The 267,943-nt window shown below is 38.9% G+C and overlaps 7 protein-coding genes and 2 long non-coding RNA genes across 32 annotated transcripts; 6 read left to right on the top strand and 3 right to left on the bottom strand.

Moving 5' to 3' along the window:
* Nucleotides 1-4,309: 4,309 nt before the first annotated feature.
* On the bottom strand, nt 4,310-82,039 carry COL4A4 (collagen type IV alpha 4 chain). Of its 3 annotated transcripts, none has more exons than XM_074833728.1 (47): nt 81,703-82,039; nt 76,250-76,444; nt 73,698-73,737; nt 71,577-71,654; nt 60,749-60,839; nt 59,772-59,816; nt 57,987-58,103; nt 55,080-55,148; nt 54,816-54,851; nt 54,013-54,075; nt 53,514-53,549; nt 53,297-53,338; nt 52,267-52,347; nt 50,961-51,014; nt 49,683-49,742; nt 48,927-48,971; nt 47,792-47,845; nt 43,008-43,077; nt 41,429-41,533; nt 40,667-40,831; nt 40,010-40,102; nt 39,509-39,672; nt 36,426-36,498; nt 35,026-35,132; nt 34,388-34,571; nt 33,575-33,643; nt 32,419-32,523; nt 31,679-31,897; nt 30,604-30,765; nt 29,874-30,044; nt 26,666-26,809; nt 25,929-26,036; nt 25,513-25,691; nt 24,305-24,368; nt 22,651-22,725; nt 22,071-22,178; nt 21,636-21,743; nt 17,611-17,682; nt 16,693-16,821; nt 14,750-14,857; nt 13,712-13,867; nt 12,982-13,080; nt 11,663-11,794; nt 9,452-9,568; nt 8,523-8,711; nt 6,400-6,686; nt 4,310-5,796 (listed from the first exon to the last, which is right to left on the bottom strand). In XM_074833728.1, exons 4-47 carry the CDS (start codon nt 71,645-71,647, stop codon nt 5,533-5,535), a joined length of 4,890 nt encoding a protein of 1,629 aa, XP_074689829.1. In that variant the 5' UTR covers nt 71,648-71,654; nt 73,698-73,737; nt 76,250-76,444; nt 81,703-82,039; the 3' UTR covers nt 4,310-5,532. The 3 variants fall into 3 exon arrangements, with proteins under 3 accessions (XP_074689829.1, XP_074689826.1, XP_074689828.1); XM_074833725.1 differs by having other exon boundaries at nt 60,705-60,839; XM_074833727.1 differs by lacking the exon at nt 81,703-82,039 and having other exon boundaries at nt 60,705-60,839; nt 76,250-76,986.
* Nucleotides 28,544-29,979, top strand: LOC141927054 (uncharacterized). The gene is made up of 3 exons (XR_012624282.1): nt 28,544-28,673; nt 29,233-29,444; nt 29,895-29,979. It is a non-coding gene; the product is annotated as an uncharacterized LOC141927054 (long non-coding RNA).
* LOC141927055 (uncharacterized) lies at nt 61,011-72,440 on the top strand. Its single transcript, XR_012624283.1, has 4 exons — nt 61,011-61,131; nt 61,869-62,074; nt 65,657-65,748; nt 72,363-72,440. It is a non-coding gene; the product is annotated as an uncharacterized LOC141927055 (long non-coding RNA).
* Nucleotides 81,904-146,226, top strand: COL4A3 (collagen type IV alpha 3 chain). Its single transcript, XM_074833729.1, has 52 exons — nt 81,904-82,109; nt 95,313-95,369; nt 98,887-98,976; nt 99,889-99,933; nt 100,406-100,450; nt 100,740-100,802; nt 101,523-101,576; nt 102,393-102,419; nt 103,033-103,110; nt 104,187-104,249; nt 104,734-104,769; nt 104,885-104,926; nt 106,361-106,438; nt 107,890-107,952; nt 108,199-108,255; nt 110,645-110,689; nt 112,081-112,134; nt 112,526-112,567; nt 112,857-112,944; nt 114,021-114,056; nt 114,400-114,564; nt 115,677-115,769; nt 116,533-116,628; nt 116,984-117,054; nt 118,293-118,481; nt 119,321-119,489; nt 120,399-120,491; nt 121,573-121,677; nt 122,518-122,615; nt 124,010-124,160; nt 124,292-124,405; nt 125,196-125,363; nt 126,423-126,512; nt 127,086-127,220; nt 127,939-128,037; nt 129,529-129,618; nt 130,008-130,147; nt 131,207-131,333; nt 131,606-131,686; nt 132,676-132,774; nt 133,742-133,792; nt 134,792-134,977; nt 135,652-135,782; nt 136,213-136,285; nt 137,588-137,659; nt 137,776-137,895; nt 138,929-139,027; nt 139,595-139,807; nt 140,473-140,650; nt 141,624-141,738; nt 143,047-143,219; nt 143,493-146,226. The coding sequence occupies exons 1-52, from the start codon at nt 82,023-82,025 to the stop codon at nt 143,575-143,577; spliced, it is 5,019 nt and encodes a 1,672-aa protein (XP_074689830.1). The 5' UTR covers nt 81,904-82,022; the 3' UTR covers nt 143,578-146,226.
* A 3,108-nt stretch (nt 146,227-149,334) lies between these two features.
* Nucleotides 149,335-173,760, top strand: MFF (mitochondrial fission factor). 12 transcript variants are annotated; one of them, XM_074833730.1, is made up of 10 exons: nt 149,335-149,577; nt 154,112-154,329; nt 155,217-155,389; nt 156,299-156,387; nt 160,259-160,333; nt 163,900-164,058; nt 166,479-166,496; nt 169,738-169,800; nt 172,472-172,556; nt 172,916-173,760. In XM_074833730.1, the coding sequence occupies exons 2-10, from the start codon at nt 154,113-154,115 to the stop codon at nt 173,045-173,047; spliced, it is 1,011 nt and encodes a 336-aa protein (XP_074689831.1). In that variant the 5' UTR covers nt 149,335-149,577; nt 154,112; the 3' UTR covers nt 173,048-173,760. The 12 variants fall into 12 exon arrangements, with proteins under 12 accessions (XP_074689831.1, XP_074689832.1, XP_074689834.1 ...); XM_074833731.1 differs by having other exon boundaries at nt 149,335-149,439; XM_074833732.1 differs by lacking the exon at nt 149,335-149,577 and adding an exon at nt 153,449-153,471.
* A 1,884-nt stretch (nt 173,761-175,644) lies between these two features.
* MRPL44 (mitochondrial ribosomal protein L44) lies at nt 175,645-179,472 on the top strand. The gene is made up of 4 exons (XM_074833743.1): nt 175,645-175,875; nt 176,228-176,696; nt 177,789-177,967; nt 179,147-179,472. Exons 1-4 carry the CDS (start codon nt 175,706-175,708, stop codon nt 179,316-179,318), a joined length of 990 nt encoding a protein of 329 aa, XP_074689844.1. The 5' UTR covers nt 175,645-175,705; the 3' UTR covers nt 179,319-179,472.
* Nucleotides 179,473-195,048: 15,576 nt separating this feature from the next.
* AGFG1 (ArfGAP with FG repeats 1) lies at nt 195,049-230,513 on the top strand. Of its 11 annotated transcripts, none has more exons than XM_074833747.1 (15): nt 195,049-195,307; nt 204,558-204,651; nt 214,777-214,892; nt 215,418-215,580; nt 216,578-216,734; nt 221,380-221,499; nt 222,132-222,203; nt 223,171-223,380; nt 224,191-224,374; nt 225,093-225,169; nt 225,453-225,545; nt 227,091-227,138; nt 228,540-228,698; nt 229,314-229,405; nt 229,771-230,513. In XM_074833747.1, exons 1-15 carry the CDS (start codon nt 195,141-195,143, stop codon nt 229,828-229,830), a joined length of 1,812 nt encoding a protein of 603 aa, XP_074689848.1. In that variant the 5' UTR covers nt 195,049-195,140; the 3' UTR covers nt 229,831-230,513. The 11 variants fall into 11 exon arrangements, with proteins under 11 accessions (XP_074689848.1, XP_074689853.1, XP_074689846.1 ...); XM_074833745.1 differs by having other exon boundaries at nt 195,050-195,307; nt 225,090-225,169; XM_074833746.1 differs by having other exon boundaries at nt 195,050-195,307; nt 225,090-225,169; nt 228,543-228,698.
* A 2,951-nt stretch (nt 230,514-233,464) lies between these two features.
* Nucleotides 233,465-242,192, bottom strand: LOC141927060 (thiamine transporter 2-like). Its single transcript, XM_074833756.1, has 7 exons — nt 242,141-242,192; nt 241,480-241,639; nt 240,763-240,919; nt 238,003-238,819; nt 235,557-235,749; nt 234,906-235,047; nt 233,465-234,105 (listed from the first exon to the last, which is right to left on the bottom strand). Exons 3-7 carry the CDS (start codon nt 240,910-240,912, stop codon nt 233,983-233,985), a joined length of 1,425 nt encoding a protein of 474 aa, XP_074689857.1. The 5' UTR covers nt 240,913-240,919; nt 241,480-241,639; nt 242,141-242,192; the 3' UTR covers nt 233,465-233,982.
* Nucleotides 242,193-245,969: 3,777 nt separating this feature from the next.
* LOC141927360 (thiamine transporter 2-like) lies at nt 245,970-254,859 on the bottom strand. Its single transcript, XM_074834537.1, has 6 exons — nt 254,758-254,859; nt 251,926-252,091; nt 250,775-251,591; nt 249,064-249,256; nt 247,376-247,517; nt 245,970-246,149 (listed from the first exon to the last, which is right to left on the bottom strand). The coding sequence occupies exons 2-6, from the start codon at nt 252,073-252,075 to the stop codon at nt 245,970-245,972; spliced, it is 1,482 nt and encodes a 493-aa protein (XP_074690638.1). The 5' UTR covers nt 252,076-252,091; nt 254,758-254,859.
* Between the last annotated feature and the right edge of the window lie 13,084 nt (nt 254,860-267,943).

Consider the following 267,943-nt stretch of genomic DNA (forward strand, 5'->3'; position numbering starts at 1 on the left):
GAAATCCAGAATGAGCAGTTAGCTTATAAAAATGTATTTTTGAATTGGATTATGTAAGGGAAATGAGTAGGACAGAGGGTCAGTGATCAGGGACACGTTTAATTTGGAAGGCACTGTAGTGACTAAACACTTCTTTAGGCAGGATGCTTAAATTCTCAGTTTTCTGCACATCATCATCAGGAATCATACATTCTATTTGCAGAGATACAGCCTATCTATGTATGTCCAGAAGTTCTATAACATTGGTACCATTTATTGCATGTATTTCACTTTTTACATGCATCTTAAATGTTTAAGCACGATAAATCATTTGGAAGTACTAATTTGCTTTAGCGTTTTTAAAATACAGAATGCAAAATCTAACAAACTACAGGTCCAACTGCCTCAGAGTAGCCATTTCCAATAGATATTTCTTCAATTCCCATCAGAATTGTTTTCTGCCTCTGAGAAAGTTTAATCTCCACTAATGAAAACACCTCTGTCTTCATCATGCTAAACTGTGTAAGAAGGAGCATCTGTCTACTGTAGGAGTGGTATTTGCAATCAGTGCATGGAAGACTATAGATTTTGAAAAAGACCTTGCTTTCTGTGGGCTGAAACTTTGTTTTACCAAGCTGAACACGATGTTGGTTCAGGGCTTGAGTGCTCCATTCTGAATCTTTGTATAAACCACTCGGGGTAATACACAGTGGTTGTTCTTTAGCCTGGTACCTTACTACCTAGGTTTGTTTAGAAATTGGTTAGAATTTTGTCTCGGTGTTTTGCATTTCTGCTTCACTGAATCTGTGGAAAACATGTGGAGTATGTGGAGTTTCAAACACCACGAAGCTCAAGCCTGTCACCTCTTGAGAAGCAGTCGAGCACTGTGTGGTCAAGCACAGGGTGGGATTTGCTATGAGGTGGCGTTAGTTACATGCTGAAGGCTGCCTGCAGTGTATTGAGGAACCATGGTTGGTTAATACATTCAGTCTAGAATGATAAATGTGGAGTTGTTTTGTACTTTACACTTAAAATACCACCTCTAATTGAACTTCCAGTACTTTCTGGAGCATCTGGATGAAGTGTTAAGTACAACTATGGAGCAGTATCTGTTTGAATGCTGATGGTGATTTTTCCTCCAGCTGGCTAAGGTGAGCAGAATTTCAAAGGCTGTTTTTGTTGGTTGGTTTAAAATGCTGATTTCTGAAATAAGATCCAGTCATGAAATAGATCCCCATTTTGATGAAGCAATTGCTTCACCTGCTGGAAAGAGTTGTCACCTACTTACCAGAGTTGTTGTCAGAACTTTTGTATAGTTTTGGAGTGAAGGGAGATCAGCTCTGTCCTTGCCTGACTGCTCCTCCTCACAGCTGGCTTTGGAGCAGAATTTTTTCTTGCAAAAAACTGTTCTTCATCATGTATCTTCCCCATGGTTTTGACTGTTTTCTTTCTTGCCCAGACATGTAAAGCATTGGAACAGAAGTCCTCATATTTGTAGCCTTTTTCTATGTATGGCATAATTCAATTCAGTTAAGTTATTTAAGGATTACTTGTAAGACCTGAAAAGGCCGGGCAGCAGTCTGGGGTGTCACTGTACAGTGATGTTATTTCCAGTTGTCCATGTGGAACAACAGAAAGTTTGTTCCCCAGATGGATATGACTTATTTCCTGAATTTAGATCACGGTAATACTTCAAGGATTGATGAGGGTTGATGTTGTGGTCTTGCATGCCATGCTAGGGAGCTTGCACGGTCATTATAGACTGGCAAACTTCAACTGTGTACCGGGAGCAGAAGGCGTGATGCAGAGCAATTTTGGTTCTCTTCAATAGTGTGCTTTAAAACTTCAGGGGGAGCTTTTTCAAACAAGAAAACAGCAACTTGAATTGATGGATAAAAGGTTTGTTTAATTTGCCTTAAACACAGGCAGAAAATGTACGGACTGTAAGAATTTTTAGCATGTGAATTGTGGACTTCAAATCCAGAAATTCTGCTGTACACAAATAAATTTAAAGTACACCTTAAAAATACCATTTTTACAATACAGCACCATTGTGATAAAATGAGTGATACCTGTTTTCAGTTTTGCTGTAGTGTCTCCCTTCTGACATGCTCTATATACACCAGAAGATGAAACTCAGTTCAAAAGACACTTTCAATATTGGGCCTGTGCATCTCTTCCCTTGTCTTGTGAAAAACAGAAAATGAAGTGAAAATGGCCACATTTTTCAACAGCAGATCAGGGTCAGGCTATGCGCTATGTTTCTTCCACAAGTTATCGTCCAGAAATCCTGATGCAGAGGGATGTGAAGGAAAGAGAAGAATCTGACAAGTGCCCTGAGGATTTGCCACAAGTTAGAGCCAGGCATTGTCCCTGCTTCCTACAGGTTTTGCATGTTTGTGAAGTTTGCGAGGGTGGTGGGTGAGCAAGTCTCCTCACTGTAAACTGTGGGTTCTGCATTTATTTCCAGGGCAGTTCACCCCAAATGGCTCTAGTTTCAGTGACCTCCCAGTGTAGCCAGCTTTATTTTCTGTGTTGCTGTTAATATCCTGCCTGCTATTTTTAGGGTAAAATTCACTTCTATACCAGGCCTACACAAGCTCTAAAGCTCTTGAATGTAGCAGTGAGGGTAATTTGGACTCTAAGGACTAGCACAAGGCCATTGCCTTTAGGAGTGCTTTTACTCAAGAACAGTTTGAGCTATTCCTTTTTGCACCTAATTTCATAATTAAGTCCCCTATGAATTACTTACCAATTATTTCTCTGCTTATAGTCACTGGACAAATGATTGCAGAATTAAAGCATATGCTGCTTTATACTTTAGTCTGTCTTATTTGCTTTGTAATATTAAGCAATTTGTCTGCAATTTCATTTTGAATTAGTACAATATTTCTGACAAATGCCTTACAGAGATAAGCATGAAACAGGAATTTACACACCCATTAAATATTTAACCTATCAGGGGTAGTTTAAAGATACATCTCCTATATGATATGTTCTTATGGAACATAGTAAAATCTAACTGGCATAGGTGCAAAAACCCGGCATCACTGATAGAGAAATATGACTGGTTTACATGATGTTTCTAAATCAAACAAAAGAGCAAGATGGTAAAATGCCATGAAATGACTTATTTAGATTATCGCATCCTTTTTTTTGTTGATTCACTCAGATGTTTTTAAGATTTTTCTGTGTACTTGTTCAAGATAAGTGAACACAGATCCAATTCCAAAATCCCATTTTATTCCATCTTGCTTGTTGTCTTATGACAGAGTCTACAATAACATAGTGTATAAGGTTTTCTTTATTGTTTACCCAAGTGCAGTTAGTACGAAAAGCCCCACTCTAAATATTTCCAGCAAAGCAACTGCCCTTCTCCAGGGAACTTCTGAAAAGAGGCTGCAAATGCATAACGGAGGAGCTGGTGAGGACTGTCAGGAAAAGCTCATAAATGAGGCCTTAATGTGGAATTATCTATAGCCCCTGAGGGAATGGGGACATCACCTGAGGAAGTGGGTTATCTGTCTGCTACTGTGACATAAGCTGAAGCTACCAGCCTGTTGTGGTTTTAGCTGTGGCCTTTTTGGAATTAGTTTGCATGCCTCAGAGAATAGGCAGGCAACGAAGGCATGGTGCTCCTCTCGACATGCTGCTTGTTTCTCGCACAGGTGGCCTCTGAAGCTACTCAGCACCTTGCAGAGCTGAGATGCTGGTTTTCACCTCAAACCAGAAAGCCAGTCTCTCCAGCATGTGGGATGCTGTCTGAAGCAGGAGGGGATTCAATTCTTTAGTGCAGCTCAAGGGTAGGGATTAGTCCCTCCTCAAAAGACTGCGTGGTGTGCCAGATCTGACGCCTGCGGCTGGCATTGCTGAAGGGTGAACCGAGAGGTGTGCCCTGTGCCAGCCGGCCAACAGGACCAGAAGGGAAATGTTCCCCAAGAGAGGTGGGGATGAGACGTGCCCCAGGAGGGCTCCTGACCCTTTCCCAGGTGAAAGAGCAGGAGCGTTAGCTGACCACCGTGCAAGCACAGCAGATCAGAGGTTTGGCTGGTGCTGTCGGAAGGAAGTTGCACAGTCTGATGCATTTACACTTGAACGGACTTACCCTCTGACTATTTTGCTTTCCTCTGGCTGAGACTGGAATGTCTGTCTGTCCTGCTCTTTAAGTTTGTGTATCCAACTTTTAAATTGGTTGATCAGCCTGTTGTACTCGTGATGGCTTCAGAGGGAGTTTTCTTTGATTTAGGACTCTTGGACATGGATCTTAGTTTCCTTGAAAACCCTTTTGCTGGGGGCATGTCTCTTAGTGAACACAAATTGAAATGAAAAGTGCTGGAAAAAGTATTTTATTTCATTCTAGTAAAACATAGCTTATTTAAGTGGTAAGAGGAGCATTTGTGGCCCTTCTGCACGTGATGAGTTCTCCCTTTGCAATCTGTGTTTTCAGCAGTTTCATCATGATTCAAATATGCATTTAATAGTTCTGGTTTTAAGAGCTGAATGAAGGATATATAAATGTGTTTTAACTTTTTCAAAAGGTGATTAGTGCTTTAGCTTATAAACATTTTAACAATCAATGCTTTAAAAATAAAAAGTATCTCTAGAGCTAGGATTCTGTAAGGATCTTAAAGGTGATGGTTCTTTTTTTTTGGTGGTGTGTTTACAAAAATGAAACAAAATGAGCAAAATCTATTAGCTTCAAGTTTAGACAAATGTCCTAACGCTTCTTGTATTCATCACTCAGATAAATTCACCCATTTTATCACCATGCTACTACTTCTTTTCAATTAATATTAGAAACTGCTTTGTTTCTTCAGCTACTTGAATTGGAGTTTAATAATTTAACTGCTCTTAGAAATTAATTGTGAATATAAATATAGCTTTTTAAGGATTTCTCAGATAATCTGCTGTTAAACAGATTTGCAACTTTTTGTTGCTTATGAAAGCCCAGTTAACAGTTCTTTCGTAGTTTGGGTCAGTGCTGCAATGGTAAAAGACTTTGATCTTAATTTTTTTTTTTTAACAATTACATTTTCCCCTGCCCTCAGAAACAGCATGCACAAGTTTCTTCAGCTTGGGAAATTCAGCTATAGGGATTTAAGACATTTGTATGTTTGCACATCTGTATCTATAAGGATAAATATTTATAACGTGCCCTATAAATGCACATACTCTTCCTGTTGTAAATGCCATTTCTAACAGGAAATCCATTGTCTTGCACAACAGATACAGTTTCCTTGGTATTCTTGACTTGACTCAACCCTCCAAGCTCACCTTGTTACCTGTATATTATGGCAGTGGACTCCACAGTGTGACAGTTTCATTTTTTTTTAATTAAGTTTTTTACACTAGATTTTTACTACCTGTAGATGTGTGTACACAGGTGGATGAGGCTCAACAGATTTTTCATCTTTCAGTCTTATATATTCATTCAAAAAAAAAAACCAGTGCTGCCCACTTTCAAATATATTCAATTATTAAATACTTTTTAAACCTTTAGCATGTTCATCCTTATGCAAGTCTCCCTCTAGCTGTTTATTTTTGTTTTGCTTGTTAGCCATGCTTCAGGCACACCTGGCATCTGCTGATTTTTTTCCTCTGCTCTTGTCCTTCCTTAAGAGTTCCTGACAGGGGGGCTGATGCAAACTGCAATTCGGGCATCACGGTTGTTAGCCAGAAACTGTATTCATTAGCAAAAAACTGACACGTTCCCCGCTGACCCTGGCATTCAATGAATGGTGCTGATCTGAAGTCTTCTAGGCAACTTCCAGGTGACATAAGGGACTGTCCACCACCCTGATCACCAGATCCAGTGTGCTGGGGAAGAACAATGAAAGAACTTGATAACTGTGCATGAAAAATAGGTAAATTACATTAATCTGTCTTTTTCTGACTTTATTTGCTTTTAACTACTATTTCTGGTCATCTTAATTTGGAATAAGCTTCCTTTACTGGAAAAAATATTAATTTGCTCTGTAATGAGTTAATCTCAAAAGTCTAGAGCCAGGTCACTTATTTTTCTGGTATTTATCAAACTGAAGAAAAGAGTAATCCAGGTTGATTCTAAACAATGTTGTTATTTAAACTGCTGGAAATGTAACTAGAGGATGGCATTAAAAAGACCTGGACCTCTAATTCTGAAAAGCATGTCTTTGTACATGAAAATCCCATTGTTTATTAAAGACAAGCAAGCAAAGTTTTTGTAATTTTAAGAAATGTGTAGCTTAAGGCTATGACTTTAGTGTATATAGCTAGTTCTGCAATTGGAACTAACCCTCATTTCTTTTTGCGAATTTTCCTTTTTAATGTTTGCCGGACATGGGATAGTTTACTTTTCAGAGCTAAAAATCACGGAACCTTTAGAACACAAAAGCTGTATGAAGGAAACTTAGATATATGATCATGTGCCCAGACTCTTACCATCAAAAAGGAATATCCTATCCAAAGGCTCCTCCAGTTCACTGGGCAGGGAGGAATTGACTCGTCTTGGCTGTGAACTGCTACCGCTTGGGCTGGGGCCTCACATACAGCACATCTGCTTATATACGGTTGTATTTCTTCCTCAGAGAGTGGTGTCATTGGTAAAGGAGCCGCACTTGACAACCAGTAAGACTTATCATTTCGACTGGCATAGTAACAGACTTGGTTGATATTACAGTAAGCAAATGGCATGGTATTAAACACAGGAAGACAAGATCCTGCCAGACCTGAAAATAATAACAACGATGAAAAATACTCCACTTCTTTCTAGGTAAGTTGAAAATAGTGTTCTGGCCAATGTTGCTGCAAAACTATATATCTTAACAGGAGTTATGCCATTCACGGATCTTAAACTTCCCAGGCTCTTTACCAAAATGACTAGTTATACTGCAAACAGAAACTTTTTTTACCAATAAGTATTTTCCTTTGATCAATAATATTTAATTGTGTCACAATCCAGTGTTTAAACACAATGTAGTTTGTCACCATGGGAAACAGTTATGATAACAAATTTCTTAGCTATGCCAACGCTGAAAAATAAATTAGGCAAGAGGTGGCAGCTGGTTTAAAAGGAGATTAGCTATTTACAAACTCATTAGGAGCAGTGAGAAACCAAATGCCAATGCTGATAAATAGAAAATTTTTGTAAAGTATGACAAGCTGTTGCTACCAGTGCATTAAGCTGAAATCTCAGCAGCTGTTCTGTTGCCTTCCAGAAAGGTTTCACAGACTCTCAAAGAAATAAAAGGATCGAGGGATTTTGCAGAGCCAATCCTGCAAAATTCTCATCAGGCAGACATCAGTGGGAATTAAGAAGTGACTAGTGCATACTTCAGAGGTGAAGTTCTTCTTCAGGAACTGAATTTAGAACAGTTTCATGATGACTTATTTAGTTAACAATAATAATCACTGCATGTATGTTCTGCCTTGAACTTTGTGTGTGATGTATTATTTCTGTAACACCCCAAAACCCTAATGCCTTCTTTAAAGACATGTGATGTTTCTATACAGAAGCCAGTTTTGTTTATTACTGATAATATTCCATTCCAGTACTAATAAAGAATCTGGAGTAGTTGAATAAGGAAAATACCTGCAAAAAGAACACACTGGTCACAGGAAACAAGGACTTTATTTTCCTTGAATCTGATTTTCACTGCTGTTGCAAGGCACTCTGTTACCAACTGGCTCTCCCAACTGTTTGGGGAATGCCAAACGCACTAGTGAAAACATTTCAAAACAACACTGCTGTACTAAAAATATGGGGGTTTTATTGCTCTTTTAAACACTTCTTTTTTTGTCCAGCTTATTGGGTACTTGATCTTTCCTCCTAGGAGACTTCTCTGCCTCTTGTATAACTAGTCCACAGGAATTTAGGAAATTTCTTGTGTGCAAATTGCCACCAATCAGTTCCTCAGGCTGCAAGTCAGGTGGCTTATTTAGACAGCTAATTTTAGTCAGAATTGTAGAAGACATAGAAGAAATGACCCAAGACACCAAAGGTCTTTGGGAGAAATTTGGGTCTGTCTTTTCCAAAAAATATTAGCTTCTGACTCTTAAAAGCACACAATTCTGCTGTAAACATGATGCATAATTTTATTTGTAAAGGTTATTTATGCTATCCAACTGTAACCACCTACCTTAACCAGCTCTTTACCCTAAGCTCTCCCTATAGTAAAAAGAAGCAGATCCTCCAGGGAGTTATTTCAGAGTGGCCAAATGAGATTCCTGATCTAGGAAAATCTCTCCACTGAGTTCAAAGACACCTCATAATGGCTAGCCAGGATAAGTAAAATGAACCACTCATCTCTCCAATGTCTATTCAAAATTACTTAGAGGTAGAAATACTTTTTTCATTCAATTGCATAGCAGCAGAAAGCAATTTTAAATGGGTTGCATAATAGGGCAGCATAACCAAGTTCATTATCAGTGTAAATTAGTTTTTAGTCTGTGGAAAATAAGTAACTGATGATTCTGTAGTGTGCTCCATTTGACTTGTCTTTCATTGTACAGATCACACCATATTAGACCTTAACTGGAGAGCAATTATATACTACAATACATACCGAGATCTTGATTGTGAGCTTTCTCTTGCCCTTCCAGGTACAGCAGGCTATAGCCAGTCCATAATTTTGGCATCCCCTGTGGACAGAGTGGTTCTCTGTCTGACTGACTGTGAAGGACGAGCAAGAATCCACTTGCAGATCTAATATGGGGGCCTGGTGGTCCTGGGATACCAGTCTGGCCAGGTGGACCTTACACATAGGAGAAAAGGTAAAAGACATTCACTTGTATGAACACATAGCTACTGTGAACTTTTTATCTTGTACTATATTTATGTGTTCAGTAAGGGGTTCCTGACTGAATATAATACAACTTCACAGGTTGTCATGGGAAATAAAGACACCAGTAGACTCATTTTATCCTTATGGGAGAGAAATGAACTAGATTGCCACTGAATGCTTGACAGTTGGCTTTTGTATTGTGCCTCTGTCCTGTGCTCTATGGATTAAGAAATGAACTGAGGTGGGAATGATTTCCCAGACTCACTCGCCAGGATGACTCGTCTGGACTGAATTTGAATCCCTGCAGTAACAGTCAATGCCCTTTCCTCACATACGTATTAAACCATTAATTTATTAAACAGCAGTCACAGTTAAAATACATTTTTAATTACTCACAGGCAGTTGCACCGTCAGCCCTGACTCAGAAACACATACTTATTGATATACGGCATTTAAGCATGTGTGGTTAATTGCCTTCCTGGTTAATAATGGATGCTGAGATAAATTTTCTTCAGATAGGTCTTTTTATGTGTAATGAAATCATTCACAAATGTCACTATCAGTGCTTGAACTGAGAGAGAGAAAGAAGTGTCATGGTATCTCAGGCTAGAGGTAGATGTACCCATGTGTGAATTGGAGGAGTAGAGAGAAAACTTGGTCTATAAATCATCTCACTCATCTCTCCCCCAGAAGTCATGTTCCATTCTTACCTTGTGGCCCAGTGTATCCTTGCTCTCCAATAATCCCTTGGTCACCTGGTGGTCCAGGTGCCCCAGGTAAGCCATCTTGGCCTGGCAGGCCACATGACCCTTCTTCACCTTTTCTTCCTAGATAAATACAAAGTGTATGCGCTTTCCCTTCATACGGCTGCATTTAAAGGTTATACATTCTCCAAACACACAGAGCATGCAGAGGGCCAGTCAGCAGAACTGACACCACCAAGAAATGATACTTCAGGACAGAGAGGTACAGAGCGGCTTTCTGCTGGCAATTCTCTTTACAGTTTATCCACCTTGTGGCCACCGTAGCGGCTCAGAGGCACGACTTCAGTAACAGCAATGCTGGTTAAGTCTTTATGTCTTCTCTACAGAACTTGTGTGACTTACAGTTGAAATGAAGGCACTAGCAAACATGATCATGACAAGCCTCTTGCAGAATTGCCATCAGTATCTGTACCATGTAATGAGTTATAACTCATCCTATGGCAGGCCCTCATCTTTTAGGACCCAATTCAGCAAAGTCTTTAAACACGTACTGGACTCCCTGTGAAGTAATGCCTGTATTAGAGTAATTACAGAACAGGGAGGGAACAGCAGAATTAGACAACATCCAGTAGGGAAGGGTAAAGATATTTTTAGGCTTCTGATGGTCTCACCTTTTTAGATTTCCCATATGCACATGCATTTTCATACATTAGCAGATAACAAGGTGTGGCCATGAAGTAAAAGATGTCTCATATGTAGGGCACAGATAGTGATGCTCCTGTTCACTGGCCACTTTAAACATAATCTGAATTGAACGAAGCCACACCTGTCGGGTATTACTGCACTCAGCAGTGTATTTCCTCTTTTGGTAAAAAACAGTTTTCAGATGAGTATGTTTCTCTAGCACCACAGTTGTTTCTCATTAATGGCTTGTGTTTCATTCCTTGCAAATTTTGCTATTTAACCTGCAGATTGAGTAATTCAAGGTTGTCTCACAACACTCAAAATTTCCCCATGTTACTTTTTACTAGATTCATTAAGAAAATCTAAACCAGTCAAAACAATTTAACAGCTTTTGAAGATTGGTTGCCTAGTTATTTTGCCAAGGCTCAAGTACGCTGTCGTTTTAGTAATACGCATTGCTTTTGCCAGTAAAACTTCCAGTTTGCCTTCCAAGCCAGGAGAAAATTGGAATTCTGCTATCTTAATGAAAGGAAAAGCATTACTAAGTGTTTCTTTCATAAAACCAGTGCAAGTATGTATGATTGTATCATCTGGTTTTACAGAAACTGTTTTAATGATGTATATAATGGAAACACAGCAATTCAACCTGAGAAACACCTTTTAGTTGGCCAATCAGTGAAGATTTGTAAAATGACACAGTTCACTGAAAATGACTTGTGTTCACTTTTGTGATGGGAATGACTACTGCAGGGAATCTCCTGGCAGAAAATCACGTTCTTTTTCTCTAGAGACACTGGATGTCCACTGCAGCCACCACAAGAAATTTCAGTTTCCAAAGTAAGAAATATCTAAAACCACATGAGGGATCCCACTATCTAAATTGAAGACACCACATTTAGATACAACCTAAACTGAAGACGCTACACAGACATGCTACGCTCTATTTCTGTGAAGATGGCCACGTTGTTGGAATCATCAGCATCACCTTCACCTTTTTCTTTTTAAGATCTCTTTGGTCAGTTTTCTTTTGTGGTAACTTCTTCATGTTCTAACAGATAAAAAGTGTTATCATAGCCACCCCTCTGACTTCAGTGTCCTTCTAGGACTCTGATTAGCACAGCTTTGTGATTCATTATTGCTAAATTTGAAAGCATGTATATTTTTAACATTCTTCAAATATAACCTGTCTAAACCATAGGAGTAGTCTGAGGCATTGCTTTTTCATTGGTTGGTAAAAAGGAAAAATACCTTTTGAAGAACTCCTTTTTTCAACAGTGCCTGACGTTTTTGCCCTCCCTGGCCTAGGAAAAGGGAATGCAATGCAGGCAGGCTCAAGCAGCCCAGTTCAGCTATATTGATCCATCACCCTCAGCCATTAACCAGCCCAATACATGTTTCTGGAGACTGTTAATAAGTATTTAAGGGGAAGAGACATACTTAAACACAGAGAAGTAACACTGACACTCTGACCCTTTTCAATTTGTTGTCTAAATGGCTAAAATAGACATCCAAGTTTTCAAAACACAAGCTTACCTTGGGGTCCAGGGTGGCCTACTCGTCCTGGTAACCCTACAGAGCCATCGTCTCCTCTTTGCCCTGCTTCCCCAGGAGGCCCTGGGATTGAAGGGCATGAATCATCTGTTTTCCCTGGTTCACCAGGGTCACCTGGAATATGTAATAAGAAAGTAAATTAGAAGATTGCTTAATAGCTCCTATGTGAAAAATCAACATAACTGTTAGTTGGTTTTGGTATTCACGTGTATACTTTAAGTATTTTAAAATCTTGAATTACTGAGTCTCACTGCTTTTAATTTTACTCTTAGTCCTTTAGCACAGCATTTAACAGTATGGCAAGCATGTGTTTGCAAGTGTATGCTAGCTGCTATGTTTCAAATATTTGGTGTACAGTCTTTGTCTTAATGTATCCCAAACGGATTTGTGTTAAAGCCTAAAATGTACCCAACTTCAGTGGAAACACCTTGGCAATGTGAAGATTTATAGCACTTTGCCTATTCTGTGGCTGCAAAACCACCAATAAGCAGACCAAAGAAGCTAATTCACAATATTCATTTAAAATAATTATAATAATAAAAAATAAAGAATGGCCACATTTTATGTATTGAAAGTTACTGGAAGCTATTGGCTATTTGCATTGTGGAACAAAATCAGAACTGGATCAATTTAGTCAGATTAAGAGTTTAGTGTTTGTAGTAATCCAGTGTTAGGATTCGAGCTTTTGTTAAGTTCTTTGTTAGAAAGCATCTTGTGTGACAACCAAAGACCAAAATGAAAATTTGAAACGTGTTTTGCAAATCTAACTGACATCACAGCATGAAACTTCTCAATGGAGCATTATCATGATATTGGTCTGCTTGGAAGTGCTAGCTATTCATGTGAAAAATCTTTTAGAACTACGTTGTTGTAGCAGTATCTTACTATTCCTAGCAGCCAAGCCAAGAATACCTTCTAATAAAAGTGCAATGTATCTATACAGAAGGAAGCCCACAAGAAAAGAACAATAATCAATAGTCATGAACTTACCTATGAAACCTGAAGGATTTGAAAAATGGAAAGCAGATTGCGGCCATTGTGGTGCAGGTGGAAACAAGTTTCAGGCATGTAAATTAGAGTAAAGAATGGAATGAGAACTGAAAGCACTTACATGAAGTGACATTAGAAACAAATACATAGTTCAGAAATTTTTACACAGCTCAAATGAGAAATCAATTAAGTTGTTTTTTTTATGAGATTGTTTAAATAGTCTGTATGCCAGTAAACGTTAGTAAGATTATATATGAATAGTAAGATCATGGATACAATTGAGTGACAGTGAGCAACAGGTTCATAAGTACCTGTGGGACCTTTGGGACCAGGTTTTCCTTGAAAACCTTGGTCTCCTGGTTGTCCTATAGCACCAGGTGGACCCTGTGGGCCATGGATTCCCATAGGACCTGGATAGAAAACAGTTGTACAATTACATGTGGTTGCATTCTGAGAAGGTGAACACATAAATAAGATGAAGTCTGGCTGCTTGAGTAACAAAAAATGCTCGGGACAGCTCAACTCTGTTATCTCCCAGAAAGAAACGCGCATTCTCCTGGTCTTAAACTGAATTAATCGGAAGGGATTGGTGTAGGGAGGAGTTCTCTGAAGTGTGTGGAGGAAACAGAGTACCTAGATCCCTGTTTTCAAACTAAAGAATCTGTTGAAAGCCCAAAGCTATTGATAGGGCAGATGTGGAGTCTGTGTTTGTTCAAACACATCTGCATTTTCCATGGTTTCTCAAGACCCTGTAGAGAGGTCAAGGTTTGCTTTATCTGGCAGACTCAGAAGCTTTACTGTCTCATTCTCAGGTTGGTAGGGGAGTCTTCCAACAAGCTGTTGGAAGCAGTACACATGAATCTGGCTCTACTCTGACCACCTCCTCCAGCCCCGTCTCATCTGTAGGTAACAGGGTGGAGCTATGAAATGTCCAGCCTACCCCTTCTGTCTGGCTCAGTCTCCAACGGCAACCCCCTGTGCACAACTTGCATAGGGCTGGCCGTAAGTGCACATGCTAGTTAAAAACATCTCAGATCATACCTTTTGGGCCTCCTCTGCCTTGATTCCCTGGAAGACCTCTTGCTCCTTGTTGCCCTCGCTGCCCAGGATTGCCTGGTGCCCCTCGAATACCGGTATCACCTGGATCTCCTCGCACAAAGATAGTCTCTCCAGGAGGACCAGGATTCCCAGGCTGACCTATGGTAAAATAACTTTAATCTTAATATATACACAAAGCATAAACATCTAAAAATAGCCATGTTCCATTGGGTTTTTTTACTTTTGTTTTTTTTCCCTGGCATGTAGGACAGCCCTTGTGTGTTTTTGGAAATATTAGTATTAGCCTTTGTCCAAGGCATTGTAATGAAGACAATAGGAATAGCTCCCAAAACTATGTAGATTCTGTGCAAACAAAAGATGGAAAATTAGTGACACTGAGACACTGTTTCTCTCTGTTTATTATAGCGTTGCTTACCCTTCCACTCTCCATCCCCGATTTCCCAATAGGAAGTAAGTCTTTGTACTGGGTAAGAAAGGGTTCAGATACTTAATGTAAGGGGTCAGAACAGCTTGAAGGAGCTCCATTTGAAGACCAGAATCTATAGGAATTGACTGGATCCCTTGGCAACCCCTGCTTCTAACAGAAGTGAGGCCTACATAAATGCTTACAAAAGAGTTGCCAGTTTTAGCTTTCCCAGGGCTGGATTTAGATTGGCAAGCACTTTGTGGGTTTACCAACAACAGCAGGCTTCTGGACAATGTGTGTTATCCTTCTTGCTAGGAAGAGAGGCCGGTAATCTTATTTCTGTTTGCTTCTGTGGAAACTGAGATATGTTGTAGCAGCAGGACTTGTACAGAACTACCCTGTGGGCCAGAAAACTGAATCTGGAGATTGGTATTTTATCCTTGCTCTGGTGATCATTCCAGCGTTCACTTCTCTGTGTATTCACTTGAGGTATTGTTTAGTTTCCTTGTTCTCTATGCGCTTTTATATATTGTTCCACAGACAGCAACACAGTGACTCCTAGTAGCCTCAGGGTCTTTTTACATGATCAAATTTGGTATTTTTGGTTTTAATACCTCTGATGCCATCTAAACCAGGTGGTCCTTGATCACCTGGAGGACCAGGAGAAGCGCTATCAGGAGATCTTCCCATAGGTCCAGTGGGTCCAACAGGTCCTCTTCTGCCTAAGAAATTACATTTTACAAAAAAAAGAAAAAGAAATCTGAGGTTTTTCTAGATTACAGAAATAACTTACTGACTAAAAGAATGCTGACATATGAAGTCATGGATGAAATATGGGCTCTCACTTGTATACTGGACATATGAGTGACTAGACTAACAAAGACATCTTGTAGAAATGAAAATATTTGTTATCTTTTAAAAATTTTTATTTCTTTCCATAAAATCTACTTAAACTATAGAATGCATCATCACACATTGACATATTGCCACAAATCGTCATCTTCTTCTGAATTCTAACAATGGGAGAAATGGTAAAAATGTAAGATGAATGGGGACTATGAAATCATTCTGCCTGGGACAGGTAAGTATTCACAGATTGTTCCACGTGAAAGTGAGTTCAGCCATTTCTTAAAAAACCTCAGTGAACAAGATGAATTTACTAGCCTTAAATGTATTTTTTTCCCTAATTTGTAATCTTGATTTTTGCAAAGTAAAACATTAGTGCCCTTGAATGTGAAAGTCAGGAAAAGTTACAGGTTACCATCCTCTGCATAACATTTCTGAAGAGTCACAGCTTGTTAGCATATGTGTTGCACTCCGTTGCCTTCTCTTTTCTACAAAACCCCAAATCTAGTTTTCTCAGTCTTGTTTTCAACCCCGTCCTTCCATTTCCTCTCTACTGAGTTCTCCCTAATTTGTCAAAGCTGGACACAGTATACCATAGGAGGCCTTGCCCATCCCATGTCAAGCAGTCTTAATACATCTTAGAATTAAACTTTTGTCTTTTTTCCTCAACAGCACCATTCTGTTGACTCCCCCAGTTCATGAACTAGTAACTGAATTGAGAAAAATGACTGTGTCTTCATCTTAGAATAATTCACCTCACCAGAATTCACCTCTGCTATTTTTCTTCTGTGTGTTATGTGATGCTGTGGCAAAGTTTGGTAGAACAAAGTTAATGTCACTTCTAATCACAGAATTGCTGAGGCTTGAATGGGCCCTGGGAGACTTCCTAGTCCAACCCTCTCCTCAAAGCAGGGTGAGCTAGAGCAGGTTGCCTAGGATTCTGTCCAGCTGGGTTTTGAGTTATCTCCAAGGACGGACACTTCATAACTTCTCTGGGCAACCTGTTCCCATATTCAATTATCCTCACAGGAAAACCAAAACTATTCCTTATATATAAGTAGAATTTCCTGTATGTCAGTTTGTGCCCACTGCCTCTTACCCTGTCACTGGATACCACTATGAAGAATCTGTCTCCATGTCCTTCCCATCAGATACTTATACACACTCATAAAATCCTCCCTGAGCCTTCTCTTCTGGAGGCTGAGCAGTTCTCCCTCAGCCTCTTCTCATATGATGCTCCAATCTCTTAACCTTCTTAGTGGCCCTTCCTCAAACACTTGCTTTTTCCTATTTCTGTGTGATTCCTGTATCACCAAGGCTCTTAAAATATCATAGAAATCTTGTGAAACAGTTCCATCTTGCATTTATAGCAGAATAGTTGATTTACTGCATTTCTGTGACTACCAGATCTCCTGCACTATTTTTCTTCAGGAATTTCTTCCTAAGAGGCAACTCTACCTAGCAGTTCCCTGAGTCTGTCCAAGTCCATCATTTTCTATTCTCATTCTTTCCTCTCCTGTAACATAATAAACAAGAAATACTGGGGTGTCCGTACCTACTCAGGAAACACTAGCATGTTACAGCAACAGAGATGTTTTTAGGGAGGGAATCTTCTGGGTATGTACTGATGTTCATACTAACCAGGGGAAGAGCGTGTATGAGCTTCATTTCAACTCTGCAGGGCACCAGTAGGGAGAAAACCCTTTCTTACCTGGGAATCCTGGGAATCCCCTTTCTCCAGGGGGACCTGGAATAGAAATACCAGGCCATCCAGGTTCACCTCTGTCTCCTTTTGGTCCCAGTTCTCCTGAGTATCCTGGGGGCCCTGTTTCACTTTGACCTGTATAGGAAAACAATTACGTACATAAAGCTTATAGTGAGTACAAATACAGATGTGCAGAATAGAAATACCAGCTGCAGATGTTCCTCCTTGCAAGGGTTGCCTAGTACTATTTTTCTGGTTCTCTCTTGGAAGCTGGATAGAGTTTTGTTGAATCTGGCCCTAATTCATCTCTTTCAAAGAAAGTAATCTCTTTGCTTTAATGCTCTTCTTCAGGGGTTATTTTATATGGTGTCATTATTGTCTGTAACTTGAAATGTAAACTGAATGCATGGTCCTAAATTCAATTTTCTATCAGCATAGAGTTGTAATCTCTAGATAGATGCTGACCACTGTTTTTTAATACTGCTTCAAAAGCACCTTTTGGAAGTTGCAAATAGATCGGCATGAGTGAAATCCAGGTTCCTCTTAAATTTGTGGCACACTGCCCATAGACTTTAATGGGGCTGGGATTTCATGTCTCCTTTTAATTTGTTAGTTTTATCTTTTACTTATAAAAAAACCTGGAGACTTGGCTCTCCTTTGAATCATCTGCACTGAACATTTTCGTTTTATAAACAGTCTTAAGGGTTCCAACAAAACTATATGAGTAATGGAAGTTTAAGTTTTCCCCCCAAATAACTGCAGGTGTGTCATTAGGCATACTTTAGATACTGTTTGAAACTTTAGTCTGAGTCTTAATGATATCTTCTGGGCAAGGCAAATATCAAAATAATGTTCATCATTCCTTGCACATTCAGTCATTTATGAGAAGATTTTCTGTTCCACATAGCTATTTTCCTTCTTTACCTGGAGCTCCTGTAGAACCTTTTTGACCTTTCAGTCCATCCAAGCCATCCAGTCCGGGCAGTCCAGGAAGACCTGAGAGGTATTACAGGCATGACTGGGTGCCACAATAATCCTTCACAGTCACAATTAAAAATGATGCTGTTTTTTTCCTGACAACACATTCTGGATCAAGACAGGGTATTTGCTGAATTTGATTCTTATTGGCAACTGAAGGCGAGATCACATTGCACCTGAGTGCAGTCTTTTTGGAAAGGAAAATGTGAAAAATCTGAAAATAGTAATCATAATACAGTTTCACATCAAAGCAATCAGAAAATACACCTTTTAATCCTTTAGGTGTTTCTACTCTGCATCTAGCAGCAGGAAGCTCAATATGGGCTAATTTACTCTATAGTGAACCTCCTGTCTGTGACTAGACTACTACTGCTACATGTGATTAACTAGTCCAAAGTTAGCTGTGTTATCACACGACCAGGTGACTGGGATGCAGACACTACATAAAATAACTGTAAAGCTGTAACTTCTTTACAGCTTCTGTTCCAAATGTAAGTGTGATTTAACCTAGTTGCACTAGAAAAAAGATAAATTTTCACCTGTCTTTTCCCTGGTCCTGCAGATTTCACACAGAAAACTATGCTTTTTTGCATCACACTATTACAAAATTTCTTTAAACTTGAACAGCACAAAGTCTTTCAAGACAACAAATCTGTAACTGAGACCTATGCTGACATCTGACAGTATCGAGCAGCTTTGTCACTAGTGATGTTCACTAGATGACCAGATCACAGGCTGTGTTCATGGTAGTTAGATATAATTTTTCTTTATAATCTGTGCTTTTTTGAAAATTGCTAAAACACAATAAGTAAAAACATAGGTAGCATTTTTTAATCCTTTTTTTTTTTAATTGAACTAATCTGAGATTGTGTTTGCTGTTTGCAGTGGAAGGTAAAAATATCTCCATGTCATTAGCATTTTATAGTTTCCTAAGTTGTATAGATGTAGTATCAAATATGAAGACGTACACTTATTAAACGCAAATGGCAGCCTATCATCTGGTGATAGAAACAGATTTGGCAAAACTGATGGGTCATTTGGTAACAGGTTTCAAAGAGGTTTCAGACTTGGGATGGTTCTTGCTCCAGAGGAGGACAGATAGAGTGGACACTGATCAGCAAGAACAATACTGCCAGTGCCTATTCCTCTCTCTCTTTCCCACCTCTGCTGCTTATCTCTGTCCAGTTTCTCTCCCCACCAGTTCCTCTCCCTGCCATGTAGGATTCCCAGTCCAGTTGCAGTGGTTTTTTTTCACAAGTCTGAATTATCTTTCTGTCTGTCTCATTTTCCTTGTCTAGCTACTTCCTGGAGTAGATGTAGGTTCTCATTTCAGTTCCTGTGCTTGATCCCAGCGTGTCCTGCAGCACACAAAACTGCTGTATAGCCAGAGCATGGATCATGTGAGAATTTATTGCTCTATTTAAGCACATATGAATGGATTCATTTTTTTAAAGTTTATAAGCTGGTTAAATTTGGCAGGGACAAATTGCTGTAGGAACAGCAACACAAATGCCCTTCATCAACTGCTTCACCTGCCAAATTTAAAGGTTCCTCGTTCAAAGATGGGTCATCTGAGAAAGGAAAAATAGAAGGGCACTAGAGTTCTCTAACAGACACACCAAAAATAATAACCCCATAGCTTTGTTCTCAGAAACTGTTGAAGTATTTTAGTTAAAATTTAACAAAGGAATGAAAAGAAAGGGGGCAAAAAAAGGCAAAAAACCCAGCCTGTAGCAAACACCGGTCTGGAAAAATTTTAAATCTAGAAGATTGTTTGAAAACCCGCAGGACATTGATAATGTATTCTCTATGTAATCCCCTTTATAACATGGGATACTAGTAATCCAACCTGTAATATCTTCTATGCCCTTAATTAACTGCTCTTTAACTTTTCATGACATTCTAAGTTTCGGTCTTGCTTTCTGTAGCCTGCTTGTGCTTTGGGCATGTTCCCATTTTCAAATTTATGTAAGAGTTGCATGCCAATTTGGGGAATTTAACAGTGGTATTTTAAAATTATTGTGAACTCCTAACTATTTTTGGCACCCAGGTCACCATTTAAAACTTTTTTGATCTTGAGCTCATTCAGTCAAGATTGATGGCTTGGTTTACTTGCTTTCCAGGGAATTTCTGACACATTTGCCAACAATCCATTATAATATCAGCCCTTGTAATTCTAGATTTTTGGATTGCTGTAGTCCCATATTTCTAGGTACAGCTGAATTGGCTGACCTATGTATGAACCACTGTTTCTGTATTTTACAGCCCAATTCAGCTTCTACTCACACAAGTAATTCTGCTGATGTTCTTAATATTAGTTGCTTCATCAAGGATTACTCACACAAGTAAGTCTTGCCAGACTAAGCCCTTAACTAGTAAAACTATCTCTGTAATAAAGAAAATGTGTTTATGCTTTGCTAGATGCTGTTTAATTTTTTTAATCTAAAAGTTCTTCAGGCACAAGACATTTAATGTAAATGAGAAGCAATTAGATTAACAAGGCTGTGTACTTAACTATGAACAGCCAATTAACCATTTCACTTCTAAAGCTAGCAACAGTATTTATTGAAAATAGCATTAAGATCTATATTCTCCAATTGGAATACAAATTCCATTCAGTTTTCATTACTGGCTATAATTTCAAAGGTGTTAACTTTCTTTTCAACTATGCTGGAAATATTTAGAATCCTAAGGCTTAGCAGGCAACTTGGTCTCTAATGAATTGCCATTTGGAACTGAACTTTTCCCTCTGCAGCACATGTGTTAATTTGTTATGTTTTCCATGCAGGACTTGGGATAACTTCTGCACAATATAGCAAAGAAGTGTCTTACCACTTATGACAAGAAGGAAAGAGTGCATCTGCTACTAAGAAGTTTTCAGCAGAAGAATGCTCTTTTTTTTTGTGACCCCTCTCAATTTAGACATCCCTGTCACTGCAGATCTCTGTTACAGCAAATATTGTTTGCAACAATGAAATGTTCTCTTGCAGATCATGCACCAGCAAGGAATCTGTCATGGCAGTTTAAATCAGCACCACTTATTTACTGCAAGTAATCATAAATGGTTTTCATTTTTCACTTAAATTTTCAGTAGTTTATAAGAAACCTTCTCAATATTTCCTTAGGCTGAATTTGAAAAAGTGAGTCTATTGTCCTCTCTAACCATTTATCGTAGCCTCAGGTGTTACTTTACTGTGATTTCTATATGAGTCACTAATATTATCCTTCCTGTCCAGGAACTGGTTATGAAGCACACTATAACAGGGTGAGGATACAAAGTACATAGTTGATTACCCTTCTTTATGAAGTATTAATGTAACATAATTTCAGTGTATCATTCTGAGTATAGCAGAAGTTAATAATGTTCTCCAACAAAAACAACTGTATAGATGAACTGTTGTTCAATCTAAACATAACAATCATTGTGAGAAGTGTAAGTTAGAATTTGGAGGTAACATTTCTGTGTTCAATCTACCAAAAATCAGTTTTAGGAGAAAACAAAAAACCAACAAAACCAACAACAAAAACCAACCCAAGTTACCTTATCACAATTTGTTAAAACAAATTTGTAAGACAAAACTGTCCATAGCAGTCTGCTGGTTTTGTAGAGTAACAGTGGCACTCCATGGTGAAAAGGTAGAACACAGCATAACTGAAGCGAAAGTGAAACATCTGAATTACTGCAAAGTCCTTTTTCTTTCCTTAACTTCTGCTATCAGTTACATCAGCTGAGCCAGAATCTGTTTCTGCCTTCTTCCTCAATAAATTTTAGATTGTAGCCCAGTTTTCTGAGGTAGCATTTATGTTACTTTTCAAAGGTGATGGGAACTGGCTTAATTCTTCTAGTAGTTTAAGAGAACACAGAATCAAAGTCATGCTCACAGGTAGGCCTTTTCTGTTTTCACTACCAAAAGGGTATTTATGTCTGGTGCTGTCACGTTACCAGAAGAATTGCACTGTATACCATTTACCTTTCCTGCCTTGGGATCCAGCTAACCCTTGCAATCCTGGAGGTCCCAAAATTCCATGTCTTCCTTTTTCTCCAGGTTCTCCTGGCAATCCCTGAGAACCTGTAGCTCCTGAGAGTGGGGAAAAAAAAAAAAAATCTGAATATGCAAATCTATTAAACTGTGTTTTTTTTTTTCATGCTATGCAGCACACTGTATGAAGCAGAGGTACCTGAAAGTGTATGGGAATGTATGAAGAGTTGATGGTTCTTGTTCTCTGAGACTCAGAGCAGACTATTGCTGCTGTCTATAGGTACTGAAATGGCTTTCAATACACGCCTTTATACGATCTCTGATTTCTCTAGCCTCCTCCACAGAGGTGCCTCCTCAGCTGCATTTTCATGTTCCATATCTCTTTTGAGCTGTTACATAGCACTATTTTTTAAACTTTGGCTTTACCTGGAAATCCAGGTATTCCTGGGTACCCAGGGTCACCCTTGGATCCTGGTCTTCCAGGTTGCCCTTGGATACCTGGTGAACCCTTCTCTCCTGGGAATCCACAGAGCCCTTAAAGAAAAAAAAAAAAAAAAATCTAGCACTTACTTGTTTAAAGCTGCCCATTCTTCGTATCATGGTAAGTAAGTTTAAAATACAAAAGTTCAGTAACGGGTTTCTGGACTAGAAAAAGAATTTTATTCAAATCCTTCAGATCCTTGCATCTATTTATTAGCAAAGAATTATACTGATCTCTCTGGCGATACCTGGAAGAACAGAAATGGCTAGCGAGATACAGCCAAGCCAGGTTTTATTCTGGTAAGTATTGAAAAGTTCATCGGTGCTGTACTAGACAAACAGCAGACTCTACCTCTTATGTTTGTGCTAGCCATGTTGCACATTTTGATGCCTCTCCAATCCCTGTGTTTATAACTATAGAAAATACCGCTCAATGTGCACAGAAAGCAGAGCTCCCTCTCCACTAACAAAACTTAGAGAAAATTAGTTCTTAAGTCCAATTTTTTCTTCAGTCAGACAGAGATACCTGGTAATCCTGGATCTCCGGGAGGCCCTTTTCGACCACGTGTACCAAGCAGAGGAGTTGGGTCGCCTCTCTTGCCTGTTGAGGTACAATGACTTTCATTTCATGCAAGTGTCCTTTTCATCCACAAAACCAAAGCTGGACAACTTTGTAAGATCAGATAATTTACTCATAGATATTAACAGCTATAAAAGAAACTGAGAGATCACAGAATGAAAAATGCTTTGGCACATGCAAATTGTCTGCCAGCTCAGCTTGTCTTGAAGTACTAATTCAGTTTGTGTTTACTATGATTCCTGGCAGTATTCATGTAAACTTCCTGTAATTAAAAAAAAAAAAAAAAAACAAAACCAAAAACAAAACACAAAAACAGAAACAAAAATCATGGGAACTTTCCCGATACTGAAAGCATATACCGGAAATGAAAGATATTGCATGTTATTGCCTATAACAATTTATTAAACAGAGAGAACTTATGTAGGTTTGTGAGGTTGTGCAAAATCAATACAGTGTGAGTCTGTTGACTCAGCAAAGACCTTTTAGGGCCTAGCTGGGGACTTTAAGCCAGCACACCACCTTCTTTCTGTCTGTACTGAAATTCCTGTTTATCAAAGAATCAGTAATTCCGTGCAATTCTGCCTTTTATTGTCTGTATAAATGCCTGACCTCTCCTACCTATTCATGCTGTCTCCAGCTTCATTGTCTGATTTTGGTGTGAAGAGTTAAGAGGAAATATCAAGTTCAAGTGTTGCTAGTAATTCCCTGCCATAGCAATCCCCACCTTTACTGGCTATTTCCTGCTTTAGTTTTAAGGATAACTTTTCCAGTAAATTTGTTTTCAATACACTTCATTTTTGTTGTTCTTTTTTTGTGGGAATATATTCCCTGGCTGAAAAGGTCTTGAATTTTTGAAGAAATGGAAAATGTAACTGAGAAAATAATTTCTCATGTTCCCTTAATGTTTTTTCCAGGCAATGATTTAATTTTGTTATTTATTAGTAATGCAATCCTGCTCCAAGGAAATCTGGAATATGATGGATGACACCATTTTGCATTTCTTCAAAACACTTTTAAAAATCTAAATATTAATTTTTTCAGAGTAATCTCTACCTATGTAAAAAACAATATGCAAAACTTCATCTTTTCAACTGAATAATTTTACGTGCATGGGTATGAACTCTGCCTGATTTGTTACACTACACTTTCAGAAATCATAGCCTGAAAAATACTGAAAATCAGCGATATAAAAGAAATTATAAATCATGTTAGAATATGTAAAAAATTGTATGTATCTGTATAATACCATACCATAATACCCTAATGATTGCATTTTCTCTTATTTGATTTGACAAATTTTACAGCTCCATAAGAGTGGATTTTTATGTGTGTTTGATGGAATTTTTAAACTGGTGTCAGATCTCAGAGAGTTTATCTTCTAAATTAAACCTACTTTAAAAGGAACAAACTGTTAAAGAATATACTGAAATGCAAATTCTGCCTTCAGGTAAGTCAGACTTGTTTCTAATGACATTCATGTTTTAATTATTTTCACTTCTGTCCTGCTTCCCCTTTTCAAGTGAGTCCTCACCATCTATCAGAGCATATGCATCCTAACAATACTGCTCTTTTCAAAAGCATGTCTATATAAATTCATTACCTTTAGATCCTTTTGGGCCAGTCAGTCCTGGATTTCCAGGGACTCCCGGTAAGCCAACGTCACCCTGATTTTTTTAAAAAACAAAAGTGTTTGACATATGATATGTGTAGCAGGAATGATCTATAAGAGCATCTGGTTCTCTTACACTGGTAAACGGACCAGCAATCAATATGAATAGCAAAACTGTATCTTAAGCTCAACAGAAAAGCATGCTGTCTTTGTTACATGTCTAACACTGACCACTAACACTTCCAAGAAACTGTAGATTAGACTTGCTAATCATTTTGAATTTGTGCTTTTATAGTTTATGCTAACTTCTGGCTTGAACAGCTTAAATTCCCCACAGATGGCTTGAGTAATTTGATTTAAAAGGTACCATAAAAATGTACCAAATACTGTTGTATATTACCCAAAATTTACTATGAACATTAACCAGAAATATGATGTAACAGTAAAAATGCAAAGATTTCTCTATTTTTCCTTTTGAATAATGACCTATAATCAGCAAAACACAGATTATCTCTTCAAAGAAATACAAGACAAGTGAAGATATGTCCCTTTACCAAAAACCAACTGTGCTTTATGCTTCATGTAATCTCACTGCCTGTCTACCTAGCATATAAGCCAGTGAAGAATTTTACCCTATAACCATATGTGCTCTATGTATCGTTTTGTATATTTGTTCTTGAGCAGTATTGCTTGCCTGGGTTCTGTTTGGTGCAAGTTGTCGGTGTGGGCACAGAAGACTTGGTTTGGCTTGTCTATTGGCTTGGCTGCTCCACATAGCAAGATATGAAGAAGCAGCTATATATTAACTTCATACTTGTGCTGCTGCTATGTTATGATCTTTGCAGTAAGTGATTTGTCAATCTGTTTTTAGGAATAATGTTAAAGACTTGATTGTGCATCCATTTTTTGCCCCAAGTGCAGTGTAGCCTGGACTTCCACCAAGTGGCAATATAACAAAATCACAACATGCAGCTAGGAGAGAGGGGAGAGGCCCTTTGTTGACTGACTACAGTTCCTGCTGAAGTGTAATCAAAGCATTGAAGTGTTGCGTTAAGGAAGTTACCTTTCCTATCATATGGACAGTCTCTTCTCAGGAGGAACATCTAATGGGTAAGTACAAAAGAAGTACCCTTCATCGCATTTCTTGGAGAAAGGAGATAACTGCGAAGTCCAGGACAGATCACTACCACTTTGTTTACCTGGTCACCTGGTTGTCCTTGAAAACCTGTAATTCCTTTAAAGCCCTTTGGTCCTGGGAAGCCCCATGATCCTGGAAACCCCATCAGTCCAGTGTCACCATGGTCACCTGGCAGTCCTGGGACACCATTCTTCCCTGGAAATCCTGGCATGCCTCTGAAACCAGTACTGCCTTTTTCACCTGAAGTTTTGTAGAACAAGATAATAACCAATATAGTCAAGCCATTATTTGACACTTATTTTGAATATGGCTATGCTTTCACACTTTGTGTATCAATCTTAGTAATTGTCCGAAGAAAGCAATCTGCTAGTTTAAGAATCTATAGACACAGTAATGCTGCTGGATGTTACTGCAGCTATGAGTCCAAACCTGTGAAAAACACCAGTGATTTATATCAGCTTTCTTTTATGAATTTACCTCTTTCACCTCTAAATCCGTTCTCACCAGGAAACCCTGGTTCCCCCTTTTTTCCTTTCTCAAGACGGATGTTAATGCAGCCACTGTCTCCTGGAGGCCCTCTTTCACCTTTGAACCAAACATATGGAATGTAAGTAAATCCTCATGAGTGACATGTCCTGAAAACGAATTTTAGTGACAACTTCCCTAACAGAGAAAGCCTTCAAATACTAATCCAGTTCTCAGTTGTTTCAGCAGGCTCACTGCTAACAGAATTTATTATCCTCTTGCTTTTTAGTTAATTCAGTAGTAACTCAGGTGATGTTAAATCATAATTATTCCCTGCTTGTCTGGAATATGAAAGATGGCAATTGTATTGTCCACTCCACAGGGTACTGTCTGTGATTGCACCTTGGAGATGGTTATTCTTTCCTATATTAGTATTTAGAGATTATTTTCTGTACGTTTCATGTAGACTGAAGAACACAGATGTGTACAGGACAAAAGTCAAGGTTTGTTTGAATAAGTGATCTTACTCTGATTTAGTGGTAAATGCACCTATTGATCAGAGTGAAATTAATTTTTCTTTAGTTATTTTTCATTATGTGAAGTAAGTGAGATAACTGGATTTAGTATTTAGTATCTCTGAAAACAGAACCGAATATACCCTTATAACAAGAAGAAAAAGTAAATACATTCCTAGCACAGTCTAAACATAGCAGTAATGTAACTAGAGAGTGAAGCGGATTTTTACAAACCTTTTATTCCCGTATCCCCACATTCTCCATTAGGCCCAGGTGGACCCACTTTTCCTTCTTCACCTTTTACACCAGAGATTCCCATTGGGCCTTGTGTTCCTGGGAGTCCTGGGAATCCTTGGGGTCCTTGAATCCCTTTGCTTCCTGGTAATATTAAATGTTTTATTTACATATTCAGTCTGCTATGCTGTTGCTGTCATATTCTAAGGAGAAGTATAAAGCAAAAGGCAGGAAGTTTAGTAAGACTCTTTAGGAAATCAGCAAAGCTAGAGAACCAGTAGTTGGAGCATGGCTTCATGCCAAGCTCAAACTTGTCTAGAAATCCAGATTGCCTTAAAACAAACATCTTTCCCCCTCCCTGCTGCCACCCTGGAGATTTAAGCTACACTTACTACTAAAGCAGTTATCCCCAACACATTTTAAATACAATAAATGCATAGCCTTACACACCACCAGATTTTGCATGTGGCTACTGAAAATCACGACTCCTACTCTCCAGATGACAGACAAAGGAAAACAGAATTTTGCTACGGTTACTCAGAACTTTTGCCTGTTACCCAGTGATGATTTGGGACCAAGGTCACATTTTTTTTGTAAGTATTGGACGTAATGTGAAGCTATTTCTCCACTTACTCATAGAATCATAGAATCATTTAGGTTGGAAAAGACCTTTAAGATCATCAAGTCCAACCATTAACCTAGCACTGCCAAGTCCACCACTAAACCATGTCCCTGAACACCACATGTGTACATCTTTTAAATACCTCCAGGGATGGTGACTCAACCACTTCCTTGGGCAGCCTGTTCCAATGCTTGATAACCCTTTTGGTGAAGAAATTTTTCCTAATATCCAAACTAAACCTCCCCTGGCACAACTTGCGGCCATTTTCTCTTGTACTATCGCTTGTTACTTGAGAGACTGACACCCACCTTGCTACAACCTCCTTTCAGGTAGTTGTAGAGAAGATAAGGTCTCCCCTCAGCCTCCTTTTCTCCAGGCTAAACAACCCCAGTTCCCTCAGCTGCTCCTCATAAAACTTGTGCTCTAGACCCTTCACCAGCTTTGCTGCCCTCTCTGGACATGCTCCAGCACCTCAATGCCTTTCTTGTAGCGAGTGGCCCAAAACTGAACACAGTATTCAAGGTGCAGCCTCACCAGTGCCAAGTACAGGGGGACAATCAGTTCCCTAGTCCTGCTGGCCACACTTTCAGATACAAGCCAGGATGCTGTTGGTCTTCTTGGCCACCTGGACACACTGCTGGGTTGTATTTAGCCAGCTGTTGACCAGCACCCCCAGGTCTTTTTCAGCTGGGCAGCTTTCCAGCCACCATTCCCCAAGCCTGTAGCATTGCAGGGGGTTGTTGTTACCCAACTGCAGGACACAGCACTTAGGCTTGTTGAACCTCATACAACTGGCCTCAGCCCATCAATCCAGCCTGTCCAGATCCCTCTGCAGAGCCTCCCTACTCTCAAGCAGACCAACACTCCTGCCCAACTTGGTGTCATTTGCAAACTTACTGAGGGTGTACTTGATCCCCTTGTCCAGATCATTGTTAAAAATATTATGCAGAACTGGCCCCAGTACTGAGCCCTGCGTACCCCCACTTGTGACCAGCCACCAACTGGATTTAATTCCATTCAGCCAGTTTTTTACCCAGTGAAGAGTACACCTGTCCAGGTGTACTGGGCAGGAGAAATTTCTCCAGGGTATTTCTCCAGGAGAAATCTGTGGGAAATGGTGTCAAAGGCTTTACTAAAGTCTAGGTAGAGAACATCCACAGCCTTTCCCTCACCCACTAAGCAGGTCACCTTGTCGTAGAAGGAGATCAGGTTAGTCAAGCAGGATCTGCCTTTCATAAGCCCATGCTGACTGGGCCTGATTGCTTGTTGTCCTGTATGTTCCATGTGCTGGCACTCAAGATGATCTGCTCCATAACGTTCCCTGGTACCAAGGTCAGGGTGACAGGCCTGTAGTTCCCTGGATCCTCCTTCCAGCCCTTCTTGTAGGTGAGTGTCACATTTGCTAACCTCCGGTCACCTGGGACCTCCCAGGTTGGCTAGGACTGCTGATAAATGATTGAAAGTAGCTCAGTGAGCACTTCTGCCAGCTCCCCCAGCACCCTTGGGTGATCCCATCCTGCTCCAGAGACTTGTGTATGTCTAAGTCATGTAGCAGGTTGCTAACTATTTCCCCTTGAATTATGGGGGTTTCATTCTGCTCCCCATTCCTGTCTTCCAGCTCAGGGGGCTGGGTACCCAGAGAACAACTGGTCTTACTGTCAAAGATGGATGTAAAGAATACATTAAGTACCTCAGCCTTTTCCTCATCCTTTGTCACTGTGTTTCCTCCTGCATCTGATAAAGGATAGAGATTGTCCTTAGCCCTCCTTTTGTTGCTAATGTATTTACAGAAACATTTTTTACTGTCTTTTACAGCAGTAGCCAGTTCTAGTTGGGTTTTGGCCCTTCTAATTTTCTCCCTGCTTAACCTCATGACATCCTTGTAGTCTTCCTGAGTTGCCTGCCCCTTCTTCCAAAGCTCATAAACTCTTTTCCTGATTTCCAGGCAAAGCTCTCTGCTCAGCCAAGCCAGTGGTCTTCCCTGCCAGCTCATCTTCTGGCACATGGAGACACCCTGCTTCTGCTCCTTTAAGATTTCCTCCTTGAAGAATGTCCAGCCTTCCTGGACTCCTCTGCCCTTCAGGACTGCCTCCCTCCCAAGGGACTCTGTCAACCAGTCTCCTAAACAGGCTGAAGTCTGCCCTCCAGACGCCCAAGGTAGCAGTTCTGCTGACCCCTCTCCTTACTTCTCCACGAATCCAATACTCATCAGTATACAGTCACAGACTGCATCATTAAAGGAGATTGTCTGGACGTAACAAAAAGCATATTGTTCTTATTATAGCATATTACAACAACAACCTATTACAAATAGTCAGGAAATAATATGTGGAAATATGTCAGTGTTGTAAAACAAGTAAAGCACCAGGATGCACCAAGATGCATCAAACTATTTCCATCCCTTTGTATTATAAGAGAAAGAACAAAGGATGCTGTTGTTATTGCCTCTACCCTCTTGTAGGGTCTTGTTCTCAAAGTTGGAAAGGGAGGAGGGTGCAAAGTACTTCCTAGCTTTAACAGCAGTAGAAATAGCTCCCTCTACAAGAGAAGTTATAGATGAGGTGGTTTGTGGGATGTTTAACATACCTGTTTCTCCTGGGAAACCAGGTGGTCCTTTATTGCCTGGAAGTCCCGGAAGTCCTCGGGAGCCTGGAGGACCTGGGGGACCTTGTGAGCCAGAAGAGCCTTTGAGACCTTTGATTCCAGGTGGCCCAGCTAGGCCCCTATCTCCCCTCTGACCTTTGAAGCCTGGTAAGCCTGAGAAAGAGTTTTAATCTGTGTATGTAAATGCAGGAAAAGGGTTCAGCAATTGTACTAAGAAGTAGAAAGTGATAGATTTTGGTATAAATATGAACATCATCAAACATGGCAAAATAACTTGGAAACTTTGCTACCATGCTGGCTCTGCCTAGATTTTTCACCTGAAATGTTTGTTTTCTTGTATTTATTTAGTAAGAGACATATCATTAGAAGCACCCTGTGAAAAATCCCTACTAATTCATAAATACTTTTGATATATATGTCTCCTAGCTCTCCCTAAATAACACTTCCATTCAAGAATAAGAAAGATTAAAGTATCACAGTAATGACAGGAGCTCAGTTAAGTTACTCAGGACATCAGAATAAGAGAGAACTCTTCTGTTTACTACCTGACAGTGAACACACTGTGATCTGGCCAGTTAAAGAACCGTATGGGAAGGGCAGAAAAGTTGGGAAACATCTGAGATGCACACTATACATTCCTTAAGGAAATGTGCAAAATGTAACGTACACCCTCACTAATGAGCAGCACCCATCTTAGAGCTGTGTCGTGTACCTTGAGGTCCTGGCAGGCCCATAACACCTCTGAGTCCTGGTGGCCCTGGTAAGCCCGTGTCACATGGTGGACCAGGGAAGCCTGGACAGCCCGGTGCTCCTGTGTCACCTTCTGGGCCTCTAAAACCTTTGGCACCTGGAAATCCTGGGGTACCAGGCTGTCCTGGAAACAAAAGATATTGTAAAATGTTTTACTTCCATTACTATCCCTCAGAATTCCCAATTGTAATTTTGAAATTTACATGTTCGTTATTGTAATATATTTCTTAACATCTAGTTTTTGCATAGTTTGTGCAAACTTATGCTTTTCTGCAATTTAGAATTGGCTGTTGTGGAGAGCGTCTTTCTTTAAGGAACAAACGTGAATTCAACTCTCACCTACAGGTGAGGACAACTTTACAGCACAAAAAGCTAGGTTCTGATGCACAGGAGCAGAATGGAAGGAGCTCGCTGGCCTGCACCAGCTACACAGCACTGGGGTCAGTTCGATAGGTGTTCCCTGCACAGAAAGGGGGGGTGTCTGCTTAGGGCCAGGCAAAAGAAGACCCATAAAAGGAAACAGCAACATTGGCCGTGAAGTGGGAAGGAAGTGGCACTGTGGAGACATCTGCAGCAACCAGCAAAACTTTCCTGCAGAAATGATGAGTGTAGTGCCCAAGATACTGATGATTATATTGTATAACCCTGGGCAAACAAGTTCACCCCTCTCTCCCTGAGTGTTCTCCCACCTTTTGCCACTCTTTTCAGATTTGAGTAAGTGATCTGAGGCAGGGACTATCTGTGTGGCAGAGTGGGAGGCCCTAAGCACAGATGGCCACTAAGCAGCAGGTAACAGTAGTAAGAATAGGAAGCTGCGCTGTTGCTCCATGGACTGGGTAAAGGCATCCTCCCCTTCCTGCAGTGCAGATCTCCTCAGGGGCTGATCAACCTTAACTGTAAACATAAAACCAGGGTGTACCCTTCACAGTCACTATTATGGATCCAGATAAGAGTTAGTTTTATCTGAATCAGGACCGACTTTGCTCAGATTTTCTCCTCTGAACACATGGAAATGCTTCATAAAAACTGGCTCATACCTCTAAGCCCAGGAATGCCTGGATCACCCCTTGCTCCTTGTGCACCAGGGGGTCCTGGCAGTCCCCTGCTGCCTGGGATTCCTGGAGGACCATACGTGGTATCGCCTGGAACACCCTTCTGACCATCTATGCCAGGTGGACCTGGAGGGCCTTTTTTACCATCAACTGTAGATCCTCTTTCACCTTCATCACCAGGATCACCAGCTTTGCCTCGAAAGCCTGTTGATAGGATTTTTAAATTCAAATAGGGCATAATTCAGAAGTTGTGGGGGTTTTTTCCCTCCAAAACCATGGAACATTCTAATGCAAATTTAACCAGAATTAAATTATTTTGCACAGAAGAATAACATCATATATTAAATTCGGGTTTCTCGTTTACAGCTAATGATACATGAGGATCGAAGGAGGTAATTATTCCTGTCGGAAGGACAGCGGTTTTCTTTGGCGCAGCATCATCTATCCTGTGTACTGCGCTCTTGTCCAGTTCAATCCCTTTGCTAAAACAGTACTAATTGTTCTCAGTTTTCTGAGAATATTTTCTCTCTGGACACTGAACTTCAGGTTACTGCAGCGCCTGCAATGCTGGAGGAAAGAAAAGGAAACTGGTAAAGATTCCTCTTCCATTAGCTTTCGTTGAAATGTCCTTCCTATTCTATTCTACCATGGTAGCTACCTTACCCTGCATGTATGCATAACGGCTTGACCAGCAGGTTTCCTGGATTCAGAAAAGCACAATTCACCTTCTGGCCCAGGGATTCCTGCTCCTGGCCTGCCTCGATGGCCTTTTTGCCCATGAAAGCCATTTAGTCCAGGATGACCGGGGAGTCCTTTTAAACCCTTTGGTCCTGGAGACAGAAAGAAAATATGTAAAAAAATTGACAGAGCTCTAAAATGTGGGATCTAAGGAAACAGTATTGCATCTTTATCCCATGCATATTCATGTACTTTGAAGACAAGTGGATTTCATCTGCTTCTAACATATTATGGGCAAGAGCCACCACCCAAGTCACAACCAAATACATGGTTGCTGTTTTTGTAAATGGACTTGCTCCCTGATCCATAAACAGCAGACTGCAAATCACCAGAGTAAATTAGAAAAAAAATAATCTCCTATAACATTTTGATGTTACATGAAATCAGTGGTGTTAACTCAAATTCTTGTATTCTCCTGTGCTATATGCTGCTTCTGGAATGGTGCAGATGTGCTTAATACACTAATCCTTGTTCTTTCATGTCTCTATAAATTTTAGCTACCACCCACAATACTGATGTCAAGGAGCTGTGTAATACCATATTAAGCAGCTTGAAAATCCAGTATCTCCAGTTGTTCTGATCAGAATTTTCTGGGGTATTTCAAATGTTTTGGAGATGATCACAAGCAACATTTTGCCAGTTCCTGGATGAGTTCTTTGAATTTAAATAAAGTTGAATGAGTTGAAGTAATGGTACTAAGTATTCAGATTTTAGGGTTCAACTGCAACTTGCCATGAGCAATACAGTTTTAGAAATTACAGGCTTGCAGCATATCTTTGCCTCGCACACCTCTTTTTCCTGGTATCCAGATGTACATATTCTAGTTCTTATCCAGTGCCAGCCAACTGCATATTTTACAGACTCATGCATTTTATCTGAGGCAGGACAGAGTTTCAAGCTACCTTCATTCAGCCATTTCTATGGAGGCAGCCTGCACACCTCTTGATCATGCAAACTGCTGCTGTCTGGCCCTTGATTCTATTAGATGAGTATATTCCTGTGTATTTGCAGTTTTACATTTTGAGACATGTATCTGTTGAAAAACTGTAATAATGTACCTTTTTAGGACAGCTTCTTTTTTTAATTAGCAACTTAAAACTCCATTTCAATTAAACCCAAAAATTCTCCCGTCTGTAAACATACCTTGAACACCTTTAAAACCTGGGGGACCTGGACTTCCAGGGTATGGTAATGTAATGCAGACAGTCTCACCTGAAGCAAGAGGGAGAAAGAAATTGGCCTATTTGATTTTAGAATAAATGAAGTCTGAACATTCACTGTAATATTTCTGTGGAACTAACCAACCAGATGTGCAAAGGTAGAGAGAAGGGACTGTTTATGCACATTGTTATTTCCGTATTACTTAAGGTTTGATGAAGAATCTTAAAATATACTTTTCTTGACACTTATTTTGTATAGAATATCGGTAATGATTCAAATTGTTGTAATACAGTTGTATTCTGTAAAGACAAAGATTTTTTTTTTTTACTTGACTCAGAAATTTGTCTTTACAATAGTCTCTGCAAGAAAGAAATAATATTTTCATCTCCATTCTATGTACATTTCTGGTTTACACATACGCTATCAGTGTACATTTTTTTATTTTGGTAGGAATTTCTTGAAAACAAAAAAACAGACCAAGCCTTATGTATGAGTTGTATTTTCCAGCTCCTTCAGCAAAAAAGCATTGCCTTGCAAATCCTCACACTCAGGAATACTCTTAACTCCAGAAAATAATTCCTCTGATAGTGTGCAAGTGGCACTTTGCAGGTTTAAGGCCCCTAGCAATTCATATTCTCACCAGTGTCTGCTGCTGTTTCACATGACCACTGAGCTTGCCAAAACTGATTTTCACTAGGAATGGATAACACTATATATAATATATGTGAAACCATAATGGATGCTAACAAACATGTATTTTGTTATTTAGTTCCTAATGTAAACATTCAGAATTACCTTTCTGGCCCTTTGGACCAGGTGGCCCAACATTACCAGTATCACCAAAGTCCCCAGGGCTACCTCGGACTCCTGGAGGGCCAGGAAACCCCAAACCAGGCAATCCCATCTGTCCTTTTACCCCAGGAAGTCCCGGAACCCCAGGGAATCCTTTATCACCCGGCAGTGTTACTCCAGAATCGCCCTAAAAGAAAGAAATTGTTGGTAAAAAAATAACAGGACCTAATTTCTTTCTTCTCTTTGATTATCAAAAGCCATGTTAGAGAATTATCTGGAGAAACCACTTTTCCACAGTTAAGTGACTACACGGATGATACTAGTTTTAAATATTCAAAGTCAATAGGAATAAAGGGTAAAGTTTTGTGGATTTTTTTCCTTCCTGATCCTATAATATCAGCACCTAGTATATGCAGAAATTATATTCAGGAATATTAAAATAAACAGTTAATACTTCCAAGGAAATAATTTTTCAACAGATAAAAACTATGATTTTTCATCTAGGCTAACATAAAATTATAGAAGTGGTTAATCTGCTAGGAATGTGAAATAAAATGGTACTTTTCATTAGGTAGCTAGTCCTTTCATAAGACAATATGTTAACTGAAATGGAAGAAAAATCTGAGAAAAGTCAGATGTACCTCAGCTCCTTTCTCCCCAGGCAATCCTAGTTCCCCATCTCTGCCGTTGTTACCTCTTTGGCCTGGAAATCCTGGAACCCCACTAGGACCTCTTTCACCTTTTATTCCTTAAAACAATTTGAAAAAAATGAAGTATAATATTTGCAGTAAGTTTTGGGTTTTTTTATTTTTGCTCAGGTAAATGCTGGGTAACCATTCATCATATCTGTATGATAATTTCCAGTTCCTGAATTTACATTTCCCTTAATGAGGTATTTTAGGTTTAGGAAGGCAGTATGTACTTGGACATCTTACGGAACAACTTGGGTCTCTCTGTGAAAGACGTGTTTACAGGCACCACAAGAATGTGGCTTTTGTTCATGCTATATACAGAGTGAAAATATTTTGTTATTGAAATCAGTCAGGGTTTTATTCTGGATTTCAGTGAAATCAGGATATAGCAATGCCACGTGATGCAGAATACTTGCATCAATATTCCCAAAAGGTTTTTATTTTTTTTATTTTTTTACCTCTAGATTTCTCTTGCACTAATATTTTTGAAAATGTAATTTTTGCATAAAGGACAATAAAACTATTCTAACCCAAAGATTCATTTTGCTGTGTGAAGAAATCCTTTGCAAATAAACAGCAAATGTTTTGCCCTGCTCCAACATCTGTAAACAAACACAGGCATCCAAAGCTAAGCTAACTTTTCACAAACAATAAGATGGACAATCTTTTGTCTGAATAATTAGTTTAGCATTTCTAAGTTTTGCCATCAGATTGCTGTAATTTGCTGTTCTCTGTTTCTTTTGCTTTTGCAAATCGTAACTGTAACTGTGGAGAAGTTTTGATCTATTTAATTACAAGAATTTCAGTTGTGCAACTGGTGGCCTATTGTTTCTCTTCAATGCCTGGTCAAGAGTAATTTTTAGAAATAGGAGCAGGAATCTGAATAGCCATTGAGACTTTGAGTTTTTCCCAAGAAGGATGTTGATGGTTTAAGTTGAGATAACAGCTGGGATACTGACATATGACACTTAAGGAGGTGGCTTCTGTACAATAATAGTTCTTCATGCTTTCATGTTAATTGTATTCTGCTTAGTCTTTGCTACACAGACCTCTGTGAGAGCCTATCAATCACATGACATGAAAAGTCATTTGTTAGCATTAATAACAAGCTGTTAAAACTGTTTTATGGCTCAACTATAAAGTAAAAAACACAAAACACTGTGTTGATCTTGTATTTAGCAAGAAGATGAGCAAGATGGTACCAAGAAAGCAGCCTGGATAAACATGACTTCAGTAATTCACCAAACTAATGACTTTAATATTAAAGAGTAGATGAATATGGTTTTCTCATGCTATTGCCTAGATATTGTATAGGAAACAAAAAGGCTAATGAAAAAACTTGTGTTTACCTTTTATTCTAACTCTTCCTGGATCACCTTTCTCTCCTTTTTCACCATGTTGTCCAGCAGAACCAGGTGTCCCCTTACCATTGACAAAAAACAAAACAAAACAAAAGTTGTCAGTTATCTCCAGCAAGAAATCAGTGTGGGAATCGAGGGGAAAATCAGATATTTATCTCTGGCTCTTGCATTGTTTCCCCCAACCAGACCAATTAAAGTAACATGCCAAAAGAAATGCTTATGTCTTTTGATGACTTATAAAGAGGTGTGTGAACGGCCGCTGGCCTTTTCACCTGACTCTGCCAAATGAACAGATGCACAGCTGTAAGAAATTTTAATGCTAGAAGAATTGGATCCATGGCTGTATACAGCTGTGACTGTAAATGCAAGAATATTAAGATGCAAACGATTCACAAACTCTTCCCATGCAGACTTCAACCCACAATCCACCGAGGCTGCCCAGGAGGGGAATCGCTGGCGTGCAGTGCCTGCTGGATGAGGTTGTCCTCCCAGAAGTGACCGTGGCAGTAGGTAAGTGGTGGTTTTTTTACTGAGTGAAAGCCCACAAAGCTGCCAATAAAATTTTTATCTATGTCTAGTTACGTACCGGGTATTGTCAGAAGAATCTATGACTTTACAGGTTTAGAGGGGAAAAGAAGTACTTTTCTGTATCTTTATGCTGATTTGTACTCTCAACTCTCCAAGCTGAGTGTGGTTTGCATATTATCATTGGTGAGGGGCTGATCTTGCAACAGCACATGTGGGTAAATATATTTTACCATGTAAAATTTACATAGAAGGCCACTGAGGTTGAAAAACTGGGGTATTATTTAGCTGGTTTCCTCTGTTATTCAGAATCTTTCACTAAGAAATAGGTGGAGAAAATATAATTTATAATGTGATTGTAAATCCTGACAATTGTAAAACAGGGAGGAGACTTCTGAAAAATGTTGTGTATCTGAAACTAGCAGTGACTATTTGTTAAAATATTTAGATCTTCAAGTTCCAGTGACCAGTTATTGGTGTTTGAAAAGCAGAATGAGATATTTAGGAAGAAAAGAGAGCAGAAAAATGGAAAAAGTATATATGTAGGAAATTCATTAGACCAAAGCACTTCTGTATCAAAGTGAATTATTTCTTTCCAAACTGATTACTTTGTCCTTGTTTCTTACTTAAGTAATCTAAGAACACCAAAGTGTTTAGGACAAGGCTTCAAGCTTTATTTCAGACCCACAAGGGCTAAAGCATACTTTCAAAAGTAGCAAAAAGATCAAAATCTCACATAATCCACTCAGGTAATAGGATTTTAAGAAAAGAAAAGATGAAAACCTTGCAATTAAACTATTGGAACTAGAGTAATAGAGCCTCTCCACCTCCTTCTCTCAGTCTCACAATGGTTTGGTTTTGTTTTCCTTTTTCTTTTGAAAGAAAATTTTCTGGAAACTTTTAAGCAGTTTCTCATGTGAAAAAGAGTTCTGCTATTAAAACAAAACAAAACCTCAAAAAACCCCAAACAGTCATAAAGCCAAGCACATCTATGTATATTTTCAGAGAAATAGCTCTCATACACAAGGAAGTATATTTAAAACTCCCTCTATTTGACATCATTTTGGTATGCAGCATCCTGGATGTACAGTCCACATGCCAGACCAGAACAAGTGAAACAAAATCACAGCAAGTTCAATAAATCATCTTATAATGTATTCCTGAAGCAGTTAGATTAAGTAGTATTTTGAATTATTGCTCACTGTGAGGAATAAGATAAACTATATGAATCACATTAAAGAAAATAACTCTGTTTCCAAAAGTAATGGCTAGTTTCACCAAGTTAGCCAACAAGCATCACCCAGTAAATTATTGACCCAGTAAACATATAGCGCTTGAGCTCAAATTTACTTTGTTAATCCTGCAAACCGCCAATATTAAAGTAGAAATACACATCTGACCTAAAGGTATCTTTTATATATTTCTTAATTACTTTCTTCCCCCCACCTTGCCATGAAAAATCTTTATTGTTTTTTTCCATGAAAAACTGGATGTCAGATTTGTTAATGCTGAAATGAACTGGTCTTAGGAAAAAATTAACATTACGTGCTGCTGTCAAATGATTCCAGTACTCAGAATCTTTACTACCAGAAAGTTCATTCAGTTTCTGCTCTTGAGGAACTTGAAATTAAATTGTTACATTGCAAGGAAGCTATTCAAGCAAATGAAAAGTCTTTATTTTGATGGTTAATTTTTCCTTCTAAGAACTATTAAATGAAGGGCAAATTTTTTATTCCATTTCCGCTTCATTGCTAATATGTATGTTGGAGAGAGACAAGGCATGGCCTATAGTGGCTGATCCTTGTGGAGAACAAACTTTGGCTGAATAGTGACTGAAAATGGGAGATGATAAAGTGATATGTAACAGTAAAGGGATAAACACTAACAAACAGCAATGCCTTTAGACTCTGTGGGAATGAAGCACTCTATGTTCAGGCTGCCTCATAATATAAATTAAACATATCAAATTAATTAAGCTTTTCAATTAATTTTTAAAAAAGGCGTAAAGAAAATGACTTGAAATGCCTCAATAAAATCAAGGGTTCCTTTTTCTTCAGACCTTGGCCCTGCCCCCAGGTGGATGTTGATATAAAATCCATCTTGACCTGCTGACATCATGCAATTTTTTGCCTCAATAGGATTTTGCTGGAAATGCTTTCCTTTGAAATAACTGAAAAATCATCTTCAGTGGAGCAATTTGTGCATCTACAATTTTTTCAAGAAAAACAATGGGTATTCAAAACTACAAGTAAAAACAAGTCAAAACAAAACAAGATGAACATTCTCCAGCTCTCCTAAGCCTCCTGACCAGCCCACAAACACAGCATGGGATTCTGTCCCTCAGTGTAAAACTCTGTCCACTGCCGCAAGGGAAATCAGATAGAAGCTAATAAAATGCATCCTCCAACAAGACTGTAATAAACAAAAGTAGATAAAGCTTTCAGATAGTTTTCCAGGGCAGTTCCTCCACCTCTCTGCTGAAATGCCTCCTGCATAAGTGGTAACTTGATGTTATTTATTCACTGAAGCTCATGAAAACTACTCACAGGGAGCCCTGGTGATCCCATTGCACCAGACAAGCCCGGGTCGCCCTTTTCTCCATGTCTTCCAGGGTATCCCATTTGTCCTTTCTTTCCTTGAGTACCTGGAGGTCCTGGCAAACCACGGCGACCAGGAGGACCAGCACTACATGAGCAGAGGCCTTGATTTCCTACATGAATGTGTCAAAATTACATTAAAACAGTTGCAAAATTAATACACAAAAAATAACACTGCCCTTTTTCTTTTCTGTGTGAGTATTGCACAGACCATTTTCTTTCATTATGTCCTCCCAAGGAGTGAAGCAGATCAGTCTCTTTTTACAGTGCTGAATAACTGCTGCGCTGACATGACTCTACTGACTTAAAAGCCCCAATGCCAACAGGCCATTTAATTCCACACTTTGATGGGCCTTATCCTCCAAGTTACCATAAACTTCTTGCAAATTTAGGTCTGATGTATCTGGCAAAGGTCTCATGTTCAAATTGTTGCTATCCAGGCATACTTACCCTTTTCTCCTTTTTCACCTTTTCTTCCCGGAAGGCCTATCTGACCTTTTGCTCCAGGTTCTCCAGGGATCCCTCTGTCAGTACAGATTATACCTTTGAAAAAACAAATTGTACAGCTAGTATAAATCAGGTTGACTGTTTCCACAGCTTAGATCACGTGTTCTCCGCTCCCTTATCTTGCTATCCTTATGTGAGAAGCTAAAGATTTTATGAAATGTTTTACAAGCCATTGCTTATAGATCACACCATAAGAGTCAGTCTGGCTACAGCTGATGTTGACACATTGTTTTTTCATTGCTACTACTTCTTCCTTTTTCGACTGTAGAAATTTATGACTCTTGTTTCTTTACTAAAGCATGCTGATTTGGGTTTCCTCCCCAGTTTGCTGTGTTTTTAACTTCAGGTGATATATTTTTAGGGACATTTTTCATATATGTTACTTTGTGGGCTTAAATCACACAGAAAACTATGAAAATCTTGACATTTCACTGATTGATAACTAATAGGAAAAACATGTTTTCTATATGACATGTAAAGTTTGATATATCTGTCAAAATTCACTTTTCACCTCTGTGTTTTCTGTAGGACCAACAACAGCAATGAATCTATTAATATGCAGAATAATATTCATGCCATATAAATTGCTGTTAAACCTACTGGGTAGTCCAGGTAAGCCTTGTCTTCCTGGCTGTCCTGGTAGGCCGGGTGGTCCAGGAAATCCAGGTCTTCCTGGGATTGATTCACCTGTTCCAGGGAAACCAGGGTCACCTTGAAAACCTTGAGGTCCTGGTGCCCCACTTACTCCTGGCAGGCCAGGCAGACCTGTAAAGAAAATAATGGTATATGGCCCATACAGCTTCATAATAATGATTACTACAAGATATGAAGGAGGAAATTACAGACCATTCAGAACTGTCCTGAAGAAGAGCTTCTATATAACAAAGACTAAATTTAAATGTTTCGGTTTTCAAGGATTTCCAGGAAAAGAGGCTCCTGCTTTAGACCTTCAAATACTTTTTTTCCTCCTCCCCATTATCTCTTTTCCAGACATCCCAGTTATTCTAGTTCCTTACACACAGCAAAGTCATCGTCATCACCCTCCTTTATATCTTCTTGGAATGCAAAATAGAATTTCTGAGCACACCACTGCAGATACAGGCATACCATGGATCTACAGTGCATGGTAGCATTCTGCTTTGGTTTTTGTTCCTTTTCTAGTAATTCTTCATGTACTCTTTGGGGCATTTTGGTTCTTTCTTTGCCACTAAGTACTGAGCTAATATTTTTACTGAACTCTCTGTAGAGCTCAGATCCTTACTGTTGGTGACTTGCATCAAGCAAGAACAAAGAACAGTTTTCTTTTAGCTGCTTTCTCTCCTACTGGTATATAGTTCACATTTTATCCCCTACTTCTCTTACTTGTTCCATCATCTCCTGGTCTTCCTAGCAGGCCTGCAGGACCAACTGGTCCAACTGACCCCATATCACCAGCAGGACCCGGAAATCCAGGATCTCCTTGTGGACCTACACAGAATTATAAAAACATGTGAATTGAACACCTTATGCAACTGACAGCTTAAATCTAAATTAAACTGCCACCAAAATTCTAATTTGGGAAATATACAAAAGTAAAATACAATAACTTCTTTTGTCTTTATGAAACATTTTAAAATGTGTAACAATTTAATTTTAAGGTGGGAGGATTTGGTTACTTTTCTATGGATTCTTGCCCATTTCGTGGGCACAGTTTCAACTCTTTGTCATTCTGTACTAGTATCTTTGTGCTACATATTTCAATGCTGAGAGAAGTGTTTGCCCAAAATGAATACATGTAGCATGTAAATAACTGTGCATTGCATGTTATACACATTTGGCAGTGCAGATGGAGGTTATTTCAGGATCATCCCAGTTGAAATTATCCAAATTTTTAAATGTATTTTCAAAATTGCTATAATGAATATAAAATTGCAATTACATAATGATAAAGAAAACCTGAATCAGACAAAGGGCTTCATTAAACTGGAAAAACAAAATATTGGTAGTAGTTCTGTTCTCAAACAATTCTGCTAAAGGCCCCTTTCTCTGAAGAATGTATCCACTCACATACCATGCACATGATTAACTTTAAATGTTACTTGAGATATTAAGCATGGGGTTAAGTCTTTAACTGCATGTGCCAGAAACAAAAGCCAAGAGAAAACAAAATTAATTGATCTTTGGATGAGGCCCCTATCTAATGTGGAGGTTCTGCTGAACTGAGGTCATGTTGTATCTTACTTCTGTGTTCACGATCAGCATTTGCTGCACTAGAAATACAATTTATGGTAAGTTTTCCCTTGAAATATTCTTACAATACAGGTTCCCCAAGTGTGAGATGCCAAAGCAAATCCCTTCCAGGCAGCAGGCTTGGCTGTTCCCCACTGCCTCCTGCTATGAAGTAAGAACTTCCACACACTTTTTCACCAATTAGCTGATAAAGATGGGGATAAAGGGAGCAGGGACATAAAAGCCCAGCCTGAAGTTTAGGTAGGAAGGTAGTAAGATTGACAGGTATTCTGTTGGGAGTAATAGTTCTAGGATTTCACCCCTGCTATATAATAGGAAGCTTAATTGTAGTCTAATATCTGTGTGTTGTGGCAATTCTGAAAATAGAATTCTAAATAACAATGGGAATGATGGTTTTCTTATTAGCAATCTATTATTGAGCTTATTTTTCATAGCTTTTTCTTAAATATGCTTAGGTTCAATAACTAGGGATAGTCCTGCAGATCTTGCTGTGACTGTATGTATAAAGATCTTTCAAGCAAACATTTAATCTGAAACTTGTATGTTTAATGTAGCTCCAGTTAAATCAGTGAGATACAAAAATGTGGCCACTAGGAAGATAATGATTTAGGATCCTGTCCCCTGAATCCCTAGGGATCACTTTCAAATACCATAGCAAAATAGGTCCTACATACTTTATACTGCAGAAAGATTAATTAAAACTAGCTATAACCTTTTATAGGAAGCAGAGGAGTTCCAACAGTTCCGGGAGGACCTGGGGGCCCTTTTTCTCCTGGATCCCCCTGTAAGAGTCCAACAATAAATTTTACTGATAGATACAAATATGCAGTGCTAGCATGTAACTGAAAATTTCAACAGTGGTGGGGTATGTAAGGATGTGACACATATCACCTGGGAAACTTGATTTTGACACTTTATAGCATTTAAAACCAGGTAAGAAGATATAAAATAATCATTATCTTTCAGGATACCAGTGACTAAACAGTACATATCTACTGCACATATCTATTTGACTCTTCAAAACTTGTGACTGCTGTATTTTATTTCATTCATTTATTGTAAAGATGAATGAATTACAGTAAATCAGTACCCATTTAATTGAGACATTTTGATTTAGCAACCAAGCTGTAATTATTTGCCTTAAAATTCTATATCAGAATTTGGAAATTACTTCTATGATGACAGATAAACATTAAGAAAAGAGATTTCATGGTCTGACAGATATTATTGATGGTAAGAGATACTCAAAGCTCTTATAAGAAGTTTAAAACCTGCATCAGGGAAACATAAAAGTGCCTAAGGGCAAGGAAAATCACTTCTGCTTGGAGGATTTCTAAATTAGCTTGGATTTTAATATTTAGAATTGCGAGTGAAGTGGACTTTATGGGAAGTCTTTTATGTGGCAAATTGTATTAGACCTTTTGCTTTGTAGATTTGGACTCAACCCTGCTCTCTGCAGCCAACGGGAACAGAGAAAACAAGAATGTGAATGTGGGAACTGCGTAGTGAGGTTGCATTCCTGGGACTGGAGTTCAGGGCCTTTTAGGACACAGACAAGAACCAGGACTGCAAAACTGGATACCCACTCCTACACAAGTAAAAACAAGGAGTCCATGCCTCTTTCTGGGCTTTTTTTAAAAAAATTGGTATCTGGATATTCAAACGGTTCTGGAGCTGTCACTGACTGCTGTCCTCTTGACCTTTGGCCTTCTGGCTGGCCTTTTTCCTTCGACTATATCTTGCAGAATGAAATTACAGCCTCGTGTCACCTCTGGCTATTTTAAACAGGAATGTAAATTTGTCTTCCCTAATGACAGAGTCTTCTGTTTGGCAAGGAAGAAAAAATAAACCTAGCATTTTTCCTCCTACAATAAACTTTAAAAGTATGTTGGGATTTGAAGTTAATGATGATAAAAGTATCAAAGATTTGTACAATAGATGGATGTGGCCCAAGTCTTGCATGATTTTCATGCTGATTTTAAACTGACACAACCAGAACACAAGAAAGAACTGAAGAGTCAATGAGCCAAGGTCAAAAATTTCGGTTCTTGGTATCTCCTTAAGTGACAAATCCCAGTGGTGGTCTCTGAAAATCTCTGTCTTTAGGCTGTTAAGTCTTATGACACTCTGGATAGCAGTTTTGTACTTGCTGTGTCTTCACTGTTGGTACACTCCTACATAGTGGCATATATATGTTTGGATTATTTTGTTGACTGATGCTGTTTTCCCATAAAAATTTCAAGAGTCTTGACTTGCCAAAAGTCTATTAAAAAAAACCTAAAAATGACAAAAATGTTCAACAGAAGCATACCTTTACTGTATTCTGTGACCTGGAGTCTTCTTAAAATGAAAGCTTATAATCACCAGTTTTACTGGTATCCCTATTAAGCATTAAACACTGTATTTGTTCTGTAAATTTCTATAGCGTTATATAATGTGAATGGCCAAGAACATTTTGCACTGCAGTATTTTAATGAGACTCATTGCATTAGTAGCAGAGACAAATGGTCTCAGAGTGATTTCATCAGGACTCCCACTCTCCCTGTATTTTGTCTGAAGAAGGCATTTTGAGTTTTTTCACATTTACCGCAGAATTGGTGAGGCTAGAATGGATCTCTTGTCCAACCCCCCTGCTCAAGCAGGACCACCTAGAGCTGGTTGCCCAGGACCATGTCTAGACAGCTTTAGAGTATCTACAAGGATGGAGACCAGTGCTGAGTAGAGGGCAAGGCTCGCCCCACTCAGCCTGCTGGCAATACTTTTCCTAATGCAGCCCAGGACATCAGCAGCTGCCTTTGCAGCCAGGGCATGTTGCTGGCTCCTGTTCAAGATCCACACAGTGTTGCCAGTGTCCAGACTCAGGGATCAAAAGGTAAAGGTATGCCAACAATTCCTTGAAGTCCATTCTTTGCTTTAAGCAACCATTAACATTTTTTAAAGATTAAATCTACTTTGAATGCAACTGGGTTTTTTTCTTAGTCTCCTTCCTTCTCTTAAATCTGAATGCATCTTACATTCTCTTTAAATGTGTTTATTTCAGAAAAATCTACTTGAGGATGGGATATTCTCAGGAGGGGTTTAAAACATATTCTTGCCCCTCCAGTTTATGTGATTTTTAACAGATCATAAGCAACACCTGGAGAGTCCAGATGAACAGTTGATGCAGTCTAGGTAGATCTGCACTTTTCAGGAATAATCAGATTTATCCAGTTGTTTCGCAAGCAAAACTACTGTGCAATCATTCCAAATTTTGTGTATGAGTTAACCTGATTTTTTTTTAAGTTGTGTCTATACTTGTTTTGTTTTCTTTTGCTCCATGCATTAGCAATTGCAATTTCATCTTTCTGAATCATTACTGCAGGCACTCAAACTTTTCCCTAGCATAATCTTTTTTTAAAAAAAAAAAAAAATTAATTAATTAATTAATTTAAAAAAAATAATTATTTTTTGCTTACTGTTTGCAGTGTTAATTGATAGCTTCTCAGACTGTGGTCTAATCAGTGGAGGCTCAAGAATGCACTGTTTTGTCTATACAATGTCTTGTCTCAAGTTTGTTAATGATGCCCCCAACTAAAACAATATGCACATCAGGGTGAGTACTTTTTAACAACAAAACACTGAAGGTTTGATTCTGCTTTTGGGGAGTAATGGACTGTAATGATTCTTCTGTTTAAATAAGACATGCAATGTTTCTGTCTAATCAGTATCTGAATGTTATTGTGAAGCTGATGATGGGCAAGTAGGAGAAAAAGATGAACATCCATGGGCAATTCCCCCCCCTACCCCCGCCAAGTACATGTACAACTACATAAATTAAATCTTGGCTGAAGAAGCTGATCTAGCACTCTCCTGGCAGTCCTAACTTTGAAACAAGTAAGCCTGTAACTAAACCAGATGTTTTTATTGTACTTTTCCTTATTTATTCCATGCCTTTGTCATTTCTCATTTGTAAACCTGCTTCTTGAAAACTTGTTTGTTGCTTTTTATTTGTCCACTTTCAACTGTGTCTTTAGCAGTATACTACTTATGGCAAGTTTGGACCAGCCACCGTTTACTTCCTTGTATCATCAGAGATTATGTAGAGTGTGTTCCAATCTTAACTTCTAATTTGTAACACAAGTGACTCTTGCCCAAATCTCTTGAGTGTCATTTCTGTGATTTCACAGGTGCAACTAATCGTGCTTTAAGAAAAGTTAGTTTTATATGCAGCTTTCCAAAAAAATTATTTCAGAGGGAAATAAACACTTCTTGACTTTTGTATTTCAGAATATTTAGAGCCAAATTCATTAGTGCAATTAGTTCAATTTGTGCAATATTGGTTTTGTCCTCTGTACTGTGGTAATAACTTCGATGAGCTTTTTCAACCTTGCTGTTTTTACTGATGATCCTGTCACCCACCTTCTTCATTGCAGCATTTCACTCCTCCTCTTGCTCATACACTGCTGACCACTTGAACCCTGACCCAGTGACGCCCTAGACCTTCTCCTGGCTAGACTCACTGCTGCTTTGCTCCTTCTAGAGTAGCATCCAGAACTGTGTTTTCATTCTGCATGTGCTTTAGCATTGTAGATTCATAGAAAATATAATAGTTCCCTTCATTCAAGTTTTTGTTGTTAGAATTACAATATGATCCAGCAGTCATGATTACAATATGATCATTGGTTCTGCAGCCTGCAGAAAAGAATTCCATAAATTTATATCCTGAAATGTCTCTAGACTGGCACCTGGGTCTTCTGAAATTGTATTAAGCTTCTCTTCCATGATTTTCAGATGAATATTCTCCTCTTCTACTGCTTAGCTCCCTGGATGTGACACCTACACTCCTGATCCCTAATGGAAAGCAGCAGGTATTGTAAAATAAAAAATAGCTAGCATCATCTAAGTGAGCAAAAGTAGGAAATATTTAAACAAAGCTGGCATGAAGAAGTCCAGTTTCCATTGTGGTAAGCATCTTGGAAAAGCTACTTATGTGAACAGGTTGAACACATGCAAAGAGATTTTGGTAAGTCATGCAAACAAGCCCATCTGAATCAAATTTTGCCGCCTCATTTGGTGTCAATTATCATACTAGTTCATAGACCAAAGATTTTAGGATCGTACTGTTACCTAAACAGCAGGTTCCTTTACCTAGCATATCTCTCTGGGGACTGCAGCTCAACTATGAATAACTTGCAGAGTTGTACAGTTCATGGATTAGATAACGATAGTGCTATAAAGATAACTATTGGCAATTGGGATTAACCAATTTCTATGGTATGCAAAATGGAATTTCCACGCTCATATGCACCAAGCAGGAACGTTTATTTGCATTGTTATTTACTACCATGCTGTTGAGTAACTACGACTATCATGAAAATACTAAATTTTAAAGGTAATTATGACTTTATAAAAGGAAATGGTCTGATAAGCAAGTACATTTTGGGAGGAATCATTAGCATTTATATAGGGGAGTGTGTGTGTGTGTGTGCATGCTTGTGTGTTTGTTGGGTTTTTTACCTGTATGCCCGGATAGCCAGGTTGTCCAGGAAAACCAGCAAATCCTGTTTCCCCCTGGGAAGGGTCATAAATATAATTTGATTAATATAATTAATTGAACAAAGACCAGTAAGGCAGTCATACAATACTGTCATGTTATAATAGCATCTGCAGCTTGTTTCCAAAAATTCACTGGGTTTGTACAGGAGATGTTATGTTTCATAGAATCCCTTCTGTTAAAAAAAAACCACAACATGTATAGCCAGGTTATTTAGACAGTGGTCAGCAGATTCAGTGTAGCTGGGGCACAGAACTAGCTGGAATACAGACCAGCAGACTCTATCTGCTTAATACAGCTGAAATTGGTTTGCTGCCTGCTGAATGACCCTCTTAAACTATTATTGCATGGAAAGCATCTGCGTATCAACTCCTCTCCTTTTATGATCTACTATTATACTCATCCATCCAGTATTCAAACTCTTTAGTTAGGCAGTGGTAAAAAACAAAGTAAAAAGTAATTTTGCAGATAAAACAGTCACCTGGAACATAACTCTAGATGTAAATATCTGTATGTTAATCTGATTTATGAATAGCATGATCATTACCTTAACTACATTTGAAAATGAGCTGGAGAGAGGAGATAGGAAAAAGGGCAACATGTAGATCTATGTACCTACATCCATTGTTCTTTACTCCAGTAAAATGTTGTAAGTTCATAACTAACATTTAGCAGACTTAACAGCAAAACTGGAATTTCTTGAGCCAGAAGGATGAACAAAACAGGCATATAACACAAAATTACACAAATAATGCCACCATGGCAAACAGCTAACATGGTGTGTAACTTTTCTATCATGCTATATGCATGTCCCACTGGCTTTTTCTCCTGCTTGCAACTTCAGATCCCATTAGCCAACTTCAGATCCCATTAGCCAACTTCAGATCCCATTAGCCAATTTCAGCCAAATTTCAGAGAGTGGCAGAAATTTGAAGACAAAGAGGTCATACCACTTCTGTGGCAACAGGTAGCAGGAGAGAAACGAAGGAATGCAATGTGAGATATCAAGTATGTGGAAATTCCAGATCTGCACAAATACAGAGAAAACCAAATCTCACTGATCCCACTGTTCAGGGAGCTGCTTATACTTTGTCTTACCTTCATCCCAGGAAAACCTGCATGTCCATAAGAACCAGGATTACCCTGATAAAAGCAAGTAGAATGTGAGCTAAAACAGTAAAAGCTTATTCAAAATGACACTTATTCAGAATTGTTGATCATTTAATGTTCCTTAGATAAGTATTACTTGGGATATTTTCCTGTAATATTATTATTCAGAATTGCTGAGTAGTTCATATTCCTGAGATAATTATTACTTGGGAAATTTACCAAAAACTTTGCAAAGTTTTTGCAAATACTTTATATGAGAGATAGGTGTGAATTTGAACTATAGACTAAAGTAAACCAGGCAGGTCTTCACTTAATTTATTAAGTGAAGCACAATAGTGGACCAAGCACAATAGTGGACGTGGTGCTCCATGTGAGCGCTGCTGTGCAAATCAAGCACAGGCTGCTGTAAGAAACTGCCATCGGCAGGTATGGAATATATTAAAATTACTGTGTTAGTACTGTGCTACTCCAGAGCAGCTTTGTGCAGCTCTAAATATTTAGAGGATAACCCTACAGATTTACTTTCTTTCCAAGGACTGAAAGTCTGTATGAGCTTATGTTTAAGTCTGAGACAGGGTAAGTCCCAGCACAGGACTCCTAAGTGTTCTATACAAGAAAGTATGACAGATTAGTTTAAAAAAATCCTTAAAATCTTCCCTTGGAAATGCAAACTTAGACTGCCAAATATATTATGAACCTAATTATAGTGAATTTATGAAGTAATTTATTCCGTAACTTCCTTACCCGCAATCCAGGGAATCCAGGAATGCCTTTTTCACCCTTTTCTCCTCTCCCAAGTATGCCCTGGAGCATTCAAAATACTTTGTTTAAACAAGATGCTCAATGGAGTTTGCCATAAACTTTATTTTTTGTGCATGTTTATTAAGTTATGTATATACTAGGCTAATGGACCTTGTTTCACTTGCTAGGCTTAATCACTGGGGCTTACTTCATACAGCACCACTAGCAGAGCCTACATAGCTTGAGTTATTCAAGGAACTTGCTATGGTCTCTTCTTCAAGCTTAATGTGCTTTCAAGCAGTTTATTTTTTTTTTTTAAAGCTCTGGGAATCTTTTGGGCTGCATCACTCAATTCCTGAGTTCCTGCTTATAACTAACTGTACTATTATCTACATGGACAGCTAGTACTGGAGCAAGGATATAAAGCCCATCTTTTTCAAAGTAAATCTGATACAATTGGTTTTGTCTTCTTTTCCAGTGCTAAGTAACAGTGGTCCTTTTATGATGGAAAATGACTTTCTGAAAAAGTGCTAGAAATAGAAATGTGATGTTCAGGCTTCTCGTTTCTTCTCCTCTGCCTACAAAGCTAAATAAGTTTTTAACATAAACTAGACTCATTTTTTGTCCCCAGTTATCTTCTGTTTTTCTGAGATCTGATAGTTTCCTGCCTGTGAATTTTCCTCCTCCAAATCTATCAGCAATAAAGACTCTAGAATATTTTTTGTGGCTGCTTCTGCTCAGCATCCAGGAACTCTTTACTGGCACACCAATGCTTAAATTAATCATGTTGACAGAACGAAAAGCAAGGCTAGAATAGATAGCAAACAGCAACTCTTTCTGCAAACAGGTGGCTCTGCCTTCTTTACTCTTGAGGATACCCCTCATGTGAAGTTAGTGTCTTTCCCTAACATACTTAGGGAAACATACATCATGTCCCATTAAGAACACATACAGATCTTCTCTGTTTCTCTTCTTGAGAAAAAATAATCTGTGTTTCTATTTTCTTCACAGTGACAGTCCATTACGTGTCACTAGCCCAACTGGAAACAACACTGACCTTTCGCTACCAGGCAGCATTCAATAGGTACATATAAAACAGACTCAGAAAGGTTTTCCAAAGGGTTTTGAAATATTTTTGCTTTCACACTGATTTAGGTGGTGATTAAATTTCACAGCACAAATGCTGCTATTTCTTCCATCACCTTATGCTTTAAAAGATTAACTTAATAACCACAGAAGGAATTTGCTAGCACCATGAGAAAAAAAAATTGCATTACTTACTTTGGGTCCACGTGGCCCTCTGTATCCTGTTACCCCAGGTAGTCCTTTTTGGCCCTACGTATACAAGGAAAGTTTGTGTGTATATTAATATGTAGGACATGCCTACGTGCTGTTTAACTCAATTACACCTGTTAAATAGTATTTTCTTAAGCACTGGGCCTGTTCCTCTAGGTGTACTAGGCAGAAGAAAAACAAGAAAAACAATTTTGTACTGATCTTTATTTCTGTTAACATTGTCAAACCAGCATGACGACTGTGGAGTGAGATAGATACATCTTTTCACTTGCAGGGACCTGCTAATCGGGGCTTTGTTCCTGCAAACATGCATGAGTAATTCTTTTTTGTTTGCACTCTATTTAGTTTGATGCAAGTATGCACATGCATAAATCTACGCTTTCGTGCATAGATCCAATCTGAATGGGATGCATGGCTGCTACATGGTTGTGATCATGTCATGTGTTGCACAGCAGCATATATCACACTTCACAGTAACATGGGGAATTTATAGAAGTTCTTTTGGCCCTTTCCCTCCTCCTCTTACACCTGTACATAGAAACTATTTGCATAATTAAAGCCTAAGATCCAATATGTGAAGCCTATCGGTTCCCTGAGTTGAGGCTGCAGGGGCTGGCAATGCCAAATTCACCTTTCATTTGTGTATTCAGATAAATCAGACTTGAGGACATAGAGACTCCAATACAGGGTTCTGTAATGCAATTTTTGTAACTCCTGTTCTTTTTAAACAAACATTCTAATGTTTTAAGGTACACAACTGTGGCTACAGTAGGTGTGATATTGAAGAAGTACAGTAAATAACAGGAACTTGCATTAAAAATAGACAACAACAACAACATCACACTTGATTTTCATATTAAAAGAGCACCTAAAAGGGTTAGGGTTGATAGTTCAAAACATTACATTGGAGAAATCTCAAAGAGAATAATTGCCAAAGATCCGAAAAATAAGTGTCAGTGAAGAGCCACAAAAGAGATTCGACAGCAGAATAACCAGCTTTACCTGAGATGCCTGAAATATGATTTGCTAATGATAGAAAGTTAAGAAAAACAAAGCAAGGGCAGCATCTCTTTTCTGCATCAAGACAGTCTTCCCTCAAGGACATGGGCTAAAGTACACATGGGCTCTCTTCTCCTGAAAGCCTGCAGGAAGGATGTTGAACAACAAGACTTCTGAAGTTGATGGTTTATTACAGAAAGAAAGATTTGTCCTATGCCATCCTTGAAAAAATTACATCACAGGATTGTACTTGCCAAGTTGAGCACAGTTAGATATGAAGACAAATTAACACCTTTTCTCCTTTGAACAGCTGAGCTCCAGGAGGTCCAACTAACAGTGGTGACCCAGGTGGTCCAGGAAGTCCGACGTCACCCTGTGGAAGCCAAAGGAAGAGCAGAAACACATTCTGTTCCATGCAAAGTTTCAGTGAGACTCAGCATGTTTTCCTCTTGCACTAAGTATTTCTGTACTCAGTGAACAGGTACTAACTAATACCTGTAGATAAATAAAGGTTTGTACTGAGATCTGTAAGCCTCTCTACTGTCTTCCTAGATGAGCAAGGTTGATGATCTTAATCCCCTCCTATTCAGTCATTAAAAATAATGTTACAGCTAAGAAAATAAATGAGAACTGTGTACTCATGACTCCTGCTCCAAGTCTGCTGTGGAGATAGTTACAGGATTGTCAAATCTGTTGTGTGTCCACACAGCCTCTCGTGTTTCAGACTGAAGCCTTGAGCACAGAGCTTTGCAAATGTAAATGTGAAATTATTGATTTTCTATGGAAAGTTGTGCATGTCAGAAACTTGCACAAATTCTAAGAAGTGACTGTACAAATTCATAAAGAAAAATCAAATATTCCACATTGATTCTGTAAGTCCTGAGTATGCTAAGAGGTGGAGACTGCTTGTCCTCTTCTTACACCCCTTCCTTGGCATCTGTTGCTAGATACAGCCAGAGATGAGATTCAGTGACTTACCTGGTACAGCCACTGTTACTGAAGGGTACTGTTGTGATTGCTTAGGCAGTGTCTGTACAGAAGGTAATTGCTACGTAAATGCTAACTAACATACTGATTATTGCTTTTCAAAACCTCCAGAATATGCTTGATTCCTGTATGCAGCTCACTGAAGGGGAATCGCTTCTGCACAGAATTAATTAAGTAACTTATATTACTACTTCCATTCTAACGTGATTAGTGGGACCACACAGCCACAAATTAATGGGTTCCAGGGAACCAACAAGACTCTATTATACTCCTAATTCTGCAGCAATAATATATTTAATAATATCCGTTTTCTTTAATAATATTTGTTTTCTTACCGGCTCCCCCTTTTGTCCATCCACTCCAATACCTGGATTTCCCTAGTTGACAAAAAATGTACACAGTTTGAAGATAATCAGAAAATGCTGACATTAGAATCTAATCAAGTAACTCCTTTGAAAAACTGGGTAATAAATAACCATAAGGGACTTTCCAAATATTTGTATAAAATACTCTATTATTTCACTAACAACTTCAGGAAAAGTCATTGCCTACCTGTTCACCTGGCAAGCCAGGGTAACCTGGAATACCCTTTAAAAGAGAATGAAGACAAGTTAGTATGTCTGATTTAGAGACAGCTTTGCTTTGAAAATTACATCCTCTGTCCAGTAGCACCTAGAGGAAGAATTTCTTCCCGGGATGCGCCTACCCCAAAGTGCAATTTACTTTTTACTTTTTTAATTTTTACTTTTGCAATTTACCTGGTCACTGCTTTTGGGAGGGCTGAACTCTGGCTTCCCTCCACAGGTCATCCTGGCATTCCTCGATGACCACAGACTGCCAGGATGAAATGTGTTCAGGCAGGCATGGGAAGGAAAATATGCTCCAATTCCTGAACTTCCAAACTCACAAGGTAAGACAAAATCTCTCTTTTTATCATCTGCCTCAAAAATGATTTATAGGCTTTGATTTACATTAAGGAAAGTTCTAAAATTGGAAGACCAGAATTTATGCATATCCTGAAAATGCAAGGCTGTATAACTGGTGATCTTACAGGCAAGCCTGGTTGGCCTGGGTATCCAGATGGGCCCGTTGTACCTCTTGACCCTCTAGGTCCCTGGAAAAGATGGCAAAAGGTCTGGTTGTAAAAATACCACGAGCTTACCCTTTTCTCCACAGAACTAGTCCCTCCAAAATGCCTGCATCACTTGAACTCAGTCTACTGGCCACTGCATTCCACCCATAACCTGAAACTTATACCGTACCTGAAAGCTCACTGTCACTAGAGCAGCTCAGCACGTTTCTGGATAATACTGTACAGATACCAGAGAGTGCACAGTTATATGTTATTAATGGATTGAAAGAATGATTTGTCAGTAATTGTGCTACAGTGTGGACACTTGATACAGTTCATCAATTAATACTTTTTTGAAGGGGAAAAGAGGAACCCAAAGCCATTAAGAGTGTAAGTCAGCAACAAAACTAAACACCCTCTTCTCATGTTTTTATGGCCAAACTACAGTAGCATGCTACATGTTCTTGGGAGATCCACCAGATACTGTTGAAGAAGGTGTCACATCTCTATGTATCTTGCATTTCATGGAGAAAATATTCTGCAAACTGTGAGCACCAGGGTGACAGATGCTCAATGCACAACTAATGCAGGTGGGTATGGTCTGTTTCTGCTCCTCTTCAGCCAGCATGAACTGGTCACGGAGGCACACTATAGGGACTCGATGTTTGTTAGACTTTATTCTGGAATTTTGCTATTTAAGGCAGGCAGGGAGAAAACCCAGTATTTCTTTACTGTACTAAGAAGGAAAATTTGAAAGCTCAGAACCCACTGACTGTACTTACAGGCATGCCGGGGGGTCCAGGATCACCTCTGTCTCCCTGTAATGACAGTCATTTAGCAAATAAATCATTACAAGCTTTGTTGTGGGTATTTTCTAACTTTATAGCTATTAAGATCACAAACTATCTGTTCCAGTTGTATATTTGCTTTTAATCTTTTTTGTTTTGCACCAAGCTTTATTAAACAGCAAGGAGTTATGAGGACAATTACATTTGCCATACATGTTTTCCTACAAGATATGATTTTTTTCACAGTCAGATACTTACTGGAGGTCCTCTTTCAAAATGTGACACATACACTGCACTTCCTTTTTCTCCTTTTTGCCCTGGATTTCCCTTTAAAGAAAAGAAGTCTTTTAAAACATGATCCACTTACTGACACCCTCCATTTATATGGTAATTGAATGATAATTTCTCAGGCTGTGCTTTTCTGGTGCCCATACATCACTAGGTAATCCACTAGAACCACCATCACTGCATGCGCATTTTGGAGTTCTTTTGCCTAACAAGACCCTTACGAGTAAAATTGTCTTCTGCACAGTTGAGCAAAACAGCTCCTCACAGCTTCTGGTCTCCTGCTGTATTACATGCTCCTTAGCTCTTGGGTACTTCAATATTCTACAATCTTCACAAATCTTGCCTTTAGTATCAAGTCTGTCAATATGCCTACCTTTTCTTTCAGTGAGGCAGTGGCTTTAAGTATCAGCAGTCTGCCTTCTCCAAAAGTTCATGCTGTGATTTAGAAGAATATGTAGTGGGATTCTGCATACAGTTAAAAAGCTGAAAGTATGGACTGTGTTACATGCATAATCTTCAACATTTCCATCCTTAGGAAATATGTTTCACAGCCCATTAAAAAAAATAATTCTGATGCCTAAAGGCCCTGTATTTTTAAAAACTAAGTTCCCATGGTACTCATTGGGGAGTCCTTTGTAAAACTTTGCCAACCTTAGAACCCTCAAAACCTCAATCTGATTTAGTAGGAACAGTTGACTGCTTTTGTAAAATTCGGTTGTAATGTTCAATTGACTGTTAAGAGCATGATATGTACATATCTGAAGAACAAATATATTAAGACATTATTTCTGAAGTTTTCTCATTTGAAATCCAAATGTGCTGGATATAATTTAACTAAGTTAACCACTATTCATTTCAATAAAATGGGATATACCATTTTTCATAGAATTTAATTACTTTAAAACTGTACTGGTTTCCTGATATACACTGGCTACTCAAATCCTGAAGTCAGAACGAAACAGGGAAAGTACTTATCTCTGGAATGGTACAATTAAAAGAAGAGTTACAGCTGTCTGCAGCTGGATATAGCTACAGTAGACTGGATGCAGATTTTACAGATCAAACAACAGCTGCTAGGGAACACATTAAACACATCAAAAGTTATATTTGTCTTTGGTTATTTTACATGTGATCTCTTGTGTAATAAAACAACTTTATTAGATTCAGTTTGTTACCTTCTACATGACTTAGGTAAGGGCTTACAAATAGAAACTACTTTCTTATCCAATTTATTGGTGAGGTAAATGTATAGATTCTACAAGGTAAAAGAAGTAAAGCTGATGAATATGTACATAGTGTTAAATAACATTATACTGGACAATGTTATAAATAACCTAAAAATGTTAGCTGTAATACATAGTCAAGTTGGTACATGCTGCAACAAATTGATTTTAAAATAGGCAATCTGCATAGAGAGGCTGGAATAGCATTCTTGTACAAAAGCAAATATGGTTACTATGTCTTGTTTTTCTGGGTAGCTAAATTAATTTGCACTGGAATTTTACTGTGCATATGCAAGCCTACATGCCTATTGTGTCTCCCATTCTTTGTAGGTTGCAAATACTTTTCTAGGCCTGCCAAAGAGCATGCTCCTGGAATTGGAAGAATTTATACTGTAATTTGGCCCATGTCTCATTCTTCCTTTTTGTCATCTGGCTAATTATAAATGGGAAAACTCTATTTTGAAAGCCATAATAAGAGAATACAGGTAAAATTACAGTTTGAGCAGAGGTCATTTTACCATTTGGAGGGTTAATGGGTTACTTTGAGAGGTGTAACAAATGAGGTTATCAAGTTTTTTATCAGTTTGTGTATTTCACAGCATTTATTACAGGCCCAAGACTGAAACTGTGGGTTTTTTCTAATTGCTTTATTTTTGATAACATCTTTTCACTCTGGCACCCACTGCACATTTTTTTGATTCCCTATGGCTGAATCAGCATCTTATTTAGCTCCTACTAAACACATTTGTCTTTTCATGTAAATTGCAGTTGGTTTTATTGTTTTGTCTAGAAAATGTCAGAGAAGCTCTCAGACCAACTAATCAGGTATTAATGTTTCACAACTAAAACTGGTTTCCAGGAAAAGTCAGAAACTGGGGACTAGATCTGTTAAGCAAAATTTCTTTGGAACTACAGTAATTTATACTCCTTACTGACATGAATCTGTGCTTTATCTTCATTAAAAGAGCACTGCTAACACAACTATTTAAACAATTTTAAAATGCTTTCCACTTCAACAGCAAAAGTTAATTTTAAACATTTTAAGTGAACTAATCTCTACATATACAAATAAACAGTCAGGAAAGATGAGGTGTGCACAGAGCAGTCATGAATAGGTATGTGTAAGAAGTGGCACATGAAACTGTAAGAGCATGATTTTGGAAGAGACCTACTAATACACTTGTGTGATCAACCACTAAAAATCTTTAAGTGTACAGGCCTTAGCCTTGCTGAAGCTTCCACTTATTGCTAATTCATCTCATGTATGTCCCTACTATTAAGGCTTTTAAGAAATTTCAAGTATTGATAAATGGTATGATGGTTTCAAACTATTCCTTCTCAGTTGTACTTCCAGGAAATGGCATTAGCTTTGGTGGGGTTACATACTGGGGAAACAGAGCAGAATTTCACTCTCAAGGTAGGCATGCATAATTCAAGGATATAGGAACTTATTTCACATTCAACCTTAAACTTAATCTGTTAAGGCACCAAGTGTCCTTCACTCCCATTAACCTGTGTAAGAATGCCTGGAAATTCATTGTGCAGTGTAAGGCTAGTGCCTAATCTAAAAATCCTTTCATTTTAAGAGCTTTTAGTTTGGAGGGGAAATGTACATATACAGTATTGACAGACAGTAGGAATGCCCTTCACGTACGTAAGGACCTCTTGGTCCAATATAACCGTGTTCGCCTGGAAATCCTGGATCTCCTCTTGAGCCATTGCAGCCATCTAAACCATGCTTGCCCCTGGGTCCTTCACTTCCTGGTAATCCCTGAAAGACAGTTTAATATTTATTAAAGATACACCATGATAAATAGGGAGTTACTTTTTAAATTAACAGAACAGTTCAGAAACAAGTATCTCAGATCTGAAACAGAGGACATCTCACAGTGGTCCCAGCTTCATACTCTGCATTAGGAATGTCTTCTATTGTGATCAGTAGAATTTCTTTTGGTAATAACAACTGGCATTTCCTATCTTTTTCTTTGATGCATAGCAAATATAACAGGGACAGCACTGGTTAAGAGGGCTGGACCAAGCTCTCACTTGAGTCAAAAAGTAATGTGCTCTCTTCTCAGAGAAGGCAGACTCTAGCCCTCTAGCTGTAATCTTTCTTGAGGCTGTAAAGAAAAGCTGAAGAAATACACAAAAGTAATCTCAAGCAGCCTCATGTTTTTTAATTGATAGGATAAAACAAGGAAAAACAGGACACAGGTTGACTCAAGCACACAGTAATTGCAGAGATTATGACCATACATTAAAGAACTGAGGAAATAATTTTCTAGCCTAGCAAGAATTAACTAATGTCCAGATAGGGGGTACTTCTACTGCAAATTAAAACACTAGGCAATAGAAACCATGAGATTTCCCTTGGAATGATCTTTACATTGGAGGAAAAATTATTTTCACAGAATTAAACATTTTTGTAAGGAACAAATACTAATTTTGACCCAAATTATTGGTGTTTTTTCAGTTCTGAAAAACCACCAGGAAAGTATCCTGGCCATCTGCCTGAAATGTTTTTGTCAATTTTGCCTTCTTCCTATCTTTAAGGTTCTTCATCCCAATTTGTGGACACTGTTTTTTTTTTAATTAACATATACATGTCTTGGGAGCACTTCTTTTTTTGCTAAATTTTGGCTTTGTGACCTCTACAGTATACGAGTCCCATTGTCAAGTGCGGACAGCTGACAAGCAGATGCTAAGACACCCACTCCATTTCTGATTCTGTTTTCACTTTCAAAATTCAACATTTTAACTTTGTTTGATCCATATGAAACTAGTAACAGCATAGGAATTCAGTTCTAATAAACACAATTTTTCAAAATACTGTATCTAAGAGATACTATCTTTCTTTTACCACACCCATTTCCACACTGAAGAAGACATTCAGAAAAATATATAATCACATGCTTATAAAGATATGTTTAGGACCCACTTTCATTCTTCAGTCCCTGTTCAGGTTAAAATTACTGGACTGAGTGGTTGCTTATTTTTCCTGCAAAAGGACTACAAGCAAAAACCAAAACATTTGAACAGAAAACAGTACATCATTTCAGATACTTTCAGAGATGTTAAGAATGCAACAAGCAGCCTACAGCCTGCTACAGAGCCTGAGGAAACAAACTCGTTGCTTTTAATCCTAGCACTGACACATGCTTCATAGACATGGGCTAGTCTCTATCTTCACTGCCCCACTCCTGCGTGAAAATTTTGTACTTACCCCACTGGGAATTTGTGAAGTTTGTTATCAATAGTAAACATAGTTGAAGTTAACCTGACTGTTTTACATTTTTACAAAATATGTAATTCTGTTGGTGACATGACAGCAATAGGTACAAAGCCAAACAATGTATTGAGTGTACTATTCTGTTAGAGGACTTGCTATGACTTTATAGAAACTGTAATTTTTATAAAGCAATATTCATTCAATACGTACAGGAACACCATCTAAACCAGGAAATCCTGGGACTCCAGTGGGGCCCTAAAAACAGGTGACATGAAAAAACAAAGTTGCTGAGGTCACTAACTCTTAAAAAGAATGAAAAACAATAATATGTGATACTATATAGCAAGAAATAAGAAACAGTCTTGTCTGAAATATGAATCAAAAGCTGTAATTGTCAGAAATAAATATCTAAAAAAAGTTATATGGGCTTAGCAGGAGACTAGTGCCAATAGCTACCCATGTAACAGATAGTACAGTACAGGACAAATGTCTAACTCTCATACTCATTCATTTTCCAGAGATTATAAGATGACAGAGAAGGGGAAGTTGCCTATAATTTATAAAATAATTCTGTATGTAATTTCACAACCCTGCTCCTGTTTTGATAATACCAGCAGCACAATTTCTATTTAGAGTGCTTACATTTCAGGTGTGCTTGATTCTGTCATCTGCCGAGATCACTGGAATTAGACCATTAAATCTAATACAAAGTACCAAGAGCCAAGCACAGGGATTGTATAACTATGAAAGATATGGACCTGAATGGCAATTTATACTCCCTAAGTGGTAATAAAATTCTCTTTAGTGTACAGCGCTTTTAAAAGCACCATAGTCCTCCCTCCTGCTCCATGTTCCTCCCGCAGCCCTCTGAGGTTAAGGAGGATGACATGGTATATAGCAATGAGGGACTGGGTCTGTTTCATTGTATTTTATGTCTTCTGACAATTCTAATTTTGCAATCCACAGCAAAAATCCCCTGAAACATTTTTTCAAGAAAGCTTGATTTAATTTCAATGAGAATTTTGTGTGAGCAAGAGTATAGTTTGGCAAATGCTTTTTGATCATTCAGATTCTGTTTCATTTGCCAATATTTAACATTACATAGTGTATACACCTAAAAGAGCTGTCTATGGTGTTTCCTACCTTATCACCTTTTTCTCCAGCTGGCCCAGGCTGCCCATTCTCACCTCTCTGTCCTTTTTCCCCTGGCAGACCAGCTGGTCCTGTAGATCCCAAGGACCCAATCCGACCTTGAGCTCCCAGCTCACCAGGCTGACCCTGAAAAGAGTCCAAAGAAATGAATGACTACTGCTGTCAGCCTCGCAGCAGGCAGCATTGTGGAGATGACTGTATGGATAAAACAAGGCTTACAGTGTATACATACTCATGATTCAAAACAGCTTGCTGTACAGCCTGCAGATCTGATCCATCCACTAGATGCTATAGGAACAAGACCTTCAAATTTAACAACTTGCTTAAGGTGACAATTTTTTTCCACCTTCATGAGGTCTCCAGCACCACCTCTCTGAGACACCTGGGATAAACTGCAAGTCTTCCTGGCTCTACCAATGTGAGTATCAGCTTCTGCAAGTATAAAATTCCACTGTGCATCGTATTTTTGCCACCACAGAAGTGATGGCTCATTTTAGCTAAAGGGACTTTGTACACATTTAGAACAAACCAGGGGAGTTCCCTCTTTAAGTCACACTATGCGCTAATTATCTTGAGTTTTTCTAGCTCACATATCTTCCATCCTTACTCTCAGATCTTAATGCCATATTTAAAAGTTGTGAAGTTTCCTGCAGAAAAAATTATAGTTATTAGCCAACATATTTACAGAAAGTATCAATTTTAATAGATTGTGTTAAAATTATTTGGGAGGTTGCAGAATGTCATTTATCTGTAAATAGCTCTGAACTGAGTATCTATACCTACAGTACCATACACACCATCTCCATGGATTTCTACTGACTTTCCCAAGATAATATATATTCTCCTAAAGTAAAAATACTACTTATGCCAACTGGATTTTTCAGTCTATAGCACTGGTGTGGAGTTGTTTTGGATTTGTTGCAGTTTTTGTTCTGTGCTGCTAAACATCTATTAAATGGCAGATTCAAAGTGCTGAATAAAGCAAGCTTTCTAATCAGACTTCACATGTGAGCTGTCTACAGTTTCACCCTACAAAATCTATGTATTTACAGGTCTTTACTTCTCTTACTCATCCTTTTCATTCTGTATCATCATCTTTGTTTAGGTATAACTTGTTTTGTTTCCCAACTGAAGAGTGTTTTGCTTTCTTTTCAGAATTCATCAATCAACTATACCACATTATTAAAGAGAGCAAAATGGAGCCCCATGCATTCCCAAGAAAAGCATATGGCTCTAAGACCACTTGAGGGCAGTAAAGGATATATCGGTACAATCTCCATTCACAGAAATGACAGACCATACATTTATTTCTATGAATGAAGGAAAACAAAATATCAGAAATCAAAGGTGATTGTAAGCAGGTATGTTGGCTTCAGGGGTCAAATTGTGTTGAAGCAACAGAACTGAATTGCTTGCTTCTCAGTGCAAACATTTCAACAGACTGAATCTGTCTGGAAAAAATCTTATCCTGTAAATTGCAAGCAGGGACCTAAACCTCTTTTTCTTTTTCTTTATTCTCTATTTGTCTTTTAAATATGTTAATAAAATCAGTGTGATTGGACAGTTGGACATGAAGTGAAGAAATGTATGGTATGCTTCATCCAATCAAATCAGCAAAGAAAGAGTAAAGAGGAGGTAACTTACTACATGCTTGGAACAGGAACACACTATAGGCTTATGCTGTACTGGAAGCAGGACTGGATCACCACTGGCCCTGAAGCTACAGACAGGAATTTAGTCCAGAGGCTAGGAAAAGATGTCCTACACTTATAAATAAGGACTACCTGAAAAGGTATCCTCATACGACTCATGTTCTATTTGTCTTTACTGGCTCCTCTCACTTAAACCTTGATCCTGCTTCCAGTGGAGTCACTGGCAGAAATTCCAGGGCAGAATCAGTATGTTGTCTTCAGCAACAGTTACCATTTTCTTGATACCATAATTTGAGCAGTGTAAATTATCATGCAAATTAAGGGCTACCAGTATTAAAATCTGCTGATTCTGCATCCTTGTTAACAATGAATGGACAGTCAGGATTCTGGGTGTTTAATTTGAGTATTTGCTTGCATGAACAATTGCAGCCTGTTTACTGGCAGTACCTTGCACATCCTCTGTTATAAAACTGAATTTATTCATTGAAGTACTCTTAAAGCAGCTATTACACTCTTTAAATATCTGATAAAAAAAAGTCTAGACAACCATTTTAATTAAAGCATAATTTTGAGTATAAGAAAAGTGAAATGAATGGGACTATTAATACAGTAAAATACAACTGTTTGAAGCATTCACTCTACTGGAAGTGGTATGTTTTTTTAGTACACTGAACTAGCTGTTACCATGCAAAATGCAACATTCATCAGCAGGAAAAATGCCCACATAAGATATTTCTCGCTAATGCTCTAATGCCTTTGTCTTAACAATGCATTTTGTTGACAATAAGTTTCTGCAGCAACTTTAATATTTTTCATTCATAGTGTATAGGCTCTGTGTTTAAGAATTGAAAGATAAAATTTTCAAATCATGTTATATCCTTTGGACAGTTGAAGAAACATGATTTGGATAGTACTCAGAAAAGAGCTGAGACACTGTATGAATTCTGTGGTAATTATTTGTCATAATGAACCAATAAACACTTCCAGGTCATGTAGTCCTTTAGGCTTATAAAACGTCTTCGTTAGTTGCTAACCTGTGAATTTAATTGACTCCATGGTTTATGTCTTCAGTAGGAGGTAGTGAAGCCATAAAACAGAGTCACTGAATCTAGAATTCACAATAGGTTTGACAGCTGATACAACTTTAGCATGCCATGTGAAGCTGGTGGATTGTCTCTCTTTTTTTCAGCTCAAAGACTGATAATGACTGGGAGCTTTGTTAAGACCAAACTGATACCATGTCATAACATCTATTATCACATCTATTATTTGTGCCCATCCAATGTGACTACCACAGCATTACAGTACAAATAAAGAGGATGAAGGTAGTCATGCTTATGTGGAAATGACAAATTAGCTCAGTTAAAATGGACAGAATATTATGCCTGCTCTGCCATCTGATGCCAATAAATTCCTTTAGGATTTCAATGCCTTGTTAATTGTCTAGGTCAGGAACTACCCATGCCAAGACTACGGTCTGTTATTTTAGCTTATCCTGGGCTTGATCTGCGGTAAGAAACTGACTTTTGACAAAACAAGACAATATTTTTTTTAATTAAGTATGCTTCCTAAGACTAAGACTGCAAATACTTCAGAATCATGCAGCAAAGCATTTAATGCTGTTTGGAAAAGGCAATGGCCAAGGTTATTTGGAATTACTTTTTTTGGTTGCCTGAGACACCAAAGAGTACCTGATTTTGAGAGTGCCCTGAGCACCTAATTGTCTGAAAGCACAATGTTTTAAAGGAGTCTTATTTGGAAAAAAAAAAAACAACCTGGTTCATGCTATTAGAGTGAATTCTGTCTTGCTTCTCATTATTGAGAAAATTAAAAGAAGTCCAGTTATTGCCTTCAATTAGGACAGTACCCTGTGTTACAGGCTATGTGGATGTACCAGTGACATGTGAAATGCATCTACCTTCTGTTCACATGAACAAAAATGAAAATGCCCAGCAACTCCACAGAATCAGATTGTAGGCAAATAATATAGTGCCCTTTTTCATTCTGCACTGGACTCTGGCTTGTAACCAGTTTTTGTCATTTTACCAGGAGCAGGACAGAGAAAGGGAGGAAAGTAGAGCAGTCTGGGGAGTGCACACAAAGGTATTTGCAGACAGATGTTTTCTTTTGTAATTTGCTTAGTAAGGTGGGAGCATCTGCTGCTACTCTAAGCTCCACCCATGGCCTCTCCCCTTTTGGGAGAGCAGGTCTATTCCACAGCAAAAATACAGCTTCAAGGGCTTGTAGGAGTGTCTATTCTGGGAAGTTTCCACTCCCCACTGTAACTGTGTAGGACTGAGACCAAAACCATTTTCACTGTAAGTCAAGGCTCCAAAATAAACCTTCTAAATATTAACTTTATCAAGATGAGATAAATCTGAGAAAGCACACAACTTGGCATTAAATCCACTCTCTTGTCCTTAATAGAGCAAATTTTTCTGTGACTGTGGGTTAAACAGTGTGTGAGGGTCAGACTAGTATATGGCATGTACTTTACTCTCAGTTTGTTCAGAAACAGCAGTTCACATAATGACTTTTCAGTATTAGATAACTTCATTTTTATAGTCAGATTTTGGGCTGATTAAATGCAATAGTAACTCTTAATGCTTGACTTTTCTCAGAATCTGGATCATGCTGCAAGCGACTAGAAAATTCTGTGCTCTTTTATCATATTTTTCAATAATCCAGTATGCCACAGGAACATAGTACCTATGATGCAGCTTAGTATCCACAGTGATACTTCACTGAAGCACAACAAATCACAGTGAAGTGCTGAAAACGTTTTTCATGGTGTACTTTGTTTTGTGTTTTAACCTTGTGGAATCATGAAAAGAAAAAGTATCCAATAAGCCAGTGGGTGTCACTATTGTGTTAAACACTTGAACAAGAATTTCACACTGAAACTCTAAGAAACACTGTGAATGGTTGAAAGCAGAGAGCTGCAAATAGAGCATTTTAGACCACAAATAATTAACATCAGATTAGCTAATAAAATAAAATTAAATTTTGCTCTGATTCGTTTTACTGAAACAAGTCACTGATTAGCAATTTTTGGTTGATTCAGTGAAAAAAGAATGATTTTGTAGAGTTTTGTCTTGCCTGATGTGGAAAAGCTTGCCAATCTGCAGCAACTGAGAAAAACACTATTTTTAGCATGGTGGGACTGGGGAACCAGAAATAAGATGCTCAAGAACAAAAAGAGGAATAATTGAACAAGATCAAAAATTTGAAAACATGTCAAATTTTGAAAAATTTGGAAACATGTCAAATATGAAAAATGTTAATTTACAGATGCTGTAGCTGGACACTGTGTATGAAGAACAGCCTCAAAGACACCTTACAGTGAGGAGAATGGAGTGATCCTGTTCCTATTGCACATTCTGGTAAGCAGGCTCCATTCCCTACCAGTTCAAATCCTAACTTCTGGAGCCAGGAAACTGCCTGCTGCTCTGCCCAGTTACAGAAAAAGTGGTCTGCTTTAGCTATAGATTTAGGGGTCTCGTTTCTCTAGGTCTGTTTTTCTATGGTTCTCAGCAAATGTAAGTGAAATGCAATAGAAATACTATAGAAATGTATAACCGGTCTTGGGAATCTATTTGAAAACTGTATCGTAGCTAATATACTGGGGAAAATGATCAACAGATATGAGGCAAATAGTAGGAGAGATCTGGGTTTCCTCAGATGCTAGTGTGCATACATCTGATAGTGGATTCAACTAAGCATATGTATTTGAGATCAAATAGCTGGATTTTACATATCCATTTCCTGAGTATGCAGCTTGAAAATTCAATTGCAAGTGCTGGATATTCCATGTGAATGACAGACTGCCATTGCATATTGACATGCAAAAAAGCAATTTAATAAATATCTCTTACTCCCCAAAACAGGCAGAATTTGCAATTTCCCAGTTAGTGAATCTTAAATATGTTTACACTGTGCTGTAAATCAGACTCAGTTAACCCACAGGATCTACTAGGGAGATGTGACAGCCCACAAGATCTATTAGGCAGGTGTTGCAAGAGAAGTGATGCCAAATGACAGACCTACTATAGTGTTAAATTTCACCATTCTTACCCAAGTGCCCTGACTTTCTAACTTACCTGTGACAACCAACTGACTTAACATCTCCTGTGAATGCTTACTCCTTACATCTCATGTGCCAGAAAAAGTGAGACCTTCCTCTTAGAGTTCTGTTTGCTAGGTTGTCTCCTACACTAGTTTGAAAATAGGCCACTCGCTTCATCTGCAAAAGAACGAACATCAGTCTTGCTGAGTTATATTTATTATTCACTTTGCTCCAGGCATTTCACATGATCTCATAGAAGCTAGATCAGGTTGGGTCATGAATAGACGCTTGCTTTCTAAATCTACTTAACTCTATAAACAAAGCCAAAGGAATTGAATGGGATCAAACTCCGGGGTCGGCACAGGACAGGTTTACAATCGGTCAGTGCTAACTGCAGACATTTTTTAACTATCCAAATTCTGTTACAGCAGCCAGCATTTTTAGAGGCCTCTGATACAACACTGCAGGAGTTATCAAGGAACCAACTTCCCAAGTTAGAGAAAGAGGAGGAAATGGAGGAAAGGTTTCACTATATGTTGGACATATTGGGAGAAAATTAAAATCACAGACTTTATGGGAGACTAAAGAGGAAGAGGGGCAAAAAATCTGAAATAATGAAGTTGTTGTTTGCCTCTAATTAAAAGCATCAACTGCTACTGCCTACTGGAAGACCATACATCTTGCCTGGGAAAGAAGAGGCAGGAGAAAGTCTCAAGTTGTTCCGGGCTAGCACTAAAAATCGTGTAAAACGCTTACTGGTGCATACACTTTTACTAATGATTTTCTCCCCTCATTCATCTGTTCTATAGTTCCTAAATGAATACGTATGGTAGCACACAGTATATGCAAAGAGATTTTTAATGGTGTCCTACAGAAGAAAGAGTCCTTTTGAGTTGTGACATGAGATCAAGAGATAAACAGTATAATGTAAAACTAATTCCAACAAGGCAGTAATCCCAATTAAACGTAAGTCGAACTTTCCTTGTGAAGTGGACAACTTTAGTGATATCAGAATGGGATATACTACTAGCAATAGTGACTAGAATGTTTTTCAGACAGTGATTTCTTCCTAACGAATCTGTTCTGTATAAACAGTAAATCTGTTTATAGCACAGAGTTATCTAAGGTTGAGAGAAATAAAAACCAACAGGTACGCAAGCTCTTCTAAAACCAGTGCATAAGTACACTGGTTTTATATAACTATTAATTAAAGTTCAGCTATTTGTGTCTACTTTTCTTCCAACTTGCCCAATTTCAATATGCTCAAGTATGGCCATGGCAGTTTCCTTTTCTTACTCTCATGGTCATCTTTTCTCTAGCTAAAACCTCAATTATCTTGTCCACTTACAATGAAGAAGGCTTTCTATGTTGACATTTAAAAGATTTTCAAATGGGCAACTAAAAGGCAAAGTCTTAATTCCCATTGCCTTCACAGTCAGCTGCAGTTTTCTTACACTGCCCTGGTAACCATAGCTTTAACTAATCATACTTAAACTGTATTCAAAAAAATTGATAAAAAGAAAGGTCATTATGCCAAAGACCATATTGGCAAGGTTTGAGGCCTTACTTTCCTGTGGAAACTTCAGAGTATACTATGCTCCTGAGAGCCATTCTACTTAACTCATAAACCTAAATATATTTAGGAGTTTAATTTTAGGTGTCTATTCGCTCATGACCCTATTTCTTTACTATTTTAGTGGAGAGATGTTACGGATAAGGGCTACAGTTATGTCATACACAGCTTACAATGCTTTTAGTTGTGCAAAATGTGAACACGCTTCACTTGTCGCTGGTAATTACAAATAAACAAAGCTGATTTATTTCAGCTCTAAGACTTTTGTTCTATCTTAATTAATGTAGAAATCTTTGTTATGGATTGACTATAAGTCTGCTCCAAACATAGAAATAACCTGTTTGTTCACTTTACAAGCTAAATTTCCAGTGTGCAATGCTTCCACTGAAAGTCTAAGAAGGAAGGCAACAGCCTAGCAGCTGTAAAATGGCGATGTCATCAAATACCTGTCATAGTGTTTTATGTGTAAACAAAAATGCCCCAAATGAATCTAGCAACAGTCGTTTCCTCACAGTCTGCTGACAAAATGAAACCCTTATCAGATGGGCACACCTTAACTTTGAAACCACACAACTGCTGCTTTATTGGCAGATGGATATTCTGACTTCTCTAAAAATCTCATTTTCATTAGTGTGTGGAGAAGGATGCAGGGAAGTGACTATTAGCAATGGGCGAACCAAACTGCTTAGGTTCTTATTCAGACGTTAAACTATCACTTTTAAGTTGGACCTATGACACAAAGGTGTTGGACCTGGGCGCAAAGTCTACATTATGATACAATGAGCATCTTTCCTATGGATAATAATTCCTATGCATTCCACCAGGTGTATTACAAATAATGCCCTTTGCTAAATAGCTTCTCCCCCAGTGCACTTTTTAGGGGAGATAAAAGTTAACAGAAACTTTCCATTGAAACTGGAACTCTATTTGGAAGTGTTCAGCCAACAACAAAGATTCAGAATAACATACGAATGGTCATGTTCCAGCTAGTCTAATGAAGGATTTGGTTGCAGTTCTTGGAAGAGTTTGAATAACATGTTTAATCAATTCATAATAGGTCTGACCTTGTGTGTTTCTAACACAGATGATACCTTAGCAGTACAATAATGAGACAATTTGCTGTTGCTCCTCTGTAAGTCTTAGATTACCATATTCAATGGAAGATCACGAAGACAATACCCTACATCTGATTCCTTGTGATAAAAGAGGTTAAAAAATAAACAAAAAATAAAAAATAGGTGGACTGGTCTATGTATATCGGTGTAACTCAATACATATACTGATGTAGCTCACTCAGATGCTGCCTTTCTCGTTCAGCTTCTGCAAAAGCCCCTGCTACTGCAGTTGGTTAAACAGAGCTGAATGAAGACTTGTTAACTTTGAGGGCTGCTATAAGGTTGGCTTTCCAGCTGGTCTGGATGAGATTATTGTTCCATTGCCTTTTGCCAGCGAGTACATGAGTTTTCTAGAATCTTTTTGTGCTTTCAGCATATATTTGGTGAGGGGGCCAGCTCATCCTTAATTTTGACAGCTAGCCTGTGCTAAATAGTGAAAAAGGGAAAAATCTGGTGCCAGGCAACCAAATGTATACTGTTGCCCTTATCTCAACTTCCTTACAGAGAAGGATTATTTAATAAACTGTACAGTTCTGAAGTTTTAGGCTTGCATACTGTACAGTGCCAGAGGCTTTCAATGATCATTTATTTCTTGCACTTTAAAGGCAGGATTGAGGAAGACACAAAACTCCAAGGAACCAGCCTGGGAGCAGGATTCAGACAGAAAAGTAGATAAAGCAGATGTTTTGCATTCTAGGAAGCTAACAATAAGATAAACAAATCTTTTATTTTGTAATGGGTAGTCTCCACAAACGCTAGGAAAGCAAAGTTAGTGTGTCAGAGTGTAAAGGCAGAACACAGCAAAGTTTAGAAATCGACAGGATTGTAGGATGAAAAAAAGTAATCTATAGTAAATAATTAATCATCATACATTAGTACAGAAAATATTTGCAAATCTGAAGTGGTGTTTAGTTAAGCCATATTTTATGTAGGGTCTGATAAGTACTTCTATTTCTTGGATATTGATTAATAGAAATGATTGCCTGAAATCAGACTTTATCCATCAGTGTGCATACATGTTTCAGAGCCATTTCAGAAAATGGTACAATTCTGAGACTTACATTTGCATAATGGCATTGAATGTTTTTTTGAAATGTTTATTACACTTCTATTTGCCATGTAGGCCCAGACCCTTAGAAGTATTTAGAAAACTAACAACCATAGTTCAGTTTACCTTAGGAAAGAGCCATAATGACTGCAGTGAGTATTTATTATTGACGGATTATGGGCATGCAATTCAGAACCTCCAGGCTACTGAGAGAGAACCAGAATCAGGGAAATTTATTCTAGTTTCAAAGCCAGTTGTTTTGAAATGGCACTTCAGATCTGGTTTTTGGTATCCAAAACAGTCTATTCAGTAGTGCTGAGAGACACTGCAATGCTGCTAGTCAAAATACTTTTCCTGGGATGCCCTTTTGTTAACACAGTGTTACAGAGATAGACGCATCCTAGGCCCCTATTATGAAAATCCTACAGCATGGGGGACTTTCATATAGACATAATCCTGGAGGATTAGGACAGGATCCAAGGACACCAGGGCAGTGATCATGACACAGCAAAGCATGCAGCTAACTGCACAAGCACAGGAAGGAAAAGGTGTGTCTTGCTTTTGCTACGACTCAGGTTGTACACAAACAAATGGGGTGTGCAGCTCTTCTAAAAACTGATCCATCATGTTCAAGCTTTCTAACCCTAAACTTTAACATTAATACTTTGAAAGAAAACAATTTCCATGACTAACTGACAATTTTTCAGTTCACTAATCTGGGCATGTATCTAAATAAATCCTCTTCTCATGTGACATTTCAATTGTTTGCTATCACTACATAGATGTGTATTTTGAGAAAGAACAGCCAAGATAACAAACTAGTCATCACTGGACCATATTTCAATTAACGAATAGCAATGTGCACAGTTACTAATTTTAGTATATAATATGAAAATACCTTGGCTTCATTTAACATTTTACAATTATTTATAAGGCAAAGACAATTCAGATTTTTTTTATACTTAGTACATTAAGTTAGTAAAATAAAAAGTCTGCAAACTTTTCAAGAATCACCTAATGTAAATAAGAAATGCCTAAGTTCTCATAAAACTAGTAAATGGCATAGACATTCCCTTTTAACCAACTCTTAGTAGAAAATGAGCATAGATTTCTAAACTTAATGTATATTAAGAATGATCTTTGTCTAACTACTAGACTGATCTCAAAGAATCCGTAAGAAAAAAAGGCACCATGATTATTACAAACCTAATTTACAAGCAAACTTGTTTACAGTCTTAACTTCCTTTGATGATAGCTGTACTTCATACCAGTGAGTGAACTATGCTAGTTTGCTATATTCAGACTTATGTCTGAATATTGATTTATTGTATTGATTTTAAAGAACAGCAATGTGCACAAAATGAATGGTATTTACAACAGTAATATCATAAGTTATAATCATCACTTACTCTTGATCCTTTTTCTGGAAAGCACCGACAAAATGAACAATCCTGTCCCCCACATGGGTCAATATACGCATATCCTCCCTAAAAATTAAAAGTTTATGGATTTATCAATATGCAACAGACAACAATCACTTCATCAAATATTGTCAACTGGACACACTATCCAATTAGATGATTTTCAAGGCAAAAGATTTGGCTACCCTTGCATACCCACAGGGCAATTTCCTTCTGATGAAGAAATTTGGCATAGCAGCAAACATCAGAATATTGTGTAGATTTCCAGCTTAACACATATGAACCTTTTCCAGTGCTTACTTAATAAAATATACACATCAATACTACATTTAAAATCCTCCTAACCTTCTTGGACCTCTCATCAGCATAAACATGCTGGCAAAATAGAAGCAATAAGCAAAAGCTTATTATTGTTGCTTGTAAAAGGTGAAAGCTGTTACCTTCAAGTTATGTCAAGTAATGATAAATATTACAGCTAAACACAACTAAGGAAATAAAGTGCATCTAGAAAAAATTGTTAACAGAGTCAGAATTTGTAATAATATGAAATTCATAACCCATTGCATTAGGTTAGGAGATTGTTTAACTACAATTAAATGACAAAATGCAAAACAGGCTGAAGAGTGAGAAGCCCACTCAGTGATGAAGCCTTGTATTTAATTCTTGTCTATTAAATGAAAAAAGGAGTGTGTGCATGGTATAATTATGCATTGCCTACCATTAATTTACTTTACTTTCTTGTATTAAAACTTTCTGTCCTTGTCCTCTTAATAGCAAAGAAGTGACTACTTTGTTTCATCAAATTGCAATGAGGGAAAAAAGCATATTCAAGGATAAACTAAAACACAACAAAATGTAAGTTCAGTAGATATATTGTGTGGTAAGCGAACATAACTTTATTATTCTATTTCCCAAAGTGTAGTATTAAACACATACCAATTATCCACACTATATGCATTTATAAACTCAGATTGTTGGAATGTCCACTAAGTGACATTTTTTCAGCAAAATTGTGTAAATTATCAAAGTTGTTTCAAAAGGGATGACAAGGATTCAAAGATTTAAGAATAATTTAGATAAACAAGTAAAGAGTGATAACATGAAAATATTTGCTCAGTGTGATTTTATTTTTATCAAGGTCAACATTGTTTTGTTACTGGTTTTAATAACCAACAGAACACTATAGGTTCATACTCCAATTTTTCAAGGAGAAAACACTAACAAATATTAGATAAGGAGGAAAAATTCTGTTCTATCTACAATATTTTTAGAATATCTGGTACTCTCAAACCTCAGAACAAGAGGGTATGATGATCTCTCTCCCAGACTGCTTCTCTTTCACACACTGGACTTCCCATGAAATTACTAATCTACTCCACACTAGTCTCTCACCTAGTTATTAAAAACTTGCCTCTACTGGAATGTCAATGGAATGCAAGTTTCTAATAACATGTAAGCTGTTACCCTTTGTTCTAACTGAACACATTTACTTTCAAAAATACTTCAATTTTCATTAGTTCAGCTAAAAAGGGATGACTTTGGGGGGAAAATACAACAAAAAAGCGGTTTTAAATATTTGAAAGAAAGAAAGATGATGGACTTGAAAGAAGTTTCAGTGAGGGCATTGCAAACATAAGGTTAATATGGAGGACAGTACAGAGAGGAAAATAAAGTAGATATTGAGACTTTATTATATGTGAAATTTTGGCTTCAGAGATGGAAACGTACAGGGAGGCCACTTTAAGATCTAGGCTAACATACAGAGAAGGGCTTGGAAGCTAGAGTTTGATATATGCTATAATATAGAGCCATTGAAGGGACTTCATAAGGAGACAGACTCAGTGCTTGAGTGAGACTTTTTTACGTGCAGCTTCCCAAAAGTATCTAAAGATGTCAAAGTTAGAATTTAGAAGAATCCAAAGGAAAAATTACAAAACAGTCAAGCTGAGCAACAGCAACAGAAAGGAAAGTTAGAACTGCAGAAATACTGAAAGAAACATCACAGTTTTCCCACAGAACTATAGGTCATTTTGGTGTATATAGTGTTACATGTTTGAACTATACCATCCTATCTATCACCTGTCTAAAGTAAATATCAATGTCACTTACCCCGTCAACTTCTTGTGCTGAAAAAACAATCAGCAGCCACCTGATTTAAAAAACAGAAGAAAGCTAAATTAAAACTAAACTTCCAACATCCAACCTTCACGAAAACATAGCCTCTAAAACAAAGCGTGTGCATGTGATTAAGTCCTGTTTGGGGTGATTATATAGTGAAAGACTATTTATAAGGTGTATGCACCATCAAGAAATGGTCAGCACATGATAGATATATATTTGTCTTTCTGGATTGGTGAGACTGAGTACAAACAGATAGGCATGAACAAGACAATGTAAAAGTCCTTGTAACTTCCCCCTTGTAACCTATTTCCAATCCTACAATTAGGAATGGCCAGAGAGGAACCATTCCAGACAGATTTCTGCACCTCCACGGACACCATGGGTTGAAGACTGAGCAGAGATGGAGGTGATCTGCATCTGCCCCAAAACAGCTGGTGCTGTTTTCTTTTGCTCAGAGAGAGTGAGAAAAGGCAGGGAGCAAAGCACCACTCAGATTAGCCACATGATTCCAGAGCAGCTGCTGGGGAAGCCCAGCTCCATGCCAACCATTGCTAGCGGTGGATTGTAAAGTTGAAATCATGTCTTTTATGACTTCTACATGCAAAAAAAAGAGGATTAACAAAAAGGTAGCCCAAAATTTCTGCAGCAATACAGGAAATAAGCATTATTGTTAACATTATTATTAATGGGAACTAAGGTGCTCACTCATTATATGAAATGATAAATTAGATATGGCCATAATGTATAGACTACTGTGTATCATTCTCCAGGCTATCATTAAGCCTGTATCAAAATTACTCCAACCTGCAAATATTTAGGCATTTAGTAAATTTCCCAAAGCCCTGTTGCGATCAACCTCTATTTTTTATTTGTTACTCACATGTTCAAGTCTTTGGAGCACTGAAAACTGTGCCAGCAAACCCAGGATTACTCTCCCTGATTATTAATTATTCATAGATTCGAACTGCAAATTATATAACCTGTATATGCACTGATACATACTGATAAATTAAATACTGACAAATTTAACATTTTAGCCATTTATGTACATTTATTCTATACACTTTTTAAACCTATCTTGCCTACTACTTTTTTTCAAATACACAGACTTTACTGAAACAAAATATTTATGAAAATAATTAGTGGTAACTGATGACAGAAGCTCATACTGTCTCTTGCGAAATGAGAAACAAAAGACCGATTAAACAATGAGACTGCCAGATGATCAGCTACAACAGTAAATGGTGGAGAAGTTCTGTGCATCCCAGTAGTTCATCCTTTAATGCATCAAATTAGTTTGTGTAGAAAGGATTTAACTTCACAGGAACACTTCAACCAGGCAGCAGAAAATAGCATTGGTTTGTTCTGTGATTGTTACTAATTTAAGGCCATTTTTGCTTTTGAACTTCTGAACTTGCAGACAGTCTCTGTAAATATTTTTTCCCATATCAACATTGGCCAGGTGTGAGTTATTTTTCATTTAAGAAAATGCCAAGTTCTCATGAAGCCCTTGCACTACTGCAATGGAAATCTGATGATGCTGTTCTTCATGCATAACACTGCAGTCTCCCCTTTTTGCAGTCATACACACCAGGCATGTGTTTGCCAGATCGTTCTCTGTCATTTCAAAATCCCTGCCTCCTGAAGCCAGACAGACGTTGCCAATGTACTCAAATCAGCACAAGTCTGTTAGAGGTAAGTCATCCACAGCTAACGCAGAAGAAAGGCAAGAAGAGCTACCTTGGAGAGATGGCTGGGATAGAAGGCTGCTACATTGGGGAACACCTGAGTAAGAAGCAGCCTGGGTTTGCACAAACCAAATAAACATCAACAAGACACTGGAGAGAGTTCAGGCTCTGTCAGAGCAGCCAGAAGACTGCCCAGCAGCGAGGGTGTCAGGTTCAAGCAAGGTACATTTGCTGGGCCAGGTTTCCAAGCTAGAAAAGCGTAATTTCACATTCCTAAAGAGCATGGTGCATGAAGTTTTATAAAGTAGGAAAATTGGATTGACTTTTCCTAGAAGATATTATCGAGATGGAATCATTGATCCCACACGCTACTCTGAAAACTCTAGGCCATGGTGATCCTAATCTTCTCTTAAGGATCATTCTCCTCCAGAAAGAACTCCTGCCACAGCTGCTAGCAGGTATTTCCATCACAGTCTCTAAAAGTTTTCCTTTAATAATTCTCCCTCATCTGCAAAATTATTCTGGGACAGGGCATTCAGGTTTGAGTTGGTCATTACTTTTTCTTCTCCAGGTATGTTCATCAGTAGAATGTAGGAATATCTTTCCTCTTAAAACAGACTCAGAATTATAGTTCCTGTTTCCAACTATTTAAATAGTGTAGTACCTGAAATTTAAATGATATAAACTATAGGCCAGCAATCAAAATCAAATACAATAAATTATCGTATTGACATCAAATTTATGACAGGTTACAAATTATTTAACTGGTGATTTTTTATTACTGTTAAATTGATAGCTAAGAATATATCTCATTGACTGTAGTTAAAAAATTTAGTGATCTGTAAAACTCACCAGGCAGCTGTGATAAGCCACTTAATCCATTCAAATGAATCCTTTGTTAATGCCATTCACGCTGATTGAGGATTTGTATATGCAGCACTTTTTTTTCTTTCTTTCTTTTTTTTAAACAGCAGGTCTTCTCTTTCCTTCTGTTTGTGGATGGTCTATAAACATTGTTCCATACTGTTGTTGTTTTCCCCTCTGAACCTGTTTACATTAAAATATACATCTGATGTACAAACATTAATAATTACCGGATAACCAAAATATGTCTTAACCATTTACAGATGTCATACTGCACAGCTTTATGTTGGCACTACATTATATTATTCCTATTCAGGCCACATTTTATCAGCAATCCAATTATTTCAAGGGAACTATATATGACATTACAGATGAACATAAAAAGGGTATAAGATTTCAGCCTAGAAGAGAGATAGTCTTCACTCAGTGCTTGAAATAATGAACAAAGTGCATCCTGCATCACTATTTCTTAAAAAGCTATCATACCCACCATTTTAGCTAAAGGCATTAAAAAAAAAAAAAAGTGACACATCTCTACAGTAAAGACCTAACGAACTTAAAAAAAAAAGTCAAAAAAATATTTGCTATAGTTTCAAGACCAGACTTAGCAGTATCTTATGCAAACTGGGCTGGACCAGTGTCTCTGTACCTCTGAGCAAAGGAGGACTACTCTAAATGCAGAATAAGCCATATACATTTTCAGCTCAAGAGTTCTACCCATACACATGGATAGGTGACAGTCATTGGAAACAGTGCCTAGATTTTTTTAGCTCTATCTTTAGAACATTTTTTCCACAGTTTTTGCCAGGATTTAGGAAGCTGGAAGCTCTAAGAGCGAGACTGACCAGAGGCCTCTACACAGTCAAATTTTGCATGCATAAGTTAACTACACAGTGCATCTGTGACCTCTGACTTGGGTCCGACAGCATATATGCAGTTTTATGTGCAAACATGCTGCACCAACGTTTTTGTAAGCTCAAGTTTCACAAATCCAGAGAAATGGCAAGCTCCTGTGCAAACTTCTACATCCCCCAAATAAGAAAAAATCTGTAATTCTCTGGAATAAGGCACATCTGGCAAATGATTCACACTGGCTGTTTCAAACTGAGGGTTTAAGAGGCTGGGCTTTTCCTAGGATGGCACAGATTATCATAGGCTTTTATTTTAGTGCTGTAGTCTTCCAAATGTGGGGAGGTTAAGTTTGAGAAGACTCAGCGCTGACTAGAGTGAACCGACAGGTGTTCACTTCCTTTGGAGAAAGAAGTCTCCTGAGTAAGCAAAGACAGTTACTGAGAAGGGAGCAAGGACGTGAACCTGCGGCAAACTGGCTGCTCTCTGATTGCTGTTCAACAAGCAGCTCTGTTTTTCTGTAAAACAAATGAGTGTACAGTTCCTGAAACATTACTGTCTTGCTTTCTATTATTTAGATGTAACACCTTTCTAACCGGAAGTAATCTATAAATAGTATTTTCTCCTATGTATATGCTCAGTATATCCATATCCCACAGTATGAAGAAGAGATTTTATAAGCTACCGTGCACTAACAAATAAATAGCCTAAGGGCAGCCAATTCATGCTGCAAGATCACACCCTACATGTACTGTACAGTACTCCATTCATCTGCCAAATTCTAAGTCTTTCTGTGCCCCAGTTACCCATTTGAAAAAAAAAAAAAAGAAAAAAAATAACAACAGTCCTAATAATAAAATAATAGTCCAGTAACATTCCTACCTCACTCATCTTTTATATTAATAATATAAATAATAGAAGCAAGATTGTGAGGCAATAAAATACTGCAGGGACAGATTGCCTCAAACGGAAAATCCAAGCCAGTCATAAAGTGTTAGACTTTGCAGAAATTTGTTCCTGTTGCCCACTATCCATCTCATTTAATTATCCAAACAGCTTCTGAAAATGAAGAAGAAATTGAAATTTGGTACAGTGGCTTTGTAGTAGCAAAGAACCTTTTATTTTCAAATTAAAATCCATTTTGATCCAACCCATTCACACAGTTTGAAATCATACTTAAGGCATGAGTGGAAGACTTAAACTACTCTGCTTGCTATTTCATCATGGCTATCTAAAACCCATCATTTTCTGAACAAGATTCCTACAGTTTGGAGTGCTCAGCAGCCAATGCAATAATATAAGGACTACAAAGTGTTACTTACATTGATATATCAAACTGATCTCATGTTTTGTATTTTGTAGTAATCACAACAGTTACCTCAACAGAATACTTATCTAATTCAAAGGAAGATAAAATATCCCCAGGATAACACAATATTACCAAAGGAATAGGTTTTGCACAAGCATCATCAAACCTCAGCTCATAAAATTCTAAAAATCCAGAAGGGGAAAAGCTGGCACTACAATATAACCTGGTGGTTTAGTTTTTAGATGAGGACCAAACAGGAAGACAATTTCATCCTTAGGGACTCTGATAAAAGGAGACCACAGGATATGAGCCATAGTTTGAGGCAGAGACATAGCTAGTTATTGAGATATAAAAAATTAGAGCAGCCCTAACTATATTCTCATTACATTCAAAGAAACCAACATCATATGTAACAAGGTCACTGAAGTTGCAAAGTCAAGTATTCAGAAGTCAGGAAATAAAAATTAGGGTTGTGTGCTCAATCTTAATGTGTTTCTTTTATGCACATGATTAGGATAGTCATTTTAAGTACAAGAACATATATGCTGTTTTCCATGGGACTTCTGCCTCATTCATGATGGATATATTCCATACTCCTTTCATCCTTTTCCTTAAGTCCTATGAAACTTTGCACTTTATACTAAATTCATACAACTGTAATGTTTCCCACAAAAATATCCCTTAAATGTAAAAAGAGAAGATACTGTTATCCTTGTTTTACCACAGAGAACTGAGGAAACAAAATCAAAGCTAAAATAATTAAATATCAATTACTGTGAAAAAAAGCTAAACTTTAATTTGTTACAGCTTTCAAATGTGTTCTAGAATTAAGGTTGAGCTCTCTGTTGTTCATGCACTGGTGTTTTTTGTTTTTTTTTTTAAAGTACTTCTGCAGGCAGCTGCAGGTATACATTTTGACACAACTGATGTTAAGCCTGCCTGGCCAGCTGTTTTGCCAGACAAGACTGTCTCTCTGAGTTTGTAGCTCTCTGAAGATATTACAGACTACAACGGTATCAGCAACACAGTCTGCATCAAGATTTCTTAAGACTTTCTTTAGATGAATGCCATCAGTTATGGCAGCAACGAGCAGGAGAACCTCAGTTGCTGATCTTACCTTTGTTACAGCTCAATGCTACTTTGAAGTCACGTATCTGTCCTAGAAACTCACATAAAGGCATACATGCTTTTAAGTGACAGTTTCATAATGCAACATTACTTGCTGTTTCTTAACTCTGACACACACAGCTACCATCCAGGTGGACCATAATACTTAGCAGCCAGCTGCTCAGGGTCAGTGAGTAGGTGGTTCTGGGATAAGACTGGCTTTGAAGAGGACTTTTTAAAAAATGTTCTTTCTTTCTGTTGCATCTCCCTTGTTAGCACTTTCCCATGTTTGCTTTGAGCTTGTTGACTTTTTTTTAAATTTCTGCACAGGGTTTTCACAATTTGAAAACTGACTCAATATCTTTTTATTATAGCAGTATTTCATTCACTGGGTGTTCTGCATGTATTAATTTATTTCTGCTAACAGTGGTTTGCCTGCTTTCTTCTGTTTCTTCCAGTATTTCTTTGTCCTAGTATTCAAGAGCTCTCCTTTTAAGTCCTATCTTCTTTACTCAGTGAGAGTCATTCTGTTCATACTGCATCTAAATTTGTATCATTTCTGAGGACTGACCACTCTCTTCCACTGTAGTCCCACTTGCTCTGACCTTGTTGTCTCACCTTTTGCTTTCACTTTTGTGTAAATAAGTTTCTGCTACCTTCTGTCTAACACCAGTTCTTCTAATGTTAAATTTCAGTGGTGGATTTAGGTACTTATAGGTGCTTATGGCTTATAAACAACTGTGGACCCCATTTTTGTCCTTATTATTACAGTATTCTTGTGTAAAAAATGTGGCATTGTTACAGTCAACAGGTTTAGGAATCTGACAAATAAAATCCATGTTTAGTGGTTTTATCCCTATGATACTATTTCCTCTACATGGTCACCATCAATCTGGCTTTTTCCCTTTGTCTCTATACGTTGCTGTCTATACCACCTTGCTCTCACTGATGCTTGAGATTTTAGAGCCAAGGTGATACCATCTGTGATGATGTACAAGATCTTTGATACTGAACATACTGCTCTGCTCTTCCAGAGTTATGTTCTAGCTGCTAGTACCAGACTTTTGGGAAAAGTAGCCTCTGCTAACTAGCTTTCACAGTGGATTTCATAGGGGGTTGACAGGACTGTCAGCGGAATGGAGATCCAGCTCTACTCTCATGCCTTTAAGAGAGGCTGTTTTACAAAGCTCTGTGGTTAGGTTTATGCTCATGAAAGGCTTTAGGTTTCTGTCTCATCAGTAGTTCTAAATAGATTTATACACATATATTATATTGTTGTATAATGTTGCTTTTTCTGTATCACTTGTAGTGCTTCATAAAACCTGTAAGTTAGGATTTCCTTACAGCATTCACCAACACTACAGATAAGGCAAGATCGCTGTGGCTGGCCTGGACAACAAACTTTCTAAGTTTGTGCCATCTCAGAACAGCACTTTATGTGGTGAGATGTTACCTTGAACATGCAGTACTTCTGTCAACAACATAAATGCGATAAACTTTACCTATTGCCCGCACTTTACAAATCACACTTCCATTCAGAAAGCCTCTGCATCACGCTAAGCTATGTGGAAAGCCTGGGGAGAGACGCTTCCCACTGATCTCCATTTATGCAGCGGGCAGCACTTTGCCCCTTCTCGGACTTCTCGGTCTCCGCTGCCTCGTTACGAAAACACTCGAGGGGGAGGAAAGCGCTGCTGAAAGGAAAACACCCGCCAGCGCCCGGGAGCGCCGCGGACAGCGGCGGGATGGCGCGGAGGGCCCGGGCTGCCGCCGGCCTTCCCCGGTACCGCCTCACTCGCGCACCCAGCGCTGCCACCTCCCACCTCGCCCCCGCCCCGGTTGAACCGACCCCTTCTCCCCGCCGGGGCGCTCCGGGCGGGCCCAGGCCGTGTCCTTGCTCGGGCGGTGCCCGGGGCTGGCCCGGGCGGGTCCCCGTCCCCGCTCCCGCCGCGCAGCCCCTTCGGGCGGCGCCCGCCACCTTGCGCCCTCAGGGCGGCGCGGGGGAAGCGGGCGGGGGACGGAGACAGCCCGGGAACCTGGGGCACCCCCAGCTGTCCCGGGACGGGGCTGGCCCCGCAGCGAGCTGCCCAGCCCTGGCCGGCGCCGAGGCCGGGCGGGACGGCCCGTAACGAGCGCCAGGTACCGCCGCCCGGGGCTGCCCCTCCGCGGCGCTCACCTCAGCTCCCAGGCGGGAAAGCCCCCGGCTCCTCGCTCACTCCATGCCCGCTGAGGACGGACAGACGGCGGCTGCCGGCGGTGCCCGAGGCAGGAGACGGGGGGGAGAGGAGAGGAGAGGGGAGGAGAGGAGAGGGATGGCCCGGCCGGCCCCGCCCCGGCCAGCCCCGGCCCCTGTCCCCACCCCAGGGCGCCGGGAGCGCCGAGGCGGGTGCGAAGCAGCAGCCCCCAGGCCAAAAGCGGCGGGCGGGCGGGGGGCAGAGTCCGAGCGCCCCGGGCCGAGCTCTGCGGGACGCCGCGCAGGCAGCGCCGAGCGCGGGGATGGCCGGCAGGGCTTGTCCCAGCTGCCTGGCGCTGCTGCTGCTGCTGCTCGCCCTGCTCGGGCCGGGCCGCGCCGCGGCGGCGGAGGTGAGTGAGGGAGGGAGCGCGGGGCGGAGGGCCTGGGGCGGCGCGGCGGGACGGGACGGGACGGGGGCGCGGGATCCCGCGGCAGCCGCAGCGTCACCTGGGGCAAGGCGGCGCTCAGCGCCTCGGCCCCCTCCGCCAGCGCGCTGCACTTCGGCGTTGGCGAGTTGTGAGGGAGAAAAGGTGAATTTACTGTATTTAAAATTATACGCCCCACCCGCGTCAGGTACATCGCGCCCGGGCACGGTGAGGAGATGTGCCGTTACCGCTGCGCCGCTGCCCGGCGGGGGTAGGTGAGGGCGGGGAGGCCCCGCGCAGGGCGCGCCGCCGCTGTCTCAGGTGCGAAGGAGAGGGGCGGCGGGCGGCCTCCCGCGCCTCCAGCTGCGGGGCTGCTGTGAGGGGGGGCCGGGGCCGCAGCCCCGCCACCAGCCCAGCAAGCGGCCGCGGAGGCCTGTCCCGCGGGCAGCGCGTCGCTCCGCAGGACACGGGGGATGCGGAGGGCGAGGGCTGAGCGGTGTTGGGCGTGGATGGTCTCTGAGGTAAACACTGAGAGCAGCACTCACCCTCTGGACCAGCTGTGCCGCCTTCCCTACAAACTCACTGCACAGTTTGAGGTTTAATGATGAGTGTGCATCACCGTTTGGTCGATAAATTCCCCTAAATCATATTGTTGTCTTTGCCGTTCCTTTCTCCTCTGTCTGGTTATAACATTTAGATTGCACATTCCCGGCTGGGAGAAGAACAGTCAGCTGTGAGGGTAAATGGATCAACATTTCTGGCAGTTACCAAACAGAAAACTGCCAGTTTCAGTAAATTTCAAATTCTGTTTTTCCCATAATAGTCAACAGTGTTAATTTCTCCTTGCATGTGTGAGTAAAGCTCTAAAGCAGTACATCAAAACCCTTTACTGCCTATCAAAACATTTGCAGTTCACCTTTATAAGGAAAAAAATCTGATCTTCCACTTTGTTGTTGCTAAAATAGAGCCACATTCTGCCGTAATTATCTGAAGCAGACTAATTGGTAATAATGTTTCTTCTAATCACCCATTCTGGGTAAAGTGTCTGGAAACAGCATAAGCACCTCACCAAACATGTTTTCTTTCATGGCCCTCTAACTTCCAGTCAAGTTTAGTCATTTAACAAAGATCTAGTTGTTTTATTTGTAGTGGAATTAAAATACCTCTTAGTTCTTATGTAGAACAGAGGTACCAGATCTATTTGCAAAGTACATATTTTCTGCAGAGTTGTTTCAGGCTCTGCCTAGGACAGATCCTTACTCTAAAGCAAGATGTGGAAGACTGATAAACTCAAGACCTGCCTCTCTCTTCCCAGTTTGCTTTTCTTTATTCCATTCTTCTCTTTATCTGCTGGTACCTCCCATCCATTGCCCTTGCTGCTCCTAAGAGATCGACATCATCATGTGTGCTTCTGGATGGCTGGTAACAAGCGCAGTGTACCAGGAACTCCTCCCCCCACTCCCACACAGACACACACTCTCACATTTTCTAAGCCCCTATTCTGGTTGTGTTGATCTTGTCATCCCGGTTCGTGCTTTCATCTACAAAGGAAGGGAAAAGGAGGTGTATCGATGGGTAGGACCTCACATATGGCTCAGTAAAGCATTTCAACACTTTTTAGCAACCTCAGTAGGATCCTAGAGTATTTGTCAGTCATGCAGACTCATGTTCATTAGCAGTCTTTCTGCTTAAGGTAGATCATGAAGGTCTGAGATACTGGTTTTCTAGAGCATTGTCATTACCAGATCCTCATTTACACTTAGGTCTTAAACACTGTAAGAAGTGTCTTCTACAGAAATCTTGCTGTTACAGCAAAGTTTGAACACGATGTATTGATTCAGTGGTGCTCTGAAAATTCAGTGGATCTGAAATGTTGTCTGAGATTAATTTAAACTAGATTTCCAACAGATAACAGATCAGTTTAAGATTCAAATGTGATCATTTCTATTCTTGTATGAAAATGCTGATATTTTCAAAAGAGAAAGTCTAACTAAATTTTCTAGATGGAGGAAATAAAAACTTTTTAAAAAGCAATTTTATCTAAACTAATTAAATATTAGTGGCTAGTGTTAATTGACATGAAATGATTGATTAATAAATCATTGCATCTTAGCTGGACTGTCCATTGCAAAGAAATAGGTATTGTTTGTGTTTTAAAATTGCGCTACACTTTCATATGAAAATAAATTTATATTTGACCAGCAAGCAATATTTTTGCTGTATGCATAGATTAAAAACTGTTTCAACTTAGAAGAGTTTTAAGTGTATGTCTCGTAATATCCCAATAAATACTTTATTCCCAAAGACAAGAAAGAAAATTATTTTGTGCCTGCTGCTGTTTATACAACAAATTTTGGTCCTCACAGGCCACAGAGTCCAGACTTTCCTGCCCTTAGGAGGCTGAACTTTCTGGCATCTGCTAGGGAGTATTATTAGCTGCAGTCTTGGCCATTGGCATGCTCTAATCACATCTGAAAACTCAGCAGAAGTAGCATCTTCCCACGTCAAAGGCTTTTCAGCTTGCTTGGTGTATTCCTTCACTCCAAATACTGATGTTATAATTCTTTGGATTTTCCCACTGTTCATTTAAATACTGAAGAAGAAGAATAAAAATTAACAATGTATTTCCTCAGGAACAAGATCTTCCTCATTTCTACTTTTTTTCCTCTCAGAAAAAAATTTATTTGCTTTCTCATTGTTTCATTTTGTTTAACAGCACCTGGACCTGAAACTGTCTTGATGCACGTGTACAATCCAATTAATTCTCCTGAGTGTATTCTGTCTTTTGATACCATCCATGTACTTCTTGTATGTCTTGAAATTTGTTGGTTCAAATTACAGTAATAAGAAAAATAAGAATAAGAAAAGTTCATTAGTACTGAATCAATACTGCTGCTTAGTGGCATTGATCATTTTTATGATGGCATTATGTTAGCATGTATTCAAAACAGGACAAAAGAGAGTTTCTACTTGAGCAAGTACTTGATTGCAAGTTAGGTGCACCTCATGTTACTACGGTTTTTTTTGATTTGCATTGTAATACAATTGCAATATTGTGTTAGCTCACAGGAAAAATTTAAGTGCTCTATATTCTGTGTTTGCCTCAGTCATTACTCTTTGTTTTTTTTCATCATGTGCTGCTGGCAAAGGAGGGGAGGTAACAAATTCGGTGACTGTAAGGCTTGACAAGATCTTCTATGCATCCCCCTTCTCAATTATGGGTGTTGTCTGTGACTAGATGCAAGCGTTCATACTTCCCAGTTAATTTCATTTTTTACAAATGTTAGAATTTGCATGCAAGTACTAGTAAACTAGTCTTTTCTTCTTCATGCAATGTTTTTTACCTAATTATATGCAAACTATATTGCTGTTGCAAATAGATCTTAATACATGTCTCTGGAAGGAAAAAATGAGGTGTTCTAGCTCAGCCATGAGCATCTGCAAGGCTGGTAAGAATGGATGCAGGCTGAATTACTTTGTTTAACTGGGAATCAAAATGTTGGAGGGACCAAGTGTCACAGTGAGAATTTTCCTTCTCTGCTGGCCTTTGGAAGCACCCAGGTTCTTTGTCGCACAGGGCAGCTGAGAAGGGAAGATGTGCACCTGAATATACAAAAGAGAGTTCACTGAGCGTGTTAGAAAAACAAGTCCTTTGTGAAGTGCTCTCTTTGATTTGGTTAATATGATCCCAGCTCTGAAGTCAATGGGGGTGTTACTTTGATAACTGGGCCCAATTTATACTAGAGTGTTCTGATCCTGATTGCCTCTATAATTAGTTGTAATTCAGCCATCATCTCCATAAACAAGCCAATGTCAGGGCACTGCAGAGCAATGTGTTTCCTACTGGGCCAAGAGAGTTAGCACAAATTAGCAGAGTTGCCCTAATGTTTGTGCATCAAAATTTATGAAGTTCTACTGTCTTATACAACATGGGGGCTTGCTCTGATATGGCCTTGAAATGTTAAGTGTACTTACATGTTTGCTGTATCATACAACTGAAAGAAGATGAATCTCCTTAGGTGATCTTGGTAAGCACCTGTGAAAACGGAACTGTTAACACTTGATGTGTAGCCTTTTTCTAACAAATCTACAAGTTAAATACACATTTAGGCAAAACTCTATAGTTCAAGCTATTTTGCTGACTGAATAATACCATTAAAATGATCAAAGTAGGCAGGCAAACCCTGGTTCTTCCTCCATTGCTTTGCATTTCATATAGTTATAACAGCATTTTATTTTGAGATATGTGCTAGCAATCTCTTCTGCAATACCTGGAGCTGATTTATCATAACATGTCTTTGAAACAAAATACTTCGCTATTAAGTGTAACTAGTATGGGATGTCCGGTCATCTGTGTTACTGTCACATTCTCACCCTACCGCCTAACAAAGTAATACTAGAAGGCTCTGTATGTTGGCATGGATTACAGGAGCCTAGGAGGAAGGTGAAATACAAAAAGGCTTTTTTCTTCTTAACTGTTTACAGCTCCAGTCTCTCATGCACACACTGAAGAAGTTTCATTTTGCCACACCTAGTATATTTTTAGTTCTATTTTCATTGTTTGTCCTTTTTTTAACTTGGCAGTTTTGTGATAGGGTACAAGTCTCACAGGTTTACAGGTTTTCCATTTGGCCTGGTTCAATGAAGGCTTTTTAACTCGAGCTTTGTGCAGCATTTTTCCACAGATCATTTTGGAGGAAGTTGCAAGAAAAAGTAACCTTTTTTCTTTTTTTTTCAATCTGTGAAATCACAGAGCCTTTCAAAAAGGAGAAACCAAAGCATGTGCAATAAGCTTTCTCTGAACAAGCTACTGTTGCTTTCATTGCTATTTGTACCACTTAACAGAAGATGCACACCAGGAATTTTATGAATATACAAATATACAGGCCTGAGGAGACAACAATTATACTGAATACCATTCCCACACTCAACAGTTGGGAAGAAATACAAATTGTGTGATGTAATGCTAACCATATTATGGTAAGTAAGCAAAAATTCACCAGTTAAATGGTGTGTATTCTTCGTTATTAGATTGCTCTTTTAAGATGACCCTCTGTTAGGGAGAAAGAGCACGGATGAATAAGCTGATTAAACACCCTTAAGAGTTTGCTACACAAAACAAAATTCTGTGGCCTAATTGCCTAATCTTTTTTTCCTTGTGGAAAGGAAGAATATTTATTTCTTTTGTCCCCTTGTCCTGTTCAAGGTCAGGAGAAGAAACCCACAGTGATGGGGTTTATGGGTTTGCCTTTGGAGATTTTACCCATCTGAATATATCGTGAACAGTTTGGTCCAGTTTCTTATAGTCCTCATCACAGTGACTTCCACCCTAGTGAGATTATTTGTAGAGTAAGATATTGGTCATTATAAATATAAGTATCAACACGTTCTATGTTTTAGCAGAAGAAATCAAACCATCATTCTCTCTGTTTAAAGAGAATTCTGTATCTTCTCTTTATAGACCAAAAGCAATTAAAGAAACCCCAAAAAACAGAGATCCAATTGAGAGCTTCAACTTAGGGTTTTCCAAAACTGCATACAACATGCCAGGTCTATGTACATAGATACTAAGTAATTTTAGGCAGCTTCTACAACACAGACCTTAGTGGTCATCACTGCAGAGCTTACAAACAATTTGAGTTTGTGAAAACTCGGGGTGTTGGGTTTTTTTTCTAAATTACAACATTTTACCAGATTTATCCTAACACAATGATGATAACATGCAGGCACAGTGAAGATTGCTAAGCCCTACTGTTTTCCCACTCCCTAATTCTTTACTGTCAGTGAGTTAGAGAGAAGGGAGAAGCTCCATGTGATTAATTGTACTGTGTCTGCTTGGACGAGAATATGGTTGGCACCATGGAAGTTGTGTGTGGAACTGTAAGCAAGATGGCAGAATGGTGTGCTTTCATAAGAATAGTATGAACAGCTGTGTTATGGTAGTTTCTTGGAACTTCCATACAGACAGGCTCATTCAGAGCAAAAAAGATATGCTATACTGTATGTAATATATGTAAGTATATTACAAAAAAGAACTGCAGGGTGCTTTACTGTTTTTGGTTTGGTTTTTGGTGTTTGGTTGTTTGAAATAAATTGTGTCCTTTTTTCCCAAGGACACAATTTATTTCATTTAAACATATGCAAGAGATGCCAAAAGATCTATGAAAAATTTGTTTTCATCTGATTTATACTGGTTTACTTAAGGTTTATGTTACAGGGGTTTTTTTATTGTGATAAATATGAATAGTTATAATGAAGAGATCTGGCTAACACTACAAAGTTGTTACTATACAAAGTTCTTACTAAACAGGTTTTTGCTTTAAAAACTAAGAGGTTTTCAAAACAGTTTCGATGTCTAAAGTGAAAAAGGGTTTTCATACACATGTTCCTTTGACATAGTAGAAAGCTGTTTAAATTGTCTGCAGCAGCTTCTTCTGTTTCTTCATACCAGTCATTTACCATAGTTACTTTGCAAATACCATTATAAATATATCCTTATATTATATAAAATCCCTTTCAAAAGAACTGACAGTTTAAAATTAAGGATAGAAAGTAGGGAAAGTGTTGTCAAGTTCAGATAGACACGTGTGTTCACATTGTGATACACAAATTGTGTATCTCTGAGATAGACACAAAATCCTGCTTCTGTGAAGTGTTATGAAAGGTTTTTCCTACAATCGTAAGTGCTTAGGACTTCTCTCCTGCACCTCACACTGAAACAGCACATAACCAGTAATACAAAGCCTGAGCAAGGTTCCCATTACGAGAGTTTAATGGAGTTTATTTAACAGTTACACTGTCCATAGCAGAACAGTTGTCTTCCACTGTGTTATTTGAGATCTGGTCTCTCTACATTAGACATTATTGACCAGGTTGTTTATTAGTTAAAGTTACAGGTGTATTTCTTTATAATGGAAAGTCAAAATGAAATCATTTTTGGCAGGTGCTAGGTATTCAACTGGTAGGCAAAATGCTGTGCATTCTCATAGCATACATGGCTGTTAACAGGAGTCTTCTAAGGTAGGAATGTCTGGCTGCCTTCCATTTCACAAGTGACTACACAATGCTTCAGGGTTTGGGAACTGGCATATTTTCCTTCATCTCATCATCTCCTATTTCTGCTCTATGCTGTCTATACTTATTGAAGGCTTAATAATTTGGTTTTGTTGTACTGGTCCAGCAATCACTAAAAAAACACAAAGATCTCCGTGGTCTTTGATAATTTTAATGAATTCATGTTTGATGCTTAGAATGCATGAAAAACTTTTAGTATACAGATTGTAATTGTGAGACTGGTATTTTGTTTTGATAGCAATGTTTTGGAGTGAGGGGACTTCATTCTCCAGTAGCTTGTAGGCTACATGGTGATTTACAGTTGTGCAACATGAGGAATATGCTGCCAGGGTCACGTATCTACTAACCATGTCTAGATAGAATTACTGACTGTGCTAGTCCAGCTAAGTATCCTAACACAGGTGCCTCAGACTCAGAAAAAAGATTTTACTTATATAGTCACAAGTGGGAAATCTTTTCTATACAGCTCTGCTCTCAGATCCTCTGCTTGAGCAGGTTAGGATAAATTTTTGAAAACACCTATGTCCAAGCTAGGAGCTTTAGCTAGCACCATAGTGTCCTCCAGAAAGTGCAGCATTTCACATCTCTGTGCAGCATACCTACCCCAACACAAGTTTGTGGTGTAGATAAATGTTAAAGCAAAACTTTCTACTTGCCGTAATCATAATGCTTTACACCCACTTTTATTAGATGTAATAGAAAACATGTAGTAGAGAACATTAGAGAAATGGGCCCTTTGTAGTTTTAAGCGCTATATTAACATCAACTATTTGAGCAATATTATTCTGTGTACTCAGTTGTGGTTTATAGACACAGCTGGAATGTGTAAAGTGATTGCACTGAGACATCTCAGGAAGAATTCAGAAATCTCAGTGTGTCAGCAGCCCTTGAAAATTCATAATCAAGACTCTTAAAGGAGCTGGCTCACTGATGTGTAATTTTTAATAAGTATTGGAACTGAAGAGAAATTACAGAAAACTGGAAATTAGCTGATAATTTACTTCCACTTAGAAAGGACCACTGTGATGACCTGCATATTTGTAGGCTACTCAGGATACCATTACAATTCCTTATGTTGCACAGTCATCTTTCATTTATGTTAACCAGGATTTACCTCTGGAATCAGTGGGCTTCATCCATGAAAGACCAATCAGGCCAAAAGTGTAAACTTAAACTCCACTGCAGCCAGATTACTATATTCCTACCGAATACATTTAATTTCATCTCAGCTTTCATCTGAATGTCTTTATTACTCATCCTGTGTGGTCTTGATGTACTCTTCATCTGAAACATACTTAAAGAATATGGTGCCGGTTGGCTGCAACAACACACTGCTGCCTCTCTGTCCTGGGTGCAGTGTTTTTAATATAAATATGTATTTTGAAATCATAGCTGACCTACTCTGATCTTCTTTGGATCTGGAAAAGCAAACAAATACTCTGTGTTGTCATCCTATATGCCATTCCAAAAGGAGATCAATGGAGAAATACTGGCTCATCACCCTCACTGGCTCATTTTGTCTGTTCCCCATCTTCCTGCCTTTAGACCATACCCAGTATGACTGTATTGCCCCACAGATGTGTCAGGACTCAAAGCCTGTGCTATTGATAGAAACTCCTATCATTGTTTGCTTTTTTCCTTACGTTAACGCTTTGTGACGTCCTTCGACATATTCAGGTTTGGTAACATCCCTAAATACATTCTCTGACACCCTTCATATAACTAGCTCTACTGGCAAAGTGCTGTGAGCTGTGTAAGATTCTCTTTAATACTCCAAAACAAGTTACCATGACTGCAATGGTAGGAGTAGCAGTACCATGCTGAATCTATATTAGTATTGTATAGGTGGCAATGTAGTCTGTAGTATGTTATTTCTTCCTTCTTTCTTTGTCATTTCTTTGAGGGATTTGGGGAAGGAGAGGACTGGAACACTTTTTAAGCAGATGCTTTAGTCTCTGAATTGGGGGCAGAAAGAGGTCAGAGCCCCGTAGAATCCAATCCCATAGTGTAGGAAGGGCAATTCAGTGTTATGGATAAGGTTGCACTCAACATTAACCACTGCAGTAAATGTGCTTCAGCATGCACAACTGTAATTATTTAAAGAACATATAATGCTACTACTGTCACTCAAAACACTTTTGAAAGGAGCTCCTCTATAAAATACTCCAATAAAGTGTTGGTTTTTTTTCATTTTGGTTCATTGGTGGATTAATTTGATTTGTTATTCATATCATGATCTGGCTTTATCCTTTGACCTAGATTTTTAGATCAAAAAGCTAGTGCCATCTGCCATATCTAAATATTTTAAATAAATGTAGGTGATTATTATAAAAAACACAAAACTGAAAAACATGCAGTAAATCTGTGGCTTTGTTAGTACATTTACTTATGTAGATGTTATTGTGAGGATTTTGAATAAACCATTAATAACTAGTACTCAATTTCCTTATCTTATAACCTGGCAATATACTATTGTGTTGTTATGATCCTTTGATGAAGGAGCTGCAGGCATCTTGCAAGGATGTGGAAACATCCAGTAGTATAAGTGAGCAATGATTTTTTGGTTCAAAGCTCCTTTACAGAAGGCATAATACTAATCTTATGTAAAAATCATATGCCAAAACGTTTAGTATTATCCAGCTAACTGAGTGTGTAATGCAAAATCATCTTTGGTCTTTTCAGTTTAGTTTAAAGTGATATGCGTACACAAAAAGACCTAAATTGATCTGAAAGCTTACTAATGGCAAATTAAACACATTCTAAGCATTCTGACTTCTTGAAGAGCAAAGGCTCTTTTTCTTTAAATAGTTTAATACCTTGATTAGTTGTGTAGCATCATAAGTTTCTACATGTTCATGTTTTTAACTTCACATTGGATTATCTTTGATTGTAAGTTAAAATAAAAAGTTTCTTCTGTATCTGTACATAGGAAGTCTTCTGCAGATTATACCTGTTACTGAAGAGTCACTTCATTTGGTGATTTATCTGCACGTCCTGAAAACTGCTTTGCATACAAGTACTGTAAAGAATCTGCTTCTAGCCTTACTTTCACAGGTAGAAATAAGGTGCAACTCCGTGAAGGTCTATAGAACTATAATGGTAAATAACTGGTACTAGGAAGATTAGAAGCCAGCTGTGGCTGTTCCTCAGGAAAGCTCTCTGTGGTCAACCAGGATATGGTCCCAGTTACCCTGAAGAAATTCAGAGGATTTGGAATACTGTAAACATTTTTTTCTCAGTAAATGGCACCTTTCCTGGACTCAGACATATGTCTGCTAAACTTGTAAATTTAATCTTGTGCTTCAGCAGTTAAGATTGCTGAGGAAATGGGTCTCATAGGTCTTGTAGGTAATTTACAATTTTCATATGCAAGCCTTCAGAATGTGGTAGCTTGAGTCACTCATCAGCCCTGTACAGCAGTAAAATGCAGTGCATGCAATTTAAGACTACATTTATTGTGTACTGTGTTTACATCTTTCCTTGGGATGCTGAACACTGAACAGTTACTGGTTTCATACTGCTTAGCAGACATATACCAATAACCTGTGTCACCTATTTTGAAGAGAATACTTTGGGATGGAAGATACTGTTACTGAATAGGGAACAAGAAGATTGATTGGCTTATAGACTATTCCAAATTTATTTTGAGATATATGTCACTTTATCCTCTGGTATTTATGCTTAAAGGCTTAAAATATCTGTCATATAACATGGTGAATTTAGATTATCCAGTGCTAAACTGATAGACATCACCAAGAAGAAATCAGGATACTGTTTGTTGTTAATGCTGCACTAGTGTTTATTCTTGTGTCTCTGATGATACAATCATATTGATTAAAATAATAGTAAAGGTAGCAGTCACACAGTTTCTGTTTTACATGACACCTTTGTTTTCCAAATTTCTGATGCAGTACCACTTGAATTCTAGCAGTCAGGTCAGGGAAAGAAAGAGTCTTCTTTAAATATGCCAAAGAATTAAGTATTTAACGTTTGCAACTCTTCAAAAATCTATCTTGAAACATCAAGTAATCACATAGTGATCTGTCTATAGAACACAGGCAGACACAATAATTTCTTGGGGGATTTGCCTTTCATGGCCAACTGATTCTAATTTCTATTTAACGTTTAAATAGCTGTTCACTTGAGAAATACTCCCTGCATCTTTCTAAATTAATACATGGTATTATCTCACCTAACTTCAGCCACCTGAAAGACAGGCAGCTACTGTCAGTAATTGTCTAGTCTATAGGGAACAGCAAGTACTTGCAGCATCTTTCCTCCATCCTAAAAGAGGCACCTAAAGAGACTGGATGAGTTGTTCTAAACTAGTTTCCTTGTGTAGTCAAAGGAAAGAGACAAATACCAGCTAGCTAATATCATGTACCTCAGTTTTTGATGATATAGAAGAAATTGATCCTAGCTTGTGGGAAGAAGAGATGCTTTTCAATTCTGTAAAATGTTTTACCTGAACAGATTGCTACAGGAAAATTTAAATTTAATGACAATCTGACTTTATAATTTTAAAATGTAATGGAGAACTTTTTTTCTTCCTCTGTCTTTTGTTTTCTGTTTTTTGAGAACACCACTGGAAAAGTTATAAATTTGGAACAGTGCTGCTGTTGTATTATGACCAGCTGTATGGGTTAATTAATTCTGTCTTCAAGTTCTAAATAGAAATTTCATATCATACCATTTTCAAGGCTTTAATCTTGTAAGAAAAAATACAGTTCTTCCTTCTTTTCTGAATTTTATGCAACATAGAAAAATATCTTCATAACCAGTATGTGATAGTTGTCCCTTTCATATTGTCTGTAACTGTAATAGTATATGGTCACTATGATAAACATCTATACTTAAAGTGGGAGAATAAACTGAAAAATAACCCTCTTTCTGCAGGGCTACAATTGAAAAAGTCATTCATCAATGGCTTCAAAAACAATTGAAAGAATTTAAGTGTACAAAGAAGGACAATAAATGCAGTTTACTCCACATGTCTATGAAATACATGGCTTCAATAACCTCAATGCTATTTTTAGTATGTATAATATTTATGTTAACAAAGGATTATTTTTTTTCCTCCTCCACTCCACTGACATAGGGTATGTCTACATGAGTGTAGAAGAGTCCATTGCAGAGTTATCTCAGCCAGACTGGGCTAGCTCAGGTACTGAGAGCATGATAGCTGTAGCAGGAACGGGGCACAGGAGGGTTAAGTGTTCTCATGTTCACCCAGGATCTCAGATGTGCTTTGCAGCTCTGCTGAGCTCCCTGCTACCACCGCTACCTAGTGCGTGAGCTAGCTAATTGAGTCACGCTGTCTATCCAGTTACATACTGAAAATCCTTGTTTGGGTTTTTTGTTTGTTGGGTTTCTTTTCACTTAAGTGTGAACAGTAAAAACCTGAATATCTCTTCATACTTGATTAATCATTGAATTTTCCCAGATTATGGTTGCTCCCATATAGCCATGCCATACTCCAGCAGTAGAGGTCACAGACTCAAAGAGTGGTTTGGATGCTACAGTGCAACACTCAGCTCTCCAAGGAGGGCTTTGAACTCCAGGCTCACTTGAACTCCAGGCTCAGGAAACCTCCAGAATTAAGAAACAACAAAGTTGAGGGTCCTTTGTAATTGTATTAGGTACCAGGAGCCAGGGTCAGGAGGTGAACGCAGCTAGAAAAAGACAGAAAATTATTGGTTAATAGATTAAAATAAAAACAATATCATGGTAATCTAAACCAATATCGGTATATGTGTTTGTTTCTATAGTAAGTTTTTAAAGAATCATTAATGTTTAGGGCTGTGAGCCCAAACTCTTGAATTTTACACTTCATACTGATACTATAACCCTGGTGGTGTTAAGCACGCCTTCTTGGCCTTTACCCCGATGATAAAATTAAACTAGTGCCTTTATCTGTCTCAAGAGACAGTACAGAGTAATAATGAGCTCTTTTCCACTGTTAAGAATTGCCACTCTTCAGGAACATTTTTTTTAAAGTTGTATTATCTGTGAAATAATTACCTTACTAAAACCACTGAGATCTCATTTGCCCCTCACCAAACAACACAATGAGAAAAATTATTTTATTATAAAGTTTGTCTTTTTGTTTTTCAGAGTTGTGTATGCAAAGGTAAAAGTCCCTGCTTTTGCGATAGCATGAAAGGTAATAAGGTAAGGACAAATACATTTTTCCTTTTCTAAGATTAGCTTATACCTGGAAACAATTAATACATTAATTGAGTTGATACAATGAGTGAATTTATTGTGTGATGGTAATGTTGTCAACAGAGTCTACAAAGAATTGTAAAAGGAATATATTACCTTACAAAATTCTGTTAAAATAACTCTGGGGACACTGTTTAACTAAGAAGACTTACAATTTTTTTTTTTAATGTATTAGTTTGTTTACAGCATTGCATGATGTTTGAACAGCAACAGAAGAACAACTGTCCGAACCACTAGGTCCCTTTCACAAACTCCTAACAAATGCCCACAGATACAGTTACCCTGGCAGCAGCTCTCCTGTTACAAATTTCATAATGCCATCAAGAGTGTCATGTTCAGTGCTTCCCTGTTCCCCTCTTTTGACATTGCCCATCTCCCCTTTTCTGGTTCCCGAAGTTTCGAAAGCTACATGCACTGGCACAAACAGATAAATCTCCTGCAGACCAAAACAGGGGTGAGTTTCTGGGTCCTAACCACAAATACCTTGTCAGCAGTGAGGGAACAGCATCAAATCCATCAAAAGTAACAGAGCCGCAGCTCTGCCTGTTGCCAATAGTAGCTTGGCAGAGGCTCGGAGTGGCTTTTAGACAAACCTGAATTACACAAATGCCAAAAATTCTTTCAAACTCCTGCTTGTAGTTGGAAAAACAACTGATTCACAAATGAAAGGGGCATTATTAAGTAATTCAGGCTAACTGGGGACATAGTGATTGCCATACTAAACCTTATCAATAGATTCTAGATGTGATTAATCCCACTGATTGACACATCTGGCTGGTAAAGAATTACTCACAACTTTCCTCCTGTACTTTTACTACCAAGAAAAAAATGTCTTACTGCACCACAGTAAACACTGCTAGTCTTGCTTTTAGGAAGCTTCATTTCAGTGTTAGAGAGAAGTTCTCTCAGAGTAAATACGTTCATTATGAAAACATATTTTTGTAAGTGGGAAAGGATTCATGTCTTTAGTAAAGTCTTGGTGCTTATTTTTCATGTTCTTAGTTGGTCTAACCTGACATTGTCCTAACTGGTAGAATTGAGACCATTTGAAAAATCAGAAAAAAATAAGCAGCCCACTAAAAGAGAAATATTAAAAATGAACACCTGCAACTTGTCTTCATCAGTTCCATGTTAAAGCAACTGAGCAATTAGTAGGTAAGAGTTAATCATTGTTTGCACTGATGAAGTTTTTCAGGCAGCTTTGGAAAGTCAGGACAATTACATTAATCAGTACATGTTGGTAACTGTTCAATGTTAAGAAATTCTCCAACCTGAGAATCCTCTGATCTTGTTGATTTGTCAAGAGGAAAGTGATAATAAAATTGCCTGTACTGTATGGAGGGGAGTGAAGCTGTCAGGAGAGTGAAGTGCTGCTCTGTATCTGGAGAGCACCCCATGACTCGCTGCAGAGAGAGGGGGTAGCAAGCTCAGTGAAGGAAGATGAAGGACCTCTTTCGATTTTCTGTGAGTTAGTACCACACTCCCTCCAGTGGCACATCTTGGTTTATCCTTTTTTGCCTTTCTTGGGACGCTGGTGAATGAAATAAATTTGTTATAAAAAGCTATGCTGGTTTATGATACAGATCTCACAGACACTTCATAATGCAATTCTTATTTTGACTTGTGTTAAAATATTATAGGATTATATTCTATATATATATTATTTTTTTTTTTTTAATTCAGATGCTATTTAAAATCTGGTGAGTTTATGGGATTTGGAGGGGTGAGAATTGGTGGAGGGACAAGCCAAGGTGTTTTGGCTTCCTTGACACTTCTTTGGATCCTATGCTGTACATTGAATAATAAGATACCGGAAATTCTGCACACCAAAATTTCAAATGCTTTTTTGTATAACTCTCCCCTGATAAAGCAATAGGAAAATTGACTCTGAGAATTGATAACCCCACATGCTCTCTCTCCCCTGTCATGCTGTGATGTAAAATCTTGAATACACAGCTCTTCACTGATGTAAAATTGAGCATGCTAAATTGCTGCTATCTAAAGAGCTGAAACACCTTTTCTGTGAGTTTCTAGGCTTGAAGCACTTTTATTTTAACCAAAATCATAGTATCATAGAATGTTTTGGGTTGGAAGGGACCTCAAAGATCCTCTAGTTCCAACCCCCAGCCATGGGCAGGCACATCTTCCACTAGCCCAGGTTGCTCAAAGCCCTGTCCAACCTGGCCTTGAACACTGCCAGGGAGGGGGCAGCCACAGCTTCTCTGGGCAACCTGTGCCAGTGTCTCACCACCATCACAGTAAAGAATTTCTTCCTTATATTTAATCTAAATCTGCCCTCTTTCAGTTTAAAACCATTATCCCTTGTCCTATCCCTACACCCCCTTATAAAGAGTCCCTCCCCATCTTTCCTGTAGCCCCCTTTAAGTACTGGAAGGCTGCTATAAGGTCTCCCCAGAGCCTTCTCTTCTCCAGGCTGAACAACCCCAACTCTCTCAGCCTGTCCTCACAGGGGAGGTGCTCCAGCCCCCTGATTATCTTCGTGGCCTCCTCTGGACCCACTCGAGCAGGTCCATGTCCTTCTGATATTGGTGCCCCCAGAGCTGGACACAGCACTGCAGGGGAGGTCTCACGAGAGCGAAGTAGAGAGGGAGAATCCCCTCCCTCGACCTGCTGACCACACTTCTCTTGATGCAGCCCAGGACACAGCTGGCTTTCTGGGCTGAGAGTACACATTGCTGGCTCATAGTCAGTTTTCCATCCCAGATAAGACTTGCATTTTCATTATATTTAACTAAAAAACTGAAAATGCCCCTTTCACTGTAATTTAGCCTCCTGTACTCTATTTGTGTAGCTTTAATATTCTGTGTTTCCTTTACATGGTTTGGTTATTTGAACTTGACCTTAAAAAACATAAACAAGTAATTGGGTGTCTTGATTTCTGAGACTCGGAACAATTTTATAAAGTTGTCACTTAAAGCAAACTTCTTTTTTTCTATCTGAATGGTTTTGTTACATTTGACTCTCACTGTTTCTTTCCATGGCTTGCATGAAGAGAAGTACTGATGATTTGGAACTGACCTTGCTGTACAGCAGAGTCATTAAGTTTACCACTTTACAAAGGGCTGTTATGATGGATTTGGCTTTGTGTTGCTTGTAGAGACTAAACATGATGTAGAAATATTAACAAGGAATATGTCTCAGCTGCTTTCTTAAACTTTTCATGCTGGCAATTAACTTCTGTACTCTGCAAATGAGTACTGTTGTCTTCTGATATCTTCAACCACACTTACGAGCATGTTACTTCAGTGTTACCATATGGCCTAGACAGCACATAGGCAGGACCACAAAAACTGGTCAGTATGGACACGGGTAATGTATCTGCCACAGTAGCAAACATATGTAGATGTTAAAAGGTACTGAAAGTAGTGAATGCCTTAGAAATAAATTATCAAAAGGAGAACTCATGGATATTTTAAGAATTTCATTCTCTTAATGTTTACAGGGTGAAAAAGGCTTTCCTGGTGTTCCAGGTCCACCTGGTCATAGAGGCTTTCCTGGTCCAGAAGGGCCTCCAGGACCACAGGGACCAAAGGTAGGTGTGTATGTGAGACGCAGAGAGAGACACACAGAGAAACTACTGTGCTTGACTGTGAAAGTGAGCTATGACTGGGTAGAGAATTCTGTTTTGAAAAAACAAACCAAACTAATAATAATCACTTTTAATAAGTGATAATAACTTCTGCAAGAATGGCAAAAAGTAAGGATAATTTATCTAGCAAGAACATCTGTTAGCCTGAATGCCATCTACTGTAGTGTATTCCAGTTAGCTTTTCTGTTCAATGCCTGTACATTATCTTAAATGAAATGTCACTCGGGATTTTAGGAGCTGTGCAGTTCTGTACATTCCCCATTTCCTTTCTGGGAACAATAAGAGTTTCTTATTATCAGTGAAGCTCTAAGCACCTTGAAACAATGCCAGCAGGTTCTGTCCAGACTGTGCTGTGACATCCTTTGCTGTGTTCTTTCAGCCTTGCTCTCCCATCCTGTTTAGCCCCCTTTCAGCCTGCTCCTGGCTTTCCTTTCCACGCACAGCAGTGCAAGTGAGAGTGACTGGTACATGCACATACCTGATCATTACATGGGCATCATCTGTGTCTGGGAGCCTTCCAGCTATTTCACAGGGAAGCACTTCCAGGTCTCACAGTTTGAACACATCCATAGCAACTGCTTTCTCAACATACCCTGACTGTTATTTTCTTGACCTATGATGAGATATATCCCCTGTAAACACTGAAAGGGAGGGCAATAAGCCATGATTTACGCAAGTTGTATTAAATGCTTGTTTGCTATAGTGTCTGTAATAGGCAAACTATTTATTTATTTATTTATATAGTTTCATGTGCACATGTTAGGAAATGGTATTAAAAATATTGCATGTCCTGTTGACGGATACTTGCTTTTTCTCAGTTATATTGAAATACATTGTTTTCCATTTGTGATCTAGGGTTCTCCAGGTCTTATGGGCTTCGTTGGACCCAAAGGTATACGAGTAAGTATTTATATAAACAAACTTGTATGTATTAAATGTCATGTTAAATGCCAACTTGGTTCAATTATTTGTGATAAATAAAAATGAAACATTATATATGATTTTTAAAATTTATGGCACGGAGTATGCACATGCATTATCTACTTTTTAAAACTTTTGCCTTTTTTGCTATACCGTATGTACAAGGTTCATGCTGTATGTATTTAGTATTGGGGTGTGCTATGAAAAAGTCAGACTAGAATTCCATGAAGAGTTGTTTTGGGTTTTTTTCTGTGGGCAAAACCAGTCTGTTAACAGTGCATAAGCTACCATTATACTTGGTTCACAGTCAGAAGGGTTAAGGAAGTAATAATCTTTTTATAGAATCATGCTTGCATTCATTCTTCTTGAAAATGCAGTCAGAAGAAAAACTGCATCATGAGCTTTTCCTTAATATTTGTAATACTATTCCTCTGGTTTTTTATATCATTAGGGAGTCCCAGGAATACCTGGATTTTCAGGTCCCCCAGGCCTTCCAGTAAGTAAAAATTAAACTGATTTAACCATTTCTCTCTTGCTACAGTCTTCAGTACACAATTGTCCTCAGCCCAGTGTGCTCACTCTAGTCTCAACATCAGCATTGTCTCTGTCAGTTAGTCTAGAGACTCTTAGCATCAGCAATTCTTACTCATTGTAATGATTTAAGAACACATTGTAATCTGTCAAGTCTGTGAAACACTGCTCCAACATAAACTCTTTCAGTGTTGCTGTAGGGTAATATGAGTGCGCAAAAACAAAGCTTGTGTCAATTTTGCACTTCTTTTTAGGGTGAACCAGGAACTGTTGGTCCTCCTGGGCCCTCGGGTGTTCCAGGATGCAATGGCACAAAGGTACAAACCAAGCTGAATATTATGGATATTGTGTTTGGCTATGCTTAGGAATGGCCAAAAAGCATTCTGAATTTTTCCTGCAATTACAACTTTGGTTTGTTTTGGTTTGTGGCTTTATCAACTAGGAAAAAGTTGAATCATGAGGCCAGAGGAAGGAGAAGTGCTGCCTTTTTCTGTAAGATAGATAATTAAATAATACATGTTAGTGGCCTTTGCTAAAAAGTTAAGAATAATGTTTTATATTTTGACAGATAAAACTTTTTTCATTAAATCCAGAAAACCTAATCAGTTTTGTCCAACCTGTACTTCTGTTGAAACGGGTTATAGAAGAGGTATCTAGCTTGCAGTTGACAATTTGTAAGTCTTGAAACCAATTAGAAGAAAAGGCTTAACGTTAAGTTACAGATTTAATAGTTTTTCTTTTGTCTGTGAGCAAATGTTTCCAGCACTCTGGAAGAGGGAATCAGAAGAATGCCTACTATGGAAAATCATACATTTATAGTGAAGCAGTGAACTGATCAAACATGGCTAATAAAGCCTGATGTCTGGGGTAGAAGTCAAGACCCCTACAGTGAGGCTGAGCCCCTTCTAGCAAATATGGTGGCAATGCAAGTCACAATTTTAGTATGATAACATAAAAAACTTCTTTTGTAATCACATTTGCTAAAATCAGACCAAATAATAATTATATGCATTAACAGTCACTCTTACTACTTTCAGGGCGATCGAGGTTTTCCAGGTCCTCCAGGTAGAAGAGGGGCTCCAGGCATTCCAGTAGGTGTCTGTGAAATTCATGGTTGTGTGCATTTTTACCACATAAAGCCATTCAATGAAGGAGTGTAAAGCCTTACATTAGCTGCTATTGACAACAGTTGAAATATATAGGTATCCCCATTTTATTAATATGAAAACCATGTGGTAAAGAAACCAAAGTGCTTTATCAGCTGCATGTTGGACCTCAATTTCTTAGTTGATGAGAGCATGCAAATTCATTGGCTGGTGTTAGTCTTCAGTGTCTCAAGGGATACTCATGGAAATTTACCACTCGCATCTCTAAAGATGTCCATTGTATATTGCATACATTGCAATTTCAGTTCATGCATAAATATCTTTGAGGATATGGCCTAATTAAGTCAATAAGAACCAGGAATTAAACCCAGAACTTGTCATTCTGGGTGTATTGCTTTAACTCTAGGATTTGTTTTTTCTCTGTAGAAATGTGTTTTTAAAAGAAACTTCTAAACAAATGGAAAAGGAATGCTGTCTGTCAGGTTCCAGTGGCTTCAAATCTAGTAACTTCTAAACATGATCTTTACTTTAACAGCTCTCCTGATGACATTTATTTATTTATTAAGGTCAGGCTTCAGAACTGTTCTGCCTTCACTTGTGGAGTTGTAACTGTGCGACTGGATTATTTTTTAACAATATGCCCTTTCTTCTTAAATTGAAGTCTGGCACAGTAAACATGTACCTGTCCATGAAAATAAATCTCTTCGAGAGCATTGAGCTTAAAGAATATTTAGACTGTGTCCTTTCACCATTGTCTCTTTCATTTTTCCATTTTAATAATATGTTTGTTCTTCTCCCTAGGGTATTGCTGGCATCAAAGGAGAGAAGGTCAGTTATTTGTACTATATTACATATAGTACAATACTATATATTTATTGGTGATCAATAATTTGTGTGTATGTTTGTTGCTGGAAAAGAGTTCTTAACATCTCCATTCATGGGAAACAGAAGGTCTATGTTCCAGAAGAAGCAACTACAAACTTTGGTGCTTTGTCTGTACTAGTTGCATTCACCTCCAGTTACAAAACAGTATTTAAGGTTTTTTCCCCTTTAACTACTGTTATTGCATGTAATGAATTTAACCCTTTCAAGCACACAAAGAACTAAGCCCCTCCCCCAAACAGCTTATGAATTCATATGGAAATCTGCAGATGCACTAGAGAGTATTTTAAAGGGATAAAAAGTACCAAAAATAAATTGAAGGTCAGGTTGGGGGTGAGTCATGTAGGTATGTCTGAAATGAATACTGCTCCTAACAGAGAACTGGAATGCCTGAGAAAGGTATAGTCTTTTTTTTAAAAGTATCCACAGTGGACAGTTGCCATCAGTATGCAATTCTGATGTTGCTTATTTCCCTTCAAAGGTTTGTCCCACTACAGAGTTCTGTAAACTTTTTTTAAAAAGCATAGCTTTTTATCTTTCTTTTTATCTAATTTTTCAGGGGTGCCCTGCAGAGGGATATAGCCAAGGGTATGGTGCAAAAGGTGATCCTGGATTTCCAGGAATGCCTGGACTTCAGGTAATTCAGAATTAATTCACACTGTGAGATTTTTTTATATGTATATAAGTATATATATAAAAAACACATTATATATAATGTGTATATATATATAAATTATTTTTATATTATATATAATTTTAACATATTCTGTATTTTGTATAAAGTATTTTTTTACAATTATCTCACTAGTTTCTAAACCAGAAAATAATTCTGTGTCTTAAAAAAAATTATTAACTTTATACAATCCGATTAATACAATATATTCAAAGCCTTTCTTCTGACTTTACAAAACACAGTACACCAAGACAATAGTAATTAATTTTGCCATCAGAACCAGGAATGTTCATTATGTCTTAGTAAAGTGAGACAGGGAAGTCAGATTGCAGACAAACAACAACACTTCAGAAATGGAGAAAAACTGGTCATAGATTTAGAGGTTTACCCATTAGAATAGAATAGAATAGAATAGAATAGAATAGAATAGAATAGAATAGAATAGAATAGAATAGAATAGAATAGTTCAGTTGGAAGGAACCTACAATGACCATTGAGTCCAACTGCAAAAATTCCTCATGAAGTAAAATGGAACAGATTAGCCCAGCTCAACAAAGGACAGTATGAGCCATATTTTTAAAATGGAGATTAATAGGAGAAGGCAGAGCAAACATTTCTTTTGACTGTTAAAATAAATGAAGGACATTAAAAGGAAAATAATTTTTTTTAATTTTCCGTTTCTTCAAAAATGAAGCTTTAAAGTATAGAATTTATTGCATAGGATATTGGAAGGATTAAAGGCTTTTTAGGGCTAGCAATAGGACTGTATGGATTATGAGAATGTCCACAGTTAAACAGGACATACATCTTCACTTGAGTAGTTTAGTTTTAGGACAGATATGTTTTTTCATGTTTCAAAACATATGCCAGCCAATGAAGCAGTGAGGAGGAATTATGCTTCTGTGTTATCCTGAGACATGAAAAGGCAATCCGGAGGCAGTGCTGCTCCTCTGTTTGTTATTCAGTTCATTGAATTTAGCATTGTGGTTTGCTCACAACCTTGCCAGGAGATGTATTCCCGTTTCTTTTTTAATATGCAGGGTGCCCAGGGTGCTCAAGGATATCCTGGGGAACTTGGACCACAGGGCCCTCCAGGAGCTTCAGTGAGTACAAACTTACATCTCACTTATTAGTTTAACCTTTGATTTTCCCAGAAACCTGTGGAATTACACAAATGCAAGTACCTGACTCTCCCAGACTTGTTTGAGGCCTAGAGACGTGTATGCGAAATCCATATCCTTCTGTACACATCTGATTTTTTTTTCAGTTTCTTTTATTTTTATGCATGATAATATCCATGTTTTCAGAAACATCCTTGTCCATGTAGGCATAAATTTAATTTTCAAATAATTACCCATAAATTCACTTTAAATAGTAATGCGTATAACTGAGAGATGTATATGTTTGCAACTAGACTGTATAGACATTCTGTCACCCAGTCACAACAAATTGCAGTTTTAAAGGTGGAAGAAAGAATAAAGATAGTGATATAATTCATGTGAAAATTTGATACTTCAAAACACCTATATTGGTGCTAAAGATTGTAATTTTTTTAATTAAGGAAATTTTTTTTTTCCTTTTTTGTAGGGCATGCCAGGGAAAGCAGGACCTCCTGGACCTAAGGTAGTCTCAGATTGGTAATAAAAATGAAAACTTCCTATTATGTGTAGCATCAATTAACTCATATTATAGGTGTTTTTAAAATTAAAAAAAATAACACTTGGGGATTCTTTTACAGGGTCTTATGGGACTGAAAGTAATAGGAACTAAAGGAAGAAAGGTAATTGTATAAAATGCTTAAAACATTTTAAAAGTTTTGTTTCTCTTTTATGCTTTTTCTGATATATTATGGTGAAATGTTTGTGGAAATAAGTACTCTGAAATAAAAATTTTCAGTATATATGTGGAAGTCTTTTACTGGAAAATAGAAACACAGCAATTAATATCTAAGGACAAACTGTTTTCACATACAAGCCAATGAGATAAACTTCCTGATAGAAGGGTAGAAACCTAAGAGGAGCCAGTAGTTAATATTTACTAACACATAGCATTAAATTCATTTATATATCATTTGCACAGTGTTCCTAAATGCTTATCTAAGCATGTAAACACTGGTAAATATATAGCATCTGTAGGCTTACAACTTCTTATGGCCAACATTCTTTCAGTGTCAGCCTTTATGATGCTAGAAAACCTCCCAGATTTTGGATAAAAATTGGATGACTTGTCATCGGTGTTCTTACTTTGTATACCATATAATTGACATCAAGCTAGAAATGACTACAAATATGTATATTGCCTCTCAGGACCTCAGCCTGCAGTTGGAGAACCAATGTAGTCAGCCTGAATGTCCCTACAGGATCCTTTCAAGAACTTGGGGCATCTCACAGTTATGCTAACTGACCTGCACAGATTCAGCTGTGAACTGAAAAAGCACTATTTGACAGTGGGATTGGTTTTAACTTTGTAATTACTACCAGAAATGTGCTAGAAGTTTCCTGGGAAAATTTCTGTAAATAGAATTGATTATTCATTAGCTCAGATGACCATGGAGCATCTTGCTTCCTTACGAAAGTGATGCATTCTTTGCTGTTAACACTGCAAGTGCATGCAAAGGCGTTCCACTGGTTTAAAATCACTGGAAGTTATGGATGTTATTTTGTTCAGCTCCACAGGAAAGATCACATTTAGGACTTCCCCTGTTCTAAAAGATCCTTAATGAAAAAGTATACTGCAATATTGGTTTTAGTTAAGGGCACGAGAGCTAATTTTATCTGTCAGCACATCTCCCTGTAATACACACACTGCAGTTTTGAGGATATCACCAAAGGCAGTTCATGTATTTTATTGATTGACTTAAATTGAGAGAAAAATTATAATCAATGAGATATTTTTATTTGATTTAGGTTTAAAATGGTTGTATAACTTTTAGACAAATAGTATTAGAAACTTAAGCGAATTCTAGATACTTTAACAGAAATCAGCATATGCATTTTTATATTTCTCAGCTAGATGGTTGTCATAGTAGTCTTAAGTCTTCCATATGCCTTTTTTATTGGAAGATAAATAGCAAGCAAAGAAAAATGTTAACTGTATTAATGGCTGAGCGTAATGACAGAAAAATTTTCACGATGTCAAAGATATAGCAATAGTAATTTGAAACAATAAAAACACACCGTTTGTAATTGCTCTATTTTTCTTTTTTCCTTTCAAGGGTGACACTGGGTTAACTGGACCCCCTGGACCACCAGGAACTGTTATTGTGACATTAAGTGGACCAGATAACATGACGGTAGTAAAACTGTTAAAACATCGTGTTCAGATAAGCCATCTTACTAGGTTTTACTTTGAGAGGACATTTTCATCTTCATTGTTCCAATAACATCTCCTTTTACTCATCCTAACATTTTTCAGACTTGTTTAGTTAGATACTAAGCTCTTCTTAGAGTGTGTCTGTACAGTCAGTTCAGCTGAGGCCTGTGTATTCACATGCACATCTGCACAATGCCAGTGGAATGCTAAATGCTTATTAGTAACCCACCTGCTGTGGATCTCTGAGTACATGAAAAGTAAATCACTTTTAGCTTCACCAAATTAACATGAATTTTCTGAATGGCTATGAAAGCCACAGCTGTGTTGACCTCTGGGCCTTGTCACTGAAAATATCAGGACTCTGAGCTACCAGAGTTTCACAAAAGCTTACAACATGTTCATGTACATTTCATAGTCTATTTTCTCATTGTTTTTACTGGGACATGAGTAATCATGGAAAGCGAAAAAACAATGAGTATTGGAGAAAGAAAATGCTCTGATTGAGCCTTCATTTTAAGTATTGCTTTGTGAATTAAAATTTTTGTATTTTGTCCTTATCTAGAACTTAAACAGCAGTAGTTGATACACAGTTCTAAGTGTTCACCTATTAACAGAACAAGCCTTCAACCTGTTCTTGACTCTCTTTTCCTTATTTGATTTGTATTTAATCCATGGAGTTATCAAAACTCCCTCTCCATTATGTGTTAAACTGAAAAGTGAATTTTGCGTCAATACTGTATTGAGGAGGGAAGAGAAAGATTGCAGAAGCAAGGTTCAGCTTTTAGACACAGTAGCAATTCCCTGTTTAAATCAAATATGGACCACCTGGAGCACTTCCCAGTAACAGCTGTGGCAGTTTATCATGGGGGAATGGTAGTTTTTAAAAACCCCTCAAAACTCCTTACATAAATAGTTTGGGGCATGGTCTAACCAGGTAATAATTAGGCAGTCTATAAACTTTGGCTTTACAGCGATATTAGGATGTGGCCCAATACATAATAGCATTACACAGTAGGGTAATCTAATCTTGAGCCCACAGAGGCAAGGATTGTGTGGGTAGCCACTGCATTTACGTATTGGAGGTAACTGTAGCTTCAGTGAAGCATCTAAGGTTTAGTTGCTTTTCACTTGCAATTTGTTGCCATTTCTGGGGATATTTACTCCAGTCCCCTTGTATGCAATCACCGGTAGGTTGTTTTGAACTCACTGTGTTCACAAATATGTGTGGAGTCAGTTTCTTTTTCAAACATCATAGACTTAGGTAAGAGTGCTGATACGAAGTTTGTTTCTTAGTCATTTAAGTAGAACTATCTCTGCTTAAACAAGCTTGCTGGTAACATAAGCATTTCCTATTGGTGTTCTCCTTGAGTGTTATGGTAAGCACAGAAAAATCCAAGAGACCATATTAAATTTTTATTTCCTGTGTAATAGGACTTGAAAGGAGAGAAAGGAGAAAAAGGATCAAGAGGACTTCCAGGACCAATGGGGTTTACAGTAAGTGACCAGAATTAAATTGCTTAAATCCAACAGCATCACATAGTAAATGCTACTCTTTAGAGTCCAGTATTTACACTACTTATTCTGACCTTTAATGAATAGAAGTAGTGAATGACACCTGTTAGTAGCATTCTAACTGTACTTTATACTTCTTTTTAAACATAACAAAAATATAAAAGATATATTTAATATAGAAAATGAGAGTCTCAAAATATGTGTATCTTGAGGGTGGTTTTGTTACAGGGGCCAGTTGGTGATTCTCAAAGTGAAAAGGGTGACCGAGGAGAACCTGGAGCACAGGTATGTGCAAACAGTTGAATACACATATGTTAGTCTTTTCTGAAAAGCAGTTATGCACTAGTATGGCTCTCCATTTTTTGTTTCAATGCCACTCAGAGCAAATTTTCTTAGATTGAAAAGCTCTTTCATCCAGTAAACCAGACTAGACAGCTGAAAGTCAAGTGGCTGTTCTTACAAGCTCACATACATGAGTTCACATACATGAAGTAAAGATCAGATGATGGTGGATGCACTTCTATTGGTTGTGCTGTAAAGGTTCTACTGTTGAAACTTAGTAAAAAAAAGTGCTTTTCTGAACACATACTGGCTTTACAGTGCCAGTGTATATGTATAAGACAATAAAAACCATTGGGTTTACTTAAGGCAGCAGACTTAAATTACTGTGTTCAACCAGCAGGTATGTGGAGACATGAAGAAAGTGGTCATAAAAGAGTTAACAGGACAGTATGAGAAAAAATAATACATTTATTTTTATAAGCATACACATTAAAATATAATTTACTTGAGTATATCTGCATTTTTAAAATAATTAAATAGAAAGTTACCACTTTGCATTCAAATGGCTTTCAAACTTTCAGATAAAAACTAATCAGTGAAAAATACAGGTTCTTAGTAACTAAAACTGTATGAATTCATAACAGTTTACCAGTATGTAATCAGGGGAGAACCCTAAAATACCCAAACAAATCAAAATGTTTTCTGACGTTTTCTGAACAGAACCTTTTGATTCCAAATACATTTTGAAAGCAATATTAAGAAAAATAATTTTCAAATTTCATTCAGTGCAAACATATATTTTGAAACTTTCCCCATGCTTCTTGTGGTTGCAGTAAATTTTCTTCTACAAGAAAAAGTAGCAAGACAAGACCAGTACTACCTGTAGATTGCTCTTTCTTCAATTGTATGGTGCTATAGTGATGGTGATATAGAGCAATTTGATTGTTATTTTTATTATTCCTATACATTATGAAAATTTTAATTCTACTTGAGTTACTGGTGTAAAGTACTAAATGTTCTTTCTATCCAATGTGTGTTATTTTTCCCCAGTCTCTTGTGTTTCTTCCATATTATGTTTTCTGCTTGCAAAAGCCCTGTCCTGTCGTGCAGTATTTTTTAGTACTCTTAACTGACCTTTCCCGTCCTCCCTTGTGGGGGAAGTAGTAGAGCACCCTTGCTTTTCTACCTATTGACCTTGAAGAATGCTAAGGAAATACAGATTGTGTTAAGACATTGACTGATGGGCTGTTCTAAAATGAAAACAAAATGTGTCCTTTCGCTATTGAAGTTACGTCAGTGAGCACAAAATATGAAATTGCTGTGGATTTTACATTCTAGAAAAAAATACTATTTTGTGCAAGTTTTGAGCCTGTGGTGACATTGTTCCAGTTCACCACCTTCTCTTCTGAAGTATCATCTTTGGTTAAGTTCTGCTGTCTTTTGAGTATTGCTGGGTTTTGTGATGCATACATCATAATGCATGCTCTGGTAATCTTTTTCAAAATTATTTTAAGTTTCATTAATTTATTCTGTGCAAAAAATATTTCTAAAATTTAATTTCTCCCCTGTTGTTCTGAACTCATAATTTTCCATCCCCCCTTTTATCTTATCACTAACTTCTTGCTGTGGATTTTAATGTACCAGATTTTCCTCATGTCTGCCTTCAAGGTGGCAAGCAAGGTATCCATATTAAGAATTATGTTTTCATTTCATTCTGTTTCTCTCCCCGTTTTTCCCCCCTCCTCTCCTTTCCCTTTGTCTTCTGTTCTGTTGTTGCTTAACACATACTGTTCCCGCACTAGATACCAGGACCCCAGCAAAGGCTGCCTAATGTGCCATAGAAAACAGCACATACCTCTGGCACGTTGCCTCCTTCTGTTGTCACTTTTCCATCTACTGCCCTACTTCCAATATCTTTGAAGTGCAATCCCTATTCTTTTTCATTAAATAGTTTCTCTTCCAAGTCATCTCTTAACCCTGTTTCCTGTGAAAGAAAAGTTTTGCTTCAGTATCTTTCCATGTTCACCATTAGAAGGACTGCTAGCTGCTGTATTGTTTTATCATTTGTCTTGCTTCTGCAAGGATTGATTTTGCACCAAGCTTTCTGCACTTGCCTGGCACTTTGTGCTGGTGAAGTGTCTGCCTCAACTAATCCTCCACAGAAGGAGAAATGTCCAGGGAATATCTTACTCTCTGTTTTGTAGAGTTTTATGAACATTAGTTATGGTTAGAAATAATGAACATTTTTAAAATAAGCTTAATATCTTTTCAAAATTTACAGAGACCTAAAATACAGTTACATGCACAACATTTAGTTGTTATGCTCTTTAGATAAAACAGCCCCTCTTCTGATCTTCTTAAATTTATTTTATTTTATGTTTTTCCTTCGTAGGGTAAACCTGGAAAAGAAGGTGCCCCAGGTCCACCTGGCTTACCGGTAAAGAAAGAAGCCTTCTAAACATTTTCCAAGTAATACTCATCTGTTTATCACGGTCATATCTTCCTGTCACAGCTTTTTCCTATTGCAGAATATGTTTGAAAATGTTGATTTGCATACACTGAAACATTTCCTTTCACAAAGCTGGCCTCGAGGCATACCACGTCCTCATAGATTTATACAGGAGAGAGAGACTCGTTTCATAGATGTTGTCTCTTGTGTGGAAAATAAAAAGGCCTGTTGCTTGCTGCTGACTATCTAATGAGTTTGAGATACAGTCCAAGTTACGCAAAATTAATTCTACTGAGTTTAATTCTGGTTAGTCACGTGGACATTTTTGAAAAAGAGTTACACCTTCACTTCAGCATAAATCAGGAAACAAAATTAGTCATTTTAATCACTAGAATCAAAGACATTTTTTTTCCGAAGAAAAGTTGTCAAGGTCACAGCTGCCTTGGCATGAAATAAGATGACTGATAGATATCAAGTCTGTCGTCTTGTCATCGTATAATTCTTAAAATACACCATTTTAGAACCAAAATGGTCTTGTTTCTGTACTAATTTAAAAGATAAATTTGTTCAAATGTATTCAATTGGTTAAACATCATTTTTTTTTATATTTACTTTGCTTCCAATTTAACGACGTCATTGGGGTCACAGTGACCTCACAAATACCTTATCAAAATTCTTTTTGTCAAAATAGCCCATTTCACATATATCTTACTAAAACATCATCTTCATTATGCCAAAACGACCTTTGCAGACAGTCTAAACACAGTCTAAACTGTCAGACAGTCTGACAAAAAACATGGAATGACAGACCACAAAGCTCTACTACCTTGGCTAACGGTAAAAAAAATTTCTGTCATGACAAAGACATGTCATTGCTCTGTTCCCATTTCAACTTTACTAACTAGCAGTGCATTCAACTGCACAAGCCTCTGCAAAGTCCCTTTTCCTTGCATATATACACTTGCAGAAAGCCTTAGCAGCAGTCTATGCTATTTTCCCTCCTGGTTTTACTGACACCTCTTGAGATCAGCACCATCATGCAGACTGACCAAGTTCTTGGAGAGGGATTTACTGAGTAGTTTGCAGAGGGAGAACAAACCAGAGTCTCCTACAGTTGTGCTGTCCTGATCAGCTTCCACCTTGGGATTGGTGGAGTGTGCCATTACAAAGGCAGGTTTGGATGAGAGACCTGCAGTATTTCCCACAGACATGGAACTGTACCCCAAACTGAGTCTTTCCCTCAGATTTCTTTCCCTGAGCAAGTCGCATTCACCTTGCCATGAGCATGAAAGATTAAGGCTTTCCATTTTAGATCTTACTGATGACAGTGCTAAAGCTAAAAGATTAATCCTCATAAAATTGTGTGCTGTCTCCTGCAGGGACGAAAGGGTGAACAGGGCAAACCAGGAGTGGCTGGCAGGCAAGGAGATAAGGTATTGTCTAATGGTTTTGCTGGTGCTTTTGAGGATGAGGATAAGGTATGTTTTGGGGTTGTTATGTAGTTTTATTTATCACTGTGTATACAGTATGTTTTACTTTACCTAACAGATGACAAGTAATGATACCATGGAATAAGGAATGGATTAGCTGAAATAGATCATGTGTTTGAACTGGTGTCCATTGATGCCTGCTGATGTGTTCCTGTAGTTTTTGGTGTATGTGACTGAACAGTTGTGTGAGGAACAGAGATGGGGGTGGTGAAGGACTGGTCAGGAGCAGAAGTTCTTTAATGTTATGAGCAATGTACTGAAGTAACAGTGGGTACCAAATGTCATGTCATGTATTGTTTTTAATAAATAAACCCATCTCTGTTCTCTGATGAAGGGGATGAAAGGAAACACTGGTCCACCTGGAGCTTGTGGTCAAGTAAGTATAAATTACCTTCATCATATTGTTTTTCTAAACCATTAGAATAAGAATAATGACTGTATGAGACAATAGCAGATGTCCCATGATGCTCTAATTGAGGCATGGCTTTCTCAAAGCATTCCTGGCTGTTTGTGATTACCATGTGATTAGAAAGGTCTCATGATGTCACACCATCAAAATCATGAATGAGATCATAACATTGTTCTAACCAAATGTTCAATGTGAGGTACTGTGTTTCTCTCTTCATTCTTACTGTTCTTTCTTTTCTTACTATCTCTCTTTTAAGACGGAGTATTATGATAATGGAGTTGGTGAAAAAGGAGATGAAGGACCCCCCGGACCTCCAGGACCAAAAGGTCAACGTGGCATACCTGGTGAGTGGGACATTGAAACTAGAATCTCTTAGCAAGAGCTGTCTACTCAAATGGCTTGTTGCAGGCTAGGTTTTTGAGCACCCAGCAACCTGCTTCTGCCTTTTCAAGAATATTTCCAGATTACTCCCATCAAGTTACAGAATTGAAAAGTATCCTGAGACTTTCATTTATGGCTGTATTTCCTCTTAAAAATAACGGAGCCGGCACACTTCGTGCAGATAATTGCGCTGAGCACCTAAGCTCACTGACATCCTGTGTCATGACCTTAGTGGATTACTGAATCAGCACATTATTTGTATATGCCATAGACAAACCATCAGGGCTGAAAGTCTCCTGTTAAAGGTCATGCACTTTTTTTTTAGCTTTCATAGTTTGTCTTATGCCATTTTTATTGCCTATCGTTCCAAAATAGTGATGATCTGCAAGTTTTTATCTTGTTTATTTTGGCCAAGCTATAAAATGAAAATGTACTATTTATTATTTGAGCTATATCACAGCTGTAACAAGAACTTGGGGGCTGAACTCTGAGGCATCATCTTGTAGACTACATCTCATACTCATCCAGCAAGTCCTTGCCTTCTGTGTTTTGATGTTCTAGTTTTATGAGTATTTATGTATCCAGGTGATTGTGTTGCATTCAGTGAATACTCTTTGTTGTTACAAATCCACTTACATACTTGCAAGGGATGGCAACAGGGAAGTTGAGTCTTGCAAAGATACTAATGCATTGTTAAAAGATGGTATCTTTACTAGAACAAATAATAGTGGCAAAAAGAAGCAAGTTTGCAGGCCTGTAAGCTGTTCTCAAGTAATTGTGTGCATCCCCACCTAAGATAAATGTGGTGGATCTTATTCCTACCTGTTGTAAACGTCCATATTGTCAGATTTCAGTGAGAATTGTCAGTATGCAACAGCTGCATAAGCAGTAGATGCCTACTCAGGCAAAACCAACTGCTTAAAAGATAAAAGTAAGGCTAAAATGCAGAAGCCCAAAGTTTGCAGTCAGTATTATTGAGTAGTGACTTTGCACAGTATACAGTTGTTTAACTCAAGTTCTAAATACATTGCTTTTGCAGGGCCACAGGGTCGTCCCGGAGATGCTGGTAGACCAGGTACATGTAATGATCCAGTACCAACAGTAGAATACATGATTCTTCCTGCCCATTATACTGAATCAGCTTTGTGGAATCTTAACTTCAGATGATGTTAAAAGTACCTCTAAGTTGTTAAAAATTGACACCCAAAAGCTTTGATGGGCCAAGTATTTAAAGAGAGGTTAAAGATAATTTTAAAATGTCTTTACATTCTCATTGTGTTTGTTTAATATATTACAAGATAAAAAAGATTTGTGAGATGAACTCAGTATGTTTGTCTCTCATCCTATTGAGTACTTAGTTTGCTTTGAAATTCCATTTTTAATTTAACTTATTTTTGTATTTTTTCCTCTTTGGTTAGGTGTGTCAAGACCTGGTTTGAGAGGTCCCCCAGGATTTCCTGGGCCAAAAGGAACAAAAGGAGAGAAAGGACAGACTGGCTTGTGTACTGTAGGCCCTCCAGGACTACCTGGTATTACTGGCAGACCTGGTTCTGTTGGATTACCAGGTCCTCCGGGGGAACCAGGTGACATTTCAGTATTGTATATATAATGAACAAGAACAAATCCAGTCATGTCAATATCTAATGTACGAGATTATATAAATACATTATTTAGAGAGTATGTTTTGATTAATATGGTAGAATATGATTTTTTTTTTGAAATCTTGTTTTAGGATATTCATGGAAACACATATGTAGTGACGGTGCATGCTCCATTGCTAATGAGATTCTGTGGGGAAGATACAATGACTTCCCAATATAAAGTTTTTTGACCTTCTTGTATAACTGACTATAAAAGTCATAAAACCAGGAAAGACTAATGAGAGAAAATCTGTTTTTAAAATTTATTCTTCTAGAGGTTGTAGTAAATCTGTGAAACTAAATTCAGAAGGGGCTAATTTGAAAGCTAGGAAAATCACTTGCATGCCTCCAGAGGTCTCACGGGGCCTTAGAGTATATCTGAAGTTCTGGCAGCATGAAAATAAAGCGGAAACGGTTTATAAAACTTCCAGAAAGTGTATTAACTAGGAATACCTCTTTAACTAGGAGTACCAACAGCATGATGTTTCTTTTATAATTGGTATGGTTTTTCCGGACCAATACCAATGTAGTGGTTCTCTTTTCTCTCCCTTTGAAAAATATATCTATCCCCCAAATATATTACCTTAGGAAGAGTTCGATGTGTGTTCAGTTTTTCCAAAGTAATAGTAAATACAGCAGAATAATTCTGTCAAAGATACGTGAACAGCATTAATAATTTAGGATTAAAATAAAAGTTTCCCTCTCATTTGTGGTAAAAAAACAATTATGTTCCTGTTGATTCAAATAAAATGGAAATACTTTCCCCAGAAGGGACTATCCTTTTTAAAGCCTAGACAGATGGATCTAACAGTCTGCTGAGATTTACTTTGGCATTACCATATTTATCCTCAAGTACTTCCAGTTACAGCTGGTTTGGATTTGTCCAGGTAGCTCTCTCTTTTAAAAGAATCCTAGAATATTTCAAGTTGGAAGAGACCCATAAGGATGAGAATACTGTCTCCAGCTCATCCCTGCAACTTTTTTCTCTTTTAGCAGCTAGAGAATTGTCTGAATAATCTGCTGATGTAATGGTGCCATGCTCATTTCATTAACAGGTGGAGTAACACTTAGAACAGGCCTACCAGGACTTCCTGGAGAGCCAGGGTGTACAGGACCTCCAGGACCTCCAGGAGATAGTGGTGTGAAAGGTCAGTTTCATAAAACTGTTGTTCAGAAGTAGATAATACAATCCAGTAATCTTCATGGATCCTTGTGAAATTTTGAATTTAATTTACTTCTTAAGCCATTTGATGAGTTCAGAGATTTAAGAAAAATCATTAGGGATAGCAAGATGCCTTCCTCCCCTTCCAGTAAACAGCAGCTGAAAGAGCAGTGCATGTGCCAGTGCTGCACACCAGTTGTGCAGCACTGCAGCGGGGTGTAGAGCCTCACTGGAACAATTATCACAGATGGGTAGGGTTTTCATATTCTCTGAATGTGTATGTTCAACGCTAACAGTTGTTCTCTGAGACAGGGTTCCTTCTGCAAATTTCACCACAGCAGCTGCTAAATCTCTTTGCCACTTGCTAGTCATTAAAGTCACCCAGGCTGTTACAGAGCCATGTTAGTTTGAAGCCTATGTCCCTTTCTTCTTTTGAGAGAATTTGGCTTATCAGTAGAGTGACTGTATCCAAATGGTTTACTAAAACTAGACTTGAAAAAAAAATAATATTTAAATCGAGTGTTTCTGCATTTTCAGTTAAATGTAATCAGTTATGATTCACTGTCTGACCACAGGTAATTTTGTACTGTGTTGTACTGTGTTGGAAGTGATCTTCCAACAAAAGGCCATGATTCTGCCACTCTCTGGCCAAAAAGTGTTAGCTATCCTCTATAACAAACTATGTAACACATTAGTTAAGCTTGGGAATGACTTTCTGTGGAACAAATAATGAATTATTTTCATTCTAGGTGATGAAGCTTACGTGTGTACTGATTGCAGCTATATTCCGGGAATACCTGGTCTTCCTGGTTCTCCTGGGCCACATGGCCAGGACGGCATGCCCGGTAAATTATCTTGTTGTTTCTAACAGTATAGTAGGAAATGCCAGTGATTTTGCTTTTAACATTAGTATCAGGTATGGGCATGTCTGCAGTATGCAGGCCTTGAACTAGCCCTGAGGTCATGATGAGTGTGAGAGCCTGATGCAGCTCCATCCACTGATGTGAGCACAAGCCCTAAAAGAGGTGAAGTCAGAATGCTAATAGGCTTAGGTGCGGCCTGAAGCCAGGTCAGTCTATGATGATGCAGTCAGTGTAACAAGCAGAAACATTCAGTGTTGGGTGTGATTATTGGAGCTTGTCAAAAATCCATGTTCTTGTCTTCAATTTTTCTTTACAAAATATGCTATTTCTTTTGCAGGTAGAGAAGGAACAACAGGTCCAAAAGGTTCTCCAGGTTCTCCAGGAGCACCAGGGTTTCCAGGAGCTCAAGTAAGACTTTGTTTTTTCAAATTATTTTTCAGATCCCACAAGAATTATTTCAGAGAAAGCTCATGGGTGGTGTTACATGCAGTGTCATACTAGGTGATACCAACAGTTTTCTTACTACAATAGTGAATGTGTCTGCATGGAAAGCCTAGGTAGAGACTGTAATGTATGGCTGACCTAGCTTTACATGAGCCTGTTCTGCTCAGTGCAGCAAGAAGTTCAGCCCAGGCAGTGAAGCAGGTAAATAAATACCTGTGTGATTAACCTGTGCTGCATTTCATGATGGCTAGACTGCTTCTTCTGCCTGGTATAGGTAATTTACAGTTAACTTCTGTTCATCTACATACTTCTATAATCATAGCAGTGTCTGTAAAGCGTATATATAGTTTTGTGTGCTGTGATCTTCAGGACTTGCTAAAACCCCAGCTGTGGGGACAAATTGCTTCTCATAATACCCTCTTCCGGGGTGCAAAGGACATTCCCTCTTGGGAAACATTATGAAGAGGGAAGGCTGACACCTGCTGCCACAGACATAACATTTGGTTGTTCTGACTTGTGCCTGTAGTAGTAATTATTTTTGGGAAATTATAGTTCGTGCTGTCCAATAAAAAAATATCATGCACAACTATTCATTGTGGTGGTTGCTGTACAGATGCAAAAAGTCTGCTAGCAGGCTTTTCCAGAAGGCTCCCAACAGTTCGTGAGCGCAAGATCACTAGAGCCCAGCGTGCTTTCAGCTTGTACCGGTTTTGGCTGGGATAGAGGGTACTTTGTACCCTGAGGGGAAAAGAAGGGAGAGGAGATGTTAACTACAAACAGAATGAACTGTGGTAGTTATAGTGTCCCTGGGGAGATATTCCCATGTGGAGGAGAAATCTCTAATTAGATTTTAAGGTACTTTCTTGTCCTTCTTTTTGTGCCACCAAAGCACAACTAGGTAGCTAACAGTCTGATCCATTAATTGATCTTGCATTAATCCTGCTTAGAGTAGCATAAATGAAACTGTAATCAGGGCCAAAAGGAGTAAAGGCAGGAGAAAAAGAAAAACCAAAACAATCAACCAAACACCCACCCCCCCACCCCCACCCCCCAAAAAAAACCCCTGTTCATTGAAGTGTGCCATTACAGTGAATAAAGATGAGAATAGAGGACCACTCTCACATATTTAATTTAAAAAAAGAAAGCTTGAAAACAGTTGACATGTGTCTAGCACTGAAATTCTTTTGATTGATCTGCTCCAGGGACATCCAGGTTTTAGAGGAGATCAAGGACATAAAGGATCAAAAGGTGAGGCAGGATATGTGTATCCAGAAGGGCCGAAAGGTGAGCGAGGAGATCCAGGGGCCAGGGGAGACAAAGGAAGAAAAGGCTCAAGTGGATTTCTGGGAAGACCTGGCTCTAAAGGATCCAAGGGTTCTAAAGGTGAAGAGGTGGGTATACACTCTTTACAATTAATACAGAATTCATGAAAACCTAAGTCAGTATTTATATCTTGTACAATAGTCTGTTTTGTCTATTCAGATACTTCAACTGAATATGCTCTACCTGATTTAGCAACTGGTTAGCAACCAGTATGCATAACCAATATGCATGAAACAACAAGAGTAAATATTCTTATGTAATGCCAGAGGGAGATGAGGCTAGTTTAGGTACGTGTTGCTGAAAAACCTCGGCAGTCTATTGTGGTGTTAGTTTAGGTATTTCTATAATGCTTAAAAGGAAGTAATAATTTAAACAGTTCCTGTTCAGTTTTTAGGAGTTAATCTTCAATCAGGGCTGAGAGAAACCACAAAAGCTGGGAGGACTGACCTAAAACTAGAATCGTTAGGGCAGAGCTCTTTGTTCAGCAGAAACAAAAAGTAACAATGACTGTTGTGTTGGCTGAGAAACTGTTAGTGATTCAGATATAACTATCTCTAAACCTGACTCCACAGTATTCAAGGAAAATAAGAGCTGAGGTTTTCCTTAATCAAACTTGTCTTAAAAAGGGAAAAAAGTGTACAGTATAGTGCCACAGTGATTGAAAAAAATCAAGCTGTTGTATTTGTTTGTACTATTTCACTCTTAATAGCCCTCAATTTGTAGCTATTGGTATTCAAATTTTAGTCACAAGTAAACCAGAGGAAAAATTCCTCTTAAATTAGCAGAGCTACTCTCTTACCAAAGTAATGCAAGATTATAGTCAGACAGAGAACTGGGCATTTTGTTATGAAAGCTGGTGTGGTGAGCAAGTAATGCTTGGTATACACACGTGTGTAATCATTAATAGGGATTGGCTGGCTCAAAAGGAGATCGAGGACTACCGGGGTTGCCTGGCAGTGTTGGTGCTCCTGGAGAGATGGGGCTTCCTGGACTGCCAGGATATGGATCACAAGGCATAAGAGGTTTCAAAGGCTCTAAAGGAATACCTGGCCCACCTGGATTACCTGGAGAAGCTGGTTTGTAACTTCCAATTTTATCATGTTTTACCTATGTTAAAGAGTACTTGATTGAAATTGCAGAGATAGATTCAAGTCAAAGACATAATTTATGAAACGGGAAGGTTTTTTTGCGATGAGGTTTCCACAGTGTTGTTCCAGCTTTGTTCCACTGGAGATAATAGCAAAAGGGTCATAAGATAATTAAGGTTGGAAGGGACCCATTGAGGTATTTAGTCAAAAATTCTGCTCAGAACAGGGTCGGCTATGAGATCAGACCAAGTTACTGGCAAGGCATTATCCAGTTGGGCCTTGAAAACCTCCAAGCACAAAGGCAGCATATCATCCCTGGCAACCTGTTCCAGTGCTTGACTGTCCTCATCATGAATTAAGAAGGAAAAAAAAAAAAAAAAAAAGTCTTCAAACATGCATCTAGTCATCATCATTAGTGTGAGCTAAGTCATTGGGGAAGATATGAAGGACTTCATTTTTGAGTGATGAAAACATAGCAGTGCATGTATTATTTATAGGCAAGCATAATCTGGAAGAACTCAAAACTGGATGGCAGATATAGTCACAGTTTCTAAAAGAGAATATGCATTAAATCTTTATGAAATGGCATTGCAGATTAAGCACTTCTCAATTGCATCATTTTCCTGCTGACTTGGTGCTTCCTTTTCTGGGTCTCCACTAGACTGCAGGAGGGCTGAGAGGAAGACCGCAGGTGGGCTTGGTGTCAATAAAATTCTTTTGCTTTATGAAGCCACGATCTGAAGGCTTTTCAAAGTCTGTTAGAGTTTCAGAAATATGGAAACTATAGAAGACTGCATTTTTAACCAAGTAGATGGATCACTAATATTTTTAAATGCTTAAGATCACATATTGCCAAACCATAAGCCTTTGTAATCTTTAATTATGTATTTGCTGAAGGTCTGAAAGGAGAGACCAGTAGGATAACTCCATTGCCTGCGTTGCCAGGACCTCAGGGACCAGATGGTTTACCTGGACCCCCAGGAGTGCCTGGTGAGTACATCTGCTCTAAATAAAGTAAAAATCAGAGATAATCTGGGATTTCTCTTCCAGCTCTGGCCAGATGGGTTACTGGTAACCTGTTGGGTCACTTCAAAATAACTATGAAAAGGATTTCTGTGGTACAGAAACTATGGAGTTAGCTGTAACATTTCTTTTCAAGAAAACTAGGGGAAGTGGGTGTGAATAGGAAGGGCACAGAGGGCCATGTCCATGGTGTGCAGCATGGCAGAGATTCCAAGCAGTCCTATGCTGTGACTTGGTTCCTCCAAGAATCGGAAACATCTGGTGCATATGCCACAGTTTATGTATCCAGAAAGGTGCCTCTAACATAATTTTGACAAAAGTGTATCCTCAATTATGCTGGGACTGCTGCAGCCTTCAAAACAGAAGGAACAAAATGAGGTTAAAGCATTCTTAATCTTCCTGAAGCCTTTAGCCCTTCTCGTGCTTTGCAGGGGCACGAGTCAAAAAAAGTAACTGTATTACGAAGTTTCTTGGTTCCTTTTTGATGTGACTGTTACTAACCATTGTTCTAAGATATTAAGAACCTGATTTTTCCTTTCTTGGGTAGGTTTTGGGTTATAGGTGGGATTTTTTTGGTTGCTGGTGTCTTAAATTTTGCAGAATTTTTGATTGCACTGAATGACAGTAACAGTCAGGTTAACCGTAAGGCATCTTTGCTTTCATTTTGTAGAACAACAGTACTTAAAGCTGCAGCTTTAAGGTAGTTTCTGTTCTTATAGCTGCTTCTGTTCCAAACTTCACCCCTATAATGTGTGCTTGTATCTTCTCAACAAGTGAAAAATTTGTATCTGCACGTAGTTGTTCCAAGAAGTCTGGAATTTGGGCAGTTTGCATAAAAACCTAACTCAGACTCATGCCTGCTTTGGGTATTGTGAACACAATTAGCATTTTAACTGTGAAAGCCTGCTGTGAAGGAGAAATAGCGTCTAAATTCTAATAATATACAGTGGTGTCCTAATTAATAGTGATGAACTATAAACCACCTAATCTTACAAGTTGATGTTCTGCAGTAAGATACATCACAGTTTACTTATTTTTTTTTGTACAGGTAGGGTTGGAGCAAGAGGTCAGCCAGGTGATTCAGGACATCCAGGGCCAACAGGTGACACAGGCTTTCCAGGGCTTGGGTTTCCTGGAAACCCAGGTCCAAAAGGTAAAATACTCTTTTGGATAATCTTCTTCAAAAAAGCAAAAACCAACAAACAAACAAATCTACTTCTTTTTAGTCCACATTAAAAGCAATTGACAAGTTCAAAAAAAAAAAATCAATGAACATTACGTATTTAGCACTCTTGTAATTTATTGCCTTAAGGCTTATAAACTGTAAGTTGGAAATATTTTTAAGTATTTCAGAGAATCAAGTATCAAAGATGGCAGTAGGAAAACGTTTTAAGACAGTGATTTTTCCTGGAATACTGCCCAAACAGGTACAGCTTCACCTGAGTGCCACACTTACTTAAGAGTGATTCTCTTTACCTGAATATGTGTTACAGAGACAGAGCTGTATAAGTGTCAGTACCTTACTTCTAATCAATTTTGGTTATATACAATGCAATACCTGCTCTAATGTGCAGGTAATAGAAAGCCTTTTGAATACTGTGAATTTGGACATTCCTTGTGCAAAGTCATGCCCCCTTTTGGACACTAGAAGTATTATGAAATTCTTAATACCCAATACTAAAACTATTATCAGTCTGCTTGTTAAAGAAAACAGTAGGGAACTGGCATCAGAATAGCTTCACTTTGGGGAAAAACCTCCCATGTTAAATAACTGATTTGAAGCAAGTAACCAAGCACTGTTAGAGTTGATGTGGAGTGAATATGTAAGGTACAAGACGCAGTGTGGCACATCAACTCTGAAATCAAGATGCTGTCTTCAGCTCATGTAAGCTACTTTCATGTCAGAGGCTCATAACTGTATCCATAGAAATATCCATTTGTAAAATAAGGTGATAACCATAGCATCTGTACTGCCATTTAATTCCTTTTGCAGGAGATAAAGGACTTGCAGGAGGCAGAGGGTCACCAGGTTGTGAAGGAAAGGTTGGAGATCCAGGTCGAGCTGGAAACCTAGGACATCCAGGAGAAAAGGTTCGGTTAGAAATACAGCACAGACTTTTCCATAGGTCCCATACATTAAATGTGACACTGAGGAAATAAATTAAGTGTAAAGAATACAGGAATTGCTGTGTTTCCTGACCAGTGATGCACAAACTGTTAAATTGAATTCTTTATGTAAAAAGGGGCTCAATCCAAAATTTTAAATTCAGATACATGATTTCAGAACTCCCAAGTGTTTGGGATGTTCTGGTACTTCAGTTTTCAGAGCCCAAGGAGCATATTGCATTGTTTACAGCAAATAAATAAGGCCATAGCTTCTGAAAATATGGCTATTCAAAAATTGCAATTAAGCACATTTGATAGAGGTCAGTAGCAAATAAGTATACATTTAACTTAAGCAAGTGCTCTGTTAAAGTGAAGCATAAAGGAAGTAGGTTGGAGGTAATACTGCATCCACTCTTGCTGATTAACAGAAATTAATCTACTGATGGCATATGTAAATGTAGGATTCTTGACTACTCTGTAATCAGGATTCAAATTTGAACAAAACAGTAATACCTGTATGTTTTGAAAAAGTGACATTTCTTTTTTTGTGTGCTCATACGCCATTCTTTTGTGTGCTTTTTGACATGCCAAAGTGTGGGGTTTGATGTTGTGGGGTTTTTTTAATTATTATTTAATCTGTGTTTGACGTCACAGAACAGCTGGATGTGGAATAGCCTTTGTGGTCCAAGTATATCATCAGTGACTGTTATAAGCTCAGCTCTACTGACCTGCTTTACTAATATATCAATTTGCTGATACTCAAAGCTAGTACTCAAAACAACCAGCAGTTCAGTCAGCCAAAAAAACAACTAATTCAAAGTTCCCCTTCAGGGAATAGACTTGGGATATTTGTGATAAAACTAGCCTTCATGGAAAACAACGTTCAGAAGAATGATTTAAAAAAACCCAATAACTGACTCGAGTGTTCTAAGACATATCTGGGTGCTGACTTTGATTATATAAATAAATATTTTGATAAAAATATGACTCATAAAAATAAAGGAAAAGTTGTATTTGCGCAAACTTCAACCAGATTTTCAGATACAAGTCCGAAGATTTTCACAGCTACAGTAAGCATCACAATGCAGTAAAGGTCAAATGGAGGGAATTGTCTTGCATTGCTCAGTAGCAATTTCTTAGAGTTAGGAGACAGAGTTCAAAAGCTGTCTAGACAAATTACTCCTCTGGTATGGAACCTGCAGCTGGTTGATAAGGAACATCCAGGGGTCTGCTGAATCGGGGCCATTAAAAACTATAATGTGAAGGATCCTCAGGGATCTGGAGAAGATTACCTTAATAAAAGTAGTTAATTGATCGCATGGTGGAGAAATTATTTTGGCAGATTTGCAAAACACAGTTTACATTTCTCTCTGTTGCAGGGTGACCCAGGCATGGTTATTCCTGGAGAGCCAGGTAGACTGGGTTCACCGGGAGGTCATGGCATTCCTGGCCCAAAAGGTGATACTGGATTTCCAGGACTTCCAGGCTTACCAGGGCGTGCTGGACATGATGGTGATGATGGCCTAAGAGGTACTGTTGTTAAACAAGCTCAGGGAGCACTGCAAGTTATTTTAAGGAAAGGGAAGTCAAGTCAAACAATGCTCACTCAAAGCCTGAAACTTCTACTTAAATCATTGTGAATCCGGTCTCTTTTCTTTTAGGAGATCGTGGCTCACCCGGAGTTCCTGGAGATCCAGGTTTTCCAGGGAAACCTGCTGAATGTCTTATTGGCCTGCCAGGTTTGCCAGGTGGCCAGGGAGCTACAGGCCCACCAGGTAGGACCTTCTGAATCAAATGTGTCATTTGGCTGGGTAGGTCTGGGTTTTGTTTCTACCTTCCAATGGCATGAGGGAGCTGAAGTTGTTTCTGGACTTTGGTTGTAGGAATGTGTGAGAAAGTGTGAGCTCATTTAAAAGATGCACTTTCTGCAGATGGGAGGAAACACATGCACTGATTAAGATGGATTAAGATTTGGATTCTGCTGTACAGTATGAAGTGTAATTATAAACTGGCCAAAATTCTGCAGGAAAAAGGATATTTCAGTCATATCTCCTATATGGGGCTGAACTTAGATTCCTTGGTACAATGTGATTCATAAAGAAGCAAAACAGGAAGAGCTCAACTAGGTAGAAAACCAATTTACGGTCTCAAAATACTGCATATACTGTGTATGATTTTCATTACAAAAGAAACACACTTGGGTACCCAGCACAGTCCTTCTCTATATGATCTCAAAACGCTAACTTTTTTTTTGTACATTTTTTTTATTTTATTAGAGAATGCATGCAGAATCGGTGGGTTTTTCATGTTTGGATTTTTCTTCTTTTTTTTGAGAAAGAACAGAATTGTCTACTCTCACTTTTTGTTTCCCTTTAGAAAAAAAAAAAAAAACCAACCCACGAATCTTAAGATTTCCTGAATGTGTATGTTGTCTTACAGATCTAATGTTTAGCCCTCAAACAGGCAGAGTTCAAGAAGAGTTTCATTCTCATGATGGCAAGATAGAGAAGAAGATTTGTTTTTGAGGCAGATGTACCATACTACACTGTCATGCATTTTTCTTAGGAGGAAGAGGTTTGCAAGGTTCAAAAGGCAAACTAGGTCCTCCTGGCTTGAGTATCCCGGGAATCTACGGAACGCCAGGGGAACCTGGATTAAGAGGTCTTCAGGGAAATGCAGGATTACCTGGTCCCAAGGGACAATCTGGAAGGCCAGGAATTTCTGGTGTGCCAGGTGAGGATTTCCCAAATACTTGTTTTGACATAAAACTTAAGTCAGTCTCTGCAAAAAGGTGTCAGTCATGATTTTCCAAATTGAAGATGCTGAAATATTTTTCTGTCAACAGCTTTCATATATCATTGAGATCTATATGGAAAACAAATAAATCACCATTTCCTAAATGAAGAGTGTCATAACACAGTACTGAATCTTCTGTAACACTCTTCTGAGAACAGAGGGCTACCTCACATTGCTTTTTGTACAGTAATGTCCTTGCAGTAGGACATGAAACAATTAACAATCAAAGCAACTCCCCAGCATAATGGACGTGTGTTTAGTTCTTTTTCAGCATCCCTTTTCAGAGAGCTTGTTAATGCTATGTTCTTTTTCTTAAAAAGCGAGTTCAGATCTTGAGTCTGACAGTCAAGTCAGATAAAACTCTGCCACATGAATCAGAGCTGACTTTAAGGTGGGTAATCCCTGTAGGGTTTTTTTTCAGAAATGTGTTCAAATTTGATTTCTAGAAAAAAAGAAATCAGCTATGTAATGCTTCTTATCTCTAACACAGATTTTTTCATTACTATCAAATACTTCATTATTCTGTGGGAAGGAGATGGTACATATCTTATTATTTATACAACCTATAAAATAGTGATAAACATGTAGCACTTGAGTCAGTTATGGAAACCTAGACTTATGATGTCATTTGAGGGGAGTTGTCATGTCCCAGCTGGCCTTCACCTCCTGAGCCAGAAAGGAATGTCTCTCCCATACATCCCATGACAGGTTTCCCATCCCTTTGTGGATCTCAGATACATTACCCTCAGTGTCAGTTATTTCATTCATGGACAGAAGCTATTGCAGCTACTAATCTAGGTGGTTTGGGAGTAAGTGCCATTCCTGTGGTTAAAGACTGGAAAACTGGTTTGGACAGTATGTTATAGAAATGGAGAGAAAAAATAAATAAGCCATTAAAACACTTAAATCACAGGCATATGTGTAGTTTTCTGAAGTAATGTTCTGTTTCACTGATCAAATACTAACAAGTATGTTCCTATTGTTTCAATTCCACAGGCTCAAGGGGGGAACCAGGTATAATGGGCTGGTTAGGAATTCCTGGACCCCCTGGCATGATTGGAAGACCTGGCAACCCGGGTATCAGAGGCAAGTGGCCATAGTATCTGCCTTCATTACTACTTAGAATATAGGAACTTCCATGTTGAAGTTAGTCTTGTGATCCATCTTGATGTATGTTATCACTCCTGAGTACGTGTGTCATACTGGGGTTTCTTTGGGTCTTGGTAGATCTTTGGCTTCTGTGTATGTGCAGTCTACAGACTGAATGACATTATTCTTTTTTTAGCAGTTTTGAATTGCCACCTTTTCTATTTCATTGGTATTTGTAAAAGTGGCTGGCAATTTGCTAAATAAAGAGCAGAGAGCTTTTTTGCTCTTATTTTTTCCATCCCATTCATGTTCCAAGTATCATTATTACATCTATTCAACAGATACAAGATTATATGTATATTTAGTATAAGAAATAATTACTGTCTCTTGCCATAATCTGTGCTCATAGATGTTTTATTGATGACTAGAGTAATTAAGAAGATAGTTTAGGTTGTTGATTTGGAATGTATATTTACATGTGTAGTTGCCCTTGAAGACGGAAGTTTCATTGTTTCCTTTATGCTATTGTCTAGTCAGGTTTCTTCAGAAAATTTAATTATTTTCTTGCAGGTTCTTCTGGCTTCCCAGGACTAAAGGGAAGAAAAGGGTTTCTTGGAGCAAAAGGTGAACCAGGTGATAAAGGTTTTCCTGGACCATCTGAGACCTTGGTTGGTATTGGAAATAAAGGAGAACAAGGCTTAAAAGGTACACATTCATTGTTCTGTCATTCAAAACTAGTTAGGGTTGTCACCTATGCTGTGGTTCCAGTGGACTCTAAAACATGGAAGAAATTGACTCTACTACTGAGAGTATTCACATGGCTTTGAAATGATTATTGCTGAACACTGTAACTGCCTTTTTATTTATGGGGTGGCTGGATATTAACACTGAATTTTTATTTCCATTTTAACAAGTCCATATTCCTTTAAAAAACTTCTATTGTAATGTTAAACCAGTAATAATATGTCAGTAGTACTAAAAGGCTTATATACAAATATGCTACATGTTGCTGTTTTTACACATTTAGCAGCCCATGAGCACTGAAATGGGTGCGCTTACCAACTAGATGCGGAATTGCAAAGAAGTTGAGTCTTCTCAGAAATACTTGACTGTCAGAAGAACTCCTTTGTTTGCAATATTAACATAGACTCTGTATATGAGTTGTACCTACTTAACTAATGCTATCTGGCTTTTTGTGTAGACATTTTCCTATGAAAGCTTTCAGAAGCTTCCTTTTGTCTCCATATGAGAAATAGAGCATTAACTGTGAGCTTGTGTCTTGCTTATGTGTGTTCACAGAGTGTAAATCCTATGCTCCACTTCTGCTTCATTAGCTTTAAGAGTTATAAAACTTAAAACTTTACATAAAACTTACTCGAAGATGTTGGTTTGTAATTTTTTTTTAAATGAAACTTTGTTTTAGGAGTTCAAGGAAGAATGGGTCTAAGAGGAGAAAAAGGAGATGCCGGAGTGCAAGGTCCCCCAGGTCTTGATGGGTCTGAAGGAATACCTGGTCCTCCAGGTATGGAATATGTATATTGAAAATGACTATATCGCGTGGGGAGTAGAGATAATATTATCTCAATGCTAGCACATAAACTTGGCTCCAGCAGCAGCACTACATTCTCTGTATTGACTGAAGCTTTTCTAAGAATTCTGAAGCAATTTCAAAAGCTGCTATTTGGAAGTCATAGCAGCTACCACCAAATGATTCTTTGTTTCCTTCCAAATATCAACCATTCTTTGGGATGATAAATAGAAAATAATATTAAATCCTGAATAACTTTAAAATCTAAAAGCTGATGAGGCCAATGAATAAAAATTGGTATTTATAAAAGTGGATAGAAGTTTGAATTCACAGTAATATTAAAAAAAGTAAGAATTCTAAAATATGAACATTGCAATTGTGCCCAAAAATATTTCAGAAGCTTTTTTTTATTTCAGATTGATTTTATTTCCCTTTTCAAAGCCTCCTTGTTTGGCTTATATTTTGAAAGTTACCAGATCTTCAGTGAAAAGCAGAATTAAAAATAACCTGCATAAATTATAAACCTACCTAAGCTATCTCATACATAATGATACATGTTGACCCTTGAGTGAGGCAATGCATCTGTTTTTTCAAAGTAATGCTAATAAAACATCTTTACTTCTCTGTATTCTGTATCTTCGATTCTTTGAGATAACTTCTTTCTAGAAAAGTATATGACACTATAATTAGATACATAAAAATGGTGACAGTTAGAAATAGTTTTAAACTTGTAATCAAAATGGCTCTTCTCATGATGGCAATTATTCATGCTATATGTCATTATAGCATCACTGCTATATTCTGTTATTAGCATCCTTTGTAGTCATTGCAATGTAGCCATCATGGGAAAAATTGCAAATGCTCCATTAATCCCTAACTTTTTATGGAAGAAAATAAGACCTCACCTGCTTAAATGTTCAGGTATTGCTAGTACCCTGGAATTTAGACATCTGGACATTCTAGATGTAACTAGATCTTGTAGTCATTAAACTGAATGCTAATTTAGCTGAATTAAGCTAAAGATAAGTGAGTGGGGGGAAAAAGTGCCTCAGACATATAAGAAAAAGCTCTTGAGTATACTAGTCATGAGGAGTGCATAATGAGTAAGTAATAATGTGATTGTGACATGCACAGAAACCAGACTGAACTCAGGGGGACAATGAAAGAGTCCAGTGCATAAATATAAATTCATGATCTTGATTGGAATTTGCAAAGGTATATTTCAGTTGCTGCTCCAAAGTGCTGTGGTCACAAACCTTAATTTTAATATTGATCCATAAGATGCTTGTTATTTCCTTGACTTTCAAACAACAATAATGATAATTTTATCTGCATCTGGGGCAAGAGGCTGCATGTTGATTTACAAAATAAGAAGATACCATGACAAGGTGTGCAGTAGAGGATTCTGTATTCATCACAGCTCTGCCAGCCAGCTAGTGTCTAAAGCAAACACGTGATGATGACACTTATTTCTTCATCTTGCAGGTGTCAAAGGATTTATGGGTCTTCCAGGAATTCCTGGAGGACAAGGATTTCCAGGTGCACCAGGAAACAAAGGGGACATGGGAATTCCAGGTCATTTTCTGTCAAGCCATATTACAAGTTCATAGAGCTGTATAGAAGCATTTGCACAGATTTGAGCAGTTACTGTAAGCACACTACACAATACTTAGACTGGGATTTATTCTTTGCAGTACCTATAGACTTCACACCACCCCAGCATTTGCTTGACTTGCAGAATGCAGTTCTCCCTCTCTCTAAATGAAATATAAGTTCTTTAATATATATATTGTTACATGTAAGAACCTCCTTTTTAATATGTTTAGAAATAAAATCACTGGCTGTGTAAATTACTTTAATGAAGAATGAATATCTGAATATACAAGCAGTAGTTCACAAAACATGAGGTGTGGTATGCAATTAGGATCCTTTTAAGAATGGTCTCAGTATCTTTCTTCTTCCAGGTCCAAAAGGACAGAAAGGATCTCCAGGCTTTCCAGGACCATCAGGTGACCCTGGTCCACCAGGCTATGGTGGCTTTCCAGGTGACAAAGGAGATCCTGGGTACCCATCTTCTGGGCCTCCAGGAGAACCTGGTCCAAAGGTATGAAGGCAGTGGGAACAGCATCATATTAGGCAATAAGCAGAGCCTTTGACTATAGAAACAGAACAACATGTAAGCAAGAGCTGTAGAGTTTTCAGAAGTAGATGATTTGTTAGTGATAAGAAATATGAAAAGTCTGTTGTGTCATTACTCAGGAGAAATTTTTGAGTTCTTTATATTTAATTCTTCTCTTGGTGCAAGAATTTATTTGTAAAGTTTCTGTAAAAGTTGCTAATCCATTAAGAACAAGGACTTCCATTTAAAAAGTCAGCAGTGGGAACATTTGTACATTAAAAAGTACAGAAGAACATAATTTTAACAAATCCGAAAGTTTTGTAATCTAAAATTGTACTGTTAGTTTTTGACAGTCTAGTAATACCGTTACACAGGATGAATTGGGTTTTTTTCTAGCAATATATGTTATGTTCAGTATATATTATGTTCAGTAATATATATTGCTAAGAAAAAAACAGTATCTTTTAAGTTAGGTCAATTGAATACAATTTTATTCTACATACTCTGGTTGTTGAACAACTGGGAGTCTTTCTACATATGAGATTATCTGAAATACGTGGTTAAGGATGTAAACCGTACTGTAACTCCTGTCATCTGTCTAAATTATCTGTTTATTTTCTGTATTGGCTGGGTAGCCACAATGAGAGTACTGGTGTGAAAATCAGTAGGAATTCAAGGAAAAATATGCATTTTAGTATTTTGTATAGCTGTACATTTTGTAAGGAATGTATGTTTTGATCAAAAGAGGAGCTATTAGAATAAAATTGAAGGTAAGTCTATGTGCAGGTGAAAACATCTGAAGACTCAACTTAGTTTGTACAGATTAAAGAAAAATCTTTTCTTAGGTATGTCTAAAAGATCAGTGGTATTATAAGACTTCATATTAGCCTACTTCGATTTTTGTCTGGAAATCATAATGAACCGTGATTATACTTACTTAACATTTAAAATTACATATGACTTTTCTTTTGTTCAACTATGAAATGTAATGTATTTACGGTAATGTGATTCTTTACCTGTTTGTGTGCAACTGCTACTTCTCAGGGAGATCCAGGCCTCCCAGGAGTTTTGGGCATCAAAGGAGAAAAAGGATCCCAAGGTCATCCAGGACACAAAGGAGTACCAGGGCCACATGGGATCAGAGGGGAAACTGGAGGTGCAGGAATCCCAGGTATGTGTTGTTTTGGAGGGATGGTGAGATGTTGACATGCTTCTAGGAGAAGATAAACTACAATAAATTTAATAGGTAAATAGGGTGCCTGTGGGCTGGCACATTTATATTCAACTGCTGTAAACCTGAACAGCTCCTCTGTAGTCAGTGCAGCCAGGCTAGCTGGAGATCTTTTCACAGCTAACCGAAGCAGAAATGATAGCAAAGTTCTCAGACTGAGTCTGGATCTAGTGATAATGCCTCTTCTCCTCTCCCACACTCTCTTCTTACAGGGAAGCTTGGACCTCCTGGAGATACTGGTGTTAAAGGACGGCAGGGCCGCCCAGGGCAACAGGGCATTACAGGCCCTCCTGGTATGGTATATAGTGTATCTCCCAAATCACTGCCCCCTGGTTTGTTATTTTCTTTGTAATGAGGCAGTTGATGTTCTTATTCTGAGTTTTTTGGAATTTAACTGATGTAGTTACAGTCTCTGTTTATCTTAGTTCGAGGCTTTGTTTGCCTTCTCTGGTTCCAGCTAAGGTCTTTAAAAGCCTGTTTTCAATGTTATCAGTTCAGCCGAGGCAAGAGGTTTTAAATTTTTTCACTATTGTAAAGCTTTTTGCCTTTTTTTTTTTTTTTCATCCAAAGGTCTCAAGATGTGATATCTGCACAATGGAAGGAAAGCTTGTTCTACCTCCTAAAAGAGAATAATAAACTAAGATGTAGCTAGATGAGGAGGAGAATAAAATTAGAGTGGAAAGAGGGGCCACACTTGTAGCTTGTTAAAGCAACAGAAAAGATCAAACCATTCAAAATACACATAAGGGGAAGTGTGTAAATATGCAGCAACAAGGAGGTATGCAATGCAGACTTTATTAAAAGTGAGTGCCAGTCACTGTCTTCAAAAGAGCATTGAATGCTCTTATTTTTAGAGATCCTCATCAAAATTGCAATGTTGTGGTTTTGTAGACTTTAGTGAACTTACACTGGCTTATCAGCAGACTTAGCAAAGATCAGAATCTACTCCCTGTTTAGAGAAACCTTGAATTTGTAATAAAGTCAGGGAGAGGAACCATGCTGCCTGTGTGGATTCCCACCAGCATGGGTTAAATCAAAGGCAGGGTCCTACAATGTCTTTAAAAGACAGGGAGTTATTGCCTGTGAAAATAGCATTGAAGTCCAGTGAGCTCAGTAAAAATTATATGCTGCTCTTTACAAACGTTTATATACCTACACAGTTAAATCTATCTTTGAAGTAGCTGGACTAATTACATTTTAATAAAGGGGACTCATATCTTCTCCCTTTGAAATGTAAAGTAATAGAAGTGAAAATGATATTCTGGTCCATTATAATTCACAGGTGCTGTTGGAGACCCTGGAAAAAATGGACTACTTGGTGAGAGAGGTAACCAAGGTCAGGATGGTATGCCTGGTCCCCCAGGAGTAAAGGGAGAACCAGGTAACACCAATGAAATATTTTCATTCTATTTTACAATTGTTCTTTTTGCTAGTTAAACTGACAGGGATTATTTGGGAAGGAGCTTCTGTGGAGCCAAAGATAAGTTTATAAGTAGAAGGTTTTTCACTTTTAAATAGTTCACAGATTTTTCTATGTAATTGTTGTACATGTTGTCAACAACCCAAATGTACATGTTGCTGCTCTATTATACATGTGACGTGTCATAATATCACCTAAAAATGTTTTTAGTAAAAAGAATTGCTCTTAACAGTTCTTGTGTCTTTAATCTCAAAAAGATGAAAAGAACCAAAATTCTTTTCAAGGAGTCTCCTCTCTTACATGGAAGCAAGATAAAGGAATCATAGTGTTTACTTACATGAACAGTGAAGGTTTCTGTGACTGGGGTCTTGGGTTGTAAAACCTTTCATTTAAATGTCACTCCTGATGTCATCAATGCTCACAGATAGATTTAGTCCTCCACTGAATTCTGACAGAAAGTTTTCATATTTTACAGTGAAAATGCTTCTTTGCATATTAGTATAAAGAGGATACTGAGAAGGCATTCATAGTATTTAGTAAGTTTTTTCATATTAAGTTTGAAGTAGTCACTGTTACTGTATTTTCTTTTTTAGGTATTTGCATTTCTTCTTCTATTTTTCTTAATAACTAACTTATGCAGATTTTACTTCTGTTTCTTTGTCTGAAAAAAGACAAAGCTTATTATTGTAGAATGTACTTCAAATATGATTGATCAGTAAGTTCCTACTATAATAAAAAACTTACAAATTTAATTTGGATTTCTGGATAGAAGAAATGGAAATAATCAAGAAACTATATTTTACATATAACTAAAAATCTATGTTTTGATTCAGTGAATTCCCAAGAAATGTATGAAATATTAGACAACTATGATGTTTTCTAACAATTGTTCAGGACTTTGAGTATAATGTGACCTAATATTTTACAGGAGCACCAGGGAGAGGAATCCCTGGCCTTCGAGGTATTCCTGGTCGTAGAGGTGAGTTGTCTTTTCAGAAAGCAAAAGCTGACTTTTTAAATACAGAATCATCATCTTCACCTTTATGTTGCTTCCTGCTCTTGGATGCTTGAAATGGCACAAAGTGTCGGAGGAAATCAAGAGTGGATCTGTGCTTTTGATCTCAATGATTTGGTGCTATCTATTAATTGTCAAGAGTTCTTGCTTGTAAAGTTAAGACTGTTGTAAAAGGGAAATAGAGATGGTAACTTCTGTGATTTTGTGAAGGTGGTATACACATTCCAGAGCTTTTGAAATTTGATACATAATTTGATTAACAGAGTATGTTCTAGTGAAAACACATGATGCTGCTGAATACTGAGTATACTGTAAGAAAGCTGCAGTGATGGCATTTTAATTTTGTTCATCTCCCCTTTTACATTGGTGAACAGTTTACTGAGGGGACTCTTTCCATTTCTTAGGTTTTGCACTTTATTTCTAGTACTGGTGGAAGTCCATTGATTTCCTTTACTTAAAAAAAAAAAAAATAAATTCTGTCTTCATATCCTCCATAAATAGATCATGCACTCTGAGACCAACCTTAGAACAATATCCTTTTGGAGTAGTCTCTTACTTTGTTGTACTCATATTGATGCTTTTAGCTGGAATTTAGTTTAAAAGGATTTGTCAGTTCTGATGCTCAGAGAAGCGTTTCTTCTACTTATGCATCAAGAAATATTCCCTGCTCTGGTCTTTCTACCCTCCTCTCAAGTTTATTCCTTTGCATGAGCAATTTGTGAAGTGGCATTTTTTTTAAAAAATGGAAAGAAAAGAGAGTGGTGTGTACACTACTTTGCAGCGAGTCCTGTCTTCTTGCAACTATTTTGCTGTACAGTAGCGAGGTGGCTTTGGGAACTTCTCCATACTTAAAACAAAGGCTGAATTCCACCTTTGTGGTATAGTAGATGCACATATTCTGTGTAGTTACATCATCTTACCACCTTGACAGCTCTCCTCAAAAGTAATGTTTATACTTTCCAGGAATCAAAGGGGACATGGGACTGCCTGGTTTTCCAGGGCCACCAGGTATGAAAGGTCATCACGGTGATCAAGGACCTGTTGGACCTCCTGGCTTACTGGGGTTACCTGGATTTCAAGGCGCAACAGGCATGGCAATTACTGGCCAAAAAGGGAATAGAGGTATTGCTGGTGCAGATGGAAGACCAGGTGTGTTGCTATAACTCCTTTTTATCTGACATGGTACACTAATAATTGAAAGCAGAATTCAGCCTGTCCAGAACTTGAGGTTGAAAGGAGTCTTCCCCCAAGAGAGCTTCATAATTAAACAGGTAGTTCCTCTACCAGTTACCATTGCAAACATTGTGATGGTCTATGCAGTGTGATGTAAATTAGAATAACGCTAAGCTTTGCAGTCCACTTGATTGCATTATTTTGGTTTCTTCCCATGCAGTCTGTAGGGCAGCTGAGATCCAGCTTTACAAGAAATGAGATAGCATGAGTGTGTAGACATGGCACTTAGGGACATGGTTTAGTGGTGGACTTGGCAGTGTTAGGTTTATGGTTGAACTCAATCTTAAAGGTCTTTTCCAACCTAAATGATTCTATGAATCCATGATTACAGGCATAACTACAACTGGAGGATATTCTGGAAACTCTAGTGCTGTAGGGTACTGCAAGAGCTCAGCTCTGATCTCAGATTAAGCTAGCAGGCTAGGAAAAATGAGTTGATTTTTTTTAAAATGTGTATATTTTGGGGGGAATCACTGAGGTGGTAAACATGAGCACCGTTATAGAGTTGCTGAATGTTGTACTGTGTTGTATGTAATGTGTGTGAAATGCTGTTGGCAGTAGCCTTTACTTATTCTGATGTTTCTGTGCAGGTGCTCCTGGTTTTCCAGGGCCTCCTGGTCTCTCCACTCCCAGCATGAAAGGAAGCAAAGGTTTTAGAGGGGCAGATGGCATACCGGGGCCAACAGGCCCAGCCGGCGACATTGGTCCTCCTGGTCCAAAAGTCAGTGAAAGGAATATTGCTTCTTTCTTACTCCATTGTTAATTTGCTCTTATCATGAAAATAACACCCAGGATAACTTTTAAAAAAACAAACAACAAACCAAAACAAAAAAAACCCCACATCCTCCCAAAAAAACCTTGTAATGGAGGAAAGATATTAAAATGGATATGAAAAGTAGTTTTTATGGACTTAATTGGACCAAAACGAAATCATTGTGAATTTCTGGCATGTCATTTCCTTGGCTGTTCTGTATTACAGAATGATAGTAACAATGATATGACTATTTCTAACATGCTCACAAATGCAGATAATTCTAGTTGTGGCATATTCTGTTAACATACTGCCTTAAATATTCTGCATAAAAAGGAAAAGTACTTTATAGCATGCAGGTGCTGCTTCGTGTTTATTATTGGTGTTACCTGATTTGCAGGGAATAGAAGGTCGATCAGGTTATCCTGGTGCTAGAGGGGACCCTGGATTTCTTGGATTCCCAGGTGTAAAAGGTACTCATATATTTATTACATACACTTCTGTGGGCCAAATACAACCATTTACATGTTGCATTATAATAGTATTTGTGTAATAGAGACTTGAGGTTCTTCCATCAAGGGCAGGGTGTAGGTCAGCTATAAATGGAAGTGTTCACTAAGAGAGCGTTTTCTTTGAGTTAGATGTTATGAGTATGTTCAAACTGATGTTAAACTGAGGAAGGGCTGAAACTTCAATGACCTCCATTCCAGGCAAATTCAAAACGAATTTGTCCTTAGTGACTAATAATGTATAAGGACTTTGGGACTGAGTCTGCTAATTAGAAGTGCCACACCACTGCTAGATGACATGACTTCTTGGCAACCTCTTAGCTATAGAACTCAAGAGCATTTAATCATAATTACAACACAGAGCACTGGGTCCTCTGTTTGCTGTAAGAATAGTCCCAATTATAACCTAATTTACCAGTTTATCAGCAGACAAACTGTTAGATATATTGGATTCATTAATTTCATATTCCTGAGGGTTAGTTGGATCAGTAGCTGGCTAAAAATTAATTTAGATATTTTTCTAGTGATTTAAATCTGATATGGGTTTGCATTAGTCCAGTATTCTCATTTTTCAGCTGCATGATTTACAGTGATACAAAAATGTCATTAACTGTTTAACCTACTGGTTTGTGTTCCATGGTAATTATTGTGTATTTTAAATTTGTTCTAATTTGAAAAGTCACCATACAGACAATAATTATACTTAAGCAAAAAGCTCTCATTTCATGGAAGAGGCAGTCAAATCTCCTGACTTGATGATAACAATTTTTTTTTTTATTTCCAGCAGAGCTGTGGAGAGTAATCTGAATGTAACCTCATATTTTGCACAGTGAAAATAATTGTTTATTAAGTTTCAAATGCTTGAAAAACTATACAACCCTCCTAAGAGCCATCAGCATAACTGGTAGTAGGATTTAAAGGGAGTTGAACTGCATAGCATCACTGAAGGCCCCACTTGACCTGCAAACTCAGTGACAAAAAGATAAAAACGACATAGTCTAAAATTGAGATTTTAAACTCAGTTTATGGGACCAGCCATTTTATGAAGATAGGCATGGAAACATCTTCTTATAAACTAGTGCACTTGGCCAATAAATTATACAGTAACAGCAGAGATGTAGAAGTCCACTGTTGCATTTGAGATGAGTCTACAGGCTGTGTTACTCTTTGGGAAGGTTGCAGGACTCTTAAATAAGCCTCTGAAACTTTGACAGTTGTTTTGACAATTTAAACTAGACAGATGTGTCTTCAATCTTCTTTTTTTAGGAGAAAAGGGTAATCAAGGACCCCCTGGACCACAAGGTGCAGAAGGGCCAAGGGGACCAAAGGGCCAGCATGGTAACCAACCCTTCTCATAGCAGCTGACTTAAGTTGATTTATTTTGTTTTGTTTTGTAGTTTGTTTGCTTTCTTTTAATATAAAGCAATAGCTCTTCATTATATTTTTGCTGTTAGGTCCACCTGGAGTCGCTGGGAGAATATTCTCTGTCCCAGGAAGCAAGGGCCCTCCTGGACTGCCAGGAATCCCAGGAACACCAGGTGATCAAGGCATTCAAGGGATTCCTGGACTACAAGGTGGTTTATATTTTTATCTCTGTGTGTGTGTGTGTGCTGCTTAGTGAAACATTTTGGTTTGGTGGGAAAACATGCTTCTGGATAGAAAATTGATGTGTCTTTAAAAATACCTCTCCATATTTAAAAATAGCTCTTCGTACCTTGTTAGCAACCTTGTATTTATAACCGGTCCCATTTCACGTACCTTCCACCCTCGCAATCAGTGAGTGAGTAAGTTTCTCTCTCAACATAAGCCTAAACAGAATAATGGAATAAAAAGTAAACTTGGATCAAAACATTCACCATTTTCATACAACCAGAACCATACTCAGCATGTTTGTCATTTTATGGGCGAAATTACCACACATAGATGTGCTACAAAGTGATTGTCATAGTCTGGGGGTGGGAAGGGAAAGGAGAGGCTGGCTACTTCTCCATTGGCACTAGAAGTGAAGCCTGTCATGGCTGTGAGGAATGGGGAAGCAAGGAGCAGGCAGGATGAGGTGGATGTGCAATGGGTACTTGGCCACCCTTCTCAATACCACAGCTTTTCACCCCAAGAAGGGAGCTCCTCGGTGGGCAGGCTTGCCAGAAGGCATGCCCCACTCAGGAATGACAGTTGCCTCCAGCATATCAAGGCAGGCATGAAAGAATTGTTCTTTTATACTTTCCTTAAAGTTGTTTTACAAAGGAGCTGCATTATTTATAGAATTACAAACTGTGACCAAGATGATTATGGCCTGTTACTATATTTTTAAATATTTCTATTGTATGACACATGCTAAAAGAAAAAGCTATTTGCTTTAGTTTCTGTAAACATTTCTTATGGAAATAATATTTTTCTGCAATACATTCACTATTTCCTTGTAATCTTCCTGATAGGAAATACAGTAACACTACAGACAGTCTCAAAACTTCGTAATTTCATGCTGATGTTTTTATTCTAATGCAGCTGCATTTACTTGGGGATTTTAACTTTTATTCATTAACAGTTATTAAAATCTAGAATAACTAGTGCTATATGATTCTCATTTTTTTCTTGATTACAATTTAGGACTTAAAGGAGTAAAAGGTCTACCAGGAAGTTTTGGTCATCCAGGTCAACCAGGACTGCCTGGTCCAAAAGGAGACAGGGGATTTCCAGGACAAAGAGGTACAGGAAAGCAGACATCTCTGACTGCTACTACTGAATTTACAGATAAACTGTATTCCTGATTTCTGTAGATGCTTCCTCTTGCATGTATTGAAATTCTGTAACATTTACAGTAGCTTTAGGGCCACAAGCACATGTAAGCACATTCTTAGCTTTTAACAGATGCATGTTCACAACTGAAATAATAATTTACAAAAATATGCTTTGACTATGCTCCTCTGTTATTAATCACATTTATTTATCCACTTAAAATCCCTAGGTATCAGTGTGCCTTTTTATGACATCAAAATGTAACTAAATATTTTTTAGTCACCATAAAATGTTTTTACAACTTTTTTAGTAAAAATGGCCATGTTTCTTTAAAATACCTCACTATTCCATGAAACTATGAAATGTAAAGCTACCTGAGCTAGGTCTGAAGGAACTGATACATCTAGCAACAAATACCACCAATTTCAAGTTGTATCTTCTTACTGATAAATGTTTTCAAGTGGTTCCACTAATTTAAATGAAGAAAAAATTCAAACAGTTATAACATTTACAGTCATATTTCTTTCCCCTCCACAGGACAACCTGGACTGATTGGTTTTCCAGGTCTACAGGGGTTACCTGGATTACCAGGTACTATCATTGCTGGTCCAACAAGAAGAGGTTTTATCTTTACCCGGCATAGTCAGTCAACAAAGATTCCTTCATGCCCATATGGGACATCACAGATCTATGTTGGCTATTCACTGCTTTTTGTACAAGGAAATGAACGAGCACATGGACAAGATCTTGGTACTGTATTGGTAAAAATTTTCAGATTGTTTTCTTTAAGAGTTCAGTAATGCTAAATTGTCATTTAAACCAAACTCATAGTAAGTCTCTGAGATGAACATTGGTTTCAACCATCAGTCTCCAGAGCGGTCTGCTGCTCGGAGTCAACTCAGGAATCATGGCTTGAAAGACACCTTTCTTTCCCGCACTCCTGTATTCCCTTTTTGCTATCCGTAGACATTTTTGAGGAGGAATTCAGTTACTTATGGATGGATCAACATCTAAATAACATATAAATGTTCACAACATCTGCACAGGGCTGACAGTAATAACACAGGATCTGAGAGAGAATCTTGTGGTTTTGGAAACCAAATGGGGTGCTTTAGGGTGTCAAAAATGGCACCAGAAGCTTTTGTTTAAGCAGCTGATTTTGTTCTGTGCGCTGTGTCACGAAGATACTATTTTAACAGATTTTGTTCTTAGCCCTTATTTTTTATGTATATATTTTTATATATAACATAAGCATTTTGCTCTTGAATAATTCCACTGTACAGACCCTTCTCCCTTTATAGTTACCAACTGTTTTAATTCTCACTATAGTAGATTGGATGCCATCATGTGTCTCTTCTGTTTGCTGCACTAAATGTAATCTATTTGTCACAAACCTCTCCTCTCTTGTCTTTTAGGAACAGCTGGTAGCTGCTTGCAGAGGTTTACCACCATGCCATTCTTATTCTGTAACACCAATGACATTTGTAGTTTTGCTTCTCGCAATGACTATTCATACTGGCTGTCAACTGCAGCGGTAATGCCAGTAGACATGGCACCAATTTCTGGAAGGGCACTAGAGCCCCATATAAGCAGGTAAGAGTATAAGAATTTTAGCTCTTCTCGCCTGAAACCACAATGACATTATAAATTGTTTTGAACGGCAAATCTTAGGCAAAGACCAGCCCATCTCAGCCAGTACAAGCACTGGTTTTAACCACCTGATTTTTGATTACTCACCTGAATATGTCAGATACTCAGTGATACTCTAAGAAAAGTTAGATTAAAGCTAGGGTCCCCCTACAGGGCTTAATCTGCATAGCTGACATGAGAAGATGGTACCCAGTCCTACTGATTGCAGTGATATTTTTTAAAAAATCTGTTATGTATATTGGAAGCAGACTAAAAAGAAATAAAGACAGCTTCATTATTTGGAATAGAGTATAAATGAAGTTCAGCATTCAATGACATGTGATACATTCACTGTAATTGGTGAAGAACATTGCAAGTTGGGGCTGAAGGTTCTCTGCTAGGAAACACCCTTGTGAAAACATGGCCCTTTCTAGTTGCTTTAGAACAGCTGAGAAGGACGAAGAGCATCTTAAGAGGAAAAGCTCTAAAAGCATGAAAGACCATGACTAGCAAAATCAAAGATGGGAAGGCAAGCTTTGCACTCTGTCTTCTAGCCTGCCCTACCCCTGTTGTTGCCTGTCTAGTAGCTCAGCTTCATAGTTTCTTCATTTAGGAAATAAAGATTACTTTTTCTAATCTTGGCAAATAAAGGTACACAACTTTGATCAAAACCATAACAACATAAAGTAATGAACATATGAAGGTAAAATTTAGCTTGTTACTTCAGTAAAGGCAAGATTAGGAAGCTCAAATGTTCTGGGACTAATTCCCACCTCATACTAATTTTTGTCTGGTGTGACAGACAATAAAACCTGTGTGAATTATAACATTTATAGTAAGCCCTGCCATTAGGTAGCTACTATCCTAGAAGATACAATTTTGGTCTGCTTTCATGTTTTCCCTCATATCTGCACTGAATGCATGTGTCTTCTTACAGGTGTGTTGTCTGTGAAGGAGCTGCAATGGTAATAGCAGTTCACAGCCAAACAACTATAGTTCCTGCATGTCCAGAAGGCTGGATATCTCTCTGGAAGGGTTTTTCATTTGTTATGGTAAGGATGTAAAGACTTGAATTATTAACTTCATGGCCTCTCAGTTTCATTGGCATTTTCATCTGCTCGTAGCTCATTTGTTTCTTAATAATTAAGTTTTTTTATTTTCCTTTGCCAAGAAACAGACAATAACTCTATTAATTCTTACTGAGTGCCAGAAGCATAGGAACAACTGTTCTGATCTGTCCTCAAAAACAGGTGTCAGGAGGAAAAGGGGGAAAAGATGAAAGAAGAACCATAAGATTTTAGTCTGACAGAAATCACTGAGTGCTCTCATTTTCATGTGTCATGCTAAGATCTAGGAAACAGGTTTGGGGAGTGGAATGGTTAAACCAGTCCTGAACCCAAATACACAGAAATAACTGACCCACTTCCATGCCAGGCAGTTCTTTTATACATCAGGTCTTGGGGCTGAACTCCACAGAAAGCTAAAATCAAAACAAATGCAGAACACTGTGTATAAAAGACTGCTTCAGCAATTTTGACACCATAATGAGATACGAGTGAAGAAAGCTCATAATGTGACTGCAAACTGAGAACTGATCATAGGAATAAGGGTGCAGGTGTATCTATACTAGGGGACGTAGCACTTCATCTTTGTTATCCATGCCTGTGCAATGTCATGGGAATGCCAGCAAATGAGGGTAAAAGACAAATTAAAGACCCCTTTTTTTTTTTTTGCATGATGTAAAAGTCCTCTTAAGTCTAGTGTGAAATTTGTTTCTCCTGGGATTTGGCCCTGAGCAGTAGTAGTAATAATAATCTTGGAAAAGAATGAGATAATTTTTGCAGCATCTGGTTAAAATCATTTGCTTGTTTCCAACATCAGCCAATTTTTATTTTCTAGCCAATTTTCTACTGTCATAAATTATTTTAGAGCTATTTCTACAAGCTTTAACCAACGTCAGAGAAGGAAAATGCCTTTGTTTTTTGTGTTTGGAGACACAATCAATGCAACAGAAGAACACACACAAAAAGGGGATTTGGCTTATTTGGTTACTGTAGTCCTCAACTGGACAGAAGCCATCTACTTCCTAGTCTTCATACTGGTTACAGTTTCATGCCTTTTCATGGAGCAGAAAAAGGCCTTTGCAGAGACTTAAGAAATGCCATAACTGTGCTTGAATTTTTTTGTAAGGCTTCTGTGCTTTGTTACAAATTTGATAGAACTAATCTGTGTTCATTTTGTTTTGTCCAAGATACACCACAGAACATACAGTATGTTTTAGAAAGAGATTTTTTTTTTGCCTGCAGTTTACTAAAAGCTGATGGACAAGTTCTCATAAAAAAATGTATTGGTGGTTACAGTATACAAGTGCCGGCTCAGAAGCTTCTGGTCAAGCATTGGCATCTCCTGGATCTTGTCTGGAAGAATTTCGAGCTATCCCATTCATAGAGTGCCACGGCAGGGGGACGTGCAACTACTACACAAATTCCTACAGTTTCTGGTTGGCATCATTAAATCCAAGAAGAATGTTCAGGTAAACTGTACTTCCCTGCATCCCTACGCACATCACATCCATGCTGCAAGTGCCCAAGGAGACAATAACTGCCTGCATAACATGTGGGGGCTCCCCTAGTAATTCCCATCAGTTTAGACATCCCCCTTTGCTAGGATTAGGGTCATTCTGTAGCTCAGAGATGCCTTAAGTGAGCCAAGGATTTCAATGTTGTCAGTAATTCCATACCCAAAGTTTCATCATCTCTCCCTGTTTTTTAAAGAAAAAAGTAAATGTATGTTTTCCTTGTTTTAGGAAACCTCTACCACAGACTTTGAAAGCAGGAGAACTAGAAAATATCATCAGCCGTTGTCAGGTGTGCATGAAGAGACCAGCCTAAACAGTGGCCACTGTTGTTGGAACATGAAACACTGCTTTTATTACAAAGAATTGCCTAACTCTGAAGAACTGTAATTTATTAAAAGTCCAACTGCATCTGGAAAGAAAATTGTAAATTGCCAGTGCAGCACTGTGGTGAGGTAGGGCAGCAGTTTGACTTTTGTCTTTGGCAAATGACAAAGCACTTTGTTGGAGAAAGCTTGTAATGGCAGTCTGCAGGGGCTTCTGCTGAACTGTGTCATTTCTGAGCTGCATCTTCATGATAAAACTGTGGCATTGCCAGATCTCTAATGAAAGATGTTAATGCTGCCTTGTGTCATGTGCTTTTCAAACCGCACGACAAACTAAATGCTCTAATACCAGCTTACATATGCTCAGTGTTCAAAGTGGATATAATTTAAGATGAAAATCTGGCACTTACGAGAGATAGGGTTCAGTAGGAGATATTTTCAGTGCACTTTTAAATACATAATGATTCATTTAGGGTTGTTTTGTTTTGGTTTTCTTGTCTAATAAACAAGTATCTCCCCACTTACCTCATCCTTCCTCTGGCTGGCAAACAGCAATACAGTCTTTTTTGTATCACTGCAATAATAATGGTTCTTGACTAGCCAGAAAGGGAGCTAAGCCATGCACTGGGCAGACAGTACAGTGGTGATGTGCACTAGCTGTGTTCTCCAGAGTGACGATGGCTAAGGGCTGACTAATCAAAAGTGTTGGAAAGTTTTCATTAGATTCCATGGCTTTTGACACAGATCATGAGATCTTTTAAATTCTTCAAAAGTTGACAGTATTTGGCCTCTATTATTATTCACATGCTTTTGTCTCTACTGAAGAACAACTATTTACTATATCGTAATTTGGGATTCTGATGGAATTAACAATTACCGTATGGCTCAAGGGCTCCCATGGCATTATCAGGTTATCACACACCCATCAGGATGTGATCTCTATTTTATTTTTAACAGACACAAAAAATATAATATTTGCATTTTATAATATTCCATATTTAAATATATATCACAAATTATATTCTGTATTTAAATATTTATCACACATTTCTGCAAATGAAACCATTTATTCCATCCAGTTAAATGTACACATCCAAAATTTTTTAAAAAGACTGATACTCAAATTGTTCCATCTAAGCACTGACTTAGAGAATCCGACTGTAAATGAACATAAATACTTGAAAAGCACTTTCATTTACTCATATAACTTATATAAAATTGTAGCTCTGAGGTTTGTTTTTTTAATATTTATAACATTGCACTTGCAAAGCTATTTAAAATTGTAATGTTAACATTTAAAATGTTAATATTTTTTAATACTTGCACAATCTATCAGAATTCCAGTATTTAGTGTTATAGCAGAAGCTTAATTCATCTGAATAGTTCTGTATATGCATCATTTTAAATGTAGCATTTTAAATCTAGCAATTCATTGAAATAACCAAGATTTCTCATTTAGATGTTTTTTAAGCCAGTGAAATTTTATATTGTTTCTGTTAAAATACTTGCATTGTGTTTGTCTGACTGTTTGAATTTTCAGTGTTAACCTAACTAAGAAAAAGTTTCGTCTGTGTTTCATGCCAGTATCTTCTGATGGATTTAACGTGAAGATACCATTTACATGAACTGAATGGATATTTTAAAATTATTGTTTGCTTGAACAGTCATAGTACTTCTGTTTGCAAGGTATAATTGTGAATTTGCAGGTTTTTATGAAGAATCTCTATGCAGATGCACTACTGATAAGAAGGTATTAATGTCAAGTTAATAGTCTTCCATTTGAACCAGATTTGGGGTTGAGGGTGTTTTCCTTAAAACAATCACATACTAGATTTTTCCATAAACTCTGAAGTTTGCTTTGAATACTCAAAGATAAAAGTCCACACCCATTGCTTGTTAGGTTGTTGGGGTTTTGGTGAGTTTTTCTATTAAGGCTCATTACAGTCACCCAGAGGCATTGTATACGGTATACAGTTGATGACTGTGGAGACCCTCATCTAAAACTTGCTAGCAAAATGCAGAATGTAAGTACCTGAGGGTTGAAGTCTCTGGAAATGGTCAGTAGAGGATAATGTGTAAGGAGAAGGGAATGGATTGGGTTTAAAGTCCAAAGGTAAGTTACAAAGAGTTATGTCTCATAGTATAGCACAAAACTGGAAGTTATGCCTTGTTCCCAGTTTTGGATTCTGCTGCTTACTTTTTGTGTGACCTTCAACAAGTTACTAAAGAAAGATTTTCATAAATAGCTTTAGATTTTGAGTGCTCAAACTCAGTCTTTCTTTCAAAAGCATGAAACACAACTGCAGGGACACATATGTTCATCAAGCCCAGCATAATACAAGCTGGACACTGAAAATCAAAGAAAACCTTGAAGTAAGTTGATCTTAACTTCTCTCTGCAGATGCAGATCATTTTACTTCCCTACTGCTAATGATTGTTGTGAGGATTAGTTAACTCATGTCTGTAAACGCTTTGAGAGCCTTAACTGGAAAGTGCTGACGAGGTGCAAGGTGTTAATATATTGTACTGAAAGAATGGAAGGATGAGAAATCAGAAATAATGATCAAACAATGGGGGGGCGGGGAGGAAAGCAAACCTTCTGCTAAATACAGCCAAATAAAAATATTTTGACTAAATAAAAGACCCATTTCACCTGTTTTTTTGTTCTTCCCAGTGCTAATGATCATTTCCACTACCTATGTGTAATATTATTTACCATAAACCCCTCAGTCATCTGATTAAAAGACAGTAGGTGGAGTTTGCCCTCAAAGACACCTGCTCTCTCCTACTTGGACTCCACTAGAAGTCTGGCCCTTCGGTGTAGATACCCAAGCTGGATGTCTGTATGCTGTCTTTCTTCCTAGACATATTTCTACATAGGATACTGTGGTGGGCTGGTGACAGTGGTTCTGATCTGGAACAACTGAGCCATGTTCTTCTCTTCTACTGCATTCATTCATATTTTATGCTGTATTCATATGCATGAAGCACAGGGGGGTGGCAAGGTGCTGTTGACAGAGATTGTATGAGAAAAAGGGTGGTGATTACACTGAGGAAAAACTAGGAAGATGAGGAAGGCTGGCTGATGGGCCCCTGAGTGCACCAGGAGCCCCAGCATGCCCTGCCCCTTTTTCACCCTCGCTACACAGGTCCAGGTGCTGCATCCAAGCTCCAGCCTGGGCTTTGCCTGAGCTCTGCTGCAATAGGCTTGTGCCCAGCCCTCTCCCCTGCTGCTCCCAACTTCTTCACTTGTCTTTGACCTGGGCTCTGACTTGTCACCTTGCATTTGCCTGATGGTTGCTGGATGGTCAACAGAACCTTTTAATGTCACCAGCCCAGCTCTGTGTGGCTGTGCCCAGTATGGTGGGACTGTGCCCTTGTTGGAGAGATCACTGCCCAGCCTCGGCTGGGGTTGTCTTCCTCTGTGGAAGGAAGCCACTCTTGCAGCTTGCTGACAAGCACTCACAACTTGCCTACGGAACCACTGTAACTCTGGGTTCAAGAAGGGAAAAGCATGGCCACCAAGGAAGCCAAAACTTGCAAAAACTATAAAAGAGTAGGACTTGTAGTGTTTCTTCAGACAGAAGACAGTACCCAGAGGTACTGTGTGAGTGCACACAGACAAACAAGCAGATTGTGTGCAGCAGAAAGGGCACACCGAAAATAATCGTCAAGACTTCAGTGTGAAAATAAGGAAGACATATCTGAAAATCAAGCTGATAGAGCAATGTTGTATGCAACATTCTTAAGGATGGCCCTTTAAATCACTGAACAAGAAAATTAAGGATAGCTGCAAAGAGGTCTGAAAACTCTCAAAATTATTTGTACTAGGACTTCTACACAATGGAAAAAATGAGAGAGCATCCTGAAAAGGATGAGGGTACAGCTGGAGTACAGCCTGTCGCAATTCTTTTTGAGATTTGACAGAATACGGAGGGCCTGGACAGGCTGACATAGTCATGGTCTACTAGTGGTAAATCGTAACATGATACTACACTAGAAATCACCACCAGGGCTCTTCTGGAGAATTTCCTGTGGATTAGAAGAACCCAGGTGACTAGTCTGTGGCCATTTTTGTGTGACCACTCAATTTATGAACAACATTCATATTCAGTGGAATAAAAATAGTTATGTAATTGATTTCAATGTTAAATTATATATGGAGAATCATGGGAGACAGACCTTATTTCTAGTGTGCTTCAAGAACCAGTTTTTAGACTTCTTACAGATTTATTTTTTTTTAAAGACTAAATCTGTATTGATAGTTTGGAAGTCTTAGAGCCTGGAGAAGTAAAACTGAGGAGGACTCGTACAGAATGATGGGATTGCCTGGTAAGATGTGTTCAGGCCAACAATTTGTGTTTCAAGGAGGCCTTGAAAGGTCTCTAAAGGCAAATAATGTATAATTCTTGATGTTATACAACTTTTATTTTTATCTAATAAGAGATCATATTTCAGACCACTTGCCTCTGTAAAACAGTGCTGTTGGTATTTGTAAAGAACTGAATTAGCAAGTTGTGGGCCTTGGATCAATATACATTTCAATACTTCTGGTATTGCTACTCATTTTGACCTCCAAAACATTATCATGATCATAAATCAAAATATACTGAAAGCTCAGAAGCTACTTTCCTCTCTGTAAAAAATTCTCAGTTATCTATAATAGCATTTTTCATTTTATTTTTCTGTATGGAATTGGAAAATTGATAGCCCCAGCAAAAGGAGCCCGCTGCTCTTAGGCAGCCTATGCTGTGAGTGAGAGCCAGTTTCAGGAAGGGTCACCGAATGGGGCCCTTGGAAGTGTTTTACCACCATCTGGAGACGGTCCTCTGCTGCTCCAAGCTGATGTGCAAGATGGGTTTAAGTGGGACAGGAAATGGATGGCTCCGTCAACCGCATTTGTTGACAAATTTTGTCATGCTAAGGGAGCGGTGATCGCCAGAGAAAAGGCACCGTTCAAGAGGACAGCCTTCGTGTACTTTACCAGCCTGGAAGACGCAAATCTGAAGTAGTGGCTGGGTTTTTTGAAGTATGCGGTTGCTTTGGGGAGGTAGCCAGGCAGCTACCTATCTTCCAGAAAGCGTGCCCTAGGGTGGCTGGCCCTTTGCCCTTGCACCAGGGCAGTATGCCAGGTTTGTCACACACCAAGCCAAATTTTCCACCCACTTAAAGCACCATTAGATCTTCATGTTTCTGTATTACAACAGTATGTTAAGGGAGTGTGAGCACTCCACACGGTGCTCTGCTTTTTGACAGTCAACGCTGAAGAGATGGACGCGAGGCGAGGAGCGGTTCCAGCAGGGGCGAGCTGGGGGCAGCGATGGGAGCAGAGGGCCCCGGCCCTGCCGGCACCCGCCGTGCGCGCTGCCCGCAGCTTCTTCCCCTTGGGCACCGGGTTCGTGCGAGGCTCAGCTGAGGCGCCGCAGCTCTAACGGCTCCCGGGCGGCACCGCCCCAAGCTTCAGGGCTGAGTGACGCAGTGTCTCCGAGCAGAGACCTGGGCGCTCACGGGCACTCCAGCGAGCAGGGCCGGCGACCGCCCACTCCCTCCGGCCCGCGGCTCGCCGTGACAGCGGCGCCGCTTGCCCAGGGCCCACTGCCGGCAGCCACCACCCCGCTCCGCCGCCGGGTGACCTTGCGCGGCAGCCTGTGGTCACTCCCAGCGCGCCTGCGCGGCGCCCGCCTTCCCTCACTAAAAATGGATGCCCCCCGGCTCCCTCGCACGTGAGGCGCTACCGAGAGCCGCTTCCGCCCTCTGTCGGTCACATGACGCGTAGTCCCCGGCCCGGCAGCCCTTACGGGAGCCCGATGGGGACACGCAGCCCGTTTTTTGCGTCTTACCGGAGGAGTGGGGTGAGGGCGCGTCTCGCCGATTAACGTCCCCCCCCCGCCCCGTCCGCCCAAGGCAGGCAGAGCCAGGGTCCGGAGTGCGGCAGGAGCGGCCCGGCCGGGGCAGGGCAGGGCTCACCGGCCGCCTTCCCGCCGCTCTGGGTGAGTACGGGCTGCCGGGGCCTGGCGGCGGCGTTTCGAGGCTGTCCCCGGGGGGCTTGGCCTGGCCGCGGGGCGCCCCGGGCTGCTGCCCCTCCCCCGCGCTGACAGCCGTCCGCCCCCTCAGCCTGAGCCCCCCCCTCTCTCAGGCTGGGCCCCCCCGCTGCCGCCCCCGTGGCACCGGGCCCTCTCCTGCCCCGCTCCTGGCCCGCCGCCGCTGCCATCCCACCCCCACCTCGGGGCACCCCTTCGGCTCCCCGGGCGCTTCTGCCCGTCGCCCTGTCGGTGCCCGTCCCGTCGGTGCCGGGTGCCGCTGCCCGGCCTCGCGCGCCCGGTGCTCCCGGCGCTCCCCGCGCGTTACTGGAAGCGTTTCAGCCGCGGGACCGGCGGCACCTGCAGCCGCCTCCCACCGCCGGCGGTTGGCCGCGGCCCTGGCCGCGTGTCGGCAGCTCGACCCTCGGCGCGGCCGGAGCTCCTTGTGCTCCCTCGGGCGCCCCTTCGCCTCTTCCCTTCGGCCTTCGTTAGCTGTCTGGGTCTGCTGCCGAATGCTCTTAGTGCTGGCACAACGCAATGAATATCGGGTTGTTTCTGAGAAGTGGTTGTCAGACTGTGACAATTATTTTCCTCCTAACGTTTCCAGTATTTCTTCTGCTAAAAAAAAAAGAGGTATTTTCCGTTTCAACCTCCAGCTGGAGGAGAACAAACCTGAAAGAATGCAGCCTTTAGCGTTTTCTGATCTCACAACCTTCTTCATGTATAACAGATATTTTTTCGTTTGTGTCATCCCTGTGCTAAAGAGAGGGGGTCATTTATTTTAGAAGTTCAACACATGTAACTGTACTATGCAGAGCAGCTTTCAGAATTTAGCCTACACCTAGCTCTCCTTTCCCTCAAATTGTTCTGTTACTGCATTGTTATTTCATAGCCTCTAATCCCAAATGCCTCTGTGATATATGTTCTGATAGTTTTAGGTCCTTTGGGTCCTATACTACATGTCCTTAACTTTGCTTTATGTCCTCCTCTTCCCATTTTACTTGCAAAGACTATCTAGACACTTGCCAAGGCAGCACTTCGAGCTTATGTGCACTTGAACAGACTACCTGTAAAGTTGCCACATCAGGAGCAAACAGTAATGTAGCTGGAGAAGTTACAATTAGTTCGGTAGAGGTTGTAAAACCTGCTCTGACCTCAGTGCTGCCACAGCCATGCTGCTACCAGTACTCATCTCCATCTATCCCATATTAACTCGGGCATCCACACTGTGCGTAACATTCCCGGTTGCAGCACGGATGTGGCCAGTGACTGATTATTGCCAGAATGCTGACTGAAAATCATCCTGCAGATTGGTATGCATTGCTTCATCCCCATTTCTTCTGTTAAAACTTTCTTGTTTAGGAGAGGGAGAAGGAAGTACCCCTGTGTCTTTTTGAACACATGTAATTCACCTTATATGACTTCTCTTGCTCTCTCTTCCCTTATTCTCCTGTGGATTTTCTTCTTCCTTTATCTCTTTTGTTAAATGCCACTGATACTCGTTTGTGCTTCAGGTGCTCTCTGTCCTTTATTTATCCTGTATTCTTGACTGCATTTTTATTGTCTTATCATTCTCAGACTTCTTTTCTATTATGCCTCTGTAGAACTGCTTAGTTCTGTAAATATCAATTTTAAAATCCTCCTTCTCCCTGATTTATTATTAATGTTTTCTGTAAAATGCTTTGTGTAATAAGAACATTACAGAAAACATAACTTTGGCTTCTGTTATCTTTAAATAGTTGGGGGTTCTGTTAATGAGCTCCACTTACATATTTTAAGTTTTCTGTTGCTTTTGCTGTTCTCTTGTAAGAAGGGGTAAAAATTGAAATCACTTTGACAGCAAATACAATTCTCAATGATACAAAGTAGATGAGAAGTAGGCAAGAGTAGGAAGACACTGAGGAATTGTATCTATAGATCCTTGGCAAGTACAGCCAAACCCACACAGTGCTATTTAGTTTATAAATAGTTTATAAAGTGACTGTTCTAATGCTGTCCTTTTTCGTGTGTGTTTTACCTTGCAGCTGGAAAGTAGTTGTCATGCAGACTTATGTATAAAAGCAATACCTAACTTTAGGGAAGCTGTGGTGTAAACACTGCTGCAGTGTAGCTATACTTGATTGCAAAAATTAGAGCTGTACAGGTATTTCAAAATGAGACAGTCAATGAGCAGTGAAACACCTTTTGTCAAGTCTTCTGAGTAATAACTGTTCTTTAAGATGCTACCAGTAGATATTCTGGGTACTTTAGGTTGTTCTTAAAATTCAGTCTCTTTATTGACATTATGATTTTTAGTCCCATCAATCTGGAAATGCTTTACTGATGATAGACCACGTATTGAAATGAAAAGCATCTTTTGGAATGTGGAAATGTCAGAAGACTGTGTATTTTGTTCATGTCACTGGCTGATCTAGCCAATGTCTTGCAAGCGGGACAGAAAAACCCCAGAGTGAAATCTGAAGAATTTTGAAGTGACAGAGCTGCCTTAAGCACCTCTTGAACTCCTGCAAAGTGTTTATTTCTGATTAAATGGGTTGTTCCAGTTCCTTTCTCTTGATACATACAGACAATAAGAATTAATACAGATGGATTAAATCTGCATCACTTCAGGTATTTCCTTTATAACTATTTTCTTTTTAAGTTTGCAAAGAACGGTGACCTTCTTGCCATTTTCCTGACTCCCAGTTCTCCTACTGTGCTGCAGTGAGACTTTGAGATGAATGAGATTCCTTCATTTGATCTGTGGTGATAGGAAGTCCTGAAAATGACGCTGAGGATCCCAGGATAGATTGCCAAGTGGATCACATCATGAATATACTAAATGTGTGCATTTAATATAGTGTTAAACAATCCAGATCCTTCTGTGTGCTCTTTCTGTTGTCTAAAGGTTACTATTAGTTTGAGGTTTTATTGATAAATATGAAAGGTATTGCTTCTGTGTGATGGGGGGAGGAATGGCTTCTGGTCCGTCTCACCTGCCACATAGATGGTCTGAACTGAGGCGTTTTGTTTGCAAAGTTCTGCATGTTCAGCTTATGAAAGCACGCGCGTAGCAACAGATATAGCCTGGCTGCCAAAAACAGTAAAAGAATGTAGTTGCAATTATAGTGGCAAAACCTGCCTTTTTGCCAGGATAGATTACTCCATTTAGAGAACTACTTCAAGCAATACCATTAAAAGTTTTCTTGCTAGACTAAGCTATGCTTCCCATAGGTAGATTTGCCAGTAAAACTGTTTGCATATTGTGTGTGTACATATATGTATAGAAATAAATATTTCTCTCAATCCTAACCTTAAAAATAACTATTATCTCAGTCTGAGCTGTTGACAAGGCCCCCACAGCCACTGCCTGGATGAAAAGTTTCTCACAACTGAGTATTCCTTGCAGCTCAGTTCCCTCTGGGAGCCTCTTTTCAGCCCCGCTCCAGCTGCAGCTCCAGGATATCTCTCTCTTAACTAAGCCCATAACCATAATCTCGCTCCGAGCCAGTGACAAGGTCCACTAGCCACTGCCCAGGTGAACAACTTCTCCCAGCTATCCGAGTTCCCTTTCCAGCCCACAGTTTCCATCAGCAGCCCCTTTCCAGCCCACCTCCAAGTGCAGCTCTAGGATTTCTTTTTCTCTCAACCTTAAACATAACCTCAAAAAACCCAGTTATCTTGGTCTTTCTCTTCAATATGGCTCCCAGCAATTACCGTATTAGTAAGTTTCTCAGAGCCTGGTTTCTAGGAAATCTCCCTGCTGCTTCATATGAAATTCCCCTCCTTTTCTAGGAAAGTGTGTATATAAAGTATTGGCAAACCCTTTTAAGTTTAAATAAAGTCTTGTTTTCTCTCTGCCCATCTTGTATCTGCTCTGCAAAAGTAACATTTTAATTTACAGAAAAATTAGGAAGTGAGAAGTTTACAGAATTGCTTGTGGTTGGGAATGGGTTATGAATATGCTAGGTTTTCCAGCCGATTTGAGAGGCTGTTGATATGGAACTTCATCTTTGTAAGATGGAGTGAGATCTGGGTGACTGACAGCAAGCAGAAGGCTGCTGCCTGAGCCGAGCCTTTTCTTTCATTCCCCTACTTCAACATGCAGTTTTGTAAGACTTCATCCCTTTTCTCAAATGCCAGTACACTGGATCCATGTAAATACAGATTAATATTTCAGATTTCTTACCAATCGTACCAATTCTTGTTGGTTTGTGTTTCTTTTTCTGCCAACCAGTGCAGAATTTCTACATTACATGCAGAATTTCTACCTTTTTTTCTCACAGCTCAATTTGAGGACCCTCAGTGCAGCTTTGAGCGTTGCCTACAGCATCACTTTGTTCTTCTGTCAGCTCCTTGTGACTATACCTCCTATGAATTTTATCATATAATTTGTTTCTCTAAATAAGTCTGTTCAGTTATGATCATCTACCACTTCTGTAGTAACCAGAACAAATCATTTCCTTTATATACATTCTGCTGGTTTCCTATATTGCTATTATAGCTTTGGGTTTTCTTTTGCCAGAATGAGTGGGGCTGCATTCCCATCTCCAGCTGCCGAGATGGCAGAAATTAATCGCCTTCAGTATGAAATGGAATACACCGAAGGAATCAGTCAGCGCATGAGGGTCCCAGAAAAACTCAAAGTAGCTCCTCAAAATGCTGACCTTGAGAAGGGCATCCAAGAAGGATTTCCAAATGCCAGTGTAACTATGCAGGTTCCAGAGCGGATTGTAGTGGCAGGTATGTCTGTATCTCAATAAAAGGAAAATAGGCAAAAATTTAAATTAGTTCCCCAAATTTCTGAATGGACAAAAATATATATTAATATATTTTTAAAAGAGAAACCTGTAAAATGCTTCTGGATTTCAAACCATTATTGCTCATCAACTTAAGAAGTTTCTTAAACTCTGAAAATGCTACATGAATAGTTTTGATATAGCTTGCAGTGGAGGCAGATAACGAATTATGAACAGAAAGTTTAACTGCTGACTTCTCATCTTACTAAACCATTTCTGGAGAAAAAGAATTTAATGATTTACATGTGATTTTTCTTAATTAACTATAAGCTAAAGTAACTATAACAAGTTTTGGGGATGTACTATATATTAGCCATGCAAAATGTGTTTGTTTATAATCAGAATGCAAATTACGTTAAGGATCTGTCTATTGTTGGGTGGACTCTATCAATACTTTAGTATTTATGGTCATGGGCTTTACTGTGAGAGACCTGGAACTGCTGAAGGCCTTACAATTTGCAAAATTTGACATGCATGTATTTTATGCTTTGAAAGAGTGACATGTTCACATCCCCAGTCACCATATTTCTGAACAAATACACCTTTAATAGGACTATGTCTTGAGATTAAAAGTGCCCTCACTTGGAATAACAGTTGATGTGGCTCAGGATTACTCAGGATCATTGTTCTTGGAGAAACTGCTCAAAAAGTGTCAATTAACGTGGTCTTTGAGAGTTTTAACCATAGTTTTTAACATACGAGCCCTGTTAAAGAAAGGTATACTTAATTATTTGCCATAGTCAGGGGAAGTAACTGCTATGATGTCTTTTTGAACTTTAGCATTAGCCCTCAGAACAGCTTGCTTTTTATTGACAACTGATATTCTTGCAGGTAATAGTGAAGACATTCCATTTTCCAGACCACCAGACCTTGACCTTCTTCAGTCTACTCCATTCAAACCACTGGCATTGAAAACTCCTCCCCGTGTTATTTCTCTTAGTGATCGACCGCTAGATTTTTTGGACCTAGAAAAACCTCCACAGCAGACACCTCAAAGTGAAGAGGCTAGTACTTATTTTGCTTTTTCCTTAGCTGAGAAGCATTCTACTAAAAAAACAAAAGTGAAATGACCAGTGATTTCTCTACTGTGGTGCAGATCTACTTGGTGCTAACATAAGTTGGGAAAATAAAAAAAATATTTTTATTAGCATATATTAGCAAATATTTTTTTTTATTATATCTAGTAGTAGTTCTAATTATGACTTTGAAGTTCCATGTTTAACTAGCAGATGTCTAGGGGTTGCCATGCTCAGTAAGCTTACATGGTACTTACAAAAATAAAATCGTAATTAGAATTACTCAAAATACTTCTAACAAAAATCTTTTTGATGGAAAAGAAAGGTGCATAATTATTTTTCTAATTTGCAGGTTATCAGAAAACAAACTAAGATTCTTTGAACGTGTATAGTTAACCTTTGTAATTCGTGGCCAGATGATATAACACCACATAGAATTAGTGAGTTTTAACAAAATCTGAAAACTGACTTCAAAGAATTGTATAACATTGGCATTCATGTGGATGATTTTAACTGGCATCTTAAACTGAAAAATATTTAGGAAGCTGCATATATAGATTCATAAAATACGGTAGAAATATATTTATCTCTGCTAATAAGAAGTAATATTAAACATAATATTGCTTTCTTACATATCCAAAGTTCTGTTTGTTCATACTTTTGGCATCAGATCACAGGGATAGATAACAACAGGATTGCAGTAAGTTTGGACCTTGGTTTTACAAGTACCAGCATCAGATTCTGTCATCAGTTGTTTTCCTCCTAATCACTGTGAAACCCATGAAAATGTGCCTTTGTATCTGAGGGCAGATCTAATTACAAATCTCCAATGCAGATTATCAAGGGTCACCTGGAATTCCCTGTCTTTTATCTCCCTCTTTCTCCCCTTTTACACAGGTCCGCTCAGTGGGAAGACTGAAGAGAGAACGTTCCATGAGTGAAAACGCCACTCGACAGAATGGCCAGCTGGCCCGAAATGATTCCATGTGAGTAGAGCAACAGGGTGCAGGGACGCAACTACAGCTTTGTTACACATTTCCTTTGTTCCTTATCTTCTTGTTACTTGTTTTTTCCAACTAATATTTTGTATCTTGTGGCAAGTACATAATTTAAGAAAAATGCTGACCTTAAAATATTTAAATTTCTATGCTTTTTGTTTAGTGAGGTGACTCATTTGTGAAGTATTTTCTTGCAGTGGATGGGTGGGAGCATTTGTGGACTCACAACTGGTTTCACCAGTTACCGTGAATTGTTACTTCAGGAGATTTTTCAGTGTCTGAGCTGGCATATTTTTTCCCCCCCCTGAATTTTCAGAAGATCAAATTCTTTGTGCATCAGAATGTTCCTGGTTCTTTCACTGTTGGTATTATAATGGTTTTCATTCGTAGAAGAAGGAATAAGTGTAATTCCTCATACATATTAGAGTAAGTCATTTTTCTTTGGTGTCAATGTACTTAATATATTGAAATCTGTGAGTATATATCTTTTGAGACCAAAACGGCAATTAGCGTTTAGAATTTAAGACTTCATCTATTGTTACCATCTGAGGTAGCACTTCTTATGCTGCTTTCTGAATACATACAGGTCTGTATATTTTTATTAGATATGATAGTCTTTGATTAATCATAGTTTATTCTGGTGGCAGCATCTTTCTACCTGGTAATAACTTTTTTTGCAATGTAACACTTAAAACTCATATATAAAAGATTCCTAATACAGCTACAATAAAGAATATTTTCCCACGTTGAAAGGATCCTAGATTTAAGACCTAGAAGATGGGATTTATCTGTCCCAATGTAGACTATATAACACTGTTGTTAAATCACCATAACTTAATTTTCAGTAACTAGAGGAAAATAAGTGCATGACCTACTTAGGGTCTACCTATAAATAAGATCAAGTGATCAAGTCTAAAATAGATCAAGTGAATTATGTCCTAGAAATGTCTGTTTTCTATAGTACCTTCTATAGGAGGTACTATATGTACTACGTATCTGTCTACCTGTTAGTTCATCTAAAACTAGTGAAAAGTACTCTGATGCATGCTCCAGACATGTTACAATTCTTCTCTTCCTCCAGATCTTCATGGAAATATGGTTCCATATCTTCCTGTTCTTACTTAATCAGACTCATGGTTCATACAAGCTTATCAGCCTACTAAGTACCCAAGTTCCCTGTGGTATCGGTCACCCAGTTATGTCCTGTTGGACTGGACATACTAGAATTTCACTGCAGGAATGGCCTTCGCTTGCCTGTCTGATTGTTTGCACGTGATGCTTGCTGGAATAGATGGTCTTCATGTGATGGAGACTGCTTGTGAAAAAGTTCCCCTTTGATGTTACCAGCTCTGCTTTGCCAGTCTTTGGTGTATTGCACTTAGAGGAAAAACAGAGGGTATATGAATTTTTGAAATTTCTTGAAATCACTTTATCCTTGCTCCCCAGGTCAGTTCAGTCTTCTGACAGTCGTTGACCTGTGTCTGCCCAGCCAGCCCTCTGAGAGACTGGCAAGAGCAGCTCTGACTGGATGTACCCAGTTGCTGTCAGATTTCTTACCTACGTTTGAACTTCTTGAATCTGAAAATCCTAAATCTGTAAAACTCAACAGTACGCTGTTTTGCTGTTGCTCAGTAGCTATATATAGAATTACTCATTTTAAATGATCTGAATATTATTTGCTGTCACCGTTTATTAATCTACTAGCAGTCCTTTGGAGGCTTAGCAATACAATACACACTTGGAATCCTGTGAGTTTAAAAAGGATGTGATCAGTGTACTGGTAGCTTGCGTTGATCATTTACAAAAGCCAGGAAATTATGACACATCTGGAGATTAGTTTTGCTCTCTTGATGCCCATGCTAGTGCCTGCATAGTGTCTGTCAAATAAATCAAACCTCAATCCCAAGCAGTTTCCGCTATGAGCATCTTTTAGGAAAATTATCTAAACTTTAGATTGATCCAGGGTCTCTTCTCTTTTGTTTGTACAAAAACCAACAGCTAGCTAATACCTTGCTCTATCTGCGTTCTCTGCTGCCCATGTGGAAGAAGCTATCTTTCTTTTGCAGCACTGCACACTTGCTGACCTGCAGATAATGTATTTTAGTAGAACATTTGTCTCTTGTCCTCCCAGGTACTTGTTTTCTTATGACAGAAGATACGCTGTGCCTAATGTGTAGATCATCTGCTTTGAAATCACTGAGGTTCCTAGAAATTGCTTTTTTCTGTCATTGCTTCTTCTGGTTCAGTATGATCCAAAAAAAGAAATCACTTTGAACATGCTGTGGTACTCTGTGATGCTGAGTCTGGCATTTCTCCCTCATCCAGGTTTTGTCAGTCTCCAAGTGGAGAATGTCACTGTGTATCTGCCTAACTCTCAGGAGAATGTTCTGTGAATTCAGATTACGAAAATGCTGTGTTCACAGTGAAACTTATATGGCTCACACAAATGCAGGAAAGCCAAGCTTTTTGTAGTTAGTGAAAAAGGTATCTCTTGGCTCTTGTTTCCTCACAATTTAGGCTCACAGAATGTGTACTGTAAGCTGAAAAAAAAATATGTGAGTTTCATAGAAAGAAAACCAGAAGTAGTGGTTCTACAAACAAAATTGATAACATGGCATTCTGTTCTCACTCTGGTAGCTACATAGAGAAGCTACCCATGTGGAAGTGTTATTGTATGGCTCAAAATAGGCAATACAAGCAAACAGACCTGCTTGATGTAAATTATGCTACCTCAGATGGTACTGGGTATCACGTAGCTCATGGACTACTATTTCTCTTAGAGGTTTGTAGTAAATGTGATGCACATCTTCTAAGTTTAGTTTTCATGTTGATAAATTAGACCATTTAACTAGATAAATTCTACTACAAATGTATTATTTGCACTACAGAAAATGTAATTGTACACCTGTTCCCTGATTTATGACATTGACATTTCTTTACCATCTAGAAATAATATTTTTTCCAGTGGTACAAAACCACAAGAAACCAGCTGCTCCTAAAGTTCTTATTTCCAGTGTCGTTGGCTGAAAAAAATAATCTGTGTTTTAATTACTGTAATGATACATTGCTGCTTCATCAAAACTGGTTTGACTGTTGAGTTCGTATCACATCTAAGTAGTTTACTTCTTCAGTAACAAATACTATAGTACTGTAACTTGACAAAGATCAGTTCTTTATTCCTGTGCTTGTGCGAGTCTGGTTCACATCTTCAAATAGGAAAGAGAGCCCACATTTTACTTAAAATATTTCATTCCTATCCAAAAAATACTGTTGTTTTGGAGTTTTTTTGAATGCTTGTTTCTCTTACCTCCTCGACTGAACTTCCTGATAGACACAATAGTCTACTCAGATGCCATGATAAGGACTCCATAGAAAAGGCACATGGAACACTGCCTTTTAAAACCTTTGTTTTCTAAATAGTACTAAAATACTCAAGTTTTAATCTAGGACACTGTTGTCGTCCTTGGACAAAATATTCAGATGTACTGTGCAAAATTCCAGTGCTTGACCTACAAAGTGATAAAATTAAACATTCTGGAATAGATTGTCAGATTGAAGTGAAAGAATTGGCTGGGCTCCCTATCACAGTGTTCTCTACATGGTACAAATAGTTGTTTCTTTTCTGTTGTCTTTCTCTTCTTGTCATCCAGTTGCATGCAGAGACAGCTCTGAGAATTTTTCAGGAGTTGAGCTTCACTAAAGACAGTAATTCTCAAATGCTTTTAACAAAACAGACTAACAAGTAGGCACCTGCTTGTACGATAACTGTCTATCTGTGTAGCGATAATGATAGCTCTCTAAATTACAATCCCTTTATTTATAAGGATGCTTACTTAAGAGATTACAATTATTATTCAAGGTGGCACAGATCAGATACTGTCCCAAGAAATAAAATGCCAAGGTTCCAGTCACCTCTTTCGACTAAGGATTGCACGTAAGCCTAAATGTTACCTGGTATATGAAAATCAAGTGTGTTTTAATTATGTAGCTCTCTGCAATACTAATTTTATGACTAAGTGTCTGTAGCTGAGAATATAAGATTTGAAACAGCCTTTTTGCTACACTGAATGTGTGGTTTCTAATTTTGCTTCAGGGTTTCTCAAACTTGACCATTCGTTTCCCTCTGTAAAGAACATGGGGAAAAATACGTGGCAGCAAATGGAAGGGACAGCTTCCACTAAGAACTGATTTGTAAAGAAAAATTAAATTTCAAAATAGCTTTAGTTTGTTTGATTATTTATTCTTTGGCTGGTTTTGAATAACTGGAGAAACAAAGCTTTTTGGCCATTGTCAGCCAGTGTTGAATGCAAGGATTCCACTTCTGCATCAGAAGTCAACAAATCACCAAGAGTGCATGGAAAAGGGGACAGCATTTAATTTTTTTCTGCTCAAGCCTTTCCCTTAGAAAAACACATCTCTAGAGTTCAATTTCACAGTTTGAGAAATTCTGTTCTTCATGCAAGTTGTGGGGGGAAAAGGTGATGGTGTGCACGTCTTTAATGAGAATACAGTCTGTCTATGTGGTTGAATTTAAAGTAACCTTAATTAGTTAAATCTCTGTTTACCTCTCATTTGGTACTTCCAGAACTGTAAGTCAGAGAAAAATCTGAAATAAACCCTGTATACATCACAAGTGCTTTGAGAAGGTTTAGGGGAGATTACTGCTAAACTAAAAATTCTGCATATAGTAGAATCTTAGTGTGCTCTTCCATAGTAATTTCTGTAATGCCATGTTGTTTGCTTTGGTTCCAAACTCTGGAATTGACTGGTGTTTGTAACCAGGGAGTGCTAAAATAAGTGGATGGAGCTGTATATAAGAATTCTTTTCATGAATTTGGAACAAAATTATACCTAGGACTAAGACCATTTAACTAGAAATGGAGGAGAAAAAGGGGATAGCCACAATGTCTTATGATAATCATACTAAATGTTAGAGAATTTTCCAGATGTTAGAGGATTTTTTTTTCTTACGTCATCTTGGCTGATTTGTATATCAGATATTTGCTTTATAATATTTCTTCTCTATGGTCTCTGGCATAGTCCAAAGGACTACCACATGTTTACAGGATAATAATTTTGAATCCTGAAAAAAGAAGATAGAAGAAAAATTTGGCTTTTTATTTGTTCCCCACCCTCACCCATTCCTTAATCCTGACATTTGAGCCCTTCATAGAATTATTCTCACTTTCAGACAGAAAGGAAGAGAGAGATCTCTCTCAAACTATGCACTTTAGAGGGATATTGAAATTAGCCATAGCCTTTATGGAGAAAATTTGAGTAATTTCATGTAGCTGTACAGTTTAGCTCATATCCAGGAGCAAATAGATTTAAATCTTTTAATTAAATCATTTAAGAAACTAAATATTCTCTTAAGTAAGAATTAAATAATGAAATGAATGAAGTAATCTCTTGAAACTACCTTTTCTTACAAGCCATCTATAAAACAAGGAGCATAAAGTAGTCTAGGGACTAGACCATGGGGTTAGGAATTATCTAGATCTAGAGTTTGCCTTGATTTTTCCTTATTATATACACTTTCCATTTAATCAGCACATGTACCTTTCTTCTAGAGAATTTTGTGCAGTTTTAGTGAAATAGGTTTTTGGGGATTTTTTTCAGTATCTACAGAAGAGTTTGTATGCAAATAACATTACTGTGGTGTTTACAGTAATACCATTCTGGACAACAGGAATTCCACAATATCTTCTAGTTTGCAATATGTCTATATACTATTTGTTACCTTTTTTTTTAAGCTGTCTTTCAGCCTATTCTGTAAAGCTCTGAAGTGATGAACAGGAAAAAATCACTTCTAATTTAAAACATACTATGAGTCCAAGCCTTCAGCTCTTCCTCCATTTCCTTCAAGCTGGCAAATCCACAAAGGAGTAGAAATTCTCATAAATACACTTTGGTGGCAATATTTCCATACTTGCCCCTGCTTCTTGATATTTTTCTAGTGAATATAGGCATTTCAATGCAATTCAAGAGTAAAATGTGTGGGTATGACCACTACCAGTGATAGCAAAGTAAAGTCATCATAAATATAAAAGAAAGATGATTTTACAAGTCTTGGAGCACTATAAAAGCTGTAAAGAAGTGACATAAATGTTTATTGATGTCTCCTTTTCCTTTTTAATTGTCCAAATGTACTCTACAGCAGCATGAAAAGATACCTGCAATTTAGGTAATAATGACCAGTATCAGTCAAGCACCAGCCACTGCTGTCTTTACATATCTCGTGAAGCACAGGATGGCTGAATTCTTCTGTGGGTGAGGTGACATCTATGTAACATGCTTTGAATCTGTCTTTTTCAATTGAATTCTCTTTCTTATTCAATTTTGTAGTCTTGGTGCCAGACAGTTGCAGAGCAACTCTGTTCAAAATAAGAGTAGCCATAGAATTATGACCCATCTAGAGGTGATCCGAATATCAAACCAGCTTCCAAGCACTCAGTCACTAATGCTTTGCTTAATTTCTTAAAAATGCCAAAAGCAGGAGGATTGGCATTCTAAATCCAAAAACTGTTGGAGCAAAGCACAAGTGGCAAGATCAAAGGAAATGTGTTGAATTGTGGATGCTAACCTTGGAATAAAAAATACTGCAAGATTTAAAGGGTACAGTGACTTGCATTTGGTTTGCATTTGTGTTAATATTTGCAATTAAGTTAACACAAATTACTTGCTATTAAAAAAGCATCTCACCTTCAATTAAAGTTTCCTGATTTAAAATAACTTTAAAAATTAAAACATCATGATGCATGAAGGAAAATGTGGATAAAGTCAAGTTGAATGTAAAGAAACACAAGCAAATCAAAGGTAGTTTATTCAAACTAATTTCCATCTGATAGAGATGAGGTTTGTATAATCCAAATGGTCATGTTTGAATTTCAATCCTGTGTATTTTAAATATTATTTTTGCATCATAGTCAAAAAGTCAGATCATGTAATTTGTTCTCACTGGGATATGCATTCTGTGCTGCTTTTTGGAATTTCTTGCAGTTGCCTTTAAACTTCCACATGCAAATCAAAATACTATCTTGATCTTTAGCCACAGCTTGAAAAATTTTTGTTGATGAGGCTGTATGTGAGATTCTCCTTATTGAAAAAGGCTTGTGTTTTGCAAATAGATTATGTGTAGGACTTTTTAAAAATGCCAATGCTTGTAAAAACACTTTTATCATTGATGTCAGCGAGGACTTGAATACTGACTTCAGCAGGTACAGATTTAGCTGGACAAGGGCTTTCTAAAACTAACTTGTGTAACAGATCAAAACTGTGTCCTTGGATTATTACTTGTGTTTGCTTGTGAAGAACATATATAAATGTAGCTCATGATCCCTACGCTACTAGAATTTGGGAGTGTTACCTTATAGTGGTGGGAGAAGGGTAAACCAAAAGCAAACAATAAGCATTTTGGAATGGGGTCTATCTGAAAAGCTTTTTTAATTTAAAATCTGACTATAGTATTTCTCTCTTCATTTACTATGCTTGTACAAACAGTGTGACACCATCACTGCAACAGGCTCGTGTCTGTCCTCCCAATATGTTACCTGAAGATGGAACTAATCTTTACTCTGCTCGTGGCATTTTGTCGTTTATCCAGTCTTCCACTCGTAGGGCTTACCAGCAGGTCTTGGATGTGCTGGATGAAAACCGCAGGTGATTGGTTGTCACTGATTCTGCCAGCTTTTGCTGCTTTGTTTTTTCTTTTCTCCTTTTTAGTGGAGTTTGGTTTCTGTTTACAAAATAATGAGATGAAATTATTTGCTTTTGCTTTCCTTTGCTTTCACTATTCATAAGCAATTTAATTGTCCAAAATTCACATTTCAAAATGCTTCTGTTTCAGTCAAATATAGTGTTGTTTTGGTTTCCTTCCAAATAAAAATCAAAATAGGAAGTGTTAGTCTGTGACTGCAAGGGATTTTGCTGTTCCCAGATTGTCAGTGTTTTCTGCGATTAATACTTGACCCTGAGCCTGCAAATTTATTAGCCTTGTCTTCTGCTTTTCTGTTGGTGAGCGACGGTGCAAATCAATAAGATTGGGTTGATGTTGTCATAAAGCGTTAAAACAAACTTGCAGAAGCAGGGTAGAATATTATGCAAGGCATTGTAGACACTGCTTTTGATAATACGTCAAGACTTTATGCTGTTTCAGTTTATATTGGGAATAGTTATCTGTGGTTGGTACGTGACTGATGCTGACCACTTTGCTGTATGCTGAGAGCAAGAAAGGCAATGAATACTGAGAAGCTGGTTGCTCCTTTGATTGATGCTGTCTCTGGCTTTATGTATAAGCTGATACTTTGAGAGGTAACGATGCAAAACAAGCCTCATGGCAATCATTGTATAGTATTTCAGTTCCCTTCAGTGAAGTTTTGCCCACTTGATGTATCCTCGGACTGATTTGATTTGACACTTCCAAGTGTTACAGGAATGGCATGTTTAACTCTAAACATTTATAAAGGCTAATAATGGCAAGGTTAATTTACCCAAACCAATTTTTATTTCAATAGTATGCTAGCACAGAGGTTCAGGTAAAAATTGCACACAGTCTCTAGTGTAGGGCTAGCTGAGACCTCTAGGGCTTGCCAAGAAGTCAAATTAGAGAGAATCGGCAAGAATGTTGGGAGGAACTGCTCATTCCTCCTGTAGCCCTTCAGTGTGACCTGTGCCAGGAAGTTTTTTGAAATTTGCCATCTGCCTCTGGTTGCTGATATCCCAGCAGCATTCCTTAATATTTTGTAGTGTGAAGTTAAATCTTTTGCTGTCAAGTTGTTTTGGTAATAAAATGTGACTATCAAGCCAATCTTATTGTGAATGTCTGTGTGTTTGCAATCACCTTTCAAACTGGCACCTCCTGTAGCTCACCATGTTTGCTGGCCTGACAGTATATAAATGCCAGTATTAACATTCCTGAATTGTAGAGAATTCCAGTCTTGCTGGCCTTTATGTTCTTAATCTTAAAAAAAACCAAACCAAAACAAAAAAAAAACCAGAAAAAACCACAAATAAAATTAAAATAAATACATTAAAAAAAAGAAAAATAAAAACCAAAACAAATTAGCTGCATAGTTCCCCTTGAAATTCTGTGAGTTGGATGCTTAATCCTATGAAATTTCAGGCTGTAGCTGTTAAAATTTTGATGTCTGTCAACAGTTGGACAGCAGTACCTTTTCAGTATTATCCTTCTCAATATTAAAAATTAGATGGAATTACAAGTTTGGTTTGTTTTACAAAAATTAAACTTCCAGATAAGGAGGAATGCTACTGTCTGTGAATAATAGCACCTACAGATACTGTGCCAATAGTCCTGTTAAAATAGACTGAAATTCTAGCCCTTTCCCCACTCTGCAGTGAAGCCTAACAGGTTTTATTCCTGGCTTCCATTAGGTATTTTCTTGCCTGTGTTTTCTTGGATTCTGGAAAACATACACTTTCAACTTACTTCAATTATCAGAAAATTTCTATGGTTCTGAATATTTCAAAAGCTGCATTCCTGGTTTGGGTTAATTTTTGAGGTGTTCTTACTAACCTTCCTAGAAGAAACAGGAAACCTGTTTCTAGTCACCTATGAACAAATAGGTGCTAAAATAATGAACTTTTCAATAAGGTGAAAGTGTATTCTTTGTGGTTGGGTGTTTAGATACCCACCATTACTTTAGAGCTGGCGTAGGAATGTGAAATTTGGATGATCCACTTGCATGGTTGCAAAATATTGTTCATTTTAAATTGCTCCAAACCTGCACTCTGTTCTTTTGCTCTGTGTAATGTGCTTTCTACCTCAAAACCTTATCTATTTTAACATTTTATGCTTTGTACTAGAATAGATCTTTTAAAATGAACAAGATCTGACTATGTGTTACTCACTGGAAATATTTTTAACTTGCTTCATGGCTTGCTTTTTTCCCAAAGTATTTTCCAATCTACTAAAACTGCTAACGGTAGGTGCTGATTGTACTGCTGCAGATAACGAGTTATGCCTAGTTTAGCCAGCACTGCTCACATAATAGGTTATTTAAGTGGGCAACAATTTAATGATCACTGTTTACACTGTCTGTTTACTCTTGCAATTCCTTCAGCTTGGACAAGGACAATAGGTCAGTTTTGTTTTCCAGTTCTAACCTTTTTTCTGTTTCAACTTCTGTCAAATGGCTGTAGGGCTTATACCTAGTATCTTTTAAAGACTGAGCTTTTATGCTCTAGGCAACAAAAACAACACCCCCCCCCCCCGCATTTAATGAGATTTTAGTGATGTCTTACATGCAGGAAAAAAGGCAATTTCATAGCTGAATAGAGTTGTGTTGAAATCTGTACTTTATCTGAACTGTTGTTCATCTCTTGGGTCAATACCTTTTTATGTAGGAGAAAAAAGTATGGAATTTTATTACTATTTCCTTTCTTCAGTGTAGCCCTTTCTAAAAAGCCACTATCATTCTTAAAGGATGAATTTCACCCACATAATCATATCCTGAGGTGTTATGAGATCCATTTTTCTATTGACCAAGTTAATTGTATTTTTCATGGTAGAAATAAAATGGGATGTGAGTTAAGACCATTGAAGAGGGCTACACATGGCTTTGGATTGGGAGAGTATAATTCAGAAGAAAATGAAATGGGTCTGCAAGTGTGAAGGAGCCTGGGGAAAGCAGTAGCCTATTGCTTTATTGAAGTAATCACTTATAGCACCCAGACAAGTGAGGAAACCAGTTTCATTGTCGCTGATTCTTCAATGCACCACAAGGGTTGTGTTTAAGAAGCTGAACTTCTTGCCCAGTTCACGTCCAGAACATGTCCATAAAGTCCTAGTGCCCATTCTTACAGCCTTCCTGAGATTTCCAGCGGTGTTTTAAAGTACGATGAGAGGTGAACATAGCTGCTACCTCTGCTGAACAAAGAGAACATGCTGGCCTCAGCCCCCTGTGTGCATGCACAGGAATGATCGAAGTGGGACCCAGGTACCTAGATTGTCCACACCTTGTTGTTTATGATTGCATTATTACTCTGGTATTTCCACTGCGTGCTGTGCTCTAAGCAGCGGAAGACACACCAGATTCATTTGGTCATTGCCTTATTGCCTGTCTTCCCACTGTTACTCAATTTCATTACTGTGCATTCCTTTCATGTTTCAGGCTGCCACTGTATTTGCAGTGAAATAGTGTTTAGTATACATGGCCTCAGAGCTATGGCTTCTTCTGGTCATGTGTTAATGTTTAGGATGGAATTGACAGAAGTAGCCAGAAAATTCAAAGTTTTAGTGTACTCTTACTCAGTTTTTTAAAGAAGGCCATGTATTTAATAGCTTGACTGTATTATAGTTGTGCATTCTGTATTTACCAAAACACTTGTTGCTGATTTTGGGGTTAGGTGATCTCAGTTATGAGGCCAGTGTGATCTATATAACTATTTTTTTGTTGTTGATATGTAAAAACAAACAAGTAAAAAGTGTGCAGGAGGCAGGGGAATATTCTGGTGATCCTTTTGGGTCCACCTGTAAAGAAATAAAGTGTGAACTGCAAAAAAAAGGGAGAAGTCATGTGCAGCTTCTTAACAGCCTTGGCTGTGTTGGGAAGTGGGATTAAAGACTTGTCTTTAGATTAAGTTCCTGATTTGCACAGATCCCAGAGTTTTGTTCTTTGCTGTAGCCCTCAGCTACCTCCAAACTATGGTTTTCCTTGGGAAGGATAGCGTGAAGTAGTTAGTATTGATTAGTTCTACAACTTTGTTTGCCACAAAATACCAGAGGCCAAGAGTTTAGAGAGCATTTGAGACCTGTCGTTCTCATTACACAAAATCCAAATGTTGTTGTCCTGTGTCAGATGGCATGGGAAATGCCTGCTGGACACTGACAAGCTGGCATTCAGGTATCTGCTAGTTAATTACAGGTGACTTACATTCACACAGAAATTTTGCGACCTTTTCCATAGCTGCTGTTTGCTGAATTTCTTATGCTTTCTTAAAGTATGTAGTTCTAGCATCTGTCAGACAAGACTTTAGACTAGCTGAATTATTTCTCTGATTAAAAAATAGGAATACCTTTTTGATAACTTTCTACAAGATCTCATGCATTTAGGTAAGAATATTCTTTTGTTGTATGTATTGGGAATGGGGGTTTCTGTTTTATAACACATCATGCTGGCTTATTTTATGTGCTAGATGGAAAAACATTGTGGTATGCACTTATGGTGCTGATTAGAGTAAGACCTAGTCCCAGTAAGTATTGTGTTGGGTAGCAGAGTTTGCTAAGGCTCCTAGGTCCTGATCCTTTTACATGAAACTAGTGGTTGTGATATTTTTGCATGGATCTTGCTCATTTTTAGGCCAGGCCACAGTGTTCTCCCAACGACGACAGCACCAAGCCTCTACCTCCTCCATGTACCAGCTGTAAAGATCTTCATACCTAGATTGTGTTTAGTTTTGTAGCCTGAAGTATACATGGGTTAAATGCATGGTACAAGTACCTCCTCTTGGCATTGGTAAAAATGGAAGAAAACAAAAAAAGGTTTCAGGCTCTTAAACAGTTTGTTACATATCATAGATGTGGAACACTAATGCCTCATTGCCAGTGGTACTGAAAACACATAGTACCAGCTTTGTCAGAAGGTACTGCTGGTATTCATGTCTTCTGTAAACTGGGACACAGTAACTTCTTGTGGCAAAGTTCATGTATATTATGTAATTGCAGCAACTTAAAAAGCTGTACCTTTTCTTCCTCTCTGGCTAGAAAGAAAAGGAAAAGAAATAGAAAGGGCAACACTTATAAGGATGTTCATACCATCTACTTGAAGCTTTTAGTCACTTCTTCCTGGAGGGATCTACCTCTCTCTGGACTAGATATGGGCCTTAGGCAACTAGCCCAGGTTTTCTGAATTACATCTAGCATAGATGAATAAAGAAAAGACAAATCTCCCCTTTCCCTAGAGGGAGGAGTGGATGAATAAAAAGGCTTTTATGTGTAGATGCATATTTTTTTTTTCTCCATTGTTTTTGGGTGGGTTTGGTTTGGGGGGGAATTTTTTTTTTCTAATCCTGAAGTTTCCCATGCTTATTTTATAAGGCTGATAACGTCTGCCCAAATATATTCCAACAGTTTCTCTTCCATAAGTGAAGCTGTATCATCAAAAATTTGCTTATGTCTTAGCTGCATAAACAGTCAGTGTTGATTAAATTTGAATAAGAGAAATATGAAAGAGCAATTAACAATAAAATAGATATTATATGGTATTGAAACATTATACAATATAAAGTGGAAGTACTTTGATGTTCCTGGGTTCTGTGTGTTTTACCTCTGTCATTTCCTGTTTCTGTCTTGTGCTTTCTATCTACACAAACCTGCTGTAGGCCAGTGTTACGTGGTGGGTCAGCTGCTACCACTTCCTCTAACCCTCATCATGACAACACCAGGTAAAGAGTATTTTTTTGTTAGTCATGATCCATTAATTTAGTTTCTAAAATTCAAGACTTCTGTTTCCCTATTTCTAGTGTCCTTATCTTAAAACACAATGCTCATTTCTATCCTCCCTCTCAACTCTTGAGATATTTCAGGCCTTTATTCCTTGCCCATCCAAGTCACCTGCAAAGACCTCACTGGTCTAATAGATGTGTTGCAGACTTCTGACTCAAAGTAATGTGTGAGGGGAGGCTCTTAAATTACATTAGCAGTATTTTCTGTTTAGTTGGGAGCTTCATATTTTTATTGCTAGAAAATTTGGCTTTGCATCACATTTTTTCCAGGTGTTCAGTAGCATGCCTGTGATTAGTTGTTAGTTATGGCTAGATTCCTTTTCACTGCCATTATCTTGGCAGAGTGACATTATTTCAGTGGAACTGGATGTAAGATTGACACATAATTTCGCAGTCAGGATGAAGAAAAAAAAAATAGTCCCTACCACAACTGTTGTTCCCATTTGCCACTACACTTCTGTGTTTTCACCAAAATGGAGATTACATTTGTGCTTAAGTAGACACTGGATTCAAGCAGGTGAGTCTTCTCTAACTCAGGAATTCAGTTTTTGTAATGGTCCAAGAGATTATTTCAAGGGATTTCTTGCTGGTAACCCTCTCGATTTAATACCTGGAGTGGTTTGGAAGTTGGTAGAGCAGCAGTGATGTTCTGTGACCTTATATTAAATTCATGTGACCTGGAAGGGAGGTGTGCCCATCTCACTGAAATGATGAGCCTCTCTGCTTTTCCCAAGAGATGGTGAGGGACAACTATGCTCTGGATCTGGTGTCATTTTCTAATTTTTTCACGATCTACTACAAATTAAAAAATGGCTACGAAAGACCCACCTCAGAAATCTCTTTGGCTTTCAGAGGGCCTGCAGTAGTAAGGAAAACTTGACTTGTTTTAACAGTAGAAATGTTCAAATGGTTTTATTAATTAACTTAGGTTTATTTTAAAATAACTTTGCTGAGTTACTAATGTGAGCTTCACAGCACTGAGGAAATAAAAAAAAAAAAAAAGTTTCAATCTTTTTAATATTGCCCAAACTGAAAGAACTGCAAGTAGTAATAGCATGAATTATAGTTAAGTGAATGTTTGAAGTCTCCTTAGAATAAAAAATTAGTAACAGCCTTAATGACAAAATCCTTTTCTAAGAAAAGAGTTGCCAAAACTCTTTTTTTGTCCCATACTGTGTTTTTAAAACAGCTATGACTCTGTTGACAGACAATTGCTTGACTATTCCATTACTAAATGCTGTTTTTATCCTGATCTCGCCTGAAGAAGGTTTCTCCCTCCCTGTATACCCTTCAACCCAAAAAAAACACAGATCAAAACGTAATTAGCTTCCTATCTTTTATACAGTGTTGCTCAAGGATCTCATTGTCATCTAAGTCCAGACTAATGCAGCTCTCATCTAGAAACAGTGATTCTTATTTAGAAACAATATATTAATGAACAATGATACAGGGAAATTTTTGACAAGTTGTCTGTTGGGGTGGGGGAAAATCTTGCTGGAGCTGAGGGTATTCTGTAGAAATTTGCTTTAAGTGAGGAAAGAATATGCAGTGCAAAAGTAGTATCTGCACTTAAGTGCATTCTGCAAGCTTCAGGAACTCTGCTCATATTTACATTAGTTGAAGTTGACCATTAACTGTCATTAAATGCTAAACATTCTTCTAGGTGTATTTTGTTGTGAATTTGGTAGCCTTGATATTATTTTGTTCAATTTCCCAAGCTCTTTGCAGCAGTTGTTCATATGTCCTAATGAGAAAGCAAGTCAAGGGGAACTAATACTGGAAACTGAGGTTTTAAGATAGGAAGTGAGAAACTCAGTGGTAGGTGCAGCAATAGGAGCTACTTTTACCTGTTGGTGGAAATGAATCTGGTTAAGAGGTAGCATTTGGATGATCAAAACACATACTTTGTGCAGACTTTCTGCCACTTCCCAACTGATAATAAATATCACATATATAATTAACTTGCCCTGGAGTCAGAATAATGCTTTTCTCTAAATCCACTACATTAAGAAAACTGAGAGGTGCTCTGGGGACAGAGTTTCTAATGCATGCAAAGTTCAGCAAGCGGTGACTACACACTAGGCTTTTTATTTGCAAGGATCTCTGCCTGAAATACTGAGATGAATTTGACTGAGATCATTAATCTCAGTAGGTGCCCACTTGGGATATTTAAGTAAGTACCAAGCATAAGACACCCAATTCTTTCCAAGTCTTCACTTGGTTATTTCTAATAAGTTGCCAGGTCTCTTGCGACTTTGGCATTTTAGCTGAGGCAGTTTTCATGTTTCATTAACCAGTTAAATAACTGGAAACAGTCTTTTGAGAGACCAGGCGACAGCAAGAAGTCTGTCTGCATGGAGATTCTTCAAAAATATTTAAATGTGGAGAGCAATAAACCCAGATTCAGTCAAGCACGTACCCACTTCATGTGTGTTTTGCGCTTTATTCAGTTAGGATCCTATTGAAATAGACAACTCTGTAAAAGCTGGAAAAAAAGTTTTATAATTCTTTGTTACCACCAAAAAATACATCTACTAGAATGTTGATAAAGTATGATACTTGCTAATCTTTGCATGGATGAGACAGCTATGCTATCTCCCTTATTTGATAGATATGGTCTTTCCAACTTGGATACTACGCTTGAGGGAACACCAGATGACATGACAGTTGTAGATGCTGCTTCCTTAAGAAGACAGGTACGTAAAGTATAGTAGTTGATAATATTAAGAAAAATCGGTCATGGTAAAATGGGGGAACAGCTTTTCTGTGTGGCTGCAAAGGTATCCATAACAGACATGGTGAGGGATCCTCTCCGTACCCCTGCTGGACTGCCCTCACGTATCCTGTATTATTCTGGGAATATGGAGAGTCCGACTCCATTTCTGTTCCCACTGTTCAGGGACAGCAAGATCTGATCACTAGTGATTGAAGATAGAAAGTCAAATTATCAAGTGTTTAAAATCCATCTAAGATACTAATTTTACATGGCGACTGAGAATCTTCTGGAAAGTCTGGCAACTTTTAATTAAGTATTAAAACCTTTATTTATTTTTAGATAATCAAACTTAATCGCCGTCTACAACTTCTGGAAGAAGAAAACAAAGAGCGTGCTAAAAGGGAAATGATCATGTATTCAATTACCGTAGCTTTCTGGCTACTCAATAGCTGGCTTTGGTTTCGGCGCTAGACACAGCTCTCAGAAAGATTTAATAGTTGAAAATACAAACAATTTGCAAAATTCTTTGTTTCTGTTTCTGAATTGTAGGCTGTTTTATAATTCATACACTGGAAACTTCCACCACAGATAAAGGCTATAGAGTTGCAGTGTTAAAGGGACACCTCGTTGTTCAGTTATATTGTATTTAATAGATTTGCATTGCAAATACTTGCAGTATCCTCCTTTGCATGCTTCAGTGTAAATATGGATCAACCGATATGAAGTTTGCTTCATGCAGCGTAAGGACAGTGATCTACAGGAGTAACCACTGGATGTTTGGTTGTGGTGGGAAGAGAGCAAATAGAATGAGTTTGGAAAAAATATAAAAACAAAGGACTAAAAAGTAGTTTTAATTGTTCTGTCGTTAGATGCAATTAAACATGATTGCACTAGTTTTCCTTTAGTCTGAGTAGTTTGAGGAGTGCCATATTCAAGGAGTGTGTCCTGTTTCATGAGTATGTTCCTTGTTTAAGCACATGTTCAGGTCAAATAATAAAAGGAGTTGTTTGCTAACATGCAGATTGTCCAGAGGTGTGTAATATGTATTTTTTTTAGCTTTAATTTTGCAGATGTTTTTCTATAAAATACATTTTTAAGCAAGTCAGTCTGTGAGTGATGAAAAGATTATGGAGTACAAGATACTGATGTATATTTAATAAAACTCTCTCAAAAAAACCCCCAAACCATTGTTTAATATTATTTTAAGAAAATGTATTTGAGTGTACATTTAACTATCACCCTTTGAAGTAGTAGTAGTGATGGACTGAATAACTCAAAAGCAGCAGCTGAACATCCACTAGCCTGCTGCAGGCTCCCCTCCCCTGCATGTTGTGGCATTGTTCTCGGGGGGGCGTGGTGAGGACACAGGTATGGGAAGGTAGCCTCGTGTCCCCACGTGCTGTCGTCAGTTTAAACCTTCCCTGTTCAATCCCACTACTACGTTTTTGGTGGCTACTGTCCGGGGGAGTGCTGAGCTGCGCACGGTGCTGCTGGGGACCCTCAGCCTCCTTGTGCATTAGTGGTTGCCCGCCCCTGTGCGGCTGCAGCTGCCCCTTCCACTCGGTGCAGGGCTGTGGCAGCCACAACCCCTATCCCAGGGCTGTGTGGAACAACTGATAGCGCAGTGTGGGAAAGAACGTGCAAGGATGCCAAAACAATCTTCAGAGGGGACCTCTCCTAGAACAGCTAGACCTGGACCACCGTGCAGGACCGTTTCCAGGCTCTGGAAGTGCACAGGCAGGTGAAGAGATGATGGCACCTAACAGCTGCAGATGAGAAGGACGCGGGGCCTCTCAGCGCTGTCCTTGGCTCATCCTGCCACGGCAGAGGCTGCGGAGCTGGGCCAGGCCTGCTGCAGGCAGAGACCGGGCAGGCTCTGGGCTCTCCCTGCGGCTGGCAGCTGTGTGCTCTGGCCTGTCAGCACCGGAGCCGTGCCTGGTAAGGATGGATTTTTCGGGAAGCAGCACGCAGAGAAGCCGGCAGGTTGTGATGTATCTGCGAGTGTTGCTCAGGGAACGCTGCTCTCGTATGTTTGTTCGCTATCCAGTTAAACGGGGCCTTGTACCCGGTGTTATGCGGCTTTTGCACTGTTACACAGGGGCTGGGCTCGCTTCCTCGCGCTGTTCTGCGTTTGGCTGTTGCATGTGGTGTTCTTGAGCGTTCACCACGTGTTAGGTGACTCCATTGGCTATTTAGGACGTTTGCTGTGCATGTTTTCTTACCATGAATGTTAAAATTGTGTGCCTTTGTCTTTCAGTGAACGATACGAAGGGAAGGGCCTGCCTTGCACATTTCCTGTATTTTCATGAATTTTATCCCATGACCTTTACGCTAAAGGTGTACTGTATGAACTCTGGTGATGCAAACGCGGGTTAGAGCTACTGGAGATTTTACAGAGTTGTAAGGCAAAAGGAAAAAATAAAGATACTTTTAAGAGAACAAAACCTGACTTTGTCTTGCAGGAGGAAATGAAACCCGAAGAGTAGCTTTAAAAACATCTAAACGGTGCCCTGTAGAGGCCGTTGGTGTTCCCGGCCGCGCTGGTGACCCGCCGCCGCGGCGGCGCTGTGCCACGGGTGGGTCCCGGAGGGGGGGTGGAGGGCCGGGCCCCCGGGTGGCGCACGCAGGACCCCGGCAGGTAAAAGGTGCCCGAGTCCTGCACCCCGTTGCCGGACGCTGGGTAGCGGCGGCTCGGAGCGCACTCAGCGGGTGATGCCGGTCTGCGACCCGCTGCAACCGAAGGAGCTGGGGGTTCGCTCAGGGCTCCCCGGCGGCCCTTCACCCCAGAGCCGGCCGGCGCCGGGCCTGACGGTGGCGGACCGGAGCCGCCGCTCCCCGCTCCCACCCCGAAATGTCCCCGACCCGGGACGTGGAGCCCCCGCGCCGCAGCGGCCCCGCTGCCGTCACCGGGCCCCGGGCTGGGCTGGGGCCTGGCGGCGGCGGCCGCTCCCAGCATGCAGCGCGGCGCTCAGCCCGCCCGCAGCGGCAGTCGCCGGGGCCGTTTCCGCCGCCGCCGGTCCGCGCGGTGCTGCCCCCGGCCGGGAACGCGGCCCCCGGAACCAGCGGGGAGCGGCCGCGTTTCCCGGAGGGCAGCGGCGACGGGTCTTTCCTCCGCCTGCCCCCGCCGCCATGGCCGCCCGGCTGCTCTTGCGGGCGTCGCGGCGGCTGCTGCCCGGGGCCGGGCCCGGGGCCGCGCTCACGCTCAGGGCCGCGCTCAGCGCCGCGCCGCCCCGCCCCAAGAAGCGGTGGCTCCGCGCCTACCTGGAGCAGCAGCGGCTGCAGGCGCCGCCCCAGCGGCGGTAAGAGCCGACCCGGCCGTCAGGAGAGGGCGGGGAGGGGCACACGGTGCTGGCGGGGCTCGGGAGTGCAACGGGCTGAGGAACAGCCGGCGAAGTCAAAACGCTCCATGGCGTCTGTAGCTCCGCGGGTCAGCGCCCCCCGGGCTGAACGGGGCGGGGTCCCGCCCTGCGGCAGGCAAACGGCGCTGCGCCACCCCACAGGGTTTGGCACTAGGGTTTTTAAACACTGGTTTCGATTTTCAAAAACAATTCGATTTTTCATTTCCTTTCGATCGTCTGAAAGGCGCGATGCTTGCAGTACGGGTACCTTCTTGGTCTGTCTCTGAATTTGTATTCTTTTCCATGTCTGTAGATCAGAGAAGCCCAACTGGGATTACCACGCAGAGATACAGGCTTTTAGCCACCGGCTACATGAAAATTTTTCTTTGGATCTTCTCAAGACTGCATTTGTTAACTCCTGTTATATTGAAAGTGAAGAGGCGAGACGCCGAGAACTCGGGCTAGATAAAGAAACGGTCGCTCTTAATCTACAAGATAATAGTAAACTTGCTGAACAAGGGATGTCTTTTTCACGTTCGTACCTGACGCAGTGCTTTGAAGGTGCCTACCCGGATTTACCTGCAAAGGGCATAGGAGCACTTGTTGATTTTCTTACCAGTCAGGAACTTGTTTCTTACGTGGCTCAAAACCTGTCTATACAGGACCTGACGCTTTGCAAAGAGTTTCCCGTCCCACCAGATGTGCTACAGAGAACATTCTTTGCTGTGGTAGGAGCCTTGCTCGATAGCAGCGGGCCAGAGAAAACAGGGATCTTTGTCAGGGTAAGTCATTACTTAACATATTTTTGTACTGACAACGATAACATATAAGGGTCTCAGAAGTTACAGGAATAAAAAGGCAAAAAAAAAAAAAATTGTCTTTGACTTTGATGGCCAGAGATCCAGGGAGATTGGTAAAGTTTGACAATACCTATAACAAGACAATTTAACAGTGAGATCTGTTGGGTGGTGGTCGGGTGGGGTTTTTGAGTTTGTGGCGTTTTTGTTTTGTTTTTTTCTTTAAGAATCACAGGCAGGGCAAGTACCTGGTATCATATACTTCTGGTTTATAATGGTGATATTTTAGTATTTGCTGACACTTGCTAAGAGAAAGTGTTATATTCCATGCACTATACTATCAAATAATGAAAATATTCCTTGTAAGGAATATCTTCAATTTTAAAAGTTTTATATAAATGAGTGTCTGAGTTTGTAGGTTTTGCATATAGACATGCAAGCACCTAAAGATATTTCATACAAAAATGTTCAATTAAAGTGCAGTGTAACAAAGTAGTTTTAGCAGCTACTGTCCTTTCAGTTGTCATTTTCACTTATTTCTAGTTCTGCAATGGAGAAATGCATGTTAAAATCTTGTTTCTGATATGAGACCGTTGATAGGTCTCTGTAAGAGCAAGCAGCAGTTAGTTAACAGGCAAGAGAGTGATCCGAACAAGTGAAAGTCCCGTGGGTTTGCACGTTCCCTTCAACCTGTTTGCAGAACTCTTCTGATGTACAGCTTCTCGCTTGGAAGCAGCGCTGCGCTGCTCACCTCGTGCTTGGAGCTGTGCACAAGCGTTGTTGTAACTCCTCTCTCGTGCTGGTGCTGTTCCTTCTTTAGGTCTGGGCAGTTCACTTTGCCCAAGGTGCACGTCCTCTGTCAGTGGCTAAATCAGAACCAGAGCTGCCGAGAGTAGCCATGCTGGTCAGCTGTGCTTAGCTGTGATGGAGCACTGAGGCGGTTTCATCATTTGGTTCAGCAGTTTATTCTCAGCTGTATTAATGCCTCTTCACATTGTATTTTCATTAGGAGACACCAGAAGATAGAGCCTTCATTACCTTTCCCATGAATTGTAACTTCTAAATATTCTTGTTTAGGACTTTTTTATTCCCCAGCTGATTGGAAAAGACCTGTTTGAGATCTGGGAAGTTGTAAATCCTATGGGCTTACTAGTGGAAGAACTGACCAAGAGGAATATCCCTTCTCCAGAACCAAGAATTACCAGGCAGTTGGGCATCAGCACGGTTCTGCCACTGTACTTTGTTGGGTTGTACTGGTTAGTACAATATTAGTTTAAAGTGAAATGGGTTTAAGCTGGGGTAGAGGGGAGGAGGGAGGATGGTCTTTTACTTTTCTACTCGTGCTCTTTGGTCAAGTTAGTACAGAAAAGAAACCTTACAGTGACTTCCATATAAAATCAGCCATTGAAGTGTGCCATAGCTTGCTGTAATGATGCATAAAAAGACAGTCTCTGACTAAAGGGCTTCAAAGTCTAAATTGGGTGCACAGAAGAGTCTGGGTGTATGTTCTGGGTCACCTGATATAGGGGCTTTGCAAATAGCATAGCCAAATGGCTTTGGAGGGACCACAACTATATCATCCAGGGTTTAAGGAAAGGTAAAGAGACATAGACATCAAGGGAGGTGGGATTGAAGAGAGATTTATTTTATATTCCAGAGAAGCTTTCTAATTTTCAAGTTGGGGGCACTGTAAACTAGGCAAGAGGAGTGTCTGTATCCGGACAGGACTTGGGAAGTGCCACTCATCCCTGGTGTGCTTGTCTCAGGTGTGGTCAGTGCTTGTCCTGGTCTCTTGCCCAGGAGTAACATTGCTCCTCTTTGTTACTTTGTTAAATGAATTGTTACTTTGCTAAATGAAGTGCAGATAAATGCATGGGAAGATTGCCTTAACTTGTTCTGATTTATTGTGCTTTGGTTTATATACCTTTTCTTCTGGAATCCCTGGTGTCCCTTTATTAACTGTTTCTGTTGAGTGCCCATAGATGTTGATTAAACAGAGCTGAGTACATACATAATAACACAGAGAACTTCTCTTTGAATCCTTTTGAAGAGGTTTTTCTTACCAGGGGAGAAGAGAAGACAGAAGCATTTCACTTCTTTGTTTAAGCTAACCAGAGTAACAAATTTGCCTATTTTTAACAGGGCTAACAAATTGACCACTGTAAAGAATCAGCGATATGTTAGGAATCTAAAGGAACAGAGTAGTGCTCTTCCAGGAAATGGATGCATTTCTGATTTCAGTTTCCATTGTTGAATATACAATCTTTGCAGGAAAGACCAACGGAAATGTTTACATTTGTGTGTATATAGAAATTACCTTCAGTATTCAGACATTGGAGGAAAAAAATTCTAGCAGCCTTTATTCATGATACACAGTAGTGCTCAGGATTTCATGATGAAAATGTTTTTAATTTTTTTTTTTTCCCCCCCCCAAGCGATAAGAAGATTATAGCTGAAGGTCCTGGTGAAACACTGTTTGCTGCAGAGGAAGAAGCTGCCCGTGTGGCACTGCGGAAGCTATATGGGTATACAGAGAGCAGGAGACCTTGGGATTACTCGAAACCCAAACAAGGACTGGCAGCTGAAAAGGCTATCAGCAGTAACTAGATGATAAAAGACATTTCTAATTTCTCTTAAGAATTAATGGTTTCCATGCTGAATATAGATGTATTTAGGAAAGCAAAATTCACTGTCTTCAGTGCTTGAAACTTTCACATCAAATATGGTATTAAAATAAATAAAGTCTTTTCCTTTTGCACAATGTTTAATATTTTTTCATTTTCCTAAACATAGCAAAAGTACCCTTATTCTGAATTTTTGTTTTTGGCTGAGAAGTTTCCATACGTCACAGGAGACTGTTTTTAATGGTGTTTAATAATGTGTGACAAAATCTCGCTGTATCGAAAAAGGTTTCATGAATGCTTCCTTGGAGACTGTTTTGAGGGTATTGTTGATGAGTTGAATTACATATGCAGCATCGGTCTGTGGATTGCATCTGCATTCGTCCTTGACTTTGTGAAAACATCAAATGTGTTGTCGATGATACTGACGCTGTTGGTGATCCAATTTAAAAAAAAAAAAAGTACAAGTGGCACTTTTGAGGTCCTACTGCTTGCGTACAAATAGAATTTACCATACACATTGTTTTCTGTTGTTGGAGTGTGCTCCGAAAAAGGGTGTATTTTTAATTTTAAAATTTGAAAAAATTTCTCTATTGTGAAACTAGAAATAAATGAAAATAAGGATCAGGAAGGCCTGAACCCCAAAAAATTGGAGAACATGCTTTAATGATAGGTTATTATTAAAGCTGCCACCTTTTATTTTTTTCTTCTCCCCTCTTTTTTTTCTCTTCTTGCTATTTTCCTGTTTAGTCCAGGTACTTGATTTTCCTCCTGTGTTTTCGCTAGTTAATTTAAGCGGTCACGTGACTAAAGTATTGGATGCAGTGAAATCAGTGTGTGTTTTGCTTGCACCATCTGTAGCTGTTCTACTGTACCTCCAGGTAAATGGGACATCACTGAGGAATAAGTTGGGTACCCGTGTGATGTTCCTATTAAATGTCATAGAAACTCAGTATGTGTACCAGAATACAACTGATGCGTGAGGACTGTGCCTCTTTTGGAATAATTTCCTTTCAAATTGAGTGAGAATGTGTTACAAACTGGGACTGAGCCCTCAAAGGAAGAAAGGAAGAAGCTGAATGTAGGACAGTGGTTAAAGAAGTGTTTCCTGCCTTATCCCTTTGTGAGCCCTGGTTGTAAAAAAAGACAACAGGTAAATGTGCCTTCGCTAATCGGGGGGGGAAAAAATTACACAGGTGGCCATTCAGAGAGGTTTGATGTTACTGTCCGCAACAACACGCCTCCGTTGCCTTCGGCCCCCAGCACGGAGCTGTGTGAAGGGCACTTGGCAGCGAGAGGCCCCGGGCTGCAGTCGGGGCTGCTGAGCTGGGCTGTGGCGCAGCGCAGGTGGCACCTTCCCGGCTGCCCCTGGCGTGAGAATGAGTTCTGACTCTGGTCTGCTTGATGGAAACAGATTTATTAGTGTATTCAAGCAAAAGAACTTACTGTCTGTGATTCGTGTGTGTCTTCAGTGTTTGGTGTGACCTCCATCTTAAATCTTAAGAGTGTATAAAATGCTTATGTGGCGGGATAGCAGTGAAACTTTTCATCTGCATTCTGGCATGGGAGATTACATGTGTGAAAGCTTGAATATAAAAAGGAGAGCAGAAAGATCAGTCTAGCATAAAATATGTGTAAAATGTCTTGTGTTAAGTGAAAAATTCCAGCTCGGCAATCTGTTATCACTTATATAAGCAAAGCCAATAAGGTCACTATATTCCAGGGGAATAATAGCAAAATTTGTAAAGAGGATAGAAATTACTCATGCTATTTTTAGTTTCCAGATGAGTTATTTCTCTTACCTTTACCTATTTTAAAAGGACAATAGTGAAGGTGGGAATTTTTACATCCAAAGTTTGATCAACCTACTATTTCTTATATACACATTTATGTATTTTCAGAGAGGAAAAAGTTTTCTGGCAGTTTACCTTAAAAGAATATTTAAGATCTGCTTACTGTGGCTTTACAGTTTGCAATATGGGCATAAGTCCTAGAAGTGGATTACTGAATAGTGTGCTGGAAAAAAACTGAGTAATGCAAGATAAATCAAGTTATTGTGTAGTACATGTATGGAATGTCTTGAGCTCAAGTGGAAAGACAGTTTGGGGACATGGAAAGGACGGACTGAGTTTTTGTAGAGGTGTGAGTGAAAAAGGAGTTTTTATAAGAAAATGTGTCCTGTTTTCAAGCTTCCAAAGGTCAGAAAAGCTTTTTATATGGTATCTGTGCTTTAATTTCTGGCACTCAAGCATATATGTAAGGAATTACCATTGTAGTCGTGGGATCATTTGCATACTTCAGATTAAGAACTATTTTTTTTTTCCTGAATCAGTAACCATAAACAATATTTAAGTGGCATTAAAAGATTGGTTAGATTTACAGAAATCAGGATCTACAAAGTCTGGTGAAAATGGCAGCTTTTCTTCCACTAGAAACATTGTTTGTGAAATTCCATGATAGTTGTGTTGTTTGAAAAGTACTTTTGTAAACTACTTGCATTGGTTCTGACCCAGGTGCTGTGTACAAGTGCATTTAGGTCTCCCGGTGGTTGTTCCCTTTTTAAATTATGTTTTATTTGTCTTTCAGAGAAGACAATATATCAAGCAGCATGACAGTAATTGACAGAAAGGAATCAGGACAGTTTAGTCATTGAACAACTCATTGATTATTGTTAGGAATATTATATTTGTAAACTTACCAGTAGAAAAGGATATGTTCTTTATCATTTATGGAATTTTGAAATAGGTTAACATCATCTCAAGAATCAACTGATTATGCTTTTCTGTATGCTACCTTTTAACCTTATCTGATGCAGGTATTTCTGTTACTGTATTTGCATTTATCCTTCCTTTAACTCATTCAAACCTTATCTCATAATCAAGATTTTTTTAAAGTGAAAATTATAATTGGCAAACCAGAACACAAATAACAATATTCCTGCACTAACTTAAAATATGATGTCATATGTGTACTAACAGGTAAATTTTTGACAAAAGTACAGTACTGTATGCTAATCTTCTTTTTAGCTTTCTTTTCCTTCTTGATCTTTGCATTAATTTGCATAAGTATGCTGATATATGCTTATATATAAGTTGAATTATGAAATAAATGGACTACTAGTCATTAATCCATTAAAAGCAATGGCAGTTTTGCTATTGATTTTGGTCTAGACTTGGTTTTACTCCAAATGTTAAATAAACTCAGTGTGTGAATAGTCTTGGATTACTCTCTTTCTGTCATCTAGATCTTTTGTCTTTTTCTTGAAAGTGTTTTAAAAGTGATTTTATTTTGAGAAAGGTAAGAGAAGTTCTACTGTATTGGTCCCAGCTAAGTAATTGGAGACAAACTTCTTAATATGCTTTCATGCCCTTTTATTAAGTTACTTCTGTTCTCATTATGTGCTTTTGCTCCTGTGTCTCAAGCTGTTCAATAATGTGACCAAACACTGTATATTATCTCCCTGTTTTCAACTGCAGCTTCTTCTGGTAACAATGACCAGGTAATCTGTTACATTTTTCTCTTAAAAAAAAAAAAAAAAAGTCCAGGAATAATTCTTGTGTTAATTGTTGCTGTAATTTAAGGGCAGGAGATTAAAATTCAATCACTTTACAGTTACCTCCATGTTAATTCAGAGTTTGAAATTGCTGGTGAAAAGTTAAAGCTTTTATTGAAATTTCTTATACCAAACTTTTTTTAATGATAATTAAATAAGCTGCTCTGGTGTTATGTTGCTATAAAAAGCCATGAAGAATTCAAAACATCAAAAGATGTGTTGTCATTCTTTTTTGTAGGGCAGGGGGAGAGGGATGACGCAGTACAGAAACATTGGAAGAGCCCTACTTGTCCTTTACTGTGTGCTGTGGTAAACTTTAAACAGGCTCTAAACTATTTGGTTTCACTTACATCTAAGTTTGAAGTTTAATATTAAGAGATGAAGTTTAATATTAAGAGATGAAGTTTGGAGTTTAATATTAAGAGATGCATTTAGTGTAGAGCAGCAAACATCTAAGGACAGGTTGTTTTTATCTTTTCAAATTGATTCCACTGATCTAGTTTTTAGCATTAGTTTTGTCTGTCTACCATTTCAGCTTGTCTAAGAAATTGTTGATAAACTAGGAAGATAAAATGGTCACCAGTTGGTCAGTAAATAGCCACTGTCATAGTGCAAAGTTGCATAGTGGAAACACAGTTGATTTGTGTGACAGAATCAGAGCATTGAAGGCTGTCGGTGATACTCTAAATCACAGGGCGTACTGCAATGCAGCTCTTTGTGGTGCACCTAGAAACTGGGGCTGGTGTTCTCTGGGAAAAGGGTAGCTCTAGGGAGAAGGGAAACGTTATCATCCCTTTCTATTTTTGTGTAGTAAGTGTAATGTTTCTGCCAGTCTGTGGCAGCTATGCTTGTGACTATGCTCTTGAACTTCCAGTTTCATGTTCAAATATGTTATCTGAATTACTACAGTGCAGGTATTACACGACAGTCAGGGAACTCCTGGACCACCAAGACAATCTATCATCATAGCTATGTCATATGAACCTTTTCCTAAACAGATTGAGCTCCATTTTAGAAGCATTCGATCTTTTGCTCCTGTTGCTCCAGGTGGGCACAATTACAGAACCTCACTGTTCTGGCATGGAAATTAAAAATTATGCCTTATCTCTGTAAGTATTCATTGCCAGTTGTGCTCACTTGTTCTTATACCAGTGTTATTTATCAGAAGAAATCTTTATTTTATTGATGTTGAGAGAATTTTGCATTTAGTTCCAATGAGGTCAAAATTTCACCGAGTTTCGAACATGCTTGAGAGTTCCGTTTTGTAGGGCATCTCAAAAGCTCTGCAGCACTGTGTTTTCCCCTAGTTAGACTGGGATGCTTATATAAATCAAAGCAGCATTTGCTTTTGTAACTTGAGTAATGTATTTTAGATTAATCATTACCTGACATTTGTAATTTAATATTCTTTTTCTTGAAGGCATGATTTTGGTTTAAAGTACTTAATTTTGGTACTTTATATAGGCAACCAAAAATAATCACATCAATAGGTAGGTGTGTCTGTTAGAAAATGGTATTCTCAATAGTCATTCAAATGACTTGGCCAATTTTTATGTAGCATTTCTAACTCTTAAGAACATGCATACTTGCAAAAAAAAAAAAAAGTTCTAAAGAATGCTTTGATATCCAGCTTCAAAGAGGCCTTTTAACACTAATGCAAGTTATTTCAGTAGAGAGAGACAATAGTTAGCTGTAGTCCTTCGCTACTGGCAACGGATTCTGTAGTTTCATGATTCACACCTATTTAGGTAAGTATTGAATCAAATCTTTGATTTGTCAATACTAGGGTATTTGTCTCTTTCTGTAGACTGTGGCTAGCACTTATAGGTGGGGGAATGAGACAACACTTTGGAGCAAAAAAAAAAAAAGACATTCATATTGGCATTTAGCAGATCCCCACATGGCAATTCATTATTGCTTCTCTCACTGCTTTTATTACTTTAGGATGAACCTACCCTAGATGCACATACCCTTGTAGTTTCACTTCCAAGACCCATGGCATTGCATATTTTTCTCTCAGCTGCTGGGAATCTGTACTGACAGTCAGTGTCCTATGACTTCAGGCATGATGTTGAAGTGAGGTTTGTGATAATTTGATTCAGTCTGCGGGCAGCATGAACAGCAGGCAGGCTGCTGGAGTTCATGGAAATCTGCACTAGTAGCAAAACTGTTGATTGTTCCCAGGTTTCAGAGGTAGGTAATTTATTTCATGGTTTATTTCTTTGAAAGATTCTTGCTGAACTTGTCAGTTCTTAATTGGTTATTTCCACTGCCTACTGTGATCAAGATCCAGTGTTTAGGAGATGATTATGGATCAGACTGAATTTGGTTGATCTTGGTACCTTGTGAGAGATAAATCCAGGCAATTTAAATATAACAAGTTTGAACATTTTTTCTTGACTGGAGAACTATATTCATCATTTCCTAGTAACCAAAAACGTCAGGGACAAGATAAATAAAAATAACATAATAATAATGTGTGATAAAATTTGGAATAATCTTCAAAATTTTCCTCTAGAGAAAAATTCCCCCTATTGCAGAAGGGTTTTGCTGCTAGTGACATAATCCACTGCTGAATCATCTGAATCTCACCATATTTTTTTTGAAACCTGCAATGAATGCTTTTCATACTTCAACATAATTTCCATTTCTGAAGCATAACAATACATCCTTTTAACATGAAGATGTCATTCCAAAGAGTTCACACTGACAAACAGTTATTTGGAATTCATTATGGAAGGGGATGGAACTGGCTGTAGAGGGGACCGAGGGCAATTGTGGCCATTGCTAAGAGGCTCTAGCAAAGAAAGAAAACACACAGCACTTTGGAGCAAAGCTGAGATTGTCGACAATACTCTGAAAATTCATTGACTGTTATAATCAGTTTATAATGAGGATGAAATAGAAAGAATTAAACCCTTTGGCAGATGCGTTTGTGCAGTGATCTCTCTCAGTGATGAAAAGAGTAGGAGTCTAAAACAAGCGTTTACCCTGGCAAATGTCTAGGTTAGTAACAATGGAAACTTATCATTAATTACTATGAAACCTTTCTCTGTTAATCGTTACTTTGCTTAAATTGTTTTATTTTTGAATGATTACAGTCATAATCCTGACTCTGAATTACCGAAGTTGTGGACTGCAGCTAGAGCCACCTGCGCAGCGCTGAGCGGCAGCTGGTAGCTAATCAGCACAGCCGGGCACGCGCTTCCTCTATCTCCTGCCTGCATGTGCCGACATTTCAGTTGGGCAGTTATCTGTGTGCACAAAGGTATGTGTGGGGAGAGAAGAATAAGCTGAGGGGTAGTTCTGGCATCAGAGCACTATTTATAAGCTGGCTATGAATACATTGAACCTGAAAAATTGGAAAACAGGACCTTAGGTAGTAAAGTACTGAGGTCTGAAACAACCCCACACAAAGAGGAGCAGGGTGTAAAAACCCCTGTGTATTCGTAAAGTGGATCTTGATAATTTAGGAAAGTCAGCATAAACTTAGAGAGCTCTAAGGAAATTATACTAACAGTGTCAAATTCTAACAATTACAAAGGTCTTGATTAAAAGTCCTAGTAGCTTCTGAAATACTTTTGTTTCCATATTTGTGATGATTTATTAACTGTCAGGTTCCTTTTCCCTGCCAATTTTCCCCATCCATGGTAGTCTGGAGGAAATTGTTTTAGGTTTTTTTTGTTTCTTTAAAAATGACTTGCACATCAGGGGCTGTATTTCTCAAATTCCTGTGTCTGTGTCAGTAAGATGCTGCTCTTTAATAACTAGGGTATTGCTCTGAGTGGACATTAGCCCAAATTTTTCATTCACTGTGCTGTTTCAGAGTATTTACTCCTTCTCTTCCATTATCCCTTGTCCACAAACCAAACTGAAAAAACCAAACCAAAACAAGGTTTTGTTCTGGTCAGGGCTTCAATACTGTTCTGGACACTTACGCTTTTCCAGTTGCCAAAACACACTATGTGGAATATTACTATGCCCACCATGCCTTAATTGTTAGTTTGTTTCTATTTGTTTGGGGTTTTTTTCCTAAATTTATTTAAGCATGTAATCAGTAAATATTAAATATTTCTGTCATGTCATGAACAAAACTTCTTTTTCATGTCAAGTAATTTTGGTTAAGTTATGTGCTGATGGGCATTTCTTTTTCCTTTTGGTTAAGAAAGAATTTTTCTAATTGGCAAACACTTTCAAAATCTGCATTCTCAATTGAAATTCATACACATTGTTTCAAAGAGACATGTCTGTCATTGCCACTTAACCAGAGAATGCATTCTTGAAAGACATCTTAATTTTTTTTTTTAAGCCGTATCTACAACTATGACTTGCAATGTTGAAAACAGTCAGTTCAAGGCAAGAAACTGCAGGTGCTCTTGCTGTATAGCAGAATGTACAAGAAACCTTAACGTCAGGGGATTCCCTTGTTAAATTAATTATTCTAAACAACAATTTGAGGGTTTGTCCTTTTACTTCCAAACTAAATGACATGGAAAGTGCTAAAGTGTTACTAGTTTTAGCAGTATTTTCCCCATGTATAGATTGAGATTAGGCTTCTCCTGCTGAAAACCTCCCTTAAGAGGATATTTGCAGCTACCAGGGATTATCCATATCTATTCATTACAACTGCACTAGCCTGTGATACACTTTCTGGGGGATTTTTTGTTTGTTGTGGATTTTGATAGTGCTCTTACTTTTAACCAGTTAATACTAGCAGTCATAAGGCCCTTCTCTCTACAGTTTGGACAAGACAAATTCTCAGGGATTCATGGAAAAAATTTTGGTGGCCGTATCTCAGATTTTAAAATTACAGTAATTACATTACACTAAATTTGAAGGATCAGGTTTCCTTTTGTAGTCCACTTCTAAAATATTTTCTTTCAGAAATGGGGTGACTGAAGAATTTAATTTTCCCATATTCACATTACGTAGCTTATTTTCTTTATTCTTCTATTTGAATGTCTGATATCTGAAGCTCTATTTCCCAAATTTCTCTATTTTGTTATGTCTGTCTCCATTGCTTTACTCTAAGATACCGTCCTTTTTCATCCCACTTCAAATCCAAATGGATGTTTCCATGATTTTTAGTTATTCTGATACTTGCTACATTCATTGATTTGTTCAGTGCAGCATACAAAAGTCTTTATCAGGCAATATCCAAACACTACTATATTGGAGTCACTGATCTGTCACCTCAGTGGTAGATACAGATAATGGTCAGATAATGGAGTGCCTGATAAGTATTTCGTGGCTTATCTTGGCATCTTAGACTCAGACCACTTTTTTCTTCCTTTTTGACCTTCTTCATTGTTTATATATTCAGGTTGACTTAGAGAATTAGAAAGTTTTGGACCTGTTTTCTGTGAGTAGATTCCAGTTGTAAGCACTGGTTCAGGATTAACACAAGCACTGAAGGATGCCTTCTCTGAACAGTTAATTCTACTCTAGTGTTTCCCAAATCAGCCCTCAAGTGACGTTTATTAAAGGAATTAAAATTTTATGTAAGTCCAAAGGAGAATATGTGAGTTTTGCAAAGTGTGGGCAAATAAAAGAACACTGGTTGAAAATATTACTTCTCCTCTCTATTTCAGTATTGTGTTTCCCTCACTGAAGATGCTTGTCAAATCACCTGTAATCCTTTTTACCAAATCTAAGGCAGTTCTAAGACAGTACTAACCAATAGTATTTTCCACAAATTAGACTGACTAATCAATAATTTAGATTCATTAGTGGAAAGGAACAGAGGCCTCTTCATTCCCATGGGAGTTTTACAGAAAACAGGCAGGAAATGTTCATCAAGTAGAAAAGGTACTGAAGAATTGAACTTGAAAATACACTGGACTTTAAATACAAATCTCATTCATAGATCAAGAAACAAGTTATGTTATATAAACTTTAATGTGAAAAGTCATTCCTGGTAAGAGAGCTGGAAGCACATTTCCTGGTTTAGTACTTTATGTAGCTAAATACTACAGAAATTGTTGGTGGTTTAGATATCTATTTAGATTCTGTCTCTCCCTCTTCTAATTTAGAACCGAAAGTTAGAGACAGACCTGCCATCGAGGTCTGGCTTTCAGCTCTTTGTCTCCTAAGGTCATTTGTTTGCTTCCTTCTCACTTTATTCATATCAGTTCCACAACCTCTCTTTTCTTCCTGTAGGCTCTAGGCTGCCTTGTGTATTGCTAGCGTTCCCATGGGCAGTTCCAGCAAATGTAAAATATGATATGGCTTACAATTATTTTTCTATTACTGTTGGCATTGCTGATCAAATATGAATATACTCTTTTCAGTTTAAAGGGTGCCACTGTCCTCTGGCATGGTCCTCTGAAAGGATGCATGAAACAATCATTTTACAAAAAGTCCTGTGATTTGTGGTACAGTTTATAAAGCATCATTCAACTACAGGGTCTTATGGGATAACGATAAACCAACACAAATCAAAATCAGTAACAGAAACATTGGCACACACCCTAAAAATAAAGGTATTGTAAAGATAAACTTAAAAATAAAACACATTCACCCTGCATACAACATATTCCTATGACAGATGTTTTGCCTTCACTGCAACTGTATATAGGCATGTTCTTTCCACTACCTAGTCTGTGATTACAAACTGGAATATGATCTTGTACGCTTAAGGCATGATGGAAATTCAAGAACTGTGTCAAATAAAAGGGCAAGGTTGAAATATTGATAACCTTTCAACATCACAGACCAAGTTAGAAAGCAGGAAGAGAATAATGCCTTCTCCATTATCAAAATTTCTCACTAAAGTTAAAAAATGAAAAATTGCTGCAACTTCGGAACAAGTCAATCTGCTGAAATGTCCTCCCTGGGTATGAAAACCTTGGGCTGAATTAGACTGGATTACACTATGAGCTGGGACAATCCTGCATTCAAAAATCCCCCACTGAAAAAAAAAAAAGAAATCTGAAAATCTTAAAACAGTAAAACAATTGTAATCTTAGGTGAGACAGGCTCACACGGTCTCCTAGTAGTTCCAGTGCAGCCAGGAGAGCACAGTGTTTAGTTAACAACTGTAAGCACAATTTAAGTAACATGGAAGCTGCTCACTCTTCTGAACACCTTTCTAAACAGCTAAAATTCAATAACAGAATTTATTTTTTTAATCTTATTGATGGATATGCTTTTTTTTTTTTTTAGTTTTATGAGAAGAAAACAAAAGTAGAAGATGAAGAAAGCCTAAGGAGAGTATTTCCGTGAGAGAGATGTCAATAGTTTAGTTAATCTGAAAAATTGAAGACGGGGAGGTGTACAGGGTAACCAGTGCTACATGAGAATCCATCCAGGAACTCTCAGCCCTTCCCACTGAAAAACTTTAAGTAGATTCAACCGAACTACAAGGCAATAGATTTAACTCAGACAAAAGGAACCATATTTTTAACAACACTAATTTTAGGATGTCACTGATTCAATAAATTTCAGTTCAAAATTTCCACTCAATTTGGAAAAATTAATGACTGCAAGAAGCTCATCTAAATTATCATTTACAATGAAACCTTCATTCTTAACAATTATCACCAACAGTGAAACATCAAGCTAAGAGGAAAGATACTTAAGGCTTTTTAATCACCTCTGATGTTGATCTGCTGTGTTAACTTTGGAAAGGAATTCTACACCTTTGTGGTCCTCTTCTTAAAACCCATCTCGTTTGTCTAGATTAATAGGAAAATTCTATGTTACTTTGTAGCAAGGAGAGTGTGTGCCTTGCTATTAATGATATTATCATTAATATCATTATTTGCTATCATTAATTGCTATTAATGATACCCGGCTCTACACAGCTTCAGTCTAACTCACTTGGAAACTGTTAAAGTTGCACTATCAATAAAGATATAGTAGATAAGTCAAACTGTTGAGAGAGGAGTCTAAAGAATAATTGCTTTTTCTGTCTATGTTTTTTGGTCTTTTTGATACTTCCTGCTGTTCTGCTAGCTCTTGATTTTGTGTCTCTCACCCCATACCTTCAACCGCCTCCATGTCATCCTCAGAGTCAGCAAGCCAGCACGTCTGCCTTGAATCTCCGGCTTTCATTCCTGTGGTGGCTGAAAATCACTTCCTACCCTACATTACTCAAAACAAATTAGGTGTATGTCACACTAATAAAACATGGCATCTAAAAAAAAAAAAAAAAAAAAGACCACTAACTTGTGTGTTACAAAAAAACCAAGCTGATGTGACTGTGCCTTTGTATTGTGAGGTCTGTTTCAGCTGTTATAAAGGCAGGGCTATCGATCATTTTACCTTTTCTACCATGTTAATGTCATAGCAGTGGGTGGGAAATGTCAAAAGGAAATGGCATTTCAAATAAAACCAGTTTTATAATTCAATCATATTTGTCTGACCATTTCCTGAAGTTAAATTTTCTAGATTTAAGTAACTGTCAACAATCAGTAATGATTTTTATAAACATTACCAGGTCTTCTCTTGCTTTGATCTCTTGCTAAAATGCATCTATTCATTAACAAAAAGCTACTGCTTAAATAAGGCCAGGCACAGACAGACTAATCTGACTGAATCTTTAATAGAGCATATCGGTGAATATTCTTGCCAGATACACTTGCTGTGCTCTTTCTTAGCATTTTAAGAAAACCCTTCGTATACAAATATTGCAGTAGCAGTTAACCACAGATCCGGTATACCTAATCCCAGGATTAATTTTGTATGCCCATCAGTAGTGAAGCAAGATGGATTTAATAGCCCATTAGTCTTTCGGCATGATAATTTTCACGTCACTTAGCCCGCTGGGTTAATTGCTTTAAAATGGATATTATTGACCTCAATCCTAGTGGCAAACAGAGAATGTCTTATTCATGTCCCAAATGTACATTCTTAGACTCTTATTTCTTTTGGTCCTGACAATAAATCCCCTAGATTATGTGCTTGTATGTTATAATTTATACCCTATTAGCCCATATTTAAGGGTTTACTGAAGCAATATCTCTCAGATATTACCCATGACTGGACTAACTTTTAAGTCCTGATTTTTATGTAAAGAGAAATGTTGCAAGCATAAGAAATAACTGATTTACCTCTTGTTATAAATTAATTTTAATGCTAAAAGCTGTAGCAGGTGGAGCTGGGATTAAGCACTTTTGGAATAAACAGCTGGCCAGTATATTTCCAACCATGAAAGACTGGTCGTTAGGAGGAGGGAATGAAGAACAAATTTGGACAGAGAAGCTGTAGGAAAGGAAATTCAGGTCCTAGGGTAGAGAAACAGAAAAAAATATATAAGGAAAAGAAAACCAAAGAGTAAAGCTGAAGAGTAGTTTTTATTCATGTGTCTTATTTGTGGATTTTTTCCCTTACTAATTTTGAGAAAACACAAGCCATCTGCTTTGAGGAAATAAATGCTAGATGTGAGCAGCGAAAAAATAGAAAAGGAGGGAGTGGAAGAGCAGCACAAGTACATTATTGCTTGCGGGGAGGTAAAACAGGGCTGGAGGTTCATGCAGCCAGTTTTCAGACCTATATATGTCAACAGTGTAATGCATACGTTTATACATAAGTAGCTGTATTTCTCAAACACTGGTTCCTACGGGAAACAAGATGGTAAGATTTAGATGCTTGATTGTAGGAACCCAAGATTTGGAGCAGATGTGCTCACAGTCTCTAGAAGAACCCAAATCCCACAGAGCTTATGGATGTTTGCAAAAGGGTGTATCTTCACAACCCTCTGAAGTCTCATTATGTAGTTTTCTGGGGTAAATCAGCTTCATAAATATATAGAATGGAGAGGCTTGGTATTTTTAAAAAGTGATTTCTAACCCAAATGAATGTTAATAAAGGTAATTTATCTACTAACATAAGCCCATCTTGGTGCTGTCCATGAATAACATCAGAACTGTTTCTTCATGAAACAAATTAGAGCCTGCTCTGGTGTAATATGAAATCCATAAGACTCCTACTGAATGGCGTGATTGATTTAAGCAGGACTAGGATTTTCCCTGGGAGCTCAGTTGTACCTTTTAATGACAATGACAGCTTCAATGACAATGGTATCATTTTTATTAACAACTGTTCCTATGTGAAATTCATGTAAGTACATTTGCGACACAAGCAGTTGAAGTTGGACATTCTCTCTTCAGTTACAAAGCACCTTTGACTCTCGTTGAAACAAAATGCAACTGCAGGTAGCAGCTCCCCACCACAGCAGGTGTTGTGGCCAATCATTGCTCTGCAAAGTATTTTCCAGGAAAAAAAATTGTTTTTTAACCTTTAAACTTCGCCCCCCCCCCCCCCCCCCCCCCAATTTAGGTCATCTACTTTAGGTCATTTAGGTCATTGGCAAACCTCCAATGTTAGCGTGTTTTGTAGAAGGCAAAAAACCTGAAACCTTCTGAGATAACAAGAATATCAGCATTTCATAAAGAAGTGAAAAATTAGAGGAAGCAGTGAGAATTTGGTCCTTACAAGACTGGAAATATTTTGTGTTTACTTTTAAGAATGCTATTTAAGCATTTGTGATTATTTCATGAGTTAGTGTTTATTTCAGATTATGAACAACTCCTGCCATCCGTATTATTAGAAAAATTTGAGATCAGTGTGTTATACTCTGGGTTTAAAACTTAGGACTGGTTGATCAGCTCATGTAAATCAGCACATCCAGAGAAATCAGAGGAAGAATGCCAAATTACTGAAGCTGAACACCTAGATTTTTTTAACTAAAACTATGAGGAAAATACAGCTGATCAGATCTCGCTCCTACAAAAAGCTAGTGCTAATATACGTACTGACGTCAGGAGTGCAAAACTTGACCCTCAATACACAGCACAGGGAATCTTTTAACCTTAAAAGATTTTAATCACACATAGTGTTGCCAGGCAGTTTTGCAAATTAAATCACCAAATTATAAAGTACACTGATTTTTTTTTTTTTTTTTTTAAGTATTTTGCACTCTGTTGAAAAATATTCCCTTAGGCAGCTTGGTAAGGAACAAATGCATATTTTGTAGATCAGTGGTGGATCCGAGTTCAAGCTGGAGCCACATGTTCCTCAAGGATATCAGCAGATATATGTGACTGCTGGCTCTGTTTTCTTTCCTTTGATGAGGAAAGTGTCCAGTCGGGCACTGACAGCCAAATTCCCAAGGGGAAGCTGTGCACTTTTCCTCTCCATAACAAACAAACAAAAAAAAAAAAAAAAAAAAAAAAAAAAGAGAAAGCCCTGTAACAACGTTCTCCTCACAAATCACGCTGCCTTATGAACACCCCGCTGGCTGTTCTCACCGAGCCCTGGGCCCGGCTTCGCTGAGCCTCCTGCGGGACCGCCTGCGCCTCCGCCCCTGCGCCCACGAGGCCCCACGGCTGAATTTTCCCACTTTTGGGGCACGAGGGCGGTTCCGAGGGCCGCCGGGAGCGCTGGGGCGGGGGCGAGCTCGGCGCTTGCTGTTTTACGGGAACAGGCGCCGCTCCCCAGCCGGCCTGAGCCCGCCCTCACCGCCTGGGGCTGAGGGGCGCCCGGAGACCGGCGGCCGCTGCTCCAACGGCCGCGCCTCACGCTCACCCCAGGCGGGGGGAGGGTGGCCCCGGGGGCGTCGCTGGAGGCCACCGCGGAGCCGCCGGCCGGAGCACACCGCGGGGAGGGGCGACCCCCTCCTCCCCGAGAAAAGGCGAACCGCACATGTTAGCGCGATTTTTGCGTTCGGATTCTCCACAGGACTGCCTCCCCCCCGCGTCCTCTCCGGGGCGGCGTCTCTCCCCGGTCCTCGGAGCGAGCCCCCCGCCCACCGGGTCACGCCAGGTGACACGGCCCCGCCGGAGGCGGCTCCCCGGGGTCGGGGTCGCGGCGGGAGGGGGAGTGCGTCCTCCCGCGCGAGAGGGGGCGCTGCGGCCGCCGAGGGCGTTCGGCTCCGCCGCTCCGCCGCCGCCATCTCCTCCTCTGATCTCATAAAGGTGTCGCGCAGGTTCCGCCCGGGCTCGTCATTCAGCCGCCCCGGGCCTGGCGCCGCCGCCGCCGGCCTCCTCCGCGCCGCGGCCCTCGGCCCGCCCCCCGCCCGCCCGCCCTCTCGCGGTGCCACCGGCCGGCGTAAAGCGGCGACCGCGCTCCCGCCCCAGCTCCTCGGCGGGCGCCGGTTGCCCTCCCCGCCCCTTCCTCCCCCCCCTCCCTCCCCCTCCTCCCCCCCCCCCGCCCCGGCCCCCTCTCCCGCCGGCCGGGCCCCGGAGCGCCGCCGCCGTCGGGGTGTGAGCGGGGCCCGGCGCCGTGCCGGGCCGTCCCCTCGCCGGCGGGGCCATGGCCGCGAGCGCCAAGCGGAAGCAGGAGGAGAAGCACCTGAAGCTGCTGCGGGAGATGAGCAGCCTCCCGCCCAACCGCAAGTGCTTCGACTGCGACCAGCGCGGCCCCACCTACACCGACATGACGGTGGGCAGCTTCGTGTGCACCTCCTGCTCCGGCATCCTGTGAGTGCGGGCGGGGGGGGCCTTCGGCGCCGGCCCTCCAGCCGGCCCGGGAGGGGGGGGGCGGCCCCGGGGCCGGCGGGGTGACCTCCGCCCCTGGCCGGCCTCCGGGGCTCGCTTCGCCGCCGGGAGACGCGTCTGCCCGGGCGGCGGCGAAACGAGGTGCTCCGCAGGGTGTAGCGCCTCGCCATCGGTTTCGCCGTGCCGGCCGTTTCCCCCGCGGGTTTCCCCTTCCTTCCTGCCGTACGGTAGCGCCGGGCTGCTGGGTCAGACACGTCGGAGGGGAGCGGGCAGGCGGGGGCCCTCCCGGGGCGGGGGAGGCGACGGCAGCCGGGAGGCTTTCCCGAGGGTGTTCGCTCAAAATGCCCGTCGGAGCCCCCCGGCCGGGCGATGGCGGCTGCTAGCCGAGGGTGTGGGTGTGCGGGGCCGGGGAGCACGGCAGCAGCAGTCCGGAGCAAATCCATCCCGCGGCCGCCCCCGGGGAGGTGTTTTCCTGCACGGAAGGGAATGGAAGCGCTTGCCGAGGGCACGCGCGTGAAGGGGGGAGCACCGCCACCACCCCGGGAATCGTGGAGGGGGTAGTTAATTAAACAAGTGTTTGGAGAATACTTTTGGAAAGGGGAGAGGGCACGTGGCCGAACAAGTCACTTTCATGACAGTCTTGAAGAGGTGGGGAGGCGAACCCTATATGTGAATGCCGAGTGTGACGTTTAAAAATCTGACTTTAATGTTAAGTTAAATCACCAGCCTGGCCTTTTGTGTATCAAATTATGTCTGATCATAGTTTGTAAGACAACTCTCTAAACTTTAGCTTAGAGGATAAACTCTAGCCTTAATAGTTTAATATATTTGATCAGAAAAGTCACAGAAGGTGTTTTCTTTATTACTTCCTACAAACTATACGTGTAAACCATGGAAAGGGATTGGCTCTGATAAAATGGATTGCATTTTTCCTGTTCCTCATTCCTGCATGGGCCTCCCCACTACTCCTCCTCCCTCTTCCACCCTTCCTCTTCCAACACAGTGTGTACGAAACTAGGAGTTGAGATCAGTCAGTTCTGAATTTCAGTTACATATATATAACTTGGGGGGCAGAACCCTGCTGTCCTCAGTGTTACTGTTTCCGTAGCTAAATCTGTTTGCTTGTTTATGTTTCTGTGGCATTGTGCTTATGGAGTGGATCAGAATCAAAGAGTGACCAAAGCAGTATTAGTATAAGTAGTAGTAGTATGTCAAAGGGTACGGATTTGTGTTTGTAAGGGTTTGAGCTCATAAAAGGCATTCAGGAGCCTGAACGAATTTCTTTTCCCTTACTAAGAAGGACTAAGTACCCCACACAGGCCTTCCGAGTAAGGTCTGGTGTTTTAGAACAAAGTTAGTAATTACATTTGAGATTCAAAACAAAGCAAACATGTTAGTTCTGTGCTGAATTTACATGGAACAAACTGCCTTTTATACTGCTAGACAGTTAATTAGTCTTGGGGTTTTTTTTCCTTCTACTTCGTGTAGACTTTTGAACAGGCTTGATGCAAATATAGAAAACACATTCAGGTTGTGCAATTGAAAAGAGACTCTAGTTTTTGACATATACATGCTATTTAATCAGCCAGCTCTGGCTATTGTTTGCTCGGTTAGCAAACTGTTATTTGTGCTGGCATGTGAAACTATTTTAAGCTACTGCAAAGAGCTTATTTAATGGTTGCACATGTTGTTACTGGTTAAACTGACAGCATTGATAAAACTGCTCCATGAGAGTGTTTTCCTTTATTTTTCGTGCTTCTTGACCTTAATAGACAAATATATCATGAGTGCTGCTGAGTTGTTTAGTGTGGGTTCAGTAGGATTTGTTCCTTTTATCTGTTGGCCAGGAGATACGGACTACTGAAGTCCATAGTCCAATTTACAGTAACCAAAAAGATGTACATGTAGTGAAACAGCTAGTAAGCAGAGGACAGCTGCTGTAAAGATGGCCATCATTTGGATGTTACGTGCCTAAAGGAGGAAGACTTTTTCTGAAGAAAAGTTGCTAACGTATTGGTAGTCTAATAAAATGCAAATAGGTCTTTCATTCTAAATATGCAGTGTTTCTGTGTTGCTATAAAAAAGAAACCACAAACAACATTTTTAGTTGTTACAGCTAGTAACACCTACACTTAAAGCTGGAGTAAAGGACTGTTAAGAGGATTTAAAGCTTTCTTCTGAAATTTTGGGCTCATTTTTTCATGTTGACTTAGAAATGCTTTCATAAACTGTGTGTGCAAGATCATATGTATTGGTTAACACCTTAGAACCTAGCCAGTGGGATATTTTTGTTAGTGATGAGACTTAGTGTAGAGATAGGTCATGTCTGTTTCATAACTAGAAACTGTTATTTTTAACACTTCTGTCAGAATAGTCCTTCATCCAACTTGTTTATTTCCAAATGCTTTTTACTGTAGAATTCCACAGTGGAGAGAAATGACTTGCGAAGAAACCACATAATGGCAAATAAGTGTAAAAGTACTGCTGCTTCTGTAGTTCTTAATGGCTGCTTGCATTCTACCCCATAATACTTGCTTTACTGTAAGGCATTAATAATCTTATTACTTCATCTTGTTTGTGTGCTATGTGAATGACTTGCATTGCTTCTTGTTTTAATTAATTTTTTTCTAATCTGATACAAGAAATATTCTTGGAGTCAAGTAGACCAGTTTTTTCAAGTGTGAAGTGCCCAATGCAGGATTACAATACTAGTACATTAACAAGTCTCCTTCAGAAAGGTTTCCCAATTAATTAAAAGTGGTTGCTAATGTCGGTATCATCTTAGGCATGTTGTTCTAGACACAGTTCATGCTAAAGTTTTTAAATCTGAAGTCTAACTTTGTTTCTTCACAAGTTTTCTGAAGTGTTTATTCATTGTCCTGGCAAGTACAGTCTATTCAAGCCCAAAACCTTCATTCTGGATCCGTCATTAATTTCCACTAAAGATTCTATGTGTAGAAAGAGAGCAATGCTGTTTATTACTAGATTTAGCTTTAAAAAACCTGCCATTTTCTTAACTGCTTTCAAAAATAGTATGTCTTAACTTGTTCAAGTACTGCTAAAAATGATAGGAGTGCTAGTGACTTTGCTAAAAAAATCTGGTTTTGACTTAAATGTTGAAGGTGAGTCTTGTCAAGTGAAAAGTATGGATAACATAGAGGAGGTCCTTTTCTGTAATATTGAGGTTTTAAGTTTTCTCATCAGATCGGGTTTACCAGAGCAGAAGTTTCACTGTGCAAAATGGTGCGTGCAGGAGAAAGTTCATGGATAGTGGCTTCCTCTTAAAATACTTCTGCTTGTCCCCTGTGTTTCAACTCTTTTCATGTGGAAAAAAGCACACTAAGATCACACAAGCTGTGCCTAATTCAGCTTTTTGGTGTTGGACAAGATTATAGGATATGTAGGAATATACACACAACTGTTTCCCTGAGAGTGGGAGGAGATGCTCTAGAGGAGCAGCCTTCTCAGGTCAAGGATTACAGTAATACAAAACCAGAAGGCTTCTCTTTATTATAGCAAAACTGTGTTTGGGAAATGTTGGCAGAGAGGTTCTTTTGGTTTGACAGAAGTCCTTTGGTTTAAAGGATTATGTTGGAAGCCATGTCTGTTGTGTTTCTGGATGCTACCATGTGTTATCCAGTGACATCCTTCCCTTTGTCTTATCAAATGCCTCTTTGCCTTGCTTCTCAGCTCTCGCTGCGTATCCTTGCTTTCAAGCACTTCTGTACCACTCTTGGTCAGCCCGCTCCTAACTTTCATAGAAAGAACATGTTTTTAAATTCTCAAATGCAAAATATTCCTGTTTGACTAAGAGTCCACTTCCACAAGTTTTGTACTATAGAAATTTTATTTAATCTTGACTCTAAAAAATATTTGCTGATGTGATAATTAGGGCACTCCTACCCTTCTCACTGCTGCCCTCTTTACTCCCTCCCTTGCCAACTTCCTCGGTAAGTCTCTTGTTCAGATGTTGGCACTGGAAGCAGCAGCAAAGAGTGTTTAGAACATATGGTGACTGTGAGGAATGCTAAAGCCCTTTTATGCTATTTCTTACAATTATTGGATCGTATGGCCGCCTTTTGGCTGCTTATAATATTTCTAGTTGCAATTTTAAATTTAAAATTTTCCTGGGTAAGGGACTTCTGTGTCAGCCAGATTGAAGTATTTGATGGCAGATACTAGTAACAAACTGGAAAATAAATCTTTGTGCAATGGTGGTGAGTTATTGTCCCTTTCCCCAGAAGAAGTTTTGCAGAAATTCAAATGGTCTAAATAAATAGTGTTAGATAAATAGGTGATTACGGTTGTGTTGACATGACTTTCCAGTCCCTCCCCCCCCCCCTCAGAGCAGGTTTAGGAAATGGCTCTGTGTATTATATGTATGTGTGTATATATATTTTAAAGGGTATTTCCTATGTTCTTGTTTTCAGTGTCATGGCTGGAGAGCAAAGAACATGTCTATGCCACGGCAATACTATGCAGTTCAGAAAGGATGTTTATTTTTTCTTAAGAAAAAAGTTAAATTAACCTTGGCTGTGCTTCTAAATCTGTGTGTGAGCCTTTTGCTGTTAAAAATAAATGAGCTTATGAGATGGTGGAGGGTCTCCAGGGAGGTCTACAAGTGTTGGGAATGGCCAGTACTGCTTATATTCTCTTTTGCTAATAATAATAGCATAGAAATAATAAGGAATGCTGTGACATTGGGTTTTCTAAAGGTTTTTTTCCAGACACCTGAGGATGTAGGCTGCTCTGTGATGGCTTGGCATTTGGCTTGCCTCATTAACTTCCTGCTTCTTAGGGGATCAGATTTTGCTGGCTTAGACTTGGGATCATGTTAGAATATGATACGGGGGACATTAGTGGTGTTGAGTAGCCATCTGCCCACTGTTCCTGCCATGGAAGTGACTCTCTATTCCAGCAGAGCCCACTCTTTAAATTTTTTTTTCCCCTCCTAGCCCTGGCCTTTGCAGACAACTTTGCTGACATTTGTTTGAGACAAATGCAGGAATGGCTGCTCTGCCAATAATGACAAGTTCAACCATAATTTGCTACTAAGCTATGTTAGTAACAAATGTTCAGTGCTTGTTGACAGTGTTTTGAATGTTTAATGTTTCAGTTGCCAGACTTCAGAATCTTGTGTCAGTGGCCTTAAAGCTTCCTTTGTTTGTGAAAGCACCAGTTTTAACAATGCTGTCTGAAGAACAGAGATCTCATGTTCGTGTTCTCTGTAGCTGTCCTATGATAGGCTGTGTCACTACAAGCTTGGACTAATTCATTGGAGGGTCAGTAGAGGATAGGTCTCATAGCTGGAAGTTCTGGTCATAGTGCTGTTCCACAGAAATGAGTATGAAGAAGTTGGCAGTGATGAGTGGGATCTATGTGTGGGATGTTCTAGCTGTTGTGTGCCAGATAAGTGCAGATGGCAGAGTAGTCCCAACTTGGTTGTCTTTCCCCAGGGCCTCTTAGGAGATAGCTGCAGTCTGGATTAAGTGTTGAAGTAGCAACAGTTTGGTTGCTGTCTTCTGCAGGAACTCTGTAGTAGAGGAAGGAGTAACTAGTACTGCTTCATGGGTGCAGGTTGCAAATATTTGTTCAGGGTCAATTTAAATTTAGGCACTATTCATTTGGACTTAGGGACTCATAATCCATTTTGTCTCCTGTTAAATAGGGAATACTGTAAGGCATTAGAACTGTGCAAAACACTTGTCAAATACATGGAAAGAAACAAAGCAAGTGGTAGATACATTTTATTTTTTTTCCTATAAAGAAAGGTTAATTCTTCATAAGGGATAATTATACTTGACTGTCTACCAGTAATCTTCCCCCATATGTAGATGAGTAGTTCGTGAATCATTTGGGTCAAGTAACCTCTTTAGATAAGGAAGGGTATAAAATATCTTGGGATTTTGAAGTAAGAGTAGCTTTAGTACTTAGGCTTGGTTCTCCAGTTCTGCTTCAAAATCCCACAACTGTTCTGGTTTAGGGAGATTCTATTCAGTTCATGGGTATAATGTTATTGAAAGTAGCTCGTGCTAGTTAGAAATCATTAAAAAATAGGGCTTTAACTGTCCTAATGGTAGAATCAAAGTAATTTATCTAAGGAAGATAATGCAGATGTTTTGGGCTGTGTTTGCATGCTGTATAACGCAGCCTCTTGTCTTGAATTCCTTGTTCCAGTCTGACTACTTACATTGCTTTAGCATAAGAGGAGGCTTTTCATAGGCTTCCCCCCACTGCTTACCATGTTAAATAAATACTTGCATGTATAGTACTGCAACTTCATAGTTAACCTTGCATTTGTGGCTGTTAAAGTTATGTTCAGGATTTCCAGTCTTCCTGGACCACCGATATGGTGACATGCTCTCTTTCATCATGCAAGACGTCTGACACCTCTGTGTCATGACCTTTAGAAGTGGGGCATGTCTTCCTTCTTTAGCAGGAGGATGTAAAAGAAATGAGAATTCATCTTATCCCACATCATGGATATGATGTGTAAATCGGGGAACTTTATAACCTGAACCTTAAAACTCTAGAACAGTCTTCACTGGAGAGAGAGTGGGGCATGTGGGAAGTCTCTAGTTAGGCTAAACAAAATCTTGTCTATGCTTTAATTACATTTAATATTGCTGCTTAACAGAACTGAAGATACATGTTTGCTGATGTAAATGCTTTGAAGAGTCCTAGTAGGTCAGTGTAGTGTAGGTACTGCTTACATTTGTGCAGTGCCTTTAAATTGCAAACACAGGTACAATATAGCACTTAAATTTTACTTACTGTAAAAATTAATTTCCAGCAGAAGCTAGTGTGAAAGTTTGGATATACTACCTGTGCCGAAAGGCATGTGGATGTGTTAGTGAATAACCCTGGCTTTTAAAACAGTCCTGAAATAGTTTACAACTATCTAACTGTGCATCTTCCTTAATTAATAGGAGGAGAGTAAATTGAACAGGCTAAGGTAGACAGAACCACTTTTATACTTACTGTAAAAGCAGGGGACAGTGATTGTCATATAATATTTGATGGAGCATATTTATGTGAAATGCCAGGTGGATGTCTGCTTTGTTTCTATGCTGTCACTTAATATGCAATTCTGCAAGTGTTGCTTAGTGAAACACAGAGACCAAGAAGGTGTGTTTAAAAAAAAAACCCCAAACATCCAAAAATAAACAAAAACCAAACAACTGAAGTTAATACTAGCACCAGCTCTGAAACAATTAATTTTAACTACATAGAATTCTTACAGATTTTTTTGAAGCTGCATCATCTTAAAATGAGTATTTACTTCAAAAAATTTTACATAATGATACTGTATTTTAATAAGTGTTGTTTATTTGTGATGTAGATGTGGATTTGATTTACAGCTGGATGAAGGATGATAAATTGCTGATTTCCCGTTCACCAAGGAATTTAAACATTTTGAGACAAGAAATGAATTTGCTGATGGTTGAGTTGAAGAAACTGTCATGAAACCTCTGTAGCTTTAATAAAACTACTTCTGCCTTCTTGTCGAGGTGCTGAACCGTGGAGTCTAATTTTAGATGCTCAGATCTGAAAAATTTGCTTAAGGGAATAGCATTCTGTAAAACTAATTCTCGTATACCAATAGGCTTGTATATGCCTTCTAATTTAAGGTATTCTTAAGTTCATTATATTTCTTAGCAAAATACAATTGTTTATTTTTATCCAAGTGTTTCAAACACTGTCTTAAATCTGATTTTTTTTTTTTTTTACTGAAACTTAGGCTAACATGTTACTGCTTAGTGTTCTAATCACTAACTAAAAACGTGGAAATTTTTTAAAACATGCCTGTGTCTTCTCACAGGTACACTGTGAATTTAGGTGTCAAGGTGAATTTGCACATTTTTTTTCCCATTATACTTACTCAGAAACTCAAAGTGCTAAAAATTTTCTGTAAAAGTTTGAGTAGAAAGTGTTAATATTTGGAACATCAGATCTTTGTTGTATGCTGTTTTGATGGGTAACAATTTAATTTATTGTTAGTGTTCTTGGAATAATCATGGAGTTTAAAGAAAACTACTAGTTGTCTTAAATTGGATGTCAGTGATTTTTAATTGCTAAAAATAATCTGAACCAAATTTATAATTAAAGTGTAGTAACAAGTATAAGCAACAAAGCTCATTGTTACCAGTTGATTTGTTAGCCCTGTATTACATCGGAACGTTTTCCCCAACTTCCTTTCTGGAAACTTTCTTTTCATATACATAACCACAGAATTTTGTCTTCTTTGATATCTCAGAGTTAATGTATATTCATTTTTTTTTAAGATGGTATCGCAAAAATCCAGGCCTGATTAACTCAAGTGTTAAACTAACCCCACTGTATTGCCCGAGCTTGGCATATGTGGGATGTGATGTTCTTGTTTCCATTGAGCTAAACAGGGCTTGATTTTAATTGTAAGTATTTGTGGGCAGAAGCAGTAGTTAGTATGTATTTAAAGAAAGAACTTGAAAAGAAAGAAAGCTTTTTTTTTTTCTTATACTGGCAGTGTTGCTCAGCAGGATTTTTTCTCTGTGCTTGCAGGTTTTGACTGAACTGGGTTTGACAACATCAGGCTCTGGCAGCACAAGTGACTTGAGTTTCTGTTATCCCTGCTGCAGCAGTCTGTGGCATGGATGTGAGAATGGTGCAAGTCTTTGTTTAAGGCAGAGCTGCTGAAGTTTTGAGCTATTGCATCAGTAATGGTATCTCTCATTTGAGAGCACAATAAAAACATTGTCTTTTTGCTTTTGTCGCTGTTACTTGTGTAGTGCTCAGGAGGAGGAGGAAGAAGACTGACCTGTGGATGGAGGGACAAAAAGCAAACTAGGAAAAGATGCTGGGAGGAAACAGGAAATATAAGTTAAAGCAAGAGAAAACAAATCTGATCTGGGGTGTTTAGCTCGAAGAAATCTAGTGATTGGGTAGAAGTTGTAATAAGGATACATTGATGTGAGGGAGGAGTTAAAGAGAAAGAAAACTACAACAGAGTCCCGAGACTGAGATGAATGGCAGAGGTAAGGGTGAACAGGTTTGGGGAAGCAGATTAGGATTTAAAAAAAAGTCTAATTGTGTTTTTGTAAATTTGCATAGGAAGTGTCAGAGTGAGTTTGCATGTGCAGTTACAGAGATGGCTCTTGAGTGTAAAACTGACCGACTTCTGGTTGTAATGTTAGAAGTGATTGTATGATGACAGATTTCCTGAAAACTAAATACTTCTTGCTTCTTCTTTTAGACGGGGCTTGAATCCACCCCACAGAGTGAAGTCAATTTCAATGACTACTTTCACACAACAGGAAATAGAATTTCTGCAGAAACATGGAAATGAAGTAAGTAGTATTTGAAGAATATCAAGTGTTTTTGGCACTTCAATATTAAAACTTTGAAACACTACTTAAGCAAAACTTTGATTATTGTTTTTTTGGTAGCAAAAAGTAGACAGAAACCTTTTGAAGCCAACATCATTTGAAGCGATGCTTCTAAAGAGCTCATTTCACTTAGCTGGTCATCATAATGTTACGTGTTAGTGCCCAACCCAGACAAGCTAGATTCACATGATCAGTATTTCTGAATCGGGTTTTCTTTTGCATAAGGCAATATGCATCTGTCTCTTTCTGCAAACTCAGACCTTGAGACTGAGTGCAGCAGACTTTCCTGAAAGAGCGTACTGTGACAAAAATAAATTTGTTGCTTGTAGCTGTATTTCTTTAGAGTAGGTGTCAAAGTCTTCTAGTAGTTTCAGTAGCCTCTTTCTTTAATGAAAGTATATCAGTGTTGAAGGTTCTTGGAGAGAAAGGAACGGGAGAATTTCTTTCCTCTAAGGATTGTTATCTGATAAGCACCTCTATGTTTAGAGTGGCTTGGAGCAGCTTTGAAGACAAAAAGTTCTAGTGTACAGCCTTTTTCTTCTTTTTAATAGATGAAAACTGAATCTGAAGTAAATGTTGTATTGGCTCTATAGGGACACATGGAGCATGTAAACCCTGGATGTGGCTATTTTTGTCTTCAATTTGAGGATGAAATTTGTATTTTAGTATCATACTATAGCATTGAAGATTTTAGAGGCATCTTTTGCCTCAGTTCTGAATTAGAAAAAGTTCCATTTCACTTTGATTGGATCTATATTCTGTTTTAGTAGAACTATTGATTGTAGGCTACAGAGTGTCTTATCAACATGTTCTTGTGAAGCTTTGTGGGGATAAATCCCATCATTAGCTAAAATGCTGATACATAACTTTCTTAAACTCGGCCCATTCATAACTGTCAGGTTGAAGAATGAAAATAGAAGTAGTAATTTCTTTTTCTGTCCTGGTAAGTATCTATTATTTGTTTAAATGACTGTTAGTGGATGATTCCTCTAGAGAGAGCTGCAACAAGGTCTAAACTCTTCCAGACATTATAAAATACTCTTAATGGCTTTGGCTAGGCTTTTTTTTTTTGGAATTGTTGTGACATGTTACAGCTGTATAACATTGCATATATATGTGTGTGTGTATATGTATGTATAGCACATTGCTGACCTTTTGCATAGGGAAAATAGTGAAGACTCTTTCGTGGTTTCAGATGTAGTATGTTGGCATCTTTCCATAAGATTAGATTGTAAACTCTAGTTTTGCTTTAAGCTTCACAAGTGTAAAGGAAAATGTGTGTGTGTATGTGTGTGTACCTTCCTCCCTCCCCACATCTTTTTTAATTTCAGTTTTTCACTGCATCTGCAACAGCTAGAGAATGTTACCAGCTTCATTTTTCACTGTTCTGGAACCTTAAGTGATCCCTACTCAGTTGATTAGTATAGTTGTTCTTCTCATTATAGACCTGACTAGTCTGCCAATCATAATGATGTAGTTGATACATGATTGATTACTGACACAAAAAAAAGTTCGCAGATCTCTACAATGCTATACTATGTTTCAAAAGCGGGGGGGGGTGTGGGGGTGTGTGTCTTTGCATTTGTAGGACTTATTCCTCTATTTAAACTAATGGAATGGTTTAAATGAGCTACCTCATAAAGGAAGATGTCCTCCTGAGTTTTGTCTTGCGTTGTTGGATAGCAGTGCATTACCTTAATTCTAAAGTAACATTGAATAGATATGTGTGATTATAGATGGTAGGTTTAACAGGTGCTCAAATACTGAACAGAAGTGATACTGTTTTAAACCCTGTTAGAAGTTTAAAACCTAATTAAACATGTTTTCACTTTGTCATGCTGCATGTTGCAGTAGTTAAATAAGCATTTTGCTTTCTATTGTTGGTATTGGACTTCAGAATACTCACCTGCAGATAAGATAAAGTGTTGGGCAGATGAAGTTCACCTGACCTCACAAAAAACCTTCTTTGCGTAGCTTGCTCTTCAGCATAGGTGGCTCTTGTTGTATATATTAAGAAATCAAATTTTCTAGGATAAACTTGTTCAAACCTGGAACTGTCCAACACTTTAGAATGTAGACATGTGAAGCAAAGTACAGTCACTGAATGGTGACTTTAGAAGTGATAACATTCATCTGTGTTAGTTCTGCAGCGATATATATATAAAAAAACCTCAACTTTTTTCAATCTGGTATGTTTAACTTCAGTTTTTCTGTAGCTTGTAAAATATTTTCATTCCCATTTTGTCCTCGCAGTTTTTCTCCAACATGGCCAAGGCCTCTGTGGTAAACTTTCTTGCTTCCAGATGAGTAGAGATCATGGTACAATAGGGAACTTGTTCTGAATAGCAAGAAAGCTTCCCTGAGATAAGGTAATTATAAAGGTGGTGAGTTGTTCTTAGAGGAAGTAGTTTTCCATTCTCCTTCAATGAGTATTTATAAGGTCAATGTATTGTATGAGGGTGAAGTTCTCTTTAAAAAAAAAAAAAATTTCTTAGCATCTGAAATAATAAATTTTCCCTAGTGGTCGCAAATTACCATCTTTGTGGCACATGTGGGTAAAACATTCAGTTACTAAGAGGCTTCCACAAAGTGACTGCTTTGGGAAGAGATTATTCAGAGCAGCTTCTCTTCAGGTGTGAGACACCATCTTCTTCCCTCTATATACACCTCTAAGGAATGTCTTTCTGGCACAGGTAACTTGAACTTTTTTTGGATGAATTTTTACTGCTTCAAATATAGATTTAAATCTCTTTACTGTAATAGAAGACATCTGTATTTTGGTGTAGTTTACTCATCTGCAGGTATAAACAGATGTCCGGACTCTGGTTTTGCTGATGTTGGGGTTAGCTCACTTCTGCAGCAAGAATGGAGTCATCTTCAAGCTGATATTCCTCAAGTGCCTTCTGAAGTCCTTTTGAAGGATAAAGGCAATTCTAATTCTGACTTACTAGGTAGGATTTTTCCCCTCTTCATTCTCTTCATGAAGAGCAGTGTGAGGTATTTTCACACTGTATTTTCATGTTAGGAATAATGAGGAGAGTGTGGTATGGAGATGGCTCTGTTTAAATACTCATAATCAAATGATGTTAATGTTGATTAGGCTTCTGATTCAGTAGTGCAATGGTAGTAGAAAGTGAACTCACTGTTTGCAGAAAGTGGAGGTGGTACTAATCTCATGTTGCCGTTATAGCTGTGAATATTTATTCAGAAGCTTTTCCCTGAAGCTGAAAAATAGTATTATGAGGCAAACCAGTCACGTAGTTAATTCTTCTACTACACTTTTCAAAGGTGCCGGATTTTTTTTATAACCTTTTCAATTAGCCTGTTCTAATATGCATATGGTGGAAGAAAATGATTTGGATGGTCTTGTGTTTGGAAAATCTGTGTTCCTCTGGTGGCAAAGACCATGTTTACCTGAGCTAATGAGTAGAATGCTGTGTGGGTGTGCTCAGCTGCTTGGGATTAGTTTAACAGGGCTTAATTTTGTTTTGGTGCCAGTCTTCCTGACTCTTGATAGCACCTGTGCAAGTACCAGTTTCCCCCACACACTTGCAGAACTAGTAGCAGTACTGGACTGGTTCAGAGCTGGTGTTTAGCTTGACTGAAATGCTGTCCTAGAATCTCCTTTACTATGGAATGTGGCCTAGAAACCCTGGAGTGGAAAGAGCAGTACTAAGCTGGAGCTGATGAGTCCTGACAGCATGAGCTGTGTAGTCAGGTGTCCTTGTAGTACATCCGTAGTTCTGCTAATACGATATAGAGATACATGAGCTGCTTGTGTGTAGAACAATGTCTTTGTTAGCAGGATTTAACTAGCTTGGACTCCATGCTTAGGAAAGCAGCTATAGCTTCTGGACCCAAACTGGCTTTGAAATCAGTACACTGGCAGTACGAAATTCTTTTAACCTACAGAGATTAATGAATAATATTGACATCAGAAGTGCTGAATTACTAAACAAAGCTATAACTTGCTTACATAAGGGAACTGTTTCCAAATCTTTCTTCCTGTGGTGAGTGTTATGTTTTGGAACATAGTTTTGTTGTGTGGTAATCTGTGGTTCTTTGCACTGTCAGCATTACATTTGGTGCATAACTGAGGATATCTTATTGGGGGGAAGGGGGAGAAGAAGAGGAAATCTAATTTGTCATTTACCAGACTCCTGAAAGGTAATATCTCTGAGCTTTTAAAACTAGGGTCTAAACTGGGTCTAAACAAGAAGTGCTGTTGGTCTAGTAGTGTGCTTTTTCCTAGTTGAAGTGCAGCTTCTACTAGCAGAAGTACTTGTCCTATCATAGCTTTTCCTTGCCATGCTGTCTTCTCTGCATACAAGAGAAGGTGGCTTTGTGAGTAAAAACTTAATTTTGCTGGCCTAACTGAATTTTTATTATTCCTAACTAGCACAACTATGCTAACAGGAGTTTCTAAAGTGTGGTGGCTCAATGTGTTGTGTAAGCAGAAGGCCTTTGTCTCTCCCATATCCGCCTTCCCACACACACTGGAGATCTGTATCAGTGAAATAGTTATGACATGGTAAAGTGTTGTTTGGTAATTGAAATATGTAGCACCGGCATAGAAATAACTGAAATCTCAGATTGTCTCAGGCTTTCTGCAAAACCTGATGGATGCTGCTTTTTTTTTCTCTATTAGAAGGTTTTTTTTTTAGTGTGCCTGTCCTTCCTCACCTTCCCAACTCTGTAAAAATACACAGAAACCCCCCAAACATGATAACAAACCTAGAAGCAAAACCAAAAGCTAAACATTTGTGTAAAACAGGTATGTTTATGTTCTTAGCCTTTGAGCCCTGCCTGGAACTCCTGAAAGCATGAAATCTTACTAGGAGGCTGGGTTTTAAAGCAGAAGCCTTTCTGGTCAACTTTATTTTGTGGAGTATCAGACGTGCAATGAAGTGTGCAGTTCTTTGTTCCTTTCTGTCAAAGTTGAAAACAAGGGTAATTACTCAGTGTAGGACTACAAATGTAAATAGTGTATGGAAAACAAGATAAGTAAATGCAGTTCTGGGAAAAACAGTTTTTTCCCTCAAGTAGAATAGCTGTTGCATGCAGATTCAGGGAAACCAATGGTATGAAGAGAAATATTAGGTAAAAACTTTATTATAACATACAATAGGCACTTGGCCCAATTTCTCCTTTCAACAATATATTTAAGTTTCATGGCAACTCACAGTTTCTGCCTTGCTACCTCCTGGGTTTTTATGTAGGTCAGGGTGAGTAAGTTGAAGCTGGTTGTGATTCTCTTTCCCTCTTTGCTTCATGCTGTACTTACTGATCTAATTCTGAACTTCCCAGTATCTAGTTGCCAAATGTCTAGTGGCATCCCTTGCAGGATTGGAGCTTGCTGGCAGGGAACAGGTACTGTTCTTCCCAAACCAGTTGTAAAAGGATTCTCAAACTTTTAAATTTTCTGAAAATAATTTCTGAATCTTCTTTTCTACTTATTGTTACCTAACAAGATAAAACTTTGTTTTGTCTTGGTGCTTTGTGTCTCCCACAATGTAGTAAAGACACAAAATTTCAAAGTCTTGCTTCTGTCAATCCTTCAACAAAAGTAGAATTTCAAATGCATCATGTGCTTAATCATTCTGACTTCAGTGCTTTTTTTTCCTGCATTGGTGAACCAGTGGGACATGGACCTAATTATACTTTTCAGGGACAGTAGACAATGATTATGGATTGTTGGATATGTTCCACAGTTTCTAGGGGCATCCACATAACTTCAATGTTTACTCTTGGCTCCAGCTTACCAGGCTCTTCCCTAAGCAGAGCATTTTGTTTAATAGAGCTTTGGTTATCAAAAGGAGGAGTATAGCAAGGCTTTTGGTGAATGAACAGAGCTTTTGAGCTGAGGCTTATTTGTGCTGCTGTTGCAGAAAGAACAATATTAATATTACATGGCTGAATCAGAGTATCCCCAAGAAAATGGTGCAATGTAGAAGGATTTCAGAAAGCCATACAATTTTTAGGCCTAGTACCTTAATAGTAATGCTGTGTAACTTTGTGGTGAGTTGGGATGCTTCTTCATATATATCTGTAAAAGCAAGGGAATGAGTTAAAGTGGAGCTTAAGATCTATCATGAAACTTGGGCAGTAGCATTTTCCAAATTAGCTCTGCAAGTCTGATCTATGTATGGAGTAGTTAGGTGTTTTGAAATATATGCTCTCTGGGATATCAAATTCAAATTTCTCAAATCATATGTTCTGAATTTTTGGCAGCTCTCGGGCCAGACAGAGAGAGCATAGAACTGAAGCTCATGTTGAAGTATTGGCAACTAAAGTTGCTAATCTGATTTTTCTACGTTTCCACTTTTTTTTTTGTTAGAATTACTCTTTAGTATCTCAAATGCTGTCAAATTCAGATAGTGGGTTTAAAAGCTGTCATTAGTGGGAAGTAGTCAGGGTACCAAAGATATAAATGCTGAGTGATCATTCCCCACCATAACTCAGTAGCAAGATGTATGGCATAAATTCCCTTGATCTTTATCACAAGAGTAACTTTAAAATAGCTTTGAAATAAAAAAAATGAGATGGCCTGATCGGTAAAAATATTCACATTTCTCACAGCCAACTTTTCTTTGCACAAGATTCAGTACTGTTAGTGACTTATGTTAAGACTATGGAAATATAATGTCCTGGTTTTGGACCTATTTCAAAAAACAACAGTTGTATGATGATGCAAGTTCTGTCTCTGACAATAATATTCTTTTTATTTTAATTCCCAGTTTTGATTTCATTCTAGGGTATTCACAGCACACTGACATTTGGGTTTTTTGCAGATAGTTGGAAATTGTGTGTTAATGGCTCGCTTGAAGCATAATCAATGCAGTATTGTGGATCCCTGTCAAGTCAGATGATAGTAACAAAAGTATAGCTAGAAAGAGCGTACAGGTCACCAGCAAACAAGGAAAGACAACAGGCCTTTTATTGTGTTCTGAATGCTTGCTTGGAACGGCTGCTGATGTTCAAAGCATTGTGTGGTACTTCATACAGAAATAGACAAAACTGTGCCTTTTAATAGTTTCTTGTGTGATATTAAAGTTTTATAAAAATTGGCTTTCTAAAGGACTTGTCTGTATTTAAGACTTCTAAGAAATTGTGCTTTCTCCAAGAACTTATGTGAAATTTAATTTGCATTTCTGGTGTGATAAATGTTTTAACCTGTTCATATAGCTACTGCTATCAAACTCTGTTAAAATGAGAACTTCATGCTGAATTGTGTGTGACTTAAGTTCTTTTGGTTGGTGGTTGAGTGTTGTTGCGTGTTGCCCATTGGTAATACTGTTCTCTCTGCTACCCGTAACAGAACCAATAAAGAGTGCCTGGCAGGTTTAATTAAATTATAATAGTGACTTAAGGCATATTTCAGTTGTTACTGCTTTTGTGTTTAGGTATTTAGAAGAAATGAGTTGCTCCAGGAAACACTTCTGGAAGCCTGCTTTCTGAAGGTTGCAAAAATTGCAATGCAGTGCAAGAATTGACACCTTTAAGAAGCTTGCATCATTTTAAACCAACAGTGTGTTTGGACAGCACAGTCCTCCTTCGTACCTGTTTTCATCTTCCTAGAACTGTTATCTACTGTAGCTGCATAGCTGGTAAATGATCTAAAGTCACATAGGACTTTGTTTTCTGATTTCTCCTAGAAATCATCTGTAGTGTTCAGGAAGGCTTGAGACATGGAGTTGGTTTTTAGTTTTGTTCTGGCTTTTTTTTTTCTTTTCCCCTCACTCTGAATGCTTAGGCACTTCAGGGTGAAGATGAAGCAAAAAAAAACAGGAGAGAGAAAGGTGGAAAAACTGGATTGTGGTTTGACTGTTGCTGTGAGTTGATCTCAGTACAGGTTTCAGTGGTACTAGTGACATGGCAATTGTGATGAATTTCTTTGATCTGACTTGTTTTGGGTGGTAGGAGAAGGAGGAGTAATTTAATGGTCTGATATGGGTGGAGAAGAGGGACCTCCTCTTTCATTCACTAGCACATATTAGGCTGGATGCAAACTAACCATCATGGTACAGCCCTGAGTGTTATTCCACTAAGGTGTGGGATCAAGTAGGGGCTGTTCTAACACTTGTTTTTCTACTCGTATGAAATTAGGCACAACTTTTTCTTCAGTGTTTTCTGATGGTCCTCCCAATACTGAAGTTGGGGTTGGGGATGTGGGGGGACTGTGTAGATTTGGACACCACCAACTCCCACTGCTAGGTATTCTGTAACTAGCCACAAATAGGACTTCTTCCTCACAATCATAACTGCCAGTTGGCACAGTTATACTAGCAAATCTTAAGTAACTTAAGTTACTACTGCTGGGCCACATCAGACTATCCACTGCAGATGTTTAAAGCTATAACCATAAATGTTCTGACTTTACTTTTTGCTGACAAAATTTATAGTCCTCGTGTGAAAGATTACTACTATTGAAATAGTGCTTCATGCTATTAGTTATTGTTATAGAACAGACTTGTGATTTCTTTGACTAAGTTTGTATCTTCTAACTTTGTGTGAAGAAGTATTAAACAAATGCCTTCAGTTTCATTTCATCTATTAACCATACTGCAAATAAGGACTGCTTAAATTGACAAACTCAAATCAGTGTGTTAAACTTAACCCTTTTGTGGAGTACAATTACTGAATGAATGCTGAATAGCTGAATTTATTTGAAGTAGGAGCTACTGATCTTATTTTTAGATGAGTATTTAAATCACTAATTTAGAGCTATCCTTTGGTCATTGGATCTGTTTCCCATTGTTGTGGTTTGTCTCTATCCAGTAGATGACAAGGACTGTGGAGTGTTGGACATGCAAGCAGGCTATATAAGATAGAGACATCAAGTATGAAATACATACTTATGCTGTCTGTCTAATCTCTCTAATCCTGAGCAATCTTTGAAATGACCTATAAGATTTATCACATTTGACAACTACTGCTCCCAGAGATGCTAAGTTGCTACAATTTTGGTGAAGTTAGCTGGCCAGGTAAAGAAGAAAACTCTGGGGAAGATGCTGTAGTGGAAGTATCGCAGCTTCTACCTTGATTTGCCAACTTCCAGGGCAGTTGGTTTATGCAGTTCTTGCTTGTTAGAGCATGTGCTTCCTCTGAAGTTCAGGGCTACAATGCTGAAAAGCTGACATCGTTGCAGGATAACGGGCAACATTTGTAGGAAGCGTGTAAGAGGGATGGTCAAGACTACGTCAGAAAGGGTATGAGAAGAAAGGGTGTGCATCATAAAACCAAAGCTTTTTTTGACTCCACTTCTCTGGAAGAAACCTGGTCTAAAATGTCAGACTGTTTTTAGAGGGTAGCTAATGTTTGGTATATTGTCTGGGTGCATATTCAGATTACTTCCAGAGTAGTCTTAAGTGCTTAAAGAAAACATTTTAAGTGTGACAGCTCCTGTGTCGTGTTTAGTTTTGAGAACAGTGACCTTTCCTCTTGTTTTGGTCAGGAATTGAAGCTGAACATACTGAGAATTTTGCAGGTACTTCAGCCACTCACAACTACGATTAGAAAATTAAAGCAGAGCAAGAGTACTTTTCCCCCTTCTCTCATACCCTCATTCAAATTAAATGTATGTGATACCGTAGAAACTGCATCATGGTAAGAAAGGTTGTTTAAAAAGAAAAAGTTGCTGTGCTCAAATAGTAATTATAAGTATAAATACTAGACCTCAGATCATTTAAAAGCTACCCTCCAGGGTTTATGGCATATGGAATCTGTATAAGTACCGGTAAGGGAATGTGTAGTATTAGGTGAAGGAGAAGAGTCTTAAAGAGCACAAGTAGAAATAGAGTGTTTTGCCCCTTCATGAGTACATACTACAAATATTTTGTAAAAGCGGTATTTGAGGGTAAAATGGGATGCTAGGATTTTCTTGCCCTGCTGTGATCGACGGTCTTTCAACTTTCAGTCTTTAGACCAGTACGTGGTGCACCAGTCAGTTGTTAAAGCAGCTCAGTCTGGAAAAAAAACATGTGCAGCCACACGCTTTAATAGATTGATGTATAACAGTTTTAAACTTAATTAGTTTTTTGAATTAAGATATCTTCTCTGATTAATCCATGGTTGTTTTTTTATAAGGTGTGCAAACAGATTTGGCTAGGCCTATTTGATGATAGATCATCAGCAATTCCAGACTTCAGGGATCCACAGAAAGTAAAGGAATTTCTACAGGAAAAATATGAAAAGAAAAGATGGTAAGATAGCTTTACAATTATAAAGATTGCCTCTATGACAAAAAATGAAGATGGACTGTTATCCTTACATTCTTGAGAGTGCTTTCCTTCTTGTGTGCTCTTTGAACTAAATCACACAGCTCTGTAAAGTAAAATGATTTCTGGACTTTATTCAGAGCTCCTCCAGGAAGCAGAGAAGGCAAACTATTTAAAGAAGTTTCTCAATGTGTAGTTCATATTGATGGAACAGAAATGGCTTAAGGGGGTGTCAACAACAGTATAAAGTAAGGGTTTTGCAGGCTTTTTTAGGACGCAGAAGACACATGTGGTTTGTGTTTATTGAGTCCTATAAAATACTGATGACTTGGAATTCTAGTCCATTTTTTAAAAAATATCTGGCATATGTAAATAACGGGTATTTTGCAAACTGCTTGATAGAATTTTTTGCAGGGTCAGTGACTAAAATAGCAAAGCTGAAATCTTATGAACGTTGAGCAGAACTTTTCATGTTAAACTTGTAAAGACCATTGCTCTTTTTGAATGTAGGTATGTTCCTCCAGAGCAAGCAAAGGTGGTGGCATCAGTCCATGCATCCATATCGGGATCTTCTGCTAGTAGTACAAGCAGCACGCCTGAGGTGAAGCCACTCAAATCTCTCTTGGGAGAAGCTGCACCCACACTGCACTTAAACAAGGGCACACCTAGCCAAGTGAGTAGTGACAGAGCTGAAGAGCACAGAATGTTCAGCAGTACTTTTTTAGAGGCACAAGAATTCTTGCTATAACAACTGTTACCTAAGGGTATGATCAGTAAAGACCACTTTATATATTTTGTTGAAATATACAGTTGTTTGCAGATCAGGTTCTAAATTAAGCTTGTTTCTATTGACCAAATTGATTGGTTATTTTTGGTAAGCAGAATTTTCCTGTGTGATTGACAAGTTCAATTATGATTGTCTTTTGCTTAAATATCTCTAAAGTTTGAACCTCATGGGATGTATTTTCGTGTTTTGTTTTTTTAATTTGAAAACAAATGACTGATACTGTTAACCATGAGATTAGTAGTGAATATGTGGATGAAAAGCATGCATGTTCATTATTACTTGCTATGCATTCTGTAACTGTCTTATGAAGTGGTTTTCAGGGAGTGTCTGTATGCTGTTTTGTAAAGCCAGACAACACTATGCACTTAGCTTTTGGAGGGAAGACAGTTTGCTGAAAAACTGTTTTACCTTTAGGATACAGGCGACTCTTGAATTGACCTCTTAAGACTCAAACAGTAGAAATTAGCAGCTTGGAGCCCTGCTGTGAAATTCTTCAATTTTTCTCTCCCTATACTGAATTCTAAAGATTGTTTTTCAGAATGCAGTGAATAATTCTTTTCCAACTTGTAAAACTAAGTTTTATTGCTTGTATTTCTACTGTATTTGCAGTTTTAAATACATAATTTTGAAGTTGCCTAGATGCTGCTACTTTATTCTTTTAGGCCCTATTAATCCATGGAAATTTTCTGCAGAGTTCCTTTAAAAGCAACCATAGTAGTATAAATAGATTGTCTTCCTCGTGCTGTAGGAGGAGAGTCTGTGCTGTATACAGCATCATAAACTTAAGGAATAAATGGCTTGTCTATCCTTCTAATATTTTGCAGAAGTCAGTTTGGTAAAATATCAGCTTTTTTGTATTAGCTAATTGAAATGTTGTTTGTAGTCTCCTGTTGTAGTTCGATCTCAAGGACAGCAGCAACAAGAAAAGAAACAATTTGATCTCCTCAGTGACCTTGGCTCAGATATCTTTGCTGCTGCTCCTCCTCAGTCAACCGCTACAGCAAATTTTGCTAATTTTGCACACTTCAACAGTCATACAGGTAAGTATTCTGAGCAGTGTACACATTCTAAATGTATAAAACATAGTTTTAATTTTTGGTGATTTCAGCCTAAAATTCTTCATGAGGTATATGTAATTTCTCTGCCTTGAATATTTGTATCACTCAAGACTTCCTTTAGATCTTTATAAAGAAAGGTTGAGGACATAAAGGCTGGTAATCCTGCTTTTTGAAGTGGGAGTTGCTATAGCTATTTTCTAAGATATGTATGATTAGACTGTTTCTGCCTACTACTAGAACTTTAAATTCTTTGGGGGAGAGAGTGAGAGGATGAGTAACAGAATGTAGGGAGAAGCTGATATTAGACCTTCAATTTTCTTTCTGAAAATTATTAGGAAGAGCAATTATGGAAAGCAAGCAGATATAGAGACTTTAAGGGAGTTCAAATGCATTGACAATAACAGTTTGTTAAAAGAAAAAAAGGCTTCCTCAGTTTAAAGAATGACCTCCTCCTTTGTGTGTCTATTTGAAAACTGAATACTACCCATGTGGGTAGTATTCTGTAGTTTCAGGAAGAATAAACAGGCTTTGAGCATATGTATTGACTGAGGATGGGGGTAGGCCTTGAATTCTTAAAGAATGACTTCAGTAAAATATATTGAGCCCTTAGGGTTTATTTTCAGTCAAAGATCTTGAGCCATAGAAGTCTATCCTAAAGAAAAAGTTGCTTCTGTCGTCACTGAAGTATGTTGTTGCTAACTTGCATTGTAATTGTGGGAAAGTACCTTTGCCTGCCTTGCCTGAATGGGCTTTTCATCTAGTTTTTCTGAGAGAAAATGTGATGCTGCTAAGCCAACAAGAATAAGAGATCTCTTGCAAATCAGTCCTGAAATTGTTAACAGCTGAGAGGAAGTGTAATGGAGGGGACTTAAGGCCCACCTTGAGGAACTGAGCAAAGTGTCAAGGCTTTCTCAAATTCAACTTTAAAAAGAAATGTTGTGAAATAATTAGCTGAATTCAGTGATACAAAATAAGAATTGCCATTGCAGTGTATTTTGTAAAATCCTTAACATGAAATCTTATGTTAATCATCTTTTTGGAAGTATATTTAACTGGGAGAACTTGCGCTGGCTGGCCAGTGTTGTACAGTGTCTACTGAAGAGGCTGCAGATATTTAGTTCTTTCTAATAACTTATTCTTTCCAAACTTGTTGCTGAATGATTCTATATTTATATACACTTAATTCTTCTTTGTGGGTTTCGGGAGATGAAAATTCCATTAGAGCGTTATTTCAAAACTGTGTTCCAAATCTTGGTAAAATTCCACTGCATCTCTGCTGAGTAATTTTTAAAAGGATAAAAAGCAATATGAGCACTCAAGAATAAATATTATCTTATGAAAGAGTCTATTAATTTCTGATCGAAATAAGTGCTGAAAATCAAAATTGAGAGGAATACTCACTTGTACTGACTAATTTTCTGTTTCAATAATTTACCATTGTGGTAATTTCCATGAGTCCTTTCCATAAATTTTAGAACCCAAAACAGTTTCAGGGTTGGTAAATCAGTTTCTAAAAGACAAAAATCTAATTCTGGGTATGTGATAGCTGAATGTGTATTGCAGACTGATTTATCTGAATGTGTTTTCTGATTTGCTAGGGTGAAACACTTGTAAGGTTTGTTTGTGTGCAGTAACCACAGGGCAGTGTTAACTGGTGAAATGTTACAGACTCTTCCCTTTGGAACACAAGGAGGGTTGATCAGTCCGTTAACTTTGGCAAAAATGAGTTTTAAATGCTTATTTAAGGAGCTGTATAAACATATAATTTTTTTTAATAATCACACACTACTGCAGAGAATAGAAGAGCTTGCACTTAGTCCAACACTACATTCTCAAAGTTTATGGTCCAGTGTTCTTGTTTTAGGGTTTGGTTTTAGCTGTGCCTACAGGGGATGGACTTTTCTCTTTCCCTTCATGTACGCTATGGTTAATGAAAGAAATCACTGAAGAGCACCAGCATATCTAAGGTCTTCTAGTATAAGTTGCTGTTCCTGCAATTAAGGCACAACTGAGTACAGCAGCTAATAGGAAGATATTAACAAACTTGTGCTGTGATCTATAAAGTGTAGATGTAAAACTTGAAAGTTATGCAGGAAGTGCAACTTCTATGTTCCTTTTTTCTGAGTTTTCTAATGTACTAAGCTGACTCAGGACACTGTTGCATGTTGAAGGGGAAACATGCTGACCTTACGTTTACAGTCTGTATTTAATTTACAAAGTTCCACAACTTCTGCAAAATGATGAGATTTTGAAGATGATGGTAGATAACTGTTCCCTGTAGTTTAGACTGGTAATAGCAACAAAAAAGATAGTTTTTTTGGCCTGTAGACTTTCTATAAACTAATGGAATAGAAGACCTGCGCAAAAGACTTTAAAAAGGCATAGTGACATAGTACAACTCTATCACAGGTAACAAGGGAGAAGAGGCTTTACCCAGGAGAAGTAAAATAGTATGACATAGTTACTGCCTTCTAGATAATTATTTTTAATTTTGTAATTGAGTATGTGTGGACTTTAGGGTTTTTTTGGTCTTGTAACGTTTCGTGACTTTATTCCACACTAGGTAATGCAAACCTCACTAGGGACAGCTTGCATTGCCTGACTGGTGTTGTCATACTTGAGCTAGCTTTAGCCAGCTAGCTTTACTGCCTTGTTGATCTGCAGTCACAATAGCAGTTGTAAATCTATGTCAGTCTACAATCCACTGCAGTTCCTTCCTTACTTAGGGTTGTTCTTGGGTTTCTGCATGGAGATCTGAATTTTGAAATTGCCATTCCATCCTTAAAAACACAATCTACGTGTTGTTCAGGTACAGGAAAGTACAAGTCTTACCTGGTCTTTACCTTTGTGCCACTTTTACATAAGTTCAAACTTTACCACATAAAATAAAGCAAGATTAACATCTGAATACTCTGCAGAAGAATCTTTACAGCTCTACTGTTTTGACATGGGTCCACTTGCAAATCATATTTTCTGTGTCAGCTGATGCAATAAAATTGTGAAAAGTGGCCCGTAATATAATATGTTCCAATTTTTAATCTAGACCTAAAATATATTTCATTTTAAGATTCTTGACATAATATTCTGTTTGTGTGAGTGGTTAAAATGAGAAATTTTGTCACTGTTCTAGGAGTGACATTTACATACTCAAGCCTATAGTTATGGTCACCTAAACATTAGTCTCCAAGTAGCCCCTATCCAATTGATGCATCAGGATGAAAGCGTCACTTTCATTTTAAAGCAAGGTGCAATTGAATTCTTAATCTATTCCTTTTAAACTACTGGTTTAAAAACAAAACAAACAAAAAACCCCGTGTAAACCCAATATGCATGCATGCTTGTAATAAAAAGTGGTATCAAGTAGAGTCAAACCTTAGCCTCTCTCCTAGTATACCCTGTGAAGGGAAATATTTGAACTTTTGTATATATTAGCAGCATTGTGGAATACAGTAGTTTGTATAAAAATGTCCTTTTAGTTTATAAATCTGTAGTACAGATGCTTTTAAAATAGAAATTAAGTGAAATAATGCAACTTTTTATTAGCATTATCTGGCAATTAAGTAACAGTACTTAATTAGCATAATTTATTGGTTTTGTATATACTTAATCTGCAAAATCGTCAGAATAAACAAATCCTGACCCAAACATATAATATATTGTATCTGTTATTCTAGAAGGTGTTTTGTGGGCTTTCTTTAGATAGTAACTCAGGTTACCTATACATACGGGTTTGTTTTACATCTGATTAAAACATTTTTTTCTCTTATTCCTTGCTTTTTGACAGTATTTAATACTTTCTGTGGAGCTTATCAGTCAGACACAGAATTCCTGTTGAATCTATAGATGCTTGAATGTCCAGCTGTTTGAAATTAGATGGGTGTTAACTTTTATTTTCTCCTATAGTATGGCACAAAAGGAAGGTGAAAACTGAAATTCTATTTGAAATTTCCTTGGATTTTATTTTGTGGATACACTCTATGAATGCTATCTTCTTGACATTGGTACTGATTTTCCATATTTCTGTACTCTGATTTAGTTTTTTTAAAAACTGAATTTTCCAGTGAAACAAACTTATAAACCTAGCCAAAACTATTCAAGTGATGCTGAACTAAACTCACCCAAGGAAGAAGCACTTTATATATGAGGAATTCAAATTGTCAGTATGTTACAAGAATACTTTCTAATATTTATTTCCAAAGAAACATTCTGTTAGTCTACAAATCCTAGTTTTCAAAAGTAGCATTTAGAATGATACCTGGTTTGGATTCTGTAGGTATACATCTGGTATTCTGTACTTGGCTGTTTTTCCCTGACCAGCCGTTGCTTGAAACGCTCTAGGGTTAAGCTGAACTGGACTTCATCAGGTGATGCAGTTGTGAGGAGTAGCATGTGTGAGGAGGAGAGAGGTAGCCTTAACTGGTACAGCTCTGTGCAGGTGATTCGTGAAAGCTTGTTCAAAGACAACTTTCAGTTGTACAATAACATGTTTAACTTCTTCATGTAAAAAGAAATTACAAGGTAGGACATAACCCTTGGAGGCCATCATGACCATGAATTCAGTTAATACATCTGTTTTGTGTTTATTTCCCATATCCATTAACATGTTTTGTTCCTTTGCAATTTACAGCGCAGAACTCTGCAAATGCAGGTTTTGCAAACTTTGATGCATTTGGACAGTCTAGTGGCTCGAGTAATTTTGGAGGTTTCCCCACAGCAAGTCAGTCTTCTTTTCAGCCCCAAAATACAGGTAGCACTCCTAGCACTTTTGATTAACACTTAATTGAAATAATCCTTACCTTTATGTTGGAAGGTACTTGAGTTTATTTCTTGCATCTGCCTGCTTTAATGCAATCAAGCCATCTGAAGCTCTGGGGAAACTCAAAATGAATTCCTTCTGTTTGGTGGTGGTGTTCTTTTTTTTGTTTCCTAATGCTACTCAGAAGTCTGATTTATGGCACTATGTGTTTGTTAGCTCTACACCTGAAATAACTCTGAAAAAAGTAAACCAAACTGCTTTTGATAATTATTAAATTGACTCTTTATTTTGTAAGAGAAGTGTTTCAGTAAACCCAAAAGCACGTCACAGTACCAAAAAAAGTGTGTGTCTATGCATTTGTATAACGTATGCACACACTTCAGTATGTTTGACTTCATGTGTAGAGTCTGTTGCTAAAATTTATTTTGCTTTCCTTTAATTTGATCATGCGTTAGAACTTCTGCTTGAGCTTACACTTGCTGTTTGTCTGGATCTTTGGCTGACTGACTTTCTTTTCCTTTTTTTTTTTCTTTTGAGTGTGGTGTCGTTTTAAACTTTTTTTCAAATTTTCTTTCTCCCTTCTTATGTTAACTTTAACCCACACACAATTTCTGGCTGTCCAGCGTTCAGAACGCTTTCATCTAGCTGCAGTTTTGGTGAATTTACTTCAGCTTTTCCTCTCCAGGCTGTACACAGTAAGTTCCACTCAGTGGAAAACTTAGCTTGCTTCATTTTATGTCATTATAGTATAGCATTTTCATTCCTACTGTTGCATATGTTTTAGCTTATTGATTATGCTATTAGAAAGTTGTGTGTTCTGTGGTATGAGTGGAATCCTCAACCAACTGTTATAAAATGTGATACATACACTTAATGGAACAAGTAATTTAAATTTAAGTACATGACCTGCCTAATTAAATTGTCTGGACACTGAAGAATTGGAAGCTCATGGTTTCATGTTAGAACTGAAGTTCAGTTGTGTGGACCTAAGTCAGATTTTTAAAATTGATTTGTGTATCTGGCATCTGTGGAGACTTCATATAAAAGGAGCTGTGTTGTGTCTTCCCCCTCACCTCTTTCCTGATTGGATGTAGTCTAAAAATCTGAGAACAGAGAACCAAACTATCTCTCTAAACCTTGTCATGAAATCGTACTAGTTTGGGGCTTCTAGGCACTGTTTTTTTTGTTTAGAATGATGACTGACATCTGAAATGGTTAAACATTGTACCATTAAGTAAATGCAAATAGTAGCTCTTCATTAGACACATATGACAGGAAGATGAAGCTTCTGGATTTTTAGTATTAAAAATCCAGACAAATACTTATTTTTCTAGCAAAATATTATTGTTGAAATTACTTTAACAGCTAATAAATAAAATACAGTTTTTCAAGATCAAATTATGACCGATATAAACTGTTGAAGTTTGGGGTTTTTTTTGTCCTTGGTCTGTAGACTGAAAAATACTTAAAATTTTTTTTTTCCTGATGATCCAATGTAACTTTGAAGGAATTTGGAAAAGGTCTTAAATGTGTAGGATGGGGCAGGGGAACATGTTGCCTCATGTAACCACGAAGAGGTGGGATTATTGTGTCATCAGCTACAGTTGGAGAGACTTTCTCTAGCTTTGGAGTGTTGATCATGTTTAACTTAATCTGTTACAGGTGGAAGTGCTGGATCAGTGAATGCTAACTTTGCTCACTTTGATAACTTCCCCAAATCCTCCAGTGCTGATTTTGGAGCCTTCAATGCTTCTCAGAGCAACACAACAGCAACTGCAGCCAGTAAAGCTGCAGTGAATAAACCGAATCTCCAGTCAGCTGACAAATATGCAGCTCTTGCTAATTTAGATAATATCTTCAGCGCAGGGCAAGGTATTAAACTGTATTCTTTGAAGTGCTTAATTCTACATGTGTATACTTACCGCAAGGATGGCTGTGCTTGTCAAAATAGTAACCGTATTTCAAAATGTCCTTTAAGTTACCAGGAGAATTTCACATCAGTGTACCCTTAATGTGTAGGATGTAAGCTTTAAGACTAACATCACTCCAAAAGGATGTAATCAGAAGACTGCTTTTTGATAACCTACTTTGTATCAAGATGAATACTCTTAAGTGGCAATATTACTGCAATGATAAAAATATATAAAAATACAGGTCTATATATTTGTGCTGAAACCTATAGTGAAGGCTCTTGAGTGGACAGCTACAGTTACTGCAGAGAACTGCCAGAGAGCTTTCTTACCTCTCTGCAACAAAAAAATTTGGCTTTATTTTTTAATGAACTAGTAGCAGTGATACTTGGATTTAGTTGACTTTAAGGAGAAAAAGCTAGTGATTCTGTAACTTTTTTCTTCTCAAATGGTGTATAAAAACTTCTGTTGGTTTGTAATGTAGAGCTTTGTTCTGAAATGGATTATTTGAGGGTATGTGTTTTGTTAAATTTTCTAGTTGAAGATGACAGTAGTATTGAGTCATTATTTTCCAGGAAAACCACAGGCTCTTTGGAGCTGCAGAATATCTATAGAAGCATGGCACTTTGCTAATAGCTAATGGCTTGTGAAACAATTTTTTTTCCTATATGCCCTAGTGCATATTTAATTTTTAAGTCTAAAACTTAAACTGTTGGCAGGGCAGAAAGTGAAACCATCTTCATCACTGTTAATCTGGTTCCTTTCTTTTTAGGTGGTAGTGATCAAGGAAGTGGCTTCAGTACAGTAGTGTCAGCATCAGCAGGTCCTGCGTTGTCAGCCCCAAATCAGTCAAGTGCATCTTCAGACAAGTATGCGGCTCTAGCAGAATTAGACAGTGTGTTCAGCTCTACAGCAACCTCTAGTAACGCGTATACTTCCACCAGTAATGTTAGCAGGTACTTTGTTAGAAGTAACTGACTTTCTACATTGACTTCAGCAATATGCAGAAAAGGAGCTCAAAGTTGGTTTTTTTTTTTTCAAATCTGTTTTTATTTCTTATCTAAATGGGGAAATGTTGAATGAGTTTAGAGGTAGTACTGAAACTGCATCCTTTGTTTTAAATAATAAGTACTGCCTGATAGGATATTATAAGATAAAATTAAGAATACTTTCTGTCAGCAGAATGTTCTCTGCACCTTTCTAGTCATTACATGTGAAATCTGATAGATGGTAACACTTTCCTCTACAGATTATTTGCATGCATACTGAATCATAGCATCACCCCTGGCAAAAAATTACTCAGATATTCATGCTGCTGCCAACCACTTTTTTAATCATTAAAGTAATAAATACCAAACACCTGTTATAGCTCTGCTTGGTATTGCAAGTGCCCCTAAAGCTTCTGCTTTGCAAACTTTACGCTGATGGCCTCTGTTCAATATTCCTTCTCCTGCTGTTGGTGGAGATGACTTTTCATTGCTCAGCACTAGTTATAGCCTCTGACCCTGGCATCAGAGGCTCAGTTCCTGGCATCAGTAAATGATATTGCAGTTTGCAAACTGCACATAAGCACTCCTTTTCTGTTCTTTTACATACCAACAATAATTGTAAGTTGTATTTAAATGTTAAACAAGCAATTCTGACTTCACTGAATGTATGAATTATTTTCAGCAGTGCTTTTGGAACAGTACCCGTGGCTGCTACTGCACAGACACAGCCTGCATCTTCGAGTGTGCCTGCTCCATTTGGAGGTATATAAGTGTTACTAACACCTTTTGTGGACTATGAGCAAGCATCTTACTAATTTTTAGTTGACAGTGCTATTCTTTGATACTAGTGATACTGAAGTTACTAAAGGATGCCAAAAAAGTACTGTTGTCATGATGCATTTCAAATTAAGCATTTTACTATAAATTCCTATTTTCCTATTTTAGATATTTATGTATCTCTGTATAAAAGCTGTGTAAACTTAATGTGAGTCAGATTAGCTATTTTTAAAAGACTTTATTAAATAAAATGTTTTTAATCTTTCAGCAACACCTTCCACAAATCCATTTGTAGCTGCCCCTGTTGCCCCAGTGGCACCTTCAACAAATCCATTCCAGACCAATAGCCGAGGAGCAACAGGTTAGGAAAAAACACTAAGTGTTTGAGAAACTTTCTTTCAACACTTCCATTGATTCTTTCTTCATAGCTGTGTAACTTGTTCCTTAAAGATTTTCTGTATTATCTGTCTGTAATCTATTTGACATGTTGCGTGTTTGTTCAATGTAGAGTACAATATTTATGAACAGGCTGCAGAAATCACATTTTTTTGATATAAGTGATGTTTTTTATTGAGCCAAGGACATTATTTTCCTGTTTCTGGCCCAATCCTAGAATTTCAAATGGTGGCCAAGAAAAATGTCAAAATGATCTGTTTAAGATCTTCTATTACTACTTAAGCCATTTGTAGTCTATGTATTACCAGTTGGGTACCTCCCAAGACTATAACCTTATCTTTGAAGCATGCTTCATAGCAGGTTGCCCTGGAATCAGGGGTTTTGAAAGCCCTGCTGCTAAGCTGGTACACTTGCTTTTTTAAATTTCTTTCATTATTTCAAAGTCCTGAAAGTCCTCAAAACCAAATTGCTGAAGCTAGAACCAGGAAAGACAAGGCTTTTTGGCTGTTATCTTCTCACTAGTCCACTTACTCAGTACACTGGTGGTGTCCTTTACTTTTCTCTTTTGTAATAGTAAAGCATATGTTTAAATGTAATCTTTATGTTTGTTAATTACATTGATTTTTTCTGGGGGAGGATTCTGTAGAACCATAATTCCATAGACAAAAACTTAATCACTCTTTTGAAAAAGCAACTTGTACTTTTCTTTAAAACACTTAACTTGGATTTAGATGACTACTAGATTACACCAATTTTCCTCTCCAAAGTCATTGCTGAATTTTGGCACTATTATCTATTAACTGGACTTCCACAGATTTAAATCTGCTGATGCATGCATTTTAACGTTGAGTTGTGGTTTGCTCAGTTTTAGGTAGGTTGAATGAAACAGATCAGGCTGAGTTAAAACTGAATTGATCAAATTCGTGTCCTCTGCTAAAATGAATTCTGTTTTCAGTCTCTTTTGAGATATTATGCAGCTGAACTTTTTCAGCTATTTAATGCTGAAAATATCTTTTTTTCTTATTTTAATCTCATTCCTAACTGTGCTATTTTGTATCATCGTTAAGAACTTGTAGCCTCTTTAGATAAATTTGTTTGAATATGGCAACTCAATATCCTTCCATCTTTTAAACTGCTATCCTTGGCTTGCAGAGGTTCCAATCCCTTGGCAGCTATACTTGATGTTAAGTGCTAGGTGGTGGGGATAATGACTATAACTAAAGATAATATTCTACCCCTTTCAGTGTAAGGTGTAAACCTGTAGCTTGTCCTTCTACACTAAGCTTTCTGCATGAACTTTGCTATTTATTACATGGGAGATCTGTTTTGTAGCATCTATTTCTAATGGCTCTCTTAGCTTAATCTATTGCTGGTCATGCTATGGATGAATTGTTTGGTACATATACATGTGTATATTTATATATATATAAAAAAAAAACCCTTAAGAAATTACTGTTCAAGAGCGTATAAATGATTTGACGTTGTCTGGTCTCTTTGTGGCTTCCATAAGGCCTCTCGGGAGCAATGCACTCTCACATATTTCCTCAGGCTCATTTTGGTAGGTGGCCACATTTGGTATCAAGTTTCTTGTGGCTAATTGTTCTTGCTTGTAAAAGCTTATTGATAGATATCTGGTTCTCTGCATGTAGAATTTTTAAAGACTTTCCATTTTTTTAAAATGGAGTGGGTGTGGGTATTTGGCAACTGGGCAAAGGGAGAGAAGAGCATACATAGACAACTTATTAAGTAACTAAAACAAAACCATTATTGATATCTTCCATGGTCACAATATAATGCTAGCAAGTTGAGTGACTTTTGAAGTTTCTACCAACAGTAGCTTGATGCCTTTTGGGATATCCCAAGTCACTGCTCATTTTGTTGTGCTTTTGTTTGCTGTTTTAGCAAGTTTTCTTGTCAAATAGCTTCTCTGCTAACTATAACTCAAGAAAAATGTTGGTACATTAGTTTTGCATGTACTTTGTCAACAATTTATGTATGTATAATGTCTTGCCCTTGAACAGTTTTGGGGTAAATTTTTCAACTGATAATTAAGCTATATTCGTTACATACATTAATTTTTTAAACAGTTGAACTTGCATAAAATCTAACTTGTAACATTTCAGAAGAAAAGTCCTGTGTCTAATGTGTAACTAGAATAAAATGCCTGGTGTCTGTATTTGTACCAGAAAAACTTCTATACTCTTCTTTCAAGGATAACTCCCAAAAGACTGAATAATGGTTTTGTTACTACATTTTTTTGCACTTTATGTGCTCCTGTTTATTTGCTGAAGGCATATGGAATTGCATGTGAGCTGTGTGTTCTTTACTTGAAACGTTCAGCAGAGAATCAGATGAAAGGTTTTGGGTTTTTTGTTTTAAGTCTTACCTCAACAGTAAGAGCGTTTGCAATAGGAACTTTGTGTGCGAATAATGTGCATGGTGAGAATTTCCTTTAAAGTGACATTAAAGATGGGATGAAGAGAGAGGGGATGCATGTATCCCTTATGATTTTTTTTTGACTTGTAACTTTCTGTAATGCAGCTTGAAATAGGAAGATCCTTTCATGCTTTTCTCAGAAGGAGAAAAACAGAGGGGCTTATGCTGCCTGAAAGTGCTTGCTTCTGATGTGTACAGACTTTTACCAGAAAAACTTGGGGGGAAGTATATGATAATGTAGAGAATGTAAAAAATAATTTCCTTTTCAGAAAGTATGTCTGAATGTGCTGGATCTAGTATATTTTAAATGATTTTATTCATTTTAAAGTGCAAAAGTAAATTATGCACCTACTTGGTGGTGATCCAAGCTAACAAATCAGTTCAGTGGCTGTAGAAGTTGAACCTAACTTCTGTATGGTCACTGAGGCATTAGGAGACTTTTCTTAACATGGCATTGTAGTAATTTGTCTGATGAAAAAAGCGATTTCTTACAAATAATTGAATGGTATTTTTTGCCTACCAGCAGCAACATTTGGTACTGCATCCATGAGCATGCCTGCAGGATTTGGAACTCCTGCCTCCTACAGTCTTCCTACTAGTTTTAGTGGCAACTTCCAGCAGCCCACGTTCCCAACCCAGGCAGCTTTCCCTCAACAGACTGCTTTTGCTCAGCAGCCAAATGGTAGGTCTAAACGTTTTAGATAATCTTGTTTAAATCAGAAACACGGGGAAAATGATCTGTCTGTAAGTTAGCAATAATAGGTGCATATTTACTTCTGTATAAACTCAATGATAATATTGATGAGGTGTTCCCATACTTGTGTTTTGGCTCTGTAGTTGAGCTTTCTGACTTGGATGTGTGCAATGACATAACTGAAATTTTACCATAATCTGATACTAAAATTATAAGTATTCCCAGGTTTAAAGGGTTTTTATGCAAGAAGGATTGTTTTGTCTTAATTTTTGAAGTGTCTGCAACAAATTGTAACACTTTCTCTAACTTCATAGAACACAGGCAAGAGAAAATTGGAAAGTACTTTCTCCCTAAATTTAAATGATAAAGTTGAAAAAAGTGCATATGTAGAAATTGGAAATTGATTAGTTCCAAACAGTTGAAACCAAACAAAAAGCCCAGCCATATTTTGTTTTTACACTTACATTCCCTATAGTGTTTAAGTAGGATCAGTGCTGCTGATTGTGCAGTCCAAGCTTCCACTTATTTTTGTGTGGGAGCTGCAGCAAATAACTCTTTGAAGATAGGTTACCAGTAATAATACTTCTCATTTATCTTTCCAAGGAGCAAGTTTTGCTGCATTTGGACAGGCGAAGCCTGTAGTAACTCCTTTTGGACAAGTTGCAGCTGTTGGAGTATCTAGTAACCCTTTTATGGTAAGTGAGTTGTTGCATGATTTTGATAACTTCTGTATGTCTGAAGAGGAATAATCTGTAACAGTTTAGAGACACACAAAGATATTTTTTTTCTTCAAATAAGGGAAGGCAGCATGTGAATCTCCTAAATGCAATTCAGTATTATGATGACACGACATTTGTAAGGCTGCCCAAATCAAGAGGTACCTGTATACCATGCTCTTACAGTAGCATAACTTCATAGAACCACCAAAAAAGACAGCAGCATAAGAGAAATACTTACTAATAGGTTGTTTTCTTTTTTATATATCCTCTATTTATGATTTACAATATAGAAAAAAAATTGTAAAAATTTGTCTTATCTTTCTTCTTTCATCTTCCCCCAGGCTGGTGCACCAACAGGACAATTTCCAACAGGAAGCTCATCAACCAATCCTTTCTTATAGCCTTATAGACACTTTACCCAAAAGAACTCTTATGTGGTCACATAACATCTCTGCGCCTCTTGCACTGTTGTCTTGTTTCACTGATATTAGCTTTAAACACAAAAGAAGTCTTTAAGAAGTAAAAATAAAAGCCTGCATTATGTACCTTTAAAAAAATTAAAAAAAAAATTAAAATACACAAAACCCAAGAAAATCAACACCCCCACCAGGTAATAACGTGCAAAACAGAGGGCTGTGGTAACATCCTTGAACCTGTGAACTGGCAGGTGAAAAGTAGCGGTATCATGTATATTAAAATTGGCTAATAAGTTATTGCAGATACCACATTCATTATGCTGCAGTACTGTACATATTTTTCTTAGAAAATAGCTATTTGTGCATATCAGTATTTGTAACTTTAACACATTGTTATGTGAAAAATGTTACTGGGAAATAGATCAGCCACTTTAAGGTGCTGTTGTATCTCTTGGAATGAATGAGCTACATCATTTTAACCATTGGTATTGGAAGTCATGAAGTTAAATTGAAGGTTTGTTCATTTCTCAAAATGTTTTCCTTTCCTAAGAGCTCTTCTATTTATACATGCCTAAATCTCTAATGTTAGAGGGATACCTGTCTGCATAATAAAGCTGATCTTGTTTTGCTACAGTTTGCAGGTGAAAAATAAATATTAGAAAAAACAATTGTGTAGCATTATTTCTGTGCAGTAACATTTTATTGGGTTAAAATGTACATATTGTGAGTCATACACAGATGAGTTACCAAAAGCAATATGCTTCAAGGTGAGTTAAGCTTAAAATTTTCACATGCCTCACTTCGATAGGTTTCTTTGTGTCCTTGTGATTAAGCTTGCTGTTCTAGCTCAAGTGAAGTGACCGACCGACCAGGAAAATGTTAAGTTAACTTGGATTATGTTGACAGAATAGCTGTGTAATGAAGGACACTGGAAGCACTGAGGAGGGTAGTTACTTGATAAATGGTCAGCTGCAAAAGACATGCAATTATGGGTAGCCTTAATTGTGACCAGAACAGTATGTGTAATAGCAGGCCAAGGTGCCACAGATGTAGTAGCACTCTTTTTATTAAAAAAGATGTATATTAGTAAGTCCTCCTGTGGAATATTATATTAATCAATTATCTCTTTATTTACTGGAATGTTTCCTGCCATACTAGAATGGAATCTGTAGAGGGAGGACAAAAGTCTGGCTTGTCTAGTCTGTAATAGTAAGAAGGTTCAAGAAAAATATAATTCTGCACCAGAGTAGTTGGTGGTGGTGTTTTAAACACAGATAACTTGGCTTGAGTTCAAGTGTAATAGTGGAACTAAGCAAATAACATAAATATATCATGAATACATAAACTGCAAGCTTAAGAAAAGATTTGTGACCAGCTGGAGAATAAAATTCCAACAGCTTTCAAGATAACAGGAATAAATAAGATCAGATTGATTTTTGAGAAAAGGATGTGCAAGCCCATTTGAGACAAAAATGAAAATTCATTTAATTCAAATTTATTTCATTTAGATTTTGTCAAAAAAGACATTTCACTTGTAATTGACTGTTTGAATGTTAGATATGCTTATTTCTAGGGTAGCTAGACGTTACCGTTGCTCGTAAAAATGCTTTTACACCAGGACTTTTGACTTCTGTTGCCTGCCTGTGGTGGGGGTAGTAATTTCTGTATCTTTTTTTTTTTTTTTGAAGCTTTGGAGATCCCAAAGCAGGGGACAGGCAGATTTATACTAGCATTCCTCACTTAAATGTCTGGTTTTGTCCTGTTGGCATATTTAACGTTAAAACAGATATGAAGTCTGTCTTTTCTTTCTGATGAGGACTGCTGGATTGGGGTATGGTGTATAGTTTAATTCCCAAGATTCTCTGGAAACTCACTAAAAAAATCCTCAGCAGTTGAGGGTTTCCAAGATGTTAGTGATGCCCTTGCTTTTACCACTGTTAGCATAGTATAAATAGCCATAGTTCTTACCTGTTTGGGGATAGTAACACAAATGCAGTAGAGAGTGGGCAACTGCAAGGGTTCAGAAAGACTGTGGAACACTTAAACATGCTTATTGCAGAGAACTTGACCAAATGAAATGTCTGATCAATGAGATGAACAGCTTTGTGGAAGGGGAACAATCCTGTGCTCTCGTCACCTAAACTGATTTAAACTAAGCTTGGGACAAGGGCTAGTGAGATTGGCATCTGTTGAAATTGCTCTGATCCAAATGAAGCTGATAACTGCTAAGAGATACTGAAATTCACTTAAGTATGCAAGGCATGTAATTTTAGATTATGCTGCAGAAATAGTGGAATACCTTATTTTTCATAACTTTCTATACACAGCCATGTCTGTTTAGTGTATGTTCACTAATTTTAAGTTTGTTGAACTCCAGACAAGTAGTTGAAAATCTTGTATTGTTTTGAGTCTCCTTTATATTGAGCAGAAACTGACACCATAGCTGTTTTGTTGATTAGATTTTTAAAATAGCTGTATTTACAAAATTCTTCACCCATGATTATAAATGTCTTCGCTTTAGAAATCTCTGCAGTTCATGCAATTGCTCATGCCACTAGCATAGCTGCCAAAAAGCTATACTTGCACTAGTTTTTCAGTATCTTCTCTGCTTTAACATCAAAGCACTTCACATGATAACTTTAACTCTTGTACAGAAATTAATTTGGAGATCTTCTAGATTAACACTTTTAATCCTAATATGTCAGCTCTTTTGTGTGTAAAATGATGCTGTAAGAGGTACATCCTGAGTTCTACAAGGCCAATGTGATGCCCAGGTACTGCAGTTCAAAGTTATTTAATGGCTGCAAACTCCCAAGCACAGGTTGAAACAAATGCTGAGGCAAGAAATTAAATTTCATCCTTTTCAAATTAGTTGGGATTCCTGAAAGAGAACTAAGAATATGATGCAAGTATTCTGCTCTCTTGAAGTGAAACCTCACTGGGGCATAAAGGCAAGCTCAAACAGCTTTTAAAAGTATTTTTTAAGGAATGACTTTTACTTTCTTGATTGCTGAATTGGGGGAATCATCAGTTACTCTGACTCTTGGCAAATCTGTAAATTGTGGTGAAGGAACATAATGGAATTTGCTGCTGTCTGATATAGTTTAACCCAAAGTGGACACTACTGAACACAGTTGAAAGAATATTCCCTAATTAGCTTTAGTTATATCTAAACTTTTAGTTGTGTTATTTAAGACTGCCTTGTATAGAAATTGAAGGGTCTTCCCATGGCTTAAAAAGAAGTAGTTAGCTCAGGAGCTCTTCTGGTTTCAAAGATAAGTGTGTGTGGATCATGGCAGTTGTCAGACATAATGCACGTGCTTATCGAGGCAGACGCTCAAAGGGAAGGTTAGTGTGTTGGATTTGTACAAACTCACAGTAAAGCTGTCACTGCATCAGTAGCAGTTTACCTGTATATAATAATATGTTTTCCTTACAGTCCTGTAACTTCAGATTTGAGTCCATTGTCTGTGTGGAATCTGAAAAGACTGCATTTGGCCATTTGTAAACTAAAGTGGCAGTATTGCTGTGCTACATAGCATTGTAGTAATCCACCTCTGAACATCCAGAAGTACTGTTTTTTGGAAAAAAAAATGGTTTATGCTGTTTGTTATCTTGCTTTAAAAATGTGTCACAACTTCCAGTTGAAAAAGTCTTTAAGTTTTCAAGAGTCTTCTGTGGCAAGTTTTCCAACAGATCATCGTGCTGCTATGGGGCAACTGCTTCTTTAGATTCCCCAGGAATGTTTGAAGGTCTTATGTCTATGGCTAAATTGCCTATAATTGGCTCACTCAGAAGTGAAAGTTCAAAGGTTGTGTTCTATAAGCTGTTGTGAGGTTCAGGCATCTGTATGTACTTGTGCTCACTGAGCATTAATAGATATTTTGATGTCAGATCACTAAATTTGAGTTGAAATAGAAGATTGTTTGAGGATTGTTTGCTATTAAACTACTGGTGAAGAAAATGGGCAAAATGCATCATCCTGTTGACAAAGCTCTTTATGCTGTAGACTCTTAAACAGCCTGTTTCACTATTGACCAGTCTTGCTTGATTGAGCAGTGTGTTTCTCCTAATTCATTGTTCAGATGATGCAGACTTCTGCACTGCTGCTTGCAACCATTCCTTTCGTCTCTGCTGTTAATGATTAGTGCTTTCACCAGCCCCACTGGTATTTCTGCATTTGATGGAGATAATGGTGTATATGCTTCTAATCAGGAAAATTCCAGATATGAATGTAAAGTAGCTGCCATAAATGAGAAACTGGGAAATGGAGATGGGGAAGGAGGAGGAGGAAGAGTCAAAAACAGCTTTTGCTGTTAGACAGTAACTTGAGAGGTGTCCCTCCACTGCTGCCTTCCCTTCTGTGTCACCCATGCCCCAAAATGATCCCATCTTGAAAGGATTCAAGAAATCTAGCTGCTTGACTTAATACTGTATGAAGTGTGCAGTTGTAAAAAGATGGGGAGAGAATACTGTGTTATGTGCTTCCCCTCCCCACCTCAGTAAGGGAGGAGGTTAGCAGCCCTGCACTTTCTGGCTCCTCTCTGAAAAGGTGAAAGCTAGAGACTTGGACCTCATTCAGTATGTAAATTGAAACTTTAAATTTAAAAATTTAATGGGGAATCATGAGATTAGTTAATTTTCAAAATTACACTAATTTAAAGGGGCGTCCAGTGAAACTATGTAACTTAGAATTACCCTGGTAATAGACCCATAGATTGCCTTGCAGTTTGCTGCTTGCTTCTGTTCAGGGTATTTTGACAATAAACTTAGTAAGCCTTTAAATAAAAAAAAAAAAATCCAAAACAACCCTGAGTGGTGATATTTCCCTTCCACTCTATGAAAATACTTTTTAAATTATTGCAGAAATGCAAATTTGGCAGGACTAGAGGACAAGTAGGTTGTAATAGTTACTGCTAGTTCACTTGAACCTGTTTTTCAAGTGAGTAACTGTCCTAAGCTAGCACATTACCTGGTGTCTTCCCAAAGGCTAATCTTGGAGTAGAACCCTCCTGGAGGAGAGTAGGGGAAGTGAGAGCAGTGTGAGTAATGTAGCTTACCTGGGTGCTGATATCCAGGCCCAGACCTTTTGAATCTACTACAACAACAGTTAAAATTGTTTGAATCACCAGTGCAACAAAGTTGTTGAAGCCAAACATCAAAGCATAACGCTCCATGCTTAGATTGACAGCAATCTGAAACCTGAAAATTAATGTACGGGTTAACTAACCTATGGAGAACAAGGACATTTGCAATTTAATTACAAGAGGAAGTTTGGGAATAATTTAATGTGCACAGTGGGTTCTTCAAAGGATAAAGCCTCTTCAGTCTTGGCTATTAAGCTTTAACAGCTTCATTTTAGCAGAAATCCCTTGTTTTTCTGTGTTTGGCACTCTTGTGCATCTTACTTATCTTATTTGAGTGGATGTTCTTGATAAATAAAGGCCTTGTTTATTTGATCATTTAGAGAATACTTGTACATAGATCATTGAACATCTAAATGCAGAATAAGGTAGTTTCTGACTTGGAGTAACCTATTGTAATGGGTAGGTCATAATTTTAAGCATATAAGCTAGAAATAATACGTTCTGTTGTCATGACCTATTTAAAAATCTTATATCTAGGGAAACTTACAGTAAAATTTTGATAAATTTAAAAATGTGCCAGTGATTTAAAGCAACTTAATTAGAACAGTTGTGTATTATACTTACGTTGCTATTGTTATAAGGAACATATAGCATGCTTTAAATGCAAGGTAACCAGCATAACATGCCCAGATGTTGTCAGTAAAGTGCATGAGAAACAGAGAACCAGCATCCATTGCAGAGAAAATTCCCAAAGTCAGTTCTCCAGAAAGGTCCCAGTTTACTTTGATACATCCAACTGCCATGGATGTGGCTGAACCTAAGAATTTTAAAGTAATAATTAAAACTCTGAAATGTTATCATCCTTCTAGAGCCATTGCATAGCTGTGTAAATGGATCATGCCAGGAGCTCTTGAGACTGTTATGGTCACAATGGGCTTTGATAATGGTGTGGCCTATACTTTCTGTTAGTGGTGTGGGAGTCTTCTGTTTGGGTTTTTTCTCCTTGCTTTCAGAGCCTTCACAGACTGAAGTTACTCTAGGAAAGTGTCTCATGCCTAAGGCTAGAGGCAGCAGTGTACAGTCTATTGTTACTCCATTTTTTGACAACTGAGCAAGGAGAAGAACAATCCCACCAAGCATTTTCTGCCAAAATATGCATAATGGAGTTTAGTTCCTTCATGTGAAGATCTTGATGAAAATCTGTTGCACTCCTTCATGCTTCCTTTTTTCATGAAAGCGTCTTTTCAGTTTCTGATGAAAAATCTTATGAACTGCACCTGTCAGTGCCTTATTGACCATGACATATAGTAAAAACCCTTCCTTGAGTGCAATATGGTTATATACAAACTCCAGTGCCTTGATTTTTTTTTTTTTTTTTTTAAATCTCTGCAATAATGATGAGGTTTACTTTTCTCCCCATCTCAATGGGGAGAAATACCTTCTACTACTGTAAGAAGGTTATCCCTCTAGTGGGTTTTTTATGCTCCTTTAGCACAGAGGCTCCTGTAGGTTATGAAAGCTCTTTGAAACATGATATGTTGAGGTTAGTAGCTTAAATGCAAAAAGAAGTCTGGTCCAGGCAGGTTATACAGCTGTGAGTTACTGGAGTCCAGAGAGGACTTCTTGCCCAGATGTTTTCAGGTGGGCTAGCATACTAGTGCGAAATTGGACTTCAGTTGCTGGTTGTATGTGCTATTCATCAGAATTCAAAAAATCATAGGAGGCCTACTCCTTTGGTCCATCACTGCTGTAACCAGAGGTTCCTAGTACTGTGAGTGCTTTCTGTACTCTGAAATAGTATCAAGTGCCAGAGGGTGTAAAAGCAACAAAGCCCTTAGGAATACTGCTCAAACCAGTAGTCTTGAGTATTAGAGTAGCTTCAATAAAATGCATTTTCATGCTGTTGCAGGAAAAGTAAACTGACAGTTCCGTGTAGAAATGTGAGATAAGGCTCCTGGTTTGAAGGAGGAGACATAGCTGTGTAAATGTGAGCTTCAAAATGAGGGTCTATTGGTACTGCACAGCTATTTAGATGAAGTTGCACTTTACCCAAATACCTTCTGTTCTGTGCCCAAAGAGGAATGTCATTTGCATGGACCAAGTAACTGTACTGAGAATCGGGATGACTGAGCTTGGGAGACACCTCTGAAGATCACCTAGCCCTGCTTAAAAAGCAGGATCAACTAGAGCAAGCTGCCTATGATGGTGTCTAGGTTTTGAACATCTTCAAGGATGGAGAGTCCACACCTCTGGCCAACCTGTTCCAGTGTTAAATCACCCTTACAATAAAAATGTTCTTGTTTGTTTAAATAGAACTTTGTTTAAATTTGTGCCCCTTGCCTCTTGTCCTGTCACTGAAGAGTCTGGCTCTGTCCTCTTTACTCCTTTCCTTCAAGCCTTTATGCACATTAATAAGGTCACTTGTTTTCTCAAGGCTAAACAGTAGCAGTGCTTTCCATTCTCCTTACTCCTCCCCTTCCAAGTATTTATGCACTTTAAGGTCCCTTGTTTTCTCAAGGCTAAACAATTACCTCTCTCTCAGCCTGTTCTTGTATGTCATATCCAGAGCCAAACTCGTTGATCAGGATACAGATGCAGTCACTATTTGTTCAGGAGCACTCATCCTGAAATGATCTTTAATCTACCGTCTAAACAGACCATCTAGAGCAATGTGTCTCTTAATATGCTATTTTAATGCTTAAACTGCTGAGCTTAAGGTGTTTTTGAGGGAGGAATAGACAAGGTGTCATTGCACAGGGTTTTTGAACTACTTGCTTAGGTCTTCATGGTCTAAACACAGCTGTGAACTTAAACTCTTAAAACAATTTGCTGGAATGAAGCTCCCCTAAGAAGGAAAAGTTTATATATTTTTTTTTAGGATTATTTTTGAAGACATCACTGACAAAAGTTGTACAGTAAAAACATGCTTTGCACACTGGGTGTTATATAGTGGAGGCTGTTGCTGTTGATCTTGGTCCTCATAGGGGATAAACAGGCACCAAAGACATTGCTGAAGACTGCCATCAGCACAGGATGGATTAAAAGTAGTTGTTAATGATCTTTTACTTACCTAAAAAAGTTGCTATTGCTTCAACAGCTCCGTTGTACACTGCAGAGCTGTGAGAGGGGGCTCTGAAGTCCCACAGCACTTGGATGTAATTCAGAACCTGGTTAAAGCCTGCTGTAGCCAGAGCCCACCACAGGGACCAGTACAGAAGTTTCCTAGAGCTGTAGCAATCCCTCAGGTCCCTGCCCAGCTGCACCAGTACTCTGAGCATGTGACTCTGGGGTTTGGGATTATCAGCCTGCTGCTCAGGTGCCGGTGCCCTGTCAGCAGATACAGAGCTCTTGTCCTCTTGGCAGCTCGGTGGCCCGTCGGCGCCGACTGTAGCCACAGCTCTATCTGGTCCAGGGAGAGTTTCTGAGATATCTTTCCTGTGGAAGAACATACTCTTTTGGGGCATTGGGAGGAAAAAGGAACACACAAATGCCAGGGACACAGAAGCCAAAGTGATGGCGTTAAGGTGAAAGTAGGATACACCTGCTAAGGAAACCAGCAGCTGCCCCAGCACCGCCGCAATGGTGGCTGCAACAAGAGTGATACTCCTGCAATAGCTCGTCACTCTCTGATAGTGATCGGTGCTGACGACACTGTAGATGTAGGCGTAATAGGCGACCTCGGTGGCTGTCACCATCCCATAGAAGAATTCCACCACCTGCATGGCCACCACTCCGTGTGCGAAGAGGAGCAAGAGCCACGTGACGATGAAGCTGATGCCCTGGAGGAGGAGGACGGGCTTGTAGCGCACGTAGTCTGTAATCAGGAAGACTGGGAAAAGGAGTGCAAGGTAGGAGTATGTCCAGACTGGGAAAATCTGGTTGGTAACCTAGAAGAGAAGAGAATAAAAGAGGAATATGTTTTAAAAAATACATTTTAAATGTTGATTTTGAAGCTTCTGATGATGGCATGAAGGAACGTTGTTGTGGTGACAGGAAACAGCGAATTATGTGAATTGTGCAGACTTAAACTGTCTTAAATTACAAAACTGTAAATGTATTCCTTAACAGGCAAAAGTGATGCTAGGCTCCACTACATAAACAGGTAGATTGGCTTAAAGAAGAATTCTAGTAAAGGTCTATCAAGAAGGAATATTTTGACATGCAGCTGTTTAAAACAGTTATAACAGTGTTTGTGTCAGAGGAAAGTCTGTCTAGCATCAAATCCTATTCCTCACGGTAGCTGAAAATGAATGCCTATTTAGTTTTAACTTTTACATGGGTCACTGTATACCTTTGGTCTCCTTTGTTAGAATTAGAAAAAAAAAATGCACATCCCTCTTATGGTTGGACATAGCAAGTGTATGACTGTTATCTTCACCTTCTATGTTTTCTTCAAATTTAACATGTAAGAACAGAGCAAGTCTTGGAACAGTATTTTGCTGTGGTTTAGTTGGCCTTCAATGCATAGATGCTCTGAAAAGACATTATTTCTTTTTGTTTTAAAACTGGTCTGCATTCAGGTTGGAAGGTGCTGGGAACTGTTGCCACAAAAGCTCAGTGATTGCCCAGGCAGTTTGACTACACCCGGGCGGGTATCCCCTTAGATACAGTCATAGAAGAAGTTCACTTCGTGATGTGCAAGTTGCCTGTTTTGGAGAGGTCTTATCCAGTAATTGCTGGACCTGCTAGGGTATCCATTCATGATCACTCATTCTCTGCTTAGGCAATTAGACTAGAAAGGAATTGTTTCAAATGCTGGAGGAAAAATAGTAGGTCGTTCTCTTTTTACTTCTGAACTGGTACTGGAGTGAGTTGCATGGTGAGCAGCAGGTTCACTATATCTTTCTGGGTAATTTCTTCTGTTTCTCTGAACTTTAATTAGAATTTTAAGTGTTTGACTGAAACTTGGGGAATTAGCTCACCAGAGGAGAGTTTGGCTGAAAGAGCCAATATCTGTACTACACTTTTGAGTTAAGGATTCTTGCTGAAATCAGAATTAAGCCATCCTATCATCCTATTTGTCTGTTTCATGTAAGAGAGGAAATTTCCCTTTGTGATTAAAAAACGAAATAAAAAAAGGGGGGAAAACCCCCCCCAACAACCCGAACTACAAATACCTTTTTTCAGAAGAAACCTTAGGTTCACACTATGCTAGCAGGCTTCGCCTTAATATTTGCTACTGCACATCAGGAATGACTGTTCTTCGTATTAGCTGCATGTGGGTGTACCAAGCCTGTGTTTTCTAATTATACAACTAGCTCCATGACTCAGCCACTTGTTAACTACATCCCCTTTTGTTGGGAAGTGTACTTCTGAAGCAGCCAGTGCTGAACAGAGGAACAGAGCAAGAAAACTTGCAGTGCATCTCTTTTTTGAATGCGAATCTGACCTCTGCAGGTTAATGAATGCATAAAACATTCCTGTAATGTAGGTACTAATCTAACAGCTCATAAGGGGAAGTCTGGTTTTCTATTAATTTGCAATCACTATGTCACTGTCAGTGCAATCAATTTCTCAGTAAGTGTAAATAAATCGTAGTGTTGCCCCTCCTCTGAGGTTCTAGGTGGAAAGAGCTGACCTTATTTTGCTGAAAATATCAATTTCTTAAACAACCACCAAAGTGGTTTCAAAGTCCTAAGAATGTAGGGACTTTAAAATTTTGACCTTCTACAAAGAGGTGACTCCATACTCTTTTCCTGTAGCATCTTAAATATGAATCTCTAAATAAAATATACCTCTATTATTGAACACTTCATCTCCTCGTCAGTTATTGCTTTAAGTCTTGATGCTTTAAGCATTGTAATTATTACTTAAGAGAATAGTTACATACCTCTTCAATTGTTAGGTTTTTGTCTGGTCCAGTTAGATAAGGAGTGAGAAAAGATTCTGATGGCCTCATTGTGGAGAGAAATCCATTCGCACAGATGATCAGCGTGGGATAAATCCAGCTCTGGCCTATGGCTCCCTTCCAGCAATCCATAGTCTACCTAAAATGCAAAGGTAGTGAAGAAATGAGCACACCAGGAAGTTTATAAAGATGGTCTTCACAGTTGATAAAAAATTTATTTTCAAGTTTACTTTTTAACTCACCCTACTTCAGCTAATGTTTCTCTTACTAACCCTGCTAGTGATCACAGATGCAGCTTGTAAATGAACAACTTGGATCAAGGTGCATTGGTGGTGGTAAACTCCAGTCTCTGTATTGTCTATCAAAGGTTGTTCTTAATGACGTACTTAGAAGTGAGTGGATGTATCGTAGCGGAAGAATAAAGTTCCATTACAGTCTCATTTCCGAATAAATGAGTAGGCAAACTGTGAGATTAAAGCTCATTCTCAGCATGATCAAGGAGGCTTTTTTTCTGTTGTCAGCCCGTGCGCCGAGTGGAACAATAGAAGTGCAAGTCTTTCTGCAGACAATAAAAGCCATCAGCCAGCTCACAACCCATTGTGAGCTTGGTTTCTTCAAAATGCTTTAATACTCATATTTCTTGCACTCCATTCATTTGAGTGGGTAAAGAAAGATGCAGAATCTATCTGCTCATGGTACCTGCTCAGACTTAGAAATGAGGAATCTTGACTTCACTTGTGAAAGTGATGAATGAGACTTGTTTCTTCACTGTAGTTAGCAGCAAAAAGAAGTCTAAAGATATTTGTGTTTTTTAAGCTTATTTTACTTGGTTTGTGTTAGAAAGTCAGTTCCACTGTTCCTGGAAAACAAGTGAAACAATGTTCTGAAACATAAGAGCATGACAGCAAAGCACTGACTGTTTAATCAATCTGTTACAAGCTATTTCTCTTGAATTGTTGAATTCCATTGTATAGCAGGCACTTTTTCAAAAGTGTTTCTACTTGCACTGTGAGATTGTATTTATTAAAACTTAGCATAAATAGTATGTTATTAAGGCAGTATTTCTGTGACCTCAGAGGAATGTTACAAAAACCATCCCTAACCTTGAAACTTGATTTTAAATTATTGCCTCTGATTATCATCTTTCTCTTACTAATCATTGTATGTAAAATATAGCCTGTGTTATCTTTAACTCTATTTCTGCTCTGAAATCTTTTGATGTCTGTTATCTTTTCAGATAAAAATATATTAAACCCTGGACTGATCAATAACATCAACATGAATCTTGCATCATTTCCAAATGCACCGAGCAAGTGAGTGACCAGCACATTCCCAAATAGCTCCGAAGGTAATGAATTACCTGTCAAAGCTGTGGCTGTGATGCATTTGCTGTGGATCCATGTGCAGTTTCCTCCTAGGATGACTTTCTGTCTTCTGGAAGAAAAGTCGTAAACCACCTGTTAGGACTGGAGGTAGTAAGAAATTTCTGTGTCTTTTTGTTTCCTAAAACTTCTTCGTAAGCTTGATAAAATGTTAACAGAATTTAAGTAATAATAGCCATTCATTACAGCTCTTCTTGCTTGCAGAACTTGTCCATGGATTGCAGAGAAATGTTTCTCCTTTACAGGTTTTGTCAGCAATCTGAGTTCTAATTTAAGATAAAGTTTTAAGACTCACAGTAGCTAATGATTAATAAGAAGTAACATAACAAGGAAGCAATAACTTGACTGCATTTTTATGTTAATAAATACCTTTAAAAGCTCTGGTCTTTGACTTACGGATAAGACACAGCACACATTTTACAGTCTGGGCTGACGCTGACCCTCCCCTGCACATAGTGCAGTGGCCTCTGGGCTGACGGCGTCTTCTGACTTTCCTGGCTTTCTGGGAGTGTGGGGAGGTAGGACATCAAATACCTCATATTGTTAGTTGGCCAAGAATTACTTCTATATAAGGACTAATGTGTCACTTAAGGGCAAATGGACAAGAAGATAAGAAGATCTAGATAGATTCTAAATCTAGCTTTTAAGCTAAAAAATCAAAACAACTGCTTCAGAGAAATGATGCTGCTTTGCTTTTCTTTACCCAGTTCTTTTACACTGGACTCCCTACGTCCTCCAAGGTTCCTCAGAGGATGGAGCTGACCCTGAAGCCTGTTGGCAGGATGTGTGTTGACACTGGGAGCAAATGGTGTGGCCCTGGCAAGATGGGGCCCATGTGCTACCCAGCGCAGCTTTGTGAACTGGACACAGCCTGGTCTTGTTCTACATGCATGGAAACATCTCGTGCTGCTTCAAGTGTGTAGTGCAACGAGGCAGGCGAGTGTTCAGAGAAGCCAGGCTTGCCTCTGCGCTTCATTCTCTTTTCTTTACCCATAGCTTCTGAGAAAGGAAAAGAACCACAGGGAAGATGCTGCTGGGTAGGCCTACGGGCCTGCTGAAAGGTGGCTGCTGACTGGCATTTCTCTGGTAACCTGCACAGTGCTTGGTTAACACCTGCTTGCTTTGAACACAAAGATACAATTTGTTTGCTGCCTTGTTGGCCAGAACTGGCCTTACCAGTTTGCTGGACTCTTCATTGAAGACTTGTGCCCAAACCCACTAATGTTTCAAAGGTAGTTTGTTGTGTTTGAAGGGGGTCTAGCTATGGGGAGCAATGTACTCAGCTCTGGATTTTCATATTTACATAGAATCTTTTATCATGCTGGGAGAAAGGTAAGTACTTAATACTAAAAGCTGCAAGGAGAGGGGGATTTGTTCAGTTTTGTTTTCCTGCAGAACTAGAGCCTGTGGTTCCAGCCTTGCTCATAACCTGACAAGCCTCAACTACCTCCTCTCCAAAGAGTGTGTATGTACATGAACACACAGGTAGATGTGTGCATCTTACTGTTCTGAATGAAATCTCTGATTGCTGGGTTAACAGCAATTTGCAGCTGAAAACCGAGGGTAACATAAGGCCTTACCTTTCTCTTGCTGTTGTTTCTACCTCCAATGTGTCATGTCCTTACTAATGCTCCTAAGAGCTGCCCTCTTCCTTCTCTATTCCTCCCCCCCCCCGTCAAACGCTCCCCACAACTCCCAACCTCAGAATCGTTCTTTTGAAAATTTGAGAGAATAGCAATAGATTTTTTATTTTAAAGTCTTAACTGTTTTCTGAAGATAGTATTCTCTACAGCTGCAAACCAAATACATTGTGTCTGCTTGGTTCCTTTGCTCCTCAGTGACATCCCATACACACAAAAGACAGTGAGCTCTGACCACTTCAGAAAGGAAGAATTTTTATGGTTATTTCTACCTTTCTAGCTCCTTTCCTCCAACTTACTACTGCCATTATTTTTTTAATAACAGCAAAAATTTCACATGTTGCTGATTCCTTTCCTTTTGTCAGATGCTATATAGGGAGAAATATTTATTAACTTTCTGCACCAAAGGCAGTCTGAGACCATGGAGCTGGAAATACCAAGTTCCTCTTTTTCATTTAAACCCAAACTCCAGTTAGCTTCTAGTCCAGAACTGGCACCTAGTTCTTTAACTAAATGCCTCAAAAGAAGATTCCTACTCACAAGGAAAAGTAAAACAAAATAGTCCTTGCTCTGCTGGACTTTGTCCCCGTTTCTTCAGGTGAGAATATCATGCCCTCAGTTCTGCAGTGATAAAAGATACTGTTTAGTGAAGACTATGTACATCTCCTGCTTTTACAACTGCATTGGTTAAGCTGTTCTGCTTAGAGCCAGTTTACAACAGAGAATGTCCATGCGATGCACAATAGCAAGCAAAGAGCCTAGAAAATTAGCTAGGTTCATTTGTCAAATCCTACCTGTTATTCTTGTGACTTGAAATAAATTGTTTCTGTCCTGCCTGCTCTCACCTCTGGGCAGTTTGCCTAGTTGCGGTATGTGACAATTGTATCAAAAGCACATATGTCTGTACAAATGATAGCTTGTGTCTCTACAGGAAAAATACTATTTTCCAAATGCTAAGTATTTTCTATTTTTATTAGTTAGATGTAGGTATTGGAAGCTAGAAGCAAACAACAGTACAGAAATAACTTTAATATATGGATATCATTTATATTAAATTAGGCATTCACTACGCAAACTCATTTACAGCCTTTTTTCTTCTCCTGGACTAAATGTCCTATGTGCTGGATTAAATTAGCCATAGGACTTGAAGCTTCTTGATGAATTCTGAGATGCTGACCCTGCCAAACCCTTGGCCAAGGTCAGTGGGCCTCCCTCACCTGGCACTCAAAAGCACACATGATGCTAGCCTTTTCAGTTATAAATTTTCCTGGATATTTGTGTCAGTCTGAAGTTTTCCTGTGCAGAATCAGCCAAATTTCTCCACAATGTACTTCTCTGGCTTCAGTCCATACTACTCAATCCCTTTGATTTTATTTTTTTTCTTTTCCTGTTGAAACAGGAAGACACTCAGAACTGAATTTACTTTTACTGGAAGCACAAGGAAAGGAGTGGAGCTCTTTCATTTTTTTTGATTCTGAAGTTTTTCCCTTCTGGGCTGAGATTGCTATGGTCTCAGTACAGTGTTTAGGTTGCAGCTCTCAAATGTGGGCCAAGCAATAACTGTGGCTTAGCAGTGTTTTAGTGAACCTTCTCAGATAGGTTGTGCAAACCCTGCTTTTCTGCACCGTTGTGTGCAAAGGGCCCACTTCTGACATGGGCTTTTAAATTAGAAGGGAGGAGTCTGTCACTGAATCGCCTAGGAAAGAAAATAATGATGCAAATGCAATCCCTTCTTCCTTGGTTCAGAACAAGATATGTGCAAAGGAGGGGATAGACCCTTCACCCACATGCATGAGCAAATCTGCATGGAAGCAGCTTGCCAACACCATATACAAGAGCTGGAACAAGCAAGGGCAGGGTGAACGCTGATCTTTGCCATCATGCATGGTGGGATCCAAGGTGGTTGCTCTGTTCTTGTGTATAAATTACTGCTGATAACCTGTTTATAGGCAAATAAATAAGAATCTAAAGCAACTTATCTTTTCTTGGCACAGGGCCATTATGGTGATCTCTTAGCTGGCATATGTTGTAATGAAGTGCTGTAGCGATTCAGCATAGCTTTTCAGGGCTGTGTTGTACATTCATCTTGCACTGCTGTTCCCTGCATGCTGTAGCAGGAGCTCTTCTCCCACGCGGGCCTGGCCACGTGAGCCTGCCTGTCTGACTCCTACAGCCGTGTCGTATAGTCAGTTACAATCTGCTCTTTTGATTCATGTTCAGCATGGTTCAGATGCTCTTTGTAAGATCTTGCTGTCTTCCTTTTGCATTTGCTTGAGACAAGCATGAAAATGCTTCTGACCAAGAAAATCCCAGCTATGACTGCAAAGTAGCTGCCATAAATCAAAAACTGGGAGGGGGAGAGAAAAAGGCAGAAGAATTAATGAAAGACACATCAGGGAAATGCTATTTCTTCTGGAGATGACGAACACTCTATTACTTTGTTTACCTGTATTCTGGCACGGTTTCTCTATGTTCAAGGTTTTGCTTTGTGATTAAGCAAAGTCTTAGCTTTTCCAGCAAACGGCAGATCTTTGAGGAATGAACTGCCCCCTGCTTCCAATCCTTATGCCTCTTAATAAACATCAGAGGCGGGGAGGGATAGGAACAGGATTTTTTCTATTAGTGCAAAATGTAGAAGTAGATTCATTACCCACACAGTCATGAATAATTTAAGTGAAGAGTCTGAGTTGGTCCTTTTTTGCTCTTGCTTGCACATTTCAGTGTTATCATCACACTGGCTTCAGTAAATATATCGTGACTTTGTATCAATATTTCCAACAACAGCGGCAAGGCTATTTATGAAGTCCTATATATTCCTGGCATCCACTTTAAAGTTTTATTTTTTAGTGTTTAATTCAATCTTTACTCTTTTAAGGTAACTTTTGCCTTCTCTGAATATCTGAATAGCTTTAGTCTTCAAATCTGTGGGAGTAGGAAGCTGCCCCAGCTGAGACCCCATCTGAGAAAATGAGGAAGTTGGGACATTTCAGTTGACTCCAACATGAGTGGAATGGGGCTGACTGAAGTTAGGGACACTGTTGTGAGATAGGATATCCCACCCCAAATTAAGTGCTCAAACTATGGGTAAAAATCTCTGTTATTCACATTAAGATACTGACCAGGTTTGCTCCTAAACTGGAATTAGCAGGCAGGTGCCCTTTTCACTTGACCTGAAATAAATCCAATAGTCCAGGCTGTGTCTCATGGTCTTGAACTCCCCTAATAACATGTGGTCATGTTGATTCTGCATCTGAGCCTGAACTTTTGGGCAGAGAGGTTGTTATTCAGTGTGCTATTAATTATCAAAAGTTGGTCAGATACCAGGGTCTGATTATTTACTTTCTTGTGTATCTGCCTTTAAAAAGTCAAAGACCAGCATCTGTAATCCTAAATGCTGCACTAAAAGGCAAAAGGGAAGAATGATGACTGATACAAAGGAAGAGCAAGATGTCTAGGTTTCTGTAGAAGAAAGAGGGAATTAAATTGTCCTTTGGCATAGAAATTTCTTTCTTGGTGAACTATTGAAGATGAGTTCACTAAGCAGTAAACAGGAAGTAAGTTAATAGCACTTACCTGAATCACTATGTCCAGTCCCAGGCCTCTTGAATCCACAACGACTACTGTAAGAATGGTCTGAATCACCAGTGCAATGAAGTTGTTGAATCCAAACATCAAGGCATAGCGTTCCATGCTCAGATTGACTGCAATCTGGAACCTAATGTGAGACTGGCAGGTCAGTTACTTCACACTGGCTGGAGAGCTGTTGCTCTCCATTTAGTTGATGAAAAGAAACGATTCATGCAGATGATATATCAAGGACAGAGTAAATGGTGCTTCATTTGTTTGTTTGCTCCCTTGCTTCCTCTAAAAAAATGTCTTGACTACCATAGCATGTTTTGACGTTTTTTGTACTTTTCTGTGTTGCTTTTCCAAACCATATTATCAGGTGATCTTCTTTATCTAGTAGAATATCAGATGTCTTTAACCTTCCCCTTTGTTCCTTTTGTACCTTCACAGACTGTGCCAGACAGGTTGTGAAGTCTCCACAGTTGGAGGCTTTCAAAGACCTCGCCAGACAAAAGCATGACCTGATCTGGCACTGGCAGGAGTCCTGTCCTGGCTGGGAGGTTACACTAGAAGGTCACTATGGGTACCTTCCAACCAACTTTTCTATGATGCTGTGAATCACTTTTTGCTTTGTGGCTTTACAGTGGAGGTAGCATGCTGTTTTTTTCTGTCAGGACCCTGTAGATTTTCCCTGCAATATTTACCTCCGAAGTTTCTATCTGAACAAAAGGGTGTGATTCCTGCAGTACTCTTTTAATTGATTTTTAGCAAGATTTTTTTGTGCAAGTTTTACTTTTTTTTTTTTTTTGTAGAATATGTTGAAATAGTCCAGGTGTGATCCACTATAATGTACTAACAGTCCACCAAAATGAAAATTCACTTGGCTTCATTCAAGATAGGTATAATCTTGTCATGCATTATAGTTTTAGTAGTTTTTTAAAATGGTATCTGAATAATTTTGGGTTTTGACATAAAAATGCATCTGGTATTTTTGTTAATGAAATAGTGTAGTATGTCTAAAGACATGCCAATCAATAAAATAACTGGAGTAATAAAAATATATTTATTACACAGATTATCTATTATCTTTGTTATATTATTTTTATTTTTCTATTTCTGACAACAGAATAGCTTGGTCCCCTAAGAGATCTTGTCTGAGTTTATATGTCAGATGTTCTCTTTTGTTACTTCTTTACATCATAATATCATTAAAAATTATATGTATAAAGTTATGTTGGGAAACACTCTATGCCAAATCTTTTCTTGCATTCATGCAGTTCATAGTATGTTAAAAAGTGTATCAGCAAGGTGGTCTAGACATAAGGAAATCTTCAACGATGTTTGTCAAGACATGCTTGTCCCTATTGTTCACTTTGTATCTTCCATGCCAGGAAGGAAGAAAATAGCTTATGTGTTTCGCTGTTACCATTGCCTTTCGTAATAAAGATAACTTGTACCTTGTTTAATTTCTCCCTAAGTAAATGTTCAATGTCCTTTTGATAATTTTTCTTTTATGTTTGCTTAGAAGAATGAAAATAACAAAACTAGACACTTAAGTGTCCTTGTCTTTATGTAAACAGTTATGTCTAGCATTAGATCAGCTACCTCTGAGTAAAAGGAGGGATGCCCAAAGTAAACTTAAAGTATGGTTAGTATTCTGTGTATAATGGCAGCACTGTAGGTTTTATACTTACGTTGTTATTGTTATGAGGAGCATATAGCATGCTTTGAAAATGAGATAGCCAGCGTAGCATGCCCAGATGTTGGTAGTGAAGTGCATGAGAAATAGAGAACCAGCATCTATTGCAGAGAAGATCCCTAAGGACAGTTCTCCAAAAAGGTCCCAATTAATTTTCATATATTGTACTGTGAAAGATGTTACCGAGCCTAGAAAAAGAGGAAAAAAACCCATGTAAATATTATATCTGTTTTATAGTCTACATCACCAAGTCTTGCAACCCTCACATGCTGAAAAACAATGCTGAATAATGAAGCAGAGTAGTTCTGAAGTGTTTTGAAAGCATTTCTAATCACTTCTGAAATCATGCAGATGACTGGTCATTTTTAGCCAACTGCATAAATCAAGTCTCTGCCATTTCATTCTTAATGTTTTATTCCACTTCACAGGATAAACTGTTACGTAGAAGGATTCATGATATAGCTGTCTGTACCCAGCATGTATCTCTAGGGAGAGAATTAGGAACACAGTTTAGAGCTCAAGAAGAACAATTCTACCAGCTTCTACTAGCTTACTTTATAGCTAAACTAGTAAACCTTCTAGTGTAACAGTTTAACTCTGTGCAGCTCATGAAGGGGCCAAGCTGCCAATAAAGGGTTTTGTGAGGTATCAAGTGTGAATACATTCAGGGAAATGAAAAAGGATAGGCACTGTTTGCTTTTGGTGAGCCTGCTACAGAGACACATCTATTGTGAAGGTAAGCCACCTGACTATCCATAGGAGTCTCACACAATTTAAAAACTTCTATGCCTCTGCATTGAGAAATAGGCAATTCCATGAGAAAGAGGAATTCATCAAGGAGTATACACTACAGGAGTTAAGTGCTCCTAATTAATGATTCAGTTGGTCTATTTAGTTGCCTACCTCAAGACGAGAGTAATTTTTAATCTTAGAAATATCTGTATCTCCTTAATGGTTGTAAGGGTAACCTGAATGACCAGGTATGATGTAGACGTGTTTATTTTCCCTGGCTGATCACACCCCAATGTCTTGTGCAAGCTCTCTATAGCAGCACAATATGAACATGTGAAACACTGCCAAGTCAGGGTTGTACCCTCCAATGTTACCCTTCTGTAACATTACTTTGCCTGTATGGTTTGGGCATCCGCTTCCAGTGCAAAAGCACAATGGTTAACATTAGTAGCGTAATGAATTCAATACAGCCTACTTCTGCAAATCTCTGTTTCTTGGAATGACTAAAATTCTTCTTTCTGTCCTGCTGAACAGGAGTATTTCACTAGACAAAGATCTTAATAAGAGGATTATGTTCTTTTTGTGTAAAATATTTATGAAAAACTTCTCTCATCTGTGTAAGCGGATACCACTGTTATGGGAACTGTGTGGTACTTGTTTGGGGAAAAGAAGCCAAACAACAGCCTCATCCAAAGAAACACGGGTGCCTCTGGATGGATTTAGCAGCTGGATGTAAAGTCTGTGTGATTTGTACAGTCTCTGCATACTAGTAGGATAAAGTTGAGTGTCCCAGTCCTAAAGAAAAATAGCAGAGCTAGCATTTGAACTGTTTTGCACATCAAAGAACTAGGTCTTGAATGCAGGTTGTATACACTGGCTTCCTGGAGTGCCTGCAATGGAATGGTACTTTAAAAGTCTTCTGAAGTAAAACTTTAGAGACTGCCTTTGTGATCGATGCTTAGACACGAACTTACTCAGAAAAGTTGCTATTGCTTCAACAGCTCCGTTGTACACTGCAGAGCTGTGAGAGGGGGCTCTGAAGTCCCACAGCACTTGGATGTAATTCAGAACCTGGTTAAAGCCTGCTGTAGCCAGAGCCCACCACAGGGACCAGTACAGAAGTTTCCTAGAGCTGTAGCAGTCCCTCAGGTCCCTGCCCAGCTGCACCAGTACTCTGAGCATGTGACTCTGGGGTTTGGGATTATCAGCCTGCTGCTCAGGTGCTGGTGCCCTGTCAGCAGATACAGAGCTCTTGTCCTCTTGGCAGCTCGGTGGCCCGTCGGCGCCGACTGTAGCCACAGCTCTATCTGGTCCAGGGAGAGTTTCTGAGATATCTTTCCTGTGGAAGAACATACTCTTTTGGGGCATTGGGAGGAAAAAGGAACACACAAATGCCAGGGACACAGAAGCCAAAGTGATGGCGTTAAGGTGAAAGTAGGATACACCTGCTAAGGAAACCAGCAGCTGCCCCAGCACCGCCGCAATGGTGGCTGCAACAAGAGTGATACTCCTGCAATAGCTCGTCACTCTCTGATAGTGATCGGTGCTGACGACACTGTAGATGTAGGCGTAATAGGCGACCTCGGTGGCTGTCACCATCCCATAGAAGAATTCCACCACCTGCATGGCCACCACTCCGTGTGCGAAGAGGAGCAAGAGCCACGTGACGATGAAGCTGATGCCCTGGAGGAGGAGGACGGGCTTGTAGCGCACGTAGTCTGTAATCAGGAAGACTGGGAAAAGGAGTGCAAGGTAGGAGTATGTCCAGACTGGGAAAATCTGGTTGGTAACCTAGAAGAGAAGAGAAAATCTCTCCGTTGTTATTCTTTGTGAAAGGAAGTTCATTTATTTTAAATAGCATTGTAGGGGGAGGTGTTTGCTCTGAAGAGATTAATAAAACATATAACCACACTGAAGCATCATGTGACTGTTGAGCCAGCAAATGGATCTTAAATCCATTAAATTGATTTTTTATTTATGCCATCTGCTGCAAATTGTAACCTTCCAAAGGTGGTTACAGTTGTGCTTTTTTTTGGTTATTATAGTTGTTTAAAAACTTTAAACAAAGTTTTGCTTCTTTATTTTTGCTGCTCCATGTAAAAGAAAAGGGAGAGTGAAACCATACCTCATCCATGGTCAGGTTTTTATCTGGTCCTGTTAGATAGGGTGTTAGGAAAGGTTCTGATGGTTTCATCATGTAGAAGAATCCATAGAGGCAGAGGATCACGGTGGGAAAAGTCCAGGTGTTGCTTTTCTCTTGCTTCCAGCAGCCCATGGCCTCTGCAGCAAAGCTGAGGAGGAAGTTTGTTAGAAGCATGATACTGCCCGTGCAAGCACAAAGATGTCTCGTAATTGACTTTTATTTTGTGGTTTCTAATGCTAAGGAGTGCTCTTTAGAGGCTGGCACTTGGAATACATTTTTCTTCATAATGTTAAAGTGAACAGCTTTTCCTTACATTTGTCTGCTGTTTCTCCAAGAATGACTTGGAAGATGGGAGACAAATTACACCGTCATTCAATCTGCACTGATCAAGCTAACCACAGGAAAAGCCTTTCTAGACAAGTCACTGAAGACAGCTGAGCACTGAGATTTCACTTGACACCGTGACTGGTCACAGCCAAGCACCTTGTTGAATGACAAGTAACTAGTTCACAATTGCTACTTTTTCTCCTTCACTTCCTAGATGTGGATTGCTTTCCTGTTGCAGAAGAGTAATTCTGGAGCATAACAGATGAGACTTGCTAATGAATGCAGAAAGGATGTGAAGCCAGATCATCAGCTGGAATTAACTGCATCAGAAGTCCAGTTTGGATACAGACATCTTATTTTCAATCTATAAAAAACATCTGTGGGCACTAAAGGTAATAGTTCACACTAAAATGAAATGAAGCAGCTATTTTTGCTCTTGTCTCTAGCTCAGACTTATGGAATAAATTAGACTTTGGAACTCTGCTGTACAGAGCCCAGAGAGAAGTCAAAATGGGAGTAATGGGGGACACACAAAGGAAACAGACAATAAGTAATACTCCATATTTGTGTTGGTATAAGCAATGTCAGGAATCTAAACCTGTACAATTTATATCTTTTGGAGCCCTCTGGAGGGTGCTTGTTATATGCTGGGATTTCTATCACTCTGCTTTTGCCTACCTATTTACCTCCAGAGAACTTTTTTTCAGCCAAATGTTTTAATCTTAAAAATTAAGTATTTTGCCACCAGCGTTCTTCCTAAAACTTTTTTGTAAAGTTGAAGAAAGATCTCTTCCAAAACAACCAAAAATGTTCATGTACCTGTTGACTACACCACTCCAGACTGAGTGGGCAGAGGATTCTCTTATAGGGTGTGATATATAATGTATAAGACAGCAGGCATTATGCATCTTCTTTTCTAACTTCACACCATGATAGCACATTTTACTAATGGCCTGACGCACTAAGAAATGGGTGCAGATCAAAGGGAATTTGAATTATTTCATTTTATGCATAATGGCTGAAACCACTAACATTACAGGATTTACAGCAGAAATGAACTTCACTCTGTCAGCTCTGCAGCGTGAACCACTAGAGGGCAAGATGACCCCAGTAAAGGAAAAATGTGTATTGGAGGAATGTTAGACACATTCGGAGTGCTCAAGGAAAGAAGCATTTCTGTCCTTCCTTTCTCCCCAGTTGTTGTAACAGCTCCTGCTGCAGACATGGCTTTAGCAGGACCAGTTTCGGCCCTGCCCAGGATCACACTCACTTAGTCACCATAACATCCTCTCACTCTCCTTTCACCTGATAATCCTTAAAGCATTACAGCTCCCTAATGCCATGTGAATGCCTCATATGGTACTGAGAGGTCCTGAGAAAGGCATCAAGAGGAGGAGGGATGAAGAGCATCTCTAGCACTGTAATGAAGAACATTTGTAGAAGTTAGCTCTGTGATTTAGCCAGGTTACATTTTCCCCTTCCCAGCCTAGGTTCTCTGCTCCAGTCTGTTTCAGGTCTTGCCATGTTTGCTCCCCCCCCAGCCGGCTGCATGACACAAAGGCAGCAGGGTTTGTGGATCCTTTCAAAAGGTCCTGCACACTGGGAGGTGAGTGGGACAAACTGCTGTATTCCCAGGGCTTGCGGGGTGCTGTGTGCTGCACCTCTGATGCTGCCCATCTGTGGCAGGGCTGTGCCATCGTGCGTGGTAATTTCTGCTTTGAGTTATATACAGAAAAACTTTAGGAAAATACAGAGAAACTTTAGGAAAATACAGAAAACATCCCTCCAGTCCCAGCATATGCACTGTTTGCGGTTTTCTGTTAGACATGTACCTCTATTCTGTAGATTTACTCTTTAAGGCATGGGTGTTAGGCTGGCAGGTAAGTCAGATGAAAAGTTTCCCACCAGATTTAATCAGCTATGCAGGAAAAACCTGCCACTGGTGCTGAGCCGGGAAAGGCAGCAGGCTGAGGGCTTGCAGGGCAGCTGCTCTGCCCCTGGGGAGTGGGAGGTGAGCCCTGCTCTGCTGGCAGTGGGGTGTGCGCCCGCCTCACATCCCAGCCTTTCGCAGTCAGTGAAGGGCTCTGCTGCAGCCCCCGCTCAGCTCTGACGGCTGCTGGTATAATTGCTCCTTTCTGCATTGGTAACCACAAACTTCTGACAACGACATCTGTACCTTGGTGCTTAAGGGGGAGGGATCCAACTTGTTCCCACTCAGTCACCCCTTATGGTCAATTTGTCTTCTATAAATCTAGGTTTTTCTTAACTTTTGAGGAGATGGTGGGACGCCTTGGTGGTGTCCTGCATCAAGACAATTCTCTGTTTCTTGACTCCCCCATCAATTCTTGGTTAGTGCCGGAGCTGTCAGCTCTTCTCCCATACGGCCTGACCCAGCCCCACCACGTTCCCCACCAGACTGCTCTCTTTTTTTTTTCTCCCTCTTTCCCTTGTCACTGCAGGATTTCTGAAGTACGTATATAATCATACCTTGTCTCCTGGAGCTCTTCCTTTCTTACTTCCAAGGGAAAGGTCCCCTTTTAGTATTTCCAGTCTTTCTTCTGGCTGTGCTGTGTGTACTGCAACTACTGGACTCTATTTGGTTTTTGTGTTTATCCTGTTCTTCCAGTATTTCAGCTTGCTCTGATGACACCTCCTTTGAAAACATTTCCAGCTGGCTTTCAGCATTCACTTTCAGCACCCTTAAAGGAACAGCCAGATAATCCTGGCCTGTCCTTGCCCAAAGGCAGCAGGAAATCAAGACCCAGACTAAAGTTTGGTGCTTGACTGGCACAAAAACAATAGAGCTAATCCTGTTCCCAAAGAATTTTGCATCTATTTGACAGGGTACATGGCTTGGGAGCCACCTGTGCCTCAAAATGGTCTATAGTAGAGATGGAGCAGTAGCCGTGCATGGGTAATGACAGAGATGAGGGAGAACAAATACCAGTGTTACAAGATTTAAATGTTTCCTCACTAAATACATGGGGTTTCATGCTATTCTGGCAGGTTTAAAAAGTAAAACACTCTTCTCTGTTTCCCCTTGACTGTTTTTAGCAAACTTCCCAAATCTTTTGCTTAGGCAGGTTCTTGCAGTCCTACTGAAGATTGAGATGGCCCTATAGTCCTCTTCATGGGACTCACAACAGCAAAGGATACTATCTGAAATGTACAGATTTGCACAAAAAGTATGCACCTACAAATCTAGATCCACTCCCACGCTGGTCCTACAACATATAGGTCTGGTATGAGGGATATAATAATTACTTAGGAATGTGACCAATACAGTAGGAAAATGATAAATTTGTAAGTAACAATGAATTATTCAATAATTTCAGCTTCTTAGCTCATGCGCAGTAAAACAGTACAGTAACTTTAGGGAAACATACATGAATATGAAAAAATGTACAAAATTCCCTGCTGGGTCAGATGAGTTGCCCAGCTAGGCCAGTCCTTTGTCTTCAGCCTTGGCCACATTTTGCAGCCTTTTTGCCTTCTCCTCAGCAGTCAAAGTTATGGGATTAGTGATGTTAGAGGGGTCATCCCTGCCTATTGCCTTTATCATTTGTTTGTTGACCTGTTATCCATGAATCCATCTAATCTTGCCTGGGACACTGCTGTATATTTGTGTGAGCTTTTGTGATGTATGTGAGACTAATACATGAAAGGGATGTAATAATTCCTTTTGGTGCTTTCCCAGCCATCAGTCACTGTCTGACACTGATTCTGGAGCTATTTTGGTTCTGCATGTTTAATTGAACCTGTAGCTATAGGAGGTGACAGCCCATCTCAGAGGAGACTATGTATACCCACATTTGATTTTACTCTCAAGGGCTCTTGCTAAAATGGAGAGAACTTCTGTTGAACTGAATAGCATTACTCTGAGTTTGCATTGAATTACTGAGGTAAGAATTCAACTTAGATTTCTCGGCACTGAAAAAAACCCCCAAACTGTGTTTTTCCTGTAATGTAATAATGAGAAAGAATGGTTTAAGTAACTTCCAGTGATTGATGTTTGTTTTTTTCTGCTTTCTAATCCTTTTTTATCCTCTATTAGCTGTTCTTTCCACACTCTTTAGTCCATGTTGTTTGTACCTAAAATTTCATCCTTTTTCACTGACTCACATCTGAATGTGAAATGGAAGACAGTAAAACTATGATAGACTTACACAAGTTTTTGGTCAACTTGAGCCCTATGCCCTAAGTTTTCTGCAGCAGAGTTTGGTTGCTGTGTTTGAAGGGGATCATGCTCTTTATGCTGAGTTTGCATGTAGTCTGGTCGAAAGCAGAAGTGTTCTTCTGCTTGGAGGGTGAGCTGGGGTATATGTTTATAGTTGCATCCCAATTCTGTTCAGTTGGGAAAGGGAAGACTCTCTAAGACCTGGAGAAATGGTGAGTTTTATAGCAGTAATATATTCTAAAGAGTTAATGTAATATGATCTGTAATGTATCAAAGAGACAGGAAAATTCTGAGAAGACAAGGGGAAGGAAAGGCAGTAAGAGAACAGGACTGCAAACCTCTGTCACTCCAGTCCCTTCCCCTGCCTCTGCTGCCCCTTGGGCTCGTTCTTGGTATTTTCTCTGGTGCTTCACAGGAGGCATAAAGACTGAGGGCCTCACCTCAGCTGTGTGAGTTATGTCTCCCTCTCAAACTGTCTGGTTGGATGCTGATTTAGGCACTGACTTTCAGCTCCCAAATCACATCTGTTTCTTGACACCTGCCTAACTCAGGAGAAAAGACTTTGCAAATCAAACTGAAGGCTTATACTTTTTGAAGAATGTGTGCTATACTCCCTTAAAGAAAGAGTGATAGCAAAAAAAAATTATTGTGGCTAATACTGAAGATTTTTCTCAATTGGTGGTCAAATAGAGCCCATGCACAGAAAGGTTGCAATGGCAGTTATGAAGATTAAACTGCCCTTTTGTTGGATTCCTCAGACCCAGGAGTATTCACAGGGCAAGTTCACTTTTTGATTTATGGATGAGCAGATCTTTACCTTTCCTTGTGCACTACATGCCCATTTTGAGAATGAGACTGTTTGCAGCCTGAGCCTGAACCCCATGGTGTGTGGGTGAGGGCTTCCATAACTCGCCTCTCAGCTGAAACTCATGCAAGGTTCCCAAGACAGGGAGACATTCACATGCTGGGTTTGAATGCTTTTCATCTGAGACACTTTGCTTATGCAAAGTCTAGTTTAGAATATTTAGCTAGAAAGTACTAAGTGCACTACTCCAAGGGGTAAGTTAGATAATACATTCAACCAAATGAACGTTTCAGGTACTTAGTTTAAATATAGACTTACGAGTGCTTCCTTACTAAAAAGTAATAATGTAAGGTTATTTTTCACTACACTGCTACGTACATAAGGCTAATGCCCTTCCTTTTTATCCAGTCACTCTTATTCATGTCACGAGATTGTGCATTGCCATTTGCACTGTGCAGGGTAGTGCCTGCTGGTAGCAGTGAGCTGTATCCTAATTACCACCATGGGACATTTGGGGGGGTTAATTCTTTTTTCTTACAGGCAACATTTTGGTGGTGGTACACTTGGATGTTTGCATAAATAAGACCTGGAGCTCTTGCTATAATGTGCTACCAACACAGCATGGAGCACGTAGAGGTTTTGTGATGAGTTTATAAAGACTGGTTGAACCTACTTTGCTTGCAGAGCCATGCTTTATGTCCCCTTTTGTACACTGCTACCTTTGGGCCAGTGCTGGGTTGAAAGGAGTGCTTTATCCTCTTAATCTCCTGTTATTGGCCAGGAAAAGTTAAATTCAATATCTTTAACTTTCTACAATATAAGTCACTGGTTAGATTTTCTCCTTTTTTTGGTTACAGTTTCATTGTTGAATTAAGTGTAGGTGGCTGGTCAACACCTCCATAGTTGTGAGAGGCTGGGGAAGTATCATCCAATTTACACTGGGTGTCCCCTTGGGAGCATTGCAAGACTTTACAGGGACATATGGCATCCTTATTTGCATCGCAGTGACCTGCATTGCAGCTCTCCGATTTGCTCCATGTCTCTTGTGAAAACCTGTCAGAGACTTTGGTAGGTTTCCAAATACAGGTGTTTCGCATTGTCTGAGACTGGGTTTGTTAGCTGAGCAAGATCCCCCTTTTACTTTCTCACTCTAATTGGCTCAAAACACACTCTGCTCTCTCAGCTGAGAGGTGCAAAGCAGTGTGGTCCAGAGGAGCCACAGAGCCAAGCCAGAAAATAGTTCAGCATTTGAAGGTATCTGCTGATACTGTTCTGCTACAAAATCCATTGTTCAAACTGAAGCTGTTTGTGAGCTTTGTGGTATCTTCTCCTTTGATTTATAGATCTGAGAATGCTGGAAAATTAAATTTTAACATTTTCAACCTTGTTTTTTATGGTTCAAAACTACTTTTGAACACCAACAAAAGAAATCAAGCAGGTAAGTTGAATAGATGATAAAACTTTCAGGCTTGAGCAGAAAAAGAATATCTTATGTGTGGTTTCCCTCTTGGCATCGGGGTATATTTTAGCTCTAACATCCAAATTTATTTCTGTTGCAATTGTACCAATAGCAAAATACTGTCTTGAAACTTTTAAAACAGAAAACTAAAATCCAAAAATAGTGTGATCCAAAGTTTACTGGAAGTTGGAGAAAGTCTTCTTGTTGCATTCAATGAGTGTCACAGCAGGGAAGAAAGGCTTACAGAAGAACAGGTTATACCTTAAGTAGTTCCTCTTGTTTTCCTTACATTTTCCTTTCAGATCATGAGCAGATGACAGGAACTACTACTTAGTCAGTGGGATTCTCTGGGGTTTTTTTCTTTTATTTAAAACTTTATGTGGTGGTTGCTGTAGGTCCGCAGCTGACTTTCGTGCAAGTGCTGGCTGTGGGTGGGTGTACTGGGCTCTGACTTCCCTATGCACCTCACACAGTATGTCTGTCAGCTCTTCTAATGGCACAGAAGGCATCAGTGTTTAAAGGAAGAATAGCAGTTTGGTATTTCTGGATGAAGTGGAGGATAAATGATCCTCGTGAGAACGAAGTGGTTGAATTTTTGTTCTGACAGCAAAAATATCTTTCACCATCACTTTAAGATTGTCAGTGTGGTTCACAAGTTGGCTTTGAGCTCTTCACTTCTGCAAACTGTGGTTGAGAGAAACACATCTATTTTCTGTGGCTAATAAGAACATTTTACTTAATACTTCCTTGATACGAGCTACATGTTACATGCAAGAATGAAACAATCACTTTCATAAAGCACCAAATGCTCTAAATGTTGTGGCTTGTTTTCTCATCAGTGCCAACCACCGATCACTCCCATGACAGCTATGAGCGCCACATGACCAATGAGCCAGCCAAGGTCCACAAGTCAAGTAGTCTCTGGATATGAAGCTTGTGCCAACTCATGCTCATTCTTTTTTGGCAGAAATGAAAAACCTCATCTTTTTAATTCAGTGCAATCATTGTTCAACACTAATAAAAAATGAGTAAAAAATCATGCTTTTAGGAGATGAAGAGAATAAAAGAATCTATTAAGCTTCATCTTTAGAATTTGGAGGGCACTCTAGTCATAGATGTATGTGTGTAGTGTGCATATCCCAGCACAAACCCCCCCCCCACATATCTCCAAGTTTGCTACTTGATGATTGGGCCTGGTGACTTTGCCATCCTATTTGTATTTTTTGTAATGATGCTATACTATCTGATTCAATGTGCAGTCTTAGCTTGTGCTTTAGCCTTTTGCATACTTTCTTCATCTCCGGTTAAGTAACAAAAAGGAAATGATATATAGGTCAAAGAGATCTCATTTAAATTGGTTAATACTTTTAGTGACTAATGGTGACTTACTGTGGATTGCCAAAGAGAAATGGGAGGAAAAACCTGAAAGAATTTCTAAGTAACTTTCCATGTTGAAAGATCACTTTCTGACATGTATTCCCTTCTACACTTATCCTACAAACCTCCCACTAGTGACAGATTTTGCCCTGTCGTCATGGACGGACATCTCGTTTCAGAGATGCAAATTTGCATTTGCACAACTTGTGTGTAGGAAGTTTTAGCTCAGCACCTCTGCTCTACCATTTTTTTTTTGCCCTCAAGGTGCATCTCATTACAGACACTGTGGGAGACTTTGAATCATTGCAACAACTCAGGTAGCGTAAAGTCCTGCTGGAAGAATGTTTATCACACTTTGACAAGTGCACATAATTTGCTGGGAGCTTCATTTAATGCTAAATCTCTAATGATATTTAAGAGAGACTTAAAATAAATGCATCATGCTGCTAGTATTTGATTGAAAGTAAGTATTCTTGTATGTTAAATGTCCCAGATTCTTCTAATACCTTGATTTTTTGCCAGCTCAGAAGAGTTTGGATAATAGAGTTGCCAGAGGCTTGCAGGTGTGGTTTTTTTTTCCCCTCTTCGCTCCCCCCCCCCCCCCCCCCCCCAGTGTGTTGGGTTTTGTCCCTTTCATGAAGAACAAATTTTTTGTTTTTCTCCATGTGCCTTCACCTTCCTGTTAGTCCTTTCAAAGGCAGCAGTTCAGTGTATGTGACACATCCTGAAGCTCTGGCCCTGGTTCCCAGGTCCCTCAGTGCACTAGGTTGTGTACAAACATGAAGAAAAAAAGAACCATTCTCTACTCTGAGGAAGGCTAAGTCCAGCTACTCAAGGTGAAGAAGTTCTTATAAAACACAGTTCATTTTGGAATAGCAGATTTATGCCAAGCCCAGATTTCTTGGCTTAAAGCATCTTGTGTTTGAGCAGCTTTTCTGGCTCTGATTCTTGCAGAACAAGCCCTTGTTGTTTATAGGAGCCTCTGAAGCTTGTGAACAGTGTTGCATGGTTGGGAACAGCACCTTCCTTAAAGCCCTGACCAAGGGTCTAACTAACAGGGCACTGCTGTGGCTGACTGGAGTTGTCCAGTGCGCTGACTGGAGTTGTCTGGGCCAGCAATAAGGTGAGAAAGACTTTGAAAATGAAGACAAGCAAGGTATGCTTGAAGAAGCCAAGGGAGATCTTGTACATAAAGAGGAAAAATTACCTTGGCAGATGTTTCCTTAACGGAAGCTAGGGCAAGACTGCCTCTGTTAGAGCCCCCAAATGCCTCTTGCAGAAATGAGGAAGTGAGGACTAAGGTCTAGAAAAGGAGTTTAAATGGTATAGGAGGATAAGAAAGACAGTATCTCAGTTGTGCTATGCAAAAGAACCTGTAAGAGTTGGGATGGAAGGACCCAGGGCTGTGGTTTCCTTGGAAAAAGAGCAGGACTCTTGGACGGAGGGAAGTCCAAACTGGCTGGTTTGGGCAACTGTGGTTTAGATCTCCCCACAGGAAAGTCCCTATAATGTAACTGCAGAGTGCTGAAAAGCTACAGTGATTGCAGCACTTGCCTTGAGAAGGCCTGTGTCCATAGCTGCTCTGCTAGTGTTTATGACACAGCCACTCAATAGTGTTAACTAGTATCTGTTAAAACCAAACTTGTTTGGCAATCCAAAATAAGCAGGTATACTGGATATTTTTAAGCTAGTCTTCCAGTAGTACATGACAAAATACCAGCTGTGTTAATCATGTACTAAGTAGCCCAGAGTGACCAAGGGCTCTACATGTCACGTGTGACTTAGTGAAACCTTCAGTCAATAAGTTCTCTTGGTCAATTTAAAACTTTACCACTTCATGTCACTTAGTTCTTCTTTCTTTTTTTCTTTTTAGGGTTTGTTTTATTTTACGTCAACTTGAGGAAGCAAATATAGAATATGAGAGAAAAAGCAGCTTCACATTTTTTAATTATTCTAATTTCTAGACAAAACTATTCACCATATTTCAACTGAATTTATGAATAGCTTTGGCCCAGCTCAAATTGCATTTCTAATGAAATTTTTAAGTGCCAGATTTTTTTTCCCCCATCTCTATTCTTGTCTACTGATTGTCAAAATCTGGAAAACGTCACATATATCTTTCATAATTGGCAAGGAATAGTATCTTTTTCTCCTCCTTCTGAATTAAATATTTTTTAAGTGCAAACACTCATTTGTTAGTACTGGAAGTTGCCTTGATGTTCAGGCTGCAGATTTCAGTGCCAGCCACTCTCCTTTTCCAGGTCTTCCTTGGGATCTGTACATCTTTTGGAAACTCTCAACCACACTACAGCAGTGGAGAAGCACTGACTGACATGCGTAGAGGAGGTGAGGTGGGAGCTATGGAAAACCAGAAGCTTCAGACTTAGTTTCAATGGGGTGATGACAGGACTCTAGTGCTAAAAAGTTGCTGACAGGTTTTTTTTGGTGAAGATTCCAGGCTGTTAGACCATGGTAAATCACATTACTTCTTTTTGTAAGTAGGTTCCTTTTTGTCTGCAAATGACACTTGGTGGCCCCAGTCCCTTGCAGGAGATACCTGTTGTGTCCTCTCAAGTGATTCCTTCCCTTCTTCCCCACCTTTGTAGAAGTTATGCAGAAAATCAGCACTTCTTGACTTCTTTAATGGTCAAAAACATATTAGTTGAAATGCTTCTTTTGTTGTGTTTATTATGCCTAAAGGCACATGTGAATTTTGGTTGGGAGATAGAGCTGCAATAAAGCAAATATAATGTAACTTAGACCTCAGCTTGGTAGGCAGCTTTTAATTATTTCTTCTTTTGACTATGTGGTGAGTTGTCCCTGGCTGGACACCAGGTGCCCACCAAAGCCGCTCTATCCCTCCTCAGCTGGACAGGGGAGAGAAAATGTAATGAAAGGTTTGTGGGTTGAGATGACAGGGAGAGATCGCTCACCAATTCTATCACAGGCAAAACAGACTCACTCATCTTGGGGAAATTGGTTTAAATTACCAATCAAATCAGAGTAGGATAATGAGAAATAAAACCAAATCTTTAAAACACCATCCCCACACCCCTCCCTTCTTCCCAGGCTTAACTTTCCTCCTGATTTTCTTCACCTCCTCCCCTCCAGCGGCACAGGGGGACAGGGAATGGGGGTTGTGGTCAGCTCATCACATGTCTCTGCTGCTCCTTCCTTCTTGGGGAGGAGTCCTCACACCCTTCCCCTGTTCCAGTGTGGGGTCCCTCCCACGAGAGACAGTCCTCCACAAACTTCTCCAATGTGAGTCCTTCCCACAGAAGGCTCTTCATGAACTGCTCCAGCGTGGGTCCCTCCCATGGGGTGCAGCCCTTCAGGCACAGACTGCTCCAGCGTGGGTCCCCCCCGGGGTCACCAGTCCTGCCAGCAAACCTGATCCAGCGTGGGCTCCTCTCTCCACGGGGCCACAGGTCCTGCCAGGAGCCTGCTCCAGCGCAGGCTTCCCACAGGGTCACAGCCTCCTTCGGGCACCCACCTGCTCTGATGTGGGGTCCCCCAGGGGCTGCAGGTGGGTCTCTGCTCCCCCGTGGACCTCCCTGGGCGCAGGGCACAGCTGCCTCACCATGGGCTGCACCACGGGCTGCAGGGGAATCTCTGCTCCTGCGCCTGGAGCACCTCCTGCTCCTCCTGCTGCACTGACCTTGGGGTCTGCAGAGTTGTTTCTCACATATTCTGACTCCTCTCTCCTGGCTGCAATTGCTCAGTTGTTTTTTTTCTCTCCTTAAATACATTATCCCAGAGGCACTACCACGGTGGCTGATGGGCTCGGCCTGGGCCAGCGGCGGGTCCGTCCTGGAGCCGGCTGGCATTGGCTCTGTGGGACACGGGGGAAGCTTCCAGCAGCTTCTCACAGAAGCCGCCCCTGTAGCTCCCTGCTACCAAAACCTTGCCATGCAAACCAAATACAGACTAATGTTTTCACCCTTCTTTCCAACTATAGGTTTTGCCTTCAACTTTGAGAGGTCCATTTCTGTGAAAAGGTGGTTGGCTACCAGAAGGGGCTATAGACAGAGTAGGGTTAATTTTGAAGGAGAGAAATCTGCCCTCAGAACACCAGATATTCAGCTCCTGTATGTACATAGCAGCAAGCAACCAACAGTGCTAGAATGGATGCTGGGATGTTCACAGTGGATGCACCAATCTCTTCATAACCTTCACTTTCAATCAATCAGAGGTTCATTTCTCCCAACAGGCATATAATTTGTCCATAATTGCATCAAAGCAATGTCATTCAATAGTATTTCTAGATCTGTTCCTTATGAAGTGCAACGTATAATTAGTGAAGATTGGTTTCTTCCTTCAGATAATGATTTTTGTCAGTCATGCAAGTGTTGAACTGCATGAAATCACTGTATTGCGTCACAGCCTCTAAAGCTCCAGAGATATTGAGCAAGTTTCCTGTGGAACTTTTGTGCTTGGGATTTATTATGCATTTCATCACTGGAGATTATGCAACAATTAAATCCCTGCATTTGGCCCTGTTCCTTTGAACTAGTGCCTTCTCCTACCCTTTGCTCTGTCAAAGGTGTCCTAAGCCACTGGAAATTACGGAAGGGAATTTCCCCTGTTTGATTCTGTTCTTCCTGGTTGATCTTCTGTATTGCTATAATTATTTTCAGCTGTTTGGACAAGGGCAGTAATATGTAATAAAACAACATCTCTTTTCAAGGATGAATAAAAATGGAAATTTTGGTGAGCTGCCACCAGTCAAAAACTGTCAATATGCTTCTTGTCTTATTATAGGGGACAGGTAAGGATATTATAGATAACATCTAACATCAGGGTAGGTAAGAGATGGTTTTGGTTGCTATAGTTTCAAAGCTTTTCAAACTGTTTTCCAAATAATGTAGTTCTGAATTTCTCATGTGCATACCACTCCTATATGCAAGATTTTGACTGAAAACAGACGTAGCTTTATTGACACAACTCCATGTGTACCTGGAAACCACGTGTCTGCTTCTGTGCTGCTCCACAACGTGGAGAGTGATGGGGTAAGCCCAGCCTCCAGAACTATTGCCTATTTTTCTACTGGTACAGGGGTGTTTATCAAGGTTGAACTATTAAGTCCCTTCAGCACTTCAGGCTTTCAGCAGGTACTTCTGTGAGTAAAAGCCCTCTGGGATAAAAGAGAGGAAGTGTATTATGAGGAGAGAGCAGCCTGGTGATCAGGGAAAGCAGGGACAGAGAGGCTGTAGCTTTGCAGCTGGTGTCCAGGAGTGGTCTGACCCTGCAGCCCTCCTCTTTAACATCCCCAAACTGCTTAGAGCTATCAGTTTCCCAGTATTACCTTGGCAAAGGCTCAGTTTTCCCTGATGCATTTCCTCTCCTTTCACAGCTCTAACTGAATGGCTCTACAGCACTGGCACCAAGGCTGTCTTTGCCTCATTTTCTATAATACATACAGGAGGGGTTTGGCCTGTTCCCTCTGGCCCCTGGATCAACAGGAAGGAAGGTTTAGGAGAGGCTGAAAACGTTGTCGATCTGTGTTTTGGCGCTCTGTCTTACTGTGAGTGCAGCAACAGGGAGGGAGAGCAGGGTTTGTGAGGGGATCTGAGGAGGCACAACAGGAGGGAGGGCAGCTGAAAAACAGCAAAGGAAATTCAGAAAAATACAAATAAGTTCGGAAACTAAAAGAAGAAAAGGAGTATTAGAAATGAGAAAACCAGAAAAAAATAATGTGGCTCGGGAAGGAACCCAAGTGTAAGATCATGCTTGGGGAAGGGCCGCGTCCAGTTGAGGTTTGAGTATCTCCAAGGGTTTTCAAACTGGGCTTTCACATCCCCTCCTGGACAACCTGTCCCAGTGTTTCAACCTCCTTGCTATGAAGAGGGTTTTTCACTATGTCTGATAAGAATTTCCCTCTTCACAACTTGTGCTTTGGCTGTGCCCCTCTGAGGAGACTCTGGACACAGCCCTCCCTGTGCAGCTCTGCAGGCCCCAGCCCAGGGAAGTAATGGCCTCCCTCAACCTGGCAGGCCTCTCACTGCCCCCCACTCCATGTGCAGCCTCCTAATTGTATCAGTATTAGGACACTAAACACCATAAGTACCTCTCTGTTTTTATATTTTTTGCCTTCTGTTTGCATTATGGACTTGTAAATGTAAAGACTGATAAGATATGGTTACGAGTCATATCAGGACCTAGTAGGCAACTTTCTTCAGCTATTTGCATTAAACCTCTTTTGATTTATTTTTTTTTAAACTACCTTTTGCAAATAAACTGAAGGTACACTAACTACAAATAAAAGGACACTGCTCCTGTAGTTGAGGCCCTCCTCATGGCTTTTGTTCTAAATCTTAATCTTAACCTAATTTCCTAAATCAAACAAACTATGAGAAAAAAGAAGTACCATGAGCAAGAATCCCACTGTGACATGAGGGACAACACCAGCCATGGCCTCTGGTGGGAATAGGTGTGATGAAAACTGCCTGAGAGCAGAAGTATGGGGTGAGCACTAACTGGGTGATGTCATTGCTTTAGTATCCAAACCGCTTGTGCTTAGTTAGGAGGTAGAGGTGTCAAACCTCAGGTGGGAAGATTCTGTCCATGAAGAACTGAATGGAGAAGAAATAGAGCTGTGGAGTCAGAAGAGAGACTGGAGATGCAAGGCCACCTCCATCTAGGTAACAGTAATCGTGGTAAGCTGTAATTGCCTAGGAAATGGCATAAGGAATACCAAAGTTGGATATGGGTGTAATAGATTTGGGATCAATGAGGAAAAGGAATTAGGGGTAGCTTGCTTATTTGAGAGGAGTTTGGGCAGAGGAAAGGAGATGCAAGGGTGGGGAAAAGGTGGGTTCAAGAAAAGGAAAAAAATGGGAAATAAGGTATAAAATGAAGAAGGAGATCAAGAAATGGGAAGATCTTGTGACAGGAAGAGTGTGGCTGCCTCCAGGCAGTGGTGAATTTAACCCATATATTAATGTAACCACTGTACCAATTCTAACAGTAGGCAATAGAATTGTAACTCAGTATTACTTGGAGTGATACAGTTGTGAAGTAATATTGCTAATAACAGTGGTGGGTTTATTAGCCAATTAAGGTACTAGCTTTTTTTTAAAAGATGTGCTACCTAATCAATAAACATTATAATCACTCTAATCAGTTACATCTCAAGTCTCCAAACTAATGGGGGAGAGGTAAACTTAGGGAGTAACAAGTACATCAGCAACACGAGACAAACTGATCTCCTTTTTTAGAAGGCTTTGATAGCAATTTTTAACATTATATGTCTAGTGCTTTTGATGCTCTTGATACTAATCCATGTATAAGAAGATACAGTTACTATCTTGACAATCTTAGGAAGTTCTCTTTCTAAAGGATCTGGAGACTTTCACTTCCTAGTATCGACACTAGAGTGAAATGGGAGGGTGGAAGTGGGGGAATCCGGGTTGATAACCCAATGCCTAATTTTCATATCTTCTTAAAGCTGGTGCTTGATAGAGACTGGGTGGTGTGAATTCCTGCTTGAAAAATAAGTATATAAAAAATCCTAGGTTGTTACTGGACAGCCAGTTAAAAAAAAAAGAAAAAAAAGTGGTGCTGATAAGATAGAGAATTGCCAACCTGATGCTTCTTGATACCTGTCAATCTAAAAATAGTTGTAAGTGATTTATGTTTAACTACTCCTATCTTTATGGAAAGGAAAAAGCTATCAAGCCAAACTTCCGTCATTTCAGGTGATATCATTCTAGTTAGCTATTTTGTAGTACTGCCTAATGCTGACAGATAGTCCTTAAACCAGTTCAGAAATAGCTGCTTACTGAGAGCATTGATCTTTCTGTATTTTTACAGCATTTCACTAGGGTCCATAAAGCAGTTACAAAAAGCAGCACAC

Source organism: Strix aluco, chromosome 9, assembly GCF_031877795.1.
Source record: "Strix aluco isolate bStrAlu1 chromosome 9, bStrAlu1.hap1, whole genome shotgun sequence".
Classification (NCBI taxonomy): domain Eukaryota; kingdom Metazoa; phylum Chordata; class Aves; order Strigiformes; family Strigidae; genus Strix; species Strix aluco.

Excerpts from the sequence above, each read along its gene's own strand:
- LOC141927360 (XM_074834537.1), bottom strand. The coding sequence starts at position 252,075 with ATGGGCTGCTGGAAGCAAGAGAAAAGCAACACCTGGACTTTTCCCACC. Across the intron at positions 249,257-250,774 it reads AGCAATAGCAACTTTTCTGA|GCTCGGTAACATCTTTCACA; the intron begins GTAAGTTCGTGT and ends CTCTTTTTCTAG. Across the intron at positions 246,150-247,375 it reads GACTGGACATAGTGATTCAG|TTTTTGATTTATGGCAGCTA; the intron begins GTAAGTGCTATT and ends TCCCCCTCCCAG.
- MFF (XM_074833730.1), top strand. The coding sequence starts at position 154,113 with ATGAGTGGGGCTGCATTCCCATCTCCAGCTGCCGAGATGGCAGAAATT. Across the intron at positions 154,330-155,216 it reads AGAGCGGATTGTAGTGGCAG|GTAATAGTGAAGACATTCCA; the intron begins GTATGTCTGTAT and ends ATATTCTTGCAG. Across the intron at positions 156,388-160,258 it reads CTGGCCCGAAATGATTCCAT|GTGGCACAGATCAGATACTG; the intron begins GTGAGTAGAGCA and ends TTATTATTCAAG.
- COL4A3 (XM_074833729.1), top strand. The coding sequence starts at position 82,023 with ATGGCCGGCAGGGCTTGTCCCAGCTGCCTGGCGCTGCTGCTGCTGCTG. Across the intron at positions 125,364-126,422 it reads AGGAATTTCTGGTGTGCCAG|GCTCAAGGGGGGAACCAGGT; the intron begins GTGAGGATTTCC and ends TCAATTCCACAG. Across the intron at positions 133,793-134,791 it reads AGGTATTCCTGGTCGTAGAG|GAATCAAAGGGGACATGGGA; the intron begins GTGAGTTGTCTT and ends TATACTTTCCAG.
- AGFG1 (XM_074833745.1), top strand. The coding sequence starts at position 195,141 with ATGGCCGCGAGCGCCAAGCGGAAGCAGGAGGAGAAGCACCTGAAGCTG. Across the intron at positions 221,500-222,131 it reads TTTTCAGCCCCAAAATACAG|CGTTCAGAACGCTTTCATCT; the intron begins GTAGCACTCCTA and ends CTGGCTGTCCAG. Across the intron at positions 225,546-227,090 it reads CAATAGCCGAGGAGCAACAG|GCCTCTCGGGAGCAATGCAC; the intron begins GTTAGGAAAAAA and ends GGCTTCCATAAG.
- COL4A4 (XM_074833725.1), bottom strand. The coding sequence starts at position 76,305 with ATGGCATTAACAAAGGATTCATTTGAATGGATTAAGTGGCTTATCACA. Across the intron at positions 53,550-54,012 it reads CAGGCCAACCAGGCTTGCCT|GGTATTCCAGGTTACCCTGG; the intron begins GTAAGATCACCA and ends TCTCTTTTAAAG. Across the intron at positions 49,743-50,960 it reads GAGGGCCACGTGGACCCAAA|GGCATACTTGGGAGAGGAGA; the intron begins GTAAGTAATGCA and ends TGAATGCTCCAG.
- MRPL44 (XM_074833743.1), top strand. The coding sequence starts at position 175,706 with ATGGCCGCCCGGCTGCTCTTGCGGGCGTCGCGGCGGCTGCTGCCCGGG. Across the intron at positions 176,697-177,788 it reads AAACAGGGATCTTTGTCAGG|GACTTTTTTATTCCCCAGCT; the intron begins GTAAGTCATTAC and ends ATTCTTGTTTAG. Across the intron at positions 177,968-179,146 it reads TACTTTGTTGGGTTGTACTG|CGATAAGAAGATTATAGCTG; the intron begins GTTAGTACAATA and ends CCCCCCCCCAAG.
- LOC141927060 (XM_074833756.1), bottom strand. The coding sequence starts at position 240,912 with ATGGATTGCTGGAAGGGAGCCATAGGCCAGAGCTGGATTTATCCCACG. Across the intron at positions 235,048-235,556 it reads TTCCTTATAACAATAGCAAC|GTTTCAGATTGCTGTCAATC; the intron begins GTAAGTATAATA and ends ATTAATTTTCAG. Across the intron at positions 234,106-234,905 it reads GCCTGGATATCAGCACCCAG|TTTCTCATTTATGGCAGCTA; the intron begins GTAAGCTACATT and ends TCCATTTCCCAG.